Below are 267,367 nucleotides of genomic sequence, written 5' to 3' on the forward strand. Positions count from 1 at the left end.
TGGGGATGCTGTCACTTTGCAATGTGACTCCGAGAAAATTCCTTTGCACACTTATTCCCCTCGTGCTCTAAGGACAGAGTTTTTATTGTCTCTTTCTCTGTCTGAGTCTCTCACTTTACGTCTCTCAACTGTCTCTCCAGATCGCCCCCTCTCCCTGCTGGCTCTTCCTTCCCACCTTCCGCTGCAAGCATCTGTCTCAGCCCTTGTGCGCCTGTGCCCGCCACCCGCTAACCCCTGTTCTTCTCTCTCCCCTGATTCATTCAAACGTTCCTGCTATGAGCATGTACTGGTTGTTCCAAAACCTTCACCCAGAAACCTGAGAGTCCGACCCCAGGGCCTCAGCAGTGAAATTCAGGGAGAACTTCCTCATCACCCTGACAGGGCTCAGACCCCCTGGCAGAAAGAACCCTCCCTCAGTGCCCTTCCTCCTCCACCCTTCCCCGCCCCCAAATCCACTGGTCCACCTTCTGCTGCCCAAGGGTGTTGACTCTGCACTTTGTCAAGTGTTCCCCAAGGTCCCTGCCAGCACCAGCTTGGTATTTACTTTGGCATTGCTGCTGCCCTGCAGTTCACTCTCCCAAGGTCACGGTGCAAGCTGGCTGGGGAGGGGCAGGGGCAGTGGCAGAGACTGGACATCGTTTGAGAAGGTTTTCCCAGGTCACTTGGGGGCCCATCTCCTCCGTAGAGCACCCACATGGCCCCAGGCCCTAAGCCCGGAATGCTGGGATATCGGGAGGTAGCTGGGAAACCACGAGGATGGGCTTCCTCTGGACTCAGTCCCTGGTCCTCCCTGCAGGTTCTCCTGGGCCCAGGGGCTGTTTACGGACCTCCTTCAGGTCTGATCACTTGCCCTGCTGCCTGAGGCACTCCTTCCCCTAAGACTCGCCCTGGGAAGTTTAAATTAAATTAAATCAAACATACAATTAGTGCACAAACTCAGAGACAACAGATAAACACATACCACACACAGAGATACCATCCCCCACACACACTCACAATACACACACACGCACAACACTCACAAACATATAAGATGCACACACATCCTCAGACACAACACACACACACACACACCCCACCACCCTCCTCGCACCAAACCCTCAGGCCCTCAGGCTGACACTTTCCCCCGTCTCCCCGCGTGGACACCGCCGCGCTATCTAACGCACCCCCTCTGCTCACTCCCGCTGTCCTCAGACCATAGCAGACCCTTCGTCTCTCCCTCCTCATGCACGTTCCAGGCTAAAGTCACCTCCAATTCTCGATGGAACTTTAATCAGGCCTGGAGGGTGAGAACCCTGCGGTACCCATCTCTCAGACACTACAGCCCAGGATGTCTTCAAGGTCACTAGCAAACAAGGGGCAGAGCTGGGACTCAAGCCCAGCCGCCCTAAGCCTCGAACCTGTGCTTTGTGGCCTCATAAACTCTCCTTCCCGTGGTAAGCTCGAAGCCACCGCTCACAGGCCGTCCAGTTCCACCTCCTGCCTCCCTAAATGGCTGAGCCCAAGCTGCCCTGAAAGGATGGGCAGAAATCCCCCGCCCCCTATCCTGGGAACTCTCCCCCACCCACCCAGGAGCTTGTCAGTGACACAGTCTACTCCCCTCCAACTGCCAAGAGACCCTTGCCCCCCACACCGGCTCAGCTCTGTAGCACTGGTCCTTGTGAGAAAGTCGATCAGAGGTCAGGAAACTCCTGGGGACCCTGGGAGACAGGGAGGGAGAGGCTCTGAGGCTGAGCATCAGACCCTGGCTGTGAATGTATGTTGTCTGCCACTACCCAGAAGGATCACCCCTCCCTGCTCTCCCCACCCAGCCCTACACACACACACACACACACACACACACACACACACACACACACACACACTAATATGGACCCCAGAGAGTGAGAAAACTCTACAACAAAAATAATTATCGCCTCCTGTCTTAGAGAAGAGTGACAACTTTCATCCAGGAGCAGATGCTTTTGTTTGTCTTCTTTTAAATAGATGAAAAACATATCTGAGGACCTCTGAGAGGTCTTTTTTCAGAAAGGTGAGGATCTCCTCAACAATAAGACAAAGAGAACAAGACTCACCAGTGTGCAGACCGGTGCCTGGCACGTGGCAACACTCGACAAACACTTGTTCCATGAATGAGTGAGAAAAAAAGCTGTGAAAATAATTGGGGGCAGGAGGGGACAGGGTGGCCTCAGGAGAGACACAATAGCCAGGGGCAGTGGAGGTCCAGGAAGGCAAGCGCTGTGGGAAGACGAGAGACCTGAAGAGGAGGCCGGATGCTGGGAAAGTCTGCGTCCACCGCAGCCCGTGAACATATGGTGTGGGTGATTCATCCTCAACATAAAATTGTCAGCCGTGATGTCCATCCAAACCTTCAGCCAGAGTCTGTCTCACACAATAGCTTCATGTCGGTGGTGCTGGGGGGAATTCAGAGAAAGGGGACCAAGTCTTGTGTTTGGGGAGAGTCAGAGCTGATAGAACAGCTTCTGAGAACAAGAAACCAGTGAGACGGCAGTTCTGCAGGAAAAGGAAATCACAGGGACACTGATTGTGACACTGGGATCCACTGATACTTGGAGGCAGGAGCTCGACCTCGCCCATCTGTTATCTTTCGTGCAGTAACAGAAGCTATTAAAGAAGGTTGAGAGCAAGGAGGCTCGCAGCCTTTAGATAGATGCATTTCTAAGTATCCAACCATAGCACACAGCCAGAGAGCAAGGTTACACACACACACAGCAAAAGGTAAACTCAGATAAAGAATGACCCCTCATCCCAGCTCCACCGTGCACAAGATATGGCATGTCTGTTTCCCTCCTCCCTGCCGGTCTGGCCGATGCCTAAGCCCCTTCCCCTCTGAGCATCTCTGGGTCGTTGAGGAAACTAAAGCCCTCCGTGTATCCAACCACCCTGTCCTCGTTGCCAACTCAGAACAGGAAGAGATAGCGTGGACTTCTTCCCAACACAGAACCAGAGGGAACCAGGGACTGTGGCCACGTGGGGCATTTCAGGACACTATGGCCTCCCATGGTTCCTGGAATCTCAGCAGAGAACAGGAACGCCTGTGTCCTTCATACTCCACTGGGCAGCTCCTTCTCCCCCACCCTCTGCGCACACGTGAACTAACCAGAACATAAAAATTCTATTTGTCCAAGTCATTCCTATGAGTTAATTGGTACATCATGTACCTGGGCTTGCCTCCCTGGTGCCTCCAGAGATTAAAGGGATGGGTCAGGAGAACTCCAGTTTGGCGAGGACCCAGATCCAGTTCAGGTCCCATTAGTATTTTAGACCTGGCTCCAAGTACCAAAAGTAGTGAAAGTCAGAGAGTAAGCTGGTAGCCCCTTTCCTCCTGTTTACAACTCCGTCTTATCACAGCCTCCCATAAAAACATCCCAGTCTTCAAGCAACTCCCTTCACCTCACATTTATGTCACCCTTCATTTATAGGGGTTCCCAAAGTCAGTTCCATATAGCTGATTTGTCCTGGTTTTACTTTCTATATCCAAAACCCACAATAAGCAGTTTCTAGCTTGACGGCCCTGATGTCCACCTGCCCTCCTTTCTAACTCTGCCTCATAGGTTTCCTCCTTCAGGAAGTCCCCCGAGATGCAATCCCTCCCCCGCAGTTTCCCAGAGTCCAGTGATGCCTCAGCTCTCCGTCCCTTTGGGGCAAAGGAACGTAGCCTTCACTAAATATCTCAGTGGCCTTGCTGAGTAAGACCAAGTCTGAGATACGTGATGGCAAGTTGAGAAGTACAGGTTTGTCACAAACAATTCAGAACTTCTCCATCGAAGTGGCCATTAATTACCCCCTTTAGACTGGTCACTCTGAGAGGCAAAGGACTTATTCCAAAAGAGCATCCAATTATCACTTACAAGTGGAATTTTAAAAAGTCAAACTCAGAGAAACAGAGACTAGGGTCCTGTTAGCAGGCGCTGGGGGAAATGGGGCGATGTTGGTCAAAACGTATAATTTCCAGTTAGAAGATTAACAAGTTTGAGGATCTAATGTCCAGCATGGTGATTATAACTAATTAAACTGTATCATATCCTTGACTGTTGCTAATAGAGTAGATCCTGAATGTTCTCACCACAAAAAAAGAAATGGAAAACGATGTGATAAGATTGAGGTGGCAGTTAACGCAACGGTGGTAATCGCTTTGTAATACATATGCGTGTCAAAGCAATACCTTCACACCTTAAACCACCTCAAACTTACATGATGTTACATGTCAATTGTATTTCAATCAAGTGAAGAGGGGCTAGAGCATTCATTGCTCAAAAAAATGCCTGTGGAAACTTCCCTTGTAAAATGACCTTTGGAAGCGCTTTTGCAACCTATGCAAACCAGAAAGCCTTGTTTTGGTGTCATCGAGTCCTGTTTTCAACCTAAATCTGTCTACTCATATGTCTCACTGTTGGAACTTAATAACATTTGACTTTTTCCAAACATCAGTTCAGCCTTCATAAGACTGTGATGTATCACATGAGAGTATTCAAAGCCTGGGACATTTATTCTGAAGTGTTTTTCTGGTAAGACAACCTCTTTGCCTTCTGGTCATACCTGATGCACTGGACCAAGGTGACTGGTCAGCTTGCATCTACTCAGGGCAACAACTCGTCACTGTAGTGCTCACAGGGGCTTGGCAGAAGGACCAGGGAAGTCAAAGTGGTCAGGGTAAAGTTTATACTTGGGGCTTGGAGATGCACGTGCCTCCGCCATTGTGCTGGGAGCTCCTGAAGGGATCTGGGTCATCCTTTCCCACTGGGTTCTGTGTTCTCCATCCCCGACTCCCTGGGACAGGGCTCTGCACCCAGGTACAAGGACTAGAAAAAGAACATGCTGGACATGAAGACAGTCAGACATACAATCATTAGGACCTTCCACAGGAGGTCCAGGGAGGACAGCCTCTCAAGCCATCCAAACTCAACACAGTATGTTTATTAACCATCTCAGGAGGAAAAAATAATAATAATCACCCTTTCTGGAGTAACCTCTACCATCCTATGCCTTCCTACTCTGAGCGCATTTAGAATGAACATTAAACTTGGGCCACTTTTTAAAAATTAATAAGAAGGTCTTTATCACCCAGATGTCTGGCCTTCAAATTTGAAATTGTTGACGTCTTTAATTCTTTTCTGTAGACCGTAATGTTTTAAGTGAGAAAACACTCTCTCCACAATTGCTGGAGTGCCTGACAAACTCAGAAAATTCTGCCAAATAGAATATTCTATCCTAATTTTTTTTTCTTTTTGAAATGTGTAAATATTTCAGCCCAGAAATGTTCACAAGTAACTATCTTCTAACCTGTTCAGAGTAGCGTTACTCGGCAAATATTTTTAGAAGACAAAAAGAATTGGCAAGTGTTCCTCAAATGTTTCACCAGACTGAGATTCTGCACTATCATAGGTCTTCTCAATTCCATCTAGTTCCAGAAGAGAAAATCAACTTGTTTGTTTAAATATAGAAACTCTATCAAAACATTCTTCCCACAAAGTTGAGATATTCTAAAAATCTCAAAATTAAACCTTCCAGACTGTTTGAGTGCTCATCATTTGATTTGTTTGGTTTTCATTTGCTTCTGTGGAGATAAATAAATTTCAATGTCTTTCTGCTTGCGAGCCTTATTTTCCATTACTGCAATTTACTGAAAGCTTCAAGTGCTGACGTTGTTGGCATTTCATTTAATGAATATTTTGATTAAAGATTTCCAATGAACGTTAAACAAAATGCACTCACATTCGCAGGTTAGTGTTCATGAATGTATACCAATAATAATTATTCTGCCTATTTTTAAAAAGCTTTAATATCATTGTAAAACATTTAGGTTGATGACTCAGTTTTCTTATAAATCATCTTTGTTCATACATATACAGCTTATAAATGTATACTTATGTATGCATGTTTACTATACATACATGTATGTTTACACATATAAATTATGTATAAGTTTGCAATTTAAATATTTGTACAAATTTGTAAATTTATGTATTTGTAAATTTTTACAAGTATAGCTCTCTTTGGATTGGTAGAATATTGTCACTTGTTTGGCCTCAATATTATAAATTATACATGCACCACAGGCACATTTCTACTTCATAGTTGTTTTTTTTTAATTTTGAAATATTTTTACCACAACATGAGATCTACCAAAACTTGTATTCACATTATCACCACAAAAACAAATAATTTTATCTTCAAACTTAAACTGTTTAACTAAGTTTATGATAGCATTCACAATAATGGCAAATGGATTCCCAAAACCTTATTTTGATTCCATGCACTAGATGGGAACAAAATCGAATTATTGGACTTAATTGATTTTGTACTTGAAATATCCAAAGACACTGATATAAAATCTGCATCTTTTAAATGTTTGCAAATTTCTCTTGTTAATAGTGCTAATAAAGTAACAGCTACAAGTTCACTTTTCACACATGCGCAAGAAAACTTGGAATTCAAAATTAGCAAAATTAGTTTAGGACACTGTTTGATCTCAGTGAAAAGTCATGATTCCACAGAGTAATACAAGTATGTGCCTTCTGCAGCAGTGGGCAGTAAATCATTGTCTTTGAGCCCAGTCTTCTTAAACAACTAGTAACTTGAAGAAGATAATCCTGCATCTTCAGCAGACGTATTTCCTGGCTTTCATGTGGTCAGTGATAAGACAAATGTGTCTTAGTCCGTTTAGGCTGCTAAAAGAAAAATACCATAAGTTAGGTAGTTTACAAACAACAGAAATTTATTTCTGAGAGTTCTGGATGCTGAGAATTCCAAGATCAAGGCACCAGCGTGGTCAAATTCCAGTGAGGGCCCTCTTCCTCATTCGCAGCTGCCTGCTCACTGTGTCCTCACATGGTGGAAGGGGCAAGGAAACTTCATGGGGTCTCCCTAAGAATTTTAGGGGGACACGAACATTCAAACTGTAGCACTGTGGTCCCTAAAATGGATAGTAAATGGCAACAAAACATTTGGAACAAGTCTCATGTTCATCAACAACTTTCTCTAAGAAATAAATATCAAGTACTTAATTTTTGTGTCTTTTGTTTTAGTTCATTGCTGCCAAAAATGTTCAAAAATTAAAAAGCAGTGCCAAACAATAAAATAAGTAAATGAGATTTGTACCATAAAATAAATGACAAAAACCACCAAGCAGGGGAAGTCAGGCTATTTACTGTACGTCTTTCGCAGAACTGATCAGCCTCTGTCCCCCACAAATGTCTCATAACTTTCCAATTTTCTCTGTCCAATTGACTCTGTCACCTTGTGCCCTGATTTTTTTGTTGCACTTCACAGGTCACTTCACAGGCCATTGAACAACTGGCTGACACACCAAATGGCCCGGAGGAAGAACGGTGTCAAAAATTTCTACCACCACTACCCAAGACCTGAAGGAAGTAATTGTCCCTAATGCTTCCAAGTGGGTGCATTATTTTTTATCAGGAAGTGCCCTGCGAGCGGTCCTTGAAAGGGAGGTGTTAGTCAAATTGCATCTGTAAAAGATAAGAAGGAAAGGTTATCACCCTCTGCCTTTCAGATTCAACCATGTGTTAAAGTGAGAACAGGGGTTCCTCACACTTCTCAAGGAGACCATGGCAGAAATACACAGTGACGGTCTACCGGACTATCTCAGCTTATTGTAATGTAGCTATTAACAATCGTATTAATAGCTTCTTCAAATACGAAAATTCCAGAATCACATGCTAACCCAGACTGAACACTGGGAGAAAAAAAAGTTCTAGACTGGGACTGTCCCAGGCAAAGTAGAACGTATGGCCACCCTACTCAGTACCCACTTCATGTATTTTATACTGTCTGCTTCCTCCACAGAAAATGTAACATTCCACAGCAATAATCAAATTCCTCAATTTAAAAGAAAACTTCAAATAAGGGGTATTTGTTAAGAATATGCCCAAACTGAGGAAGATGCCCAAGTAGCATTGCACTAATAGAGCTCAAACTTATTTCTCAGCGTCACTGATTAAACTTCTCCACTGAAGGATATCCTTGTATTGGTCTCTAGGGGGAGAAGGTCAAGGTCCCTCTTCACTCTTTCTGAAGGAGAGGAAATGCTTGGTGGCCAGAGCAGATTGCAGACCCACACTGGGCCATATTTTCTAGCTGGGGTGGTGGGCGTCAGGGAGGATACATATCTGTGTACAGTGAAATGCTCTCTCTGGCTCATTTTCCTTTGACATTGATGACTGTGGATTTCATCTCTCCTGGGTGGAAAATTCAAAGATTTAAATTTGGGCTTAACACATGGCACCATTTATGACACTAAACCACACAAAATGCATTTCCCATATGGTTCAATTAAGCTTCCTAAAGTTCTGCACTTTGCCTTGAGGCCAAAGATTCAGTCAAATGATTGACTCAGTCCAACAAAAAACATACTGAGTGATTCTTATATGCCAGACATGTTCCAGATGCCAGGAATTCAACATTGAATAAGACAGTCCTGGTCTTGTTGGAGGAAGCAAGAGTAGAGAAGTTCAGGAAAGTAAATCTCTTCGTATACTTTAAAATGACAAATGCTATGAAAGGGTAACTATAGGGAGCAGGTAAAGTCTATTAGAACTGTGCCTAATCAAAACTTAAAGGATAGGAGAGAATTTCCCAGAAAAAGCGAAATAAGATGAAAAATGTAAAAAGCATTACTCAAATATTGGGATTGGAAATCAAGGGAAAGGTGACATTTCAGGAAGAACTGAACAGCATGTGCAAAACCCCAGGAGTACATGAGACAAGGCATGCTCGAGGAACTGAAAGAAAATCTACCTGGCTTAGGACACAGACGGAGCGGTGAGAAGGGTTTAAAAAAAAAAAAAAAAAAGCCCATGGAAGAGACCAGATCATGAAGGACCCCTGTAAGCCTCAGAACTCCTCAAAGGAGGTGGTGTTAGTGATACGTCTGGACACTGCTGCAGAGTCCTAACTGGTCCCCATGTCACCACAGTCCACAGCTAACACACATCAGAGGGAAAGGGAGATGCCAGGGGAGAGCTGGGATTGCTTCTTCTGAAACTTAGTTGAATAATCTCGTGTTTATATCTGTTAATTCCCTCCTCTCCTTTTTTTTTCAGAGCAACTGTTTCGCCATTTTCTAGTCATTAAACCTGACTGTATTTCAGCTAGGTATTTCTTTCTCATCAAAGCACTAGATACCAGGGAACTTCTAAAAACTCCGCTGCTTCAGCCCAGGGAAAGACGTATACGTCTTTGTGTTCACATACCCCCTTTTCCAATCATAATTTAAGGTTCAGTTTTCTTTTTGACCCCAAAATTAAGAAGATTATTCTTTCACCCCTGTGGTTAGTTTTTTAAATTATTGTCAATCTTCTTTCATTTTTAATTTCTAACTTATATTCTACTATGGTAACGGAATGTGGCCTTTATAATTTCTTCTTTGGAAAATTAATTCAGAGTTTCTTGGGTGTGTAGTATTTAATCAAAGCCCTGTGGGTGTTGAAAAGAATGTTTATTCCCTTTTCATTGGCCGTAACATTCAAAGCAAGCATGTCTATTGTGTTATTCAAACCCTCTATATACAAAATTCTATTTGGCCCACATAAAGCATCACTTCCCAAGACTTTCTACAAAGAGTGTGGTTTTGTCAGATATTTTTCATATTTGTAACGGTCTTTGCTTTCTTTCAATGCCAAGTTCAGTGCATGATGGTTGGTGACTATTTTATTCTCTTGGCAAATTTCACCTTTTTCTATCTGTGCTATTTAAATAGTGCTTTACATTTCCTTTAATTATTTTAGCCTTGAATTCTCTTTTGCTGTATATTAATACTGCTGTCCATTTACCTAAATTTTCTCTCACCATCTGTTTATTTTCAACTTTCGTGTGTTATTTTATTCTTGGTGTGTCTCTCACAAAAGAAATCTCTGACTTAAGTTCACCTTCTAACCCTGCCATTTATTTTGTTTTCTTGTTGCTGGTTTTTTTTTTTTTTTTTTTTTGCCTTGCCCTCTTAACCTTCACTGGATGGATCAAAATTTTTGTTGTTGCTCCTCTTTTCCCTCTCCCAGTTTGGAAGATCTATAAATCAGTTGGGATTCAGTTCAGCTGCATGAAATAGAAACTCTGAAATAAGCAGCTTAAAGACACGAGCACTTTTTTTTTTCCAAGCCTTTTTTTTCAAAGCCAAAGAAATCTAGAGAAAGTCGATCTATACCAGTTACATCAGGACTAATATCCAGGCTCTACTGGCTTCCGGAATTCAGCCACCTTTCCTCTTTCTGCTCCACCACGCTTAGAACATAACTCCCATTTCTCAAGGTCACAGAGCAGCTGCTCCCGCTTTAGCCATCGTGTACATTTCCAAGCAGTAGGAAGAGAGAAGAGAGGAAGGCACAAAAAGGACAAGGGTCAGCTGAACAAGGTCCTTTTGAGAAGCCTTTCCTGACATTTAACACAGCACTCCATTTACACTGATGTGACCACTACTTACCGCAAGAGCGGCTGGGAAATGTTACCTTTGCACGACACCTTCATAAATGACTTCCAAATTCTATTTCTAAGGAAGAAACCAAGAATGGACACCGAGTAGGCAAGTAACACACTGCCACAACTACATACTATTCTCATTCTACTAGTGAAATATTTACATTTCTAGCAAACTTATTTAGATATTTTTGTTTCAGTATCAACAATTAATATCCATGACTTCTCCCAAAAAACTGAGAACTGCATCATGTATAATTTTATAGTTTACCTCTTTTTCCTATTCAGTCTTCCAAAATTCTGATTAAATTATCTATAATTTTATTTCAGATATTGTACATTTTTGTTGTTAAATATATAATAGGTAGTAATGTATTATTTTATATATAATTCTATATAGTTAGATATTATATGTTTTAAAATATACATATATAATAATACAATAATTGTCACCTAATAGAAACCATATATTTCAGGAATCATCTCTTAACAATTGTATTAAACGCAGTGATTACAAGAATTTTTTACATTTGATAATATGTTCTGTTGGTTTCTCTGCTTACCAATCTTTCTTGTATATCAGGTTCTCCTTTCTTGAAATTGTATTGTTTATAGACCAATGTTTTTCAAAAAAGGAGCATGAGTGACATACTTTCATAGCTCTTTATGTTGCCCTCACAATATCTAACTGGCTACCGAACCCCAGCGTAAAATGGTGAAAGGCTCTGACCCACTGGCCGTTAGCTTTCTGGGTAGCAGGTAGGACCCGGGTGCTAGTCTGATTTGCTTTCCTTTGTGAGTGACTCTACAGGATGGGGATGTTGACAGAAAGGTTTCTTATTAAGGTATGTGGATGTTATGGAAATAGAGTCAAAAGGCAAGTCAGTGTCCCTCCTGAGGAACAACCCTCCCTTTCTTTTCTCCTCTGTGACCATCTGAAGGCCCAGAGTTACCGCAGGTCCTGGTTCACTCCTCTCTGTTTGCTCACTCCAGGGCAAACCGTTCAGCCAGTCACTCTGTAAACATGAGGAGGGGAAAGGGAATGACTAGCCCGGCTATTCCGGGAACCGTCATTTGCTTATCTGTCTTTGTGATTACCCCCCTTGATCAGTTTCTCCTCAAGCCTATTGATGCCTGGGTTCAAGGCTCTCCGGGGTTCCTGGGGGAAGAGCAGGCCTTGTTTCTGCAGTAGACTTGTCCTGCTTCTATTTCTACTTTGAGTTCCTCCATCACTTGGTCCCAGAAGTTTTCTTTTTCTTTTAGCTTTTTGATTGGAAAAGTATTTGGTAAATAAAGTAAATATTCAACAAATATTTATTGAGTTCCTTTTCTGGGCCCTGGAGAGACAGCAGGGAACTTTCCCAGATTGAAGGAGGATAAAGAGATATGAAGACCAAATATCATGCGTGATCCTAGACTCAACTCTGGAAAGAAAGTCAAAGTAGAAAAAAGAAGATTTTGTCGTTGTTGTTGCTGTTGTTTTGTTGTTTGTTTTGCTGCAAGGGGTGTGATTGGGACAATTGGCATTATATGAATGTGGATTCGATGGTAGTATTTTGTCAGTGTTAATTTTCTGGTTTTGATGGGCATATTGTGGTTATTTAGATTAATGTCTTGATATTTAGGAAATATACACTGTATATTTAAAAGTAATTGGGTTTCATGTCTCAAATGACTGAAAATAATAAAAGTAAGTGAGAGAATAAGGCAAATGTGGTAAATTACTAACAATTGGGAAATCTGGGTGAGGGTATACAGTTTTTGGTTGTTTACGTGACTTTTATTGAAGTTTGAAAGTATTTCAAAATAAAAAGTTGACCTCTTTTTAAAGAATGTGATGAAGGATGATCAAGATAATATCTTTCCTGCTGGTAAGTCTGGTAGTGGAGGATAAAGCTCATATCTACATGAAAGAAACTTTCTACCACTGGATCTCAGAATGAAATACAGTTGCCCACATGCTCACAGACAGCACGGGGCCACCACGGGCCATCCCGCTCAGGAGGCCCCCGGCTTGGAGAAGGACAGCAGGACACGTGCTCTCCAAGGGCAGGTTGGGTCCCAAGGGAAAGTCAAGAACAAGGCGCTCGGCCAACCACACCTACCCAATCTCTTCTTCCAAACTCCCCACTCATTTTAAGTCACTTCTGTTGGGGTGAAGAGAGACCATGAGTATGTTATGCTTGGAGTTTTCCTAACATGGAAAGAACCATTCTGAATGGAGGAAAACTGCTCACTCTTCCAACAGCATATAGTATACAAAACGTTAGTAATGAAAATATTTTAAGTGAACGTATCACTTGAACCAGCAATTCGACTTCTAAGAGTCTATCCTTCAAAAATATTCACACATGTACACCTCAGCAATATTAATGTAGGGGGAAATTAAAACCAAGCCCAGAAACCTATCAACAGGGAAGTGGCTAAATAAAAGAGAGTACATTCATTCTTTGAAATACGAGGCTGCCGTTATTTTAAGTGAGATACGGTGATATGTACTAATAACATGAGGAAGATATAAAAACGAGAAGTCAAATCATTAAGACACCCAACTGTAAATATGATCCTATTCTTAATTTTTAAATCTATACTTAAGTTGGTGGTAAAAGATTTGGAAGGATACATAGAAAATTAAAATGGCTTCGTCTAGGGAAGAGAGAAGAATTTCAATGGTAAACAGGAACTTTCACTTTTCCATGTTTTCTGAATGTTGGGGGGCAGGGGGTGGTAATTAGGTTTATTTATTTCTTTTTAATAGCAGTACGGGGGATTGAACCCGGGACCTTGTGCATGCTAACCACACACTCTACCACCGAGCTATACCCTCCCCTCCATATTTTCTGAATTTTTATATGAACATATACTGCCTTTGAATCTTTAAGTAATTAAAATGGAAAATATATTCCATTAAGATAAGCATATGGATGTAGAGTTATTAACATTGAAAAATAGTACAATATAGTGTCCTTTCAGAAAAGCAGTATATATATCACATGACAATATTCTTTTGAGTGTATCTGTGTCCTATGTATGTAACTGGCTGTTTTAATGGGACCTTTTTGAATCCTGTTTTGGCAAAAGCCCCCAAAAAGAAAAAACCGTATGTGGGATCTGCTACATCTAAGGGTACCAGCACGAGACTACACCCATGCTAGTTGCGTGGGACTTGTTTTCCCACATCTCTATTCCAACCCTGGGAGAGTCAGCTGCAGCCTCATGGACAGAGAAGGGGTAAAAGAACAGGTGGTAAAGGAGGCTGAAATGGTCCAAGCCCACCTCCCTGACTACGTGCTTCCGAGCCAGAATCATCCATAAGGGAAGGGAAAGATTTTAGATGGATTAAGGTTTAGAGTTTTCTTATTAAACTCGGCTTTTTATTTAATGACAGTGTTTGGAAAAGGTATAAACACTGTTTGCAGTTTCATCCAAGGGTGGAAAGAATGGTTTTACAGAGCAGGTTTCCAAAGACGGTGGTAAGAAAAATATTGTCTTCTTTCCTCGTACCAAGTCCAGCTCACTTAAAGAACATATAGACACACTGGCAGTGATTCCGCGGCTGCACTGGCTCATATGGCTCTGCATGGTTACCCTTGGTTCCGAGGCGAGGATCCCTCCTCAGGCTCAGCTTCATCACACATATGTAAGTACACCACTGCCTGCCCAGGGGGGGCTTCAGAAGAGTCCAGGATGGTTGTAGACACTTGCCTCCAGCATCAGTGGAGGGGAAGGTCCACATTGAAGCACTGGCTCAGCACTGAGTTCTGAGGCTGCTTCCAGGTCCTCAACATGGAATCCAAGGACTCTGATCCCTCCTCTTCTCCAACTCCACTCACCCCCTCCTTCTCCTCCAGCCCTGCCCTGTCTGGTCTTCTACAGAGGAAACCCTAGCTCAGTAAGCATGTAACTGTATCTCAGCTTGAATTTAAGCTGAGATTTAAATATTTGCATCTGCTTCAGTGTGGACTAGGGGAAGGGGAGAAACAGAGCTAGTCCTTGAGGTAGTGGTAAGAGAACAAGAGGAGAGAAAACCCTACTGTATCTACATGCATATATATCCCCCTAAAGTGAGACGTTTAATAACAGCTATCTCTCAATGGTAACATTACAAGTGATTTTTTTCATTCTTATTCTTTTTTCTCCTTTTGACTGTTATACATATTTTTTTATTCTTCTAAAATTACCATGATGTATATATATGTATAGAAATTTATACTGAAACATACCTGGATGTGTAAGCAAGGAAAAATTAACAGTGTTAATCTTCAGGATTTTTCATCAGCATTTAAATATAGTCAAGCCTCCACCTGCACCACAATGTTCACAACAGCACTATTTACAACAGCCAAGGCATGGAAACAACCTAAATGTCCATCAGCAGATGACTGGATAAAGAAGATGTGGTATATATATGTACAATGGAATACTACTAAGCTATAAAAAAGAATAAAATAATTTGCAGCAACATGGATGGACCTGGAGATCGTCATTCTAAGTGAAGTAAGCCAGAAAGAGAAATAAAAATATCATATGATATCACTTATATGTGGACTCTAAAAAAAAAAAAAAGACAGAAACTTATTTACAAAACAGAAACAGACTCACAGACGTAGAGAACAAACTTATGGTTACCAGGGGGTCATTGGGGTGGGAAGGGATAAATTGAGAGTTTGGGATTTGCAGATACTAACTACTATATGTAAAATAGATAAACAACAAATTTCTACTGTATAGTACAGGGAACTAAATTCAGTATCTTGTAGTAACCTGTAATGAAAAAGAATATGTATATGTATATGTAAAACGGAAACATTATGCTGAATACCAGAAATTGACACGACGTCGTAAACTGACTATACTTCAATTAAAAAGAATGCAAATATAAATAAATAAATAAAATCAAACCTCTCTTATCTTGGAGAAAACCCTCCCTCAACACCATATCCCTGCCCACTGAGATCTGTCACCAACCAGGCCAAATTCTTGAAAGTATTTCTACTCTCTGTCCTCACTTCTTCATTTCCCATTGACCCCTTTATCACCTCACCAGGAGAACCAGCCTCTAATCTCCCTTCTTGGCTAAACATCATAGGTCAGATGTCGTCTCACGGTGACTACTGCAGCCACAGATGAGGAGGTCCAGGGAGGCCAAACCATCTACTGAACGTGACTGAGGACATTGCCCTCACCAGATACACCCTTTCAGTCAGGGAATTCTGTACCCTTTCAATCAGGACTAAGAACTAATTTTTTGCTTCAATGTCATAAGATTGAGATTATTAGTTTTGCTTTCAGAAAATCCATTGGGAGAAACAGTCAAGCCACAAGGTCCAAAGTGGGGAGAACAAGTTAAATCAAAAGGCTATGAATTAAGGGGAGAGAGTATAGCTCAGTGGTAGAGCGTATGCTTAGCATTCTAAGCATGAGGTCCTGGGTTCAATCCCCAGTACCTCCTCTCAAAATAAACACACCTAATTACTTCCCCCCAACCAAAATAAAATAATTAAATGATACCGTAACAAATAAAATATTTTTAAATGAAAAAATTTTTTAAAGGCTATGAATTAATCCCTGAATAGTTGGGCAGGAGCTAGAAGAATGTGCATTAAAATATAAGCATCTTTTAAGGCAAATGAGCCAAAACAGCCTTGTATCCAAATTAAGAATAAGACAGACAGACATTGAGAGAGGAAGCACAGTGGAGAGGTTAAAGTGTGGACTCTGGAGACAGGCAAACAGATTCAAATGCCATCTACACCACTTACCAATCTGAACAAATTGCATGACAGCTCTTGCTTTAATTTCTTTATTTGTAAAAACATACAGATGTTGACAGGACAAGATAAGAAAATAAATTTAAAACTGCCAGCACAGTATCTGATACATACTAATATTGCTTTCGTCATCACTATACTGCCAGCCCAAAATCTCTCCTGAGTCCCATACTTATGTATTGAATTGCTTAATAAAACCTTGGATAACACGCAGCCAACTCAATACAACATTCTGGAAACCAAACTCATTATTTCAGTCCACTCCCAGCCTATGGTTCCTCCAGTGCTCAGTAAATATTTTTAACAAGGATTTTGTTCTCTTCACTTTGCTTATCCAAATTTTCAAATATTATAATGAACTGATATAATGAAAAATAGTGAATACGTTTGCTTCTAAAAAGGAAACTAGTCGGCAAAATCAAAGTCATAAAAGAAATAATAAATTAGGATTAAAGGGCTTTTTTTCTGAAGGAGTGTTAGAGCAGAATCCAGATAAATGGACGTAAGAGTAAAAGGAGAGGTAAGGAATAGAATAAAAACATGGAGACGTTTGGGTAAAAGGTTAAAAAGTGACCGAGCCTGTAGAGGGGAGCACAGGATTAAAAGAGAGATTTCTCTACAAAGAAGGAATAAAATAATATTTGTGGGCTGGGGAAAATGCCAGGAGAAGAATAAGGTCAAGATGCTGCAGAAAAATGTGGAAATAAAATCAAGGCTTTAGGAATAATGCTTTATCCTCTGAGATTGTGGGGCAGGGGGAAGGGTATTGCGACTGAAGGTGGGGGAGAAAGAGGAAACATGGGGACAGATGCCACGATGTATGTACGTATGTGTGGGAAGTTGGGAAACATTATTTCCCAATATTTGGGCATCATATGGATAATGAAACGACCTCAGAGGAATACAGATGAAGACTCTGAACAAAATGCCAAAGATTTTGATGAACCTGAGAAACCCAAGAAATCGGTGGATAAACAACTCAAACGCTAAATGAACTCTGAGTCCTAACCAGAACACCAGATGGCTGGGTAGAAGTTGGGTCTGGAAATGTGTTCTCCTCTTGTCAGATGACTTCCTCCTTCCAAAACACCAGACTCTGCTGGATAAAAAAAATCTAATTACCAGTCTCTGGCATTAGCTGAAATAGAGAAAGAAGAAACAGACCTGTGTTCAGTAGATCAAGATCTCTGAGATGAGAGCGTGGACTTGATCATCCATATAGATAGTAAAGTCAAGATGCAGGAAAGTAATACTCCGGGTGGGAGGAAGGCTGTGAGCAGGGCAGCCTAGGCATGACTGGGGTTCCCAGAATTCTGCCCTGCCTGCCCTGCCTTCCTTCCTGACTGACTAGCTGCTGTCCCAGCAAAACCCTGCAGAAAATATCCTGAAATATAAGACTGGGCAAAGGATCAGGACCTCATGCTCCAGTCCTCCACCACAACTCCGATGGAATAGGCTCTGTCCCCATTGGTGGAGTTTTCCCAGCCTGTTCATTTCTCCCACTCCAATTGTCCTCTAATTGGCTGCTGTGACATCCAATAAATTCCAACTTGAAGTGAACAGAACTGTACTGAGCTGGATCTGGGTCCCTCTGATGAGCTCCTAGGTTTTCACACAGACTGTAACACAGGGAGTCTTGAATAATACTTGGATTTAAGGGTAACAATAAATTCCACCCTATTCCACCCTCTCCTCCCCACCATGTGCCAGATCAACTGAGAAACTGACAGAGGAGTAAGGCAGTCCCAAAGGAAGGCGGCTGTTGAAGGGAAATTGTAGCTCTATGGTCCGGGAGGCACTGGGGAGAGGGCAAACAGGTGAGGACAGGGTGTGTCAGCCCTGTTTCCTGACCTCAAGACACAGGAGACTGTGCGGGGAGGATGAGCGGCTTCATCTCCAGAGGGCTTAGACGGAATAGAGCAAATATTTTTCACCATCAGCGTCCACAAACAGGTAGGGGGCACGTCCTATGGTCAAGGTGTGTCACCGAGTGCTTAAATGGTTTATCTCACTTCATTCTCACAACAAAGCACGAAGCAGATACTACCACACTGTCTACCCTGAGTGAGAAAGAAATGAAAATTTAGAGATGAAGAACTTCCCTGCAGTCATATGTCTACTGAATGATGGGACCAAGACTCACGCCCGACGCTTTCTCTCATTTAATTTTCACAGCCACTCCGACAGGAAGGTGTGTCATCTTACTCTTAGAAATGAAGAAACAGACTCAGAGAAGCTAAGTCGCGGTCTAAGTCACAGAGGAGAGGAGACCTCACACCGAGCCTGTCAGCAGAGCCCAAAGTGGTCACACAGCGCCCCCTGCTGCCTGCTCTGTCGCCCGAAGGTAGCAGGTGTCAGTTAAAGCCGGGAAGTGGAAGAAAGTTCCAGAGAAAGGTTCAGCTGTAGAAGAGATTCTTGGTGACAAAATCTGGTGTCAGGAGAGGGTGAAGGAGGGCACCGAGAAGAAGTCTGGTAAATGAGGAGTTGGGAGATGTAAGTAAAAACAGGTTACAGGGGGAAAATGGGAGGGGAGGGATAAATTAGGAGTTTGGGATTTGCAGATATACACTGCTATATATAAAATAGATAAACAACAAGGTCTTACTGTACAGCACAAGGAACTATATTTAATATCTTGTAATAGCCTATAATGAAAAAAGAATATGAGATGGAATATATATGTGTGTGTGTGTGTGTATAACTGACTCACCATGCTGTACACGAGAAACTAACACAACACTGGAAATCGACTATACTTCAATTAAAACTTAAAATTAAAAATTTAAAAAAAAATCACCTGCCAAACCAGAAAATATTTCCACAAAAGTAGAAGACAAGGAAACACTTGTATTATTAAATAAGCATTAAATCAGAATGTGGTGCATATCACAGGCCACTCACTAAAGAGACTGCAAAGACAGAAAAGAAATCTCACCCTTACATAGCCAAGTACACGTGACTTGCATACATGGTCTCCAGATAAATGATAGCCAGTCCTCAAGTAAGAGGACTTGACAGCACCACTTGTCACACGTAGTTCAGCCTAAATTCATGTGGTAATTGGAGTGGTCATGCATGTGAGCTAATTGCCTTTATCCAAAGGAAAATACACTTGTCTTATCTTTATGACAGGAGGTAGTTTTGCTACTGGGAGCCGGGCACCTGAATTAGACTCCCAGCCTCCACTGGGACCGGCAGGTAGGGATGCTCTGGTCCTTGACTACATTTCAAAGCAATGGCTCCCAGGCCCTGAGAAAGATATCCCGTTACTGTAAAGCCTACAGGAAGCTTTTTGAAAGATTTACCTCTTAAAGGAGCAGAGAAAGGATTTACTGTTTCAAGTTTTCTAAAGTAAATGCTCTAAGAAAAGGGAGGAGGGGTACGGCATATGGAAGAGAAAGTTTACGTAGACTGAGAAAAGAGGGAAACATGGATGCGTTAGCAAGACTGCTCCTTGAGCTGTTGCTGTGAGTTGTGGGTTCTCAGTGATACTTTAGTCCGGAGTCGTTTTGTGTCCTGTAAGTCTGTCTCTCCCAGGAATGTGAGGCGGGTCTGCCAGTGGTGTTACACACAGATTCAGATACAAGTTACACAGGCAGGTAAGGTACACACAGGCACACAGGTAACTGTTCTATACACAGTGAGCACTGATCATTGTCAGCTGCTCCTCAGAAACCCTAGAGAAAAGGGAGAAATCACAGGATTCATTTTTAAGCACCACCACCCTTCCAAAGGAAGGTGCTATCATCACCCACTTCAATTACCAAGGTCTTTACTTCCATTATTAAAAATAGGGAAATGTGTCTCTTAAACCCACGTTCTGTTCCATCTAGCACTGTCCCCCTGGGGGTTGGGAGGCAGCACCTCACCCTCAGTGGGATGATTCACCCGTCCCACAATGGACATGAACGGGCATGGACATGCATCCTTTAAGCCCCAGCAGAATATCCTTCCAGGAAGCCCTGAGATGGAGTGTATTCTAGACCTATGTCATATAAAACAAGGCAAAGTTTCCCTGCCTGGGCTACCCAGATCCCTAGTGGACATGAGGGTGATAATGTGGACCCTCTAACTATTTGCAGTCTTTCAGTGACTCTAATAATCATTACACATGCAACTAATAAGGATACACAGGAAAAACATAAAATATCACCCCTTTTATTTTTAATTATATAAAATCAATGTGCCAACCCTAATTAGCTTATGCTAAAGTTACATGTGTCTTACACAAATACTAGAATTGATTATTACTTAGGTAATGGGATGCTTAGGAACACAGCACTTAAGATTTCACTAGTCCCTTCTGTATCTAAAGAGAGGGGGTCACCTCTGAGCAGATTTTCATTATTATGGTAGGAAGCACAAAATAGTTACCTTAATCGTACAGTTACAAGGTGGGTAGGTACCCTCTCTCCTGGGGAAATGGTACCATCAGACCTTTTATATGTGACCAGACAAGGCTAGTTTATTTAAGATCCTCAACATCTAGAGAAAATCCCTGGGGTGAAATACACAGAGTCCAACAAGGCTTCTAAGAGGAAAGGGATCAAGACTCTGAGCTCGTCCCCCTTGGGACTAACCAGTAACACAGACACCTCTCGTTGTCTGGATTATCCCAATGGGGTCTGTTGACAGAAAAGGACACAAGGGGCCCCCAAAAGGGAGTTCACTACACAGGCCCAGGGTGGCATGTTAGGGGAGCTGGCTCCAGCTCGACACGTGGCTGTGATCAAAAAAGTCGATTAACTCAGGAACTCTGGCCTGGTGCAGGGTTTTTGGAACAAGGACAGGACACGAGGTCAACAGAAAGAGCCATGATTCTGCACCTGATCGGGCCTGGCACTGCTGTCATGCTGGCTGTTCATCGTTCTCTACACTCACTGCCAAATTACATACGGTGTGTCCTTGCCTGAAGTTGAGACTAAGAAGCTTAGAGCTTCCCAGAGAGCCGAGAGGAAGGAGAGCAGTGCCAGAGACCACAAACTCTTAAGGAAATCAGTAGAGGGAACCCAGTCCTAAGCTCCAAAGCCAGAGGCCCTCAGAGAAGATGGGGGTCTCCACGAATTAAGCAGGTAACGAAAGACCCCAGTTTCACTCACTTAGCGAGCCCAAGAGACTGATCACCTAAGTGGTAATGGCTAGACCAGGCAGATTTCTGAATCAATTTGGATTATGAAAGAAGAAAGATGTACTACTGTGGAAAGAGCCAGAACTCAGAATCAGCCAATCTAAGGTTTAGTGCCAACTTTGTAATTCATTAGCTAGATGACCTGGGAGGGTTATTCTAGGCAAAAGGAGCAGCCAAACAAAGTTATGGTGGCAAAAAGAGCACCGAACAGTCAGTGCTCAGAATGGGGATACAAAAGGGTACCCAGGGCCTGGAGAATGGGAAACAGAACTTTCTAGAAAAGGATTACTTTTCTTTGAAACTTTTTATTGCAAAATACAGATACAGAAAACCACTCAAACTAAATGTGTATTTTTAACACCCATATACCCCACCACCCACGTCACAGAATTTTACCAACCACTGTAGAAGCCTGTCTAAGTGTCCCATCCCATTCACAACTGCCTTCCTCCCGACAAAAGTAACCATTCTCTTGATGTTTATAGTAATATTTCCCTTGTGTTTGTTTATGATTTTATCACCCAAGAGTGCATCCCTGTCCACTCTAAGTTTAAAACTTCTTTTTAAAATTTTTGTAATGTTTTTAAGTCCCTTTTAATCTAAAGGTTCCCCCTTCATCCTTTTATTTTCCTTTCAGTGTCTGTATGGAAGATAAACCTTTGACTTGTAGATAGATATTTGTATAGTTTTCTGATGGTCTAGACTTGGGTTGATTCCATATTTATGATTCAATCCAACATATTTCTCTCCTCTGTATTTTCAGCAAACTGACAATTGAATCCAGAGCCTTGGTCAGACTGATGTTGGACCCTTTTAGTAAGACTATCCAGGTGGTGTTGTGTGTTTCACCAAGAGTCAGATGATATCTGATTCTTTCTTTTGAGTGTGTGACATTAGCAGTTATAGCTCAGTGGAGGAGCACATGTTTAACATACACAAGGTCCTGGGTTCAATCCCCAGTACCGCCTCTAAAAATAAATAAATAAGTAAACCTAATTACCTCCTCCCCCCAAAATTAAAAAAGAACACTCCCTCACACCATACACAAAAATAAATTCAAAATGGCTTAAAGGCTCAAACATAAGACAAGACACCATAAACCTCCTAGAAGAGAACATATGCCAAACATTCTCTGATATAAATCATAGCAATGTTCTAGGGCCGTCTACCAAAGCAATAGAAATAAAAGCAAAAATAAATACATGGGGCCCAATTAAACATATAAGATTTGCACAGCAAAAGATACTATAAACGAAAGGACAACCTACGGAAGGTAGAAAATATTTGCAAACAATGTGACTGACAAGGGCTTAATTTCCAGAGTATACAAACAGCTCATACAACTCAATGACCATAAAAAAAAACCAAAACCAAAACAAAAACCCATCAAACAAATGGGCAGAAGACCTAAATAGGCACATGAAAAAAATGCTTAACATCACTAATTGTCAGAGAAATTCAAGTCAAAACTACAATGAGGTATCACCTCACACCAGTCAGAATGGCCATCATTGAAAAGTCCACAAACAATAAATGCTGGAGACGGTGTGGAGAAAAGGGAACCTTCCTACACTGTTGGTGGGAATGTAGTTTGGTGCAGCCATTATGGAAAACAGCATGGAGATTCCTCAAAAAACTAAAAATAGACTTACCATATGATCCAGCAATCTCACTCCTGGGTATATATCCAGAGGGAACCCTAATTTGAAAAGATGCATGCACCCCAATGTTCATAGTAGCACTATTTACAATAACCAAAACATGGAAGCAACCTAAATGTCCATCAACAGACAACTGGATAAAGGAGCTGTGGCACATATATATATAGTGGAATATTATTCAGCCATGAAAAGAAGAAAATAATGCCATTTGCAGCAACATGGATGGACCTGGAGATCATCATTTTAAGTGAAGTAAGTTAGAAAGAGAAAGAAAAATGCCATGTGATATCACTCATATGTGGAATCTTAAAAAATGACACAAATGAATTTATTTACAAAACAGAAACAGACTCACAGACATAGAAAACAAACTTATGGTTACCAGGAGGAAAGGGGGTGGGGAGGGAAAATTTGGAGTTTGGGGTTTGCAGATACTAACTACTATATATACAATAGATAAACAACAAGGTCCTGCTGTACAGCACAGGGAGCTATGTCCAATACCTTGTAATAGCCTATAAATGAAAGAGAATATGAGAAGGAATATATAAATAACTGAGTCACTATGCTGTACACCAGAAATTAACACAACATTGTAAATTGACTATACTTCAATAAAAAAAATTTTTAAAGAATAAAACAAGACTATCTGTTTTCCCCATGTTGGTTTATATTGTACTAGAGGTCCTAGCCATTGCAAAAGTACAAGGAAAAAATGTAAGACTTAGAAATGAAACTGTCATTATTCCCACACAACAAGATTACAACAAAATTGTATGTGCAGAAAACTCCAAAGAACTTGCAGTCAGACAATTAGGTAATTTAAGCAAGGTCACTGGATATAAGGTCGACTAGAAAAATCAGTTGTATTTCAACACACAAAGAATGAACAATTAGAAAATGAAACTTTTAAAACCGCATTTACAATAGCATGAAAAAGTCAAATTGTGGAAATAAATCTAAAAATTTTTCTATACAGAAGCTACAAACCATTATTGTTAATATAATATTACTAATTAACAATTATTAATAAATGAAGGGACAGATCATGTTCATGATGGAAAGACTCACCATTTTAAAGATCTCTGTTATCTCCAGATTAATCTGTAGATTCAATGTTATCCCAATAAAAACCCCAGCAACTTTCTTTTTTAAGGAATATAGAAAGAATCCTAGCTCTTAAAAGCACAGGATGATGGAACTGCCCCATCATTACTTATTTATATTATCCTACATTGTACAACAACAGTCTGAAAGTGACAATATTACTGCTACCACCTCCAACACTCAGAATCGTTTTTTAAGTTGTCTATGCACGCTCCTCATTCCAGTAACCCTCTATCTTAATTGACTGGATATATAACCATTTTATGTGATACCTTTATTTTTAACTCTCACTGAGTTTCATTTCTACAAGTAATTATATTTTCAATGCATAAGGAATGGTGGCGTCTTCTGTCGTCTACACATAGTGTTAAAAAATATATATATATGGCGGCTCATTTTCTGAGATTTCCCAACTCTATTCCCCTACGCCACCCTTACCTTCTCTTCTCTATCTTTTGTCTCTTTTTGTCCTATCCTGCTCGACTTTTATTCCACTCCCAGGAGTTTCTCCCTAGAAGGGAGCCTGGATAATTTCATGTCAACAGATCCAAGGGGTTTGCTCCAGCCAGCCAGCCCCTCAGACTCACCATGGGCCCCTGGTACCCATCCATGAGCAGAGGGAGGAAAACCCTTCCCGTCGTCAGCTGCTGTTCTCAGGTTGGTCTGCAGTTCCTTCCAGGGAATAGCTGCTGGGTATTTGGGGGTGGTTTTCTGCTCTTGAGTTTGCAGGGTTTCCCATCTCTTGTCTCTGCTCTCTCCCTTCTAGACAACAATAACACCCTCTCGTGTCAGATGGTGACCTGCTTCTGAATAGCACAGGGAACGATACTCAATACCTTGCAATGGCCTATAATGAAAAAGAATATGAAAAGGAATCTATGTATGTATAAATGAATCACTATGCTGTAACCCAGAAATTGGCACAACATTGTAAATCGACTATACATCAATATAAACAAACAAACAAACAAACAAATAAGAATTAAAATCGCATGGATTCCTAGCTTTAAGGGAAAAAAAAGGTGACTTGCCCTATCCCCTTGTACTTTGGAGTTTATGAGGATACTGTCACCTCGTTCTATTGTAAAGAAGTTCATGAGCTTGGGATTTTGCCATCTAGTTACTGTCTTTAAGTGGGAATTCAGAAAAATTCTAAATCTGTGCCACCAATGCTCCACGGTCTCAGAATCTCCTAAAAAGGAGTTAGTTTAAAAAAAAAAAAAGTCTTAATGCCACACAAAGGAGTTTAGACTTCATCCTGCATGTAATCAGCTGACAAGGATTTTTAAAGTAAAAGCTGGCGTGATGATGCTTTTCAAAAAGCTCCTTCTGGCAGAGCCCTGGGGGAGAGAAAGACTGGAGGCAAGGATATCAGTTAGGAGGTTACTGCCGTGGTACATACGAGAGTTATAGCAGCCTGGACTTAGGAAGTGACAATGACGAGAGATGGAATTTAGAGAATCGCTATGTCGGTGCCTCCAACAATATGACATGCATATTGCTTGCATGTGTTCCTTCCTAGGAAGTGTATACCCTTTATTTTCAGGCATTTCTACCAACAACAGCAACAAAAAGGTGGTTTTTTTAATTGAAGAAAAATATATCCCTTTGTAAATAATCAAGCCACAGTTACACAGTTACCCGTCCAGACTCACCTCCCACTGGCCTCCATCACCCTTTCTGTATTTTGAGATAATACCTTCTCATGACCTCTACCACCAGTCCCCAGTAAGCCCGCTCTCAGCCCCCACGGCAGGAATCACCTGCCGCCTCCCCCTGAAGTCAGCTGTATCCTCTGTCTGGTCCACGAAGCCGCCTCACTCCTCTTGATTTTTCCTTCTTGTGCCTGGTGCCTATACTCAGCACATCACAGACCACCTCTGAAGGACATCGTTTCACCTTCCCTCCACACTGCTCACCGGCAAGCTCCCTAAAAGCTGGTAACAGTCCACTGGTGTACACCCCGTGGTGCTCAAAGAAAAGAATACATAACCCAAACAGCCTTGGGGGTGAGTGGCGCAGACCGCAGAGCACAGGCCAGAACCCCACCCTCCTTCACATCAGGCCTGAGCCCCAGAACCACCTGGAGAGGAGGACGTGTCCCCACGACCCCATGTCCTGCAGGACTTCCGTCCCTTGGTTACCCTCCCACCAGAGACAGCAGGACAGCCCCACCTTCCTCTGGTGCCTGGTCCTGGTCTCAGACTCACTGACCCTCTGTCTCCTTCTCAAAGATATTCTTGAAGTTGAATGGAGCTTCCTGGGACTTAGTCAAATAAAGAACAGAGCGTGCACACAACCAGAATGGTGATTCGAGACTGCTGCGCAGGGCTCAGCGCTGCCTGCTTCCATGTCTCGCCACTTGGAAGCAACAGGCCTTAGAGTGAGACCTCAGTATCCCCACCAGGCTGGAGAGAGACCCGTAACCAGCTGGGGTAGGAGTGCCTCTCCTTTGTCCAGAGAAGTGGGAACTGAGAAGAGATTTTGGTTTCTTTCCATCATTCATTTGACAAACACGCCAAGTACCTTCTGTGTACAAGGCATTGTGAAATTACAAAATTGAAACAAGCAGGGGCTGGACTGGGCTGGAGGAGGGAGAGTCTGGTTAAAAGGCAGGGATGGCCTGAGATGACCTCTGGAGGGAATGGAAGGCTGTGGGGACCAACAGGCTGCTCCCATAGCGCCCTGTGCTGTCTGCATTTGCTGTGGCCGTTGGGTCAGTGGATCGGGGGGATGTGCCTCCCCCAATCCACTTCCATCCTCCTTCAGGGGAGGGCAGCCTCCCCGGGACCTGGGAGCAGCAGAAAACACACAAAGCTGGTAGGAAACTCTTCTTAATCCAGCGCTTCTCTCAGACAGAAGTGTCCTGGGCCTGGGGGAAGAGAGGCTGCGGGGCGAGGGTGAAGGGGAGCGAACGCTGGCAGTCCAGACCAGGAACGCAGAATCCTCCCTGGAAAGGGAACGTCCCACGCAGGCAGTGATCCAGTCCCCGAGTCTCAGATTGTCTTGCATCAGCCAGGGAGCCCTGGGGGAGCTGGCAGGGGCCTGAGAGGGGTCTAGCAAAGCCCGCTCGCTTTACACAGGATGGGGCAGAGGTGGTGGCTTTCCAGAGCCACCCAGTGAGCCAGTGGCAAAACTGTAAGAAGAGTCCAAGTGGAAATGTTCCCAGGGCATGGCATTCACAGACCAATGGTGAGCCAGACTTGTGGCAGGAGGCTTCCCGTGGATGTGATATAACCAGGGGCCAGAAATGCACAGCTTATAGGAATGAGCTTGGGCAAAAGTGAAAAACATTCCAAGACAAAGGGAAAGGAGGCAGAAACCAGGTGACTCTGCTTAGCAGGTAAGGAAACCCAGGCTGGGGCTCTGGAGCAGGACACATCCACAGTTCTGACAGAAACCACCCTGCCCTGTGGGTCCCTTCCCAGCACTCTTATTTCTCACCCCGATTTTCTACTCAAATGAGGCTAGTTTGCGTGCCGTTCCCAAAACCCCCGACCCTCTTTGAAACTCTATCCTTAAATGAGCCCTGGATATAGACATTGTCCTCTTAACTCTAAACTCGGAAACGCTAAGTCAGAGTTTTATGCTGGAAGAAAGGAAAGAGAGCCAGGCCAGGCAGCCAGAATATGTCCCCATGGATTGTTCTGGAGAATGTCCCCGCCACACCACCCCATTCTGGCCCCTGACATCCTCCTGGGCTCAGACATGGAAAAATACCGTTTGTTTAATTCATTTAGCGCCACAGAAATAGTCTGGAGTGTTCAGCATGACTTTACGTAAGGAAAATAAACAGAATTTTAAAACCAAAAACCAGGATTCAAAAGGCCTGGCTAACAGAGTCCTGACCCTACCAGGGAGGGCGCTGCCAGGGTTCACCTCCTGCCTCTACCTTCTGCTTCCCCAGACTGTGCCCGGGCCCCTGAAATGCCTGGCAGGAATCTGCAGGCACCCCGCCTGAGTTCTCATCCTCCCCAGTCCCCAGTCTGTGTTCACTCTAGAGAACTCTTTTCCACACCGTCACCCAGAAACATATCAATGATGTCGCTAACTGCTGCCTCCCATAAACCCATGAGACCCAGAATTGGCTAGCCGGCTCGGGTTTCTGTGTGGCAGTCAGCCAGAAAGCTGGAGTGGCTTGTGGGAGGGGTGGGACGGAGGAGAGGCAGAGACCCTGAGAGTCCGTGTGTCAGGACCAGCAGGGATCTGAGGGTCAACCGTTGCCCAAGGAAAGACCTCAGTCTTCAGGTGGGACCCTCCTCCTTCTCCCCAGGGCCTCCTCATATAAACCAAATTACATCATTCTTACTATAAAATAATTCATAACAAAAATACCTGGCTAGAGACATCCTGCCCTCTGAAGTAATGGTATAATGTATCCAGGTATACATCTTTTTGTGAGAGAATATTTCAGTGAGATCTGGGTAATGTCAAAAGAAAGGACCTCTTAAGGGAGGGTACAGCTCAGTGGTAGAGCACATGCTTAGCATGCACAAGGTCCTGGGTTCAATCCCCAGCAACTCCATTAAAATAAATAAATCAATCAAAATACCTCCCTCTCCCCCTCCAAAAAAAGAAAAGAAAAGAAAAGAAAGGAAGGAACTTTGGGTGATGTCAAAAGCAAATAGAAGACTCAGAGGCCGATTTCAACATTTAAAATAAAGTATTTTTATTTGCACCATGTACAAGGAATTCCTTTAGAAGAATTGGGCTCTCTGAAGACACATAGACGGTAAAGGAAAACAGCAAAGTAACAGCTGGTCTGTTCCTTATTTCACTGGCAGAAAAACAGCAGTTCCCCACATGATGAGCGTACCTACAGGGGTCATTATGTGGTCTGCAGCCATCAGTGCTGTAAAGGCAGAGATGCGTTTCTTCTCACTAGTGAGTCAGCAACTCATAGGATAGAGGGTCAAGATAAAGTGCTTGACAGAGCTGTGGTGTGTCGTGGTTCATCACGACATACAAAGATTTCTCTCCGACTGAGGCATGTGATGTGATGTGCACGCTTGGTCAAAATGGTGGCATGGCCTGGTGCCAGTTCTGTGTTCTCAGTGGAGAGAGGTGGGGTTCCGCTGGGTGGTAAGAGAGAGGAGAACTAAACCACTTAAGCTGATCAGTGAGCAGTGCGCATGGTAAATATCAGCAAACATTTACTGAGTGAACAGATGAAGAATAGTTAGGTCAATGGATAGAAGGTGGCAAAGGGAAAGAGGATGTCTGGGGGAGAGTGAAGTTCCAAGGACAGGGAGATGGTGTGGAGCTCCCCGAGGTAGTCAGGGCCACTGAAATTTGCAACAAGGATGATTAATAGTCACTATTACACTGTTTTTGTGCTAGAATTTAACCCCAAATTTTCAGCAAAGTCAAAACCTTCTGTTGGTGGTGCTCAGAGAAATTCAGAGAAAGGGGTTGTGTCCCATTTTGAGGGGCTGATGGTATTCAAGGCTCAAAGAACAGCTCAAGGAATTAAGACAAATGACACACAGTTCAGCAGGAAGAGGACGTTGTGGGGATCAAAAGGGCAGAAGCTCCTGGGACTCCACAGAGATATTGACAAGAAAGCTGCATTTCTCCCAGTGGGAAGGAGGGTCAAGTCTATTCATTGTGTATGAAAAGTAAGTGATAGAGAAAAGCGGAGCCGGAGCCTTCCTCCACTGCCCCCGCATGGAGAAAGCTGGATGAAGTGCGTGAAACAGAGAGCACTGGAGACGGCAGAAATTATACATCCACAGTACATTTCAAAGCCTAAGGGAAGGATTCTCTCTCCTTTATCCCCTCAGCTTGGCGCATTTGCCCCCTTCTCTCTGCTAGTCGGATGGATATGGACAGAATGACTTCTCCCTAAGACCCTCCTCATCTAAGTGTCTAAGGAGGTTAAATGTTCCCACTTAGACTTGTCCTTAACTCAGAACAGGAAGCAGGGAAGAGGTTGGAATTCTACCCGGGAGAGTGCCAGGGGACCAGAGGGAGTCAGGACTTGAGGCCAACTGGGGACTCTTCAGGACAGCAGCCTCCTGCAGTTCCTAGAATCTCAGCAGAGAACAGGCAAGTTGCCTCCTCCAAACCTCAGGCAACTCCTTTCCTCCGCCTCCAGCCCCGCAGTGCCCCAGGCTCACACATGAGCAAGTGAGAACGTAAAATTCGTTTGTCCAAGTCATCTCCTCGAGGAAATTGGCTCTCTGTGCAGCGGGGCCTGACCCCTGGCACCTCTGGGGATTAAGGAGGTGTGTGATAAGGACCGGGGCGTGGAGAGGACCCAGGCCCTCTTCAGGCCGCATGGAACACTTTAGGCTTAGCTCCAATTACGCAAAGGCAGAGAATGGCATGCCACCGAGATGGCCTCCCTTCCTTCCCATTTAAAGCTCCATTGTGAAGCCCTACCTTGGCTTTCTACCAACAGCCCCCCTCTCAACTCTGTTATTCCCTAGTTTTAAGATTCCACAGTGAACTCCACTCAGTTTACAAGCCCCAGTCCTGCATCCAAGCCTTAAACTAACAAGTCTTCAACACTGAAGGCACATACTTCCATCTCCTCTCCTCCAGCTTCTTGTCCAGGAAGTTTCCCCAGATTGATTCCCAGCCCTGAAACTTCCCAAAGTCTGATGACTTCTCAACTTTCCAGCCCATCAGGATAAAGGAATTAAGAATGTACTGAGTGTGCCAAAAACCTGGCTAAGGCCAAGTCCCAACTTGATGGGAATAAAGAGAGAACTTCTTTGTCTCAAATAAACGAGAACTTCTCCCTCTAAATGAGCACCACATTCTTCAAACGCATCACCTTGGGAAGACATTCTCATCCTAGGCAGATTTCCATTGCTCCGAAATTGTCTCCCCTTTTGAACTGACTTTTAGAATGAGTTCAGGAGCCAGGCAAAAAGGGAGCCTTGTGATAAAGTCACCAAGTTCAGTTTTCAACCCAAATCTCTGTCCTCGTTTTTCCTTATCGTTGATCCTTAGTGATAGTTGATCATTTCCAAATATTAACTCACCTTTCAGAGGTACATGATGTGTCACTCTGAGATTGTTCAAAGCCTGGGACGTTGACTTGGAGGACATTTTTCCGGCAAGCATATCTAAAATTCAGCCAGTTTACCTTCTGGTTTTACCTAGTGCCCTTGACCAAGGTGACTAGTCAGCTTCTACCAGCTCAGGGAGACAACTCGTTATTGCAGTGCCGGGGGGTGCTTGACAGGAAGACCAGCAAAGTCCGGGCGGTCAGGGCAACCAGGTAAAGGCATCTTCTGTCCGTGTCTTAGATGCAGAAAGTATCACTCCATCCTCTTAACAGAAGGGCCACCTCCTCCCTCTGGATTCCACATGTCCTACCCTCCTGTCGAGAACAGGGCTCCGCACCGAGGTAGAGAAGAATGGAAAAGAAGATACAGGATAGGAGGAGAGCCATCAGCAGCCCCGCAATCAGAAGGATGTCCAGCCAGGCATTCAGGGACAATCGCTCCCCCACATAACCCAGGTGACCAGAGTGTGCTTTTCTTTAACCACATCCAAGGGAAAATGAGCCGCTGTCTTTCAGGCATCGTCCCTGCCCCTGCTCCCATCCGGTGCCTCCCCTCCCTCTCCATTCTGGGTAACAACCTAAGCTTGGTAATGGATCATTAAGGACCTGTTTTAAATTTATGAAAAACATCTTGTTTTAAGTTAATGAAAAAGTCTTTACCACACAGATCTCTGACCCCTCGCCCACCACTCCTGGGAGCACCTGCCCCTTTAATTCCTAAGGTGCAGAAAAGTGGAGGGAGTCAAGGGGAAAGGCTGCTGCAGAGGCTGCGGTTGGCAGCGCTGACTCCAGCCCCCTGAGGGCTGACTTCCTCCTGGAAAAGACTTGTGCAAATAGCAAGAACTGTTCCTGTTTGCTGTGTAATGATCTGTCCAAGATGACTTTTGGATTGAGAAGAGAGTGTCTTCCTCTGTCTACACATACTTCCCACTCAAACACACACACACACCACAAACACACACACCACACACTGTACACTACACACACACCACATAAAGACACCACATATACCACACCACACTCACCATATACACACCACACACACACACACGTACCACATATACACACGTCACATACACAGGCACACATCACATACACACCACACACACCACATACACACCACACATACACACACTGCACACACCACACACACCACATACACACCACACATACACACACTGCACACACCACACACACCACATACACACCACACATACACACACTGCACACACCACACACACCACATACACACAACATACACACCACCCACACAGCCACATACAGACACACACCACACACACACACACACCCCCCACACACATACAGATCCCTGTGCTCTCCTGTAGCTGGAAACTTCACCCCACCCCACACCCTCCCCAGACCCTCTCCACTCTTGGCTTTTTTTTTTTTTTTAAATTGAAATACAGTCAGTTACAACGTGTCAATTTCTGGTGCACAGCACAATGTCCCAGTCATATATATACATACATATATTCATTTTCATATTCTCTTTCATTAAAAGCTTTACAAGATGTTGAGTACAGCTCCCTGTGCTATACAGAAGAAATTTGGTTTTTATCTATTTTTATATATAGTGGTTACACCCTTGGCTTCTGATCTCCAGAAGGCAGCAGGTCCTCTCTCACTCTCCTGCCCAAAAGGCCTCTGACACTTCATCTAACATTTCAGCTCTTCTCCCTGCAACAGCCCTGAGCTACTTCAGACCTTCATTTTTCCCTCTTCTGGGTACTCCCCACAGCAGGCAGTGTTAATAGAAAATTCTTTCATTTATTTTATTACCAAGCCTGCAAGGTGAGTGCCATGAGGTAGAAACCCCATCACACTGATCTCTCTGCTGCCAGTGCCCAGTGTTTACGGAGGGACCGGAGCCCCAGCCCACCTTCCTCTGAATTCTGCCCACTCTTCCCCACAGGGGCCTCCTCATCTACCTTTGACATGAGAACTGATTCACCCCCGACGCCAACTTTATTCCTATCCTGGACCACAGGAACTCCCTGACCCTTCCTCCCGAAGACCCTACTGGAAGCCATCAGTGAAGCCAAGCAGCCCCATTCTCTCCCAAGCCACTTGTCCCCCGGACCTTCACCTGTCCCCAGGGCCCTTCCTGGGGAGTCTCATTCTAGACTACTTAGGAATTCAAAGCCCAGTGCCAGCCCTCTTCACCACGAAACCCCAAAGAGACTCTCCGAGCCTTTGAGAACCTGCCGGCTCTCTTTCCAGACTCAAGGAAGCTTCTATGGCCTGGATCACCAGGTTTCTGCAGCACAAGCCCACCTAGAAGTTCAGAGAGAGGGGTTATCAGGCTAGGTTCACTGAAGAAACCTCACAGACAGTCCAGCAAAGTGCACATCAGAACAAGTGGCTCGGTATGTAAGAGGAACTCCTGGTTTCCAACACATTCATGTTGCTAATTAATCTAAGTTTAGTCCACCCATTCCACATCCCTTCGGCCCAGATTCTGAAGACACGTAGTTCCACTCATTTATTCTCATTCCATCAAAATATGCTGCCTTCTCGCTGTGTGTTGGGCATCTCAAAGTGGAGGAGGGCATTGTAGACATTACATGGGGGAAATACATGAAGAAGCAGAGGCAAGGAAAAATAAAACCTATGCAAGAAATTGAAAAAAACTTAATGTTTGAGGGAGGGTTCAGATGAAGGAGTGAGGAGGGGTTGAAATTGAAGGGACAGACAGGAGCCCATTAGTACAAGGACACATGTGCTCTGCCACAGAGTTTGTGTTTGAGAAATCACTTTAATGGGTAGATGGAAGCCAAGACGCTGAGAAGGAAGATCAACAATGAGTCTGTTTCTTGCATGGAGATAAGAAATGGGGAGGCCTTGCAGAAGCTCTAAATAGACATTTCTCCAAAGAAGACATTCAGATGGCCAATAGGCATATGAAAAGATACTCAATATCAAGAATTACAAATCAAAACTACAATGAGGTATCACCTCACATGGGTCAGAATGGCCATTATTAAAAAGTTCACAAATAATCAATGCTGGAGAGGATGTGGAGAAAAAAGGAACGCTCCTACACTGTTGGTGGCAATGCAAATTGCTGCAGCCACTATGGAGGACAGTATGGAGATTCCTCAAAAAAAAAAAAAAACTAAAAATAGTGGGGAGGGTATAGCTCAAGTGGTAGAGCACATGCTTAGCATGCACAAGATCCTGGGTTCAATCCCCAGCACCTCCTCTAAAAAAATAATAAATAAATCTAATTTCCTCCCACCCCACCACACAAAAATACTGAAAATAGAATTACCATATGATCTAGGAATCATACTCCTGGGCATATATCCACAGAAAACCATAATTTGAAAATGTACATACACCCCAGTGTTCATAGCACATTTACAATAGCCAAGACATGGAAGCAACCTAAATGTCCATTGATAGATGAATGGATAAAGAAAATGTATATATACAATGGAATATTACTTAGCCATAAAAAAGAATGAAATAATGCCATTTGCAGCAACATAGATGGACCTAGAGATTATCATACTAAGGTAACTCAGTCAGACTGAGAAAGACAAATACATGACATCTCTTCCACGTGGAATCTAAAAAGTGACAACAACGAACTTATTTACAAAACAGAAGTAGACTCACAGACATAGAAAACAAACTTATGGTTACCAAAGGGGGAAGAGAGGGAGGGATAAATTAAGAGTTTGGGATTAACATATATAAAAAAGATAACTAACAAGGGCCTACTGTACAGCACAGGGAACTATATTCAATATCTTATAATAACCAATAATGAAAAAGAATCTGAAAAGGAATAGATTTATGTATATGTGTATGTATAACTGAGTCACATTATTGTACACCTGAAACAAACACAACATTGTAAATCAACTATACTTCCATTTTTAAAAAAGAAAAAAATAAAGCATTAGTAGCCAGATGAGAGAAAGAAAAGAAAGAAAGAAGGAAAGAAGGAAAGAAAGAAGGAAAGAAAGAAGGAAAGAAGGAAAGAAAGAAGGAAAGAAAGAAGGAAAGAAAGAAAGAAAGAAAGAAAGAAAGAAAGAAAGAAAGAAAGAAAGAAAGAAAGAAAGAAAGAAAGAAAGAAAGAAAGAAAGAAAGAAAGAAAGAAAGAAAGAAAGAAAGAAAGAAAGAAAGAAAGAAAGAAAGAAAGAAAGAAAGAAAGAAAGAAAGAAAGAAAGAAAGAAAGAAAGAAAGAAAGAAAGAAAGAAAAATGTGGAGGCCCTGGAAAAGACAGAAGGGCAGCATGTAAAGAGGGAGACTTGACAGGCCTCCAGGTCCTTGTAATGTAGCTGTTTAGGGAGATGGAAAACCATAAAACTACTCTCAGCTCTCAATTTAGATTACTGGTGAATGTTGATGCTGCAGAACAGAAAACAGTGGAGGAGGATGCACAGATGATGGGGAAGCGGGATGAGGCCAGTTTTCAGCTTGTGGGGTTTGATGGGTTTGTGGTACATCCTGTGATTCCCCATCAGCTGGTGGATGTTAATGTTCAGGAGAGGAATCTGGGCTGGAATGAAGATGTGGGAGTCCTAAGTGTGACTCCAAGGATGAGTCACACAAGAAAGTCTTTAAAGAGGAAAGAAGAAAAGGGCTAAGAATAGAACAGTGGAGAACATTGAAGCGGCAGAGAAAGGAGAGTCAAAGAGGGGTGAAGGGTGACCAAAAACGGGAGAGGAGAGAGAGAGAACACATCCCAACATTTCAAAAGATGAGTGCTTAGCAGGGTCACAAATCAACAGGCTAGAAAGTGGAGATTGTGTTTGGGTACCTTGGCAAAGACTGTTTCTATTCCAGGGATGGTGGTGGGAACATTACGGGGTGGTAACAACATAAATTAAAAGGAGGATTTTGAGGCAAAAAAAAACTTTTAAAAAAAGTAGTTTTTTCTAAAAAAAAAAAAAAAGGTTGGTTGTGAAAGAATTGGAAAGAAGCTAGAAAGGAATAATGTAAAGGAAACAGCTTATTTTTAAGATGTCTCTGTGTTGAAGGGAGCAAGCCAAGAGAGGCTCACAACCATCCAAGCAGGAAAGATGACCCATTGGACCTTCACAAGTGCACTGGAGACAGAGGCAAAGAGTCAGAGAGATTGTGTGACATGGCCAAAATCACCCTGCTACTAAGTGTCGGGGCAGAACTTCGCCCCTAACCCTGTGAACTAGGACGGGTGAGCTTTTTCTTCCTGGATGCGACATCTGCTGCTGTTCCCACCATGTACCAACTGTTTCTGCATCTGCCTGGGCCCAGCATGGTGCCCGGCACCAAGAAAGCACCTCAAGAAATAAAACTCAATCCATTCTCACCATGGCCCCAGGAAATGGGCCAGGGCAGAATCCACTCCAAGCAGAGAAGACGTCTCAGAGAAGTCACTGGTTTTATCAGGAGCAGAAAGCAAAGTTTCAGGTTATCCTCAGCTCCCCCACCTTGGGCCTGGAATGGAGGGAGGAGGGAGAGGGCCCATCTTAACATATGTATTCCTCAATAAACCTGTAGGATAAAGACTATAATTTCCAATCATCATGAAAAACAATTGAAGTGGGGCAATGAGTTGCCTCTCCCAAGGCCACATAGCTAGCTAGTAAATTACAAAGTTGAGTCACTAAGCCATCTCTCCAGGGCTGGTTCTGTCGTCCCAAAGCAAACACAAGTCCACAGGAAGGGATTCTGAAGCAGCCAGAGCACTTTTGGATTTTCCACTCTCCTGGATTATCCCACTGCTGGCCACCATCTGCATCAGAAGGGCCAGCTGGGAACTGACTACATCCCTGGCTACTTTACTAGGAGATTTTTCCAGAGCTGAGAATCATTAGCTGAGACTGAACACCTTAGTCAGGATCTCCAGAGGCTGGAAAACCAGTTACAGTGTGGAGATCCCCAGGGATGATCCCAGCATCTCCGGGCCTTAGTGAGGAGGGGGCTTCAAATGTTATTACATTGAAATCATCAAACTTGGAGTATGTGTGCGTTTCCCTGGAGGAAAGGTGGGGTGAAAAGCCTGGCCAGGAGCCCACAGGATGGAACAGCCCCGTGAAGCATCAGCAGGGCCTTCACCCTGAACCACAGCGTCCAGACTCAGCCTTCCCAGAGAGCAAGGGTCCCAGCAAGTTCTTTGACTCACAGCCACCCATCACCCAGGTCTGCAGGGGCTGAGCCTGGCTGCCGCATTCCTCACTTCCCCTGCCCAGTGCTGTTTTGCTGTGCATCACAGTGTTGAGTGAGACTTTCCCCATGGCCCTGGCATTGGCATTGGGCCCACGGCAGGAAATCACAGGCCCTCAAAAGCTTCTCCCATCCAAGTCAAGTGAGGGGATGTGGGCATCGCTCACAGATTGGAGGTTCCAGTCCAAGAGGAGACTAATCTCCCTCCCCCAGATGGATGCCATCTCCAGACTGACAGGGAGCTGCCCAGCCTGGAGCACGACAGCTCTTGGGAGAGCCTGTGTCCCCAGGCATCAGAAATATATGAGTTAGGGAAGGTTAAACTACTGTAAACAACATCCCAGCATATAGTGGCTCAAACACAGTGGGAGTTTTGTCTTTCTCATGTCTCAGATCTGGAAGAGGATCTCTCCATCTAGTCATTTAGGGGTTCGGGCCGCCAATGGCTCTGCCATCCTCAATACCCGGCATCGAGGTTATTCTCTCATCTTCGTCACTATTCCAACAACAGAAGTGCAGAAGGTGCAAGGAACAGATGGCTTGGAGGTTTACTGGGGCTGGTTCTTCTGGACCAGCAAGTGATACGTGTTGGTGGAAGAACTCAGCCTCATGGCCACACCTAACTGCAAGGGCTGGGGAATGGCTGGCAGGGAGATGATCAGAATGAATGTTGGTGTCCCTGTAGCAACTTCTGCCTCAGGGCAGAGTGAACAAAGAAACTAGCACCTGCTTGTCATCTGAAATTTCAGGAGGAAGCTTTCCATGGTAGTGCAAGGAAAAGATGCAAGAAGACCCTCCTGCCTCAGTCTCCTGAAGTCTTTGGAGGGCAAGGAAGAGAACCCAGAATTTCCCATCATTCCCATGAATGCGTTAGAAGAGGAGTCAAAGGCCAAGGCTGCACTGGGGATTTCCTAACCAGATCAGAAGAGGCAGCACGTGGAAGGAGGGGCGAGGTGTGGCCCCTGGCAGGGCCCAAGGAACTGCCCCTCTTGAAGGACTGCACAGCAATGAAGGGGACTGGGTGAAGCTGAACCCCATCCACCCGGAGACCACCCTGCATCAGTAGAGGCCCTCAGAGGAGCAGATGAAGGGAGACCAAGCCAGAAGGAGGTCAGGACTTCTCCTCTCATTGCCGCTGACCAGCGACCTTAGAAGATCTCTGCCATCCTGCCCCACCTCCCTTGAGATCCAGAACCAGACCCTGCCCCCTCGCAGGTCTCTCTAGTTAAGCGTCTGCTGGGAGAGGAAAAGGGGTAAGATCTTAAACTGGATGTGTTACTGAATCAAACTTGGGTTGGCTCATCCGGTGCACAGCAAAGCCAATTTCCTGACACCAGGTTATGGTGAAGGAACAGCGCTTACCGCAGGGCTCATCAAGGAGAACGGGTGCTCATGCTCGAAAGACCCAAACTCCCCAGTGGCTTCCTTTTCAGGGAAGGGCTTTTAAAGGCAACATTTGGGGTGAGGGCTGCAGGGTACATGACTTTTTTCTGATTGGTTGGTGGTGAGGTAACTGGGTGATGTTTCAGGGACCTTAATCACCAACCTGCTGGTTCTAACCAGTCTGGGGTCTACGTGCTTGTGGTCAGCGTGTAGTCACCATCCTCTGCCTGAGTGGGGGCCTTAGTTCCTGCAGAACAACTCAAAGCTCTGTGTCAGATTGTTATGTATATCCCTTGAGAAGGAACTAGGACTCTAAACTATTGTTTCTTGACTGCTTTTCCTTTGTTTCTGCATTCCTTCACTTTCCTAGTTAGTAACCACCTACATCTGCTCTTTGGAACTCATGGAAGGCCTAGGAAACCAAAGCCTATTTCTACAAACAAGAAACGAGGGACACAGTGGGGCTTTTGTGCCCAGGAGAGCCCCACAGGGTCCTGCTCAATTTCAGATGAATTCTTTCTTAATAACCAAAAAGGAACTAAAAACTGTGGAATCTACTCAATATGTCACTAAAACTGGGAAAGGGAGATTGGACAGGGCATAGTTGGAAGCACCGTTTGCAGAAAAAGAAAACTCCACCAAATCCTGACTGAGCCATAAACTGTTGTTTCCAAAGATAAAATTAAACCACAAGGACCAGGATCTGCCTTCATGAAGATTAGTCAAGAACTTAGTGCCCAGCTCTGAAGGGGTCTTCCCTCATGTCTGCTAAAAATTCAGCTCTAATTCTCAGAATGTTCAGGAAAACACCGAAGAAGAGATAAGAGACAAAAGCCAAAGATGACGGATCAAGCATGAATAAATGTTAGCATGTGAGGACTCCAGTCCCCAGTGAACCTGGGGAGCATACATGGAGATTCTTGGTACTATTTTTGCAAATTCCCTGTAAGTCTGAAGTTATCTCAAAATAAAAAGTAAAAATAATACATAAAATGTATTTTTTTTAAAAAATAAGAAGAAAGCAAATCAGATTTCACATGGGAATGCAGATTTCTAATTTTTCCTGAAGAATTAGAATGTCTGGCAAGAATCAGCCCAAGGGAGGGGCAGCCGACCACTGTGGACAGGACAGGCACACTACAGTTTGCTCCGGCTCTACCACTTCCTCCCGACTCCCTAACCCTGAGGTTGAGGGACATTTATCATTGCATCTCTGCTGTTGTCTGCCTTACACCTGGCCTGCCTGTCTTGTTTATATAACCTGCTTAACTCCTGTAGGCATTGAAATTCGCAACCCTCTACCTCTACCCTTTGATTCCAAGTCCCCATCTGGACTTTGCCAACCGAAGTAGCTGGACCACATGGGAGCTCTGAGAGTTCCTTTTAATAAGACCACAGCAGGAGGGCCAGCTGTTTGGTCTTCTTTGTGGACTTGTCCTGCACCTCCCTGGATCTCACCACTTCACCCGTGAAACCAGGAATAGAAAAAGAGTCTTTCACTTTAAGTCTGGAAAAAGCTTTCTGAAGTTGCACATAACATGTCTTTTTCCCTCTGGGCCCCACCCAATGTCCACTAACCCTTCCAAAAGCAAAATATTGAAGGTTACTGTAATGGTTCATTTTATGTGTCAACTTGGCTGGGCCACAGTGCTCAGATATTTACTCAAATATTATTCTGGCTGTTTCTTGGAAGGTATTTTTATATGAGATTAACATTTAAATCAGTGAACTTTGACTAGAACAGATTGTCCTCCATACAGTGGGTGGGCCTCATCCAATCAGTCGAAAGCCAGAATAGAACAAAAGACTGACGTCCTCGGAGGGAGAAGGAACTCTGCCAGCAAATGGCCTTTGGATTGACAGCTCTTCCCTCAGTCTTTAGCCCAAAAGCCTTCAGACTTGAACTACAGATTTTCGACTTTCCAGCCTCTATGATCTTGTGCGCCAATTTCTTAAAATAAATAAATATATATATATACAAATGTTTTATATATTTATATAATTTATTTATAAATTTATACATAAATATATTTGTAAAATATTTTTAAATAGTTTATAAATTTATAAATATTAATTTTAATTCCTCAATATTTTATATTTTATAAATTTTTTAATTATAATTATAAATTTTATAATAAATGTTTATAACATTTTATAATAAATGTTGGGCCTCTGCAACATTAAGTTTTTCCAGTCTTAATTAATCAGTACCTGTATTACTCAAGGTTCTCTCGTTGTTAGAAGTGAATCACTAGGTCCAGCCCATGCTCGTGCAGAGGGAATTACACAAGGGCATGAGTGCCAGGAAGTGGGGACCATTGGGAACCATCTTAAAACGTATGCCAAAGCAAGGAGGGAGCAGGTGGAACAAATGCCCCGACCTCTCTCTTCCCATCCTCTGACCTCCCATCTCCCCCATTAGCCAAACTCAGGTGGCAGCTAGAGGGTAAGGGAGTCCAAGCGATGCAGCCCACAAAGTGCATCATCCCAGATCAGTACAGAGATGGGCAGGGAATAGACCTGAGGGAGGGAGGAGGGGGAGGGATGATGGATGGAGAATAACCAGGATGTGAGAAAAGACACAAACTGACAAACAGTCATCATGGAGATCAGGTACCCTAGAAGATAAGACATCACTGAGAACCCCTCACCCAGACATATGGGGTGCATCTCTCTTCTCTAAGCCCATTCTTTCCTGGGCTGTACAATGTGGGATAACATTGAACCTGGGCACATTTATAAGGTAATGAAAATTTTCTATAGAACAAATGTCCCTCCCTTCCATCTCATTCCTCTTGATGTCAGTACCTGCCTCTTTAATTCCTGAGGCCAGGAGGAGGATTGGGGGAGGAAAAGGGCTGAGCAGTGACATTTGGAAAGACCTGTTCTGTGACAGCTCTAATGTTGATGCCAAAATTCTAATTTCCTGTTCGAAAAAACTTGTGCAAATAATGTAGTTTGCTCCTGTTGGCTTTTCTGATGTGCTCATTGAGGTTGCTTGGGGTCTAGAGGCAGAGCTTCTCCTGCAGTGTACACACGGACACGGGGGGACACACACACACACACACACACACACACACACACACACCCCAGGGCACTGATGCACTCAACACTTTCTCCTGTAACTCAGCCCTCCCATCCCAGTAGAGGCCACCACCACCTCCAAGGCTCCCAGGCCTGGACCCTCAGGCATGCGGGCAGTTGTCAGGTCCTGTCCCCGCATTAGTTCAATGAATCCCTCTTCTTCACCTACTGGCCACTGTTAGGTGCCAGAGAAACCTTAAACATCAGATCACACAGGGAGTTAGTGGGGAACCCCTACTTTAACCCCATTCCCACCCTCTATGTCTGGAGCAGATCAGCTGCCTGAATGTGACGGTCATCTTACCTGGAGGCCAAGGATGGATGAAGTGGCCTGAAAGTTCTCCCTCTTCATGCCTATAATGTCCCGCCCCATTAATTTTCTCTTCCTTTATCCCCTAAAGAGATTAATGTCCTGAACCGAGACACCCCAAACACCCTCATGTCAAAAGTTCCCCAATACTTGCTTTCCCATGCTCATCTGCAGAGCAGCCATGAGGCAGAGAAGAACGCACGACCTCCTGGTCCTGCTGAGGGGCAACGCCAAGCAAATAGAGCATCACAGATTGGTATCCAGTGCCCTGTTCCCACCCATCAGCCCCTCAACGGGCTCCTGTTTCCCCTTGGCCCCAGTCTGTTAAGCTTCTAGCACCAACCTGAACCAAACCCAACCACCCTCTGCGTGGTTCAAGAATCCCACACAGTCCATAGAAATGGATCATCTAACGAACTCTTGGCCATATGTTATTTCATTTACTTTCCACTACTGTCCTGCACAGAGGAGCCCAGACTCCTAGATGACAAATGAAAACCCTGCAGTTTTCAATGTTGGACAGTATACTGTCCTGTGTATGTGACAAAGCCAGAACTCAAAATCCAGGGCTCTTGAATCCCAGCTCAGGGAGGGGAAGAAATCCCAACTCAAAGAGAAGCTTCTTCAGAATTACCTATTTTTCTGGGTTGTTCGCACTATGGATTAGCTCCCCACTTGAATGGAGAACCAAGTTCCAACTTCAGTAAGTTTAGAGAACCTCTCAGAAACACGAAGTCCCATTGGTTGCGCCTGAAGATAGAGGTTGACAGAGGCCCATATGGAGCTGGGGCAGTGCCTCATAGGGGTTAGATAACTTCAAGAACAGAAGACCCCTCCAGAGAAGGCACAGTGCCTACAAATCCAGCCCCTCAAGGGGAGAGGGGAGCCATGAACTCAGCCCCCAAGTGTCCTGAGGGAAGCCTCCCCGGGAAAGGCTCACATAGTCTGGGGAGCCAGGGTTGCACTGAGCTCTTGTGGGAATGGAGGCAAAAGGCGGACGTGATCTCCTGAGCCCCCAGACTCCCCCTGGAGAGATGCCAGAACCCCAGTTCTACCAGGACCCTCAACAGACACATTCCAGAATCACCCCAAACAAAACCTGCTCTGTCTCTGGTCCCTGTGATCCCAGAGATGTGACCCAGGGGGCAGGAGGGATGGAGAAGGGAGGGAGGGGGAAAGGGATGGCTGGAAGTCAGGAGGGAAAGGACCTCCCTGTACGGATGCCAGGCATCGGTCAGCCCCACCTAGCCCTTGTTGACTTAGAGGGTGACAGTTTGGGGAAGAAGGGGAGGAGGATGCGGATGTCACACCCCTCCAAGCTTGATTCCCATTGGCTAGTGACATCCTTAAAAGGGCCCAGCAGTGTCAGTACAGGCATTCTCGGACCCTCAGAGGATTCTGTGGTTACATTCACTCCTCTTCCCAAGGCCATGAGATTCACGGCTCTCCTCTTCTTGGCAGCTCTGGCTGGGACCCTGGTCTGTGCCCGTGAGTATGGCCCTTCCCCTGCACCGTACCAGAGCCCTCATGGTCCAGGGCAGCCACCGCTCCTGTCTTCCTGCCTCTCTTTCTCTCCCAGTGCTGCCCTAGCTCCGCCTGCCTCTGCAAGTGGCTCGTGCCCCCAGGTCTCCGCCCGCGGCCTGACCCCACTGGTCAGGGAGCCAGGAACCCCCAGCCCTGCCTGGTCCACCACCTCACACACCACCCTCTACCCATTACGCTCCTGCCCCCCTGGCCTTCTTGTAGGGCCTCTGGGCCACCGCGTACAGCTGGGCAGGTTGTCCACTGCACAGGAGTGCCAGGCCAGGGGTGGTGGGGGCTGAAATCTTACCTGCATTCCACGTGCCGAGCGGTGCCCCCTGCCTCTGATCACGTCTCTCAGGATGCCTTTTCCAACCTCACAAAAGTAGTGTCCGGGCCAGGACGACACTGCCGTTCCTTGAACATCGAACATCAGGACATTCCTTCTTGTCCTTCCCTCTGCCTGGAATGCTTTTCCTCCCCTGTCCCTTCCTCCAGCTCTGAGCATCGCCTGGCCAACATTTTTTTATCTGTCAAATCTCAGTTTAGATATGAGCTTCTCAAAGGACCCTTCCATGAACATGCAGAATAAATGAGTCCCTGTTTGCCCTGATCACACCCTGTACCTGCCCTCCCCACATCATCACATCAGGAACTAAATAATTACATCGTGGACTATCAGCTCTGTCAGGCAGGGTCTGTCCACTTTCTTCAGCACTGAACCCCCTTTAATTAGCAAGCTTTGTATAAATGTTGTGTTAAAAGAATGAAGAGAATGGGGGGTCCAACCCTAGAAATCACTGGGGTGTGGCCCCGTGGCCCCCACACTGTCCTGCTCCATCACAGAGAGCTCCTCCAACCACAGCCATCTCCCTGACGGGGATCTCAGGGAACCTTCACAAGCTAGAAGCAAGCGGGGAGGAGGGCAGTTTTCAGAGGCATATGACACTTCCCCAAGGAGAGCCTGCTTCAAGAAATTGCAGGAGGAGTTAAAATTAAACATCAGAAAGAACACCCAGGGGGACGTAGTGATGTGGCCACATTGAACCTACAGAGCCGTGTGTTCCCGTGCGTCCACAGGCCATTCCAGGAGCCGAGGATTGGGAATGGGAGGGAGGGAGGGTGGCTCTCGGGGCAGGCTCAGGGCTCACTGTCATCTCTTTCCTCCGTTACAGAAGATTCTACTCTGGTCCAGGAACCTGTGTCCCGTGAGTTCTCTCCCTCCTCCTGCCCTGGGGGGAGGTTTTAATTTAACAGCTGGGGATGTCTGTGGGGGCTGGGAGAGGGATCCAGGGGGAGGGGGCTTGGGTCCTGCTCTTGATGCGAGGAGCGTGGGGGGGGGGGGACAAGGCTGAGGAGGAAACTAAGGCTAAGGTCATGGGAAGTCTGGGGGAAAGATTTGTTGTGAATAAAAGGGAGGAAAAGATGAGGTTAAATGACAAAGGAAATGTCACTCACGGTATTAATCCCTTCACCCGCAAACACCTCCCCTAACTCCCAGTTCCTCAGCGAGGTGCCTCTTATTCAGCCTCAGACCTCATTTCCAGCCCTGTGTTCCATGCCTCTCCTTCCACTACCACCCACATCAGCTCAGCTGAACGTGTTTGCACTCCCCACACCTGCCCCACCCATGCCTTCCCCCGAGCTCTTGCTGACTCACTTCCTGCCCCCAAAGAAGCCCCTTTAGAACATCCTCCCTGCCAGAATCCTGCCTTCAAGACCCAGCTTCTCTCTGACATGCCCCCTGATTCTCCCCAGACCCCACCCCAAATCCCTCCCCAACTCTGCCCACTTTCTAGGAGGTACTGTCTTGATCCAATCTGGCTGCTGTAACTAGCAACTAGGCTTAAACAGCAGAAATGTATTTCTCACAGCTCTGGAGGCTGGAAATCTGAGATCAGGGCACCAGCCTGGTCAGGTTCTGGTGAGGGCCCTCTTCCAGGTTGCAGACTGCCAATCTCTCATTGTATCCTCACATGACAGACAGAGTTCTCCGGGGTCTCTTTTATAAGGGCGCTAATCCCACTCAGGGGAACACCACCCTTGTGACTAATCTCATAGGCCCTCCTTCCCATCACATTGCCGGGGGCAGGGGGGTGGGTGCCACTGTTAAGATTTCAGCATATGATTTGAGGGGGACACACACATTCAGTTCCATAGCAGGCACATTGTGTGTTACCTCCCTAAAGAGGGCAGGGTTCATGCCCTTTCACTTTTGTTTTCTGGCACCCAGCACAGAGAGGTATCCTGGGGCCCTCTTACCCCTTCCAAAGAGGAAAAAACACTGATTGTGCTAAATTCAACAAATTGGTTGGTTTGTAGCTAAAGCTAATGAGACGACGACATGTGTAGTGGAATCTACTTCACCCCAAAAGACAGCCCAGGAGACTTCGGCAGTGACTCAGGAGAAAACCAGCTTAGTATTCAAACCCCTGCGTAAGTCTCTGTCTCTACGCCAGATAACAACCTAGAGAAGTGTCTGGCGGCAGGCCTGCATGACGCCTCCACCCACAGAGACAGGCCCAGGGAGGAGCAGGCAGAGCCATTCACCCGGACACAAAGGCACAAATGGGGGTGCACCCTGCACCCCCCACCGAGAGTTCCTGCAACAGCAGATGTTGCTGCCTGCACCTTACGTGGTTTCTTTCCCCTTCCACCCACCTTTTCAGGAGAAAGAAACTGGGCCCCTAGGCAAAACTTCTCCACTTAAGGAATTTGTCCAAGAATAATAATGTCCAGTGGGGGATGGGGTCGGGGGAAGGTGGGAGTTCTCTTTAAAGATATGACTTTTCTGCCCATGTGATTTTTCTGCTCCAAAATTAGGACTCGGGGTAGGAAAAGGTCTTGGGGTAGAAAAAGGTCTCGAGCTAGCCAAAGGAGCCAGAGAAAAACTACTTGAAAAATTTGAAGATGGAAGAAAATTTCTCGAAAGTGAGTACATCCCAAGGCAAAGGCTCGTGGGAGTGGGAATTCTCACCACCCACGGGCCAGGGGTGGGAGGTGGACAGAACACGCCACCGGCAAAACTTCTCCATTTCAGAAATTTGTCCAAGAATAATAATGTCCAGTGGGGGATGGGGTCGGGGGAAGGTGGGAGTTCTCTTTAAAGATATGACTTTTCTGCCCATGTGATTTTTCTGCTCCAAAATTAGGACTCGGGGTAGGAAAAGGTCTTGGGGTAGAAAAAGGTCTCGAGCTAGCCAAAGGAGCGAGAGGAAGACTACGTGAAAGACTTGAAGATGGAAGAAAATTTCTCGAAAGTGAGTACATCCCAAGGCAAAGGCTCGTGGGAGTGGGAATTCTCACCACCCACGGTCCAGGGGTGGGAGGTGGACGGAACACGCCACCGGCAAAACTTCTCCACTTGAGGAATTTGTCCGAGGATAATAATGTCCGGTGGGGGATGGGGTTGGGGAAAGGTGGGAAAGAGGGAAAGTGGGCGTCCTCTTTAACGATACAACTTTTCTGCCCATGTGATTTTTCTGCTCCAAAATTAGGTCTCGGGGTAAGAAAAGTCTCGGGCTAGCCAAAAGAGCGGGAGAAAAACTACGTGAAAAAAATTAAAGTTGGGAAAAAATGAATCAAAGGTGAGTACATCCCAAAGCAAAGGCTTGTGGGAGTGGGAATTCTCACCACCCACAGTCCAGGGGTGGGAGGTGGACAGCACACGCCACCACCTGCACACCACACCTGAGTCCCTGCACTCCCTGCAGAAGCTTCCCTCACGATGTCTCCAATTTCCCGTCCACATGCAAACCACCATGGTTGCCTGATACCAGATTTCCCCTGGGGTCTGGCCTCCAGCCTTCCTCTTGTCCACGGCCTGCTTGTCTTCCTCTCAGTCCTGCCCGGGTGGTGGGAGAGCGCAGGTCCCTTGTTCTCCGGTGACTCTAACCGCCATCCCTCTGATTTTGGTGCGAGGCCCCTCCAGGGGCTCAGTGAGGCTGGGAAGCAGAAGATGGAGCAGAGGAGGAAGGTGCCTCCACCCTTCAAACCTCATTCTCCTCTCCGCTGTACTCTAGATGCAGCCGAATTTGCACAAACCCTGAGGAAAAAATTCACTTCTCCAATATTTTCACTCTGAGAAACTGAACAGAATGGGGTCTCTGGACTTACCGCCTTAAACATGCTTGTAGCCTAGAGAGATTAAACTGAAAGCATTCAGCTTGCGCTTGTCTGTGCTCTGTGGGGTGGGCCCTGGAGCAGAGCGGGAGGAAAGCCATGCCTGACCCAGGCTCTCAGCCACACACAGCCTCTCCCAAGCCCTTGGATCCACACTGAGCCACAGCCACACATGCTGGGTCTCCCTCTGGTCCAAATGCCACTCCACTTCTGGTCTGCCTCCTTTTTGTTTTGGGGTCAGGAGAGAAGGGGGAAGTAATCAGGTTCTTTTTTTTTTTTTTTAATGGAGGGACTGGGGATTGAACACAGGACCTCGTGCATGCTAAGCACGTGCTCTACCACTGAGCTCTACCCTCCCTTCCTTATTCTTCACACATGGCTCCCAGGGACATTTGAGCATTTCCAAAAAGTAAATCAACCTCCAGCGAAGCAGGGTTTATCATCTTGAAAAACAGTTAAAGCCTGAGCCCTTGTTGTTAAAGCCACTTTCTCATGCTGGGCCACCCCATATTCATACTTTCTACGCTGGGCCAAAGTGAATGGCCACAGCCAGTTAGATCACAGAAGTAAAATAATGAACCACGGCAGTGACGGCTGGTGCTTGACCAAAGAGACCAATTGAATCTGTTACAATTACCCACGTACTTATCCTGTATCCCCCGCTTTCCCCCACCGCAGGCCAGGGCTGTGCTTTGCACACAGATGAGCAGGGAAGGACACTCATGACCATAGAGAAAGACAGAAGCATCAGCTCTCCCACCAGCCCTCTCCCCAGGCCTGGTGCACAGGACGTCTGCTCTCTAACACCCCCAGATCACTGATTCTAGACTGTCCTTCCTTCCACCCCATCAGATTCCCTCCCCTTCTATCCTGGGGTTGGGAGGCATTCAACGTAGACCCGGTTTTGAATGAATGGAGCAATATATCCTCCTACTCAGCCTTCTTTCCACCACACATCCTGCATTTCGGAGAACACTACCAAGGAACAGATCCCCTCGGAGCACTGATTATGATCAATGCTGGGTACACAGGGCATTTCACACTCAAGTAGCCTGCCACCCTGTTCATGGGTTGAAGTGTGCCCCCCAAAAAGACCTGTTGAAGTCTTCACCCCTGGTACCTCAAAATGTGACTTTATTTGGAAATCAGGTCATTGCAGATGCAATTAGTTAAGGTCACTCTGGAGTAGGGTGAACCCCTAAACCAATATGCCTGTTGTCTATAAGAAGAGAGAAATCTGGACACAGAGACACACAGAGGAAAGATGATGTGAAAACACACAAGGGAAGATGGCCATGAAGTGATGCATTTGTAAGAAAAGGAAGGCCAAGGATCGCCAGCAAACACCAGAAGCTAGAAAGGTGGTAAGAAAGCAGTCTCCCCTATAGATTTCAGGGGGAGCATGGCCCTGCTGACACCTTGATTTCGGACTTCTAGCCACCAGAACTGTGAGACAATGAATGTGTGTTGTTTTAAGTCATCCAGTTGATGGCACTGTATTATGGCAGAGCTAGGAAGCTGATACACACTCCATTCCCAGATCCATCCTCTCATCAGGCTACTGGCTTCATCTTATAGCCAGAAGTTCAGACCCTGTGACCACCATCACCCATTCCTCCCACCTCCCAGCCCCTGGCAACAGCCAATCTACTCTTTGTTTAGACAAGTTCAATTTTTCTTTTTTTTAAGATTCCTCATATAAGTGAGATCTTACAGTATTTGTCTTTCTCTGTCTGATTTATATCACTGAGCATAATACCCTTGAGGTCTATCCATGCTGATGCAAATGGCAGGATTTCCTTCATTCTCATGGCTGCATACTATTCCATTCTGGCTGATATGTATATAGAGGTCTTACAGTTTTCCCTGCACAGATTTTTCACCTCCTTGGTTAAATTTATTCCTATACTTTATTCTTTTTGACACTATTGTAAATGGGATTGCTTTCTTAATTTCTTTTTCCTAAACTTTGTTTTAAAAAATTTTTTTAAAACTAAATATACTTTCACACGTGCTAAAGCAGGTACCTAGAATTTTTTACTTACGGTTTAAATGATTGCAAAAGATATATATCAACATCTGGCATATAATGTAATGGCTCATTCCCTCACTTCCATCAGATCTTTGTTCAAATGCCACTTTTTCAGAGAGGCCTTTCCTGACCAGCCTGTCTAAAATTGCAACTTCCCTTACAAAGTCCCGACTTTATTGTTGTCCTTAGCATTTTTTTTCTGCTATTTGATGTATATTTAAGGTACAAAAAAACTGCACATGTTTCATCTATACGTTTTGGGGAGTTTGGACATAAGCACACACCTGTGTTACCATCACCTCCAAGAGTCTTGTGTCTCCTTGCCACGTGTGTGTGTGTGTTAAAAACACTTACCATCTTAGCATGAGATCTACCCTCTTAAGGTTTTAAGTGCACAGCACCGTATTGTTAACTACTGGCATTATGTTGTTCAGCAGATTTCTAGAACTTCTTCAGCTTGTAGCATTTCTCACTATTATCTAATATACTGTGTTATTTACTTATTTGTCTGCTTTCTTCACTAGGAAGTAAGCACCACGAGGGCAGGGATTTCTGTTCCTTTCACTGATGTATCCCTAGGGCCTAAAACAGTGCCTAGAACAAAGAGGCACTCAGTAAATATTAGGTGAGTGTTGAATGACTTCACCACTTCTGCCCACCTCTCCATTCTCATCCTGTGAAATTAATTTCTCCATCCTCTTGTTTGATGCTCATCTCAGCCTATCAATAACCAGTGTTATGGCTGGACCAGCCCTTGTGGTTTTTATTATGACTGCAAGATGCCCTTCAGCAATAATTACCAGGACACTATGGAAAGGGTGGGGGGAATTCATTTCTTACAGGACCTGGAAATTACATGGCACACCTGGGACCACACAGGCATTCATGGTGGGGAGGCGGAGGGGGGATGGGGGGAGTACACAGGCCTGGGGTTCTGTTTTTATTGAGGTTGAGGAGGCAGGTCTAGGGTTTCCAGGGTCCACTCTTTATTAGTGAATTTAAAACATAAGAGAAAGAATTTAAAGCATGGGAAGAGAAAAACAAGTGACCCAAAAGGTCACTTATCAAAACCAGCCAAGATCTCTAAAATAAAGGAGCCTCACTTGGGGGGGAGCGGCCTGGCTCTTTATCTAGTCGTGTGGCTGGCAATTGTGTTTATTGAGATAGCCATGTCTGAAGTGGATGCCCTGGCAATCAAAGCTTAAGTCAGGCACTCGTGTTACCAAAGCAGGAATCAGCTTCGTTTGTCCGCACGCAGTAAGCTAAATGCCGAGATGCCAAGGTGAGCAGCAGAGAAAGCATTTATTCATGAGGCAGGCAAGTGAGGAGAACAGATCTCAAATCCACCTCCCGGAAGGTCCGGGGCTTGGAATACTTGCGGGATACAGTAGCAGGGTGGTTTTAGGAGTCGGGAAAGGTGACTGGAGGTAGGGGGAACGTGAGGTAATTGGTGCTCTGTGCAGGAGCATCTAAGTTACATGCTTTTCATGGGACGCATGTTCAGAAAATGGCTATGTTAGCACGATCTGAGGGTGGAGTTTCTGGCCCTCTGACGTCAAAAGGTCATTCATTGGACAATTGTGCAAAGCCAGTTTGAGAGTAGGTGGCTCCAACCAACCTTAACCAGCTCAAACTGGACAAGAGCTGACTTCAAGTTCCTGAAAAACAACTTAAGCGACTGTTACCATAGTGACCTAGATGTCAGAGGTGGTCTGCAGGGGGTGGTTAAGGAGTCTTGTGATATATTATCTAGGTTACATGAAGCTTAGAGGGTATGCAATTTGCAAAAATAATTAAAGCAAGCTTAGTCGGTGAAGATAGGTTACAGGATATTATTTATTAAGCAAATTATAATTTAGAGATCGAAACTGATGACTGCCCTTCATTTCATTTGCTTTACAAAAAAGAGAACACCCAACTGCCAGGGCTCACACTATGCCTCTCTGTGCTCAGAACATGTTTCTTGCATGTATGCTACCTCTTCACCAGACAGGTAACTCTTTAGAAGCAGGTCTGTGTGAGAGTCATCTCAGTATCCCTAATACTCAGTGGGTAACAGGTGCTTAACAAGTGGTCCATATTGAAAGAAGGAGATTCATGCAGCTCGGGCTCATACCTGCACACAGCACTCCTCTCATCCTCCCCACTGCCAGTACCCACCCGGGGTCCCGAGACGTCCAGCACCCCAACACATCCCAGGTCCTCCCCCCACCCAAGGGGGGCAAACTTCAACCATCTCACATCCAAGCATCTGTGCCGAGAGAGGCACAGAGATCATGACAAAGCCGGATGAAGGGGAACAACTTCTCCAGATACTGTTTCAGAGGAAACCCCAGCTGGGGTAAAATCTTTTTCAACCCTGAAGGCAACGGCAGCAGTGCAAATGACCTAGACAGACTACGGTCGACCCTCCCTATCAACAGGTTCCACATCCACAGATTCAACCCACCACAGATTGAAAATATTCAGGAAAAAATTTCCAGATAGTTCCAAAAAGCAAAACTTGAATTTGCTATGTGCTGGCAACTATTTACATTGAATATACAACTATTTACATAGTATTTACATTGCATTAGGTATTAAAAGTCATCTAGAGATGATTTCAAGTATATGGGAGGATCGTGTATTACATCATTTCATATAAAGGACTTGAGCCTCTGATGGTATGGGGAAAGGGTTGGCGGGACGGTCCCATCCTGGAACCAACCCCCTGCAGATACCTAGGGAGGACTGTACAAGAGAAAAGAAGCAGCCAGCTCCCCCTCGTGGTAAGGGTCTGTCCACCGCGACATGTTACTTTGAGGGGGGTGGCGGGGTGCAGGGCACAGAGAGTGGTCTACGGGACCACTGAAGGTGCGTACAAACACATCAGTGTCCAGGTAAAAAGCTATGCACAACTTTCCACCTCCCTTCCTACCCTAAATTTCATGAAATGAAAAAATAATTGTTTAATTAAAAATGGGCTTATTTCCGGGTTTGCTGTTGTCCACCTGCTTTCTGAGGTTATGGAAGTTTAATATCCAGATAAGGACATGGAAAAAAATAAAACACTCAGTAACACCCTTCCAAATGTAAGGAGTGGGAGTAAAGATATATCTACCTACTTCTTATCTCTGACAGAAATTGAATTGATTACAACAAGAAAAATAAATACGGATGTGTGAATTCCATCCCGGGTGAAAACAGAAAGCACTTACACCCCCAAATAACACTTTCTATGAAGAACTTTGGCCAAATCCAGTGAATCTGGAAACAAATTGAGGGAGGATGCTGACACAGCGTCCTCTAATGACAGATCATGGGCAGAACAGGCAAAGGGCAACTTCTCTGAAGTACACAATATACTCAAAGGAGCAAAAATCAAGGACACCTTATTTATAACCAGATCCACCATATTTATAATGACTGCTCCTGAAAAAATGAACTGAAATCTAGAAAAGAAAAACGTAATTGAAGACAGTATTTCTTAAAACTTAAAAAGAAAACTTGAATCTGGCTGGGAAGAGGGGAAAACAGGGAGCTGTTGTTTCCTGGATATAAAGTTTCAGTTTTGCAAGATGAGAGAGTTCTGGAGGTGGGTTGCACAACTGGACTGCATACCAAAAAATGATTTAGATGGTTGTCACCTAAAAAAATAAATAAATAAAAGCACAACCTGAAAGTTGAGAATTATGTTTTATTCAGCAAACTTGTTGAGGACTTAAGTTAATGAATTTGGCACTTTTCTCTGTATAGGAAGATGCAAGAGTCTGGGCTCTTTGAAACCATTCCTTTGATACGCACCTGAACTATCTAGGGCCAATATCCGGTTCCTGCCTATAACGAATCTCCTCAGGGTACACTATTGGGGGCGCTGCAGAGGCTGATGGCTTGGTGGCAGGCAGCCTGTTTGTCACCTTGGGGGAAGTGGGGAGGGGCGCAGCTGTAGTGCTGATGGCCTGATGCTATGATATTCTTTGTCTGCTGATGTGGCAGGGGGCATTCTTTGTCCACACGATAAATTCTATGTAATTGGAGGGGAAATTATAGCTCAGTGGTAGAGCACATGTTTAGCATGCATGAGGTTCTGAATTCAATCCTCAGTTCCTCCATTAAAAAATAAACTTAATTATCTCCCCCAAAATTAAAAACAAAAATTTAATTCTATGTTATGTATATTTTACCACAATTAAAAATTGACATTAAAAACTTGAATCCACAGATTGAAGGAAAAACTGATTCAAAATGACCAATGCTGAGACTGGCTGAGACTGAACTGATTCTTTCTTGAAGATAAAAAAAGAATCATTGGGGATTCAGGCAAAACTAACAACACACTCACTGAGGCCATGTATACATTCAGGCTGGCTACAGATTTCAATAACAAAGGACAGTGGAGAAATCCCTGCATGTTCTTCTGGAAGAACAAAAGTGAGATCAAAGCATTTTGCACTTAAACTATTTTACCAGGCTAAAGGCAACAGACAAATATGTCCAGCAGGCAAGAATTCAAGGAATTTCATTCCTATGAACCCTTTCAAAGAAACTATTAGACAAGAAACTCTAGCCAACCAAGAGATAAATGGAGAAAACCAAGTAAAAGGATTAGCTGTGAGTGTTAAATCTACTTTAAGACAAGACAAAAGCTAAAACTGCTGTGGGAATTACAGTTACAAAGTAGAAGGTCAACCTTATAGACTAGGAGAATGTAACAAAAGATCAGACTAGAAGTGGTAGAGACAGAAGACAGAGTGGGGCTGATATAAGTAGGCAGATTTATACAACTTTTATAGTTGGAAGACCGAAAACAACTTTTAAACTGCTAAATCAAGTAATATTTAATATATTATTAATATATACTATTAAATATAAGTACATTTAAAGATATAAAGGAAATTAGTAGGATAATTAATAAAAAATACTATGATGATTCATGAAAATCAGATGGTGAACAACAGGGGAGAAAGGAGAAAATACACTATTTTTTTTTAATTGAAGTATAGTTGAATTACAACATTGTGTTAGTTTCATGTGTACAGCAATGTGATTCTGTTATATGTTTTTTTCAGATTATGTTCCATTATTCATTATTAGTAGATATAATACTGATATTGAATATAATTCCCTGTGCTATACAATAAATCCTTTATAGCAATTGGTGTATATTAGTTTGTATCTGTTAACCCCATACTCCTAATTTATTCCCTCCTTCCTCCCTTTCCCCTTCAGTAATCATAAGTCTGTTTTCTATGTCTATGAGTCTGTTTCTGTTTTGTATATAGATTTATTTGTATTATTTTAATTCCACATATTAAATGGTATTATATAATATTTGTCTTCTTCTGACTCACTTCACTTAGTATGATATTCTCTAGGTTCATCCATGTTGCTGAAAATGGCAAATTTTTTTTGCCTGAGTAATATTCCATTGTTTACACATATATACCAGAAAGTACAATATTCTATTCATTTCTAGTACAGGGGGTCAACTCTAAATATAAAGAATTGAGTGTAGCATTTGAAGCTACAGTTTATAAAGATAATCAACAGGATTATAAACAAACTATAAATCTTTTATATTATCAGAAGAGCTACACCTAAAAAAGGAAAAAGAAACACAGATCACTTAGCAAAACACAAATAACAAAAAATTGTTAAAACAGAAAGACAGTATTAAGGAGGTAAAGCTAGTATCAAACATACCTTCCATAGGAATAAATAAAAATAGCACAAATTCATCTATTAAAAGAAAAAGATTCTCAGATTGGATCACAAAGAAAAACCAAACTATTAAACAATGGATTAAAAGATATATCAATAATAAAATAACAAATTCTTTTTGTCTTCCTTCCCACTTGCCTGCATTCCTGCCTCCTCCCCAATAATTCAGTACAAAAGCCCATAGGTAGACCCCAGCAAAGCAGGCATGTGCATGGGCAAAGGCAGGGGGTTGCTGGAAAGCCGGAACAGGGTGTCGGAACTGGAGTGAGACAAGGAGGGTGTCTGCCCAGGGGTACAGGGGGCGGGGAGGGAGAGTGGCCTGGCACATTCCCTAACTTTCATTAATGGGAGGGGCCTGGAAGCAGTGGCATCCCCAGAACAGGAGCACACCCAGAGCCTACAACTTTGTCTCTAAATACTACTAAGAGAACAGAAGTCCTTGGAGAAAGGGCGCATGGCAGGGTTCGGGCAGACAAAGTACAGAATGAGCCTGGAGAGCCTTGTTGTGCCAGAAAGTTAAGAAGTGCTCAAAGAATGATGGAGACATGTCAAAGGAACACAAGAAGCTAACCAGAAGGCTGGCTCAATCTCATTACTGTCAAATTGTCTCAGACTAACCAAATTCAATGGGAAAGTATTATAAAAGATTACAATTATAATAATCATCATAATAATAATGACGATAAATAATGACACAACAGCATTACCACTCATTGACTAAACAGAAAGCCCTTAGTCCATGCTGATATAAATAAATGAATAAACAAACAGGGAAGCGAGAAAGTCTTTCCTTACAGCAGAATGGCAGCTAATGAGTGGAGTAGGAATGACTGAAGTGGAAAATCACTAGATGGCAACCGTTACAGGAATAAAGAATTCAGCCAAGAAACATCAATGAGTGCGAAAACCAATCAATAAAAGTTTGATGAGGAAAAGCCTATTTACACAGCCTCAAAATACCTTCCCACAAAATATTTATTAATTACCAAGAAGAAAAAGAGTAACTCCCCAGTGGAGGAAACTGTCAGATATCACGTTAATCAGCGATCAAAGTCAATGTCACAAAAATGGGACACATCAAAATTGAACATAACGCGAAGAATACAGTGTCACGTCTTGATATTCCTGACAAGAAATGCAGAACCTAAATCTAATTATGAGGAAAATTCAGATGAACTCAAATTGGGGAACATTCTACACACTGGCCTACAATCTTCGAAAGTGAAAATGCCACAAACATCAAGGAAAGACTGAGGAACCGTGACAACTAAATGTTATGCAGAATCTTGGATTGAATCCTTTGTCATAGGGGACATTCCTGGGACAACGGGCAGCATTTAAATGGGGCCTGTGGTTTAGATGGTATTAGGTATCAATGGTGTAGCAGACAGTAACTTCCTGATTTTGCTGGTTGTATCGAGGTTATGATGTGGATGCCCTCATTTGTCAAAATTACATAAAATTCAATAGAAAAAAAAAAAGTAACTCAGAAAGATTGAAAGTCCAAGGATGGGCAAAAGCACTAGGCAAATTTTAAAAAGCAGAATATTGATCTTAGTATCAGATAACACTTACGTCAGTGGAAGAACATTAAGTGAAAGCAGGAAAAGTATTTACGTGGATAAAGTACAATCCACAATAAAAATTTCAACAGACACCAATATTTCTGCACCTTCTAAAATAGCACCAAAACTTGAGGAAATTCAAGATTAGTAATTGGAGAGGCTCTAATTCACCTGTCTCAGTCCACAAAGGTCAAGGTCAGAAAATTACTGTATCTAAGTAATGTAAATAGTAAAATAGAGCTAATTTAATACTCTTGAAAAGAGAAAACTTTCTTCATTTCAGAAACTCTAAAAAATGCATCAAAAATCAAATCATGACAAATAACCACAATAATGATTATGGCTAACACTCCTATAAAACTTAAAAATGTGTCAGGCACTATTCTAAGCATTTTGCAGATTTCAATTTTTTTAGTCTTCATAACAATTCTATGATGAAACTTGAGCCGGAGAAGTTAAATTAGGTCATGTAGCTAATACTTGGTAAAACCAGAATTTGAACTGAGGCAGTCTGGCTCCAGAGTCCACACTCTTAGCCAATACTTAAACTCTAAAATGTTGAAATAATGCAAATGGACATTTTCTGATCATAAAAAAAAAAAAAAAACTAAAAATTAAGACCAGAACTAGATAATCCCTTCCAAAAAAATTCTTACGCAAATGGGAATTTATAAACCCGTTAAACAACTATTGATTTAAAGAGGAAAATGAAACCAAAGTTACTTAACATCTAGAATGTAACAGTAACGAAAATACTGCATCTCCAAACCTGAGCTACAACTGAAACAGTGCTCTCAGGAAATTTCAAAGCCTTAAATATTAACATTAATTAAAGAAAAGGTAAAAATAAATTACTTGAGTAACTAACTCAAAAAACTAAAGAACAGCTAAATTTAATGAAAATAGAAAGAAGAAATTAGTCAAAGTAAAATCAGAAATCAATTAAATGGAAAACAGAAAATTGTAAAACCTAAACTGGAAAAAATTCAAGAGCTGATTATTTAGGGGGAAAATGAGATAAACCATTATCTAATTTAAGAACAACAACAACAACAAAAAGAGATGGGGTATGGGGTGAGAGAAACCAGAATAAGAAATGAGAATGGAGCATAACACGGATAAAAAGAAACTCAAATAATTAAAAGATAATTCAGTTTCAATATATATTTTTCCACCTGAATATATATTTCTAACCTGAATAAAATGGATTATTTTCTAGAAAAATAGCCAAGAAAACTGAAGAAACTACATAAACAAATTACTATAGAAGAAATAAAAAACTGCATAAACAAATTACTGTAGAAGAAATTAAAAATATCAAGAGTTACACAGATAAGCACCAGGCCCAGAGCACTTCACACGTGAGTGCTACCATCCCTGTAAGGCACCTGATTCCATGTAAACTGTTCCAGAACACAGAGAAAAAAGGAAACCTCATAAATACTAAAATGAAGCCAGCAGAACAGTGATTTAAAAACCCAAAAGAGTACCCAAGGGTGAAAAAAAAAAAAAGGAAGGAAAGAAAATATAGATCAATCTCTCTTACTTGCAAACACTGAAACCAAATCCTAAGTGAGATACAATAGAATCCTAAGTAAGCAATAGAATCTAGCAGTGAGTGGAGTTCACACCAGGAGCAAAAGAATGGTATTATACTAGGGAATGCATGAATATAATTTTATAAACCAGTGATCAGCAAAAGAAAAGCATATGGTTATATTTCAAAACTCCTGCAGAGGAATTTGACAATTCAATAGTCATGTTTTTTAAAGATGATATTATCATTTAAATGATATTGATAATAAAACTACACTCAGAATTTTTGCCACAAAAACTTCCACTTAGAAAACAATCATGGAAAAAGTATTCAAGTAACTCAATCTAGGAAGATGTGTCAAGAGATATGGGAAGTGAAAATCAATAAATAATTGTCTGAATTACTAGGGAAAATTAAAAAGAACTAAATATATACTATCATAGAACTAAAATTCTACACAGTATCAACACGATAGGATGTGGGAAAAGACCAAAAACACAGAGCAGCGCAAAGTATTTGTCTTGCTAGAGAGAAAATACAGATCTTGAGCACTTCATTCGTTTTCACCAAGAGTTCAGCAATTTTCCCCACGTTCCTGGTCCTAATGGTAATTGAACAATATCTATGAACTTACAAAGCCATTGATGATGGAGAAGTGATTTACTGCACAGTACAGTCCTGGGTAGGGGCAGTGGGAAGACAGGAGGAACTGTAAGGGACCAAGATGGCATCGGTTATGCTAACAGCCACACGGAAGAGCCCCTAACACATAGATGTGACCATGGTGTCCCACTACCACTACCTATTAGGGTTTTTCCTTGCTTGAGTCCTCACTGTAGGTTCACAGGTGACATGATTCCTTCCAAATCCCAAATTCCATAACTTTGCGATCCTCAGTCGGCCCCGAGAGCAGCCGCCATCCCTCCCCACCCCGTGCACTCTGTCATTCTCACTTCACCTCCCAGTGTGCAAGTGGCCCCCAGGGTATCTGACCTCCAACCATCCTGACTCTTGGTAGCCCCTTCCCACAGCCTCCAATACTCACGTTGAAATAAAACCTTGCAGATCAGAGCTATTGACAGAAAACATTCAACTTAGGATACTGTGTTTGTTGTCTGAGGCCTGGTCCATAAAGGCTTTAAGATAAGAGGGAAAATGCCTGCCCAGAGCCCCAGGAGGGGGTGAGTGGTCCTGAAGCAGCCCAGGAACTGCAGCTTTCAGTGCAGCTGGTCCATCAGCTGCCACACCCGCAGCGGTCAGACTCCCAAGCCAGCGCACCAGGCTGTGGGGCAAGCAGGCGGAGGGGCACACTGAGCAGGAGGCAATGTAGGTGACATTCCTGAGGCCCCGTCTCCCCAAAGAGAGCATTTTCCACCGGCGTCCCAGATGGAGCCAAGTCTGGCTCAGACCTTCCTGCAGAGAAACTGGATATGGCTGGAGTGGACTTGTCAGCAGTGACCTTGAAGAAGGCAGCTGGAGACTCACTCTGGAAGAACTGCTGGAGCCTGACTGAGAAGTAAGACAGAAGCTGCTCTCGCCTCCCCACCTGCTCCGGGTCCCCTGGGAGCGGGATCTTTCGGCACTTGGCTGCCCCTGGCTGACTCCCACCTGACCCCCCGCACTCCCCCTCCCCCAGTGTGGACCGGCTCCCTCTGGCTCTGTTACCCTCTGAACTCCCCTGTCCAAGGCCTTATTTTCTCCCTGTTCTAGTAACAGGCTCCCTGCTGCCGCTGGGGAGGAGATACAGTCTGGGAAGGGTTTGGAGACAGAAACGTTGATTTCCCAGGATAGTCAATGGATTTGTGGGAAACAGCACAGATAAGTGAAACAGAGCCCCGCTGGGAAACTGAGGGATCCTGGTTGCTATACTGTGGGGTGGGCTCTGGTGGTGCTTGGGGTAGGGGTGGGGAGGGCATCATGGGGAGAGCATGGGAATCAAACAGATCTGGGTTCGAACCTCAGCCATGCCAGTTGACAACTATGTCACTTAGTACATTTACTTAATCTCTCTGAGCCTCAATTTCGGGCTCAGAAACCTCAGTTTTCCCATCTGTCAGAGGCTATTAATACTACCCTGACAACTACTGTGGGAATTAAATCATCCTGTATCTGGCTCAAGGTCAGACTTCACAAACTGTTAGTCTCCTGCTCCTCCGCTCCAACCCCCAATGCTCCAGGCCAGAAGCCACCCTAGTAAACACACACACACACACACACACACACACACACACACACACACACACACACACTCACTCACACTCAGAATAGACTCTCTGCCTCCCGAAATCCTTACCAGAAAAAAAGTTTGAGCTTTTGCTTAGAAGCCATTCTGTCAGCCAAAAGGCATGAGATCCTTAGTGCCTCCACATCAGAACTGCCCGGGACTCTGGCTTTTAGATGCAGATTCCTGGGCTGCATCTCAGACCACTACTGGAGAGGAAGGGAGGGTCCCCAGCTCTGGTGTGCACTGAAGTTCAAGGCTAACCAGCCTGATGCTGTTACTCTTCTTGAAATGATTGTCTCCAAAGAAGCCTCTACCCCTGACCCAAGGGGGTGCCAGATCCTGGAACAGGGATCCTAGAGATCCTTGGAGATCCCCCTAGACCCTTCCTCTCCTTGCTGAGGAGGAGAATGAGGCCCAGAGAGGGGGAGTGGCTGGCTCACGGCCACACAGTGAGGTAATGGCATACTGACCCTTGGATGCAGGTGTCTGACTCAAAGCGAATGCTCTTTTGAACAAAGTGGTCTTTTTCAAGTTAATAAGACTCACTCAGTTTACATCCAGTGACACTGGGAAGGAAGGATGATCAGGAAAGCATCTCGGCAGGCCTCGTGCAGTGCTGTGCAGGGTGAAAGCGTGGCTGGACCGTGAGCCCCTCCAGCTGCTCTGGCCACAGTCACTTTGCCATAACGTCAGCCCCAGGACATGTGTTACACATGCATTACGTCTCTCTGCCTTGTTGGCATCTCTCTGCCACCTCCTCGCCTCCACTGCACCCACTGCTTTTACATCTCATTGCATTTTCCTTCTCTCTGTCTCACATGCAAAATTCACTGAGCAGGATCTCGTTGACTTGGTTGGGGACCATCCAGTACGAGCGTCATAAACAGACACGTCTCCCACCCAGGCCATTTCAGAAGCCACTGGTATTCCTTATGTCCAGCCCGTTGGTGGTTCCCTCTGGATGAGACCCAGACTTCCTCACCCAATAGCAGTGGCCAGAGTAACAGGGTCATCTGACCCAAAGTTGGGAACTTGAGTGTAAAGAACCACTGTGAGTTATTTTCTCAAAAGGAAGCTGCAAGTGTGGCACTGGACACCCCTTCTGTCCATCTGTCCCCTCCACCTGAGCCCCTAAGCACACAGGAGGAGGCTGGGTCCTAAAGAGACGGATGGTGGAGGGTGGTCTGGAACCTTGGGGTGGGATTGCCAAACCTGGCAAATAAACAGAACATTCAGTTAAATGTGAATTTCAGATAGGCAATGAGCAACTTTTTAGTGTCTGTCCCATACAATAGTTGAAACATGTACTAAAATAATTATTCACTGCTTATCGAAATTCACATTTAACTGAGTAACTTGCATTTTATCTGGCAACCCTACCTGGGATAGAAGGGACCCAGTCTGTTTTGCTCCCTATTGAAGCTCAGTCCCCATAGCATGCCTGGTGTATAGCAGACACCCACACATTATGGTTATTTAATTGTTGAAGAAGGCCTCTCAGAGTTTCCCTCCCCACTAAGGGTAAACACATCCCCCAAGGGCCAGCTTTGAATGGACAAATTGACTCATTCGATTTACCAGACTGGAGCACTTAGCAAGTGCTAGGATCTGTGCTAAATAAATTAAGATACAGAGATAAACTATGGCTCTTGTCCACAAAATTGTAATTGACCAGTATGAACAATCGACCTAAACTGAGAGTTATAACTGAATGTGATAAACACTAGACAACGTAGGCCATCAGGCCAGGGCTGGGCAATTTTCCTCACCATCGTATCTCCAAAACTTGCAACACGGCAGGCCCTCCAGAAATAGTAGTGGGCGGGGGAGAAGGGAGGAGGGCTCAGTGGCAGAGCACATGCTTAGCATGCACGAGGTGCTGGATTCAATCCCCAGTACCTCTTCTAAAATAAATGAATAAATATACCTAACTACCTTCCCCTACCAAAAAAAAAAAAAACCCAAACAAACAAAATTATTTTTTTTAAAAAAGAGAGAAAGAAACAAATAGTGGGATGGGGATGGAATCTTGAAAAGATGAAGATATGAAGGTGTTATGGGACTGCAGAGATGAGGTGATCAACCAAAGGAGGCGTCATGGTGAGAAGGTGGGGTTCACCCCAGGGAGGAGGTGGCATCCGATGTGGACGACGAGGTAGGAACACAGCAGGCAGACGGAGAAGAAAAAGTGTTCCTGACAGGAATAGCGTGAACAGGTTAAGACCTCAGAGAGCAGGGAAGAATTCAAAAGGGCAAGAGATAAAGTCAGAAAGGTGTAGGGCCTCAAACACGTGGCCAAGGAGTTTGGACTTTATCCTGTGGATCGTGGATGGTCATTAGAGACTTTGAGTGTGAAAGCGGCCTGGACTTCCAGAATTCCTCCAGCATTAGCATGGAGAATGGATTGCACAGTGGAGACAGACTGGAGGCCAGAAGAGCAGTGAGAAACACTGAGAAACAGCCCAGCCTGGAAGTGATGGAGGCCTAAACTTGCAGATTGTTAGGGGTAAAAAGGAAATATGCCTGCAGGGCTGTAACCACATCCTCCAGGACGCCCTCCTCTGTCCCTGAGTGCCCTGGGCTGTGAGAGGGGACATTGCCCATCAGCGGGGGAAATCTGGGGAGGAGGGGGAGGTAGGAGGCAGCCCAAGATAAACTTCCTTCCCTTCACAGGCTCGCCTAAGGAGAGAGCAGCGCTTAGCAACTGGAAGATGACAACAGCCCCAGGGCTCTTCCCTCCTGCCTCCGGCTCAGTGGGCACAGCCCAGAGGGGGCGGTCTGCAGGGGGGACCTTACCCTCCGTGGGACCCCCACATGCGCTGGGTGCCATGCTCCCTGCTGAGTCAGGAGGTTCAGTCACCAGGGCAGCAGCCCTCACCTTCCTGGAGATGATCCAAAAACAGGTTCCAGAGGGGTCATCAAAACCTCCAGCCACAGCAGAGCGCAGGAGGCCAACTGGCCCAGTCCTAGGCTGGGGCCGGGCCTCAGGTCCTGGGCTCAGCCCCCACGGCCTTTCCGGGGGCCTCTTGTCCCGCTGCTCCATCTCACCCACATGCAGGACCTAGGATTGGGAGTTAGCCTAACCTGGGTCCAAATCCACCCAGATGTGTGATCTTTTATGCAAGACACCTCACCTCCGTGAACATCTGTTTCTTTGCTTGATAAATAACACACACCTCACAACCCTCATGAATTAAATAAAGAGCCCATATGAACAAACTCAGGACAATGCCTGGCAGGGGGCTGGAATCCCTTTAACTGCCTGACCCTTCCACTCCTGAACATGTGGGGAGCTTTATCTGTAGCCTAGAGGACAGCCTAGCCCTTCTTTATTCATTCATTCGCTCTGCTAAGTTATTCCGGCCCCTACGACACACGAGCTCTTTCCTAGGCGCTGGATAAACAATGCAAGTAAAGCAGGTGTAACCCAGGCACTGTGGAAGTCTCATTCTCCTGGGGAAGATAGCTATTAATTAAATCATCACACAAATAAAAGTAAAATTCTACCAGTAATAAGTGCCAAGTCACTGTGGAGCCTGGGGCAGGCGCCCCAGGCACATCCGAGCCCGAGGGAATACTAATGGCCTTGCTTTCCTGTTAATTGGTTTCCCAGAAGCTCCAGTTCCCAAAATCAAATGTATTCAGAATAGGGAACTTGGGAGGGGGAACCTGGAATGTCCCCAGGTCCAACCATGAACCAGGTTCCCAGAGCCCATCCGTACCCCGAAATAAATAAAGCCCCTGCCAAGCGTCCTCCTCGCAACACCAAGCAGTCTCCCCAGGAAAACAGATCCTGCTCCAGCCCCACCATGAAATTCTTCGCCGTCCTGCTGCTGGCCAGCTTGACCTCCGCCTCTCTCGCCAGCCTTAATGGTGAGTCTGGCTTCCATCAAACTCCCCCTCGGGTCCCTGAGCTGTCAGCCAGAGAGACCTCAGCATTCTGAGGGCCTTTTTTTAATCCTTGTAATGTGCTGTGAGGAGAGGTGGGGAGAAGCAGAACCAAACAGCCACACCTGAGATGATAGGGAGGGGGGCAGGGGACAGGGGACAAGGGACAAGGGCACATCACTCCAGGAATCCTGTGCCTTAGAAAGCCTGGGGCTGGGGCTAGAGGAGCCGAACTGGACCCAAATCAGGGAAGGCTATGGGTCAACAGTGATTCAGATTAGATTCCAGCTTCAGAGGGTGCTGGACACCCCAGGCAGAGTCACTACCCCTCTGTGGACCTCCCTGCCTCCCTCTGTACTGTGAGGGGAAGACGTGCACACACATGCCTTCAATCGCGTTCTACTGAGCACCTGCTCCGTGCCAGACTCATAGTTTTAGGTGCCTGGGAACACTTTCAAAACAGAGACCTCAGTCATCACCGAGATTACATTCTAGGAGGAAGAAACAAACAATAAGCATGTGAAATAAATGAGAGTGTGTTAGAAGCACTGAGGAAAACAGAGCAGGATAAGGAGGGTGGCGAGTGCTGGGGCAGGAGGCGCAGCAGAGGAGGATCTCATGTGTTAAATGTCTTAAGATTGCTGGAGACTTTAACCCCTTATTTTTCAGAGCCAAAAGATGAAATCTACATGGAGTCTCAGCCCACAGATACCTGTAAGTCTCATGTCAGCATCCTTTAGAGCAAGGTGGTGGTGGTGAAACATTGTCCAGGGAGTAAGTGATGAATTCTCCATCTGAGGAAGAAGTAAAGCAAAGCCAGTCCCTCCCAGTGTGGGACTTGAATCCTTCCTGCCTCACTAACTGGCCAAGTTCTGGTGGCCAGAAACAATATGAACAGCATTTCATGCTGGATAGTCACTAGAGATGGGAGTGGGGACTACATCGTGTACCCAAATGCTAGCGGGTAAGGAGTTTCAGCTCACCCCAAGGTGAGGATGCCGCAGGGGGTCCTCTGCCCCGAGCTCCCCACCCACACATCCCCAAAGCCATGAATATTGCAGGATTCCACTTTGTGGATTATGATCAGGCTCCTGATCAAACGGGGGGGTGTGAGGGGGCAAAGCGTCAACTCCAGAGATGGTTACTGCGGTTTATTCTCAGGTTAGCTTCCTCCAATTTACCTGGGAGAAGCCAGAGAAGGCAGACTCAAGCCATACCCAAAATTCAGAGGAAAAGGACCAATATATATTGAGCCCCCTCCTACGCACCAGACCATGGGACAGGTGTTTGCATAGGCAACCTCTTTTAGTTAGAAAGGCAAATTTGCTAGAAGTGCAATTTCTATTCAAAGGCACCCAGAATCAGGGTGTGCCCTTTAGGTGCTCATGGATTTGGATGCTGGCATGGGACGTCAGTCTTGGTCTACACTAACTGGGTAATGACGCGACCCTGATAGCCTCCATGTGTGACGGGAGATGACCCCGCACTGGCTGGCTACTCCTCAGCATGCGCTCTCTCTCTGCCCTTGCCTCCTACATCTCCTTGGTCCCAGCTGCTCAGGTCATCATGAGCAACCATCAGGTCTCCAGTGAGGACCTTTCTATGGAGCCTTCCATCTCCAGAGAAGATCTGGTTTCCAAAGACGATGTTGTGATCAAATCTGCCAGGAGACACCAGAATCAGAATCCCAAGCTGCTTCACCCCGTGCCACAGGAGAGCAGTTTCAGAAATACTGCCACTCAATCAGAAGAGACCAAAGAACTCACTCCTGGGGCTGGTAGGAGCCAGGGGAGAGCGGAAGAGGCTGGGAAAACATTAAGCAGCCAAAGGCCGAGGGGATAGGGGAAGAGTTGAGGTTAGAAAGAGAAAGGAAGCTGCAGGGGGAATTAAAGGCAGGTCAAAGGACACACTAGTTGCCTTTGCCAGCACTGTGGAAAATTGTTGCTGGAGCGGGGGGAGGGGGAGAGTCGGGAGCCAGCTTTGCTCTGACATTTCTCTCCCAATATTCCCCAGCAACAACCTTAGAGGGAAAACTGGTGGAGCTCACTCATAAAATCATAAAGAATCTGGAAAACACCATGAGAGAAACCATGGACTTTCTGAAAAGCCTGTTCCCTCATGCCTCTGAAGTCGTGAAGCCCCAGTGACGGGGATGCTCACGTCCCAGGCTGGACCGCAGCAGGTGCCTGCAGCACCCTCACCGCTGGCCTGACCACCGCCGTCTCTCAGCCCCTCACGTTCCTTATTAAAGCATCGCATCCCAAGCCTGGCTCTGTGTTGGCTTTGTTGTGCCAGAAAGGAAGGCTGGAGGTCCCCACTCTGTCCTTAGTTACCCCTTTGATTTAAAAACCCTCCTCCTCCTCAGCTTACAAACGTTCAATTCTCCACACTCCAGAATATCCTTTGTGAAATCTTGGCCGTCCTCCAGCTGCCCCTCCACCTCCTGGCCTGCCTGTGCCCGCAGCCCCCAGCGCCCGAACCCACCAGGTGCTCACCTGCCTGTAGTCTGCCTTTCCCCTCCACCAGCCCGCAGCAACTGCTCTCCCAGGGCTCACTGACAACAGCCAACACCGTGACTCGTTCACAGTCCTGACTCCCTTCTCTCTCTGTAGACCTGGACACAATTGCCCCTTCCAGAAACATTCTCCTCAAGGGCCTTCCATGATGCTGCACTCTCCTGGTTCTCCAAGCTCCCTGTTCCAGTCCCTGAACATTTTCTGACTTGCATGCTGTGCTCCCAGGGCCCCATCCTCTGTCTTCTGGCCTCGCCCCACCCTTCTTCCTCTACATCCTCATCTGCCAAGACTTCCACTTCACTTCAGGGTAGCTGGCTCCACGTACCCACTAAACAAGCTTCACCAAGTGCTCACCATGTGCCACACTCGCCTACCTAACGTGTGCCAACCCCTGCCAGTTTTCACCGAAAAGGCATAGGAGCCTCCATGGGAGGAGAAGAGCATGGAAAAAGAAAATTCTTCTTTTTTTTTTTCCTTTACAAATGGCGGGAAGACTGTTCACTCACGGGCAGATAGGATGGGAGGAAGGGAGCTGTGAGATGCTAGAAAATGTACATCTTGGTCTCTGTCCCTAGTTCCTGGCACAGAGCTCCTGATTTCCTAAGTGATAAGAGCATTAGCCATAACTGAATTTTGGAAGCTTGGAATTTCCAGCCCTGCCCTCCACTTCCCCAAAGAAGGGAGAGGGCTAGAAGACGGTGAATAATAGCTCACGCCTAACTGAGGAAGCCTCCATAAACTCCCAATAGAACGGGGTTCAGAGAGCTTCCAGATGGGGAACACGTCCACATAGGAGGGAGATGCACCCCGACTCCACGGGGACAGACGCCCCTGACATCAGGACCTTCCCAGACCTCGCTCTATGTATCTCTCCATCAGGCTATTCATCTGTATCCTTTATCTTGTCCTTGAAAAAACTGGTAAATATGTTTCCCTGAGTTCTGTGAGCCGCTCTAGCAAATTAATTGAACTCAACTAGGGGCTCATGGGAACTTCTAATTTATAGCCCATTGGTCAAAAGCACAGGTGACAACCTGAACTTGAGATCAGCACCTGAGGTAGAATGAGAACAGTCTTATGGGCCTGAGCCTTTAACCTGGGGGACCTGACACCATCTCCAGGTAGATAGTCACAGAATTGAGTTAAATTGTAGGACACTCAGCTGGTGTCACAGAATTGCCTGGTAAGGGGGAAAAAAACACACATTTGGTAACCAAAAGTGTCAGAACTGAAGTGTTTTATGTGAGACCAAAGAAAGACTCACAGGTGGAAAACTGAAGTTTTCCAACTCAGGAGCCATCTTGGTCTCTATCATTCTACCCCCTTAATGAGGATCAAGGTGAAAAAGAAAGATGTTGTGGAATTCCACTCCGCTCCGCAGAGATTCTCCGGTGCTGCTGCTGCTTGCAGGAAGAGCCCACCTCATCCGTGCCCTTCGTGTCCTCTTCAGCGGGCAGGACGGGGGCAGGAAGTTGGCTTGCTTAGCCAGGGAAGAATGCAGCTGAAACAGGTGGTGGCCAGGCATCTCCACGACAGTCTTAGTGACACCTGGGGACACTGAGCTCAGCCAGTCAGGTTGCCAATGCCAGCACCACACCATGGCGGAAACCTGACTTCACCTCACAAGATACTCTCAGTCAGTGCCAGCTCTTTCCTAACACGTGATCTTAAACCTCAACGGGGATAAACCTCCCATGGAGAGCTTGATTTGGGGCATCAAGTTTACTGTTGGTGGGGGGGTGGCGTGCCTACTGTCTCTTCTCACAAATAGGGACATTTAAGACATTTCTGTCATCTTGTAATATGTAGAAATTTAAAATAATGCTCCATATAGTCCCAATTTAACTCATATGTGATCAGATCTATTTCTTTACTGCGTGAGTTCTTCTTAGTGTGTGTTTCATCTTCTCAGTAACTACATGGAAGGTCGGTCCTAACTCCACAAATTCCTGGGTGTGTCCCCTCAGGGTGTGGACAACACTCTCCTCGAAAATAATCATTTCCCTTTACAATTTACCTAACAAAACTCCCACTGAACCCCCTGGTCCTTTCTTCCCCCCGCTGGGCAGGCGACTGTGTACAGTCGGCTGGGTCCTCACTCCCTCTAGCGGCCTCACTCCTCCTTGCATCATTGTTAAATCTGTGCCCCCCCTCATCCACCCTGATCTAGAAATGAATACATATTTTGTTCTTTCCTAGTTCCGTCCTTCAAAGCATTTAGGTATGGAAACATCTCCTTTTTCTCTTCATATATCTCAAGCACGCCCTCTAAAAACTCAAACATTCTCCCAAGAAAATCTTACTTTTTCCCCCAGCTCAACCAATAGAACTTTTTTCTCCTTCTCTTTCTTTTTCTTGCTGACTTTTCTCACCCCAAGACCAAAACTTGTATCCCACGTGGACCCCCCTGCCTCCTTGATCCCCCGAATAACTCCGACTTCCAGAAACAGAATGTTCCAGGCACAAGATGTGTTCATTTCTTTCTTACCGTTCAGGTGTGTAATCATTCCATTGAGCTTTGCTCCGCTCTCATCCACGTTGGCATTTCCTCTATATAAAGGGTCCTGGTCCTTTTGATCAATGTTAGGTCCACCACATCCCTGTATTAATCCCACAGTGGGTGTCTGACAAATGTACCCCGGATCAGGGCTTACTTAATAAATGTACAGCCCCAAGCAAATTTGGGACTGTGTACTAAAAAATACTTATAGGAGCCTGCGGACAGGCCATAAATAAATCCTTCCATGGTTCCCTCTGTGGCCCTAAATGAAGTTCGTAACCACGTAGACAGTTAGGACCTGGGACAGCCAACCGAGCATCAGTTACTAAAGATTAGCACAAATAACCTGAAACCACAATTTAACAGTCTTGTGCTCTGTACCCACAAAGAACCGGAGTAAATTCATTCCAGCTTCAACTGCACCTTCAGAGCCTTTTCCTGTTCAAATCCACTGTACTGGGTGCCCCAAAGCCAGTCCTTGGTTTTACCGTCAAGGCTCCAGGGAGGCCCACCCATGCCATCCCTCTACTGCTCTGAGTGCGGCCAGTGGAGAAAGTGCCCAGGGAACAGAGAGCAAAAAGGAGAGCAAAGTACCTGTTTTATGAATGGCCAGACCAGTGCCAGACAACCCTCCGACCTCTCTGCAAGCTGAGCTGCAGAACGAGACTGAGTCATGGTCCCAAAGGGACCTCCTCTCCTTCCTTCCTCCCCAAGCTACCAGAGAGGGAAACAGCAGACATCCCCCAGGGGAGAGGAGGGGAGGGGAAGCCCTGTCCAAGTGTGTGTTTTGGCATCAAGAGAGGGCAGCAGAGGGAGAGGCAATGCCATTCAGGGAAATGCCTGTTAATGCATTAACTCCACTCCCTGCTGAAACACGGTCCAGCCTCACCAGCTGCCAAGGCATCCCACCCTGCAGTCGCCCAGAAGAGGAGATCCGTTCATCTTGTGTTATTTTTCTAATTACAATGTCTAATTCTAAATTACCACAAATGTACTGGCTTAAAATAACACAAAGTTATTGTCTTGCAGTTCTGGAGTTCAGGAGTCCAAGAGGGGCCTCACTTAAGCTAAAATCAACGGGAAGGCTCTAGGGGAGAATCCACTTTTGTGCCTTTTTTCAGCTTCTAGCGGTCACCCACATTTCTTAACTAATGGCTCCATTCTCCCCCTTTCAAACCCAGCAGCATCCACCCAAGTTCTCACTTTGCTATCAATCTGTTTCTCTTTTCTAAATCTCTCTTTCACATTTAAGGACCCTCAAGATTTCATTGGACTCCCCCCCCGCCAAGAAAATCTAGGATAATCTCCCTATTTTAAAGCCAGTTAATCAGCAGCCATAATTCCATCCAAATCCTGATTTCCCCTTTGCCACATAATCTAACATGTTCACAGGTTCCGGGGGGGTTAGGACACGGACAACTTTGGGGGCCATTATTCTGCTACCACATGTCTCCTGCTCCCATGGACCTGGCCGCTACTCACACCTCCTGGTTCTTGGTACCACAGGAATCAGTTACCCCCATCCAGAGGCCCCAAACCATCCAGCTAGGTATGCAGGTCTACAACCTGGCCCAACTGTTCTTCAAGGGCCTGTCACCCCTGTTCTATTTTCCTCTGTAATCATCAGGACCAAGTCAAAGCCTCCAGGACCGTGTTATCCAGATGCCCATCTCCATTTGGCTTTGTCTGCCCCTAATCCAGCCCAGTCCTCTGCCCGGCTGCCCTCTCCCAAACCCTGTTACCGTGCCCTCTAGAATCCCTGATCTGTGATCAGCAGACTCTTTGACACTGCCAATGTCTTGCTCTGAGTGTTCTCTCAGTTGCCTAATCTTAAATGACATTTTAAGATTTCCTAAGAATTACTAAGGATCCCTCAGCCTCTGTAAGACTCTCAAATGGGAGCCGCTTTCTCGCTTACCATCAAGTACCCCAGAGCCAGAAGGTGGGAAGAGGCACCCTCTCTGCTTCCCACCGCTGCTTCTACCCCTGCCCCTGCCCCCAGCCCCTCCCTCCTTCACCGAGCACCTCAGCGCCTGGTCTTCCGCTCCGCACCTGCTCCATCATCATTCCTGCTGTTCACCATTCACACGGAGGACCTCTCATACACGCTGGCTTCTCAGTCCTTGGCCTTTGTGCCTCAGCCTACACTTCACTCCAGGAACCTCCTAAATCTCCCACTCAGTCCCATCCTCTGTCGACCACCTCCTGACCTTCCATCTCCTTACTCTAGAAGTCCAGTTATGCCAACTCTTTCACCTTATCCAGGCCTCCAATCTACTGACTCTGCCATTTTTCCACGTAGCCAGTGACTACATTGCCCAAGATGCCTTGCAGCTAGATGTGGCCATGTGACTAGACTGCGGCCAGTCGGAGATGAGCAAATATGATAAGAGCAAATTATGTCTGGTGTCCTTGACAGAAGAGGAGTGTGTCTTCCCCTTCTGTTTTATCCCCTTCCCACTGACTGGAATGAGATGAAAAGGTGGGGGCTGCAGCTGCCATATTAGGCCACTAAACAAAAAGCCACATATAAAAAAAAGTTACAAGATAGAAAGAGCCTGAGTCTTGAATGTTGCAGAGCCACCGTATTACCCCTGTTCAACTTCTGTTAAAGCCGTGGTGTTATGACCTTCGTACTGCATTTGAACTAGTATCTTAATACACTTGTCCACTTCATCTTGGTCTCTCATTGAATAGAACCTCCATACGCAATTATTCAAGACAAAAACACTAATCAAAACAGTATGGTACTGGCACAAAAACAGACACATAGATCAATGGAACAGGATAGAAAGTCCAGAAATAAACCCACGGTCAATTAATCTACAACAAAGGAGGCAAAAATATACAATGGAGAAAAGACAGTCTTTTCAATTAGTGGTGCTGGGAAAACTGGACAGCTACATGTATAAAATGAAATTAGAACATTCTCTAACACTGTATACAAAAATAAACTCAAAATGTATCAAAGATCTAAGTGAAAGATCAGATACTACAAAACTCCTAGAGGAAAACAGGCAGAATACTCTTTGACATAAATTTCAGCAATATTTTTTTCGAACCAGCTCCTACAGTAATGGAAATAAAAGCAAAAATAAACAAATGGGAACTAATTAAACTTAAACGCTTTTCACAACAAAGGAAACCATAAACAAAATGAAAAGACAACAAACAGAATGGCAGAAAATATTTGCAAATGACACAACCGACAAGGGACTAATTTCCAAAATATACAAACAGTTCATACAGCTTAATACCAAAAAACAACCCAATCAAAAAATTAGCGAAGGCCTCAGCTGACATTTCTCCAAAGAAAACATCCAGATGGTCAACAGGCACATGAAAAGATGCTCAACATCACTAATTATCAGAGAAAAGCAAATCAAAACTACAATAAAGTATCACCTCACACTAGTCAGAATGGCCATCGTTAAAAGGTCTACACATAATAAATGCAGGAGACGATGTGGAGAAAAGGGAACCCTCCTACACTGCTGGCGGGAATGTAAAATGGTGCAGTCACTATGGAGGACAGTATGAAGTTTTCTTAAAAAACTAAAAATAGACTTAACATATGACCCAGCAATCCCACTCTTGGGCATATATCCAGAGAAAACTCTAATTTGAAAAGATGCGTGCACCACAATGTTCACAGCAGCACTATTTACAATACACTATTTGTTGCAGCAACATGGATGGACCTATAAATTATCATATTGAGTGAAGTCAGTCAGACAGAGAAAGACAAATACCATATGATACCACTTATATGTGGAATATTTAAAAAAAAAAAAAGACACAAATTCTATTCACAAACCCCAAAACAGACTCATAGACAGAGAAAACAAACTATGGTTAACAAAGGGGAAAGGGCGGGGAGGGATAAATTAGGGACTGGGATTAATAGACACACATTACTATACATGAAATAGATAAACAACAAGGACCTACTGTAGAGCACAGGGAACCACATTCAATGTCTTGTAATAACATATAATGGAAAATACTCTGAAAATAAAATATATATACATATCTGTCTCCAGAATATATCCTGACTTCCTCCCTCTCTCCCCATCTCCCTAGTTCCACCACCATGATTTACCACTTAGACGTCTGCAGGGCCTCCTGATTAACCTCTCTGCCTCCACTCTTCGCCCTTCCAATCCACCTTCCATTCAGCACTTAGACAAGTGAGAGTTTTAAGATATATATCAAAGCGTGTCAGGCATTCTGCTGCTTGAAACCCTTCGGTGTTTTCCAACTGCACTTCATTTAAAGTCCAAATCTTGTCTTGGGGCCCGCAGGCTCCCACCTGTATCCCCTAACCTCATCTCGTCCCACTCTCCTCTCCAATACATGGTGGCCACGCTGGCATCCTTCGTCGTCCTGGGACACACAGTGCCTTTCCCAGCTCAGGGCGTTCATCCTTGCTGTTCCCTCTGCTTAAAACGCTGTTCCTCTTGCTCTCTGCATAGCTGACTCCTGCTCATCCTGCAGGTCAGAGCTCAACTGTCTCTTCTCAGAGAGCCCTTCCCCGGCCTCCCCATTCAGTGCCCAGCCCCGCCTACCCCCCATCAGTTACTTCTCTCACCTCACCCTGTTTATTCCCTCACTGCATTTATCATGCTCTGATATTATCTTATTTGGACACTTGTTTTACTTATTTATATGCTTTCTGCCTCACAAAAATGTCAGCTCCATGAAACCTGGGAACTTATCAATCATTAATATTCACCATATTCTCTCTGGGACCTTGAACAATAATTTTTTTTTTTGAACAATAATTATTGGGCCAACAGTTGGAGCTCAATGAATGAATCTGAATTGAATTCATGAGTGAACTGAATGAATGAGTGAAGTGATCGGTGAAATTAGCTAATCTTTTCCTAGGAAGGAGCGCGGAAGGGACAGAGAGAGACTAGAAGGGTTCACTCCGGCATTCACCCGCTGGTAAAGAAGGGAGCAAAGTCCTCTCCTCTCCTGGAAAGGGGCACAGGCAGGGGGCAGCAGATAAAGGTCTCCCGCCTTCAGAGTGGTTGGGAAGGAAAGATCCTGGGAAGGGCTGAGAAGCCCTTGCTCACAGGCCCAGGGCTCCCTTCCCCAGCCTCTACAGGAGTAACACAGAGATAAGGAGACCACATTCCCGGAGAACAAGGTGCAGCATCAGAGGTCCGGACACCGCACTGAGGAAGACTGAGGTTATGTCTCGGGATGGGCTTCTCAACACATGAGCGGGTAGGGGGCCCCCAGAATCGGGACTGCTTTTACTGAGGGGGAGGGAAGGGCTTTTAAAAGAGTATCCCCCACCACTCCCAGACTTCCTACACAGAATGGGGAGTTCCATCATGTGGAAGCAGGAGGAAGGATGGGACAGAGCCTCCTGCCTGGCCCCCCACCACCACGTGAGGAGACAGGAGAGCCAAGGCCTCAGGCGATCTGGCTGTGGACCAGGACAGACACTGATTCTCTCCATGGCTGCCTCCATCTTCCCTGTCCCAGGGGCCCTTCTCCTCCAAGGGGGATCATAGAATCTCCCACTCATAGACTGAGGCACAGTTTCAGAACAACCCAAGATCCCAAAGATTTGAGTTAGAAAGAGTCCCTAGTGGTCCAGCTCTGGGCCTAATTGTAAGCTTCCCCAGATAGCCTCTGGGTATTTCCAGAGACAGCAATCTCCCTACACGCAAGACAGGCCCTTCCAGGCCCGGGCAGTTCTGACTGAAAGAGGTCCTTCCTCGCAGCCAGCCTGAATCTGTCTCCCTCTCACCTGCATCGCAAATTCAGCCCGGTGAACCAGCACAGAGAAGCCAGCCGTTTCCATGTGACAACCTTTGAAACATCTGAAGGTAATTATCATTCTAATAATACATGCTACCATTTAATGAACACTTACCAGGCACTGTGCTCAGCATTTTACATGTATTATCTCACTCAATCCTTGCAGCATCCTTAGTGTGTAGAAGTTATTATTACCATCCTGTAGAGTAGGAAATAAACTCGAGAAGTTAAGGCAATCAACCCAGGGTTATTTGGGTATTGGAATAAGCAGGATTTGTTCCAAGGCCCCTCTGACTCCATCCAAAGCCTTGCTTCTCCTGCTACGCAAGATCACTGCACCCCTAAGTGAGTCTTCTTTAATCCTGGGTCAACACCACCAAATCCTTCAAGCATTCCTTCTCTGAGAAACTCAAGGTGCCCATCCCTCATTTTCTGTAATAATTTCCAAGTTCAATAAAATCCTTGCAGTCATCTAGCCTCAGCCCCTCTTCCTGGAGACTGGAACATGGGAAATGACGCTTGCTTCTATGACAACAAGATATGGGGTCTCCCCAGGGTTCCCCCACTGGGCCCCCATCTCCCCGCAGTCCTCAGACACAGTCCTGATGATCCACCAAATTCTCCCCTCCACCTCCCTCATCACCTGTCAACCCCCTTGTCCCCCAGGATTTGTCAGTCTGCCTCCCCCTTACCTCACGCCTCTTCTCCCCCAAAGTCCTACTCACTCTGGAAAAAAACCAACTCCAAGTCCCCTTCCTCCATGAAGTCTTCTCCAGCTCCTGCTCCTTCCTCAGTGCTCCCAAAGCCTTATTTCTTTTTTTTTTTTCAACTTTATTGAGATATAATTGACATATAATATTGTATAAATTTAATTCTACAATGTAATGATTTGACAGTTGTATACATTGTGAAATGATTACCACAATAAGCATAGTTAGCACATCCATCACCTCATATAGTTACAATTGTGTGTGTGTGTGTGTGTGTGTGTGTGTGTGTGTGTGTGTGTGTGTGTTGGTGAGAACTTCTAAGATCAATTCTCTTAGCAACTCTCAAATATAAAATCCAGTAGAACTATGGTCACCATGCTGTGTGTTACATCCCCAGAACTTATTTATCTTGTTCCTGGAAGTCGTACCTTTTGACCTCCTGCACTCATTTCCCCCACCCCCACCTCTGGCAACCATCACCCCGCTCTGTTTCTATGGGTTCAGTACAAAGCCCTTATTTCTGTCTCTACAACAGTAGTTGCTATTTTGCATTTCATCACCTGTTCGCAGCCCTGGCTAGGCTTCTCCAGGGTATCGAGTGTGGCTTTACTCTCTAGGCTCATTACGATGTAGGTGTTTGGTAACTAGCTGGTACTGTCGAACACGGACTGACACTTTTGATTCTTCAACTGGAAGAATAGTGGTTGTTCTGCAGAAAGTCAGAAAATCAGGGTCAACATCGAGAAGCCGGTTGAGATACAGGGAGAGCTGAGCACATCCACCTAGCTCAGCACCTGGGCACCGCCTGGTCTCTGGGGGTTGAATGAAATAATCTAGCTGCTATGAACCCAAGAAAGGAAACAGGGTTGAAGCAGGATCCGCTGCCCTCTGGTGGCCATTCTACCTCAGGACCATTCATTTGGCATCCTGTCCTTTCTGACAGAGAAGATGCTGGTATGAATTTAGAACCTGATGCCCCGATCTCCCAGCACAATCTTAACTGTCCCAGATGCTTTTGTAGCAGAATATTACAACTGGAATTTCACCTGGGCACCAAGGTACAATAGTTGAAATTTCAAAGTGAGGTGCCAAATCATCATATGGAGAATTTCAAAAGAAATGTTTAACAACTAGTTTCTGACCCCCTCAGCCATATCAAGGATACAAAAAGGGGTCATTGTATGGAGAGAAGGTTCTAGCAAGACAGTAATAAGGAAGGGAAGGGGTTAAACCACAGTTTTTCTTATCTTGCGGAGCAGAATACTAAGCAGTAAGAGAAATTATAACACGCACTGGACAAGCATAAGTTAAGAACCAGAGCATAAATTTCAGAAATTTTCTGTGTTCTCTTTACTGATGATTGGGAGAAAGGTGAACTATGGCTCCCTACATCTTTAAGTGAAAAGAATAGGTCTCAGTAATTAATGATTTTAAAAAGAACAAAGAATGTAGAAACAAACAACTATCATCAGGCAAAAGACATAGTTATAGCAAAGGTAATAAATTAGTCATAAAGACTCCCAGGTCTCTTTCAAAGGTAAAGATCAGCTGGAAGCACATTCTTGAGCTGTTCTGCAGGATCCAAACCCCCTCAACCACTCAACTACCAGATTAACTGAAGCCTAGGGAATGGTGATGATGAAGTTTGCGGACTCTCCTGACCTCACTCAGCTGGGCGCCCAGATTTTTTCAATCTTGAGTGATCTTTGACTCATTTAAATGCTAATATCTCCACCCCAAGGGCAGGGATGGCCACCGCTTTTGAACCTGCATCGTCTGTTTGAGCATGTTGACACACTGCGCAAGCGCATTTAGAACTCCACCTCCCCATGGAAGATCACACTTGTCCTTTCATGAATATGTATGTACCCTTAGCTTAAAACTTTCCTGATCTTGCTGTTCAGAAAGACAGTGCTTTGAAGGCTATCACCCTATCCCCTTACTTGTCACAGATAATAATAAATGCTTCTGCTTTAATCGAAAGTACTTTGTGTGTTCACTGGCTATGCACCCCAAGCAACCGACTCACTGCATCAACAAAGGGAGGATTTTGCAGGAGGAAATGCCTGGAGGAAGCTGTGCTGTGAACCTTATCCCCTATCATGTAAACCTAGAAGATGCTGGCATGGGTTACCCCAAGAGCTGAATACGTGGCCCTCAGGGTGGGGAGCAGAGTATGCCAGGACCTGGATGCCTCCCAGAAGTTCAGAAAGAGAAACAAGGACCAGGGAGCAGCCTGTGGGCAGGCCGGCTGAGCTGGTGCTCTGCGATGTGCTCCCAGAGTTTGCCCCGCAAAGGAAAAGCCACCATGGGTCCTGGGAGAGAAACAGGTGTATCCTCATGCATCCATCTTCAGTGCTGTCCAATAGGGCTGCCTCAAGGGACTAAGAGACCCCAGCAGCTGAGGAAGGAGGTTCAGATTCCTGGATAAGGAAAGACAGGTGAGTGGGACTGATGGCAAAGCTCTGAGTATCCAGCAAAGCACCATGAGAGAACAGTCAGTAGAGAACATGGGAGAGGAAGGGCGAGGACACTACCAGCTGATGGAGCAGCTGCTGTGCCAAAGGATGAGAAAACTCACCGCCCCTCCTGTCTGCTCCACACCACCCCCGCCTCCTCAGAAACAGCTGCTAGTGAGAGTTCAGGGGGAGGGGGGAATGTCCAGGGCTGAGGAAAAGAGAAGCCCACCGCTCGCCCCTTTCCCAGCTCCAACTGAAGTAGGGCCCAGCAGGCTGCAGAAAAGTGACCTTAATAGAATATTATGCTTAATGAAATAAGTCAGACCGAGAAAGACAAATACTATACAATCTCACTCATATGTGAAATCTAAAAAATAATACAAGTGAATGTGTATAAAAAACAGAAACAGACTCACAGATCTAGAAAACAAACTCATGGTTACCAAACAGGAGGTGGAGGGTGAGGGAGGGATAAATTGGAAGTTATGGGATTAATAGGTACAAACTACATAAAATAGATAAGCAACAGGGATGTACTGTATAGCTCACAAAATTATACCCAGTATCTTATAATAACCTATAATGGAATGTAATCTGCAAAAAAAAAAAATACTGAATCACTATACTGTATAACTGAAACTCATGCAATATTGTAAATCAGCTATATTTCAATTTAAGAAACTAAGAATATCAGGCCAAAAAAATAGTTTCAGGTTTTGATTCATATATTGGCCTGGTCATCCTCATTTCTGAATGAAGCCTGTCTCTTATCTGAGAGGGAGCAGAATAGACTTTCCTGGGTTTCCTCCCAGGAGTAAGGGAATAAATTATCCCTGCAGACTAGCCCAATAAAGACAAGGATTGCATCATGAAATCAAACTCATCAGGTAATCAAAATGCAACTTTAAGCTTTTATTTCATGACAAGTTGTGGTTGTCATAAAATAATAGTATAAAATGTAACGTGTAAGATACACAACAATATGTACAATATACAATATATAATATAATGCAGGTTACACTCGCCCCTCCAATGGGACTAAATTACAGGGACCCAGGATTTTCCCTTCAAAGTCTCCTCAGCCTTCTTTCCTTAATCTAGAACATCCATACTCCCATCCCTTTGCCTCTGTACCACCAGTAGGCTCTTGAGACACAGTCCAACTCCACCCTAGGGTCCTGAGCACTTCCCCGACTTGGGGAGTGGGAGAGAGACACATGCCTTCATCTCCCATATCAGCTCCAGCACAGCCTCCTGGGGTACTCACCACCTCCCTGACCCCAGGTACTCTATCTGTAGTGGGTTGCACAGTGTGTCCAAAATAATGCATGTCCACCCCAAACCTCAGAATGTGACCATATTTGGAAATAAGGTCTTTGGAGATGTAATTCATTAAGGATCTTAAAATGAAATTATCCTGGATTTAGGGTGGGTCCTAAAACCACTGACTATTGTCTTTACAGAAAGAGGAGAGGACCCAGAGAGACACACAGGAGAAAGGAAGGCCACATGAAGACAGGGGCAGAGCATGCAGTTACCCTGTCACAAACCCAGGAACTCTGGGGCCGTGGGAAGCTGACAGAGGCAAGGAAGGTTCTCCCCTAGAGCCTTCAGAAGGCGCAGAGCCCTGCGGACACCTCAGTTTCGACTCCCAGCCTCCAGAACCGTGAGAGAGTCGATCCCTGCTGTTTTAAGCCACGCAGTTGCAGTTCGTGGTACTCTGTTCCAGCAGCCCTGAGCGCTAGTACTCCGTCTCACCGTGTCCTTCCAGCTGCAGCAGCATTCAATGGCCAGCCCCTGGCCAGAGGAACGCCAAGGCTTGGGCTGGCGCCCAGTGCCCTCTGCCAAGCCTGGAAAGAGTGGGGGAGGAGGATGGACTGTAACTTTCAAATGACCCCCCTCCATCCACACTCCCCTGCTGAACGGCCCCGAGAGAAAACCAGGCATCTGCTCCCTCAGCCACCTACCACCAACAAGGCGTCCCGAGCCCAGGGGGGCCCTTCCCTCCGACTCCTGGTAACCTACCCTCATCCTGTCCTATGGCTGGGGAATTTTCCATCCCACCCCCAAGTCAAAGTCGTTAGATATAATCATTAACCAGACGGGTGCTAATTAGCCGGTCAGAGTGATCATCCATGTTGATGAGGACGCAGCTGGCCACCAGGAACAGCTGATCAGACACGGGTGGGAGGATCAGGATCTGGCTGGAAAGGAATGGGGGGGTGTTCTGCAGACCCCCTCCCAATTCTGAAAGCTTGAAATCCCCATTTCTTCATTCCCATCTTTTCCAGAGTTAAAGAAGAAAACAGAGGCTACGATTCAGTACTCACGTGAGTTTCTCCAGAGCTGTGTGGGTGCCGGGCACTGGGCTAGGCTCTCTAAGGACATCACCTCATCCCCGAGCCATTATCATTACTATGATAACAGAGATACCTGTTATTTACAGGTAAAGAAACTGCCTGACGTGGCAGAGCTGGGATTTGAAACCAGAAGACTTATCTGAGCAGTCAGGGGTCATACTGACTTCCCTCCTTCCTCAGTGCACCACATTCTCGTACTTTCCTTTTGCAATATTTATCATTTATAACAACTTAGTTACCCTAGTCCCCTCAGAGCCCTGCTAGGCTGTGAGATGCCGGTGGATAGAGACAACTTGTTTTGTGCTCCAGCACCTAGCACTTAGCACAATGCCTGGCACATAAGGATACCCAATAAAGATTGGTTGGAAGTAGAAATTCAATGTGTTAGAGAGTTGGGGTGGAAGGGGCTAGCTAGAGGATAGCTGGGGACTTCTAGACGAGTGCTGATTATAGGGTTACAGTGCATCTCAAGAGGTCATCTGGTCCATGCCCCTGCTTCGGCTTCAGCCATTGCCCTGTCATAGCCACCAAGTCTGGGAAAAGCATTGGCATGGGTCCAAGTCCTTGGGAGAGCTGCTTCCCTTCTCTTGGCCTCAGATTCCTCTCTCAAGCTCAGGAGCGGTGGATTGGCTGATCTTGAAGTCTCTTCCACCTCTACCAGTTTGTGGTTCAAGAAGAGGCAAAGCATTTTGGAAACGAGCATCCCCTTGGTTTGAATCACCAGCTCTGGCCCCATTCCCAAGAGTGCCAGCTGCAGGAGGCTGTGCACCCAAGCCTGGCAGATTTGCAACCGCGGGCTTTTTCACAGGCAAATGGCCGGGGGGGAGGGGGGACGGGGGGAGGGTATAACTCAAGTGGTAGAGCTCATGCTTAGCATGCACAAGGTCCTGGGTTCAACCCCAAGTACGCTCTCTAAAAATAAAGAAGTAAGTAAACCTAATTACCTCCTCCTTCCCCCAAAAAACTAAATAAATCACTCTTCACAGGCAAACTGGGACTCGTGCAGTTGGAGGAGGCTGGGCCTTCCAAGTCATCCGGAGAGGCCACACATCTAACCTAATGGTGCTGCTGTGGCTCACAAGAAGCTCTGGAAAATTCTCTTGCAGAGATACCTTCCAGATGGGCTTTGGAGCCCCAGGGGGCAGGCAGCCTCCCTGCAGGGTCCCCACACCTGCGTCCCAGATGAAGTTCTGCTCCCCAACTGACCTCCCTCCTTCACCAGGCATGACCCCTAAAGATTCCTACTTATTTCCAGAAGAGCAGAGCCTCCTCAAAGGAGAGACTCATGCCCCAGGAAGGATTTTCAGAGCATATGCCACAAGTTCTGAGAGGATTCCAAAGGTGTTCCATGTTTGAGAAACTGCAGCAAATTGGTGCAAGCATATGGCTTCCCAGGGGGAAACCACTTGGATAGGGTCGCTGCTCCTTTGGGTTTATAAAATTCTCAGAGCCGAGTGTGTGAAAAGCGCACGTTCATCATGTATTTAACAGGCAGGAATTTAGCCCCGCCACACTGGCCAGCAGGGAGATGCAAAGATAGAGGTAAGGGCCCGGCATCCCGGGTTCTGACTCTGGTTTCGAGACTGCCTGCCTATATGATGGGAGCATCCCTAACTTGGAATGACAAATATTAGAACAGGAAGAAACCTGCACAGTCACCTGAGTCTCCTCATTTTACAGATGAGGAAACTGAGATCAGTGTGCTTGGGGCAGAGCAGAGAGTGATTGCCCCAGAGTGGCCAAGAGAGTTGGCAGCAGAGGAAGGAACTGAACTCCAACCTCCCAAATCCCAACCCAGGTGGCCCAGCCCAGCATCACCTCTCTAAACACCCCTGCCCTTGGAAAGCAAAGCGCAAAATACTTCTCTCCTTCCTGCTTGGTTGAGGGGGTCAGTGAATCAATGCATGAGAAGGCTGGTGGGGGATAAGGAGGGTGGACAAATAAAACTGGAAAGTGCTGAGAGCCACAAAGAGCAGCCCATTAAGCCAGAGCCCAGCACCAAGAGCAGGGGCAGGTGGGAGCTGTTCAGTAATTGCATCACCCAGTCACATCCCTGTAACCTTAAATATTTCATGGACCCAGAAGTGCACCACGTGGAAGAGCTGCTGCTCCTCCTGTGGGGCTGGGACTGAAGCAGGGGCGTGAACGCTTGCACACAAACAAGCACACCTTGCACAGACACGTGCAAGCCAGGGAAGGGCTAGGATGGGGCTGGCTGAGACATTCTAGGAAGGGCTCTAAGAGCAGGCATCGCAACTCCCTGCCCTGCAAGAGGGCGACCCACGTCTTCTTCCACCCACAAGCCCAACAGACACCCACAGTTGCTCACCCAGCTCTGGGCGTCGAAAAGGTCAAAACGACATACACACACCTTCGCAGACCTCTTCCAACCCACGTGGAGACCCTGGCGCCAAAGGCTGCAGTCATCCGCACTCCCCTCCCTGGTACCCACAAACGCTTTGCTCACCCACCCCCAGCCTCCTCTGAAGCCAGAACCAGGAGCTGCCTCTCCTCTCTCTCCCTGCTCTCGCCTCCTCTGCCTCCACCCCAGCACCGGCTGCTCCCAGGACCCCTCATCCCACGCAGCCCCCCATCATCCATCTCTCCAAAGCCTGAGCGCTCTGGGCCCTCTCCTGACCCGAAGGTTTCAGGGGAAGGGAGTCTGAGAATCTGGAGCTTGAGAAGGTAACGTGAAGGGTGGATGTGAGGCTCCGGGGGGGGGGGGGGAGTTTCCATGACCAAACCGAAGTTTCAAGGAAAGAAGGAAATACGGAAGAGGTGCAGGCAAACTGGGTGACCAGGGGTGGGTGCAGAGGGTCTTCTGAAAACCTGAAGAGGTGATCCTCCTAACTCTGCTGTCCTGCCAGGAGAGGACATGACAACAATAACATCTCTCAGTTAATCAAGGGCCTGCCATGTGCCAGGGACCTCACCTCATATGGTACTCAGCCCTCTCAGTGAGGCACTATTCTGCCCATTTTATAAATGTGGAGATTGAGGCTCAGTGAGGGGAGTCTGAGGCCCCAGAGATAGGGGTGTGGGAATCCTGGCTTCAAGTTCCAGCTCCCAGGGGCCTGGTGAAATGGGGACAAGTCACCTATTTAAAGGGCACCTCCGACCTGGCCCTGTGTATGTGTGGTTAGGAGATGGGCGAGTGGAGGGAAAGCCGGAGCAAGTGCTGGGTCCTACTGGGTCCTGGTGTCCCCATCATATCCTTATCCTTTTGGCTTCATGCCTTCACATTCCCTCCCTCCACTGTCACTTGGGAAGGGGAGAGATCTGGGGATCCCCCCGGGCTGGCCCTGGTATATCAAAGAGAGCAAAGGGACCACGCAGATGTAGGCTGGGTGTAGGGGGGTCATTCCTGGACTCCAAGTGACAGCAAAACAGGAGCCAGTTAACAGCAGATAGAACTGGCCCCCTGGGCCCCTATAACCCCAGCCTTGTCCTGAGGAAACTGAGCCTGGCCTGGCCTGCTGTATGTAAAGGGATATGGCTAGGGGGGAGGGCAGGGGAGGTTATTTTGGGAGGTAAGAGAGGAAAGGGCAATGTGAAATCCAGATCAGGGAAGGGCTGCCGGGGAGAGGAGGCAACTGAGGACTGAGGCTGACCCCTTAGAGAAGAGGATGATCCCAGGGCCCCCAGAGAACCAGGCATTCATTTGACTAGAACTTGCCAGTTGCTCCGTTTAAGACTAAAGAAACAGATCTCTGGCTCCGGCCCCTACCCAGCCACTCCCTCAAAACTCTCGTGCCTTCTCCCCAAGCCCAGTTCTTCTCCCTCAAAGATTCATCCAGCCTCCCCAGTGCTCAGCACCTCTCTTCCCTCTATCGAGTGACCCCCAGCCCCTGGCAGAGTGCCCACCAGCTCCTGTGAACGTCCTATCTCCCTCACTAGTACTGACATCTTGGTCCTACACCAACCTAGTAAGTTCTTCACATAGTCTCACCTCCATCCCTTTGGGACAGCAGATCATTTTCATTATTCTGCCAGCAGTAGAACTGGAAACCAACCCCATCTGTAAGCAAGCCACCCCACTAGAGGAGTTTCCCTCTCCACCCGCAGGGGCATTCTCCCCTGGCAGGCCTTTCACCTGCTTTATATCCCCCAGATTTAGCAAGCAGAAAGAGAAACTTATTTCACAAGCTTTACCAGTTCCCCACCCCCATGGTCCTCACTCCCCTAGCCCTCCACCCATTGTCATCAGCACTTCAAGGGAGAGGCTCTGGAGACCCTCTTAGACCTCAGTCCCCGCTCCCTGCTGCAGAGTGAACCCAAGACCTGTGCCCAGACCCGACGCCTCCCGTCCAAGTTTCTACCTCCGCTCTAGTGTTTTCCTCTCAATGAAAAGTCCCTCTCCTGATCTAACTTGAATCCTCCCTGCTGTAAGCCTAAATCCCCTTTCTTTTCACTATGCGGCGACCCCTTTAAGACTGTAAAGGAAATCTTCCTGTCGCGTTTGCTGCCCCCTCTCTCACAGCGCCCCTCCACCTTCCCAGCCCCTCAATTCCGCCCCAGCTTGGAGAAGTTCATCGCGGCCCATCCCCTCCCTGCCCAGAACTCTGAGGATCCCTGGGTGCCCTCCCGGGCTGTGTTCACTACGACCAGGACCCGGCCACGCCCGGTGGCCCACCGGCGGGGCGGTTACCCCCGCGGCAGCTGGCGTTGCAGCCACGACGGGGTTAAGGCTCGGGGCTGGGGGAGGGGGAGGGGGCCGGGAGGGGCGAGTGCGGAGCCAATCGGCGGCCGCGGAGTCCCCGGGGCAGCGAGCCGGGAGCGCTGAGCCGGGAGCCGGGAGCCGAGCGCGCCGGGCTGGGGCCGGGCAGGAGCGGAGCGGAGAAGGAGCGCGCCCGCCCCAGCCCCAGTCCGTCGCCTGCCCTCCCGCCGCCCCCTGCCGGGCAGCCGCCGTCCCAGCCATGGAGCAAGACCACAGCCCCCGGAAGATCCAGTTCACCGTGCCTCTGCTGGAGCCGCACCTTGACCCCGAGGCGGCGGAGCAGGTGCGGAGCGGGGCGGGGCGGCCAGGGACTCGCCCGGCAGAGGACGAGAGACCCCGGGACCGTGCAATCCGAGACCCCTGCTCAGCCCTCCCTGAGTCAGGCGCCCCTGCCAGGGCCGGCGCGCCGTTTGGGGGTCTTCTCTTCCCTCCCCCACCGTGGGAGCCCCATCGCCCTGTCCGTGCTTCTTCGAGACAGACTGACGGATGAGCGCCCGCACTCGAAGCGGTTCCCCGCGATAATCGCTCTCTGCCTCCCCAGCCCTGGGGAAGGGGGCCTCCCTGAGGACACGACCCCTCCCCCCTTCGCCGGTCTCGCATCCCCCACCCAGTCAACGCCCGCCAGAGTTTCTGAGCTCGGCGGGGGCGCCCAAGGGTGTCGGCAGCGTTCGGGAGGGGGTGAGGGAGAGGGCAGGCGAGGGCGGGAGTTGAGAGAGGAGCAAGAGCCCCCAGCCCTCTCCTAACTGGGGGCGACCCTGCCAGACTCCAGAGAGTGAGGACGAGAAGGGGTTGAGTGAATCTGCGAGGGCTGCGGCTTTGCGGGAGAGGAGTGGTCGGGTCTGCAGGCTGAGGCGCCCCTCTCTGCCAGTCTGGACACGTGGGCCCTTATTCCCAACTCTTGCCCTTTGGATTGGTAGGGGGAGGGGGCCGGGGAGGGCGTGGAGAGAATGGCTCCGGGAAGCCAGAGGTGGGGGCTTACTAGGGGCTGTGGTCCAAGCCCAGCGTCCGCGAGGGAGAAGCCCTGCCCTGGCCTGGGCTCAAGGGGTGGGAGTCCGGGGCCCTGGCCCAGCCTCCCGGCCAGGCCTATTTTTAGCTCAGAGCAGCCTGGCAGAGGCGGCGGTGTATGAGAGTGTGTGAGCAAGTGTGTGTCTCCGGGAGAGTGAGCATGTGTGTGGGGAGGGTGACCACCCGTGGTCGCTACTACCGCCCATTTTTTAAATATTTGCTCATTTGCTCATTGCTCCATCTCCTTTCGTGTTCTCTGTCCCTTCACCTAGACACCCCCATTCCTAAAGAATACCCACTTCCCACAAGGACGTGCCTCTATTTCCCCCAACTGGCTGCCAGCTTCCAGGGCTCTGGCTGGGCCTCCCCACCTGGAAAACTCTGATCTCTTGAGATGGGCTGGAGACAGTGTTCTTTCTGTTGCTCCAGCTCTTTGGTAGGATAAGGGCTGGATGTGAAGGGAAAGGCCCGGTACACACACCTCTCTTACATCTTGAGCTTCCCAGAGTGTAGGGAGGGGTTAGGGACTGTGTCTCCAGCCTCTCCCTGGCCTGGGGGGAGCTGCATCTCCAGACCTCAAGATGTGATAGTAGGAGGGAGGTTGGTGAGACCACAGACAGCCTGAGGATGGGGATGGGAACGAGCCATGAGCACAGGGAGCCTTCCCTTGGAACTGGGAAAAAGGCTGCTACTCCTGGAGGCAGGGGACTGGCCAAGATAACCTCAGACACAGGGGAAAGGGCCCAAGAGTGTTGGCTGTGGGCTTAGGAGCGAAGTTCTAAGCAGAACTACCTTCCACAGGCATAGACAAGGCTCGCTACCTGACACCTGCATCTGTTTGGTGTTAGAGGAGGCAGGTGTAGGTGTGTGTTGGGAGGAGGAAGAGGAGAGTGGGAGGCCAGCTGGACCAGGGGTCTAGGGGGTCAGGGGAGGACCATGAAGCAGCGCTCAGGAACCAGAGAGAAAAAGAGAGCAGAGACTTAGGCCTGCTTTTCTCCCATCTTCAGAAATCTGTGTCTGCTTGGTGCAAAATTCGACCTGCAGCCTCACCTCAGCCCCTCTTGCTGTGTTACCCAAGTGTGTGGGCAAAAATCTCCAGGCTTGGCAGGAGCACCCAACCCAGACCGACATGAGAGGGCAGCAGGGGTTGGAAACTCTGAGTTATGGAGCACAGAGTGGCTGGGGATGGAGGGGTGCCCATAGCTACCAGATCTCTGGCATGACTGGTTTGGAAATAAATCAGAAGCAAAAGCACCAGGTGTCCTTGAGAGCTAGGATTTGAGATAGGGGCAAGGAGAAAAAAAAAGAGACTCGTTTCCTAGTAGTTCAGGTGCCTGGAGGTGCTTCAGGGAGTCTAATTTTACTCCCTCCTGCTGTAGGACATCAAAATTCTCAAGGACACTGAGTGCTTAGAAATGTTGTCCAAGGCAAGGATATTGGTTAAGGAAGGGACCTGTCCAGAGCCCTGCTGCCCTTTCTGTCACACTTTTAGTCTCTTCCTCGGGCTCCACAGCCCACCCTCTCCCTGTCTTCAGCTCCCCTCCCCCAGGACAGGAAAGAAATGGAGAGGAGTCCTCTCCTAGGAGAAGGCTGGCCTCTCCCCACATGCATGAAGCACACACACCGGCCTGCTGGCCCCCAGTACATTTGCACCAGGAAGAGCCAGAGGTGTGCTCACACTTAAGTCTGTGCAGTGCATGCATGTATGCACATGTGCATGCACACACGCACACACCACTAATACTGCTGCCAGGGACCTTGAAATGTCACCAAAAAAACCAGATAGCACTGGATTCTCCTGAGAAAACAATCCCTACCCCAAGCTACCCCCATACTATGCACCTGTTTCTTCTACAGGGAGTCCCTCTCTCACACCAACCCTGCCCCTCTTGCCATGGCTGGTACCCACTTTCTGGGCATAGAGAAGGGCTCATGTCTTACCACCCCCACCCCCATGGTAATGACTCTAAATGATGGACACACAGAGATAGGAATCTGATCATTCAGTGTCCTCAGCCTATTCCTCTCAACCTTGGGAGGTTTTTAGCCTCTTTCCCAGCCCCATTTGTCTTCCCTCCCCTCTTCTGCCCGGGAGGGAGCTGCAGGGACTCCAACCCCACAGTTCTCTTCATTTCCACGGCTCCGGAGAAAAGGGGAAAACTACGTGTCCCAAGAGTCCTTGGACTGACTTCAACAACAATCAACTTTATTGGCAGCATTACAAAAGGACAGAGGCAGGGAAAGGGGGCTCAGAGGCCCAGCAGTCAATCAGCTCTTATATGTTAATTTCTTAGAATGGGACCCTGGAGCCCAGGATGATTTTTCAGCTGAGTGTTAGTCCCCAGCCAGAGTCCTGCCTGCCTCAGGCTCCTCCTCATATTGTATTTACCATGACAAGGATTTCTCCAGACTGTATTTCCTGACAAGTCAGAAAGGTGGTGTGTCCAAGGATAGGGAGGGGATGATGCAGTGAGGAGCCTGGGCCAAGGAAATGCCCAGTCAGCCCTTCCTTCCCTGTGCTGTCCTCCCAGGCTGGGCGGGGACTGAGGTGCTGCCCACAACAGGTTCCAGTCCGTGTGGGGAGCGGGCTGGGGGACTGAGGGGAAGAAAGCGTTGTGCCCTCTCCGGTTATTTCTGAGCATTGATCCAGGATGGACGGAAAGACAGTGGGCCGGAGATCGATGCCTTAGCACAGATATAGCTGCTGAGATGGAGAGCTGGGGCTAGGGCCCGGTGAGATGCAGTGACAGAAAGGGGGTTGGGGGAAGCAGGGAGTGGGTGGCTCTGGGTCCCCAGGGGAGAGGGAGGAGCCCAGGAATGTCCACCCTGAGACCACAGGGTCAGTGTACCACGGCACTTTTTGAGGTGTGTTAAGTGGGCAGCTGGGATTTTGTTGCTGAGTGAGTAGGGCTTTGATGCTTCCACACATACCTGACCTCTTCCCTCAGATCCGGAGGCGCCGCCCCACCCCTGCGACCCTCGTGCTGACCAGTGACCAGTCATCCCCAGGTAACCCCAGATGGATCGCTGAAGGGAGCAGGGGCTGCTGAAGACAGCTGGGTCCCAGTGAGAGAGGGTGGGTGCTAGGGAGAAGGGCAGATCTGAGGAGCCAGAGATCTCTGACCCAGAGACAGGAAAGTGGTGGCTAGATTAGCAGGAGGATTTCCTTCAGAAAGATGGAGCAGTGCTAGGGAGAGGAGGGAGACCACCTGGTTCCCAAGCCCCCCAGGAGTTGGGGTGGTCAACAGAGTACCGGTTGCTGTGGCAACAGCTTTCCAGGTTTCTCCAGCAACTGAAAGGCTGCTGCCCCCACCCCCAGAGGCGGTGACAGCTGTGAAGGGGAGGGACCGCCTCCATCAGCTCTTTTCCTGGCCCCCAGAGGGGAAGGGGAAGGTTAGAAACAGCTCAGGGAGCAGCTGGCATTCTGGTCACCCGTGTCCCCATCAAGGTCTGGGGAGAGAACAAGGTCTCAGAAAATGTCAGGGGCGCTGGTGGGCGAGTGGCAGAGAGGCGGTGATGCTAATAAGCCAGACTGGAACTCAGGATGCCTGAGTCTCCAACTTTCCTCCAACTACTAAAAAAGACTATAACCTCCCGGCCCGGTGGAGGACGCATTTGCTGTTCTTTACCTGGTGTTCCCTCCTAGGTGTGGTTCAGTCCTGGATCTGGGCAGGGGGAATAGTTTGAAGGGGAAAGAGATGGATACTTCAGAAGAAGGAAAAAAGGAAAAGGACCACAAACTCTGCCTTCAGGAACCTCCAGGTCTGAGGCAAGAATAGAGATGCCGACGACCACAGAGTCCAGGACAGTACAGGAAGCAGCAGATAAAACCGGGCAGGAAGGCAGGAGGGAGCTGGAGGATGGAGGCTGGGGACAGCCACCAGGGCCAGCTTCCTGGGGGCAGATGTGAGGGATGGATCAAGAAGGAGGTGACTGCAGAGGCTCCTCCCCTTGGAAGTCCGCTTGGCGGCAGGGGTGGGAGGAGCCTGGATTTCCCATTCTCATCACTTTCTTCTTTCCATCTTTCCCTCAGAGATAGATGAAGACCGGATCCCCAACCCGCTTCTTAAGGTGAGCTGGTCCCTCCCGCTCAGCCCAGCACAGAGAACCCCCAGACTCATTAGGGGATTATCCCTCAACTCCCCACCAATCTGTAGGACGTTTTGGCTCCCTCTTCCCTGTGCCCCTAGCATGGGCTTGAGTGGATGCATACACACACACCCCTGTGTCCCTCACACACAGACTCTGTGCTCATCATGAGGGGTGGGGGGCAGGAGTTTTCTTCCCCCACTTTCTGAAGCCCACAGCTAGTCCAGAGGGGGAGGGTGAGAAGGGCCAGCGCCCACCTGTGCTCTGCACCCTTCACAGCCGGCTTTGTCCATGTCTCCACGGCAACGGAAGAAGGTGACGAGGACCACACCCACAATGAAAGGTGCGGAAGACCCTTCCCCGCCACACCTGATGCTGAGCAGCAGCCACATTGACCCCTTTGGAAGGAATCCTTGGGAAGTTGTTAAATCTGCCTTTATTAAAGGAGGGTTGTTGCTGGACCAACCAGGGCTGGATTCTAGCCCTGACACCAACTAGCCTGGTAGCCTGGGAAAACCTGCTTGACCTCCAGGGCCCTGCATACTGCCTCCCTTTGGCAGTTAAATCAAGTGTGTGAACTCACCCACAGAGGGCACAGCACATAGGAGGCGCTCTAATATTTCTTGAATCTAAATTGAGTCTTTTCTCCTGACCCCAAGGGGGACCATGTATCCCAGCTAGTCAGGAGGCTCTTTTGTTCTTAAGCCTCTTCCCTTCCCCTCCCCTACCTTTGAAAGAAGTAGGTTTTATTGTCTAGCTTTAGTCCCTCCTTATTGCACAGAGAACATCCCTCTTCACTGGATTTCGGGACAGAAAAGTCAAACCACACAAGGCAGTGAGTGCCGGCCCTGTAGTGGGGCTGTCGAGTTTGAGGGCCCACGGAGGAGTCTGGGCAGTCATGCTCTCTCCCTTTCTCTGTGCCCCCAGAGCTCCAGATGATGGTTGAACATCACCTGGGGCAACAGGAGCAGGGAGAGGAGTCTGAAGGAGCCACTGAGAGCACAGGGACCCAGGAGTCCCGCCCAGCTGGGATCACAGACACAGAAGCGGAGTCAAGGCCGGGCACCTCTGGGAAAGCACACAGTACGTTCAGGCTGGGGAGGGGCCAACCCAGGGGGAGGCCAGCCTTGCCCAGTCACTGCAGAGAGGGGCCCAGGGAGAGCCAGAAACTGTCTGGAGAATATGGATTCTTTGTATGTACGAGGCAGTGGCTGTGTTTTGCATCTCTTCACCTTTCCTTCCGGATGACACCATCCACTCCCAGCTGGGACTTCAGAGCTCCCTGTTGTATGGGGGGAGCCCACCATAATGGGAGCAGCACTGGGGCTAGAATCCTGGCTCTGCCTCTTTACCAGCCCAGAGGCCTTGAACAACTTACTTAACCTCAGCCTGTAAAGCGATCATGATGACGCCTTGGATTGTTTGTGAAAATTACATGAGACCAGTCCTGAGTCCAGCGGCGGACACACACGATGCGTGCAATCAGTGGGAGCTGAGTGCCCACGGGCCCTTATCCCAGATGTAGGCCAGAATTCAGAATTTTTCCAGTTTTATGAAGGTGAAGCTTATATATATTGTATGTTACCTCCTACCCCGAGCAGAAACACATTAATATTTCTGCAGTGAAATGAATGGTCCCACTCAGTGGAATAAATAGACTATAAAAAGCCTCATCTCCTTTCAGGTCAGGTGTAACCACACATTGAGACCTTACCCAAATTTTTAAGCTTTTTTTAGAGGGTTTTTTTTTTTTTTCCTGATTGCAGATTTAAAAAAAAAAAAACAAAAAACAGTGAACCTAAGTAACAATTGTGACCAGAGAAAACCTTGCTGGTCCTGGGCTCCTCTCAGGGGTCACTGGAGCACAGGACAGGGTGAACAGAAGCAGCACCCCCTCTCCAAGCCCTCATGAATAACCACCCCTCCCTCCCACCACCCGTTCTCCCTCTCCAGAACCTGCAGAATCCATCCCGAAAACTCAGGAGAGGGGCAGTGAGAAACCCAGCACAGAAGACCCCTCAACCCATATACCACCACTGGATTCCCAGGGAGCCAACTCGGTAAGAGCCCAGGGCGGGGCTGTGGGCCGCAGGACAGCAGGCTGTGTGGAGAGGGCAAGGGCGAAGATCTGGAGTCGGGAAGAAGGGGAACCAAGGACCAGCTTCAGTCACTGAAAGGCTATTCTCTATGGCCAGAGGACTGGCCTCTCCCCTGACAGACCAACAGAGAAGTGGGATTAAGCTGCAGCAGGAGGGATTGAGGTTAGACTCTGTCTCAGGATTTCCAGCTCCTGAAATGGGTGATAGAAGAAAACCACGGAGTTTCTGATAAAGGGCCTTTGGAACCCAACGGGAGAGCTTCACCTGTGTAGGCTGAGAGAGCAGTGGTCCTGCCCGCAGTAGAGAGTCTGATGGAATAACCTCGTGAGCTTTGATTTTACAGTCTCCCCTCCCCTATGTAGACTGGACAAGGAGGGCAGCCACTGGGGTCAGACAGCAGAAGTTCGAGACTAACGGGATGGTTGGATGGGCAGTAGGACCCCCGGCCTCTCACTCACCTTCTCTTTCTGCCCGCTTCCTCACAACAGGTCTGAGAGTAAAGGAGGTATCTTGGAATCAAGACTGCAGTTGGGAATGCATGGACACTGGAATTGTTTCTTATTTCTTCACTTTTGGGGAAAATTTCTTGTTTTTAAAAAGTGATAAAGTTGGTGTTAAGTCCTTGGCACTTTCCTTCTTTCCAGACTTGGAGCATCTTTTCTCCCTCCCCTCTTGTCCTGCCCTCTACATAGCCCCCTTCTCTTCTGCCCAGCTGCCTCTGGAAAGGAGGAAATACGGAAGCTGGGCAGGAGCCTTGGGAAAGGAGTTTTTTCCCAACCCTATGCTTACTTGCTGGGGGTCAGACAGGTGGGAGGACTGACTCCCAGGGCACCAAGAAGGAAGGATGGCCCCAGGTTCTCTTCATATTGAGGAAAATATATCACCATCCCGCAGCTGGGAGACTAGGAGCCCTAAGGCCAGTCCGGCTGCGGCTGTGCTGTAGGCGCCATCTGCTGGAAACAGCTAGGAACTGCACCTGGGCACCACCCATGGGAAAGAGCAGGTGTTGTGTTGTGTGGATGCCTCCCTGCCTGTCCTGCAAGGCTCAGTGAGTCCCAGGCTTCAGGATGTGTTCCCTCCTCCAGCTGTGAGGAGACCACCACCCCGGTTCCAACCCATTAGCAAAGCTGGATGGAGAAGACAGTGGCTATTCACAAAGAGGCCCTTGCTAGGAACTGGAAAGGTCAGCTCTCCCCTTTGTCCTAGACACTGAGGACACAGGGTCAACGACAGAAGCTGAGCAGAGAAGAAACTTCCTCAGACCCCATAGCCAGGCCTCTCCTACCCACTGCTTTTGATTTTTCCCAACAGTGGAGGGGAGCAGGGAGGAGGGAAGGCAAGTTTTGCCCCTGTTTACTGAAGTGGTATGATGGAGAGAAAAAAGAACTTCAGAAGTTCTTGTGCTGCTGTGCGCCCTCGGGCAAGACCTCGCCTCTCTGGGCCTCCGTTCACCCCTCCCCACATGAAACAGGGCGAACACCGCACCAGGATTTTATTGGGCGTGAAGAGACAGTGTGCGTGAAGATATCCAGTAAACGACACTCACGGCCAGGCCTGGTCTCTCCTCTTTATTGACCTCTGGTGATAGCAGGGTGCTGGGAGTCCAAGGGCAGGGGTGAGTCACATGCGTCTCTGCCCCACTAGGGGTGGGGCAGAAGGGACAAGTGGCAGGTGGCAGGTCTAAGAGACCGTGGATATGACTTCACATGAACAGGCCCACTGTACAAATGCATGGTTGGTATTTACAAGAAAGGAGGAGGGGCAGTCGCCTGGACCTGGAACTTTCTGGGGACAAAGCGGGGAGAGAGGAGCCTGAGGAGAGGAAGGGGCAGAGGCCTGGCTGGGCTCTCTTCAGAGGACATTTTTGACAGCAGCAGACCTGAGCCCTTCCCCATCTGCCCCCCTCCACTCCCCATTTGCCCCAGAGAGGGGCCTCTTGGCACCTGTAAGTGGGCCAGTGCTGGGAGGGAGGAGAGGGACCCTCTCTGTTTGCAACACAGGGTTACTGGGTTATACCTCGCCCTCCCCATGCACCCTTGACCCCAGCCCAGCTGGTCCCTCCCACCTGTGCTCATAGGATGCATCCTAAAGGTGCTTTGCTGGGGAGACCTCAGAGCACTTTACAGACATTGGTCGGATAGGAACCTCCTGGCCCCAGGGGAGAGGAAGGAGGCAAAGGGTTCAGGATTTGGCCAGAGCAGGTGACAAGCCCCAGGGGCCTAGACCAGTCCCGAGTCCCTGGGGACCCCAGGAAAGACCTCCTCTCAGCTCCTGGTCCCAGTGGCTCCTCTTCCCCCAGTCACCACTTCGGAGAGGGAAGACTGCAGGGGGCCAGTCTGGGGATGGGGCTGAAGCAGTGCAAGCCTGGGGTAAACACGGTGCACCCCACCCCCAGGCCCTAGAAAGGTACCACACCCTGAAGAAGCCCACTCCCCTCCCCATGCATAGGGCTCTGAAAACCCCCATCTCTCTGTCCTATTCCAGCCCTCCGAGGGGAGGAAAAGGGGGACCCAGACCTGCCAGCTAAGATCTGGGGTAGGGGGCTGAGGAAACCCCCAAAATGTATTGCTTAGAAACTTGGAGGCAAAAAGAATAGGGGAGGGCCCAGGGGGCTGGCATCTCTGACCCTCCCCCCTGGCCCTGGGAAGCCTCCAGGAAGCTCTCGTCCAGCCAGTCATCTGGCCACGGGGAGAGTCCAGAGGTGGGGGGATGGACACAGTGACCACTGGGAGCCTGAAGTTCCCCAGTCTTGCTGACGGGAGATTAAAGCATGCCCCAGTGGGTGTCGGGTGGGGAGGGGCCCTTCCCCCAACCCCACAGTCTCTGGCATTTGTCCTTCGGGTGGGCTGTCTGTTCTGTGACCGCCGTGCTCCCTTGGAGCAGATGGGGGAGCCAGTCCTGATGGATGGTGCTGATGACGTTGAACACTCTGGACTCGGTGAGGGCCTAGGGGAAGAGGGAGACACCTCAGTGCTCTGATCTCCACCTTCATCTCCAGCCTGACTTACCTTCCCAACGACCCACTGGATCCCCACTCAGTTTCACATCTAGTTGTGCAAAAAGTGCCCCACAGAATGTGCTCAGCGAGGATGTGAGCGGGGGCTGGAATGGAAGTCATGCCCAGCTGACCTCCCAGAGCCTCACGCCCTGGCTGCTTCCTCTCCCGGACCTGCACAAAGGAGCCACACAGGCCTCACCCCAGTCTGAGGAGCTACCTCCTCTCTCCCCGCAGAGGCTAGGACAGAAGAGGCGGGAGGACTTCCCTGCCTCCCACTCACGCCCTGGCTCAGTTCTATGTGTTTATCCTGCCTGGAAAGAGGGAGGGAGAATCTCACATCCACTGAACCACAGAGACGACCCTTCAAAGATGCCTGTTAGACACCCAGCCCTCCCTCCTCCCTGCAGAACCTCAGGCCCCTCCCTGTCCACCACCGCAAGCTCACCTGGGCCAGCCCCACGCTAGTCCAGATTCCCGTTCTGGTTGTGTTCATCTTCGGCAGGGGAGGCCGGGGCCTCTTCCCCACAGGGGGGCAGCTCATCAATGGACATCTGGTTGGTGATGCCTGCGGAGGGACATGAGGGAAGTTGGGACCAGACCAAGCAGTGTTTTTCCCCCAAACCCAAGGAATATGTGGAGAAAAATAAGGGGTTCTCACACATCCCCCTTCTTCAAGCTAAGCTCCATTCAACCCAGGCACACTTGGAGACAGCCTCTCCAGCCTTGCTGAAATTCATGCCCCTCAACTCGCACATTAGGGAAGAGATGTCTCAGCCAGGGCCACCAGGTTACCCGCATGCACAGGGCACCACTTAGAGACCGCAGTGTGCACCAGGTCCCTCCAGCTGTGGGCTCTGGCTCTCCCCTCCTCCTCTCTCCAGTCCCTCTTCTAGAACAGTCCAGGCCAGTCAGTCCGTCCTTCCCATGATCTAATGCAGCCTGATCAGTCCCTTCCCAACTCTGGGGAGGAGTCTGACAAAGGTTTGCTCATGGGGCTTAAGGAAAATGGACCCGCTGCTGCTCCATTAGCCATCCTGCCCACAAGGCCTCAACCTCCCACAGGACCCACCGCTTGCTGCCCGTTCCTTCCATTTCTGCTTGTTCTCCTGAATGTATTTGGTCCAGGTAGAGCGGAAGCTGACCACGTCAGGGTTGGGGTCTCCCACTTCCACATCCAGAGAAGGCTGACGCCACTGGAAACTAGAAGCAGGACCCGCCACATGGCAGAGATGAGACCCTGCCTCCTCCAGGACGGCCTCCACAGCCCTCAGAGCGGGAGGGATGGAGGACCGGGAGCATCAGGGAGACCTGTCCCCTCTTCCTTCTGCTAGGCGGCCCCCGGCCCCCAGCCCTCTCCACACCTTCCCTCCTACTAGAAGGAAAATAAAAGCAGATTCACAGAAAGACAGAGCTAATGGAAGAAAGCAAATCTGGCAGAGGGAACACGGGCAGGCCACACCCCCTGCCCCCAGCCTCCTGGCCCCACGTGTGACCCGTAGCAGAGGGGCTCCCTGGTTGGGAGTCATCTGCCTCTCCACACCCCTGCCAGGCCTGAGCCTCCTCCCTGGGAGTCGGTCCTCTATGGGGTCTCCTGGCTACCCTGGCCACCCTCACCTGGGCTGGTTTTTAGACTTGGAGTCCTCATCCCCCATGGGCTGGACACTCTTCTCAGCCACATCCGTCAGCACAGAGAATGTGGGCTCCACGATGAAGTCGATGAAACCTGCAGGGCAGGGGGACATGACGTGTGCCCTGGAGGGCTGGGCTATGGCGGGCGCGGCTGTGGCCCCCAGCTGCGTGTAAAACAGGGGCACCCGGGGCTGAGAAGTTCCCCAGGGGGGCAGCCTTTGGGACGATGTCTTTGTGACCCAGTCAACTCCTCCCCATCGTTGTCCACCATTGCCCACCCTGGCGCTCCACCCCAGGACCTCATGCTCTAACACAGGAGGCTCACCTTGACTGGAATTATGGTTTTGAGGGATGGGGACAAGGAGCAGTCCTGATGCAGGCCCAGAAGGCACCCTCTCCCCTTCCCCACCCTCTCCTCCCTGCCAGAAGGGACACTCACCAATCTGGGACTGCGCCACGAGCGTGGAGGTTCGGTCACAGAGCGGAGAAAACGGCAGGCCCAGCTCTGCCTCCTTGTCACCCTGCGGGAGCAGACGAGGCAGGGAAGCACCTCAGTCTACCAGCCTGGGGTGCAGCTGGGGCGGTAGGGGCTGTTGGGGGAGAAGAGGGATCTCTGTGCCTTTGACCTAAAAATGGGTGGCATGCCAACGGAATGCCTCTGTTGGCAATGACTGTTAGGCTTTGCAGAGATACATTTGATCCCACGGGTTCGGGATCAGGTCGGCAGCTGCAGGCAGCTGAATGGAGAGCTGGAGTAGGAACAGGGAACTCGGAGAACAAAGGGGAGAGTCCCCGTGGGCAGGGCGGGCAAAGCTGCCCCAGACCTGGCGGAAGAATTCCTCCATGAGGGCCTTGGTCCAGCGGCTGTGAACCGCCCACTGCTTGGTTGGGTGGCTGATGTCAGCGGTGTGGAGCAGCAGGGACAGGGCCTTGGACTTGTCAATCCTGTCGGGGCAGGTGACAAGGGAAGGGAGACTGATCTTTTAGGAAAGGGAAGCCCGGACCACGCCTAACTTCTCATCACACGCCCTCTCTCAGACCTAACTTCAAACACCTTCTGAGGCTCCACACACACACACACACACACACTCACACACACACCCATAGATGTATAGGAAGCAGCCCAGCTTCTCAGAATCAAAGGGCTGGGTTCAAATCCCCACTATACCTAACACACTCTAGCTATGTGGCACAGAACAAGTGACTTAAAATGTCCATATTTCATTTTCCTCAGTCCTAAGTGGAAATAATAACAGAATCTGCCACACAGAGTTGTTCTGAAAATTAAATGACATACAACATAAAAGTATTTAGAAGAGTGTCTGGCACCTAATAAGTGCTCAGTAGATGTTGTCTGTAATTATTTTTATTATAATGATTATTGTTATTTCCCAACAACGCCACGCTCTGACAATGCACACTCTCCCCCACATGGACACCATACAATAACACACACCTTTAGCCCACACACAAACACAGCCTACTCTCTCTTACATTTGTATACTCCCACCCACTCTGCAGCAACATTAGATGTAATTATGGCATTTGTTCTGTGCTTTTTCATTTAACCTCACACGACTCTCCCAATGGCCCGCTTGGAGTAGAAACTGGTGGCAAGCTGTAGTGGAGGGAGGCATATCATTTTCACATTTCACAGGTAGGGAAACGAGTCCAGAAGGCTGAATGATTTTCGCAACTTTCCAGAAGAAGCCTGTCCTGAAGCTGCCATGAGAACGCCCATCTCAGACCCCCAGCCCAAGTGCTCTCCAGCAGACAGGCTGCCTGGGCCGCACACGAGCCCGGGCCACGGGCGCACACGTCACATATATGAGATGTCAAGACCTGGCACACCTATGACCCATGTGGACGCCCACATTTCACACACCCCTCACTCTGGCCTGTCCCCAGCCACGCCCCACCAGATGTCACCTCTCCAGCTGCTGCAATGCCGTCTTCATGGTCTTCACTTGCTGGAAATGGCAGGACATGTCTGTGGCCAACACCATCTCGATGACCAGGGCCCGCAACTCTCTGAATGGACAGAACCCAAGCAGGGATCAGCACTGCTAGGTGGGCGGTCCGGAAAGAGGGAAGGGAGGGCTTGGGGGTGAGGGGTCTCTCAGGGATGCCCACTCCTGGCTTCTGCTCACACAAACTCATCCTTGGTGAGGTTGATGAAAATGTTCATCTCATCATCCTGCATCAACCGGAAAACAGAGCTGATGTGGTGATTCTCCAGCACTGAGCGATCATTGTACAGGATGGCACATTCTGACCTGCAAAGCCCAAGGTCACGGTGTCCAGCCCTCTGTACCTCCACTGGGCCCCTCCCACCCCTGCTTCGTCCCCACCCCTCACTTGGTCTGGATGTGGAAGCTGTTGGTAGTGCCTGTGTGCTCATAGTCGTGGATGGCTGCAGCAAACACGATGGCCAGGACCTCGATCTCCGACAGGCAGTGCTGGGAGAAAGAGACAGAGGATGAGAGGAGGCTGGCCTCTGCCAGTCGCTGCCCGGAGACCTCCACACACAGGCTGGACCGCTCAGCCCAGCCCTTCCATTCCTCAAGGCCAGCTCTTGAGCTAATGCACCCATGTTTCTCAGCTCCTAGAATGGCCAAAGACCCTCCTCCATCCCGACTGGCAACATTCCCACTGCATCCCAGCACGCGTCCCCAGCACTGCCCATGAAGTCACAGTCCAGCCAGGAATTCTCTAGAGTGAGTAAGTCCCATCTGACTCTGTAAAGGCTTTGGGATGCCAAAGGAGAGGAATCAAAGAGAGAAAAAGGGGAATGAGAGTACAGTCTAGACTGCCCAGTGCTGCTGCCATAAAACCTTGAATCACAGAAGAGCGATCTCCGGGGCACCTACCACCATCCCTGTGCGGAGCAAGAAGCAATGGACCGTCTGGGTAACATCAGCTGCGTGGATCTGGTTGTGGTAAGGATTCTTGTACTTCCCATAGCCTGTCTCCAAGGCATCCAGGAAAGTCATCAAAAACACAGTGGGAATCTGCAGGAGGAGGAGGAAACCGAGACACGTGGAGGGTGTGCGGGAGTTGGGGAGGGGGGTGGCCGAGGATGAAGGTCAGCAAGGCCCTCTTTCTTTAGAAGGCAACATGGCAGGGGAGGTGATGGCCTCTCAATCGGTGAACCTGGCTCACATCCTGGCTCTACACCTGTTGGCTGTGTGACCGTGGGCAAGTCACGTGCCTCTCTGTGCCTCAGATGCTTAATTGCAGAATGAATACCACCTACCTTAAGTTTAATGAGATAAGTACAAGGCACTTAAGTGTTCTCTAAAGAGTAGCTATAATTATTATTTCCCTGAAGATTTTTTAGAAAAGGAAAGAAAACTTCCCTCCTGGCTTCCAACTACCCTACCCCATCCCCAGAGCCATGGAGAGGGGCTCAGAAGCAAGGGAAAGAATCAGATGGCCTGGAGAGCAGTCTTCTAGCCAGATGTGGATCACCCCCTCCTCTGAGAAGCCTTCCCACACACTCTCAAGCACTCGGTCTCTGCATACGCCCCGAGGGTACAACTGCCTCCTTCATAGACCCAAGGCTCCTCTGAGGCTGGGAGGAGAGTAGGGTTTAGGACTTACAAAGATGAGCAGTAGGGGTGAGGCACAGGAGATGTGCCACTAGTCAGTCAGACCCTAACATCCCCGGCCCCCACCTCTGGAGGGCTGTGCCCCAAATTCAGGGAATTTTAAAGGACCGTTTCCATGACAACTGCCCTGGCTTTTCTGTTGCCATGGCGTCCCTGGAGGAAGGGAAGGGAAGGGGAGGAGCAGGGGAGGGGCCGGGTGCCCAGGAAAGGAATATGGAGCTTGACAAGGGGTCTCTACCAGGAGAGAGGACTAGAGCGAGAAGGGCCCTCTCCGACAGGCTGGGGTTGGGCCAAACCCAACCTGACGCAGTTACTCTTGGGGTCCCCTTCCAAGTGAGGGAGCACCAGTAGGAGAATTTGGTGTCTGGAGGAAGTCTGAGAACCAGTCTGGAGCTGGGAAACAAGAGCTGGGAAAAGTCTTAGGAAAAAGAGGACCTTGCTGTTCTCTGTCCTGGAGAGGGCAGGATTGGAAAGAAGAAAATGAAACTGCAGAGGAACAGGCCTCAGGGAGGCACTGGGGAAACTTCCAGCTGAGCATCTCAGGAAAGTTCTGGAAACCCTCTGGGGAGCTGTTGTAAAAGGCTGAGTCAAAGAAAGGCTCTCACACACCAATAGTCTGTTGTAGTGAAGTGGAGGCAGAGGGTGACCCAGTGACTCCCCGAAGCCCTCTGGGAGGGGCCCTCCGACTGGACTCCTTTGATGCCCCCATGCCCCTCAGAACACATGCGTTTTCCTCCACCCTAACGTCTATTGTCAGCCCCACGTGAGTGCTGAACAAATATCCCCTTTGTGATTCTTCAGCCCCGCCTCACCCTCCACCTCCAAGGATGGTTTTCCCACATGGAAGTGATTCTTTTCCAGCTCCTGTTCCCAAAAGAACCTTCTGGCACAGGGATCTGAAGAGGACTTTAATCCCATATTCTTCCTGGCCAGCCAAGAGCAAATGAGTTCACACCCTCCCTCCGCACCTACAGCCCTATCTAGCCCTGCCAAGAGCTGATCCTCTCCATAAAATTCCTTGGACAGAGGCAAGAGCTGGAGCGGGAAGGGAGGGAGAGGCCCCACCCCAAAACAAACGGAGAGGTGCTAGTCCCGCAGGGCACGGCTGACAGCATCTGGACTCCAGGCTGACCGTGTGCACGGGCAGGGGGCAGGAGGGCTGAAACAGGGAGCTGGACTTGCAGCCAGCCCAGGGAGGGCAAGTGAGGGGACAAAGTGAATGGGGAAAGGGCAGGCTCCTAGGCTGGACAGTTGCAGGGCTAGAATCTTCCCCTAGAAAGCAATAAATCAAGTCAGAGGCTGGGACTGCAGGGAGTGAAGGAAAAGGTAGACTAGGATGGGCATGGGGAGACGTCCCTGACAGTGAGACGGAGGGAGGGAAGGAGCCTGTGGAATCTGCCCGTTTGGACTCTTTGAGAACAGGAGCAATGGGAGTGGAGAATCCTGCCCGGAGGCAGGGCTAGGACGCTCCCAACCTTAAAGCGGCTGATGAGGTTGTGCCGAGTCAGCAGCTCAAAAACAATGGTCCTCAAGGCATGGTCATCTGCTGCCCGGTTCAAGGAAAAGACATCAAAGCACCAGAGGTCCAGGTTCTGTGGAGAAACAAGGAACTAGACAGAGAGACTCCCAAGGGGGGGCATCCCAGCAGCAGCAAGGGCTGCAGTTAGACTTCAAGGGGGACTTCCCGATGATTACAGAGGCTTGGGAAGCAGGAAAACAAAGAAGTGGTGAAATGGCCCTCTTTCTTCCCAGATATCTCTTCATATGGAGTGACAAGAAGTCAGGAGTTGGCCTCTGGGGTGGGCAAAAGTTGTTTTGAGGAACATGGAAACAACAGTTAAAAGGGAAGGCAAAAATCACCCCATAAAGAGTATGACTGCCCCAATGACTCTTCCATCCCCCAACTCCTCCTCTTGCCTGAAAACCCAGGGATCACCTTGAGACAGTTGAGGACCGCAGTGGAGTAGGTGGGGCCCACAGAGGTGTACGTTCTCCGGAACATCCTGAGGGAGAAGAAGAAAAGAAGCTCAGGTGTGAGGTCTGGGGGTGGGGTCTGATCAGGTGGGGTCCGGGAAGACCAAGGTGGCTGGGAGAGAGAGACACAGCTAGAGGCAGAGCAAGGCAGGGCATGGGCGAGCCTCACCGTTCCACGAAGATCCCAGCCTGCACCGCATGCACGATGCTCCGGAACTTGGGCTTCTCCTCCGCGCGGCGGCCCTTGGCCCGAGTCTGCTGGGTGAAGGTGGAAGCCAGCCAGTCCCGCACCTCCGAAGGCACCGCGTCCGACCGCAGCTCCTGCAGCTCGTCCTCCGTGTCCAAGATTTGCCTGAGGCCCCAGAAGAGGAGTCACAGAGCAAAGACAGCAGGTGCTTCCACAGCCTAGAGACCCTGGGCCCAGCCACACCCCACGCCTTGGAAACTCTCACAGCGGCTCTCTCCCTCCTCTGACCCGCGCTTTCCTTTCTTTCACTAAGTCTTTTTTATTTCTGTTTCTCTTTCTGATGTCTCCAATAATGAAACTGGTCACTATGTGAGGTAGTGAGCAGCCCAACTCTGGAAGTGTTCAAGCAGACAGTGGAATGGGTACCACCCATGGAGGGTGCTACAGACCAGCAGCACTGTCCAGCAGAAATAAAATGCAAACCATACATAAGTAACTTAAAGTTTTCTGGTAGCCACCTTCAAAGGTTAAAAAGAACCAGGTGAAATTCATTTTAATAATGAATTTTCTTTAACCTAATGTACCCACAGTATTATCATTAACATGGAATCAATATAAAATACATGATTGAGATATTTTACATTCTTTTCTCTAAATCTTTGAAATCCAGCATGGATTTTATATATACACACACGTCTCAATTCACACTTGCCACGTTTCAAGCCCCAATAGCCATGTGTGACCAGTGGCTCCCATCCTGGGCAGCAACAGTCTGGAAGGCTTCCCCACTGGCAAGAAGGTTAGGACCAGATGAGCTCTAAGGCCTTTCCAGCTCTGGAACAGTCTTCTCCTCTTCTTGTGTTTGGTGCTATTTCCACAACTCTCTGTCTGTCCCTCTGTATCTCTGTCAAAATCTCTACCTATAGATCTACCTGCCCTGCCCCTCCTCCTCCCTGCTCTGGCCATGTCACACATGTCGATCTCCAGCTTTCTGTCTGACTCCCCAGCCTGGATGACTGTGTCTGTCTGGTAGCTTTCTCGCCCGTGTGTACGTCTCTCCCGCAGCCCAGGGTCACCCCTCTCACCGCGTCTCATCTATATAGACGGCCTCCAGCAGGGAAGCTGTGTACTCCAGGTTTTTCTTCAGCTCCTCAATGTTCACCTCCCCGTTCTCCAACTGCTTCACCATGCAGCGCAGCCTGCGGGGGCGGGGACAGACAACCTGCTCAGGTGCTGCTTCCTTGTCAGGAGAGCAGGATACCCTCTAACAGGATGCATTTTACAGAAACAGCCTCAGTCTTCCAAAAGCCATTCATCTTTCTAATAGAATAACAGCAGCTGACGTGTTTCATCACAGGCTGTTGCCGGGGCTTGTACTAAGTTTATCCACCCCCCTAAAGTTAAACCCCAGGCTTTTCCTGACTCCACAGACCCCATCCCCCTCTGACCATTAACACCCTATTTTAGTCAGTTTTCCCTGAAAACTCTTGTTTAGATTGCCCAGGCTCAGAAGAATCAGGCAGGTACAAGCCCCTGGGGTGATGTTTCAGGGATGATCTGTTTCATAGTCTGAATAACCGAAAGCTGAAACTGCCTTTTTCCCCCTGAAACGGGGCTCTGGGATCAACAGCCATCAAAAGAGCCCCCAGGATTCTTTCATTATGTCTCTTGGTCTTGGCAGGTTAGGGGAACATGTCCACAGCTCCTCTGTCCCTGGCAAGGATGGCAAAGACACAGAACAAAGACCAATCTGAATGCTTTCGCCTGGCTTCCCTCCATCCAGGCAGAGCTAATGGATTATGATTCCAGAATCCATCAACCGGGACAAAGCAGGATTAACCCGTGCCTCCCCGGGTTGCTCCAGAGAGAACCTCTGGCAAAGGGTGGATGTACCCATCCCGTCCCTGCCCTGCGGCATCCAGAGTAGTGAAGGTAGGGTCAGGGTTCTCACTTACTAGACGCTTTGCCTGAAGAGACAATCCCTCATATTTTACACTCACCAATTCTGAGGGACAGTGATTAACAGGGAGGCTTCTTAAAAGTCTGGTTTGTGACTGCCTGAGTCCGGCCCAGGCAGTCACAAAGCAAACAAAGCTCTCTGACTTTAGATGGTGATTTTAAAGTAAGCAATTAAATATTCCTTTCTGGCTCCTTCCCCCAGCCCTGCCCCACCCCACCTAAAACCAAGGTGGGGTGAGATGGTGGCCAGCACAATTTCCCACTGAAAGGGGCTTCAGAAACCCGAGGTCACCCTATGAGTCAGGAAAGAGAAGAGAATGAGTCAGGGACCAGAGGCTGAAATTAGCATCAGTTCCCAGGGTTGCCGGGGGAGGGAGAACAATGGCGTTCCTGAACAGAAGCAGCTCTAGAATCCCGGGGTCCCAGCAAGCTTTGGAATAGGGCACCCAAAATAGCCTGCCCCGGGAAGCATCACTGGCCAGCTCTCACCTAAGAGACCAGCAGTCCTGGACGAAGACAGGTCTGAATGCAAACGGGGCAAAAGGGAAAGGGGAAAAGCGGGGAAAGACGTTGAAGGGTGACACTAGAGCCTCCTGGTGGGCTATCTTCAAGTCCCACTTCCAGCCTTCCTGCTGCCCCGTCTCCACATGGAGACAGCAAGTTGTTCAACAAGAAAGAGCCCAGGGTTCAGTAAAGCTCAGCCCCAGCTTAGGCTCCACCAGGGAGGAGGAATAGAGGCTGAAGAGCACAAAAGGCTTTCCGGCCAATGAGCTAGCAAGGGGTGACTGAGCCAGCATCTCCCTGAGTGCAGACCCAGAGGTCACAGAGCAAAGATTACAGTGTGCTCTGCCTCTGGGGCCCAGGCACAAGCTGGTCAGTCCCCGTGGCCAGGGACCCTTGAATCTGGAGACACACAACTCAGGAAGAAAGAAAGGCTGCTGGTCCCACCTCTCCCCCAGATTCCCATCCCAGCCCTAATCTTCCACTTCCATCAGCCCTTTTACAGCCAAAAACTCTGCCCACTAGGGGTAAATGCCCACCGCCGAAGTTCTTCCTTCTTTCCTGAGCCACCTCGAGGAAACACACAGCCCAGCACAGGCTCCCAAAGTGAACAGCCAGCCAAACCCACGGGTGCTCATTTGCATGGATTCGCATAATCTCTAACAATGCTGCCAGCTCTACATTTTAAAAAGCGCTGTCTCCTACATTATCTCCTTTTATCCTCACAATGGGCCTAGAGAGGGAGGGAGGCGGGGAAGACACCCATTTGTCTAATGTAGAAACCCAGGCTTCCAAGGCAGCTCCAGGAGGCAGGAATCCTGGATTCAAACTTTTCACTTCCTGGCTCTGAGCCCCTGGGCAAGTCTAATTCTTCACCAGTGCCCGCCAAAGTGAGGCCCGTAGATCACCGGTATCAGAATCACCTGCGATACTTGTGAAACTGTTCGATTCTAGGCCTCACTGCATACCTATTGAACCAGAATTTCTAAGGTATGAGTCCAGAGATCTGCATTTTTAACAAGCATCCCAGGTGATTCTCACACACCCTGAAGTTTGAGAACCTTTATCTTCAAGCTTCAGTTCCTTCATCTGTTAAATAGTGAGGATAATAATAAACCATGTTTGAAGGGCTGTAATAAGAGGATTAAATGAAATAATGTATTCGAAAGGCCTTGCATATACAATGAGGCTCTATAAATGTGATCTGAATTGGAATTAACTGACCAGCATCCTGCCAGCCCTACCCAGCTCACACCCCACTCCCTTCAAATCCTACAAGCTGCTGCCTGCTCTATCCCAAGTCCAGGTGGAGAAGAGTGCACCTAGTTTGGTTGGAGGCTGGTAATTAGGAAGCCCCTTAACAGAGGAAATGGGAGAATGGTAATGGCTGTAATCTCGCCTTGATAATTACCTGACTTGAGCCTCACAATCATCTTATGGGGAGTTTGAGTGACTTGTCCAAGGTTACACAACCTGTCAATCTCTGTCAAGCCTACAACTCACTCTACTGGAGCCTAACTATGCCCCAGATACCAAAGGTGTTGGGGCAGAAGGAGCTTGATCGTGTAACTGGCTTGGAGGGAGGCTGGGCCTCATTGCATCAGAGCTCCTTCCGGCTCAGTCATCCATCCTTCATGGGGTGATGGTGCTTGGTGGCCCACAATAGACTGGGGAGGCGTCTTGATGCCAGTGACGGTGATTTGTCTATCCTGGCAGCTGTGCTCAGAGCACCCAGTAACATGCTCAGTAAATGTTCACTAAAGAAATAAAAGGGAAAGGAGGCAGATTAATCGGGAAGCTGTCTGCCAGAGCTCACAATTGTCATCTCAGAAGCAGGGTTTCTGAAACTCCAATGGAGAGTCAGGGGAGAAGAGTGAGGTCCTGGGCTGGCTTTCAACACACCCTGCCCTCCAAGTTCCTCCCCCTCCCCGTCTTGATCTTGTCCAGGAGCTCTTTCATAGCTCCTGTTAAAATCTGAACCCAACATGATCCAGACACCAGAAGGAAGAGGAGGGAGGAAAAGGATAAATCTGACAAATGGGGAGTCCAAGGAGGGGACCTGGACTTGGGCAGCTGGAGGGATCCAGGTGCTGCACTTCCCCCTCCTGAAGTTACATAACTCTCCTGCACAAAACTTCCTGGCCTGGCAGGGCCTCTCTGATTCTAACGTCCTTCAGAGTTAGGATCTCCTCAGACCCACCCAAAGTCCTCACCTCGCCATGCTTCTGCAGGAAGTCCTACTTCCCCATTCACATCAGTTTTCCTCTAGCCCCTCTGGTTCAGTCCTCGGAGTATCTGGTACAGGTCCCTTTCCCTGCAGAACAGGATGTTCACCCCTGTCCAGTCTTCATCCAGACTTAAGGAAAACTTGAAGCTTCCCAACAGCCCTTCCACTCCATCCCTAGTTTTGGTTCACCACCACAACTTCTTCCTCCTCTACCATCAGTCCCTGCCCCAAGGGAGAGCCTCAGATCCTGACCACTGGAGGCCCCAGTCTCTCCCAGCTATAGGCAGCCAGCTGGCAAAGGTGGCTCCGGGCAGTAGGAATCCCAACACTCCAGAAGACTGCAGCTCCCCCAGTCCCCATCAGAGGACCTGGCGATTTCCAAAGCCCCCTGCCACTACTTCCACCACTACCCTCCCCAAAATACCACTATAAGTGGGGAGCATGGGACAGGGCAGCCTCAAGCTAAGGGGTTGGGAGTTGAGAGAAGAATTTTATTTCCCTTTCAGGCTCTTAAGACCACATGAGGAGATATTGGAGGAATGTGAGGTCCTAAGGATGCTGGGACTGCTGGAGGTCAGGAAGGAAAGAGGGGAAACACTGCTAAGTCACCTGTCATTGCTAAGTCACAACCACATTCACATACACACACACAAAACATAGGAGACTGTCAGGTCTTGACCCCTCCCCTCCACCACACTACAACTGGTGGACCCATAGCAGCCTGTCCTCCTCCTCCCCTCTCCCTTCCTCATCCCTGGCGCCTACCTGAGGATGGGGCCATGGAGGTGACTCCTCTGCACAGGAACAGGGCTGGCCATGGGAATCAAAGTTTCCTACTTCAAAGTATCAAAGTGCTGCCCCTGGGGCCCCAGGCCCCTGAGGGGAAGGCTCCCTCTTAAGCCCCTGACTTCCTCCTCCAGGTCTCAGCAAAACTGAGTGATTGACAGGAGAATTTTGAGGAGGGGAACAGGAAGAGCCTGGCTAGAGGAAGGAGTGGATGAGGCAGAGACCCATCCCCCAGCAACTGGGTGAGAGGCTGAGGGAAAAGTTTCACATCTGAATCAGACTGAAAACAAGAATCTGTTCTCAGAAGAATCCCAGAAAGGACAGAAATAGCACAGGCCAGCCCCTTGCTCTGAGGAGGTGGGGCTCCTCTTTGGGAAGAAGTAAAGGGTTAGCGGGAGGCTTAAGGGTGCAGGGACAGGGAAACATCCTGAACCTGTCCTGGAGAGGAAGTCTGCAGCGGTGGGGAAGAGGCCCTGCAAGAGCCCCTCAGCGGGGCTAAGGCAGATTCAGCTCCCTCCCAGGGTCGTCTTCTGGGGCCGTTCTTCAAAATGAGCTTTAACCCACCTGACAGGATGGAAGCATGAAAGAGAACTAGAAACTGCAGGGCAGGGGCCTGCTGAAACTAGGCATCCGGGGACCCTTACTCAAAGACCCGCTCAACAGGGAGGGAAGCCCCCGCCCAAGCAGTGACTGAAAGTCTGAAGGACTTGCTCACAGAAACCGAGAGGCTGGGCAAGTTACTTTAACACTCCCCGCCCAGTTTTCTCATCTGTAAAACCGGGGCTGGGGAATAACCGTGAATTAACTGGAGAGAGGTCAATCCAGCCCAGAGGGAGAAGAGAAGTTATGGGTTAGTCCTAGAGGGACCTGGGGGCCAGAACCCCGTCTTCCGCCTGCAGGTTTTGCCCTCGCTCAGGTTGGAGGAGAAAGAAGGCAGCCTCTGCGGCGCGAAGTGGACGTGCGCAGACGGCCCCGGCCCGCCTCCGGATTGGCTGTGGGATGACGTCACCAATACAAGTACTTTGGGGCTGCGATTGGTCAGTTGAGGGACTGGGCGGGGCTAAGGAGGAGCGCCCTAGATGCCCCCAAACGGGGTCAAGGAAGAGTTCCGCGGGACTACGGTCTTCTTAATGTGGAGTTTAGGGCCGGGGGTAATGTGGGGATGAAGAAGAGGAACTAGTAGGGGTGCGTTTGACAGGAGAAAGAGAAAAGAGAAGAAACGGGCCACGAGCCAGGATTAGGATTTTATGACGGCAAGTCTTACATACACCACCATCCACCCCAGCCCCCGACCCCTGCACCCTTACCTCCCCAAAGCTGGGAGAATTTAAAATACTTAATCACTGTGCCAAGGCCTCGAAGAATTATAAATAAATGAAGTTTGAGAAACTACTGGGACAAGTTGAAGTGGGCTTCAACAGCAAGGAGAGGAATCGAGGTTAAATGTCTACAAGTTGTGTTCTAGTGAACTCTTGGTAGCCATGAAGTAGGGCTGCTGAGCTGGTTAGTGTTTTTAGAGAGAAAGGACTTGACCTAGAGTCAGAGATCTAGAATGGCCAACCCCAGGGATGAGGGACAAGCTATTTGGCCTGCTTTGTGGACAAGCTGGCTTGGAGGCATAGAGATGGGGTGGAAATACGGACAGGTGGTAGCCAGCTGCACCCAGCCTGGAACACCAAAGAACACCAAACCAAGCCGGCTCTGCTCCCTCACCTGACTCCAGCCCCTACCATCTGAGCCAAATAGGCACTAACTTCAACCCTCCTAGTGAAAGGCAGAGATTTCTTAGACTAGAAAAGCTTTAGAGAGGATATCTTGTCCATCCCCCTTCACTCTTGCCCAATAGAGCCAAAGCTGGTTGGACAAATAATGGCTTATGACATCACCCCACATACATGCATGCTGCTTCATCCCAGCGTGCAGCTCATACATGCTCATCCCAGCCTTTTATTCACTATTGCTAATTAGAAAGGATATTGGTCAACCACTATCCCCTGGGGAAAAAAATTCACACATATCCACTCACCCACACATGTACTCACAGGCCACACTACACCTCTGCCTGGGCCAAGGAGGCTGTCCTATGGGCTGGACATAGATGTGATGACTCCAGTATAAGTTTTCCTTTTTAAAAGAGCAAGGAGCCCTACTATAATGCCTCCCTCCCTAGTCCATCCCCACCATTCCCTATCTGCACTGAAGAACAGGAGTTGGAACAGGGGCTCAACAAAGGATAGGAGACTTTGCCTCCAGTGAGAGAAGAGGGGTGTAAGGACGAGTGGGTGTGGGTATGGAGGTGGGTGCTGGGGAAGGGATTAACTGGCTGATCTCCAAAATCTCAGAAATTGAAAGAACCAAGGAAATCATCTAAATCTAATAGAAATAGGATATGAACTAAAATCAGGAGACTTTTGCCTTGCCTTGGTCACTATGTGTGACTTTGGATAAGACACTCTGAGCTCCAGTTTCCTTGTCTGTAAAATGGGTGAATACATGCTTCTCATAAGGATCAAATGACATCATATGAGAGCACCTTGGAAACTCTAAAGTGATACATAAATCCACAAGATTATTATCTAGTTTCTATTTAGTTAGTTCAGCAAATATTCATTAAGAGACTGAATATATATATGTATGTATGTGTATAACTGAATCACTTTGCTGCACACCTGAAACTAATGTTGTAAACTGACTACACTTCAGTAAAAAATAAGAATTAAAAATAAATAAATTAAAGAGTTCTCCATGAACAAAGTCCCCTGTGCCTGTGCACCCAGGGCCCCTGATGTGGAAAAGCCGTGTCTCCCCACCATTCCAGATGTCAAGGGCTCTTCCCTAGCTCCTAATTTTAAAGGGGCCAGGGAAGTAGTGGAAGCCAAAACTGCAGACATGCAGAGCACGGAGTTCCAGAAACCAGGAACAACCAGATCCCCACCTCATCCAAGCTCTGCTGCTCCACTCACTCCCCTGGCTTCCCATTGCTATACAAGCAGCCCTGGTTCTGGCAGCTGGCTGGGCACAGTGGCGGGGGTGGCTTCACAGATAAAAATAGCCCCCCCTCCACAGTGGCAGAGCTGGGGTGCCATCCTGGGAGGCTGCAGGCCTCAGGTTGACATGGCAGCGGTGGTGAGAGATCTCCAGGCACTGGACAGAGGAGCTGGAGGGATGGGGGGGTTGGGGGGAAATGGGGCGGGGCCTGGGGAAGACTGGCGGGTAGGCGGGGAAGGACAGACACCAGGCAGCGGAGGGAGATGAGGGAGAGAGGCAGGAGGTACCAAGGGGGCAGGGAGTGAAGAAAGGGAGATTTGAAAAGTACTGGAGAAGAAGGTCTGGGAAACACTGCAGAAGAGGGGGAGGAGTCAGCTCACACCCTTGTGAGTGTGTCTGAAGACAAGTCCCCCTCCGCCTCCTGACCAGAAGCCGTTTCTAACAGGTGTTCCTAGCAACAGCCCAGCTCGGCTCAGATCAGCGGCAGAGGCGGGTAACCTAAGCAGTGTAAGCCTTAGCCCAGACTAGTAGGAACCCAGGTAGCCCAGCTCCCTGCCCAGCACACAGATGCGTCACCTCGCCCTTAGGCTTCAGCCCCGGAAACAGGGAGGAAATGGGAGGGGTGGGCAAAAAGGTCAGAGGAAAGCTAATCAGAGAGGAGGCTCCCAGGACCCAGTCCAGGAGAACTCTGTCTTGGTTCACTTGTGCAACCCTCTCCTCCTTCCCTGCACTATTTAATTCTGCTTATTAACCACCTCCACATGGACCACCCCACCGGCCTGCCAAACCACATCCCAGCAGATGTTCCCAGCAGATGCCCTGTTTCCAGGGGACTTAACAGATGTTGAAGGAGGCTTGGGACGGGAAAGTAAGTTGGAAACTTGGCAAGGGAATGACCGCTGGTGTGATGAGAGCCGCTCTAGACTGTGCATCAGTGGAATATGGGTCTGGTCCTAGCCTGGCCCCCAGCCTTACCAACTATTTCTGGGCATTAGCTTCCCCCTCTGTAAAGCTCAGCACTTGGATTGGCGGCACTAGGGAAATAGGATTCCCTGGTTGGAGTTTATCTTTTCTGACTGGCTCACTGCTTCCCCCAGCTCAGCCCTCACCTGATGCTTTAAAGGAGGAGGGTGGCTTTTATCTTCATCACATTCTAACCTCCAGGAACTTTCCCAGAAGTTCTCCCACGTATCTCTCTTCAAACCATCTCGATGCAATGAAAACAACAGCAAATGTTCTTGGCATTTCAAAGAAGAATAGGAAGGAAGAGAAGAGGCAGGACATAGAAGTCTTTGGGGTGAGGCTGGTGCAATTTGATTTATTATATTTCTTTCAGGTTGGAATTTCTAAAGCCACTGCTTGTAGAGAGACAGTTGGGGTTTAGGGAGCTTGGCAACACTGCTGGCATGTGTGCTTACTCTACCCGGGCCCCAAGAAGTTTCCAAACAAGGTGGGCACGGAGAAGAGAACTAAGCGGGTGGTGCCAAGTTAGATATACAAGAGCTGATTAACAGGGGAGCGGGGAAGCCAAGAGTAAGAAGGAACAAAACCTTCTCTAGCCCCAGGTCCTGCCTGCCGGAGAATCACTAAGCCCCCTGAAAGCCAAGCTCCCTTCCCAACCTAAATGGTGCCAACACCAGCTGGCAGCCTAATCATCCCACTGCAGCCACTGTAATTATTTGCAAATCTGACTTCTCATTGCAGCTGTGGCATCAACCGACCTGGGGGCCTGGCTGGATCCAACAGTACCACCTGAAGCACCTCTTTCTAGTTTTTCTCCCAGCCCTAAGCCCCCAAGCCTCTCCCTGGAGATGCCCTTTTCCCCCCAAGCCTGCTTCTCCACCAAAACCCCAGCACAGCTCCCTCACTGGAGGATGCCAGGTCTGGAGTGCCGAAGTAGAATCCTGGCCTGCTGTTTTCTTCCCAGACAGGGAGAAGATGCAAGAGGGGAGAAGGGCAGCTGCAGGACTGGGGATGTGAGGGACAGAGGGGCAAGAGCACTGGCACTAGGGACCTCACTGCAGTGAATGGATCACAACTCACTTTCCTCCTTTTCCCTTCCAGTGGCCCTTCTTCCCCTTCAAGTCCCATCTGTGCCCCGCTCACTATTCCCAGGCTTCTCTCCCAGTTCTCACGGACCATTAAGTCTTCCTCCCTTAGGGGACAATCTCATTATGAAACAACTTCAGTCTCCCTGTGGTCTCACCTGCACCCCACCTGCTGCCCTGGTTTTGTCCCCCTTTCTCTGTGCTGTCCTGAAGAGATCTGGAAAATAGCTACTCCGTACCTGTGAAAATCAGCCCCCTGAGACCCAAAGGCAATTACTTGGCTTCCTCCCCAGAGGAGCTAGGAGGATGAGGTCACTGAGAAGGCACAAGAAAGGCCTTGCAGAACACAGGAGTTGATTTCAGGAGCTCAGTGGACAGGGAGCAGGTGGATGGGGTCTAGAGACATCCAGGCTTCTCTCGTATAGAATCTCTCACCCAGCCTTCCAGTCCTGTAGCATCATCTCGAACCTACTTCACCCCCTCCTGACAAAAGTGATAAATGCAACCTCAAACGTGGGATCTCCTCTCTGTCTTTTTAACCATCTTCCTGGGGTTCCTGGGCAAGCAGAGCGATATTTGGGTTCTAAGGGACTTTAGAGATTCTCTAAAATAGGATGTGTCATAACTGGTCATGTCACCCCCAGGCCTTGAGACTTAGGATGAATGCCAGAGCTCACCAATGCCGGTCCCTGGGCTCCCCACACCCACCATGTCTTAGAACTGCAATTGCTCCATCCACTTCTAGTTAACCACTCGAAAAGAGATGACAGGGAGTAAGTCCCTCTCTTTGCTTTTGACCTCAGTGGCCCACACCCTTGGTGGGATAGCCCTCTTCCAGCCCCACCCAGCCTTCTGGTCTCTAAGCTCAGACACCTGCCTCACCCCCTCCAAGAACCACTCATTAACAAGACTCTTCCAAATCATGCCCCAGACACCAGGACCCAAACCTATTAAGTCATTCAGATTCCTGCCTCTTGACTCTTTATTTTCTCCCCATCTAAGACAATGTCCACCCATTTATTCCCATTCCCCTGCCTCTTCACAGCAAGCTCTCCCATGCTGAAAGAACTGCAGAATTTATCATTTAAAAGCCACTTTCCCATGGATGACATCAAAGAAAGAACTAAGATGCAGAGAGAGTATGTGACTTCAAGATCATGCAGCTAGTATTTGGCAGAGTGGGAACATGAACTCAAACTCAAGTTTCCCAATATTCCCTATGCTCTTTTGTTTCCACCACCCTGCCTCTCTGAATCCCTCCAGCCATTCACTCTGACCAGAGGTTTGTGAAGTTCTTCCTTTGATCTGAACTTGATTTCCCCTATCTCTGCACCTCCCCTTCACCTTACAGCAGGAGTTTTCCACTCTACCGTTGAGAGAAGCCTCATTCAAGACAAAGCTGATGGAGGAAATAGCGACAGCTGATGGGAGCTGTGGGTATAAAACCCGGGGAGGAGAGACGCCCTTTGCCATGGATGGAAACAGAGGAGGGAGGGCTGATCCAGGGAGGAAGGCACTAAAGATCATTTCTACAAAGGCCTGGGAGAAATGATGCTCCTCTTTCTCCAGAGGTCCAGAGAGCCACAGTCTGTCCTGCAATCTTCACAGCAACTCCACAGCCATATGCAGAGAAAGGAGGTCGGCAGCACAGTTTTCGAACTGGTAAGAGCCACAGATGATCACTCCATGGGGCATATTCAAGATGAGGACAAAAGGTGGGATAAATCAGCAAGGTACCCAGTCCAGTCCCACGGCTTCCTCCTCCTGCCCATCTGATCTCCCCAGGATTGTCAAAAAGTGTGAGTGTGTCACAAACACATACACCAGATCACACATACATATTATCCCGTTACTAACACATACACTCCCACACACGTATATGTCATCTCATTCATACAGAGGACTATTTCAGGTATTCAGGTAAGTGTATATCTTCCCGACAAATTTATTATCACACATATTTATTATTTATTGCCATTTATAAACATAAAAACAAAGAGACATCATCATGGAGCTCTGACTCCACCAGCTGTCCCCATCACGTACATTACCCTTTACCCAGACACATACATATACACGTCAGGCATTCACAATTTCATCCTGATACATCTCGTTCACAAAACCAGATTGTTCCTGTATCCTCTGTAACTCCTTCAGTTCCAGGTTCTGTCCTGAGGTCCTCAAACCCCATACCTTTGAACATCACCCTCTCAAAAAACAACAGTAATAACCTCTGCCTTTCTTCCATCCCCATTCCCGCTCCCCTCCCCTGCCCCCTCCACACACAGGAACACATGCACCACAGCATAAGAGAGAACCTGGCTCTGTGACATATACACGTATATTCATTACTTCATTTGTTCATTCCTTCATTTGTTCATTCCTTCATTTAACAGCAATTACTGAGTGCCTATTATGTTCCAGGTACCACACTAGACTCCGATGAAATAAAGATGGGCAAAAACAAGCCCCAGCTGAGTCCTTGCTCCAGCTCCCCTGTAATGACCTTGAACCACAGCTTAGGACATTGAGCCTAGACCATGGGAGCCTGAGTCTGTGGAGAAAGGAGAAGAGAAAGGGATTGTGTCTAGACTATCCCAAGGAAGAGGGAAGTTCTGTCTGTAAAATTCCAGGAGAAACTGGAGCAGAGAGAAGAGAGTGATGCTTGTACTACCCGGGAGAGAGAAAGAATTCATATACGTGCTTTTCCTGTGTGTGTTACCACCACCCCACCAAAGGGAAAGATGAGGCAGAAACTAGAGAGCTTGAATTCTACCACTTGGGTGGCATAGCAAAACGAGGAACAGGATACCTTCTCTACTCTCCACTCCATTTGATGGAGTTGAACCATATTATAAACTCCACAGAATCTGAGACTGTGTCCATTCTGTCCACCACTATATCCCCAGCATCCAGCACATCACCTGGCCCATAGGAGGCACTCAATTAATAGTTGTTGAATGAATGAATCAATCAATCAATGAGCCAAGGATGGCAAACCAATCTCTGCTCATAGTTTTTCTTATTTCACAAAAGATACAGAGAACCCCTTCAACTTCTACCCACCCTCCCCTATATTCCTCAAGGTCCTCTGGTCTCAGAGATGGGTGGGCAGGCAGGTCAGATCCTTCTGTTTAAGGTTAGAGGTGCTGAAACTCATCCTGGTCAACCCATCATCCCCAGGCTGCCTGTCTCAGCCTCTCTATGCCTTAGCCAGAGAGTCTGCTTAGTTAGGAAAATTCTCCTGCCAGGTAGAGGTGAAATCCCACAGTTAGAGACTCTCCTGAGCTCTCATGCTCCAGATTCTGAATTTATCTTTGGCAGAGTCCTAGTATGGGAAACAGAATTCCTGGATGCCCTTCCCAAGGGGAAGTTGCCCTGCACAATTATATTAGTATGGGCTTTTTTAACCAGAAGAAAAACACCAGACCCAGATTCCCTGAAAAAAAATCTAGATATCCCAGATTAGAAATTAAAAGAGTAGTTGGGGTGGAGGGGATAGGGTACGTTGAGTAGGGGAATCAACATACATATATTTTTTCCATTTGTATTCATTTTTATTCAGTATCTAGTCCTGAGATAATCATGTCCACCCTCCTATTCCCAGACTAAACAGTCCCTTCCCACCTAAGGCCTGTCTGGGGACAGGTGGTAACTGGGGAGAGGAGTAGGAATTCTATTTCTATTCAAAGGAGGGAATGCCCCCTTTGTTCACCTCTTCAGAAACCACTGGACCCTAAGAGTTATTTCTCTCTACTACCCAGAAAAAGTCCTAAAATCCTTTTATTTCCCTTCACCTGATTGGCAAAGCCTCCCCAGTAATCAAACAGGGCCAATTCCAGTAAGCCATCAACTTGGGATCTATCATAATATCAAGATCTTCCTCCACTTTGAAAAAGTGAGCCTGGGAGTCTATTCCTGGTGATTAACATTGAAGAGATGGTGCTTTTCCGGGTGAGTTATTACACGTAGCTAGCATTCTTAAGGACCAGATTGCTGAAGTGAGTGAAAACCGGAACAATCTCATCAATAAGATTAGTGATCCTTGTCCACTGTGACCTCCTGTAAGGACATCTCAGCGAACACACTCTGTAGGGGCAGCTGCCTCTACTCCCTTCTTTCCCCAGGTTTCAGTGCTTCCTTCTGAGGGTCCCCTTCTCTCGTTGTTGAGCACTTCTCACACTAAGGGAAGAAAGAGCAATTTGCTTCCAGGAAAGACTTTTGGTTAGAAAGGTGTGGGAGATAGTGAAATAGGCAGAACCTGCTCTTTTGCAGGGCCTGTTACCTGGGATGAAGGCAAAGGAAGTATATGATGAGCCATTCGTGCTATGAGGAAGCATCCTGGGACACCTTGAATTCTCCCATTTATAGACCCTGAGGTCCCTTCTTTGCCTTTCAACTGCTTTCTCACCTATACCTCTTTCTAGCTTAGTTACCATTAACAGAGCAGCATTTTCTATCAAGAATCACCCAGTGCTCCTCCCAACAAAAATCAGTTCAATCCGGTTTTCCATTGCTTCATCCCAGAACCTCATTCTAAGGCTGTGCTTCATGGAGCCTGCAAATTGCATTGGCCAGAGGCAGCAAAGGAGGGGACTGAGAAGCACATTTGGACTCCAAGCCCTGTTGCCCACTGTGCCTCCCTTCTCCCTACGGCCTCTCTAAGCAGCTAGTGTGTAAATCAGACCCACCGGCCCAACAGAAAGGTGTCATCTTATCGCCACAGGTGATGTATTTTTAAAACAACACAATCATAAGCATCTATCCATATTCTACCCCTATCTCTTCCTCTGCCAGAGCCCAGAAATGAAAAGCTTCACTGCTCACTATTGAGGGTACTGGGGAGGAACTGGATTTAGAGGCTCTGTTTCCTGTATTTCTTCACCAAACACCTGCAGCCTTTCCCCCAGGGCCATGGGGAGTCATATCAGGGAGAGGGGCTCCTTCCCTTGTTCTCTGGTTAAGAATCAACAGACTGCGGAGATTACCCAATGGCAGCTGACTGGGAGATAAACATGGTGCATGGCTCATCTCTGACCCAATCTCTCTCCTCTAAGGAGCAGGAAGAAAAGTTCCTTTCCTTCCCTGGAATGGGAGTCTGGGACACCTGATTCCTTCCTTTTCCCATTTATTCCTCCCCACATGCCCTCTTCCTGCAACAGTAAGAAAAGATGCCTAAATGCTTGGAGATCTTGGAAGACTCTACAGCAACAAAAAGGCTTTGACAGTTACCTTGCCCCTGTCAATCAATCTCTCTTCACCACCACCCCATCTTCCAGGTAGGGGATCCACCTCCCCCTCTCCAGACCTCAGGTCAGTATCCCACCCCTTCTCTAGGTCCTCGGTGGGTTCCCCATTGTTAACATGCAGGGTGGATTTCCAGGCCCTAAGAGAGATAAGCAGCTCAGGTATGGAGTGCCCCCCACCCCCACCCCCACCCCATAGGCTGCAGGAGGCAGAAACCACCAATCCCAGCCAAGCTCAATATGACCCACAGGTTGGCACAAGTATCCCTATGCACTAAATCTGCAGCTGTGGGCAAGCACCTTACACACATCTCTGTGACCCTGGGACACTCATGTACACACATGTGATGTGTCTTACATCTGCACAACCCTGCACATGGATACGTGTGAGTCAGCCTGGCACCTCCTGAATGCTGCCCGTCTGCAGCCCTGCCACACGGCAAATACTGTGCTGCCTCTGTGCTGCGCTGCGCTGCGTGTGTTACCAGGGGGGTCCGCAAGCACATCGTTAGCCCTGCAACTCCTAAACCCGCTGCAACCGGCCGGCTTGCCCCGCACATGCCTTGCACATGTGGCCTCGCCACGCGTGTCAGGGCAGTTTATTTCCTCGCACCTGCCAACATGTGTGCCCGAAAGAATCCACCGGCCCGGCTCCAGCTACACCCCCACCTTTCCAGGCACCCTAAAATCCCTTCCCCCCACCCCCTGGCCCGGGGACTCACAGAGACCGAAGCTTAATCCACATCTTCTTGCTGGGGGCTGACTTCAGCTCCAGGGGTGACGGGCAATCCGACTCCAGCATCTCGGGAGGGCTGCGAGGGGACAGCTCCATGCTCAGCCTCTGTCTACGGAACAGAGGGAGGAGACAGCACCGCGGCTCAGCCTCAGCTCCTAGTCCGGGGACCCGCGCCCCCCATCCCAGCCCCTTCCCACCTGCGGCTGGCGGAGACCAGCCAGGCCGGTGTCTCTAGGCTCGGCCCAAGCTGGCAGAGCTGCAGTTCCTGCGGCGCCTCCTCTCCCGCTGCCCAGCCGAGCTCTGGGCTCCCAGTCCAAGCTCTCCGCCCCGCCGCCGCCGCCGCCGCCGCCGCGCGCTGCCAGAGCCGCCTCCTCGCCTCTTTCCTCCTCCCCGGGCCGGCTTCCCCTCCCTTTCCCCCCCTCCCTTCTCCTCTGCCAGCCCGCTCGTCTCTCACTCCTTGCAGCCTCTCCTGCCCCTCCCAGAGGAACGCTTGGAAGCCGGGGGCACACTCACACAGCAGCGCCCAAGGGCGAGCGCACGCACACAGGCGCCGGGTGCGGGAGGCTGCGTGTGCCCCGCGCGGGTGGATGTGAACGCCTGTTTACAGAGTGCAGCGCAAGCGGCGGGCGGCAGGACCTCACTGTGGGCGGCTGTGCGGCATCCCTGGCTGTGTGCTTTGAGTTTGTGTCTGTCATTTCATGTATCCACGTGTGCCTCGCCGCCGGTGCGTCCCAGGCGTGAGGAAGGGATCAGGGATGAGTCCACATCTCTCTGCCTGGGGTCCTGGACACTCTGGGAGAGTGAAGCCACCACCGCCAGAACCCAGCCCCAGACCAGACCCTCACAGTTGTGCTCCTGCCTTTGAAGGGAAAAGTCCACGGTCTGCTTCGAGTGGCCATGGTATCCCACTCCTCTCCCCAGTTTCCTTAGTTTGGTCTTCCCGACCTGTCTCCATCCTGTGGCTTTCCGCGGTTGCCTCTAACTACCCACGGAGGTGAAAGTTTCTCCTAAGCTTAAAACTTTCCAGAGAGAATCCACCAGAGCAGGCAGCACCCTGTTTTCATTTGACTGTATATAACTCTATGAGGGCCAGGAAATCATTCCTATCTCATTGCAACCCCTCCTGTAGTCTTTCCAGTTTATTTCCTCTTATTCTGTCTTCTGCGAAAGAAATTTAATGGCTAAGGGCCCAGCACAAAATATCTTAGCTGCTTAAAACATTTGTAGAATGAATGATCTGGAATTTAAACTCAAGGCTTGTAGCAGGGCAGAGTCTCCTCCATCAACTTGAATCCTACGTGGGACTCTGGCAAGAACCACCTTAGGATTCCTTAGAACTCCTCCTCCTTAATGACCCCCTGCTTTGACATGGAGGGAAATCCTATGTAAACAGAAAGTGGAGCTGTATTCACTAATCCATGATCCCAGATGTGAGTTTTAATTTCAAGAACTCTGGAGGTTGGAAGGAAGGGTGATCAGGAGAAGAAGGTATTTACTCCACGCCAAGTATCGAGTGGAAGCTCCCCTCTTCCCAAGTGGTGGAGGAGAAAAGAACAGAAGTAAAGTGGCAGAGTAAAGATTCCCAACATGGAAGGATTGCCTTTTAGGCAACTAGGTAGATCAGGCCTTCCATCTGGCAAAACAGAGACATATCAGCCGAACCAGCTCCCAAGAAGTATGGAGGCAGGAGATGACAGAGTCAGAGGTAAAGAAAAAAAGCAGAAGGAATACTGGGACTTCAGCCTCTGTCCATCTAACTTAAGGGCACACCCTTTTTCCCTCTTGGCCAGTGGAACTGTTCCAGCCAAGACATTGCTGCCTCTGAGACCCAAGTCAGACTCCTACACAATTCAATTCTCAAAACTTGAGAGCAAATGCCTCCCTTACCAACTGAAAAAGAATGGGCTGTAAACTACAAAAGAATTGCAAAATAAGATTAGAGTTAAAGAGCTCTAATTAGGAAATTAGGATTAGAGCTAAGGAACTTCCCAAACTAGGCAGGTATTTCAACTAGAAGAGGTGGGAAAGGAAGGGGTGGGAGATGTACTTCCAGAGGGATCTCTCAATATTTCTTCTCAACACAGTGGCATATCCCACCCTTGCTCTCCCAGCCCCCCAATTCCTAACCCATTTTAAGAAAAGGAAAATTCACACAAACACACACACATACAAAATAATTCATGGAATATACCTCAGAGACCATCTAGTCTAACCTCACTCATTTAACAAATGGGAAAGCTAAGCCCAGAAAAATGATGTGGTCCCACATAGAGTCAGTGACAAAGCCAGGACCAAGTCTCCTAACCTTTTTCGAGTGCTTTTCCGTTCTGTGGCTCTTTCTTTCTTTAGTCACCAGTCCTTGCGTTTAACCTCAACATCATCCCTCTTGTTCCAGTCCAATTCCATTTCTGCCTTACCTACCTCTAGGGAGAGAACAGGGTGTGCTGCTCCATTCATGGGCTCAAAAGACCACTATTCTTCTCTGTCTTTTCCCCTTGTCCCCCACCCCCAGCTTTCCCAGGCTCCTTCTGCCCAATCTCGTCCCTCTCCTTGCCAGCTTCCAAACTGCCCCTGTCCCTCGGAGACCCTGTCTCCTCACTCCCTCAACCCCACAACCTCTTCCGACAAGCTGTGAGTTTGATAGAGACCAAAAATGATGCTTTGGCAGCGGGTGACGGCTGGATGTGATCTGCCTCCCACGGGAATGCTATTTAAAGGGGCGGCCTCGCAATCCTTGCCTTCCAGAGTGACAAGAGAAAAGCCTGCTCCTCAATCTCCCCAGAGCTGCAAACTCAGCTCAAGTTCACTTCTGACTTCCTCAACCTGCACCCTGGCCTGCTGCTCCTGCTTCCTATTCAGGTGGGAGGGAGAGGACTTGACAACTCACTGAGGTGTGGGGGCTGAGGGGGGGGGGTTCATCTTCATCTGCTTTGATGACAGGTACTTAGGAGGAGCAGGAGGCCCTGTGGGGCGGAGGACTGGAAGAACAGTCTTCCCCCAACCGCGTGAGTGCCTTTCAGCCATGTGCCAGCTTCTTCGCCAAGTCAAACTTTGTTGGAGAAGAACTGATCTAGGCATGGGGACGCAGGTTAGGGAAATCTGGTCCCAGTCGGGGACCTCCTTCCCCCCGGGTCCCTGTGCTTAACTCACACTTGTTCTTTTCTTCTCAGGCCAGGTGCCAAAGGGTGAGATACCCTCAGGCCGGCCCTGGCCTGCCTGCACATGGAGGCTGTCCTCACCTGCCCACTGGACTGAACATCATAGTGGGGGAAGCACTGTTTTTACTGCCCAAAGGAGCGGGAGCTCCTCTGCAAGCATCTCGCCCCAGGTCTGGTGGGAGGGATAATTCCATCTCATTGCTGCAAACAAGTTAATGGAGATTTTAATGAAAACACTGCACTAATGAAAATGCTGAGACTAGAACCTACTCTCTGCCTGAGACAAAATAATCAGGGTCAGAATTTCTGATATTCATTCCTCAGTTCCTTTTAGGCCTAAATAAAGCGAGCTGGGGATCTGAGAGCAGGAAGCAGTTCATAGTTGATGGCATCCCAGACTGTAAGAGGTCAGAGACCCTCCTGGCCAAGGCAGCAAACTGCCAAAATGCCGATGGGTCCTGTTACTTCGTCTGTCCTTCACCTCTACACATTCACCTTTTGTTTCAGGTGGTAAAGACCGTATGTCTTCACCTTCTCCTATTTTTGTTCATTCTAGGGTCTCTGGATTCTAGCAACGAAGTCTTCCTAGATGAAAAGGCAGTTCGGGCAGGCAGAAAAGGTTTAGGACTGAATGTCAGACTCGGGTCCCAGTTCCAGATGTACTGCTAAACATGTGACCTTCATTAAGTTATTTAACATCTCTGAATCTGCTTACTGGTCTGAAATAGGGAAGCCTTCCCTGGCTACCTTGCAGAATTGTCTTAAGGATGTGATAGCATTTTGAAAAAGCATATGTGAGAGAAATGTGTGTGATTATATGTTTATAAAAAGATGTATGTCACATGACAAAATTTTTGAAAAGGAGAACAGATTTGGGTTGCTAGGGGCTAGGGAAGGGGAACCAGGTTGTGGGAAGGACATAAAAGAACAACATGAGGGGTCCCTGTAGTGATGGAATCATTCTGTATCTTGACCATGGAGGCAGACGCCTGAACGTACACGTGATAAAGCTGTACAGAACTAAATACACACAGTGAAATGAGTATAAGTAAAACCGGAGAAATCTAAATAAGATCAGTGGATTGTATCAATATCAGTATCCTGATTATGATGGTGTACTACAGTTTTGCAAGATGTTACCTTTGAGGAAAACTGGTAAAGGTACACCGGATCTCTGCATTATTTCTTACAAGTGCATGTGGATTAACTACATCAACAAAAATTTTAATTTAAAAAAAGTATCATATCTCCCCTCTATTCCCCTGCAGCAACTTGTCTTGCCACCCTCTGGGAGGTTCCTCTTAAGCAATTCCATGTGCAAATGGAAAAGGCATCTCCGGTCTCCTCAAGAAGATCCCGGCAGAAATATGAGAGTATGAGGGCAGTTGTTCAGACACTTTTGAGCTTTCTCTTCCTCTTCAACTTTGCCCTCAGTCTCAGTAGGCCTGACCCTAAATCACTCCTTAGAACATAACGTCCTTTCCATAGCAAGGAAGGACAATTAGCTGACACAGGAAGCAGAACCCTCTGATGCTTCTATCCTAAAGAGGAGACAATTGTTGCTAAGAAAAACTTGTGTATTGGTTATGGGTGCCAAGTTTAAAAAGTATTGATTATGCCTGAGTCTTAAGAAATAAAGATCAAACGCAAATACAAAAATCTAACAACAGCTATCAAATAGTTTTAATGGATGCCGGATGGTTTTGCTAAAAACCAAAAACTGCTTCCTTTTTATCATGGAAGTATAGACATGACCCTAAGTAATTAACCAGTCAATTATCTTTGCTCATGCCAACCACTCTAGACCTGTGACACATATGATCTGTTGCTCCAGTTCTCCCTGGCACTGGGTGCACAGAAGTGATGGATGAGGGCAGCTATTTCCTGCCATGGAACTAACTAAACCTAGTTTAGTGCTATCTTGAGTGCCCCAGGCTCTGTGACACTTGAAATTCTAATTAGCGCAGAAAGGGGCTAAGTTGAAACAGCTTGTACTCCCTCAAGTATACCCAGTCTCAGGGCCCTGTAACCTAATGAGGTCTATGAAATTTAAGAGCTAGAAGAGAAATCCCTGCCTGGAGCAACAGCTGTACCCAGGAAGACAAGAGGATTTGGGTTAAATTAGTCCTTTCAAATAGGAGGGAGAATACCCCCAAATGGTGTGTGACGGAATCTCACGTGACTCTGGTCCAGTTCATCGTCATGTGACCCAGAATTAATATTAATCCAGACTGACCCTCGGCTCTGATTGTGGCAATTTCGGGGAAACCAGGAAGGGTTGAAGTCAAACAGATGAGAGCACTTACTAGTTACCTACAAGGTGTGACAGGGCAGGTGAGGGGCTTTGGGGCAGTGGAAATCCCTCACGAGCACTTCCTCACTGCCCCGCAGGCTGCAGAGACCTATGACTCCTAAAAGAGCCCCCACAAAGGAAAAAAGGGGTTCCTTTGCTACTCCTTTGCAGTAGGAGCAGGCTGAATGTTTGCTGAACACATCTGCAAAAAGAAGAGAGGAGATAATCGTCCTAATGAATGTGCAGGAGACAATAGCAGCTCCAGCGGGAGAATTGTAAGCTCATTATGGTTTAATATGATGATTGATCATCTCTGCCCGCCAGCATATCCTGGAATAGTGATGAAGGTCGGAGAGACCCGTGCCAGTCAGAGCTCAAGCTCCAGTCCCCAGAAGACAGAAAACATACTTGTATGTTACATTTCTTTCATTGTAAAAATTCACACATGTGGCCCCAATCCCCTAACTTTGTTCCATAAAAAAGTCCTCTGTCCCCTCAGCCAGCCCCACTTCTCTATGATTTCTCAGCCCTGGGCTGCCCCTTCACATCCCCCTTCACCAGCTCTGGCTGATCCTCTCCCTAGAGACCCCACCCCATTCCCACCCCTTGAGAAAACGGCCACAGCTTCCAGGATGGCACGGGTTTAGGTAGGTCCGAAGGGCCCTTCAGTGGGTACTGGCCGGCACTCGGTTCAGGTGGAAGGCCCGGGACACCTCCCGGTAGGCATTTCGAAGCAGGACATAAGGGAAACAGGACTCCAGCATGTCCAGGGTCAGGAAGGAGGACTCCTCCACCACCTAGAAGAGAAGGGACCGAGAGAGATGAGAAGGCGAGGGGAGGGCGGACCTCTGATGCTGTTCCTCTTCACTCAGTTCCCTGGGCCCTCTCAGGCCTTAGAGTCACAAGCAAGCAGAGTTCCAAGTCACTCTCCCCCTTGCAAGGCCACACTGCTCCCTCCCTCACTTCGTTTAACTCTAGGAAAGCAATGTGGCCTCTTCAGCTCCACTGTAATGACCTCTGTGCCCTCCTCAGGCTTATACGAAGGGCTCAGAAGCAGAAGACTGGAAAGAATCACTTCTCCAGTGGCAGAAAAACTCCCGTTCTCTCCCACTCTGGATGTTAAATCATACGTGGGTGGGCGGCACAGATGCAGGTAAGGATGGATGGAAGCACTAACGACAAAGCTTTGCAGAGAAGGGAACAATCACCACTGCAGGCCCAGAAAGACGGGCCTGGAATCCACATGGGTCCTCTTGTGCTGGGCCTCAGTCTCCTCCCTCCCTTAGCACAGTGCTTGGGGAACAGTAAGGATGCTGCATAAAGGAGCAGGCATGATTAATTAGTTTAATTAGAAGCCTGTGTGAGGTGGTTATCCCAGCAGCCCCCACGCCAAGCAGAAAGACAGATCAAGATGCTTGGGTAAGACTGAGGGGGGAGGGGAGCAGCGAGGAGCAGCGCAGCCTAGCCCTGGGCTGGAGGGTCCCCTTCCCTAAAGAAGGGGCAGGGTGTGTTTCCTTCCGTACTATCCTCGTCCAAGAGGTGTGGGCCTAAGAACCACACCCTGGAGAGAGGTGTCCCATATGCTCTGGCAGCTCACCCAGACGGGCCTTCCCAACGTGTCTGGTGTTTCAAGTCCTAAAAATTCACTCAGGGAAGAGAATCTGCCACCTGCACTCTAACGTGTTTCTTTCTCTAAAGTCCTTTCAGGTTTTAGAATTTGTAAGATACTGCTATTCTCAAACCTACACACAATACACACAACAGCCTCAGAAGAGCAGACAACACAGGCTGAAGGAAAGGAAATCTGCCCGTAACACCGCAGCTCTGATCTCAGGTTGGATGAATTTCTTGCTAGGCGAGGCTTTTAAACCTGAAGCTAGGGGAGAGATAAGATCTCTTTTCCAGGCTATGACCCTTGGGTACAGACAAATGAGTGATGGCTTTAAGAAGGATCCACTGGTCCAAAACTTTCTAATCTTTGCTCTATTAAGCACAGAAAACCCCAGGGCTCCTAACTGGAGAAAATTCACAATGGAAATAGCCCTAGAGTGAAGGCGAAGAAATGGGTTCTAGTCCTAAATCTGCCAATATATTTTGGGGGAGACCTGGATGTCATCTTTCCCTCCCTCTGCTCAGTTTCCTCACTGAGGAATTGTAAGGACTGGACTAACTGCCAGCATCTGATCTGATTCTGACATTTAGGCTCCATGATTCTTGGAGACAGTCATTCCTTCCCCAGTGAAACTCACACCAGGAACAGTCTAGCAGTAGTGGGGGTGGGCACTGCCGACACTTGACAGCCAAGACAGAAAGACCCCAGGGAGAGAGGTGCCTGGCCAGGATCTGGGGCTACATGAGTAGCCTCTTAACTCAGAATACAGCTCCTTCCCTTCAGTCATTTCCAATTTCTCCGTGGAAACATTTGCATTTAAATTGCTTTGCAGCAGCTAGTCCCTCTGTCTCTTCCCTCCTTCAGAAAGTGCCTCGGCCCTAGCTCTGTTCCAGCCACCCTGCATGCCTCACTGTGATGCCACAAGGCGCAGACACCTTCCCACACTTTGGGGACGGGTTGGGGGAGGAGGTGGGCACGCAAAGCAGAGGGAGGAGGCAGTGCTGAGTGGTAATACAGAATCACCTCCAACCCTACGAAGGTCAGAGGAAGTGAACCCAAAGAAGTGAACAAGCATGCCTAAATCACCCAGAAACTAAAGTGAGCAGCAGACAGAGGGAACTAACATTTGTTTAGCATCTAGTATGTGCTGTGCACTTTCATATATACTAGCTCGTGAATCCTCACCACTCTGTCATAGGATAATTGCCCACTTTCATGGCTAAAGAATCGGTCTCAGAAAGGTTAATTAACTTGCCCTAGGTCGTGCTGCTCTGAAGTCCGTGCTCTATCTAGCACACTACATTTGCCTTCCCTCTGCCCTTGCCACACCCTATACAGACAGACAGACACACACACACACACACTCTCATGTCCATGCTTTTCTCTTCTCATCATAAACCTTAATCAGCGCAACCTACGCCTTTTTCTAGCTGGAGAAACTGAGACACAGATACCACTTGGTGTCTGTGTATTTAAAGAAAGAAACCCAAAGGGAGTCTCAGGCCTGGCCAAGAGCACAAATGGAAGCCCACATACCGTATGACTAAATAAACCAGATAAACTATTACATTCTTTCTTTCAACCTTCGCAAAAATAGTCGTCCCTCGGTATTCATGAGGGACTGGTAGGGGATTGGTTCCAGGACCACCCCACTCCACAGATACCAAAATCCGTGGATCCCCAAGTTCATTACAAAAAATGGCATAGTATTTGCATATAACCTACAACATCCTCCTATACACTGTAAATCATCTCTAGATAACTTATAATAACTAGTACAATGTAAATTCTATGTAAATAGTTGTTGGTGTGGCCAAATTGAAGTTTTGCTTTTTGGAACTTTCTGGACTTTTTTTTTTTTTTTTTAACATTTTCAATCCACGGTTGGTTGAATTCATGACTGTGGAACCCACAGATATGGAGGACTGAGTGCACCTTTACAATTTCAGGGGAGGCAGGTTTGAATTAAGAATTCTTAGACTCCTCAGAGTTCTGCACCAGAAAAGGGTGGAGAGAGGGAGGCAGCCTCCAGCCTGGCCCCCCTTCTCCTCCCACCCCCAGTTTGGGGGATTTATACACACACATAAACTATCTGCACATCCAAACTCCAGCCGTACATTCCGTGGGCTCTCGAGGTGTATCTGCCAGCAGCACAGTCTGTCTCAACAGGATGGACTTGGGGAGGCTCAGCACAAGCTCTCCAAGTGCGCTGGAGCTGCTCAGCAGAGAACTCTGAGATCCCAGAGACCTTCCGTGTGGGCGTGGAGGTGGGGCTCAGGCTCCGGGCGGGCATGTCCTCTCCCAGGAGGCCAGAGGGCCGCTTAAACCCAGGGCCCAGGGCGGGTGCCCCTCCTGTCCGCATCTAAGTGCAGTACTAACCTGGGGAATCAAACTTTAGAGCAAAAGTGTGTTGACGAGGGACACAAGGTCACAAGGAAGAGATTCTTTTCAAAGTTCACTGAGTCAGAGTTCCCAGAACTTTCTGCCAAAGCAGAGGAAAGCCCACAGCTTGGGAAGACAGAAGAGAAAGCAGGAGCTGCCTGATCCACGGCAGAAGGACAAGAAACACAGCGCTAGGCAGTGGTCAGGTAAAACCAAGCATGTACTAGGCAGGCAGTTATGCCTGAGGGACTTAGCTGCCCCACCAGATCAGGCTCCAGAACACTGCAGGGGAAGGGGCCAGGGAGACCCTGTCCTGCAGAAAAGTTCTCAGAGACTCTTCCTTGGGATTGCAGGACAAGGCCAGAATGCTAGCCAGAATGTGAGGACTAGACCGCTTCAGGCAGAACTAAGCTTAGTTAGTGCTTTTGGGTGATTACAATGGCTGGGACCCGAAGACCCTAAAGATGAGTCTCCCTCTGGCCCTTCCTCTAAGACCAGCTTACACCAGATACATACCAAGCGCATGAGCAGAGAAATGGATTCCCGATTTCTGGTTTTAAGCTTGTCAGTCTCCTGGCCCAGCTGTAGGAGGCTGACAGAAGCCACCTGTAGGGGAAGAATTCATAAGGAAGCAGATTTTTATGGAGGTCAGAGTAGGACAGCCTCGGGCTACAGGAAGTTAAAAGATCAAGGAGGAGAGTTAAGAAGTGCTGGGATGTTCCTGGAGGCTCAGGGTGGAAAATGGCAAATCTGCTACGTTTCAGAGACGCACATTGCTTCTAAAACAGCCAGTGCAGACAACAGGAGGTTGGCGGGATGGAGGAGAGGTTGCAAGGGACAAAGAAAGAACCTGAAACAAAGGTAGGTAATACTGTATATGCCAGGAGATTAATGTCTTTCCTAGGCAGCTCCCAGACACCACTGTCATCAGGCTGTTCACAGCTGACTCCCCACCCGACCAGAGACAGAGCTGGGCCTCTGATTCAGACAGCGCTCTTGGTATTCTCCCCCTGTCAGCTCCCAGATGGCTGTCCTCTCAGTTCACTTCCAGGTCCCCAACAGATCAAAGAGGGAGGAAGAAAGGTGATTAATGGTATTCCAGGCCCAGGTTACCTGCATTTAGCAAAGAGGGTAGGAGGGGAAAGCGGGGGGCGGGGGAGGAGTCCCTTCTCACCCATCTTAGAGACCTGGTGTGAATCCTCTTTATATCGAAGATGCTCAGAGCCCATTCGGTCTGGCCTGCTGTCCCAGTTTAAACAGAGACCCTCTCACTAAGCTTCCAAGCTCTGACATGTACTTCTCAGGATAAAAGTATGACTCCCTAGAGAATATGATCTACTGTGCTTCCTCCCAAAAGGAGACAGATGAGGTCCTAGTTTTTAAATCGGGACCGTGCTTTAAAAAGGAATAATCTCCCTGTTGCTGAGAATGCTCAAGCAGGCACTGGGTAATGGACCATGTAACAGAAGTGATGGGTAGGATTCCTCCACAGAGGATTTAGAATGGAAGACTTGGGGGCCTCTTTCAACAACAGAAAGAGATTACTTATTCTGTTTTTCCAGAGGCAAAACTAAGATCAATGGTGATAGTTACCGGGAGTCCAACTTCGGCCAGAAAAAATTTTTTTTCAAACAAATCGGACACAACCTACAGTAGAATCGGCTGCCTGGGTGTACGTTCCAGTCTCTAGAAATCTAGACCAGTGGTTCTCAAAGTGAGATCCCAGGATGAGCAGCACCAGCATTACCCTGGAACTTGTCGGAAATGCAAATCTTCTAGCCCCACCTCTAATTTGCTGAATCAGAAATTCTCCAGATGATTCTGACTTACAATGAAGTTTGAAAATTTGAAAAAAGTTTAACTTTTTATCAGCATTAGACTGGGGAAGGGTTATAAAACTCAGTGTCTCTCCAACTTCATTGTACATGAGGTCTCCTGGAGACCTTATTAAAAACAGAGGCCTGGACTCACCCTAGGATACTCTAATTCATAGGTCTGGTGTAAGGATCAGGAATCTGTTTTAACAAGCTCCTTGGGGTGTTCTAAGACACACCAAGGTAGTGAACCATGGATTCATTTTAATCCATTTAATAAATGGGGAAAACTGAGGCCCCTGAAGTTTGGCCCTTCAGAGATCACACAACTTCTTGGTGGCAGATCCAGAACTAGAACTTAGATTTACTGACCCTTCGCCCAGTGCTCATCCTAAGTATTTGGGCAGAGGCTGAAGTGCCGGCTGTTAGGGAATTCAGAAGAAACCCTGCCTTTCACGAAGTGGCCTCTCACTACTTACTAAACACATAGGATAGGAGTTTAGACTCCCAGGCCTGCTCGACAATAACTGTCTATGGATTTAAGTAAGCCGACTCCCACTAGACTTTGCAGTCTTCCATTCCTTATACCTGAGACCCACTCACCACCAGAAATTCCTTGAGGTGCGTTTCAACGTTCTTGTTGTAGACCGTGAAGAGGGCAGCAGGCACCTGGATGATGGCTTTGGTCAAGCAGTGAATATTGTTGCTGTAACCTGGGTTATTATTGACAGAGGGGGGAGGAAGAAAAGGAAAGTGAGCCTCCCCCCCAGGTGACCCCAGCAGGGGCTGGAAGGCATCTGGGAGTCAGGACAAGACTAGTCCTATGAAATTTCACTGGAATTGAATTTTATGGATAATTCATTCTCAAGTGTTCTTTGAAACAGAACTTTACGCCTGAATCAGAGGTCTGTATTTTCCAGAAAAATGTCTGTCCCATCTCCCTACCCCGGGACACTTACCTAAACTGTACTGGTCCCTCAAACCTCCTCCTTACTTACCATCCTTCTCAATGCTATAGAAGGAGGAAGGGTCCGTGGCAAGGAGGGGCAGGGAAACGGCGAGAAAGATCAAGAGCAGGCAGGCCACCTTATATTCTTCCTCAGAGGATGACGAATCTGGAAAGTGGGAAAGAGAGTAAGGTCAGTGACAGGAGTTTTCTTCTCTGGGGCCCTGCTTCACAGAATGCCTGGGAGGATCACATGAGGGAACATCTATGGAAACACCTCACAGAGCACTAGGGGCAAGTTGTTACCGCTGCAGGGGATGTGGCCAGCCTCCACTTACACAGGGCCCTGAGCGCTGGAGGCATCCCCTGGTGACGGAGCAGAGCTCCTGGCAAGGGGCTCTGCTGACATGCAGTCTGAGGACACTCTGTCAGCTGCCTAATGGGGTGGAGAGGCAGCAAGGAGAGGCAAGAGTCTCACCAAAGCCAAGAATTCAGAAGAGTTAGAGCAAGGCTGGCATTTTTGAAAGGGCTTGATACCAGCCCATTGGTTCCATCCTATTCTGAGTGTGTACGAGTATGAATGTGCTAATCAGAGGAGATGTGTAATGGAAATGTAAGAGACAAGTGTGGGACCGGGGGAAGAAGTGAATGGTGTCAAGGTGATTATAGGGGTGGGGAAGAGCACAAGATCATTCTGGGGAACTTGGATGCTATGCCACACAACTTGGCGTGAAGTCATGTCTACTGTGTACTCTTCACTCACTGTTTCATTTGCATTCATCTTCTTTCCCCAGCCAGACTGTAGGTTCCTTTGAGCACTTGCCGAGTATCAGACTCTCACTTAATACTTTTTACCTGATTGACAGATCAACTGGTTGGAACCTGACTAGACATCTAAATTGCCTGTGGAAGTATTTTCTGGGGATTAGGGACTGCATTTTAAGTCTTTTCTTAGCTCCCAGTTTATATCCTCTGAATGCACAATCCAAAAAAAAAAGACTTCTCTGACACTGACATTGACAATCCTACCCAGAATAGGGCCCAAGCCCTCCGTCACCCCCTTCCCCAATCTTACCAGTCTTCAGATTGGCGATGGCGGCCACCAGGGCTGGGTCAATGTCACAGCCCACCCCTGCAGCAGATGCCAGCTCAAAGACACTCAGGGTCACCTGGTAGAGAAGAAAACAACATTCTGGAGAGGGTTCCTAGGAGAGAAGTACTAAACAGAAGTTATAGGTGGTCAAGAGTCCTGGATCACAGATTCTAAACTTTTGGTGTACCACCATCTTTTCTAGTATTCCTTTCATAGATTTCCCTAACCTACAGGGGGGAAAAAACCCCAAAAGCTTTAGCACTTTAGCGTGGCATTCACATACTCCACAGTGCAAATTCACTTTCTCAACCTTACATCCCTAAATGCTTCCTACACTCAACGCAGCCAGGGTCATTTATTCACTGTCTCCAAACTACAGCTTACGTTCTTACTTCCACACTTTCGTTCATGTGCTTCCCTCTTCTAGCATGTCCTTTTTTCTTGAGAGATAATAGAAAATACATATATATATATATATTGGTCCCTGCCCTGGTTCCTGACACAGGGCTCCTAAAACTCTTATAACTTCCTAAATGATAAAAACACTAGAAGCATTTTTTGTTCATATGAGGCAACTCTGGGTGGGCTCCTGGATGGCTCCTGGTCACCAGAAAGACCAAGCCTTGGTCAGAGGCTGGGAACTTGTCAGCCCGACCCCTCACTTCTTCAGAGAGGGAAGAGGGCCTGGAAATGGAGTTAATAATAGCTCATGCCTACTTGAGGAGGCCTCCATAAAATCCCAGTAGGACAGGGTTCAGAGAGCTTCCAAGTGGGGAACACATCCACACACTGGGAGGATGACGCACCCCAACTCCACAGGGACAGAAGCTCCACCATCAGGGCCCTCCCAGACCTCGCCCTATGTATCTCTCCATCTGGCTGTTCATCTGTATCCTTTATCATATCCTTTACTAAACTGGTAGATGTGTTTCCCTGAGTTCTGTGAGCTGCTCTAGCAAATTAATGGAACCTAAGGAGGGGGATATTGGAACCTCTGATCTATAGCTGGTTGGTCAGAAGTACAGGTGACAACCCAGGCTTGCAACTGGCTTCTGAGGTGACGGGGGCAGGCTTGTGGGACTGAGCCCTTAACCTGTGTGATCTGATACTATCTCCAGGTAGACAGTGTCAGAATTGAGTTAAACTGTAGAACACCCAGCTGGTATCACAGAGAATCGGTGTAGGGAAAAACCTCCACACATTTGGTGACCAGAAGTGTCAGACATGAAGTGTTCTGGGTGAGAGTAAAGGAGACTCACAGGAGAGAAACACACAGTGGGGAAGAACTGGAGTTTTCCCTACATAGGAAGGAAAAAAGACTGGAGTTTTTCCTATTCACCTCTCCTCTACTTATATCTAAGTGACACCCACCCTGAGGCCTAACTCAAATTCCCAAGCTCATCTCTCCCCCCTTAAATTGGTACCACTTACTTAGCACTGACCACACACAGCACCTGGCACCATCCGTTATCTTTTCAGGTAGGAGGTGAGACGTATGGCTTATCTCACCAACTAGGTAACATTTTTTTGTTTAACCTCATGGCATTGAGAGGGGAGAGAAAGTCTTTGGAGTGAGAAGATCTGGGTTGAAATCATAGCACCACCACTTATTAAATGTGGGACCTTGGCTAAAAGTTCCTTAGCCTCTTTGAGCCTCTGCTTTCTCATCTATAAAACTGGGATAATACTACCTACCTCACAGAGTTGCTGTGAAGATTAAATCAGACCATGTGTGCAAAGCATCCACCTAGCGACTCACGGAGTCACTAAGAGACTAATAAACATTACTCCTCTCGCTTTGCTTCCTTTCTCTCAAAGCCAGGCATTTTGCATTTCTTTTTCTCCTCTCTAGGCTTTAACACAATGCTAAGCACATAGAAGGCATTCCATTAATATTTATTGATTCCTGAATCTCCCATTGTACCCAGAATCAGGTTCCCAAGATGTAGCCCCAAACCCATACCAAGTATTTAGGCCCCGTTTGAGGTTAAAAAAAAAAAAAAAGACTTCAATATGTTCTAGAGAACAGGAGAAGTGTTTCAACTGTAGACAACTAAGTGGAGTACCTTATACAAAGAACCCCACAGATGTAACAGTAAACACATTTTGCCTGTGGTACTGGACACGGAAGACAAACCTTAGCCACATTCTGCTCTGCCCTTTATTTAAATTCCCTACTAATTAATTAACCCTGATTAGGACCTAGGAGATCAGGGATCTGGTCCACGACCTGTGGTTTTCTGGAGGAAGAGAGGGATGACTGAAGGAAGCCTTCTTTTCTCTTCCCCTAATCTTCTCACCCCTCTGAGGCAGTAACAGAATCTCTAGTGGACAGGTCATCCCCCTCTCCACCCCACCTGCTTATTTTCACAAGCAGGCAGAGCCTACAGCCCAGAGCTGCCGATGAGATATCAGCTAGACATGCTCCTGACAGGCTGGAGCATCCAGCCCCAGCGTCAACAGCTGCCAGAAACCCAGGCTCACAGTGAAGTCCCAGACCAGTCTAACGTGGTGGCCATCCCTGTGAAACAGCGCCCCCTCATGGCCTGTGCCCACTTGACCCTCACCTGATTGCAGACAGAGGGGAAAATTTCATAACTCCTTTGACCTCAAAGTAAGGAAGTTTTTTATTTTCTTAACATCGAACTTTAATACTTCCTATTAACCAGTTTCCTCTTCTCACAGACCTCCCTCCATTAAGGTAATCAATTATAAGAGAAGTACCCTGCCCTATAGATTTGAAGGCCTTTGTTCCCAGCCTTCAGCTGTATTTCCTGCAAAACATACTCATCTGTTCCAGGTGATTCAAAAGGCAAGCTGACACAAGGTGCGGGAGGGGAGGGAGGATGTTTAACTTGGGGTGCCTACAGACGCCCCTCTTCCTTTCTCCAACTCTGTAGGAAATGGGGCCTGACGCAAATGACAAAGACATAGAGGAACCAGAAAGTTTCAAAACTAGGAGGAAGGAAGAAAAGGCCAGAAAAAGAAAGGAAAACTCTTAAGGGCAGGCAGGGTGGGTGAGAATGGAAGGAAAAAATTTTACAAAAAGGACCCAGCCCCCTGACTAAAGAAGGGACTTGTCTGCACATAATTCAGCATCTCATTTACACATCTTAGGAGAAAACCTACAGATACTATTCTAGACCTTACTTTTCTCCCTCCAATAATGTTTCCCAGCCCCAACATGGTCTCCCAGGCTCCCACTTCTCTCCATTCCCTGGGGTCTCCCCACTCTGCCCCCTCTCCAAGAATACGTCTGACCGATGCCCCTCCCTGCACAAGATCTCCCCTAGTATGTTTCTACTCAAATCCTGGCTCTTCTCCCTGCAGTATTCTTCAGAGCCCTCTCTCCCTTACAAGAGCCTAGCTCCATCCTTTTACAACAACAAAAAATCTCCTAATTGGATTCCACTCTGCACTCGCCCATACCTTGATATCTGTGTCTGGAGTGACAAACTCCTTCAGGCACTCGATGGGACCCATAAGAAATGGGCAGTGGGAGGAGAAAACCTGGAGGAAAGAGAGGATAAATGAGTCCCCAGGACAGTGGCCAGTGCCTTCAAACATGGGTGGACACAAAAAACAAAAAAAGGGCCTCAGCTTAGAAGAGAATGTAGCCAGCTTCCCCTGCTACCCTTCTCCTCAGGCCTGTAGGTCTTCTCAGCTCATGAATCTCCAGAGCTCTTCCAGGACCTCTAGTGAATTACATTCCTTTCTCCTCAGTGCTCACAAACCCTTTCCGCAACTTCTCACACAAGCCCTACCCAGGGAGGTGTGTGTTTATTCTGTGGCAGTCCCCTCTCCCCCAAATCACCTCCCGAAGTCCCTCCTGGGCCATGGCCCTGAAAGTGAGGATAACTCCAATGATGGTCATGCGCTTCAGCACATTTTCGGCCCCTGAGGAGAAAGAAGAGTGTTAGAGAAGAGAACTTAGGAGAATAGCGATGCTTTTGCATCTTCAGACCCAGCCCAGCTCCCAGATCTCTGAAAACCCCTGTCATCCTCAATGCTTTTCCCACAGTTCCTCCTCCCTTTAGGGGAGGTGCTCACCCATCAGTTGGGGCAGCAGAGAAGCCATCAAGTCCGCCTTGCTGAAGTTGGATCTGATCTGAACAAGTATATCCATGTTTTCCACCACCAGCTTCTGCAGCCGGGACACAGGGCCATTCAGCAGGAAGATGAGACCCACGGTACCTCTTCCCCCCAGCCTCCCACTCCTCCCCTCTTCCCCCGAGGCTGGACCTTCTTCCCGGGGCCTTGCTTCCCACAGTACCTTCAGCTCCACAATCTGAGAGGTCACATGCCACATCAGGTTTTCACTCAGGAACTTCATGCCGTAGGGGCCCAAAAGTTCAGCCAAGGCCCGCATCTCTGGAATAGAGTCACAGCAGTGCCAGGCGGGACTCGGAGGGCACCGGCGCATCTGCGCGATAGCTATAGGGCAACCTCAACATTTCGCACGTTTCTCAGCAAGGACAGGAAAGTGGGAAGTCGGGAAGCAAAAGTGGCCAGAAATCCCACATTGAGGCGATAGGTCTGGCCTGCCTGCGGGACAGTTTACCCTCTCCCCACTGCTACTCACACCAAGACATACCACAGATGATAACTATCTACTTAACATTATTAGAATCTGTCCTTTCCCAAGTCCCTTTACATGGCACCTGGGCTTTACGCTAGCTGGACTAGCTGCACTAGCTTTATCTGATATAAGACCTTAAATAACTCACTGACCCTCTCTGAGCCTCAGTTTACTCCTCTGTAAAATGAAGAAATTAGTATCTGCCCTGAATACTTCACAGAGTTGATACGAGAGCAAGTAAGATACTATATTATAAAACCTTAGAAAACTATAAACATATGTGTATGAATGAGGAATTATTATGATCATTATTAATGGTCCTCTGAGGTATGTGGCAAATCACCCTCATTACACACATGGGGGATTAAGTGCTTATCCAAGTCACTTAACCAAGCCAAGGACTGGTACCAAGAACCTGGCTTGTGCAATGCTTTACTGCCCCTTACTGCATCCCAGCAGATGCCACAACTAGCTCCTGACCTGAGGTCTGGCTTTTTCCATGTTCCTCCCTCCATTTCCCTTATTTAATGCCTCACAGTTGAAGTTTTCCTCTCCTTGAGCTACCTTTTCTTCTTTCATAATCAACACACATCCCCAGAGTCCCAGCTGTTTTCTCCCTCTAAAGCCTTCTTCTCTCCAGTCTGCCCACTTCCTTATCCCTCCCTACCCAGCCTGCTTCTGGCCCTTTGTGAATTAAATAAAACCTGGCTGGGGAAATCCCATGTGAGAAACACCAGTGACAAATTCAGACAGAGAAGAGCTCCAGCTATGATCTTTGGCTCTGGGCTGTCCCAGCAGGGCAAACCATAAAGACCAGAAGTAACAAGAGGCCAGTAGAGGAAAGGTGCATTTAACATGGTTAATAAGAGATGAAGGGAAAAGGAAATCAAGACTCCACACTCCAGTGTTTACAGGCAGGACCAGTTCATCTCCACCTCACCACTGACAGGGGAAGTGGAACCGGTCACGGCAGCCAACACAGAGCCTCATGTGGAGTAAATACTAGATATTTTTAGAGTCACCTATTTACAATAAGAACAACTGAGCTGAGAACCAGGAAAGGATTTCCCAGCTGGTCATCTCAGACCCTGCTAAAACAGCTGACAGAGAGAGGGACTGTACTGCCTTCTCTGGAGAGAAGACACGCTCATCTACCAGTTTGGATCTGCCAACCTTCCTTACTCTAGTCTTCTCTACTCTAGGCTAGTAACCCTAGGGCATCCTTCTCTTTCCATCCATCTATTTTTGCAGCAGCATTGGCCCATCACCATGGTAACCCAGGGAAATTGGGGTGGTGGTGGGAGAAGGGGGAATCAGCATTACCTCCTGCTGCTTGTCAGTTGTCAGTAAGACCTAAAGCTGATTTTAGATGCTGCCTACAGTCTGTGGGTGGAGTTGATGAGAAAGGGACATCTGAAGCCTCCAGCAGGTAAAGAGTAGGGTCAGCTTACTGACGGAGTCAGTATGAGGGGAGGAAGAAGGTAGAGCTGGAAAACAGAGCTGTGTACTCTGACTTTCATAACACCCCCGAAGGAAGGGGAAGAACGGAGAGGGCAGGGTCACTGAAACATCTCCTACCTGTCTCAGATGCCATGCGGGATCCATGATTTAAAGGGAGGTGAGAGGAAGGAGGAGGCAGTGGGATAGTCATGAATCAGACAGTCAGTAAAACAAATCTATTTAAAAGGATCTTCATGGCTTCAAGCCCTCTTTAAAAAGAGAACAACTTCCCAGCTCATTCACTACACACTCCTTATCCTCCTGCCTTAAGACATAAAAGCACTTCTATACACGGGGAAGCAGCATGACATAGTGATTAAGCACCCAAGTTCTTGAGTTGAGATCCCTGCCCTACCATTTATGAATGTGCACCCTTCATCAAGCTCCTTAACCTCTCTGTGTCTCCGTGTCCTCATCTGTAAAATGGGGTAATAAGAGTATCTATCTCAAGACTGTTGGGAGGATTAAAAGAGTTATTACATGCGAGCACCTAGAACCCAGCCCTCACTAAGTGTCATCCACCATCTCATCATCATTATTAAACTTCAGCAGTCCAAGCACCAGCTACGTCTCTAAAGTGTATCCCTAAAGAAGGAGATGATACCAGACCACTGTTCAATGATTCCGAACATTAGAATGTCCTCCTTATATTTACTCTTTACCCTTCATTATGTCCTACTCTTTACTCTTTGTGGAAATGGAAAATAACCATTTACTACCCTTTGAAGAATAAATCCTTTCAGTGACTTGAGTGCCCCTGCCTAGCTCCTAACTCCCATAATTTTCCCTCTCCACTTTCAACTCTCAAGCCACTCCTCAATGCTGGGTCTCACCTAGAACTTCTTTTTATTGTCCCTACAGTGGAATCTAACAGAGAAGCTGAGGAGAGTACAGAATGAGCCTCTGGGAAGGTAAAAGAATCTAGATGGGGTCCTCAGGCTGTGTAAGTGTATTAAAGGAAAAGGCTCAGCTCCCTGACCGGGAGACCAGGCTGTGGGCTCACCAGAGATGTCAGAGAATTCTTCTGCACTGAAGTTCTGCTCCCCTTCTCTGGGGAGGCTGACGAAGGCCTGCATGGCTGGGGAGAGGATGATGGTCCCACTGCTCGCCTGTCTAAGCAGACTTTCTAGGTACCTACAGGGTTGGCAAAGAAAGCACAGAAGATTAGTGTTCAACCCCTTCTCCCTACCACCACTGGGCTCAGGAAGAGAAACTCCACCAAAGGCTGAGGTAGGGAGAAGAGACTCGAAGAAGACAGCACAACACCCTAATTAACACTCCAAGCTGCTGGCTCAAAAATGACTGGCAGTAACGTCATTCCGCTTTGCCTCTAACCTACAGAGAATTTCACTGTGCTGCCAAATGTAATGGTGTGCACTTCCCCCACCAAACCCCTCTACTCCAAGTATTGCGCTCCCCTCGCCCTTGACCTTTCTCTGTCAGGTAAGACAAGCCCAAGCTGACACGGAAAAGACTCCTCCTGACTGGGCTTCTCTGAAATATACTTAGCCCCAACCTCTCCAATGAGAGTGTTGGACCCAGGGCCTAGGATCCTGGAAGTGGGTCTCAAGTCAAACCTCCCGGACAGAGAGAAGCCCCACGAACACTTGTCATCCAGTCTACAAATATTCCCTCCTAACCTCTGGGAAAGCTGAGAAGGCCTCCAGCCAGTGTCAGCAGAGGGCTTGGCCAAACCCTGTCACTTACCCAGGCACTGGCTCTGGGCCTACGTCTTACAGAAGTCACAAGCTAACCATAGGGAGGTCAAACCCAGCTCTCAGGCGTGGGGTTTTTTTCCTTTTAATTTGTCCCTGTTGGCATTTGTACCGCAAACCTTGTCTCAGTCCTTCCCCCTCTTCAGGGGGTTCTTTGCAGCCTGGCTCCTGCGGAGCTAAGACTGGACGAAGAGCGCCACCCAGTGGCCTAGGGAGATAGGAATCCACCTCCTTTCCATCGCGAAGGAACTATTGCTGATTTCTGCCTCTTTCAGTTTTGGGGAGGAAGCCCCCTCTCCCTACGAAGAATAATCTACTAGATTCAACATGGTCATGTCGGGAGGTGAGGAAACAGTGCTCCAGAGAGATGGTGTTAGACAGAATGGCCTTCAAAGGGAGAAGCTGAGTGAAAAGAAAAATAAGAGAACTTCAGAAAAAGGAAGAGAGAAATTAAAACAGTAAGAACCCAGAAAAGGAAGGTTAGGAACTGGAGATTAAGAGGGAAAATGTCAAATTGCTACAGAGTAGGTCGACGGACGTTACATGGAAGGTTAGAAAGAAACATCATGGTGGACAGAAGGGGACCTGAGTTTGCCCCAGCTTACTGCTCCAGTCCTCAAGCGGAAACAAACCTCTGTTTGGGGGTCTATGACCCGAGAAGCTAAAATGCCTGGTCCTGAGGTCCCACTGCATAAAGGGGAAAGTGCTAACCAAGAGAGAGGTGAGGCAAGAGGAGAAGCAACACGGACCAATTTGTGTAGAGAGTGGTGATAGTCTGTTCCCCACACGAGTCCAGTGGCTGTGTCTGCTGCAGGAGAGCATTCCGGATGACTCTGGACACATCTGCACCTAAAAATTGTGCCAGTGACTGTATGAAACCGATGTATGCTTTGACTCCTGCCAACAGCTCGGAAGGCCTTGCGATCTCCTGGGTCGTGGCATTGTAGCCAGCCAGCCACACAATGGCTCTGGGGGACAAAAACCATAATTACAATCATAATGATGAACATAGTATCAGTTATCACATTTACACTGTGTTCCAGGTGCTGCACTATGATTTAATTACATGCATTATCTTGTGTAAAGCCCACAGCAACCCTATAAGGTAAGTATAATTGTTATTCCCATTGTATGGATGAGGAAACTGGGACAGAGATAGGAAGCCACCTGCCATCTGTGAAGACCATACAGCTGGCAAGTGGCAGAGCGGGGACTTGAATCTAACAGCATTTGACTCTCAACCACTATGCCCTTCTGCCTCCTCTGGAGAAATTAGGTCAGGTGGTAAAAGACCTGGGCTCCCAAATGCCATCTAACTCTACATGTGGGCTCACGCCACCTGCATTCTTACAGCCAGCATTTGTCTTTACTCCTTGGGAAGAATTAGTTCCAACCACTGTCAGAAATGGAAAACCACACCTAGAAATCCTTGGAAGTGCAGTGCAATCCGGAGTGGCCATGGGATGCCAGGCAGAGAGAGAGTACACTTGGCTGGCAAACAGTTGTAGCCAGCCTTAGAGAAGGCAGAATAACTGGCCACGCTGTGTTACTTCAGGGGCACACCAGGAACACTCCTCCTCACTGCACCCCCAGCTCCTTCCAAACTACCTTCCCCAGGAACCTGAGAATTCACAATTAGAGTCAGTCCTCTGCCTTAAGGCTACCTTCCTTAAAAGGTAAAGAGTAAGAGAAAGAGGAACAACAGACTTTGCCAATGACAAGCTTTTGTTGGTCATCAGCACATCAGTATGAATGAGTTCATCAGATTCTTCCTAAAGCCACAAATGTTTGGGAGTTTTTTGTTTGTTTTTGTGTTTTGGGAGAAATGTTTATGGCAGGGGAGAGGAAGGGAACAGGAGCGCCTGCTCCCCAGGTGAAAAGGAAAAGAGAGGAGGCACCACTCGAGGGAAAGTAATGCGGAAGGGACAGACCGGAGGCAAGCCTGATCTATCTTAGAGTTTTCACTGAGGCCAAATATTCAGGGAAAACCGGAATATCATGCCCATGCTGCTCCAGGGCCTAGACCACTGCCAGCTTCTGAAGGTTTGCATATAAGTAATGATCAAATTGTCGCCTTCCTGACATTTTGTTATGCACCTGAGACACTTCCTTCCATATAGCTAAAGTGTACGGAATAAAAACAAATTTTACTGTCACTCAAGCAAAACCTTAACTGAAAAACAAATCTGCCTCTCCTACAATCACAACACAGACTCTTAACTGTTCTCCCTACTTCTGTCCTTGCCCCTCTAGTGCAGACAGAGTGAACCTACTGAAATACTGAGCGAAATCGTGTTACTGCTCTGCTCAAACCCTGCCACGGCTCCCCATCTCACTCAGAATAAAAGCCAAAGTCCTCCCAATGACACAGAAACACCTGAACTGTCAGTCTGCCACTCCTCCCACCTCTCTGACCTCACGTCCCACCAGCCCCCCTCCGGCTCATGCTAGCCTCCTTCAAGTTCCCCGAACACACCAGGCATGTTCCCACCTCAGGGCCTTCACACTTGCCTAAAATGTTCTTTCCCCAGATAGTCACACACTTGGCTTCCTCAGTTCCTTCAGGAATTTACTCAAATGTCACTTTCATGAGCGGGTCTTCCGGCCACCCTAAGTAAAACTTCACCATCGCCACTTTTCCTGCTTTTGTTTCCTGCTAAGCACTTAGCATTATCTAACCTACTATACATCCTACTCTCTTCTTTTGTTTGTCCCTCCCTCTCCCACTAGCAGGTAAGCTTTACGGGGCCGGGGATGTTTATTCATTTTGTATACTGCTATATCAACAGCTCCTGGAACGCTGCTGACACATAATATATGTTCAATAAATATGTGTTGAATGAATGAGTAAATATACTACATATTCCAAATGAAACATGGAAGACTAAGAGATTATTCATAATAATTCTTCTCTTCATTCCCCTATTTGCTGGCTATAGTGCCCAATTCCAATACAAGGAATGTTCTTGCTACTTTAGGAAGCAATGGAATGATGGGCAAAGTGGAGGGAAGGAAATTTATTTGTTGAGGCCTATATATGTCATTCATTATTATCTTCAATTCTCTACCAATTCTCAATTACAGATAATTCTCATTCTAAGGTAAATGTCACTATCTTTACTTTAAAGGGAAGGGAAACTAAGGCTCAAACAGGTGAGATAACCTGCTCCAGTGTCTTAGCTAATGGCCAGAATGTCAACACAGGTCTGCTGACTGCAAAGGCCCCACTCGCTCTACTAAACTGGTGATGATTAGTTCTGGTTGTTCATCAAAACCATCTGTAGAGGTTTGGGATTCCTTTTGTTTATTTGCTTTTAATAGAGATGTTTGGGATCTAGACAGATTGACTGCATCAGAATGACCACCAAGATGAATCCAAAGAAACCTAACTTTGAGAACTACCATACTATGCAAACAGAAGACAAAGAAGAGAGTGATACCTGTTGAGTCTGGCCTCCAGATGGCTGCTGAGATACTCAGAAGGGAAGATGGTGTGTTCAAATACAGAGAAGCTGTGGACGTGATTCATTGTCAGTGCCAATTCCGTCAAGTTTAGGTGCAGCTTGTCCATGCTGGGTAAAATTGAGAAAGTAAAATGAGCCTCGATTACAGGTCTGGCACTGCATGATAGTATCTGGGAAGGATCTGTCAGGCCCATGACCCTTAGACCCCTTCCATCTTGTAGGAAAACTCAGCCTAGAGCTGTACACACTGATGCTGACTTCAAAGGCAAAGTAGAACACGCTGAAGTGCTTTTCCGCCTCTGCCACTCCCCACCCCGCTCCCCACCGCACTCCCCACCCTACTCCCCACTGCACTCCCCACTCCACTCCCCACTGCACTCCCCACTCCACTCCCCACCCCGCTCCCGCACTCTTGCTGCATCACCTCCCCTCTTCCCTGTTCTCCCTTCTTTGATGTAGTCCCGGCTGGCCCTCTGGGGCCCCAGTCCTCACTTGGTGACAATGCTGCGGTTCTTCCGGTGACTCTCAGCTCCTGGCTTGTCTCTCTCAGGCTCTCCTTTTCTGGGAGTCTGCCTCTGCTTCATGGTTTTCTTGTTCTTGGCCTTGCTGATGGTAGTGGCACAGTGCTTAGGAAGAAGCTTTAGAAACAAACACAAGTAAATGGAGAAATCAGATTTGTTCTTAAAACTGCCAAGCAGTCCATCTAACAGCTATAAATAGGTCCTCCCTTATTGTTTTTTTGGGGGGAGTAATTAAGTTTATTTATTTGTTTATTTTTAGAGGAGGTGCTGGGGATTGAACCCAGGACCTTGTGTATGCTAAGCATGTGCTCTACCACTTGAGCTATACACTCCCCACGCTTCCTTACTGCTGTTCTCTTCTCTTTCCACCTTTCTTCTCTTTCCTTCCATGCATCTCTTTCTCTAATGGGGGCCTATTTGGAATGTGCTCACCCCTTTCATTTTTCATTAAATATCTCCCCATGTTTAGGCTCAAAGTTTCAAGGCGGCAGTGTCCTTCAGGGATCAGATCATCAATCCTCTACCCACTTCCTAGGAGAGAGAGTCTTCCCTAGTGGAAAAATTCAAGTAAGATAATACGATCTAAGAGCCCCACTCAGTCGTGCTTTCTGGGGTCCTCCAACCTGGAAAGACAGTTTGGTTCTGTCAGTATGGACTGCCCATCTCACTTGCTACATCTCTTCATATTCTGTCCAATGGAGACAGTTACCCACACCACCTCAGCCCTGCAAAGACTCAGAGTTCAGTGTGGCCAGCACTCTCTTTCCACTTCTCTTTTTCTAAAATAAGATATCATATTTCTTGCTAGTTAAACATCAATCCTGCATCTCTTCTGGTCACTGAGATACCCAAGTTAGCCATACAGAAAATATAAGATAGAATTCTATATTCAGGCATCTCCTTCAAGGTTATCACCTTGGAATTCCCTCCATTTAATCCAAGGTGGCTGAGCAAGTGTGGAAATTCCTCATCTGGAATTACTCTTAGAGCAGGATAACAGCCATGAGAAAACTCGTTTTATTACTCGATAGTCATACTTCATTTTTTTAAATCGAAACTTTTACTGTTTCCAAAAAAATCAAGTCTACCTTGATGGGCAAGATGTGTCAACTGTGAAGTGATGCAAAAATGGCAGATTCTAAAAGTAGTTCCGAAAAATGTAACTCCATCAGTAATGGCAACATCACTAATCATTTATTCAAAACAATAACTTTGGAGGGGACAATACTCATTTGCAAAAGTACTGGTGTGTGTGAAAATCACACTCACGTCATGTTTTAGTCAATTCTGATTTCAGCACTGAGCAAGTATCTTTAGCTGTGTCCCCTGCATGTAATAGGAATTCAAACTGAGTGATGAATATTCCCATAATCGTACTTGTTTACATTTCTTCTTTGCATTGATTATTAAATTTCTTTCAAACATATTATTTGTACTCCTTTTTCCCTTAAACTGGGATATTCCCCAAGGGCAGGGATAGTGTACCTCCCTTCTGGGACCACCCCCCAAACCCAGCACAGGGCTTAGTGACCAGTAAGTACCAAATAATACAGCAGTTAACATCTATTGAGATTTGCACACCAAATATTTAACACACTGTATTTCATTTCACCTTTATAATATTTCTATAAAGAAACTATTTTTATCCCCATTTTACATGCAAGAAAATGGAAAGATTACATAATAATACACACACACACACACACACACACACAACCAGACTCTCCTTCTACCAAAGTTGCTACAAAGCCTGACTCAAACCCAGGAAGGGTGGGTAGTCTAGGAAACCTAAAAGACTCCAGGGCAACAGCAAAACAATTTCCTCATTTTCAAATTTTCTGTAAATTTAGGTTGAGCTAATCATGACCAGGTGCTGTGAGTCAGCCACAAGGGAGGGGAGGGGAAAACAACAGACAAGGACAAGAAAGAAGCCCTGAGGATAAACACACAGGAGGCGCCTGAAAATGTTCAGACAGCCGCAGATCAGGGTGCAGATGGACAGAAAGGTGAGACAAGACAGGTGATCTGGGGACCACTGTTCTAAGTGTGTACACGCAGAGCAGAGAGGGGAGGGGAAGTGAATTAGAAAGTTAACTCATCTCTTGGAACTCTTCAAATGAGAGCACAGATTTTGTTGGAGTGCAGCTGTTTAAATAAGAGTATTTTTAGACACCCCTAGTGCTAAGGGAGTAAAGACTGAAAGGACTACACTAAGAAAAGAAGCTTGCTAGTGGGTAGGATATAGCTCAGTGGTAAGAGTGCATGCCTAGCATGCATGAGGTTCTGGGTTCAATCCCCAGTACATCCATCACAAAAGATAAATTTCAAAGGAAAAAAAATTAATTACCTCCACTTCTCAAAAAAAAAAAAGTCAACTAGAAAAGAAGCTTGCCATCAACTCAAGTACACAAAAGCCCAGCCCTACCTGAAAGGGTCAGAGAACTTGGCATTTAAGAGGAAGACAACAGTAGGTAGAGGGAAGACACTGAGGGATGGCAGAGGGGAGGCAGATACAGAGAGAGGGCTGAGCCTACCTGCTCGCTCAGGTTTCGCTGTTCAGCACAGATCTCCAGGACACAGTTGCCTGTCTGCTTGGCCAACTCTTCCAGGAAGGAGTTGCAGTGATGAAGGCCATGGTTCTTCAGGTGGGGGTACTTTGGGAAAGAGGAACCAAGGAAGAAACTGTCATCACCAAGACAGCCAGTTCTTCCTCTTAATACTGCTCTGATCCCCTGGCCTGGGCCACCCACTCCTACAGAAGAAGAAAGAGACCCAGAGAGAGGATACGTTCTACATAAAGTTGAGACATTTAGGGACTTGTATCAGACATCTATGTTTGTACCCTTCCTGGGACCAAAATCAACCCTCAGAATTGTGTTTTGGAAGAGTAAGATGTGATTAGAGAGATGACAGGGTTTGGATTTCAGGGTACTCGCCTCCTCTGGGCACATCTCATGAGTGCACTGGACAAAATGAGCACAGATCAGGGGGAAGGCAATGGCATAACGCAACATGGCAGGTTCCTCCAGGGTCATAGCAAACATCTTCTCAAAGGTACGGAGATGAAAGCTGAGGAAAAAGGGGAAGGAGACTTAAAACCAGGGTTTATGAGCTGGTCCCTTTGAGGTGGAGAGAATAGTCATTCCCTCAACAAATATTTATTTATATTCATCCCTCCCTCTTCAATTTCCCTACCCTTAAGGCAAACAAGAACCCAAGAAACGCAACCCTTTCAGACCTTTTCACTGAACCCCAGGGCAGGTTACTGGTATCTTCTTCCCTTTCCTTGCACAAACTATTCCTCCCTCAGAACCTCTGCATGATTTGGGCCATTTCCCCCTCATTTAGAAGTACTACTAATTTACAGTCCTCCCAAAATTTGACACTCAGGCTCCAGAAAACTTTCTCAAATAAATTTCGGGATACTGATCATTCCTTAAACCTGTATCCTCTTGACATCATGCACTCCTGTTACACGTTCTGACATCTGCAATTATTATGTTGATGTCCTTTTCACATGTGGGGACTGTATCGCCCCACCCACGCTGACTGCAGAGAGCCGAGCCAACATAGCTTGCTGTGTGTTGGATCCTTCAAAGGGTAGAGTTATGCACACACAACAGTGGTCACTCAGTAAATGCCAAATGATACCTAAGCAAGATGAACCAATTTGCATTCTCCAAAGGCCCTATTCCCCAGCCCTCCCAATTATTTTTAGTTCTCTACACTAAATCTCCAAGTTTTCCATGTCTCTTTAAAGTCACTGTGTCCAAAGAATAAAAAGAAGCTGAAGAAGGTTCCAAAGATAACAATGAGGAAAAGACAGTCAAATTATCCCAGAGAAGGGAGGGCTGCGTAAAGTCCAAACGGCCTTCCCTAATGGAAGCTGGCACAAAAGGGAATCAACTTCAAATTCCTATCACTTGGTAAAAGCTGGAATGAGGAAGCAGTGGAGTTTGAGCATCTGCCTTTCAGGAGATCTCAAAGAAAACAAGTCTTTCCTGCACGTCTAGGGGAATCAGAGTCCTCCACAGAGGCAGGCAAGAGATCAGAGCAATTGATAAAGAACTCTGAGTCAGAACATACCAGAAAATCGATAAGTCAGAAGTTTCCACCAGCATGTTCTCCACTGAGTCCAGCATCCGGGAGTGAAAGACAATGAGGTTCATCACCTTGGCTAAGTCAGGGTTCTCGTGCAGATGCAGGGGAGCCTTAGCCACACTGGTGTATGCCTGCGGTTGGGGTTGGGGAAAGAGTAGAGAAACACAAGATAAATGAAAAGGACTCTCAGCCTTGAGACAGTCTGGCTGGGGTTTGTACTGCCCAATCAGCAGTTTTCAGTGTTGAGTCACTCCATACAGCAGAGCTCAGGAGTTAAAGGGAGAAGGGATCGTGAGGGAGAAAAAACCCTGAGAATGGGGGACCATTAACAGGAATAGACCTACCTGTAGACGGAACCAGTCCAGCCTCAGTCCAGAAAATTCAAATTTCTCTCCATTATCAACTGTAAGAGAAATAGCAGTTTAAAAGGAACTAATAAAACAGTACCTCTATCCAACTGCATGGAATGCGAGAGGCTCTTCAGAGTCATCTTGACCCATTCCCTGGCTCGAGAGATCAATATTTCTAGAAAAAACAAGATGTTCACCCTCACATATACTCTTCCTCCTCCATTTCCCTCCGGTTACCTTGTTTGGGATTTAGAGAGGAGAGAGTACTGACGAATGAGGACATTATGATGGACTCCTCCTCAGGACACACAGACAGGTTCTAAAAGAGAAGGGGGGGTTACCGTCAAGGGGGCATAAGTTCCACCAGGAGGGAAACGAGGACCACAAGTCTCAGTCAGTGTATGAAGGTAGAAAGAATTGCGAAGGGCCATGAATAGAGAGAAAGAGCCTTGCAAGACACAGACGAAACTTCCTTACTTCCCTGCCATGCTAACACCCAACCGCCCTTTATTTTTCTCTCCTATTTCTATGCAGCTTCAGTTGGGGAAAAACTGCTCAGATTATTAGTCTTTTTTTTCTTAAACAAATGTAGAGGGGAAAATTGGGCTTTTTGATACACAATCTACAGAGCATGAGATTCAGCCAGGGTGGCCCTCAGGGAAAAATGACCAGGAATCACCCTGAAATTTCCAAAGTATCACCAATTAAACATACTTGAATGATGTCACTGAGCACAAGAGCATCAAATCTGGCCAGGTACTGAAGGTGGTATTGCTGTATCACCTTGATGTGTCTTCGGACCAGAGCCCGAATCTCTTCCAACAAGAAAAGCAGTTCTGCAATGCTCCTACAAGGTCAAGGATGAGACAGAGATGTACGAGACTGAAAATGTGTACCGAGACAAAGACAGTGACAACAGGGCAGAAACCGTAACCTCCCGAGGTCATTTCATGCCCCCCCCCCCCGATCCCTTTTCCCAGTCCATCTAAGGTCAAGAATCTTAACCACGCCAGGTACTAACGAGTCAGCATAGTCCTCTGGTGTCTTTGTCTTGGTGACATTTTCTGTGTGGCGAACCAGCCAAGTGACCTCATCACGAATGAAGGACAGGGCCATGAAAGCAAAAAGGGCCTAAGGAGGGGACAGGGACTATGAGAATTTTCTACTTTAAAAATGGATTTCAAAGCACAGAGAAAACTATCAAGAAAATATACATACGGATACAATTGTGTAGCCACACCAACAATACTGTCCAATGCTAAACACAAAAACCCACCAAAAACTATCTGACAAGAACCAGACATGTATATATGTTGACATTGGCTCACAGTCAATATCCCCTTATCAAATTAAATTTTAGAAATATTTACTAGGTATGTATGTGTTTTAAAAAAAAAAAAGCAAGCTCTGTCTTCAATTAGTTCACTCTCAAATACAGGATGAGACAAGCACACAAATAGCTATAACATATGATATACTGTAATAGTGCCCCAAAAAAGAGATACAAAAACTTTAGGGTACTCCAAGAAGATTCAAGGGAATTAGCATATACAAATACAAATAGATCACAAAAATTCAGAAATGCAAAAACTCATGAATGCCAAGCCACCTCCCATATAGGAGCCTTTTATCATTGGACATCATCCCCCTCCCAGCATTTCTTTCTCTTGCCTTGGGACCCAGCAGTCCTGGCTCATCAGTCAACACAGATTCCAGCTCTTTCACAGCCACCCTCAGAAACTGGCGTCGTTGAGAATGAAACTGGCCACTGAAGAAAGAAAGTGGAAACTAGAGAATACTGCCTCTCCTAGGCTTAAAAATCCTCCGAAGGCAGTGCGGAAGAGCTGCATTTAGGATGGGTGTCAGCCAGAAGGAGGGCTCAGTGCTAGTTAGACTCAGTAAGGAAGCACAAGGATCTGGGGCAGCAGCAAGTTCTGGGGTTGAGACAATAAGGCTGGAGAGAAACTGGGGTGGCTGAGTGAGAACACAGGTCAGGAGAGAGTGCTGCTCCAACCCCTCTCGAGAGCTCACTCCCTACCTTTACCTGTTCGCGATCGCGTGTTCCTTGCTCTCCTTTATGTCGGCCACTCGCTTGCCATACCTGCGGATTGACACAAGCACAGCAAGGTCGGCCACACCACCAGTTGGAGGCCTTGTCCCACCTCCCCAGTCCTCACAGATTCCCAACTACAGCCTGAGGGGAGCATGGGCAGTACTCACCACCAGGATCTTTCCAAAGATCCCCCTTTTCACCCTGGCCTGTCAACAAGAGACTCAGAGAACTTAAGAGATTATCTAGTTGCCGTCATTAACTGGCAAATAAAACAATACCTAGGGAAGAGCAGTGACTTGCCCAAGGTCACACAGGGTTTTAATGGCAAAGCTGGGACTAGATGTCTTGTCCTGTGCTCCTGCCTTGACACCTTCAAGCCAAGTCCTTCCAGGTTTGAGGAAAATACAAGAAGTGGCGTATAAATACGACCCAGACCCTGCTCTCTAGTAGAAGTAGCTACTCCAGCTCTACCCTGGCTCCCACTCCCAGCCACCTTCTCTTGGAATTTAAGCTTATTCCTTTGTCACTTTCCTTCTCCACTGGTTTATTCTCTTCTCCCAATACTTAAGTTCAAAACCTCCCTTATTCTAAAAGGATCCTCGCTTGACCCCGACAATCTGATGAACTTTGTCCATTTTCCCACATCACTGAACTCCTCCAGAGAGATAGCCCTACTTTTTTCCACCTCACCTTTCACTAATGCTGGAAGCCCATATAACCTTGGATACTAAGCAAACTGCTCTAAGTCACCATGAACTTTTGAATCACCAGATTCGATGGCCTTTTCAACGTCTTTTGTTTGCCTGTAATATTTGACTCTCCTGACCATATTTCTTTCTTTCTGCTAGTGATCCAAAAGTCCCACATTACTTTCAGCTCTGTGTGCTCTACGTCTTCTCTTGTCCTGCATCTGTTGCCACCACACTAGTTGAATTTATAACCTTTCACTTCCCTTCTCCAAACCACCCCTTTATTGAGCTTAGCGCAAAATCAGAACAATTAGAGTTGGAAAGTATCTTAATTAACTCTGGATCCAACTCCACAGCATTCCTGGTAGGTAATTATTTCATCCTCTACATGGTACAATGGAAAGCAAGAGGATTAAGAATCAAAAAATCTGGAATTATTTTCTAATTCCATCTCTTATTAACTGAGTGATACTGAAACTGAGCTTCCATTTTCTCATTTATGAAGAAAGATATTAACACTTACACTTCAGTATAAGTAACACAAAGATTAAATCTTTATGTCAAAGAACTCCCTAAACTATAAATCTTATATGTTAGTGTTATTGTTAGTGAAGGGGAACTGAACACCTTCAAATATCCCTTCCATTCCTTAGAAGTAGTAATCATTAGGACGTTTTTCTATATATTTCTATCTATCTACCTCCTGTAACTTCTAATTATTAGTCTTGGATTACTCCTCTTAAATCTGGAAATGACTTTTTAATGATAATACTCAGTTGTTGGGAGCATAAGGAATAAGTTTTCTCATACACTATAGATAATACATCTGTTTGGAGAGCAATTGGGCAAGAGCTATTACACTTTGAAATATGCATACCCTTTACCCAGCAATCCCACTTCTGAGAATTTACCCTCTAGAAATGTTCACAAAGAGGGGGAGAGTATAGCTCAGTGGTAGAGCACATGCTTAGCATGCACAAGGTCCTGGGTTCAATCCCAGGTACCTCCATTAAAAACTAAATAAATAAATAAATAAACCTAATTACTTTGCCTCCAGCAAAAAAAAAAAGAAAGAAAGAAAAAGAAATGCTCACAAAGATATAAGTCTAAGGATGTTCATTACAACATCATTTGTAATGGCCTTTTTTTTAAGTGAGGAAAAGAGTTCAAATGTCCATCAACAGTGGACTGAGTAAATAAATTATGTTACAACAACATAATGAAATACTATTTGACTGTTAAAAATAGTAAGTCTCTATAGACTGATATGCAAAGATATCCAAAACACAGTAAGTTTAAAAAAAAAAAGCAAACTTCAGAATATAATGTAGAATGTGGATCCATTGCTTATATAAGGCTGAAAATATATGCACACTTTTACATGTTTACATGTACACAGACAAGCATCTGGAAAACATACAGCAAACTATTCTGCAAGGTGAGACCGTAGTCAAGTTCCACTTTGTATTTTTTACATTTCTGGTGTTCATTTTATAGCTACAAAAAATAATATATTTGACCCCTTCCTTAATCCCACACCTCCTCATCACTATAGCTCTCTCTCTATTCTTCCCTTCACAGTCAAACTTCCTCAAAGAGTTACTTACTAAATTCCCTACCTCCTATTTGCTCCTAAACCCAATGCAACCCAGGTTTCAACCTCAGCACTCACCTGAAGTTGTCCACAAGAAGGGCACTAAGACCATCTGTAGAGCCAAATTCAATGAACATCTTCCAGTCCTCATTGTATCTGATCTCTCAACATCATCTGACATAGATAACTGGTCCTTCCTTCTTGGTATGTCTTCTTCCCTTGCCTTCTGGTATTGCTCTTCTTCACCTCTCACTGATTTCTCTGCCTCTGCTAGCCCTTAAACATCAGCGTTCCCATCAGAGGTTTTATCCCACTCTCTTCTCACTTTACATGTTCTCCGTGAGTAATCTCGCCTACTCCCATGGCTTGAATTACCATTTCAGCAATCTTACCTGAATCCAGATCTTGCTCTTAAGTTCCAGAAACACAAAGTAAAAAGTCTAATGCACATCTATCTCCAGTGTTCTACAAACACTTCAAATTCAATCTGCTCAAAACTGAATTCACCACCTTTCCCTGACAAACTAGCTTTTATCACACGTTCTCTATCTTCAGGAATACCAAGTGACCATTCCAGAAACTCTGACTTCATCCTCAGTTCCTCCTAATTTGCTCAATTAATCTCTGCCTCTAGTTTTTTCCATCTAACTTCTTTTCTTCCCTGCAGCCAGAGTGATTTTTTTCCTAAAATGCAAATATGATCTTACCACTTCCCTATTTAAAATTACTCATTGACCTCCCTATCCTTTTTAGGGCAGGCTCAAACTCCATGGCAGGACACACAAGGCCCCAGCTTACCTCTCCAAGTCAGTCTCCGTAGACAGCCCCACTTTTGTAACCTAGGCTATATGAATTTCTTAGAACTTGCCATGCTCCCTCTTGCCTTGAAATCTTGTTAGTTTCTCTGCCTAGAATATCTTCCTCTGCCTTAAGCAATTCCCTTGCCTTTCCATCTTCATTCACACACACACACTTCACCCGTTTAATTCTTCAGGTCTATCTGTCTCCAGGTTTTTCCGGATCCTCCAAGGCCAGTTTAAGTATCCTTCTAAATGCTAGTAGCATTTTTCATTTTAACATCATAATCCCTTATTATATCACAACGGTTTGCCTATTTTTCACCAATATGTAAGCTCTTTGAGAGCAGAGACTCTGTCTTTTTTTATTTAATAAGCACATGTCTAGCATTTACAATGTACCAGGTACTTTTCTATGGGCTTTATAGTTATTCTTTCATTCCTCATAACAACCCTATGAGGTAGGTCATAGGAAAGTACTATTATTATTTCTAGATAAGGAAATTGAGGCATGGCATGGAAAAGTTAAATAACTTGCCCAAGATGCCACTTGCCAGTAAGTGGTAGAGCTGGAATTCAAACCCAGGTAGTCTGGTTTCAGAGCCCATGATCTTAACTTCTATATTATCTTATTAATTAATGTATCCCTAAAACCCAGGGAAGTGCCTAGTAAATAATATGTATTCAAGAAATATTTCTTCAATAATCAGAATTAATCCTTCACACACGTACTTGGGACACTTATGGAGACTAGAAAAGGATGTCAGGAGGGGCTAAAAATCCCCGAAGATTAGTGTGGCTCTCATGGCTCACCCTTTCAAACTGCTGAACAGGTCCTCGGTGACCTTGTGCACCTGCAGCACATCCTCCCGGATGAGGGTGATGTACAGGGAGCCCTGCAGACACAGCTTCCACAGCTTCTGGCACTGGCTATTGGAGTTGAGGCACCCATGACAAAGAAGAAACCCAACTGGAGGTGGGTAAAACAGTGCAGAGGAAGACTCTGAGAACTTGATATCCATGTAACATGCTGCTATATGTATCTGTTCCCACCTTATCCCACAAAACTTACTGATAATCCAGCGCTCCATCACTTCCACAGACAGGTACTCACAGGCCATCTATGAAAAGAGAGGTAGAGATGGTTAAACAGTTATTTAACTAGGTCTACGCCAAAGACTAAGGCAGTCAAAGCAAGGGCAGTCAAGCGAGAATTTGAGTATCAAAATCAACTTTTATTTCACCAGACTGGATCAGGGTACTCTGAAAAGCCAATATCTGGGAAACCTGATAATAACAGAGGTGAGGCACTGGAAGTAGAGTGAAGCAAAAAGAATATAGTTGAGAGAGAGAAAAAAAAGGACTTTGGGCTGGAAGTCAGGGCAAACAAGAGGTTTAACATAACTTCTCCTCAAGAGTTCAGGACAGCAATACTCAGAATCCTCTCATGACTCCTCCTCCTTAGGATTCTTTTACCACATAAGGTATAAATCACTCTTCTGGTGCATCCCATTCATCTTGTACCATCAGTTTTATTTTTATGACTACATGGCATATCTTCCCTACTAGACTATAAATTCTTTGAAATAAAAACCTTCGGTCAATACTGGTTGAATAAAAACACTTGTTAATTAATTGACATCTGTGCTCAAGTTCCTGCTGGGCTGAATAGGTGCCTAATGACTCAGTTTCATCCATTCATTTATTCTATGAACATTTATTAAATTCCTTCTATGGGCAGGTACACACTAATCCTGGTCCAAAGAAAAACTAGAACCCAACCATGACTTTTTTAGCTACAAGAGGTGATCCACTGAGAGGCATGTCCTGGAAGAGAGCTAAAGTGCTCCTAGGGCTGATATTTCCTGGGAAGAAGCACTCTGTACAGAGACGGCGTTGGAAAGAGAATGTTTCCACTGACATGAGGAAAAGGGAACTCACCGTGTCTGAGCCAGCAGGGTTAATCATAGCTGCGGGGGTGCTGATGAGACTTAGAAGCTGGGCACTGCGCCACTGCTCAGCTCCCTGGTTCCTTCGGACAAAGAGGAAGTGCAAAGAGAGGAGAGCTCCACTCACAGCCTGTGGGGGAAAGCAAGTGAATCTGTAATGTCAATGATGAGGACAACATACTTCTACCTGAGCAATTCTCCACTCTCTCAAGAGACTTGCCTTTGTGTGAGGCCCAAACTCCTCTGTCAGCTTCTTCAGAGGGTGGTCATACTCCAAGACCATCTGTCCCAGACGGGCAAAACTGGGGTCACTGGAAGAAAGCATAAGAAAGAGAAGTCACAGCCGTCCTTTAAACATGACGTAAATGTTCATGTCTGCATATAGGATAAAGATGTGCGCGAGGGCTGGCCTTCTCTTCCATCTTCAAAGATACCAAACTGTGAGTTACATATACAGATAACCCATTCCAGGCCCAGGTATTCTAAGCTATCGTAGACCACATAATTTTGGGCCGGTCCATGAAGGTTTCTTCCTTATAAGCACCCAAAATAGGGTCTGACACATGATACGTACTCTATAAATTCATGTTGATTAGTTATAAACCAAGTTATGAATCAAATTTGTTATAAATCAAGTAATATGGCTGGACCTAAAACTGTATACAACCCAAAAGGATATACTATACATATATTCAAAGCGAATGTGTAAGTCACGTGCCTAGGTATTCATGTAGGCGCATGGGAATACACATCATACATAGAACAATGTGCCACAGCCCATTCTGATCCCTCTGGTCTTCACTTTATCAGCCTCTAAATACTTTTATTTGCACTAATGGAAAGGCAAAGAATTGTAGATAATCCAAAATCCATTTATATTTGACTTTGAATGTATTATCATATATTACTTACCTCTAATGGCTTTAACCTTACTAATATTATTCTTACCAATACTAAAAAGAATTTTCCTTGCCTTTTGCAATAACCTGAAAAGCAGAGTGGCAGCCAGTCGAGGATTAAAACCTGATCAGAGACAGTGTAAAACGGATAATCCACTAGTAGATATTCAAGATTTAACTATACGTAAAAGTGCACTTGTTGGTGTATGCCCTTATGAGTATTCTGAATTGTTTTATTTTACCTGGGTCATCATGTAGATTACAGTTTCTCACATGAGAAAATATGGCATTTATTTCCCTTGTATCCCCTTTACTTCATAATACCTTGTATGAGGTTCTTCATCCTGTATATCCCAACTCACCCATGTCCGTGCAGCATCTCAAGTGCACAATTGTACATGCCAATGAGTATCCGTCGGTCTTCAATCCGTGACAGAAGTAAAATAACTGAGGTGTAAGTCACTATCAAGTCCAGGTAACTCCGAGTAAAGTCAAAGTTGAGATTCTACAAAGAAAATACATAGGAACCCAAGAACAGCAAGGCCAATTAATCCCTACTCCCCCAAACATTCCAGACAGTGCCAAACAGACTCTGAAAGTGCCTGTTTAGAAGGAGAAACTGACAGGATTGCAAATTCAGAAGGAGAAAATTGGAACAAAAGTCAGGGGCTAAAAGTGAGCTCAAGACATAAAGAGACCAGGAAATAAGGCAGCATTTGGGGGTTGGAGGAGATGGAATAAGAACATTTTTGTGTACATATTGCATTAAATAAATTACATTGCAGACCTGCTTAACATGTAAATACACTTTACTACTTTTTACAAGAGAATTATAACCCTGGAATTAATATCCATTCATTGATTATATAGTATTCATCATGTATAATATTATAGCCCCGGAGAAATAGACATTCCTGCAGTCCCATCTCACCCCACACTGTCCCAACAGAGACCACTTCTGTGGCTCTAGGATAGAAGAGAACTGCAAGGAATCTTACGATATCAAAATGGCACTGGCAGGCATCAATGGTGTTGAGAAGTTCATATACGTGATCCTGGGGGTAGAATTGGAGATGAGAATGAATAAAGAATAAAAAGAAGATGACATGTTCTACCAGAATTTGAGGGAAAGGCTTCTCTCCCTTGGAGGTCCCAGAGAGCCACAGAATAACTTAAGGGAGGCTTGCTGAGCAGAGGGGGCAGCTCCTCAGTAAGCTGTCAGTGGGTCCTTACGAGGCTACCCTGCCAGATGCCCATGTCTCCAGAGGCACAAGTCACCACTACATTCTGCACACTTTCCTTGATCTTATCACTCCAGTGCCCCCTTCCTTCACAAAAAAGTCCACAAAATGCAGATCATCTGATAGACTCTAAAATATCAAAAATCAGACCTGTTTTTAATGATGAATCCCAAAGTCAGTCTGTTCTTAGAATCAATCTCCTGTTCTCAAAAGTTAATTATTAATAAATGGGAATAGTACCCAACTTTCTACATGTTTCTATTTACTGATCACCTACTATGTGTTAAATAGTAAGTAATTTGCACATATTTCATTTAACCCTCATTCTAGTGTAAGAGGGATTATTTTTATTTTCATACATAATTTTACCTACATAAGTATGCAGTTTCATTGTGGACACTTCCCTCCCCCCACATCAGCACCCACCCTCCATCCTGACTAACCCTCAGGTAAACCAGTTTAATAACCTGGTTTGTCTTTTTTCTTTATTTTCACCCTATTTATATAATCTTATTCAGATAGAGAGGGAGAAACAGAGAGAGGTTTTTTTGATCATCATTTATATTATAAAATTGAGATATTACACCATTCATGTCATTTTACTTTTCTTATTAACCTTACCTGCTAAAAGTCCTCAAGTCATCTGGTAGAGCACAATGCACTTCCTTTTAATGGCTGCATAATAGCCAATTCATTCAGCCTTTTTCCCACTGATGAGTATTTTGCTTTGTTCCTATTCCTGACCCTATCCTCTGCATATTAGTACTTTCATTTCTACTCAAGTGGAACTGCTAGGTCAAAGCGTATATATATATTTTTTATTTTTAAAATATGTTGCCAAAAGATTTGAGCAGCCATTTTATAATAAAAAAATATGAAAATGACCAATAAGCACATGAAAAGATGCTCAATAATATTAGCCATCAAGGAAATGCAAATTAAAACCACAAGAAGATACCATTACATACCCATTACAATGACTAAAATTTAAGCCTGATAATAGCAAGTGTTGATGAAAACGTGCGGCAACTGCAACACTAGTATATGGCTGATGGGAAGGGAAAATGGAACAATGACTTTTGAAAAAAGTTTGGCAATTTCTAACAAAATTAAACATATACTTACCATATGTATTAGCAATTCAACTTCTACATTATTTACCTAAGTGAAATGAAAAATATGCCCCACAAGGATTTGTGCTCAAATGTCCTCAAATAGCAACTTATGCATACTGGCCAAAATCTGGACACAACCCCAAAGTCCATCAACAGGTAAATGGATAAGCAGATTGTATCCATACGATGAACTAGTGCTCAGCAAAAATAGAAAACGAATCACAGATACAGGAAATATAAACAAATCCGAAAAACATGCTTAATGAGAGAAGCCAGACACAAAAGAAGACATGCTGCACAGATTCTAATTACATCCATGAACCTCGAAAAGAGAAAAATCTCATCTGGAAAGCCGATCAGTGGCTGCCTGGGGCCAGGAGTTGGGGGTACACGGACTGACCGAAGAAAAAAAGGCACAGGGAGACTTTGGATTGATGAAAATTTTCTATACTTTGTGGCGGTTGTTACACAGATATATACATTTGTCGAACTTATCAAGTGTATGGGGAAAAAATGTTTCCAAGTTATCTTCTCCAAAAGATTGTGTATAAATTAACACATGGGGAAAACTGGGGCTAAGAGCAGTCAAGAAACTCACTGAAGATCCCAAAGTCAGTAAGGAAAAGTACCATAATTAGAACCCAGAGCCCATGATCTTCTGTCTATACTACACGACCTCAAGACCTCTGTCTAGGTCTATGCTGCCTCCTTTGCTGGGAGGGCCTTTCTACAACTCCTTCCTGCAACCCAATTCCCAAGGGGTATAAATGAGGTTTGTTCTCAGCCATTAGCCAGTGTCACTATACAGGTCTTTACTATGAAGACAAGAATCAGAAGGGAATGGATTTAACATTCTTGGCCTATTACTTTATTATATGCTAAACACTGGGCTAGATGTTTCCAATGTGTTATCTCATTTAATTCTCACAAATACCTCATGCAGTAAATCTTATTTCCCCATTTTATAGATAAAGAAACTGGTATTCAAAGAGTTTCTTGTCTAAAGTCATACAGTTTGTAAGTGATAAAGCTGAGATTTGAAACCAGGTCTGTCTGATTCAGAGCCTACCTACTTTACAGTGCACAATATCTCAGTCTCTACTTTCCTTCCAGCCCTAAATAAGCCATATTAAATGCCCTGGGCTCAGAATTTTACCACTGCAGCAATCAGAAGGTATCCTAAAATCTCCTTTGGACTCCAGCTTTTCCTAGTAAGAGAACTTTTTATATGCTTCCAGCATTCTTTCTACTACCTCCACCAGTGCCTACCTTCTTCCTAACCACTACTAATTAATAACCTCTGGCCTGACCCTCCTTCAAACTTAACAGTCTTTCGTGTTCCCACTTCTCTCTTCACTGTGTGATCCGATGAATGGCCTGGATTAGCTCCCTAGGGTATATGCAGGACACCCAAGGCAGGGACCGATGCTCCTATATCATCTGAAGAAATACTATAATACCATCACAACCTTAGATTGCTCAGATGACTAAAATTTGTATTATTTCTTGGATACATAAATAATACATGTTCATTGCAGAAAATTAGAAAAATACAAACAATTTTAATTAGTTTTTAAAATCACTCATAATCTCACCATATATAGAAGTTCCATGCATTTTGATCTATGTAAATATACATTTCAGGGACATCTCCTGTCTTAAGCTGCATTGTAATTTGCTTTTACACTAAAGAACGTGTGAAGAACACTTTTCTGTGCCAATTAATATAAATGTATGTCATCTTAATAGTTGTATAATATTCGTTTACAGACATATACTCTGAACTTTTAACTAAACCTCTATTTATCTGATATATTAATTATCAAGTTGTCACTATCATAAATAACGCAAGAGTACATTCTGGTACATATACTTTTGTACTTCTATCTGACTGTTTCCTGTTTCCAAATTTCTAGAATTAGAATTGTTACATTAAAAAGTATGTATTTTTAAGACTTTTGAAACACCGTATTAATCTGCCTTCCAAAAACATTGCACTAAATAATTTTTTACAGTTTATGTTTACAAAAATAGTACATGCTCATTGTTTAAAACGCAAATAAAATATCATCCATGTATTACGCTACTAAACACTGTTAACAATTAGACAAATTCATATTAAGGGATAGTCTGAAAAATAACTAGTCTGGATTCTTCAGAAAGGTCAAAGAAAATAAGGCCAGGAAATATTCTAGATTATAAAGACTAAAGAGACGTGACAACTGAGAGATATGACACCATAAGTTCAGTGTCTGACCCTTCAGACCACTAAAGCAATGTGAATATGGGCTATGTATTAACTGTAACATTGCAGCAATGTTACATTTCCTCAGCACAATTTAACTGTATTGGGGTTATATAAGAAAATATTTTTGTTCTTAGCAGATCTATGCCAAGGTATTCAGGGAGAGAAATGTCACGATATCTGCAACTAATTCAAATGGTTCAAAATAATAAAGATAAGCAAACATGGCAAAATATTAAAAATTAGGAGATCCAGGGGGGAGAGCAGAACAATACTCACTGTATTATTCTTGGAATTTTTCAGTAGACTTGTAATAAAATATTGGGGAATAATACTTAAAAATTTTAACTCAAATAATACAAAAGTATGTAGTGAAATAAATTAAAGCCAATTACAATAATCCACCCCCAAAAGCAGGTACTTTTCAACAGTTTAATGTATAATATTCCAAATCTTTCCTATGTTTACACTAATACTATGTGTATGTAAGTTTATGTATCTTTTATTAAAACAAAAATATAATCGTATCAAACATTATTCTGCAATTCACTTTCATTTAGCAATACAACTTAGATTCTTCCATATCAATACAACTTATTTTTTCAAAAAATAGTGATAAGGAGCATAAATGAACATCCAAACTCTGGGGACCTGGGCTAGAGAGAGCTCACCCGAAATTCCATGACATCCACAAACGACTGGTAGTAATTGGTGAGGAATCTAATTATCTCAGATTTTTCCCGATGTACTGGTCCTAAATGTTGCTGAGAGAAACATAAAACAAAATAAAAAACACAAAATAAGGATACAATAGATCAAAGGAGCCCAAGAAGAATAGGGGTTATACCTTTAACAGTCTTAAAGAGGGTTAAAATACACTGACAGAGGAAGTTGGAAAATCTTCGAACTTGGAAGGTCTTTAAACAGGATATTTCTATCTAGGTAGGATGGTTGCATGTGATCTTGACTAGATACAGAGTATGAAATGAGAGGAAATTTCAAATTCTCTTTCAGCCAAAGAGGTTTACTATTTACATGAAAGTCAAAAGAAGCAGAATGAGAAGATGCTACAGCTAAGGTAGTAAGAAATCTAGGGCTATTATTTAATAAATGAGAAGTAAAGGATATGCCACTAGACACATAATTCAAAGACAATAAGCAAGAAAACGCTGAGTGGGAAACAATAGTAAAATATACGCAACTGCTGGGTTCACAGAGCTTTCTTTCTCCATAAAAACAAAGGGTTCTTGCGAATCTTACAATGGAGAAGGGGCATTGCTTTGCTGCAGACACCCTAGGAGAATCCCAACTTGTCTCAGAATTCTCAAGACTACAACAACCTGAAGCCCTGTGGTTGAGCCTAGGAAAACTGAAAGAAGGCTACTCCATCCCCTGCCAAGTTCAAAGACAGGCACACAAAAGCGAGTCTGAACCCTCCAAGCATAGAGTTATTTCAGAGAAAGGAGAGAAGAGGGATGGCATTCTCACCGTGCTGTTTCGGATATCTATGTTGGGAAATTTCTTGTTGATGAACTTGAGAGATGATTCCATGGACTTCTCCAGTAAGAAAGGAGGCTTGGATTTGGGGTCCGAACAAGTCTGCACAGACAAATTACACTACATTTCAACCCTTTCTCCTGCTCCTCGGAAACATACCTCTTCCTGCACTATGCATTCTCACACAATCTCTCTAGGGAAAGGGGATCTGGGAATGAACTATAAAAGCGGAGCATAGGTCAGCAACAAGTTCCAGGACATGAAGCCAACTATCAGAAGAGCTAAATAGCCTGGGCATGTCGTCTTGCTGGGTAAAGCTTAATGCCTGCTTGGCCCCAGCACAAAGAGGAAGCTCTCTCCCCACCCCTCAGCCAAAGCCGGAAGGAGTAAGAAAAGCAGCTGCTCAGAAGTTACACTTTGTGGGAGACCCAGTGTCACAACTCTGTCCATTATATAAGCATCTCATCCCGAAGGGCATTCATAGGGTACACGGGGGCAGAGAAACCGTGTTCCCAGTGATTTGTTTTATTACAAAATGCACAAAGCCCCTCCCCTAAGTCCCCTATTTTCTCTTCCAGAAACTCCCCACTCCAACCCGTCTTTATCTCTTAGCTCCGCCAGGCTCAGCTCCTAGCCCGTCTCTTGCCACCAGCTTCTCCCAATTCCACGGTTCCTATCCTAAACACGCACATATATGACCACAGCAAGAACTGTCTCAGACTCTAAGTACCTCAGAAGGAACCTGCTCTTTTATTTTAATCCAAATATCATATTTATTTTTTCCCTTTAGGGAAAGTACTTCCACTCTAAAAGGTTTTGCCAGAGACCCAATTCTGGGTATCGTCAGAATGTGGGGGATCAGCACTAAACAATAAGACCCAGAATTCTAGACCCAAGTGATTCGAAACAGTTATTTCCCAACCCACCTCTACCTCCACACCCAGCAGGAAGCAGACAGTCTTGTTGGGGTGAGAGTCATACTAAGGAAGGGGGAAACCCTGGGGAAAAAAAAAACCTCCCCTTCTGCCTGCCAGCACTGGTTGTCCTATATAATCCGAGTGACTGAAGGCCAGTTAAACCAGTGGGAAAGAGGAGGGAGTCTGGCTGGATCTACTGGCCTCAGGGTTCTGTCGTACTGTTGCTGGAATAATTAGTACTAGCCCAGATGGTCACGCTTACCTTTTTGATGTTATACATTCGGATGAGAACGCCCTGACCTCGATCATTTAGGATGGTGAGCTTCTCTGCTAGTTTATGCTGGTAGGCAGAGGTCAAAGACATGATGGCCACCGAGAGAAAGGAGCATCCAGACAGCAGTGCCTGATCTCCCCAAACACTTTCAGCTTGGGTGGTGACACCCTCTGGGCGGAGGGGCCCAGCCTGGTTGGTGTACTGGTCTTCCTGTCGCCTCTACCATTGGCTCATGGGTGAAAGCAGTCATTACCACTCACAGGCCCTCAGAATCTTCTGTGCTTCCTCTTGCACACTCAGCAGGGGAGACTTCCTCTTTCTAGCTGTGCAGCATTTTTGGTAAGACTGTGAAATAGGTGGAGGTGGGGGAGAGGGGCAGGCCTTCAAGGCACTTACCCTTCCACTAGTGTCCTATATAAACCAGATAAAGAAGTATCAGCCACCCCACTCCTGCACACCTTTATACTTTCCCTCTTTAATATCCTCATCAAGAATGCCTACGTTATTTTCTCCTGAACCTTGGGCCCATGCACCTTTTAGGGCCCAGATCAAATCCCAACTCCTCCAAATTACCTCATTCAGTGTGAAACAGTATATATAACATTGAATTCCTTGTCATGTTATTAAGTACATGTTTTATCTCCCCAACTACAGCATAATAAGCTCCTTCAGGAACTATATCTAATACTTCTTTACATTCCTCACAAATGCTCTAGCACAGTGTGGTCACATCAGTATCACCTGGAAACTTATCAGACATGCAAATTCTCAGACCTACTGAATCCAAAGCTCCGGGGTAGGGTCAGCATGCTGTTTTAACAAGCCCTCCAGGTAACTCCAATGCTCTCTCAGGTTTGAGAACCACTGCATATGTACAATGATTCTTAAAGGTGCTTGAGAAACTGAGATTGATCCCTATCTCCTGAGATTCGGGATTGGTAGGTCTGCAGTGGGGTCTAGAAGTCTGCATTAACAAGTACCCTAGGAGGTTTTGGTGCAAATGCTCCATCAGACATGTGTTGAGAAACACTGATCTAGAACACCACCTCTTGGATATAGTAGCCACTCAATAAATATGCTGATTTATTTGTTGAGTTATTAAGACTAAACTGGGAAACAGTCCCCATAAAGAACAACCAAATTAACTGAGATTAACAAGGGGAAACTAATAATAGACTTTAAATCTTAGAAGACTAGATTAATTTTAGCACTAAAATATTCTTGCCATTCCAAGTTAGGCCTTAACTCCCTAACTCAAGAAAACTAACTAACTCACTTTGAAGCCTCTTTGAAGATAAAAAGCAGAAAGTCCTCAGAAAATTCTAAATCAAACAGGATTATCTACATATCTACCTCCTTTCCAATACCTTTTCAAAGAAACAAGAAGATGGCATGAAATTTCAACTATCTCTAAGGTAGACTTTGCATTTTTGGAAAATAGAATCTGCCTTTCAGTTTATTTACTATTATTGAGTCCCTGGAAGAATATGGGCCTAGCATAAGGCGATTTGGCCCTGAATATTTGAATCACCACCTGCTGTTACCAAAGCAACCCAGGTTCTACTAAAGAGATCTGTGAGGTTTCTACTGGTCTTTCACCTTGATGGGGGGGAATAAAGGGCGGGCAGGAAGATGTTAACATCTAGGGAGCTGAGCAGCGGCACAGCAGCAGCCTCCTTATGGGTGAGTACAGTTCCTACTGGATCTTTCTCACTTGCATTTCTTATCCTCATCCTGAAAATTTTGTTGAAGAATCTTGTTTTCTGCTGTCCCCTAATATGTACTCCCCAATCTAGTGGGGACCATGTTCTTGGTCTACTGTGGATGTCCTATGTTCATTTCTGCCTTTCTCATTTATATATGCTTTCCCTCTTGCTGGCCCAAATCCTAGTCGATCTTCTGGATCTAGCTCAAATAGTACCAAGTCCAGCCCCTGCTAAACTCCTATAGCACTTGGTCTATGGCACATATTTGACATCTAAATTAGCTTTCCTCTTTAATTGCCCATTTCATATTATACTGCCACCCCAGGTGAACTGTAAGATTGCTGGAGCCTAGAAACATTTATTTGCCATACTTGGCATGTGGAAAAAGCCTACATTTTGGCATCAGACGGAATTTTGGGCTCAAAAGTAGGTATGTATGAGACTTAAGACTTAGCGGCTAGGAGCCTAGGTTCTGGAAACACACAGCTTGAATTCACATCCCAGCTTTATCATTTGGCAGCTCTGATCCAGTTTCCCTGTCTGTAAAATGGAGACAATATTGATAATAGTTTCTATCTCTCGGGGATATTGTGTGTGTGTTAAATAAGTTACTGCATGTAAAGTGATGACCCCATTATTTACTATGTACCAGGTACTTTAAGTGCTTGACATGTATTACATCAAATAACATTAATAATGATATTCAAACACTTACTAGCTTTGTAACTCTAGGCTATCACCACTGAGTTGGTTTTCTAACTATACAATGGTGGTAATCTATCATACAACTGTAACTATATGACATGGTGTATGTATATATTTGGCTCAAGCCTTGGTCCACTGGATTAGGAAGGCCAAAAATAAATTTTTTATTTTTTTTAGCATGAAGTGAGCATATGTTGCTTTCTATAGAATTCTATTTGGCACCCTATAAAGAAAAAGGCCAGGTTTAAAGATGAGACTAATCTTGCCAAGAGGTCATCTTTAGAGAGACTTCATTGGAAACATTATGCAGCAGTTCCTGCCGGAAACTGGAGGAACCCCTCTAAGGGCAGTTTAATTACCCCAGAGCAGGGTCTAGTAACCCTGGCTACAAATCAAAATCCCCTGTAGAACTCTTTTAAAGCCACAGTTAGCCAGACTCCATTTGCAAAGATTCTAGCGAAGGGGCATAGCTCAGTGGTAGAGTACATGCCCAGCACACCTGAGGTCCTGGGTTCAATCCCCAGTACCTCCATCAAAATAAGTAAATAAAAATAATTACCTGCCCCCTACCCCCAAAAAAAAGCAAAGATTCCAAACCAACAGTTTTGGAGTGGGGCAAAAGGCTCTGTCACTTTAAGACTACTCAGTGATTCTCATACACATCTAGGACAGAGAACCACTTCTCAAGACTTAACTATGACATCAAAAACGTCCAAACCTCTGAGAAGCCATAGAACATACGGTGGGAGAAGAGGAATTGAGTAGCTTGAGCAGAAAGCTGATCCGTATCACTCGAGTGTAAGGTACTATGCCTTCTCTCTCAACAAACTTCAGCTATTTTCCTTGTTTTGCCTTACAGGACTGTCTTTCTCTTCAAGTGACACTTCCCTTCGGATTCTTGAGAGACACTGCTTCAAGAATAAGGTAGGTCTAAAGAGCCTTTAGACTAGGTTTAAGTGTCAAGCTAGCATCAAGGCTGGAATACTCTTGCCAAGTCTAACATGCATTAAACCAAATGGCTTCCATTATAGTCTTGGCCTCCCTACATGGGATGCTCAGCTATCCATAATGTCACCAATTCTTGAGGCTTACTCTGAATCACCCTTTGTTTATGAAGACTAGCCTTATCAGTCCAGTCAAACTTCATATATTTCTAGGCCGCTGGCTAAAAATAAGAGTTTGGGGTTATCTGAAAACTACATTTAAGTATTAAAGCTCTTTTCCCATTATCTTTAAGAATCTAAAGACAGCTATGCAATATTGGATTATACTACAGCCTTTATATTCAGGGAGCCAACTCACTTCATAATAAAAGTTCATGGCTCTAATATAATCATTAATATGCACTGTAAGCTTTCAAAAAAAATAAATAACACCTTGGCTTGTGTTCCTGAAAGACACCTGAGTCTAAATCCCTGGACTTAACCACATAAATGCCCTCAGGAAAGTCTGACATTTAACAGTCTAGTTCTGTGCCCTTTGTCTATGCCCTAGGCATGATGCAAAGTAGAATTGAAATGGGCTATTCTAGGCCCTTTTCTATCCCTACTGCTTATGCCAGTCTTCCTTGATCTTTTCTCCCCCCTATCAGACCGTGCTGTCTCTGCTTTGCAGAAATCTCAGCTGTAGCTGTTGCCTGGAAACTTGGAAGTCATTGAAGTGAATGTCTGCGATGATAGCTAAAGACAGCTAGCCAAAAGGGAAAGTAGGCCTCCTATTGGCAGTAAAATGCGGCAGATTTGAGCCGGTATATTCTTAGTTCACTCCTAGGAGTCTTCATATGTTAATAACTACAACTTTAGAGATTTCAGACTGGCATTCTCAGACAATTATAACATAGCCTGAACTTGAACATGGTAATGTTCATTCTTCCAAATCCCTCTCCCCAAAAGTGGCTACACTGACCTATCTGACAAGTAGCATCCTTGTCTGGCAAAGAGCTTAATTTAGACAGGTTGGGTGAAGAGGAGGAAGGGAGCGATGCTGAACAGTAAAGGAACCAGCTGCCCCAGCCTTGCTTTCACCAGCACTCAAGCTTAAGGTGTTAAACTTCTTCTTACCCCACTTCCATGAATTTCCCAAGGAATCCTGCCTGTTTATTTAATAATTGGAGGGCAAAAAACTACTTAAAGCAAGCTTTCAGACTAAAAATTATGTACAAATGTTAATTTTTGGTCTTCCAAGGCATATAAGCAGTGAATTTGTCCTATTATCCTATTATCTGACTGCTAGGTTTATCCAAAACTTTAGTTTAGTTACCCAAAACTTTCACAGGTATGACTTCAGACACTGATATCTTTCACAGCTCTTTTTCTCTGAGAACAGAAAATAGGCCTATGCCAAGATTACCTGATCTTAAATGTCAATATTTTCTTCATCAACCCATGGTTACTGCTACTTAGGCTTCATGGAGCCAGAAGCCTTAGAAATATGTCCTTATGACCCAAACCACAGGATGCTAGCCAGCAGGTTACAGTACCACCTAGCATCATGTAGAAAGTAAGTTTTCCTGATAAGAACTGTTAAGTCACTGGAGGGAGAAAAACATGCTAAGTATATAAAAGATTAAAGACTTAAAAAAAAAATAAAAGAACAAACTTCTGACCTGGAAGTTCTTAATTTTGGAACATGGTATGTCTTCAGCATTTCCAGAAAGGAATGGAGGGTGAAATAGAGTTAAAACCTAATAGCCATTTAACAAGAACTTTTTCCTTTTCGAAAAATCCAAAGATAGCTACAAAGACGGCTAACTGTAAATATAATGCTTGTCATGTGGTCCCAATCAAAAGGCACAAAGAACATGAGGCTGTGTCAACAGAACTGCTATTGATGATAATAAGTTTCTTCACTTGAGGGACGGATAAGTAGAGTCAAGTTCTATTGCCTGCCCCACACCTCCGTATTCCATAGCTACTGGAAACCTTAGCCAAATGAAAGGAATGAAAAGCCAAAGGAAGTTTCTACTCTGCTTCTCTAACTTCTGGTCTGCTTTATTTCAGAGCTATTTAATCTTCTAAAGGTTATTTCTCCAAGTTTCAAACCAAATGAAAAACTTTCTAATGCTGCCAATCAGATTCCTGACCCTGATGTCTGGAGCATAGGTAAGCAACAGTGGGAGGGTGAACACAGTCCTTAGTGAAGGCTGGACTCTAAGCCCTCTATAGCTAATAAGCACTGCAACCCTGAAGTAATTAACTCTTAATACTCCTCCCACAAAATCCGTCACCAAAACAATCAAAAAAGAGTAAATCTGAGAATTTCATCTGTCTCTGGAGAGGCAATCCAGTAAAAAAGGAGTCTAATTAAAATCTAAATTCACTTACAACAGCTAAAAGATTCTTATCTTATCAATACCTAGTCACTTTCCACAGAAAAAATTACTGGTATAAACTGAAACTTGTAATCTGGAAGGTTGGGATTTGTCCTATCTCAAGTGATATCCTTTCTCTAAGATGCAGCACAGTATATTGGAGAACTCACTAGCTTTTCCATCAGATCTAGGTTCAACTAGTTGCTTTGGCTTTCAGGAAAGATACTTCTCAAACACATATTCCTCATTTATAAAAGGAATAATATCTACCTCATAAGGTAGATTAATATTGAATAAAGATGTATGTGTGTGTTAGAGCAATGCAGGCTCCTGTAATGGATAAAGTTCAAATTGTGTTAATATCATGATTTAACACAGCAGAAGTTTCCTTGTCTACAATTCAGTCCAAGTATTCTGTGGGGGTGGTGATTCAAGAACACAGGGTCTTTCCTAACTCTTGACTGTCACCTTCCACACCTGGCTTCCCAAGCAGCCACAAAAAGAGAATGAGGAAGGTACAGCTGCCTCTTAACCACCTCAGCCCAGAAGAGAATACTTCCACTCACTTCTCATTGGCAAAAACTAGTTACATGACCATGCCAATCTAATGGAGGCAGGTTGACTGGCAGAGCAACCCCACTTTCCAGCAACAACTATGGAAGGGAGACTCAAATCTCTGCTGCCAGCTAGCCTTCCCTGCAATATAAAAATGCTTAGTACTTGTGTTACTTCTTCCTCCTTTGCTTCTTTCCGGATAACACACATCATTCTCCTTTATTTGTCCTTAAGACATTTGCTCCAAAAATGCTGTTTTGTGAAAGGTAAGATAAATCATCTTATACAAGTTATTGGAATAGAGAGCAGAATACCTTTAAGTTGGACTGGCCACTAGATCATAGGCATGGCAGATGCCTAAGATTCAATTACAGGTTTTAAAAGAGCTATATTCACAGGCTCAGAGTATTTCCATTTCTTCTCTCACGCTCCACTTATGACTTTAATCCATCAAGGACTTGATTACACACGGTTCTCAATTCTGCATAAGATTTTCAAGGAATAAAAAACCCATTCCTAAAGCTATGAAAGGGAAAGGATTAATATACTCTACATGAACCAGGTCAGGATCTCCAAACACACAAGCTTGAAGGGCACAGCCAAGAGTTACAGGAGACATCAGTGGAGTTCCCCACCACATACATAGTGGGGAGGGAAAGTGCAAAGGAACTATATGAAACAGAAACTAGCACAAAACCAATAATTCCTATTCCGACATGTAGTGATAAACTGTTTTTGATAAAATAATCTTTAATCTCCCAGAATGGTTATCTAATTCTCTAGTTCTGATTTCCAGCTAACTTTCCTCCTTTGATCATCTCCTACAGTGACTCAAAAGACATTAAAAAGAGACTATGGATGATAAACATCCTAACAACCAGAAGTCCTGGAGAAACGGTAGAGTAATTTTTTAAGTATATTAACATCATTTTTAATATATCAACATAGTTTTAACTAATATCACTAATGTCGTATTCTAAATTTTCAAAGATTCTTAGACAAGCTTTTCTTCTTTAAAAAATAAACCATATTTTCTATTCTAAGTCCTCTTTCCCACACACAATAGAATGCAGGGAAAAGTCATGTTGGCTTTAAATCTGATTTTGGAGAAAGAGATGTCTAGACCTTTATTTGAAATGCTATTAACGCACATCAAGCTTAGGCCTTTGATAAAAATGCGAGCTATCAAAGTGACACCCCCTCAGTGTTCTCTTTCTACCGTTAGGTCACAAAAACTGATGGAGGAGTTGTGATTAAAGAGCCAGCAGATGGAAGATTTATTAAGTCTTTTTTAAACTTTGGAGAAATCTTAGCTCTCAAGTTTTGAACTCTTGTTAACAACTTGACAACAACTCTTGGTAACAACTCTTGCCATTGTTGGCATGTGAATACGTTTTTATTTAATTAAATAAAGAATATTTTTCCTATGATAAGCTTTGGTTTATTTGCCTTGTTTTCATATCCTCATTTGTCAACCAAATAGCTCAAGGGCTTATTTGCCTATTTCCCTTAGTAGGGAAAATACAGTCATCATGCAGGGTATAATGCTATTCCTTAGTTAGATTCCTTATTCTCCAACTTTCTTCTCCTACCTCCAAGTCATTTACCATATGACCATCATATCAACCTTCTTCAATCAATTCTCCACACAAATCTTCCATACTTAAAAGGTATCGTCTTACGATAAGCAGAGTTTGGAACATGGCTCTAAATCTATCTTCCTAACTCCACAGAAGTCAGTTTACTCCTGTGTTAAATATGCGTTATTCTTTTCCAGTCTGTTCATTTAAAATGCCACCCCTTGCCCTTAAACCATTCAAATCCCTGTTCTAGCTTTTAAGTCCAATTCTTAATTCTCACCTCATTTAAACGTTCCCTGTCTCCAAACTCAACCATAGCACAAACCTTCATGAGGGAAGTCAGAATCACATACTGCTTTATATTTACTACATCACTAGCCTGGTGCCAGGCACCCAGGAGATATTCAAATACTCAGTGTTTAAACTGAACCAAGACCCAATTGAAAATAGGCCCAAATTAGTTCCTCTTAAGCTGTAATTTTTATTGCAGCTAGCTAATCCTTTTAAAATAATGAGTTTGAGGTTTTGCTAGTTTACTGATTATTTCAGATATATTTACACCTATAATCAAAAGTAGAAGTTTTAGTCAAATGAATATTTTCTGCCCTTGGGAGTCTCATCCATCCCTAAGTATTTTCTAGATTCTTTTCAAATGATCTTTCTTCTTTCTTCAGCTAAAGTAGAAAACAGAAGGGAGAACAACTAGACACTTTTAGCATCTAGCACATTCTAGCATATTTTGTACAAAGTGGAGGGGGTGGGGGGCTACTGACTTTCTCCCTTAGCTTTACATAATATAAACAAGATTTACTTTTATCTCTTGACTAAGACCTTACACATATTCTGAATTTTTTTTAATTATACTTTGGTATATTAACATCAGACAAATTATACTTTGGTATATTAACATCAGAATGTTTCTGAGGAGAAAAAAGTCCCCAAAAGATAAAGATATCTTCCTTTATCACATTTTAGGTATATGGAATCTTATCCTAAAAGACTATGCAGTCTTAACTAGGGGAACCCATAATTCTTCCTCCAAACCAGGATACTCTTGAGCTTGAAAGGGGGAACAATAATTATCTTGGAATAACAACCAGACAAACCAAGTCAGCCACCCTAAGTCTAAAGAAATAAAACATCGATTAGGCACTTGTGTCATTTAAAACGTGGGTGCCAGATCGACTCAAATACTGCTTTAAAGGATTTCAGCTCCTCTGAAGAAGGCATAATAGAAGCTAAAGCATCACTTTTTGGCTTCAAAAATGACATTTGGTCAAAGCTTCAAAAAGACCAAATAAACTTATGGAAAAATACTTACTTTAAAAAAAGCCAGAGTTTAAAAATAATTGCCTCAAAGCTTGCCTAGATTCCCCAAAGTCCTAGCTATTCCCCCAAGCTCCCACAACAGGTAGCTTATGTCTCCATTTACCTCCATTTACTAAAAGGAGTTTCATTCTGATTTATTACTATGAAACTGCACTCTGCTTTAGGAGAGGCATGATCTGCCCATGCACTAGTCCTGTGCCCACACAAAATCAAAGTTGTTGAATGTGGAGACTCTATACTACATACACGTGGTAGAGTGAAAAGAGATTCAGGACTCAGGGCTAAATATTTATACTGAATAAATCAACCTCTCAAAAACCTTGGTAACCAGGTTCACTCATCTTCACCAAAAAGCCCCATCAAGGCAATTTAAATTATATTTATGTACTAGTAATAAGACTTTCCAGCTATAAAGTTTCTTCCCTAAAATCGGGTTTAAGGTTTCTACCGTTACATTCACAGTATGAACTGTGGGGAAAATAGCGCTAAGGCCCATTACTCACGTCCTAGATACGTACCAAAACATCTCTCATTGGTTCCACATCTTTATCCTTTTGTTGGGCCACACTTTATGGGGCCTTTTTATCCAGGCTTTCCAAACAGCTGTGGTATAAAACAGGGAAAGAAAAAAAACCTCAAATATTTTAGTCTCCTCTTCCCACATATTCTCTTACAAGATAGATGATGTTTTACAGTTGCTGCAGCTCCTGAGAAAGTATACCTACGTGCTCAAGTCAAATAATCAAGTATCTACTCAGCTTGAAGCACTACGTTAAGAACTATAGTGGCCATGGTCCATTATGAGGGAACAATGGTGACAACTATAGTATAAAGCAACAGTTCTCAAACTTTAGCTGGCATCAAAATCACTTGGAGGGCTTATTAAAACACAGATTGTAGGACATCTTACCTCTGAGTTTCTGATTCAGTAGGTTGGGAGTAAGGCCTAAGAATTTGCATTTTCTCAAGTTCCCAAGTGACGCTCATGCTGCTGGTCTGGAGATCACACTTTGAGAACTACTGGTATGACACACAGGTTACTACATGCTGGGAGGAAAGGAGGTTATAAGAAAACGTAAGAACTTAATTCCAGGCAGAGGTTAGGAGAAGGCTTCAAAAACAAAATGATTCTTGGGTTTAAACATTTGACATTCCTTAAAATAATATCAGAAGAATAGTAGTATTAGAATTTTAGAACTGTTCTGTACAAGAATAGCTCTTTCCAAAATTTTTAGTAAGTAAAATTTTTTTAGCATAATTCTGCCATTCTACCATCTTTTCAACAAAATTTTTTTAAGAAATTTCCATTTCTTTACATATCTGTTCATTAACCCTTGCCAAAGCAATACTAACAATAGTTTGCAAACTTTGACTTAACAATTTGCACCTTAGATGCCAGCATCAGGAAAGGTGTGAGGGGCTATTTGTTGCTGAGTCCTGGGGAAAGGAACTACCTAAAAGTCAAGGAAAAACACAGAGAACAGATTGCTCAAGTACAGGCAATGTAGATTACACGGGTACAGAATATTTACATATTAGGACGCAGAATGAATTTAAAGTAAAAACAAAACAAAACAAAACAAAAATCACCACTGGTTTTCTCATTTATCCTGTATCATCCTGTATTTCTAGAGCAGGCCGTTGGCTATTCTTGGCAAACTCCCAGGAGAACCTCTTTTTAAACACAAATTTATTTCCAATGGCTCCCTGGTAGGAACACCTCTCCCTGCTACTTTCCCTGAAAAATTGTAACTAGCCCCAATTTTTCACCCTCCTCTAAAGCAATACTTTCCAGTCTATCCTCACCAATAAGAACATCTATTATGTTCCCCCATAAATCTCTTTTTGAAGTATTTTGCAACTGCACGTATTGAATAATGTTCCTATTTTAAATTACACACTTAACTACCAATCAGAAATAATTAGATGAGACAACCAGGACTTAGTTGATAAAATTCAAGCCAGAAACAAAGAAATTTAATGTTTTAGGCTTCTGATGGGCAGAAGTTTAAGTTTTATCAGGCTTTCTGAAACACTGAAAAACTCTAAAGAATCTGAGAACCTACTGGGATTCCTTCAATTCTAAAAGCTGAGAAAACTCACCTTCTAACATACATTTTTTCCCTCCAATCACTAGCATATAGATCTGTCTCTTTACTCATTACTTCAGTCTTTATTTTTAACTAATAACTATTCACTCTAAAAACATAATCTATAACTTAGGGATAAATGCAAGTATACCCACAGATAGAACCAGCAAGGATCAGATTCAGTTTAGGGTATTAATCTCAGCTAGCTCTTAGAATGAATCTGTGTAAATGCCTTGGTCTCTCGTTGTTTTGTTTGCTTTGTTTTTCCTTTTCAAAAATATTCAACCTGGCTGGAAAGTCAGTCTGAAAGAAAGCTCAGCAGGCATCTCAGATAAAGGAACTTTCTGGGTTAGAAAGGAACGAACCAAGCATTTAAGAATGGAAAGAATAGATGTGTGATGCATTTTTATTTTAAAATCGCCACCACTGAAAGACAGGTTTGGCTTTTGTTTGCTTAAAAGTTGGTGGGCTTGTTCACTGCTGCTAAATGGAACAGCTTTATCAGCTCAGGAACCTGTCACCCTGACAAGGCATCACTGAATGCAGTGAAGCCTGACTTGGGATTCTGGTTTGGTATCCACTCCCTGTCCTCTCAAGGTCTTAGCTCGCTCTTCCCCAGAAATTTCAATCTGCAGGTATCTATCTGAATGAAAAGAATGGATGGGTCACAGAAACAGTGTCAACCATTTCACCAGATTACTGTAATTTAAATCCTGAAAAATCACATTTCGCTTCAAATCACACTGGCCTCACTAATTTCGCGTGAATGAAGTTGTGATAAATCCAGAGGATTTCGTAAAGATTACTTTAAGATATTCTTAACAATCTGAAATTTGCCAAAAGAGCAGCTTTTTCTAACATGCTCTGTGCTAAGCTTGCAATGAAGCATTCATTCTTCGCAATCATCTTTCAAGAAGCACTTTAATAGCTTGCTCCTCCTTCACAGGAATTATCCATTCCATCCAAGTGAAGGAATAGCTTTTGTAAATTCAAAACAATGCCTAGTTCAGTGGTTCTCAACCCTGACTGCACATTAGAATCATCTGGGCAGCTTTTTAAAAATAACTATGCCCAGCTCTTTCTGATTAATTGTCTGGGACAGAACCTGGCATAGTATGTCTTAAAAGCTCCCGAGATGATTCTAAGGTACAGACAAGATTAAGAACCAGTAGCCTAGAACAAGAATGGCCTGGGTCCTGTTTCCATCAACATGTTTCTTTTTAGGGTCTTAATATGAACCAAAGATTGTGAAGCACACTCCCTGAATCCCTGGGGATGATAATTAAAAAAAAAAAAAAAAAAAAAAAAAAAAAAAACTGGTAACAATGTTTAGCTATTATTCATGTAAAAATAAAATATCCTACTCCCATGATCCTTTTCACTAAAGCCACATTTAGCTCTTACTGTCTGGATTTCCCCTAAATCATATTTTGTCTCTGTAAACCACTGACATGTTAGCAATCATATTTTGGTTCTGTAAACCACTGAAATGTTCTAAACCCGCAATATTTCAGCACTCAGACTGATCTCCCAGACTGCCTCTTACCTCCTACCAATATAAAAATCTGTGACATCACATTTTTTACTCCTGGTTTTGAAAAGTATTATTACCAGATCTACCTGTAGTGTCAGCTCTTTCCTTTTCTGTGTGTAATCTTCAAAGGCCACAAGTCCCTTTTCTCCATAGCCCTCCCCAGGTCACTCTGTGCCCCACCAATTTCTTCCTAATATGAATTTACAGTCTCAACCACCTTTTTAGGCATCTAATATGCTGCCACGTTGGGGCCTGTTATCCTAGTACCTTGGAGACAAGAACTGCTGCTTACACTTTTTCTTTTTCGTATCACAGTTTCCAGAGCAAAGGCTCACAATATATGTTTAGTTTTCCACTGTCAGGTTAAATCTCCCTTTAATCTGACTAGGGCACCCATCCTACCAAGCATTCTCAGACAAATCATTGCTGACTTTTGAATTTTGAGATTCTACAACTGCGTGCTAAACAAAAAGGTTCCTGTCCTTTGGTGATTAGTTTTTTTCGTTTTGGGGGCTGGGGGGGGGGTGTTCTGTCTTCTTATATCTCCTTTACAATTTTCCGCTTCCCTCCCCTCAAAATCTAAACTATCTTTCTATCTGAACAACTTCCACAAACAAGGCTTCTTTCTCACCAGCATCGATCGACCTCTAACGAGTCCCAGTCCCTCCTCGAGTGCCATTTCTAAGCACTCATTCTCTTTTCTAAGATGGTCACCAGCGAAAGCAGTGCGAGTTCGGCCCACGCACGGCCCCGGTCGTTCTGGGGGCCAGAGGAGGACGCGCCCGAGGTGGGGAGGGAGGTGGCGGGGGAGCTGAGGCAGGGGGAGCTGAGGCAGGGGGAGCTGAGGCAGGGGGAGCTGAGGCAGGGGGAGCTGAGGCGGGAGGACCCAGAAGGCTGACGGCCGAGCCCCCGCCCACGCTGCGCCCACCCCTCCGTCACAGGAAGTGGAGCCCCACCCCCAACGTCAGGGGCCGGAAGTGAGCGTTGCTGGGGCGCGGGTGTGGGGCGAAGGCGAGAGTTGGGAGAGCGGAGAGCGTGTCTCGGCCAAGGTAGGAGACACGCCCCGGTCCTGGCTTGGGGCTTCCGAACAACTCACCTTTTGTGGGCTGGGGATCCTTCACCGTCTAGTTGTCTTCCCTTTTCCCTTTTCTGCTCAGAGCTTTCGGCCTCGTGGGTTCTCAGCGCCGATGTTTTGGCAACTGGTGGTTCCGTCGCGGCTTCGGGCTTCGTCCCCTCGAGGGCCTTCCTCCCCTCTAGGCCCTTGGCCTTCCTGGCTCCTTTGTCTCTTTTCCTTTAGGTTAACCACCTTCCCCACCTTCGCCTTTTTAGTCCCGTTGTTTAAACGACTCAGATTGTTTTGTTGAAAGGGAGAAAAACGATGGTTTTACTGAGACCCCCAGCTCTGTTAAGAGTTTAACCAGTTGCTTCAGACTACAGCCAGCCCCTAAACTTAACTGCTTAGTGTAATTTGTACATTTCACCATGGTCTAGTGCTAGGGAAAAGGTAAAAGAAGTCCTAACAATTTGATACGGAAGATAATTAAAAGGGCAGGGCTGAATGATGAGGTTATGGATTCCAGTACTCTTAATCTACTGTAATTAGTCTTTTGGCCCCCAAAGGATAGGGTAGCTTCTACAAGAAGATGAATCTGGCACTGATCACTCCTTTAAATACCTTTAAATCAAGTAATAGTACTCGGTTCTTCCTTCCAATTCTTTTATTTTTATTGAAAAAGTATAAACTAATTGTGTGTAAGTAAAACATGTCAAAAGGAAGGTCAGAATTCTTAATCCAGGCATGAAAAATATTTTTATGGCAATTTGGTCACTGATAATTGTCATTTACAAATGGGCTCTGCAGCAAATTACTAAACTAGAGTTCCAGCTGATCACTTGTGTTTCTTATCATAGGTTCCAAGGCTGCTTATGTCATAGAATGGGGGGAAGGGGTGTGGAATTGCATGCGGGGCCAAAGGAGAGCTGGTTCTGGAGGCAATAGCTGTAAAGCTAGCCTATTTTCAGAAGTTTCCTATGGGGATGGTTTTATATAAATTTAGTTTTTTCTCATAATGATAAGTTTATTTAATCACAGTGCTCAGTAGGGGGGATCTCAGGTAGAAAAGGATTCAAACTAAAGAAACAGTTCTTGTCTTTTAATCTTTCGCATTTCTGTTACAGATTTGTTCTTGTGACTGTGTTAATATGAAATGAACAGTTCTTAAGTCCTAACATTCAGCAGTGCTCCCTCAATGTGTAAAAAGAATGAGTACTAACTGGAGAGACTTAAATAACCAAGTCTATCCATTTTAGCATAGGAGATTGGGGGGTGGGGAGAGGGGAGGTGAAGCATCATTGGAAAAAGTGTGGCACTTCCTGATCATGTTTAAGAAAAGTCATAGAAATAGTAAATTAGAATGTCTCTGGGCATGTTGGATGGATTGAGTGTATAGTCTGACATAGGCTTCCAGTGTTCTCAGGTCCCAGGGGGGAAGCAAGCCTGACAGCCTGCCCATCCTGTATTTTTAAGGACTTGACAGGAGAGCTTTAAAATAGTACCCTATTCTTTTGTTTATCCTGAAGTTTAAATAACAGTATTCTCGTGGGCTTGATTTGCCCCCGCTAACCTTAAATAGCATCAAGCCCTAATAGATGGTAAACAGTAACATAACAGGCTGTTGTAATGGCACTGAAAATAGGCTGACATCGCCTGAATACAGTTTAAGTTACTAGGCACATATATGGTTTTTTCTTAACTGTTTATGAGCCCTAGAATTTATTCCAAGAGTGTGAATTAGTCAATGATGTTAAAATGCCTCAAAGTAGTAAAGAATGCTTTAAAGAGGAGAAACTATTTGGGGGAGGGAGGTGCTATAAGGGTTTTTTGTATTGAACCTGGGTAACTTTTTCCAGTTTGATTCCACTTCTTAGAGCTACATTTGATACATTTCATTTCTGATTCCCTGAATCACTGCTATTTTTTTCCCACAGCACTTGGATTTGGCTCCTTCATTTCCAATATGGAAGAAACCTACAGTATGTACTTCTTGTTGCTTTTAGAAAATAAGTTAAATTACTTACACTTAGTTTTATGCCTTATGAGACCTTTATTGTGTTGGGAAAGAATCAAGTCTCTTGCTAACCTGCCAAAGAGAAACAGTCTCCCCAGAGATTGTTTTAGTAATGTAGAGAAGTGCCCAAATTTGAAATAAGACATTTGAAATTTAAATAAAGAGGTATGAGAAAGTTAATTGAGCTTTGAAAAGGCTGCAGTTGGGACACCTGTGTTAAGCTATATTTTTACTAAATGGAGCATTTTCATTCCTCAGGACTTGTTTTTCTGTTAATGACACAGAAGAGTAACCCTTGGTTTCTTTTATTTTGAGGGATAATGTGGTATATATAATAATGTTGATGTACACTGAGTTTTTAGGATTAAAGAAATCCTAGGGAGAATTCCTTTGTCTCACGTGATCTAGGAATCTTAGATGGCCCAGCAAATCAAAGGGAGCCAGCAGACCTAGAATCAGACAAGTGTAGAACCAAGAGAAACCTGAAAAGTCATGTCATTTAACACTCAAATTTTACAACTGAGAAAACAACCTAAATTAATTGATTTGCCCCAAAGTTACATAGTTGGTTGGGGGCAGAGTCAAACCAGAGTCTGGTACATTGTTTATATGCAGTGCCTTACTGATACCACAAGGCACTGTGGTTTCTAGGCCCTGACCAAGCATGAGGGACATCTGAGTGAATGAAACTCATCAACAGGACCTACTTTCTCTCCAACATTGCTGTCTTGCTCAGAATCTCTATAAGTTCCAACTAAAGGATGTTTTAGTCCCATTCTGCCTTCACGGAAGAATCCAGTAGAAACTTTATCACCAACATACAGAAATTACATGGAAACAGCCTTTATTATATATCTACAACGGAGGTTCTCAAACCTTAGCATGCAACAGAATCACCTAGGGGGCTTATTAAAACACAGGTTGCTGGACCCCACCCCCAGAATTTCTGATTCAGAAGGTCTGGGACCCAAGAATTTGCATTTCTAACGTGTTACCAGGTGATGATGCTAATCTGAGGACCGTACTTTAAGGATCATGGATCTGGAAGGCTGATTGTCCTTGATCTTCCTTAGGGCTCCCTTCTTCACCCACCTTAATTTTTCTTACAGTATTTTAATTAAAATCTGAAATGCCCATGTGAGATAAATGTGAGATATAGATTTATATTTATTTATTCTTGGAAGCTGACTGCTCTCTATTAGAAAGCAACATCTCTCCTTTATGTGTCTCATTCTTTACTTTTTTCAGCGATAATTTTTTTCTTAGAAAAATATCACATGGGTCTTTTAATTACTGCTACATAGCACAAACTTTTTTACATAGTTGGTACAGTAGGTGTTTGTTAAAGAAATAAGGAAAAGATGAATTCTGTATACTTTAAATTTTATTTGTTTTGTGATTAAATAAACTTAATAAATAAGTTGGCTTATGAAAGAATCAGCTCCTTTAAGTCTGTATTTGATTATTGAAAAACATGGCATTTCTTTCTGTTTATCTGTGTCTTTCTTAATTAAGCTTAATTGTTTTACAATTAAAGAAAAATAAAAATATCACCTGGGAGTGTATTAGAAATGCACAATCTCAGGCCTCTTTTCTGACCTACTGAATCAGAATCTGCACTTTAACACAGTCCTCAAGTGATTTAACACCAGGGATCATGTTAAAGTGTGAGAAACACTGCTTTCCAATGTACTTGACCTTTTTACCATATTGACCTAAAAGTCTAACCTTAATCTGATAGATTCCTGAAGATCTCCAATTCTGTCTTTGGGCAGTACCTCTTAGCCGGTGGTACTCTTGACAGGTCTAGTTCCTTATTTCATGAAGTTTCCTCCATTTCTCACCATGGGTTCTGGGCGCTACCCAAGTGTGAGGAACATTTGAGTATATGCTTTTGGAGGATGCTTGTCCACAGGGCCCACTTTATTTTCCAAAATAGGTTATATTCCCAGAAAGCCACTCAAAATTTTTGCTGAACAGTTTGATAGTATTTTATTACAACTTGAAATGCATATATACTTCAGTGCAGCACTTTTAAGTATCTGCCCAAGAGAAATACTCATACAGTGCACAAAGAAGTGTACATTTGATTGCTAATCACAACTTGTATTAATAGTAAATAACCTGAAACAAATGTCCATCAGGAAAGAACCTGATTAAGAATATACGGCCCATCCATATGCGAAAAAGAAATACTTCTTGTATGTACTGACATAGCAGGAGCTCTAAGATATATTAAATAAAAAAAATAGCAAAATAGGTACAGGAAATCTTATCACATGCTACATACACTGTGGATAAACCTTGAGGACATTATGGTAAGTGAAATAAATCAGTCACAAAAAGACAAATGCTGTATGATTTCACTTACATGATGTATCTAGAATAGTCAAACTCAAAGAAACCAAAAGTAGAATAGTGGTTACCAGGGGTTGCAGGGAGGAGGAAATGGGAATTGTTTAATGGGTATAGAATTTCAGTTTTGCAAGATGAAAAGTTCTGGCAATTGGTTGCACAAAAATGTGAATATACTCAATACTACAGAACTATACACTTTAAAATGGTTAAGATGGTAAATTTTATGTTATGGGTGTATTATTACCATGAAGTTTTTTTAATTAAAAATAAATTTAAAAGTGTTTTAATCTGGAAATTCAGTTTAGAGCTGACCTAAGTTATCAGAGACCAAAAAAAAAAAAAAAAAGAAAGCATTATGGTAGGAAGCTATCATTATAAACTCTGATGTTTGCCACTGTATGGGCAGTCTAATGGGTATGAATCATAAGGTACATCTAGTCTGTCATCTGCCAGCATGCCCTATCTTTTGCTGGTGATGGAATGGATTAAATGAAGGGAAACTAACAAGAATTTCATCTGTAAACTCTCCCTGGGTGTCCTGAAGCTTCAGAAGTCTGAAAAGATTGCTGGTCAGGATGAGCCTGGTTGGCATAATAAGCCTGTCTGTCCTCTAAGACTTCATTCCAATTCATTCTGTCCTTCAAGTCACCTTTCTGGCTCATTTGCATCACAATCATGGTTAACAGTTTATTCCATGTTTACCACTCTTCCAGTGAAATTGTCTGTTTAAATTCCCCACTGGACTCTGGTTTTCATAGCAGTTTTCTGGTTTGTAAGGTTCTTATCGAATGTAAATTGTTTATCTTATTTCACTTTTATTATTGCCTTCATTGGTAGCAACAGCATTTTATTACGTTGCCTCTTGTCCTCATAATATATTCAGAATGTGCTTAACCATTTAATTTCCCTTCTTTAACTAGGCTTGTTAAAATTGGGGGTCCAGCCTGGACATTTTGAAAAGCCTAAGGGTAGTTTTACACATTCAGAGAAACTTCTCTAGTCACAAACTATTGAAATGATCCCTGAAAGTATAGTCTTCTAAAGGTAGTTTTAAATAGCACAATATGGGTAAAGGGCTTTCTTTCACACAGTAGCTCCATATATCTGCAGTTGTGTTAACCTCAGGAGGTTCTGTTTTTGCAGATTATTCTTTATTTCATCTGGCCAATTTGATAATCACTCAACTAAAGAATTCTCTTTTTTTCTCATTGTGTTCCAAAATATGAAAAGTAAAACCACCTATCTGATAAAGGTTTTGGTTTCATTTGAGAGGTAACTAGATTAACCAAGGTCTCACAACATTGTAAACTGACTATACTTCAACTATATATATATATATATATATATATATATATATATATAAAGATCAGGAACTACTTACAGAAGTACATTAAAGCAGACAAAGAAATCAATAAATATTTCTCAAGCCTCCATAGAACATACAACTGATACAGAGGCATACTTACCAACTTTTTTTGTGTCATAGCATACTAATAAATAGACAAGGATGCTAGTAAAGGGAATTTACTACCCTCAACTTGCCCTAGGACTGGTTAGGGAGTAGGGGACTCACGGGTAGTACCCCCACGTCAGTGTATTGGTACACTGTCCATTCCAACCCTCAGCATACTGGCTGGGAAGCTCTGGTTGAGCTAGCTAGAGATAAGAATGGCCCTGAATTAGCACTTTTAGAAAAGGAAAAGATTTCATTTCATTTAACTTTTTGTTTATGGTAAGGGTAGCCAACAATGAAAATAACAATATTTATGTGCAACCAAATATGAACTAAGACCCCATCCCATGATTGCTGGTTTTGCTGGACTTATTAAGATTCAGTGATAACAGTTTTATCTTTTCAGGGTTACATTTTCATTTTCAAATGTTTAGTCACCGTTTAAAAACAAAAATTCCAAGTTGTTGTTAGACTGTCTTGTTCAATTCTTACAGATTCTGTTGAAAAATCCAATGTGCCGGGGATGCTGAAGTTTTACAAGGGCCTGTTAAGCTTTATACTCACCCTATTTTTCTCTCTTTCAGTCGATTCCCTGGACCCTGAAAAGCTATTACAATGCCCCTATGATAAAAACCACCAGATCAGGGCCTGCAGGTTTCCTTATCATCTTATCAAGTGCAGAAAGGTAGGGTATTATTTTCATAATTTGCCCTGTGATGCCCTCCTGAGTTCTTTTTAAAAGCCAAATTTTGTAAATTTCAAATAATTTTAGCATAAGTGTTTTAGTTGAATGCCAGAATTGCTTTGAGTTAAATACCAACATTTATAGAAAGGAATTTGTTTATTTCTTACATGCATAAGTTTTTTCTTGTTTCAGTTTTTCCCCCAACTGATGACAAAGCACCTTTTATAAACAGCTTCTCTGGAGTCTTCTCAACCATTGTAAAACAGAGGAAACACTAATTTTTGCTACCAATGAAAAATCCCTCCTGCCTTGTAAATTTGATCTGTTCATTGTCCTAATAAGGATGGAATACTGTAAAACACTCATTTCTGATTTTTTGTTGTTGTTGTTTGGAGATTTTAGAGAAGGTAAACAGCCAGAGTTTAGCCCAAGAAAAGATTATTCCTAAAAATAACTGTTTCTCCAGGTTTCAGCAGTAAGCTTATGGTGAGGGGGGGGACCAGCTCAAAAAGTTTTTTCTGTGGTCACCCTTTTGTAGACTTATCTGACGTAAGCTAACTTAATGCTGATATATTAATTGAGGCAGTTTGAAAGGATCATTAGAATACAGATGTCAGATACTGAAGCCCAAGTTCTGCCAGGATTTATACTTGGAAGACAATTCTGTTATTTAATCCAAACCTACGTACAATTCAAGTATGCATTCTTCAAAGGGTGTTTCTCTTGCAGTCCTGGAGGCATGATCACAATGCCATTGTTGATTATTTCTCAGCTCTTTTTAATCTCCAGAGCAAGGATTCCTTAAGGTTGAATCTGGACAATATGAACCAGCAGATACCACCACAGCTTCCTCCCCTAGGCTCTCAAACATGTCCCAAGGTTGGGAAAGGGAGCCAGGTGGTGAAAAGACATCATCATAACTCGCCTCTTCTAATGCTCTTAATCTTCAGCCACAAAACCTTTGCGCTGGAATGCCTGATATCCCTTACAAAAATCACGGAGATACTTGCCCTCACAATTTTCTCCAGCCTCTATTTTTTTCCACCCTCCCACCCACTTTACATTATTTTTACTTCAAGTATCATTTGTGATACACCTTTCACTTCTCCTAATAAATAAATTTGTTAATTGCTAGTAAATTTACCATAGGATTTGGGTGATATTAAACACTTTGTTTTACTCTCTTGTTTTGTATTAAAATAAGAAACTTGGTCAGCAGAGTAGAGTCTATCATTTGGGCTCTTCCTTAGTGAAGTAGCTGAAATAAAGTCCAAATTGTTCAGAGCTTCATTTCAGGCATCATTACTTTAAATAAGCGTTCCTGCGTTAATCTGAAAAATCACTGGGTTTGCCTCTTCTGCAGCTCCCTTCCAGCGGCTGTTTGCCAGCACTGTTGTACTGCAGTAGCAGGGGCACTACCGCAGTGCAGACTAAGGGTATGTTTTAGTGTTACTGTTCGCCCTTGAATATCAGCTTTCAAAGACACCCTGAGAGCTCTACCTTTACAGGCTGTGCTGCCCTATTCTTTGACCCTGAAGTAAACAATGGAGAAAATATGGTTCAAAAAACCCAATCCTAAATTCACTGTTTGCTTCTATATAAGCCACTTTAACCCCAATATCTGTGTTGTCAGTCATTACAGTCATTAGGTTTTGATGATTTTGAGGTAAGGTGTCTATAGTCTGTATGAGTGATAAGTAATTCCCTCTTAATTTTCTACTATGAGTTCACCTACCATAGCTCAGCGACAAGTTTATGGACAAGGACCCCTTTAATTTTTTTCCATAGAATCATCCTGATATCGCAAACAAACTGGCTACTTGTCCCTTCAATGCTCGTCATCAGGTTCCTCGGGCTGAAATCAGTCATCATATCTCGACCTGTGATGACAAAAGCTGTATTGAGCAGGATGTAGGTAAGACTAATAACCAGCTAAAATGTTTCGGTGCTAGAGGTTATCACCCCCTTCATATTTGTATGATGCTGCATTATCACCTTGATTTTTAACTTTCATCATTTCTGAAGAACAGTACTTTTCTGCCTTTGAGACTTTTACCTCATCAGCAAAAGGTTGTCAGGTTGTATTTGTCAGACTGCTTTCTCTTCTGAACAACCTGATTTATTTTACTAATAACTCATCTAAGTATAAAAATCTTTTATTGCCATAAATATGGCAAACATCTTTGTTTCTGCTTCTCTTTCTTTCCTTCTGTCGGCAAGAGGATAAGACCTGTCTATTTAGCTTTCATCCCATCCATTTTTTCAGAAACAAAGACCTTTTAGGATACTGCAGCCTTTTAAGCCACTAACACTTCTAAACATAATAACTTGGCAGTATCCTTTTCTTAAGCCAGAATCTCTGTTGTCTTGCAGTCAACCAAACCAGAAACCTTGGACAAGAGACTCTGGCTGAGAGCACATGGCAGTGCCCTCCTTGTGATGAAGACTGGGACAAAGGTGAAGTGTCTTTACATCTTTTTCTTCCCAATGTCTAAACCTCAAGTCATTTGCTTTAGACGGAAGGAAGATTTCCCTTTTTTATGAGCATACCATGTTGTTCAGAATGCCTTATTATTTTTATTGGGCCCCAATACAAACTCATTTGTATTGCTACGCAGACACATGTAACAGTCTCCCTCTTGATTGGAAAAAACACTTCTTTACATCTGTTTTTTTCCATAAATTATATTATACCATCTGTGTTTGGTTGTTACTAGGTACATTTATTACTATTTATGTAGCTTGTGTTTATATCCTTCTATCCTTCAGTTAAATTCTTGCTCCTGTGTCATTTAGGCAGGGTACTTGATTAATTTTTACTTGCTTCCCTAAACTTAAGTTTATTATTTCTCATCTTACAAATTCAACTAGCATGAGTTGGTGTTTTGCCTTGTAGTGCCACAAACCATGTTTTGCTTCCTTTAGCAGATTTGTGGGAACAGACCAGCACCCCTTTTGTCTGGGGCACAGCCAACTACTGTGGCAACAACAGGTAAGTGGAATGGCCTCATTCCCACCACTGCCTCCCAAAATCAAAGTGCTCTGTTACCAGTAGAAGCTGCCAAAGCATGAATTGACTTCTTTCCTTAATGATGTTACTTGGTGGTAATTTAGTCTAGATATAGTTTTGGTGGGTTTTTTTCCTTATTTATTCCTTGATTCAAAAGCAGGTCGCATGCTTTATGTTAATCACTGTGGGAACACAAAAATACTAGCTCATAGTCTAGCAAGGGAGACAGTGGCGCCAGACATTCTAATGTTTTAGTTGGGTTTTTTGCTAGGTTCACATTATTTTAAGGCTTTGAAAAAATTCTCTAGCTATACCACATGGATCATTTTTATTCAGAAAACCGGCGTGTAAGGAAAACATAATCTTAAAATTTCTTGATTTGAGATTGGACAATTCATAATACCGGGTGAGTAGGGAAGAAAATGCATCTCTTCTTCCCACTGATTTTGTATCTAATTTAAATCTATAAGATTTTTCATTACTGCTTGATCGTCAAACCTTAAAAGGTCAAGCTTTAAACCCACATGAGAATATTTCTGGATTAGAAAATGAAGGAATTACATGCTAGACTTTATTTTTTTCCCTCAAATAGAGTGCTTATCAATTTTTATTTCTTAGCTCGTGAGGTCAGTTAGTTATTGTTAAGTGTACCTTATTTTGTGTACGCACTGAGATAGAAAAACTTAGAGGTGAATTCCACTGGTACAATTTTAATTTTACCTCAGTTCAGTGAGATTTATTCCCTTTAGTTTGGTTGTCTTGGCATTTTATTTTCTCTCTTATATTTGAGTGAGTTGATGAGCCTGTCATACAACTGAACAGTAGATGGCATTGCTGTTTATCTCAATTTCTGGAAAATGAAAATGGTTAGACCCATCTTAATGCCTGTACAGAACAGTGAGCTTTCCAGAAAAGTGGTAATCATTCTAATTTCAAGAATGTTTTGATGGAAATGTGTTTACATTTCAGAATGTAGGTTGTTGTTTTCCCCAAAATTACAAAAAACACATTTTGATTGTCTTGTGTGTGCCTGTCTGGAGAATACAGATATGCTGGCATAGTCAATTTGTCTTTCTTTTTGCAGCCCCGCAAGCAACAGAGTTATGGAACATAAGAGTAACCTGGCTTCAGGCATGCGCGTTCCCAAGTCTCTGCCGTATGTTCTGCCATGGAAAAACAGTAAGTGAAATAGAGGCAAAATGCTTTTACATTGTTCACTGTGCTAAATACAGTTGGTCTTAGTTATTCAAAGACATGTTCAGTCCGAACACCTTTCACTCACATGACCCTGAGAGTGAGTGTCTCCTTAAATTTTGTACCCTAAGCACCTCACTGACTTCACCCTAATCCTGATTCTGGTTAGTAACAGGAAAATATAAGATCATAGAAGCCTAAAGATTATTTTCAAGGGGGGGTGACAGACATCAAATACCATGGGTAAATTTGGGGACCAATAAAAAGGCTATTGATTTTGGCTAGGAGGATGTCATCCTTGGTTTTCAAGGCACGGTATCAATAAGGAATTGGGATTAGAAATTGGATTGCAGGGGCCTAAAAGGAAATGGGTAGAGAATAAAAGTATAAGAACCAGCGTAAGAATGATACTCATGTGTCTTCCCTAGGCTTCAGAGACCATGCTGAGCAAACAGGCACTAAATTCATATCATACCGCCCTAGTAAAGAAATCCCCACATATGGAACACTTAGGATACTATCATGTTTATTTAATACAAACTTTCTTTTTCTAATGTTGCTTCCAAATTCAGATTCTCTATATTTGAATCTGTGCCACTGTTTGAGCTAATTTTTCGATGGCTAAAGGGTTCTCTTTTAAACATTGCCCTCTGGATACTTGCATTTTCCCCAAAACGAGATCACCAGATCATATGCCACAGGGCTTGATAGATAGAGAATTGTTGTTATTGTTGTTTTTCATACTCTTGAGTAGAATCCAATCGCTAATTTTAAATTCTACTTCTATATTGTAATTCCATATACCCCAGGAATAAGTCATTTGTGTTTGGTAAGAATAGGAGATGGAGTGAATTTCAATTGACATGTGTATTTATTTTGAAATATTTCTACTTCATAGATGGAAATGCGCAGTAACTGAATATCTCATCAAGTAAGTGTTTCAGTTTTATTTCACTGTTTCTTCAGATGATAGCAAGATTTAACTGGACATAAAGCACTTTGGGTCCAATTTTCTTTCAGATTATCTTACCAAATTAAAGCTTTGTGTGTGCCTATGTTTTTTAAGTATATAGCCTCTGTTATGGCTTTACATGCTAATGAATAGGCATTTACTAGTTAAATTAGAATTCTGTTAACATGCCAAGTTGCTTCCCCTAATGTTGGTACACATTGCCTTTTTCCTTTTTCTTCTTTTTTTTTTGTATCAAAGTTGCATTCTAGATCTATCATGCCTTTTTAATGGACTGAGATTAATCAGAGAGTTGTGCTTCACTGCTCTGCAATTCTTCCCTGTGCAGTACAGTTTAATACTCATCAAAAAATTCACACTCTTTTTAATGAGCACCTAAAGTTTTGGGTCTCTAAGAGTCTTGCACTGTTGATCTTATCTGAATATTTGATTTAGTAGAACCTCACAAAATCTATATGAAGAGACCAAAATCTTTTACTTTTCACAGATGAAGCCTTTCTTTGAGGTCACCCTGTGTACTCATAGTAGAGCTAGGTTTGATGCTTCACATGCTGCCTTGGCTGAGGTCGTCAGGTCACACTGCTTCTGGCAAAAGGAATATTATTGGGCTGGGAATGGGATGATCATCCCCACTGTCTTGCAGGGGCCTTCAGTGAATAGTTATTGAATAAATGAGTAATTGGCCTGTTTTCTTCTAGTCCATTCTCTTTTCTCTGGACAGTGAAGCAAGTTATTTTTCTATGAGTTAGGGTTCATTTTGTACCAAAACTGTTATTCTGGAGAGAAGCAGAAAAGAGATTCTAAAAGCAAACACGCCTGAACTCTGAACAGTAATATTTATCAGTTACTTCTAGGTACTGGCCATTTTTCTTGGTAGGTTCTGACATCAAATTATTAAATATATCTGGAAACCAGAAAATTGGATTTGGCCCCAGAAGGGAAAGAGACACGACTGCACTGGGGTGTGTCAAGAAAGTACACACAGACCTTGGTAAATGGTGAACTTTGACTCCTTCTCTGACACACTGCATAAGATTCTTGGTGCTCATCCAGTATGGACAGCTATCTAGTAAAAACGGCTAGTCTAAGGTGAAAGAAAGCCTAGGAGAATCTTCCCTCTGCCACTTAAGACTAAACACTTTTCTGCTTTGGAACTTAACCCTTTATTTTTTTTCCTTTTTTTTAATGGAAGTACTAGGGATTATACCCAGGACCTTGTGCACCCTATGCGTGTGCTCTACCACTGAGCTGTACCCACCCCCTGGAACTTAGCTCTTTGCTGATGAACTCCTTACATACTGAATTTTTTTTTTTCTGTGTAACCCCTGAGGAATCAGAGGGGGAAAATAAGAATCCTTAAACAGCCACAGACCTTCTTACCCTCCTAATAAAAATAAAGCATCATTTCTGAATGCCTGTTGTTACAGAATTCTCTTCTTTGCAAGGACACACACACACACACACACACACACACACACACACACACACACACACACACACACACACACACACACACAAAGAAAGAGAAGACATGACTTATTCCGTTAAGGAACTTAAGAGTGGGTGGAGAATTTTTTTAATGCACATTCATGAAAAGGGTTTATTCACCTTTCACTTAATATGCTTTATCCCATTTGTGTTTTTATCAACAACTCCACTTTTTACCAGCCAAGTACCTCAAGAGCAGGTAATACTGTACCAATTTTTGTTCCCCTAATGTGCATTGTAACAGCTCAAAAAATATTATTGAATTAACAAGCAGATAGAGTATATGAGAAGAGAAAAAGATCAATACAAGTTAATTGGAATTAATCCAGAATTGTCTAGAGAAGTCAGTTGTCTGAATGGTCAGTTCTGATTTTTTCCTCACCCACGAAGCTGTTGACACAAGAAGTGGACGTTGATCCCTGTAGAGAATGTTTTTAATTCAATTAACAAGTTTTTGTGTGCTTAGTGGTACTAAAGAGCTAAGGGTCAGAAAGTACTTGGTGTTCTGCCATTAACAACAAATTCTTTGAGCAGATGAAGGGATTTTAATTGGGCTGTAGTTGTGTGGCCCATTGTCAGATGTAGTTGGTGGTTTTGTCATTGAAAGGAACTAAGAACTCTTTTCTCCTTTCCTTACAGATGCCAGACCCTAGGAGACTCTTGCTTCTTCCTGCTACAGTGGGGTCTTCATTTTTTTCCTCCCAATCTAATTAAAGAAAGATAAATTGTCTGTGGCTTTCAAACTGACAAGTACCTTTTTTTCTCTCCCCTCTGTGAGTCCTCACTCATTTGATGCAAGAAAGAACCCTCATGCTCTGAAGAACTGTTTCAGATAAACCATCATTGTAGCTAGCTTGATAGTTTGGTTAAGTAGCTGCAGCCCCAAGATCAGAAATCACACCCCATCCCACATTAATGAAACAGAATCATTTAAAGTTATCTTTAAAGGATCCAGCTAAAGCAGGCAAGAAACTTGGGTTAGAAAAAGTAACTGTGTTTGTGTTCTCTGATACACATGGACCAAATTCTTTTTAGCATTTATAGGAGTGGGCCTTTTCTGATCAGTGCGTCTGTTTATTGCGTCTCCGATGTTGATAGCATTTATATACAGTAAAATACCCCATTCTTATTTAGAATCTTTAGGACATCTTGCTCCCTGAATATTTCTAACCTAGGGTAGGTGTCTTTTCTTTCTTTTATCTTTCCCACATTCTAGCTAGAAATTGTCCTAGCTATCAAACCAGGTATGGATTATGTAGGAGTGAAGATTGGAATGGAGAGGAGGAACCAATGTACATGTGGAGGAGAGAGAGGCTTTCCACCTGTGTGTGAAATTTCATTAAGCTTCAAAGCTGAAATGTGCAAAGGCCCTGCCGACTACCCTGGGACGTGTGTATAATAAGTTAGATTTCTGAAACACCTGAGGCTCTGGCTATCCTGGCATCTTTTTGGCCCTCAAAAGGAGAATTCCTAACCTCCCAGACCAGTTTTCTGTTTGGTTGGTTGTTTTCGGGTTTGATGTGATTTGGTTTTAAAACCGTCTGGCCTGGGACAGGATTTGGGGTCTGGGATAGACAGGGACTCAGATGAAGCATACTGACCAATAATTCCAAAAAATGATCGCTTTAGGATTGTCTGTAGGTAACAGTAAGGAGAAGTGAACTCGTGGAATGCCTCTCCCACGAGTTTTACACAAAACAGGATCCTCTCCTAATGAAGCAGAGCTATCTATTTAGTTCTAATCTCTAAAAACAGATTCAAGATAAGCCCCAGTACAATAGTGTTTCTGCTTCTAGCTGCGTGAGTAAGTAGACAATTTCTTCTGGCGCAACGTATAGAGAAGGAAAAAAAAAACACTCATTATTCCTGTAATTCTGGTCCCTTATGTTTGTGCATCAGCAAACAACTCACAACAGTTTAACTTCATTTAAAAATAGTCTTAACTAGAAAATACAAAACTCTTTTGATTTCATTTGTTTGGGTGACAACAGAGAAAACTGTCTCATAACTACAGTTGTAACCCAGAACTCCTCCCTAGTTTAGGAAAAACGGGTGTGCATCTTACTGCAAAGAAATATTTGCAAAGAATTAATTGCTTGAATACAACTCAAAAAAGGAATTAAATTTAAGAAGTTAACTTTGTTTTTTTTAAATATCTAAAGGAGCAAGATAGGTGAGCATCTATCGTTTATGAAAAACCTCATGTTATTTTAAGAGGACACCTCTTTGCTCACTAACTTAACCACAACACATTTGACCTTCTGGAGTGTGAGTAACACTATGGGAGAATGCCTGTCTATGTTAATTTTATTAGCTCACAAAATAGACAACCCTATTGTTTATTTAGTAAACTAATGGTTAAAGCAGCCAGTTTTTCTGGTGCAGGAGCTTTCAGAGACTGCTTAGGATTTTCATTGGGCCTAAGATTCACGAGTCTAAATTTACTTTGCTGGAGATTTTGGACATTCCCAAAAACTAAAAGAAAGGAGTGACTGTTTAACCCTACTACTTCTGTCGGAAGCTAGGAGGAGACGCTTACTTATTTTTGAGACCTTCTTTTTCAGAGGCTACCTTCCCTTTGGAATGTGAACAGTGGAAGGTAAACAGCTGAATATTCTACCTTGATTTCAGTTAAGGTCAAGTGTTATGGTTAAAGGTTAAATACAGGCGTGTTTCAAAAGCTTATCTCAGAGAGCCTTTGAGTCCCACATTTTGATCTTATCCAGGGCTTCCATGCTCTACCCCAAGGAGATGATTTGCTTTCTGGAAGGTTGCCTTTCTCTGTAGGTATTCTAGAAGTACCACTGTGGTTTGCAAATGTTCTTACCAGGAATAAACAAATTAGGTAATAAATGCTGCTTAGCTCTCCTGGTAGCTGTACCTGAGCTCAACAAGGAGAGTATTTGGATTTAATTTCAGATAGTACACTGCAGTAGCTTTTCGCTGGTGAGACGGAACAGTAGCTGCCTGTGTTAGTCTCTTAGACAAAATGTATACACCTGTCCTGGCATTCTTAGAGTCCTTTAGTTGTACATTTCACAATTCATATTACGCTCTGAAGTAGACAGAAGTCAAGGAGATGACATTATACTTCTTATTACTGTTTTCAAAGAGGCAGGTTATAAAAGTCGAGGTGATTTGTATTCTATATTTTAAATGATTGAAGCAGGACTGGCCTTGGGAAGAAGATACCGCTAAGAAAGTATTTGTTTTCTTGTGCCAATTCAGTGGGTAAAATAAGGAAAACTACATAAATTCCATGAGAAAATTACTGTAGTGACTGCTCATTCTTTTGACCACTGTCTTCCTGGTCCTTTTAAGGTTCAGAACTACCCACATCCTCCTTTACAGTCTGGCTTCTTCAGAGGACCCAGAAGACACATTAACCTGTTACCTCGTACCAGCAGTCTCAGCTGACTTCCTATTCCAGCTATGCTGAAGTGTGGTGAATGCAGACCTGTGTATGAGCAGGGCATTTGTTTGCCCTTGACACAGCAATTCCACTGCCTAGTCCAACTCACTTAACTCTTATCAACTTGGTCACTGGCAAGACAAATATAAAACCTCAGGTTGTTTACAGCTAGGAAGAACAGTGTTCTAGGCTAGATAATAACCCTAGAGGACAACCATATGGTCAGCAGATTTGCATTTGTATTGACCTTATTTAAAGACGGTTTTGCATGAAACTAAAATATTGTAAGCACCTTTGATGAAACTAAAGAAGACAAGTTGTTTTATTTTATACTATTTATATACACACATATATATGGGAAAAAGTAATTCCAGGTTGTATGAAAAACTACTACATACGAATCCAACTATGCCTCTTAATTTTTAAAATACTTGTCACTGAAATAAACTGTGCTTTCTCAGTTCATCTGTTTCAATCCTGTTTCCTCAGGCTTGGGTTTCAGGCTTTCATTGGACAGTGTCAAGGACTTAGATTATTTAGCTCCTTTTGTTGGTTTTCTCTAGAGTAGAACTTTATAGCAGATGTGCAAATTGAAAGTGATGGAAAGTCTTGATCCTGAGATTAGAAGATGTCCTTTTGTTGAATTGGAGATTTCAATAGAAGAGTCAGTGTTTTAGCTATATAAAACCCTTGAAAAATAAGCATTGATATGGTTCCTGCTAGGTATGTAACTTTGATATCCACCTATCATATCTTATATACTCTTAGAGCTGGAAAGGAGCTTAGAGAGCCCCTAATCGAAAGCTTCATCTTACACCTCTTACATTTTACATCTCTTCTTACACATCCTACAAACAGGCCTGGTACAATTATGAAATATGACTTTTTTTTTTTAAGAAAAGAGAATGATAAACCCAAAATTCAAGATAGTTGTTATCTCTAGGGGAGAAGCCAGGAGGATGGAGTCAGGAAAGAACACAGTATATTAGGTGTATTTTGTTTAATAAGTTGGGTGGTGGGTTTCCCAATGTTTATCTTATGATGCTTCATATGTGTGTATTAAATAGTATGTGTTAAAACATCTAACAGTATTTGTCAGAATCACTGCAGAGTGCTTCCTGTAGGCAAGGCATATTCTTTCTTAGCATTTTACATATTTTAACCCAAGATAGGGGGTAAACAGGCCCTGAAAATTCACAGCTTGTTAGCAGTGAGCCATGACCATAATAACCTGGGACTTCTGATTTCTAAGTTACTGCTTTTGGCTTCTCTAACCATTCTGCTTCTCTGAATTGATTTTGCACCCAACCTCTCATTGTCTCCAGCTGTGAGTTTCCTCCTGAACTCGTTTCCACGTCTACCAGCCTGGCCTCCATGGTCAGTCACGTCAGTGGCCTAAATCAGCACCCTGACTTCCCTTGACCCCATTGTTGTTCTACTGTCTCCACTTCACCTATTCTCAAGTCAAGTGAAACCCACCATCTTTTTTTTTTTAATTTTTTTTATGGGGGAGGTAATACTTATTTTATTTAGTATCATTATTATTTTTATTTAACAGAGGTACTGGGGAACGAACCCAGGACCTCCTTCCTGCTAAGCATGTGCTCTGTCACTGAGCTATACCCTTCCCTGACCACCGTCTCTTACTTGAGAATTTCCTCTAGGTTATTGAGCACAGTGATAGAAAATGACATAAATGTGCCAACTGACTCCACTGCAAATGTGTTTCTTACTCAGGCACTCATTCCTGTTTGCCTGTTTCCATATTTACCTGGTAACCGTTGTAACATTTTCACTGTTCTCATAAACTTTATAATCCCTACCCCTCCCTTTTCAGCAGATGGCTTTGCCTCTTACTCTAAAGAAAACACTGGTCATCAAACTTAATCTCCTTTTTTTCCTATCCCTAGACTTTAACTCTTACAACATACATCTTTCCCTTTATGTCAGAGGTATAATTCCTCTCCATGGCTGACCTCATCCCTGTACCTGCACTGCATCCCAGCTATTGATGCATAACAAGTTTCCCCAAAGCACAGTGGATTAAAAAAAAAAAAAAAACATTATTACCTTCACAGTTTCTATGGGTGAGGAATTCAGGAGTGGCTTAGCTGGGCAATCCTGGCTTGGAATTTTCTATGGTTGCAGTTAAGATGTCAGCCGGCTACAGTTTTCTGAAGACTTGACCAGCGCTGGAGGATTTGTTTCTAATGTGGCTCACTTAACATGTGTGGCAAGGCAGTGTTGGCTGTTGGCAGAAGGCCTCAGTTCCTCCCCATGTGAGACTCTCCACAACCTCAGTCTCCTCACAACATGGCAGCTACCTTCCCCCGGAGAGAGTAAATTATGAGCAGGGTGAAAACTAAAATCTTTTTGACCTAACTTCAGAAATCACACTTCATCATTTCTAAAGTATGCTTTTGGTTACACTGGTGAGCCCTTTTCATTGTAGGAGAGAACATCAAAAGAGCAGGAATACCAGGAGGCAAGAATCATCGGGGCCATCTTGGAGGCTGGCTCTCACACCCAACTTCCCCTACCTTCCAATATCTTCCATAAGTTATTCTCTCCTTTCTCTTTACCTTAGTTCAATTTCTTTATAAATGTTCTATTTTCAGTAATAAATAGGTTGTCTTCTTTAACCTTGAACTCTTTAAGCTACAAAAATACATTACATTCATTCTTTAAACACATACCCTGTACCCCATATTAATTCAGGTTCGGTTGTAGAAAACATCCACTTGAGCTAGTCTAAGCAGGAAGGAACTTGTTATAGGGCATTAAATGGGTCACAATTGTTGGGAAGGCTGAAGAAATAAACTCTAGACTGGACTTCCGTAAATAACTCCCAAAGACTGCTCAGGAAGCTGCTGCTTCTGCTACAGTAAGGAAGCTGCCCCTGCAGCTGCCAGTACAAGCAGCACACTTTCTCTGCCACTGTCAGCATCCCCAGATGGATGGCCTGCACCACCTTAATCCCTGCTGGCTTCAGAAACCAAGTGATACAGTAGTGCATCTGACTGGTAGACTTTAAATCACACCTGAACCCTGGCTACAAGGGAATGTGGGAAATGTAGTCTGGCTGTCCAGGTCGGTACCCTAGAAGAGTACCGTGTTGAGCAAACCAATGCATAGAAACCTCCACACTCCCTCTCGAGCTACTGCTTGCTTGCTGCTTCCCTTCAGTGCCAGATTTCTTGAAATTGTCTACACTTGGTCTCCAGTTCCCCCTTACTCCTTAATGCATTGCAGTCTGCCCACTCTGTTCTGTCTCCACTCAATCTACTAATTTGCTGGACCACTTGTCTATTTTAGTCCAGCTCCCTTGGGCATTCAAGGAACAGCAAGTTGTTTCTGGTGATGCTTGTGGTCAGAGCCATGTCAATGTTAATTCACAAAAGCATTTATGGCCACTTTCCTCAAGCAGGCCTTGGACTTGGAGGCACTTAGAGTCTTGAGCTTCAGCTACTCTCTAGACCTGCTCTTCCTCATACATGACCAAACTAGGTTAGTGATGTTACTGTTCGCCCAGTCTTTTCAGAATTCCTCACAGTCACCAAATCGTGGAATTTTAGTACTAGCAATGACTTCTGAAGCCAACCAGTTCTTTGCATCTCCACTGCCACTGCCATATTTCAGTCATCACCCCTGCCTGGACTGTTACAGCAACCTCCTAAGTAGCCCTTTAGCCACTAGGCTTTCCCCGTTTCAGTTTCTTCTCCACCTGCCTTCAAGATATTTAGTGATCTGTTTCCAGTTCACCTAATAACAATAGCAAAGATTTTTTGAGCACTTGGTCTGTGCCAAGCACTGTACAAAGTATTTTATATACATTGTCACATTAAATTCCCCATGAAGTAGATATTATTAGGTCCCCAGTTGGTAGGTAAGGAAACTGAGGATCATCAAATATATAAGATTTGACCAGAGTTATTTAGTTACTTCATGGAGGAACCAGAATTGGAGTCAGGTCTGCTACCTGGGAAGGCAGTATTCTTAATCCCACCACCTTCTACAGTTGCTCCAGCCTCCTCTCTCCCCATTCTGTTCACAGTCTAGCCGTGGTGAACTCACCATCTCTCTAATGCAGTATGCTCTCTGATGACCACACCTTGACACATCTTGTTTTCTAGAATGCACTTGTCCCCTCCACAGTGTTTCTCTGCTTAGCATGTGCCACCTTCAAGTTCCTACTCAAATGTTACCTATTTGGGTAACTTCCAAGCTCTCTGCTCTAGGCTCCTGCTGTTCTCTGTTTATACTATTTTTGAGTTGCATTGTGATTATCTTCTAATTGCCTGCATCAGCCAGTTTAGAATAGGAAACAGAAATCACTCTCAATGTCTCAGTATTTTAAGCAGAAAAGAAATTTAATACAGAGAATTATGAAGTGTTTACCAACTCCTTTGAATAGCTGGAGAAGCAGGATGTAGCAGGGGCCGGTTAAGAATGACTCCCAGAACACTATCAAACTAACCTACCAGGGGAGCTACAGCCTCTGATGGCCACTGGAAAACTGAGTGTGAGAACATAGCACCGCAGTACAATCCAGGGATCAGGAAGCTGCTGACAAACAGGACAAACAATCCCACAACATATATAGTATCAGACATTCTGCAGAGCTTCTGACCAATGTAAACATCCAAATGCACAGTCAGCTGAGGGAGGAAAAAGGAAACTGGATATTCAGAACCTGGAGCGTTGAAAGTTTGCTTTAGGGTGTGCTGGGGTTTTTGAATATTTGCTTTCATAAAATAAGATTGAGGTAAGCCTGTTGGTTTTTTTTTTAAGGAAATCAGTTACTTTCAAAGTTCACAGAAAAAGATACCATATGCCAACCTCTCCTTCTCCAAAAAAAACCCAAAAATGTGTTGTTACTAGAACTTGAGTGCTTAAGTGGGCAGAGGCAGGCAAAAGCTACTTGAGAAAAGTGGTTATGAAAGCAATTGAGAGGTAACATTGAACTAGGCGTCAGTACAGACGTATATTGAATCTGAGACCAACACTGTGACCTTGGAAACGTCATTTAAATTTTGTGTGCTTTATTCCTCCTTTGACCTCCAAGCTTGAATCCAACCCTAAATTTTTGGTTTTTCAGTTACTCAATTTTAAAAAAAACATTGTTAAAGTAAATAGGAAAATTATGCAGCCATTTCTAGGGCTCCCTTTTCTTTTGATCATTCTGTAAAATTTTCCTGTCAACCTTAAAACATTCTCTGAGGCCATCCAGATGAGGTGAGAGAAGCAGTGGGGAAGAAAGGAACCTAGGACGCAGAAGGGGGTTTTGCCTTCACCATGCTGAATCAAATACAGTCTTCAGAGTCCCCTAATTTCCCAGTTTGGAGTTCCAGTTAATCTGTCCCCAGGAATTAAGGGGGAAAGAAATTCTTCAAAGAACTGTCACTGACTGGGAGCTAGAAGGGCTCATCACCTCAAAAGCCAGGCTTGTTATAAAAAGTGCATTAAAAAGCCGCCTCTAGGCTGTGTTAGCTAGGCCAGAGATTAAATAGAGCTTTCCCCAGGTCCCTGCAATCTCCTTTGGGCTATTTCAGTTGCTTGCTGTATTTTTTTGGCCTAATTTTTTTTTCCCCTGCAAAACTTGTCCTCCATTCTCTTGCTTCTCTGATGTAAACAGCTTTTCAGAACATCATTTCCAGACAAGCCTTCAAGTGTTAGCCCAGGGTCAGTTTGCCAATACTGTGTTTTGTTGTTATTTCCTTCAAAATAAGAGACACCCAGCAGCGACTGGTCTGTCTTCAGAGTGCTGTGGCATTACCCGAGCCGTGGGCAGCCCTTCATCTCTCCCCTGCTAATATGCTTCCTTAGTTTGCTTCCAAGGTTGTTTACCAACTCTAGCTTAGTCCCTGGGCTCTCCTGCCTTCACCCCGCCCCCTGCATTGTGCCTTTCAAAAGGTAGAGAGAAATAACAGCCTCCTCTGATCCCTCTCCAGTGAAGACTGCAGCATCACCGGGGCCAGCACACCAGACCGTGCAGCCTTCACCACGCCTGTGCACAGAGATATTTCAGGTTAGCGAAAGAAACAGCCACTTAACATATAGCAAGCCTCTTTTCCAGGGGCCTCTAACAGACAGGGAGGCTCCAGAGCTCCCTCTCCTTGGTGCAGGGAAAAAAGAATGAGAGAAGAGTGAACAAGCAGGTTTAGTTCTTTGCCACAGATGACACAGACCTCAGTGCTACATCTCTCGCTATATGTGGCCAAATTAAATGGGATGTACACATGAAGATTTGTTATACTTACAGCCCTCCCCTCAAGCCATTTATAGTCAAAGGCAGTGTTTCTCAAAGCATAATCCAGATATCACCTACATCATAATTACTTGGGTGCTTATTTTAAAATGCAGATTCCTGGGCTTTGGTCCAGATTTCCTGAATCGGAATATCTGGAAGCAGTACACAGCAATCTATTTTTCACATTACACCTCGCATAATTCTTATGTACAGCAAAGCCTCTGAAACCACACATTACTTCGAATAAAGACTTTTTAGGAATTTACAAGGAAGATAATTACACTATTTGAGTTTTAAGGACCCAGGTCCTTAAAAAATCTGCACGCTAATCACAAAGTAGAGTACAGCAGAGTAGTGATTAAGAACATGGGTAAAATAAAGTGTAGTGCCTGAATCAAAAGCTCATTTAAAGGTGTAAATGTAGGGGGGATGCATTAAAGTTTTTAAGAGTGTCAACAGTAAGCACTTAATACATTTTAGTTGTCATGAATAAACTGAGGGTACCTAACACAGACTACATGGCATACATGCAGCACAAAATTATCCCCATGCACTGTCTTAACACCTTGATTTCTTCCTTTTAAAACAAAAATTTGAAAGACACTTAAAGGACATCCTCAGTCAAGATCAAACATCCAAAAAATTAAAAAGAAATGACTGCTTTTTACTTAACCTGGAGAGATCACGATGTCAGCTGGGAAAGGAGAGCAGATTTCTAGATGTGCTGTCATTTATTTTCCTAGCCTTATAATCTCCAAGGATTGAAATTTATTACTGTATTATTAAATTATTTTATTTTTTTATTTTGATGGGGGGAGGTAACTAGGTTTATTTATTTTTAGAGGAGGTACTGGGGATTGAACCCAGGACCTCATGCATGCTAAGCAAGTGCTCTACTACTTGAGCTATACCCTACCCCCCACCGTGGATTGATACTATTGTATGTCCTGATCAATTTTGAGGCTATTTATTGCACTGTCCCATTTTACCAATAAAAGATTCATTTGAGAGCTGTCACTACTTATAAATGACTTCATCTCTGAAGATATAGCCTGGGGACCTTAGGGGTTAGCTCGCCCATGGTCTCAACATGGACTGAGGGATTGCTAATGACTTCTAGTGGCATTGTCTTTTGGGAAGAGGAGACCAGCCAGTGAGTATAAAGAGAACAGTGGAGGACTCCTCCAGTTTCTCCCATCTCTGAAGCAGGTAGGAGATAGACAAACAGGTATAATTATTTATCTAGGATTTCCTTTTCCCTGCCTCTAAGGCTAACAGGGACCCTGTGATCTGTACCCAGGCATAGCCCCACCTGCCTGCTGCTTTCTGTCTGTGGACATAGTTAACTGGCATGAGGGACACAGATTTCAACCTCCCTACATCTCAGGCAGCTGAAGCAAGGAGACAAGACTATAATCAGCCTCTGAGAGATTTTTTGATAGAGATAGGACAGCATATGCGGGAAACTGTACCCAGGTCTCTCTAAAATCCAGTCTCCTAAAACGGAAAATGGCAGTCTTCCAAGAAAGAAAACTGTAACCTCCACAGATTGAGAAGGAAGAATTTAACCTTGGAATAAAGGTGGAGTAATTGTGAGGTCTTCGTCTCTATGGTTCTAAAGAGCTGAGACAAGGTTGTCAATCTCCTTGGTGTCCAGCAGGTGGAGATAGAGTCTAAGGCTGCCCGGAACTGCAGTGGAAATTACTGGGCAGTAGGTAGCTTGCAGAGTCTTCTGAGGCCTGTGGCAGAGAGTACGCAGCATGCCTTTTTTGCTTATCAGCCCCTACTCATCCTAACCCACATCCGCCCCATTTCTCTTCCTTCTCTTTCACAGACACTTTGGCCTGAGACTGTGATCTGTCGGCTTCTGGTATGAGGCTAGGAAGGTAGCCTCATACATCGATACAAACAACTCGATGGTGGGAGAAAGGTGGGAAGAGGGGGTTCATACAGACATTTGAAGAACTTTCCAGAAATCCAGGATCTGTGCTGTTTAGCACAGATTCTTTGTTGGCGGTGAAGTGTCATTCCTGCCAAACTGGAAATGCCAATATCTTAAATCCGTGGAGAGACCACCCTCCTAAAACTCCCACAGGTAAACAAATCTCAGAGTGACACAGCCAGGACCAGCAGACCAGGCAAGCTTCGGCATAGGGATCCAAACAATCGTCCGGCACCTATGGATGCCAGGCATCGAGTTAGTGCATGAGTGGGCACCCTCCCTGCCAGTGGGCACTGGGCCACCACCACCAGTTGGGTACAATCAGCCTGCCAAGGTGAAGGGCATCCCAAAAGGTTGTGCCCATCAGCCTCCCCAGCCACAAACTGAATGGAGCCCAGAACTTCCAAGAGCCCACCTCCATAGACTCAGTTCCTCATTGAGAGCAAGAAGAGAGAAGGAGACCGGGAAAGCAGGTAATGCTCTACCTTACCTAAAGACAGTACCAAAGGCTCTTTACTTTTCCATTGGCAAAGTCTGGAAATGGACCTTTGTGAATATGACCCAGAACCTGCAGTTAGAAGTCAGTAGGATAAAACAGAATGTACGACGGAAGTGGAGTGAAGGCCAGTGTGGGGCATGGTGGAAAGATTTAATTTGGAATAAGGACACCTGGATTCTGTCCCACATCAGCTGCATGACTTTGGGCAAGTCATTTCTCTTCTCTAAGCTTCAGTTTCCTGATCTGTAAAATGAGGATGTTGGGCTGGATGGGATCTAGAGTATCTTCCTCCTCTGACACACACTTTTCAATTTTGAGAAGTGATTTGACTTTCCCTTGTTAGGGTGGCCAGTCTAGCACCCATAGACCTCTGTGTGACCCGGCAGAAGCTATGTCTTAGCTAAGGGAAGCCAGCCCTAAAGGAGTGGGGGAAGTGAAAGTCCTGTGTTCCCCGTGCCCCTCCTGACCCACTATCTCTATCCCACGCCAGGCCACGGGACCTCCCACCAGCACAGAGATTTGAAGATCAGAGGTCCAGACCTCCTAATCTTCTGTATACTCAGAAGGCCAGAGGCTCTTGTAAACTTTTGTCAGCCTTGTAACTAAGAGAATCTAAAACTACTGTGTCAAAAAGAAAGTGATGCTCATCTGGGTAACATCCACTGCATGATATATACTGAGTTCAGGTCTAATGCTGATCTGTCTCCGATCTCTGCTGCATTGCCTCAGATTCACAGTGGGCTGACTGTTGGGCTGACTGCCTGTGAAGTGTTCACCTGGTCCCTGGAAAAGGACCTCTGCCTGAATGAGGTATCCCTTTACTTCGCCTCTAGGCATTGTCTCCTTTCCTTTGCCCAGGTGAGTTTCCACAGAATATTGGAAACTCCTAACTTACCAAAGCTTCCCTATATACCCAGCCTTACGAAAATATTCCACTTAAGAATTGAGAACAGGGAGTTGGGGGAGATTCCAAATGGCAAATAACAATACTCACCTGAGACCCAAGTTCTGCTCCCTTGTCCTTCCCTCCACCCTGGGGAGCCTTAAATATGCTCAGGGAAGAAAAAAATGGTCAGAAAGTCAGACTGATTAACATCATGTTTTGCTTTAGGCTGAATTTCAAAGGGAATGTCATTTCACTGTTCCTATTCCATCACATATTTTAGTATGCTTTAATCTCTGAGGTTGGAGGGGTGGGGTGCAGGGAGATGAAATAACTTGAAAACATGAATCCTGCTTTCAAGGAATTTATAGTCTGTATTAGTTATCTACTGATACATAACAAATTACCCCCCAAAACAGTGAGCCAAAACAACATTATTCTCTCTCACAGTGTCTGTGGGTCAGGAACTCAGAAGCAGCTTAGCTGGATGACTCTGGCTTGATGTCTCTCATGAGACTGCAGTTACCGTGTCAACTGGGGCTGCAGTTATTTGAAAGCATAACTGGGGTTGGCCACCTTGTACTGTAAGGTAACTCATTCACATGAGCAAACTCAAATTCCAGCAAGTTGGTGCTGCTTTTGCTGGACGGCCTCAGTTCCTCTCCACATGGGTCTCTCCATAGGACTGCTTGAGTGTCCCGCTGACATGGCGGCTGGCTTCCCTCAGAGCAAGCGATCCAAGAGAGATACCAAGATGGAAACTAAGTCTTTTATGGCTTAGCCTTGAAAGTTACATATGTTACCTCCACAGTATTGTGTTGCTATCCCAGACCAGCCATGAGTCAGTGTAAGGAAGGAAACACAGGAAGGGCATGAATAGCAGGAGATGAGGGTCATTAGGCCATCTTGGAGTCCAGCTACCACATAAACCGTCTGGGATTTCAAAGTTATCATAAATAATATGCTAAACAAAAGAGGTTTATAAACCTGCAAGAAATCTGAAAATGTTCCTAATAGAGCAAATTTCGTAGTTTTTTCACAAAACGTCATGAAATAAATGACTTCAGATTCTGTTTTCATTGAAACTTGGTTTAATTTTACATTTGAACTCCTTGAGAACATTCTTCAGAGTAGGCTAAGAGATTTCATGATTGCGTTGTGATTTTAATGTTTATTCAAGGAGGATATAGCTCAGTGGTAGAGTGTGTGCTTAGCATGCACGAGGTCCTGGGTTCAATCCCTAGTACCTCCATTAAAGTAGTTGAATTAACCTAGTTACCTCCCCCCTACCAAAAAAATATGAAAAAAAATTCCAAAAAACCCCCCCAAAAAAAAATTCCAGGGGAGGGTATAACTCAGTGGTAGAGTACATGCTTAGCATGCACAAGGTCCTGGGTTCAATCCCCAGTACCTCCATTAAAATAAATAAACCTAGTTACCTCCCCCCTCAAAAAAAAAATGAAAAAAATTTCCAAAAAAAAAAAAAACCACAAAACACAAAACATATTCTGGGGAAAGGTATAGCTCAGTAAGAGGGTACATGCTCAGCATGCATGAGGTCCTGGGCTCAATCCCCAGTACCTCTGCAAAGAAATAAGTGAACCTAATTACCTCCCCCACCAAAAAAATCCCCCCAAAACCAATCTTTATCCAAAGACAGTAGGCCATGCTGCTGTAACAAAAAGACCCACAAATAGAGGAGTTCAGATAAAGTAATAGTCCAGAGGTAGATGGGGTTGATAGTCCTTGACAGCATCACTGGTCCACGGTGACTGCTTAGTTTGTCATCATGTCCTGGCAAGCAGCAGGAAGCAAGAGGATGTAGAAGGCAATCAGCTTTCCGTTCTAAGAACATGACTGAGGAGTTACACCATCACTTTACTCACAATCCACTGCCCAGAATCTAGCTGTGTGTCTACTGTAAGAGGCTGGGCAGAGTACCCTAGCTAGCAGCCATGTACCCTGCTAAAACTCAGTGTGTGGGTGGCAGGGTGATGGGGTCATATTACTAAAAGGAAGAGGAAACTGGATGCTGGGAGACAGTGGTCTCTGCTACAGTGACAAAATAGAGTTCTGTGGGGACAGGCCAAGTGACTAAGGTTAGCAAGAAATTGGATCAAATCTCCAGATACATTTCAAGAATTGGATGTACATTTAAAGCATGTTAGCAAGAAGTGCTATCTTTCTGGAAGACTAGCTTGTTAAAAAAAAAGCAATTATTTGTCATAGAGTTGAGAAATTAGTTTTGTAATATCATGTGTCATGTTTACCATTGCTTTTTTAAAAAGACTTAATTTTAAAATATTACTCACATAATATTTACTGATCTAGGCAAAGTGTTAGGCAGTGGGAAAATAGAAGTAAACAAGATCCTTACCACCCAGAATTGAATCCAGTTGGGGAGGCTGTTAAACAAAGAGATATATAGTGGGGTAAGGGCTATGACTAGTGAAATCTGTGGTGCTGGGTGGGGATTAAGGAAGGCTTCTTGAAGGAAGTAATGTCTGCTGAGAACTGACCTATAAAATAAATTCCATTCCATTCAGAGAGCACATCAGACTTTGAATAGATTTCAGATTCATCAGACAGACTGAATGAGGCTTTAATATGTGCAGCCAAGCACTGTGGTACATAATTGTACACACAGTGTAATAGTTTAATTCTCCCAATAAATCTATGAGGAAGGTGTTATCTCCATTTTACAGATGAAGGTACTGAGACCCAGGGAGGTTAAGTAACTTCCCAAGATCACGTATCTATTAAGTGATGGAGGCAGCATTCAAACCTAGGTGTTCTTTTCAGTATAGCATTTGTCTTTCCTTTGCAAATTAAAAGCATGTTAACAAAAAGCTAACGTTAGCATTAAAAATTCTATGGAATATGCTTTCATAAAATATTTATAGTTATTTTTATCATGTACATCCAAATGTATTCCATTTCTAAATTGCACAAGGACTTTATAAATACTCTGCATAATTAAGTGCTGGACTGTGTAGTCCAGACTATGAGTGCAGGAATTCAGAAGAGTGCAACATGACTGAGAGTTAGAATGAGCTGGGAAAGTTTATGCAGGGCTTGGGTGGGCCTTGGTGAATGATGCAGAAGACAGTGCTTTCCAGATGCAGGCATCTCAGGAGCAAAACTAAGGATAAACTGGGCACATTAGTGAGACAGCATGGAAACAATGAGACTCAAGTGACTGGAATGGAGGTTGTATTAGAAAGAGGCTTTTTCTGGTCCTCACAGGTAGGGGAGGAGGGAGGCCTCAATGTCAGTTTACCCCTATTTAAATGGTCCTGGTAGCTGTGGCCGTAATTCCTCCCCTTTTCTAGGAGGGAAAAAACAATCTATTCCAGCATTCCCAAGATCTCCCCTGCTCCAGTATTATCATATGGTCACTTTGTGTATGGGGAAGTATAGTGTATTATTCTCCTAATGCTGGTCTGGGGCCTGTATCAACTGACAGACACACAGTCTTTGTTCCATTAAAGTTTCCAGTCTAATGGGGCTGCAAACAGACAATTCAGAAAACAGGATGGGGTAAAGTCAGTCCAAAATAAAAGCATCGTGGTTTCCCTTAAATGTCGAAACGCTTCTAGCTACACCATCGAGGAGACTGACAAACTCCTTCACGTGGAAGAGAGTAGTGGGGCGGGGGAGGGGGTGGTTCCAGGCTGGATGACGTTACTTGGCCCTCAGATCCCTGTGGTTAACCCAGAACAGTCACCTGGAAAGGGGCTGACAGAAGGGGTACCTTTCCTCCAGGGGAACCGTGCTTCTCCTATGTCTTCCCCCAAATGAGCAATGAGTGGGAAGCTGACCAAAGGAAGAGGTAGGAGGTGCTGTTAGGGGCAGACAGGACCCAGCAGCCTGGACCTAAGCCAGCGGAAAACGCCATTGTCTGAGCTGCTTTCTCAGCTTCCTGCCCTGAAACACCTACCTCGCCCAACACGCGTACTCAGTCTCAGGCGTCCTGCTCCACTTCCTCCATCACTGTGGTTCCCAGACAGTGCAGAGCCAGAGGACAACAGAGCACCAAGGTTCTCCTGGAGTGAGAGGGAACATCATCCAGGCCTGTCCCCAGTGGGAAGGGGCAAAAGAGATGACATAGTGCAGACCTTTGAGATCAGAAGAGGAGGGTGTTTCCACGTCTCAACGAAGATCCAAGATACTCTTATCTCTTTGAAACCCCCATTCCTTTCTTCTAGTGCAGCTCACAGGAAGATCTGGGCTTTTCTGAGCAACAGCTGGATGGGGGAAGAGCACAGGATTGGGGGTGTGTCTACGTACGTATCTGTGCCTCTAGGCGCGTCACAGTGGTTTTATTTGTGGGAGAGAATTTGGCAGACTGGGTGTGGCAGTGGGTGTGTCCTGAGTGGGATGAGGGAGCTACAACCCTCAGAGGCATTTCTTATTATTACTCAGTAAAGATCTCCGGCCTCCCTGGCCTACCAGCCCGGACCCTGAGCCCATTCCATGACCCTGATGAGACCAGATTTGCAGTCCCAGCTGATTCCCTTTCCCAACCACCGGCTTCCAGCTCCTTGGTTCCTCCCCCATCACCACACTCACTCCTCTGGCGGGAGAGCTGGGCTTTTGGCTGGGAACTGAGCTCAAAGCGGAAATGGGCAGTTGGGAGGTGTGATTTATGCCTCTGACTTCACCCCAAGCTGGAACCCAAGTATGTGGACCCTCCCCATGAGTGCCCTTTTGGCAAATTTTCTCCTCCTCAGAAATCTCAGGCTTTTCTAGCTTGTCAGAGGTCATCCAGGCGAACTACCCCACGTCCACTACCATCCCCCTCTCTACCACCACTACCACTCATCACTGCACCTCCCGCAGACTAGTAATGGAAGAATGTATTCACTTTACAGTCACCACAGGGGACAGATTCCCCTATCAGCCCCAAACAGTAGGGAAGTCCCTCTATATATCTAACTGCCTTCTCTCCTGCTGTTGGGCCAGTAGTTGGTGGAAACAAAGGGCAGCCAGCTCACTCAGAATTCTCCCTCTGGCCTCTCAAGTTCCTTTTGCAGATTTAAGGCAATTAATCCTCAACCCTATGATTGTTTCTAACTCTAAAGACTTCTAAGAAGCATTCTCCATGATATCAAAGTGTCATTTTCTCTGTCCTAATCAGTAACAGGTCATGTGACATTAGTGCATATCTCCATCTCCCTATTGTCAAGGGCTGGAATGCAAGCCGCACCCTCCCTCCAGCCAAACCAATCTAGAAATCCAGAGCCAGAAAGACCTTTCTGGGAAGTGAGAGTCTCCTAACTCCCCTAATGCTTACCAGTTAGAAAGTCCCACCAGGAATCTAATTCCCCCCTTCCTGGCTTTTTCAGATTCCTCGTCAACCAAATGGCCTTGTTAACTTTAGAGGGCTGTTAGGAAGATTAAATAGGGAAATTGATTTCAAAGATAGAAAATACTGCCTCACAGGATTTTTTTTTAGAGGTTAAATGAGATAATACATGTAAAATGCTTAGGTTTGTACCTGGTACTTGGTAAGCTAATTAAAATTAGCTAATTTTTCCCATAATACCTCAAAAATTGGGGGAGGGAACTGCCCTGCCTAGACATTTAGAGTTCACGCTCTCATTATAGCCTCCTTGGATGGGAAGCTCAGCTTTCTAGGTTTTAATTTTCTGAAGGGACATGGCTGAATGAATGAATGGCTCCATCCTCCATTCACTGTTCCGGGGTCTGGCCTGGCCTGGCTTCCTTCCCATCATCCCCTGCAGAGCCTTTCCCCCAGAGCCCTGAGCTCATCCTGGTTACCAAGTGTTTGTTTAGTCCTGGCCCCACACAAGGACTCCAGCCCCCCACGCTGGTTTTCCCCACTGAGTTCCCATATAGGAATCTGAATGTGTTGGAGATGGAACCTCAGGGATCATCTAGTTCAATTCCTCTGGCTTAGGAAAGACAAAACTGAGAGCCAGAAAAGGCAAGAGTCTTGCTCAAGCTGGTACTTCCAAGTCAAGTACCTGGATCCATCCCAGGGGGTTCCTGTCTACTGTCAGGGCTAGAAGAATTCTCATCCCCTCCTTTCTTTCTCTGCCTCAGTGGGGAGAATAAATCACTATTTTTAACTGCTGGGAACATAAGCAAAGGCTGGGGCAGGGCTCAAGGAAGTCCCTCCACACACACACCCTGTGGTTTCATCTTCATTCTCTCAGATTTTCCCTAACTCTCATTTTGGCCCCTTCTTGCATTCTCCCGCCCCCCATCCTTTCCCCACTCCCCAGTCACACTTACTTAGCTTCCGTGCTAGCCTGCGTATCATTTGCCTGTCACTCAACAATAGATTTTAGGTTTAGTTTTGTTTGTTTATTTGTTGCTTTTTTTTTTAATGAATCAATGGCTCTCTGAGTATATATAATCTGAATCCATGCAAACACCCAAGGGTCCATAGTGGGGCATGCGTGGCCCACAGCTTCTGTGAGCATCAGCGCCCCATAAGCCACTTCGCCATTCTTTATGCCTCCGCCAGCAAGTCTTAAGTATTCCACAGACAAAGTGAGTGGGTTGGTTTCTCCTAAAGAGAAGCCTGATTGCTTGAGTTTGAATCCCAGCTCTTCCACTTACCCTGGGCAAGTTACTTAACCTCTCCGTGCCTCAGTCTCTTCATCTTACTAGATAGGTCAACAGTATGCCTCCTAGAATGGCAACGCCAGTGAAATGAGTCAGTATATTTAGAGCTCTCAGAATACATAATATGTGTAATAATATTTATAACAGTATATATATCAGATAGTATGTACAATAATAGCATAAGTCATTATTATTATTGTAGGAAAGACAGTAGCTGCAGGGGGCTGGGCCTCTACCCCCACCCTCTTTCACACCTGGGTCATGTGGCCCAATTCCCCTCTCTTCCTGGGATCCCATTACCCTTCAAACCTGCCCATCTGGCCTCTGTGCAGTCTTACCCTTACCCGGCCCCCTTCTCTCCCCTGGGGCCCAAACCTGGGTTTGGGGGGAGGGAAGGAGGAAAGAAGGGAAAACGTGGCCATTTTAGGGCAGAGGAGCTGTTAGAGGGGAGAGGGAGTGGGGGCAGCAGGAGAGTGGACCCGGAGTTTGAGGCTCCTTATTGGGAAAGGCCCCTGTCTGATTCTGTGAGACAGAGGCCAGGCCTGGGCACTCAGCCAAGTCCAGAGAGTGGGCCCCAGGCCCCCGTCCTGGCCCCAGAGGGTGAAGGGACTAGATGCTCAGTTACTTTGGGCCCTTCTCCACACAGTCACAGCACACAGTACCCTACTTCAACCCCACCCCTTCTGCCTAAACCTCCTGGGCCATTGAAGTGGCTAGAACAGGAGTACCTCCGCCCTGTGTGTCTGTGTGTGTTGGGGGGAGGGAGGGGGTGCTGCTCTGGCTGCTCTAGGACACTGCCCACCACCCATCACCCCTGCTACCTCCCCACCATGTCCAACCCTGAGCTCCTCCTACAGGAATTCAGCCAGTTCTGGGGAGACGACTGCCGGTGAGGGGGGGCCCAAGGGTGAGTAACGGTTCCCGTGGGGATCGGGGTGCCCATGACTAATCAATGAGAGAGTGAGAGAGGAAACTTACATTCCTTGACTTGTAGGGCAGTGGATGGAGGTGGGAGGTGGGGCAGGGGCAGACTGAGGCAAGGACAGCCAAGTAGGGACAGGGAGAGGGAAGACAGGCTGGGGTGGGGGTGGGGTGCCTCTTCCAGCCCTGCTCTCTCCACATCCCAGGCTGAAGGAGAGACAGGCTCCAGGTAACCAAACACCTGGGTCCCTGCTTTGTTCAGAGCCCTTCGCCTCCGCTGGCCAATGAGCCCCTCCCACATTCATTCAAGTCGGGTTACTGACCTTGAATGGGTTGAGGGAGGGGCAAATGGCATCCTTCTTGCATCCCTCAGCCCCTCTTCCCACTCATCTAGGGGTTCCCATGCCCAGAAGCCCTGCTTGGAAAAACTCCACCTTGCCAGTCCCAGAGCTGCGCTGAGGGCATAAGAGCGGAAACGAGCTGGGAGCCAAGGTGCCATGGGGAGGAAGGAAGCCCGTCTGCTGCCACAAAGGAGTCAGGGAAGAGAGGGAGCAAACAGCCAAGGGCTTCCTGCCCACCCCCATCCCAGCCTCCCTGCCTCACACGCTCCACCAAACTCCTCTGGCCTGTCCCAACATCTCAGGGCCAGGGGAGTGGGAGAAAGGGGGTGCAGAGACCCACATCGGGCACCCTGTAACACTTCCTGGTCCACAGCCTTCATGGCAGGGGGCCAGGGGCTACTCACAGAAGCCCCTGCGTCCACTGCTGAGTGCTTGCCCTCCCCTCAGCCAGCCTGGAAGCCCCTTACCCCAATTCCCTCCACTGGGGGAGGAAGGGAACCATTCCTCTCTCTGTTCAATGGCTTATTTTCTCTTGCCCTCCTGTTATCTGTGTTTGAAAGAGAAGGCGTGGGTTAGAGAGGGATGGAGTGATCGGGAGAGCAGGCAGCTGTCACCTCCCACTGCACTGGGAAGAGGCAGGGCAATCATACACGCAGACACACAGACATACACACAGACTAACTTTGGCCTATTTTGGGCAGAGATGCCCGCCCCCACCCCATACAGACATACACACTGACCTAGCGTATTCAGGTGTTCAGACCTCACACACACACACACACAACTTTTCACCTCACGTAAACATTCACATCACACAGCATCTTTTCCCAGCCCGGCCAGTGCAAGTGGTGAAACTTCACAAGTCAGGATAAGGAAACCTGGGCCACTTGGGCCCAAAATCGATTCCAGCTTTGGGGCTTCTCCAGGCCTGTTTCTCCTCTGCCCTGGCTCCTCCCCCAGGGCTTTCCCTGCAGAGCACAGCAGAGGTGGGGTGGCAGCACCTGAGGGTGCCCATCCCCAAGGTTGTGAGACTCAGTGCTGTCTGGGTTTCTGGAAGCCAGCCCTTCTCCCGGAAGTGATCACATGGAAAATGTCCCACCATGGTTGCTTGGAGAGATGAGCTCAGCCAGTCTGAGTGGGGCTGGGGGCCTGGACTTGCCATCAGACTTTCCACCTCAGACCTTTCCCCTCCCCCAACCCCCAGGGACTCTGGAGCAGGAAAGGAGCCAAAGGGACTCTGGAAACACACTCTCAGCCCTGGACTGGTCTGAAAAAGGCGGGGGTACCCTGAGTGGAGAGCAGACCAGACCTGGGAGCACCTCTGGTCTGTTTCATCCCTGCCCACCCACTCCAAAGAAAGAAACTCCAAGAAGAGGGCCACAGGAGACTGGCCTGCAGTGGGATGAGTGGGAGGGAAGTTGACTTCAAAAATCTGTGCCCAAGAGGTGAGGGTGGGGAGGGCAGGAAGAGGAAGAGTCAATTCGAGAACCCCAAAATGACAAAGGACATAGAAAGCTGAGTCTTAAATAGGAAATGGATGGGGAACAGACAGATGGCCTGCAGGCTTCCTGCCCATCCAAACTGCCAACCATAGCCCAGCAGGGAGGGGTCCCCTTTTCTACCCATCTCCCACCCTCCGTGACTCCACCCCCTGCCTTCCTCTCTTCATGGTCCTCTCCCTCCACCCCCCTCCCTCTCCTTTCCCTCCCCTTTCCTTTCCCCTTCCCTCCCTCCTCCCATCTTTCCAGGGCCCTCCTTCCGACTTCCTCCACCTGCCCTTTCACTCTCCACTCGACACTCCTGGCTCTCCCTCCCTGGGCACTCGTCTTTTCTCTCTCTCCGAAGCCTCTCTCCACCTCTTTGCTCTTATTTGTGTCTCCACTTTAGCCCAATTCCTCCTCCTTCTTCCCTCTCTTTACGCCGCCCCCCAGCACGGTTAGCCGTACCCTGAATTGGATGACTGGCACTTACCATGCGCCTTGCACAGTTGTAGGCTCTTTAGAGTAGACAGATTTTTATTAGTTAAAAGGCTGAAGCCAGGGAAGTTTTTGAGCTGAGAAGGAACATCATCAGAGCCTCGGTTTAAGAAGATTGATTTGCCTGCAGTGAGGAGGGTGAGTTGCAGGGGGATGAGACCCTTTTTCCTATCCTTTCTCTCTCTCCAGCTGTTTCCCTCTGACTCTTCTTCACCTTCACAGGCTGCCCCACCTGACCACAGAGTCACCCTCTCTCCCTTCCACGAATCGTCCCCTTCTTCCTTCAGTTTTCCTTCCCGGCACCCTCTTTCCACCCTCCCTCCTTTCAACCCCTCACTTTCCTAGAACATCTGTAAGCAATCGGCTTGTGGAGGGGGGGTAGGGTTGAGAGCCCTTCCCAGCCAGCTGTGGGGGTGTGGCCAGCCGTGGCAGGCTGGGTGTGAGGGTGTGGCCTGAAGGAGGCTGATCTCCAGGAGGTGAAAGCTTAGGGCTCCATCCCACCTTCCCCTCCCCCAGCCTCTCAGCTCTCTACCTGAACCCCAGACTCCCTTTCCTCCTTGTCAGTCTCTATCACACATCCCTCCGCTAAATTTGAGACCTGAAGGCCCTAACCCTCCTCCGACCCTACAATCCTGTCATCTGGGACCCTCTAGCCAAACCTAGATCAGAGCTGGGCAGAGAAGTGTCTGGTGTCCAGGCTGAGCTACTGGACAGCTATGGAAAGGGATCTAAGCCAAAAGGTCAGGGAGCTCCTCCCCTTGGCTTCTCCCCTGGGGCTTTGAAGTCCAATGTAGGGCTGAGGCCAGAGGTGAGAAGGGCATAGCCCATTCCACCTTTGCTGCAGGTAAGATACAAAGCCCAATATATTCATCAGACCCAGAAAGAAACCACTCATAAACTGTCTCCAACACTACCTACTATTATATTAATATCTTAACTCAGAAGCCACAACCTTGGAGTCCAGAGGTTTTTTAAAAATCTTTTAAGACTTGGTTTCCCCTCAAGCAATAGCTGTGGAAGAAAGGCAGAGGGCTCTGCTCCCGGAAGCTCTCCATATCACTGAGCTCCTGAACCTCAGCCTCAGGAGATTTCTCCTTTGATTCTTAAAGGCTGGCTGCTGGGAACACCTGGATCCCTGGCTGGGATCACTGTCCACCCCATTGACCCCCTAATTCAGCACCTCAACTGGTTATATCTCACCGAAGGGAAGGGTAAGGGGATGGACCTATTCTTAGCCCTGTACATGATCCCTGGAAAACAAATGTGCTCATTACGAGGTGATGATGGACAGGGAGGAATTTGCAGCCAAGGAAGGAGTGTGTGTGTTTGTTTGGGGGTGGAGGGGTGAGAAGTGCCAGAGGTCTGGAGAACTTATGGGGAGAACTTATGCCTTTTCATGAAAAGCAAGGAGGGGGACATGCTGGTCCCCATCACCAACCTGATGCCACAGCAGATTCATTGTTGTGTTAAGGACAAATGGCATACCAGTGCAGTATACACACACACACACACACCCTGATTCCTAACTGATCAGAGATGCTGTCATCTCTATACAGCCAGAAAGAGCTGAAGCTAGTGAAACAGTGATGTCTGCGCTTTGGGTGCGATCTCTGGCCCTCTTGTCCTCCTCTTGGCCCCTTCCAATGCCCTAACTTCCTGTCTGGGATTGGTAATCCTTCCCAAGAGAGGGCTAGAAATGGCAAGCAAATTGTGGGGGTGGGAGGGAACGCCTGGCTCATCCTCAGCTCCTCACAGCCCCAGTCGAGTGTGCACTGGGAATCCTGGTGCTCCAGGTCCCTCCCTGATGGGCTCCAGATGTGCTTACATCTGGGAAGGCCATCCCAGGAAACAGACGCTCCCGCCCACAGCTCCCACCCCGGATGGATCTCTCCTCCAGCTTCCAGGCCCTTGAACCCAGGAGTTTCAGGCCCTTCTTTCCTCTCCAGAGGTAGGTACATGGCAGCAAAGGAGAGAAAAGGATTGAAAGTAATGGGGGCGGGATGGGTGAGCAAATAAAATGAGGTCAATGTTTAGGACATGCCAGAGAATCTTATTTCCCTCTTAACTTCCTATCTGAGGTTGATACATTTTGCTGTAGGATTCTGTTGCCTCAGAACAATGCCGAAAAATAGAATAGAAAAACTGAAGAGGGTTTGGAAAAGAAGACACTGGCTGGGATGGGGGAAATTCCTTCCCATTAATCAGCTCATTCTGGACTCCTGGGTCTTGTATTTTTTTTTTTTACCCTGGTGTTCCTTTAGCCCTGCCCTTCTCCTATCAGTGCCCTTCCCCTAATTCCTGCCCCTCTGCCCCTCCCAAACTTAGTCCAGCCTGGAAAAACTCCCAGTTTGGTCCCTACAGAGATATCTGAACAGTCTCAAGCCCTAGAGGCTCAGAGCTGAGAACCAAGAGAACCCAGGCACCTCATCTCCCTGGACTGGTCTTGTCCCCAGGATGTCTAGCAAACATCCTTCATCCACCCCTCCCGTGCCCTGAGCAAAGTGGGGGTGGAAAGGGGAAGGGAATCTGGGTTTATTTTAGGTTGGGGCATGAGGGAGGGGTTTCTCCCCGGGTCAGACAGGGAGTGGGGGTGGTGGGTGGTGACTCACAGATGATGGAGACATTAGTTCCCCTAAGCAGAGACCTGAGTCAGGGCAGCGACAGAGCCCAAGGATTCATATGGCCCACTCCTGTACTTTCCAATTTCTCTCTCTTAGACACACACACAGTTCAGTAATCCAACTTGAGCAGGCTCCAGACCCAGACTCCTGGGATAACCAGACTTCTAATCTACTTCCAGAGATCCTCCCCCTGCATCTCCACAATCTGGACACCTATCCCTCCTTCCTTCCCTCTGGGAGACCCAACTCCCACTCATCACCCTCCCACAAAGCAGGAGGAGGGGGGCCCCAGGAGCCCCAAACCAATAAGCCCCTCTGATCCCTTTGTCCAGCAAACTCTTCCCAATCCTTTTTGCATCATATCACATTGAGAGCATTATATTTGCACGATCCCCCAGACTAAGTGAGAGAGAAATCTGGCCAGAATCCACCAGCCTGGGGTCTCTGGCAGTCCCAGGTCTTTCCAGGATGTGAGGGTTGAGGAGACCTGTCTCAGCACACCTCTAGCCCATCTGCATGCACTGCCACACACAGGTTGGGAAGTCTTATTTCAGGAAGACCTCACTCAGCCTCTGCCACCCAACCAGGCTTCTTACAGGCCCCACAAGGTTCAAGTCTATTCCTTGAAATCAGGACATTCAGCCTCAGTGATCTCAGAATTTCCAGGCATTTGAGAATCTAGAAGCAACAGAGCCTTGCCCCAGAGAAATCTCACTCACATACACACCCCCCCACACACACACATACAGGCAAACCTCCATCCAGTTTCAGAGGATTAATGAATTGTGCACCCAATCCTCCCCAACCTCACCCTAGGGACAATGGACCTATGTTAAAGATCTCTGCTCCAGAATCTTCCCCTTGTAGAAACCCAGCCCAATTTAGAGGATGAAACTGACAGTGCAGTGAGAAAAGCAAGGGCTTTGGGATCTGTTGGGACGAAATTTGGATTCTACTGCTGCCCCTTTCCGAATTCTGCTGATCTTGGACTAGTCACTTCATTCTCTGGGCCTCAGTTTCCTGACAGTAAAATAAGGGTCACAATACTTTCAGTGCTGGATAGTTCAGAAGATGAAATGGGATGAAGGCAGGTTAAAGGTCAACCAGAGCCAGGCATATAGCATATGCTAAATAAACAATTATTAATATTCCTCACCCCTCTCTCACCCTGTTGAAACTCAGCATGGCTCCTGCTTTTAAAATTTGTGCCTCTATCCTGAACTCCTAACCTAAATTCAGTCTCCTGGTTCTAAGCTCTTCTAGTCTTCAGGGAGCCTGGTGAGTGTCCTGCCCTCGCCCTTCACCCCTTCAGTCCTTCTGTCAAGCAGACCATGATTAAAAGTAATCATTCATCACAGCATATCATTCGTACTGAGCAATGAAGGGACAGAGAGTACCAGAGAAGTCAGATCTAAAAGAGAACACAGAGACACTTGGAGACACACGGGCTGGGCCAGAGACAAGCTGAGAGATCCACAGAGAAAAAGCTGAGGCGAGACAGCATTTGGAGGGCAGTGGGCTGAGAGGAGAGGGCACTGGGTTTAGAGTCAAAACACTGAGGTTCTAGACTCACTGCTAGCTGACTAGCTATGTGACCTTGGACAAGCCACTTCATCTCTCTACACCCATTTCCTCTTCTGAAGGAGAAGTTTGGGCTGATGACCCCCAGGAACCCTCTCTTGGCTGACCTTTCTCGGCCAGTTTCCAGACCTGGAGGGCTAGGCTGAAACATCTCCAACTAAGAGGGAACCCCAAGTGCAGGCCTGACCCGGAGCAGAGGGAGGGAAGGCCAGGCAGAGGCAGGCATGGTGAGCAGGAAGGCAGGAGGTGTTGGGGCCACTGGGAGAGGACTTATAAGGGCAGAGAGAGCCAAGAGAGGAGGGATATTGGGGAGAGGAGAAAAGCCAGCCAGAGAATGACTAAGGGGCTCCCGGTGTAAACAGGAGCAGGGAATGGACAGGGAGGGGGCCTGTTTGAGTTGGCCAAGACTGGGGGGGTGGAGTAAGGAGGAGGACTGGGGCAGGACGCGATGTCCCCTGTCCCTCACCAAGGCTCCTGGGAGGAGCTGAGTCACACAGCTCTCTCCCTGCACCCCTCCCCACCCCCTCCCCAAGCTCCCAAATCCTGGGAAAATCTAAAAGCCTGTGCCTGGGCTGAAAAGGAGAGAGCTGGGTTCACACCCATGTGCTCTGCTCGGTTCTACAGCAGTCAGGCATCAGCCTCTCTCCTCGCAGAAGGGGTCTCAGCTCTTGGCTTGAGGAGTTTTCTCCTAGCAGTTACATTCATGGCAATGCCGTGCTTAAGATCCTGACCCAGAGAGTCCTTGGGTTCCTAACCTAAGGAAGGGTCAGGACCTGCAGATGTGAAAGTGGAATGGGAGCCAGCATCACCCCACAGTCTGAGCAGCTGGCGTCTGCCTTGGGCTGCATCTGGCTTGGGAGAGGGGCTTTTAAAAAAACAGCTGGGTGATTTGGGACAGGAAGTAGAGTAGCAGCATGAAGAGGAGACTCATGGCAAGGAAAATGCATTGATTCTGGGCACTTTCATTCTGAGTCCTCCCAGCCAGAATGGGGCAGGGGCCTGGAGAAGAGAAAGGGCAGGGATCTGATTTGGAGGATTATTATTCTGGAAGGCGAGGAGTCCTGGAGGAAAAAGGCAGGAAGAAGGCCCGAAAGGAGAGGGGATTGGGAGAGAATCTAGGCCCCTCGGTCCCCCTCCCCCAGACTAAGATAAAGATTAGAATCCTGAAAGGTGATCTCATCACACAGAGCCAGGGCTGGGGGAAGGGTTGGGCAGGGGGTCACTGCCTTCTCTTGCTACAGCCCCTTCCTCTCCATCCACAGGGACTGTAGGGAGAATGGGGTCCTGGGCTCCAGCTCCCAGAGCCAAAAGACATAGAAGCTAAAGTTTGGGCCCCTTTGCAAGACACCACCACCACCCCACTCCATGCTACAATTCTCCAGGTTGTAGGAATTAGTCCAGTGTGATCAAGAAGACTCTGAGACCCTCCCTACCACTACCAGACCCTTGGGCAACGCCAGATTCTAGGAAGGGACTCAACAGAGGTTTCCATATCCTACAGCCAAGAAGGGGGAGGCTTTGACCAGAATCCTTCTGGTGAGTGACCGACCCCCAAACTTCTGAGTTTTCAATTCTAGTAGTTTGGGGTGGGGGGAAGGGCGGGGAGCGGAACTCCAGGAGCCCAATGTAGCTCCTCCATCAGATCAGACTGACTGGGAGCACTCTGTACCTCAACTCCTGAGTCCCAAATCCAGCTGGCTGGAACCCAGGCACCCCGTGGCCCCGGAAGGCAAGGGGGAATCCCAGTTGGCCAGATGCCAGGGGAGTCTCCTGTCTATTTAGACCCCAAAGTCCCCTCCCTGAATTAGTGAGGGAGACCCCCCACACATATACAGACTCCCTCCGCCCTCCAGAGGTGATTCCTTTCCTCATTAGGAAATTCTCTGCTCCTTTTTTCCGACTCCTTTTCCGAGCGTTTACGTTGTACATCTGGAAAGGAGGCGGGAGGAAGGAGGGGGAAGCGGAGGGAAGGAGGGGGAAGAGCCCAAACCCGCCCAGTCCGACCCAGTCCAGACAACCGGCCTCCAGCTGGGGCTGGGGAGAGGAAAGTGGAAAGGTGCGGCCCCCCCACGCCCCTTCGGGGTGGGGGGCGCGGGCTCAGCGTTCCAGGGACCCAGGAATGCCCCCCCGCCCGCCCCCCCGGCAGGCGGGGGGAGGGCTCAGCCGGGAGTTTGGCAAACTCCTCCCCGCGTTGAGTCATTCGCCTCTGGGAGGTTTAGGAAGCGGCTCCGGGTCGGTGGCCCCAGGACAGGGAAGAGCGGGCGCTATGGGGAGCCGGACGCCAGTGTCCCCTCTCCAAGCGGTGCAGCTGCGCTGGGGCCCTCGCCGCCGCCCCCCGCTGCTGCGGCTGCTGCCCCCGCTGTTGCTGCTGCTGCTGCCGCCGCCGCCCAGGGTTGGGGGCTTCAACTTAGACGCGGAGGCCCCGGCAGTGCTCTCTGGGCCCCCGGGCTCCTTCTTCGGCTTCTCGGTGGAGTTTTACCGGCCGGGGACCGACGGGTAAGTTGAGGAGTGTTGGCGGCGGGTTGGCGGGGGGCGGAGAGGCGCGCCCGGAGACTGGGGGCGCGGCTGGAGTCTGGAGGGGACCAAGGCTTGAGTTTGGGAGGCGGAGTTTGGAAGGACTAGGGCTGGAGTTGGGGGCCCACGCTAGAGTTGGGGGCCCGTGCTGGAGTAGGGAGGGGACAGTGGCCGGCGTGGAGCGGGGCCAGGAGTTTGAGAGCGATCAGCGGGGAAACGTGTGGGGTGGGGAGAGGACACGAAGCTAGAAGCTGGAGAAGCCTGGGCAGGGGTCTCAGGGCCAAAGAAGAGGAGGGCGCGTAAATGGAGAGCAGAGGGTCTCTGGTTGAGATCCTTGAGCTGCCGGGACCGGAGGCGGATGGGGACCGAGAGGGGGCGCGGAGGCCAGGAAGAGGTTTTTGAAGCAGTGGGAGACCCTGGGACCCCTGAGGGCCATTGTGCGGGGAGAGAACGGGTCGAAGTAGAGTGAGGTGTGTGTAATAAGAGGGGAGTCGGAGACTGAGGGAGTCTGGAGGTTAAATGGGGGCCAGCCTCATCCTCCCCTCCCCCTCAACTCAGACTGGGAAAAACCCGGAGGGGACGGCGTCTCCCACCCCTTTTTCCTCGGTCTCCCACTCCGCCCTTCACCCCTAATCTCTGTTCCGATGAGGGGATACGGGGAGTTGGGAGAGTCCCGGGACGCTGGTCCTGAGGGGGCTGGGGCTGGGGCTGGGGTCTGGCTCAGCCAAGGGCGAGTGCTCGGATGTGTCGGGAGGGGTGTGTGTAAGCGCGTGAAGCGGGGTGGGCGGTTTCCCTCTTCCTCTAGCTCTTGGGAGGAAGAGAGAGGCTGATTTCCTGTAGCTTGTCGGCTGGCGCTGAACTGAGACTGGGACTTCTGGGGCTGGGGTAGGGAGCTGGGGAGACGCGGGCTCGCAAGGCCCCACAGCGTCAGAATACACGACATCAGAGATTGGGGAAGTCTCAAAGGAGGATCCTCACTCCCAGCTCAGCAGGGTGACCAGCAGACTGGACCCTGAGTACCAGGAAAATGGGGAGGCAGCAGGCTTGGGGAAGAAGCTAGGCAACCTTAGAGCAAGGGTGCTTGTTTAAATGTGGCCGGTGAGGGGAGTAAGAAGGGAAGGAAGCTGCTCCCCGACTGGGACAGGGACTCCCAGACGCCAGATGCTGACCCTCCATGGTAACTGAAGGAATCCTCTTCCTTCTACATCTCTGGTCTCTGAGCTTGCCACTGCTCCCCACCACCACCCAGCAACCAGGTTTTTAGGACCTCTGCCGGAGGTGAGCTGTTTTTACACATCATATAGTTAAATGATCTCTACTCATTTCCTTTAATTTGAGGAGAAAATGGGTTAATCTAGGTAATTCAATTAGGGAACAGGGGCAAATTTCTCCTTTGTCTGGAGGACTTGGGGATGTGAAAAAAGAAAGATGGTTAGGCCCCAGCTGTTGGTTCTGGGCTATTCAAGGTCCCCACCCAACCCCCACCCACCCCCCTGGCCTCTTGCCCAAACCCCATTGCATCACCCTGGTCTAGAGCCTCTGCCAGGCCTGGCCTCCCCCAGGCCCCCTCAAACTGCTTACCACAACCCTAATGAAGCAGAGAAGAGGGAGGGAGGGGATGGGATCCTCCCCCACATAAGGGTATCCAGTTATCTGGCTCTTAACCTTCCTCTTCCTCCACCCCCACCTAACAAGAGTGTCATCTCCCTTTTAAAATACTCCTCTAAAACATCTGGACTTTCACACACTTCCGATACCCTAGGTGTCTGTCTGGCCCCTAGCCTGATCCTGCAGTCCCCAAAGCCCTTTTCTCAAACAGGACCCAGCATTCTCATCCCTTCCCCCTCCCCTTCTGCTCATCTCTCCTCCCAAGAGAACCCAGGTGTCCAGCTTGCACACCTCCCCCTCTCATTTTCGCTTTACAATGCACTCTTAGAGCAGGACTCACTCAGAACATTCCACCTCCCCAGTGACCGCCCTCCCACCACAGCTGGGCCTTCAACCCCCTCCTCCCTGCAGGCGACAAACATAGCGCCTCACCTGGGTCTCTCACCGGAGAGGGAGAGCCTCAGTCTTCTTGGCCCCCTTCACCACCTCTCATCGGGCAGAGCCGGGTGTGCATCCTGGCTCCACCACATACTTGTTCTTTGTGTGATCTGGGGTGAGTTGCTTAAGTTCTTGGAGCCTGGTCTCCTTGTGAAAATCAAACATCTAACTTATGCAGCTGTTCTGAGGACTAAATGAGACACTATACATATAAACGGTTCTTGGTCCATACTGGATGAACAATACACAGGAGGCATAATTTTTCTGAGGTAGCTGTTTTCTGTTTCTGGTTCTCTCCTCCCTGGACACCACCTAGTTCTTTGTCTAAGTTTTCCCCCATGTCTTCTTACTTGCTTTTAATATTTGCTTATAGAAGTGACAGTAATAATAATTCCTCACATTCCTTAGTGCTTTCATATCAATTTTTCTGTTGGATCATTACAAAAATCCTTGTGATTGTGTGTGTATATATATATATACACACACATACATACGTATATATAAACTGAAGCTTCAGGAATCATAGACGTTTAGAACTGGAAGTTTGTTTATGGACCATTCAAGGGCAACCCATCATTTTATGGGTAGAGAATCCAAGTCTTGGAGAGGGGAAGTGACTTGGCCCAAGACACGAGCTTGAACCGTGCGGTATCCTTAACCCAGCTCCCTAGTGCCTTCTGGAACTGCCACAGTGGAGGCAACTGTCCCTTTCCAGCCAGCCAGGCACTTCCCTTGAGAATACACTGGGAGACCCAGAACCTGCTGTCTCCTCAGCCCCGTCAGGGCTGCAGTGGGACCTGCAGGAATTGGCCCGGTCCACTTGCTGCTCTCCACCCCGACCTTGTCAGGACCACAGTCAAACAGTAACCATGTATTGAACAGGAACTTGGTTAATCAGAAGCCTGGCTGGGGAGATAGTGGGGAGAAGAGGAGGGGACAGATTGGCAACAGGGTAGGCCAGGACACTGGCCTAGGTAGCAAGATTCCTAGCTTCTAGCTCATTTGTTGGGAAGGATTCTGAGTGACCCTGTACATGTTAGTTAACTTCTCTGGGACTCAATTTTCCCATCTGTATAATGAGGACATGGGGCTTGGTCAGCAGTTCTCTTAATTAAAGTTTTTTCTTTATTTCCTTTATTTGTGTACTTATTTCAAATGCAAATGATATCTTACCAGGGCATTCTGTATAAAATAGAGAAAAGAGGTTGCTTGAAAAGAAGATGGGGAAGGGGGGAGGATATAGCTCAAGTGGCAGAGCGCATACTGGGCATGCACAAGGTTCTGGGTTCAATCCCCAGTACCTCCTCCAAGAATAAATAAATAAATACACCTAATTATCTCCCTCCACCAATAAATTAAATGAACAAACAAACAAACAAATAAAAGACGATGGGGAGGAGTGTCAGGGCCATACTGGCCTCCCCTTACTCGATGTCTGGTGGCTGCTCTCCACGGTGCCTTCCAGCTGTGGCAGCCTGGGTCTCCAAGAACGAACTCTATAGACTGTCAGGGTTCTGAGGCTTCAAAATAAATGGTGGCAATTATTTCTTCCCTTGGTCTCCATATTTTGGGAGAGTTTATCTGCCAAACTGCATTCAGGAAGGAATAATTAATTCCTTTTTCCTGTGTTTTTTTTTTTTTTAATCAACTAGAAGTTAGAACAAGAAGACATCTATAGTTGCCAATCAGAGCTTCTGACCAAGATAAGATAGCCAGTTTCCCCACATGAGTTGATATAATTCCAGCCCAAAGCAAATACATTTGAGGTTTTAATTAGCCTGGGCTGCCTTATCGGGTAAATGCATGATTTCCGTTAGGCTTTCTGAAATATTGAAAATAGCGCAAGGACCCCCCATTGTTACCTTCTTGGACCCCTAGTAGGGCCCAACTGCTGCAGGATTTAGGAAGCAGTCACTAGGAGGGGGAGAATAAAGATAAGCTATGTGACACGCCATCCCTGACACCAGCACCTCACTTGGTACGTGGGGGAGGGCACTATGTATCGGAATGACTTGAGGGATCTGGGAAGGAAGGGCCACTGAACCCTTAGGTATAAGCCACGGGTACTGAGGGGGTCTAGGCCTGGGTCTGTGTCCCTTGCCTGCGTGCCAGGTCTCCCAAACCTTCACACAGCTGCAGCAGATACCTGGCCCATCGGTTTGTGGAGTTTATGAGCCTTGTGAGGTCTCTCTCTTACCTTCCAACCCTGGCAAATGCCAATCTTCTTCCTCAGGCCATCCCAGGAGCCCTCAAGCTCAGCTCCTCCCCAAGAGCAGGGAGTGGTGGGAAAATTGGGGATGGGAGCAGGGTCCCTTGGCCGCTGCCCTGTGCTCTCCTGGAAGAGTATCGGAGCTCCTGGAGACTTCGAGATAACTTCTTCAACCTCTTCACCCAGAGGAAGAGGGACGGGGTACTGTCCAAGTCCACATTGAGCTAGTGCCCAACTCAGAACTCCTGTACCACAGCTGTGTTCTGGGGCTGCGCCTGCTACCAGAGGGTTGCACCCCTCTCTCCTCCCCCAGCCCCGAGGTGATGCAACCTTTCCCCACCACCAACCTCACCTACTATGCCTGGCAGCCAGCCAGGTCACTGTGCCTCCAAATAATAGGCGTCCACCCCCCAACTGAATGTACTGCCTGAGTGAGAGGGGTGGGGCCCAGCAGGCGGGTGGGAGACAAACGGAGAAGTGAGAGGTTGGAAACAGACAGGAAGCCACAAGCAGTAAACATTTCCTGTCCCCAGGGAACGAAGCTGGCACCCCACCCCCCATCACTCCAGGAACTCTCACTGGGGGGGTTCCCCCCTCCATCCCATTCCTCTGGAACCTGTCTTCTCCCTCCATCCTCATCCCCTGGCCCTACTGGGCCACCCTCACTGCCTGCTTCAGTCCCTTGGGGCTGTTCCCTCTGCTGTCTCCATTCCTATTGGACCCCGCCCCTCTCACCCCTCTCCCACTCAATGCATCTGTTGTCAACCGTTTTGCCTCCCCTCCTGTTCCCCATCACACCTACCGCTGCTTCTGTGACCTCTACCATAATCCCTGACTTAGGCACTCCTGGTAAGAAAGGCTGATTAAAGGATCCAAGTATCGGGGCGTAGTGGGGGTGGGTACAGGGAATGCTGAAAGCTGAAAGGGGCCAGAAACCAACAGAGAGGGAGAAGCCCAAAAACTGAGATCAAGAGAGAGGGGGCCCCTAAAACAGGAGCCAAGAGAGCAAGCAGTCTAGGGGCAGAGGGACAGACTGAGAAGCAGTGCCAGAGGCAGATATGGGAGGAGAGCTGAGGTCAAGGCTGGCAGGGACACTGCTCCAGTTGCCCCAGCTGCCAGATGCAGTCCTCATGGGAGACTCTGGAAGAGAAAGACCAGAGGGCTGACAGCTGTGCAGAGGCCTCGTCAGCAAGGGACCCAGGAACGATGGAGACAAAGTCAGAGGCAGGAAGATTGCCCAGGACCTTGGCTATGACCACCCCATTACATAGGACCCTCAGCAAAGGCAACCTTCTCCATCTCTGTATTTTCACTGTGTCCAGAACTAAGACCCCAGTAGGGCAGGATCTGAATTCAGAATCCTAGGGATGGTGTTTGGGAAAAGGATTCAGAGGCTGAGACAGACATCCAGCCTGGATGGGGAGGTCCCACCAGATCCCAGGGTCAAGGCAGGCCCAGGCCCAGGGGAACATTCTGTTTTCACCATCCTCCAGCTCCTCTCTCCACTTCTGCGCCTGATTTCCAAGACTCACATTTTCCTCCTACACGCTGCAGGGCTGGGCAGCCAGGCAGCCGGACGCCTGGGTCTTGCCCAGAGAAGGGCTTTGGCTTGGGAGGAGAGGGTACAAGCTAGATAAGAGGACCCTGGGGTTTCGGGGGCTGTGCAGTCTTGGCAGGTCCATAGGGAGATGGAGGAGCTGGGGTCCAGGCCCTCTGGCCCCCGCCCCTTCCCAGAAATGACTCTGGTTCCTCCTCCAAATAACAGGGGAAGGTAGTAGAGGAGAGAGTCAGGGGAGGAGAGGAGGGGTTGTGTTAGTGACAGCGGCACATGGGGACCGCCTGACTCCAGCCTGTGACTCTGGCATTTGTGGCATCTTCTGAGATATAAATACAACCCAGGGGGCATCTACCCCACCCCTAGCCAGCCCCTGACCAGCCGGGATCCTTCCTGCCTGGCGAGACTGGAAAAGAGCTGGGGGCCACCCTGAACGGCCTCTCCTTTCCCCTCCACAGGGTCAGCGTGCTGGTGGGAGCGCCCAAGGCGAACACCAGCCAGCCGGGGGTGCTGCAGGGTGGTGCTGTCTACCTCTGTCCCTGGGGCACCAGCCCGGCACAGTGCACCCCCATTGAATTCGACGGCAAAGGTAACCGCCTTCGTACGTCGGGGAGGTTCAGGGAGGGACTAAGGGTGGGACTGCAACTTGGGGGCGGGGCGGGGCGGGGCCTGAATGAGGGGCGGAGCCTGACCAGTTCCAGAGCAACGTGCTTTGGGGCTCCGGCTCCAGCTCTGGGTAGCGGTGCAGCAGCTCCCCATGGCACTCACACCACGTTCCCAGTCTAGCCCAGCCCAAGGAGGGAGGGCATGATTCAGAAACATGTGGCTCGCATTTTCCTTGAATCACCCGCAACTCAGGGAGGCCAGAGCAGCAACACAGACAAAGACAGAGAGAGTCACAGAGACTATTCGATTCTTTTAAGTACTGACTAAGTAATAATGCACGCCAGGCACTGTGCTGGTGCTGCCGGGGATTGAAACATGATTAAGCCACCACCCTCAAGGGGTTTAAGGTCTGGGCTAGACGCAAAGATGGATGGGAGGGATCCAGGCAGACCGAGAGGTAAACAATAATGACAGCTAACACTTCAAGAGCACTTCCTGTGTGCTAGGCACTTTACATCTATTAATGCACTTTTTAATCCTTTCAACGACGGCGTGAGATATTATTACCCCATTTTATCGGTGAGGAAACAGACAACATCACGCAGCTAGTAAATGGTGGAGCACAGACATGAACTTGAGCAGTTTGGCTCCAGAGAGAGGCTGGGGTGAGGGGACAAAAGAGGAGCGCATCCAAGATGGCGACAGTGCGGGGAGAGACGGTGTAAGAGCATGAAAAGGACTAATTTTTAAAAAACTTGAAAGACAGAGGAATAGAAAAGGCTGTCGTATACCACAGAGGACAGAGAGGGTGTGGAAGGAGAGAGACAGCCAGACAGATGCACAGAGAGAGAGAGAGAGACAGAGACTTAGGGGGCAGAGATCCAGAGGTGTGAGGAAGGTCAAGGTCAAGGACGTTGAACAGATGCTGCTAGAGAGCCAGGCCCAGGTACAGACAGAGAAGTGCAGCCAGAGGCTCACCCTGCTGGGAAATAGCCGTTCTTTCCCACTTCACCACATGCATCCTGGTCCCAGCTGGGCGGGGAGGCAAGTGAACCAGGGCAAAGCAACTCTAGGAAACCCCAGGTTCTGTGTGAGTGTGTGTGAGCTCAAACATGTGCACATGAGGCCGGGGGTGGGGGGCTGCTCTAAGGCTCAGCTGCCCGAGGCTGGCATGCCTCCCCTTTCTCACTTCTCCAAGGCTCTCGAATCCTGGAGTCCTCGCTGTCCAGCCCAGAGGGAGAGGAGCCCGTGGAGTACAAGTCCTTGCAGTGGTTTGGAGCAACGGTGCGAGCCCACGGCTCCTCCATTTTGGTGAGGGCCCAGCAGGCTCAGTGGCAGGGTGGGCCAGGTTGGATACAGCAGGGAGGGAGAGAGGAGAGGCCCTGTTGGACTAAACCTGAAGCCCCCTCCTCCTGGGCCGTCCCAGGCCTGTGCACCCCTCTACAGCTGGCGCACTGAGAAGGAGCCCCTGAACGATCCCGTGGGCACCTGCTACCTCTCCACAGGCAACTTCACCCGAATTCTGGAGTATGCACCCTGCCGCTCAGGTAGGGCCAGAGGGGACATGGGATCCCCACAGCCCCCCACCCCCCATTAGCCTGGATGCGGACTGTCCGGTCCAGGGAAGTCCTTTCTCTGTTCTCCTCCCCAACTCCTTCCCCAAGCTCTCTGTTTCTTCCCTGCACGACCCCTCTGTGTGGAGCACCTTCCCACCACCTTCTCCCCTTGCAGATTTCAGCTGGGCAGCGGGACAGGGCTACTGCCAAGGGGGCTTCAGTGCGGAGTTCACCAAGGTGAGAGGGTGATCTGGGAGGAAAGCCGTGGTGGGTGGTGGATACAAGGGAATCTGGATCAGATGTGGACATCCCTTCTTCCCCCTCCACAGACTGGACGTGTGGTCCTGGGTGGACCGGGGAGCTATTTCTGGCAAGGTAAGTCCTCCCTCTGCAACCCCTTCATCCCCGGCACACGGCCTCCCATCCCTCTCCCAGCTCAAGATCATCATCCTTCCCTCCTCTGCCCCTGTCCCAACTCTCTCCCTTTCCTGAGGCTTACCCATCCTCTCCCATCACCCTCCACAAGCTTCACCTTCTTGAACCAGGCTTCTGAAATCCTACCCAGCCAGTCTCCAGGGCCCTCCTCCCTGCCCCCTCTGCCTCCAGCCATCCCCTCCTCATCCCTTCCCCAGGCCAGATCCTGTCCGCCACCCAGGAGCAGATTGCAGAATCCTACTACCCCGAGTACCTGATCAACCTGGTTCAGGGGCAGCTGCAGACACGCCAGGCCAGTTCCGTCTACGATGACAGCTACCTTGGTGAGCGAGCAAATGTGGAGGGAGCTGCAGGTGGAGAACCTCCCATGCTCCTGTCCTCGCTCACCCCTTCACCTCCCTTCTCCCCCTCAGGCCTCCCCAGCCCCCTGCCATATGTGTCACATTGGGGCTGACTATGAAGGCCCAGTATGGGTGGGGAAGGGATTGGAGGAGACCAGGGCAGAGGGTCCCCGAAGCAAGAACACCAATACCCCCCAACCCTGTCCCCCAGGATACTCTGTGGCTGTGGGTGAATTCAGTGGTGATGACATGGAAGGTGAGTTTGTCCCCAGGCTGGGGTCCAGGGAGGGGGGTGGATGGAGACCCGGGACCTGAGGCCACAGGAACTGAGACACCTACCGTTTTTGTCTGTCTCCCCTTTCCCTGCCCTCAGCCTACAACTTTATCTTCCCTTTGCAGACTTCGTTGCTGGTGTGCCCAAAGGGAACCTCACCTATGGTTATGTAAGACCCAGCCTGACCCTCCCTCTCCTCCCCTCCCCTGGCTAATCACAAAGACCGTGCATGGCAGCTTGGGAGGGTTGAAAAAGTGGATCAGAACATGGGCTCCTGGGTCAGGCCTGTGTTCAGGTTCTGGCACTTACTCTGGATGAATCAAGCTGTTGTTTTTTCCTACCCCCACTTCATTCCATAAAAACCTTGGGTCTGCTTAACCTCTCTGAGCCTCATTCTTCTCTACATAATGAGATAATAATAGTTCTGACCTCACAAGGCTCTTGTAAGGATGATGTGAGATAATGCATATGAAAGTACTTGGTGAACTGTTAGGCAGGGTGCAACTGGTAGCTGTTATTATTAGACCCCAGCAAGTGCTTTTAAAAGGATATAGATAAGAGTGCCATAGTAGCCCATTCAATTACCAACATTTATTAAGGCAAGGGAGGGATAAGCAAATGAATGAGACATCACACCCCATCTCATAAGGTGCTTCTAATCAAGGACGAAAGATAAGACACACGCACAATTGGAATCTAAGGTGCATTCTGTTCACGAGCCCCTCAGTGCGTCAGGCACTGTCCACTCATGATTTCTTTTTTTTTTTTCCACTTGTGATTTCTATTCTTCACAACAAGCTTATCAGGGTAGCTATTACCATCCACATTTTATACAGGAGAAAGCTGAGGCTCTAAGGGACCAAAGAAGTTGTTTAAGATCACCCAGTTAGTAGGTGGCTGGTTAGAGATTTAAAACCAGATCTGTCTTATTCCAAAGTCAGCATTCTTTCTGCACTATGATGTGTTTCAGGAAAGTGGTAAAGATGATGAGCAGTGTAGGAGAAGGAATAACCGCCCTTCCAGGGCAGCGATGGATCAGCAGAGTTTCTCTGAGGTGTCAGTGGAGATGAGGAGAGAGGGCATCCTAGACAGGAGCATGGAAGGAAAGGGGGGAAATTTAGGCCAATTTAACAGACTCACGGGCTGACTGAGGACAAGGAGAATAAGGCAAATTTGGGCAAAACCAGATAGGCTGGGGCCAGATTCTCCAGGACCTCGGAGGACCAGCCAAGAAGTTGAGACAGGGCAGTGGCTGCAGGGAACCAGCATGGGTTTCCAAGCCAGAGGTGCCCCTTCAAGATGGGCTCTGGGGCGATCTGTCCTGCTGCAGAGGGGGAAGGGCGCCGAAGGCAGGGGGCGGGGGCAGGGGGCCCTCCAGCAGTCCTGGGAGAGGGCTCACACCTGAGGAACTGCAGCTAGAGTGGGGAGGAGAGTGAAGAGTCAAGAGACTCAGGGGACTGGTAGGGCCAGTCACTAAGAGGGGACATGGTGACACGAGTGTGTGTGGTTTGGGAGGACTTGAGAGGTGAGGCCTCAATCATTCAGCTAATAACTATTGAGGGTCTGCTGCTCACCAAGCACTACTTTAGGCTCTGGGGAGAAAGCCAAAAACAAAAACAAGCTCCTGCCCCCATCAATCTGACATTCAAGTGGGTAGACATGGACAACAGCGAGATAAGTGTGAAGTCTGTCAGTATGTGATAAGTGACATGCGGTAAAGTGGTGAAGTTGCCCTGGGATGGAGGTGCCCAGTGTAGAGAAGGGAATGCGAGGCAAAGCAAAGGAGGGAATTAGGGGACAAGTGGGTCTCCAAGGATTGCCTGCCCCTGGGTATCCTGTACCCATTTGTCTTCCATCCATGGGCTAGTCTGGTAATCTGGGACCAATGGATGTATGTCCTCATCCCCAGGTCACCATCCTTAATGGCTCAGACATCCGGTCCCTCTACAACTTCTCAGGGGAACAGGTGAGGACAACCCCCACGTGCAGCCGAGCTTGGCACTCTGTCAGCCAAGTCCTGGCCCTGAGCTAGTAAGCTCAGCCCAAGTTCTCAGGCCCCCTGGAGTCTCTGCCTAGTTCTGACCCAGTGCTGCTTCTTTGTCCCCCAACCCAGATGGCCTCCTACTTTGGCTACGCGGTGGCTGCCACAGACACCAATGGGGACGGGTGAGTAGTGGGGGAAGGGAACCACACAGTGCCCTCTTCACCTCTAGGAGGGAAGGGTTGTGGGGAGGACAGGAAAATGCAAACCTGGATTCTCCTCCTTGTGCCTGCATCCCCTCTGCTCAGGGGCAAGGAGAGAGCTGAGAGCTAGAGACCAGAAGACCTTGGGTCTCTCACTTGGGTGGGAGGGAGCCCAGGATCCGGGATGCCTGGGATTTCCTGGCACTGGGATCGAGGACGGAATGGGGTGAGGCATGGTCTCAGGATGCCTGGTTTTTCCCGCACCCCCAGGCTGGATGACTTGCTGGTAGGGGCGCCCCTGCTCATGGAGCGGACGGCAGACGGGCGGCCACAGGAGGTGGGCAGAGTCTACCTCTACCTGCAGGGCCCCGCCGGCATGGAGCCCACACCCACCCTTACCCTCACTGGCCATGATGAGTTTGGTCGGTTCGGCAGCTCCCTGACCCCGCTGGGGGACCTGGACCAGGATGGCTATAACGGTGAGCACTGTGGGCTCCAGCTGGTGAGGAGGAGTCAGGGGCCTGAGTCAGAAGGGATGTGGGGAGAGATCGCTGTCAGATAAAATACCCAGACCCCCAGTGACGTCCCAGTCAAGTCTTGGGGCTTGAAGAGATTAGAATACTAGAAATGACAGATGGGGAAAATAGGGTCCTGGGGTCTGGTGGTAGAGGTTTGGACTCCTGGCCTGCTGACTGGTGTGTGTCGTGTGTCTTGCAGATGTAGCCATTGGCGCTGCCTTTGGTGGGGAGAACCGGCAGGGAGTGGTGTTTGTATTCCCTGGGGGGCCTGGGGGCCTGGTCTCTAAGCCTTCCCAGGTTCTGCTGCCCCTGTGGGCAGCCGGCCACACGCCGGACTTCTTTGGCTCTGCCCTTCGAGGAGGCCGCGACCTGGATGGCAACGGATACCCTGGTGAGTTGTGCCTGAAGCCTCTTTAGAACTCCGTGGTCACAGACCCCCAGCCCCTCCAATGCACTTTCCTAAGCTCCCGGGTGCAGTTCCAGGATGGTGCCACTAGATGGCGCTGTCCTGTCTCTTGGGCCTCCTTGAGCAGTGAAACTAGAAGGGGTTGGGAGGGAAGGATCCTGATTTGGGGCTTGCTGTAAAGGATAGTTTCCTGGCTTCTTGCAGATCTAATTGTGGGGTCCTTTGGTGTGGACAAGGCTGTGGTGTACAGGTATGAACTCGGGCAGGGGGGCAGCCTGGGAGAAGTGGGGAACTGAGGGATTTCTCAATAGGGCTGAAACTGGGATCCTGGGGCTCGGGCATCAGCTTCCTGTGCCCAGGTTCCCCAGGAGTCTTAGTTCTTTGACCCCATGTCGACTCTTGGCAGGGGTCGCCCCATCGTGTCTGCCAGTGCCTCCCTCACCATCTTTCCCGCCATGTTCAACCCAGAGGAGCGCAGCTGCAGCTTGGAGGGAAACCCTGTGGCTTGGTGAGCGGGGGTCCAGGAGATGGCAGGGATGGAGTCTGCAGTACCTCATCTCTGCCCAGGGGTGGGGAGGGAGAGCAGGTCTGTGGAAGGGGACCAAGGGGGCTGTCCTAGTCTGGGTCTGTCTGGGAGGTAGGGAGAGGGGAGGATGCCTGTTTCCATTGGATACATCAGCTTTCCCTTCGGTCTTCCTCCAGCATCAACCTCAGCTTCTGCCTCAATGCTTCTGGAAAACATGTTCCCAACTCCATCGGTGAGGGAGACAGCCTGAACCTCTCAGGCACTTGGGACAGGAGATGGAGGGGTGGGGACCTGGGCACCTCTTCTCTGGATCAATTAGGAAGGTGAGAAAGGTTCTCCTTAACATGCGTGCCCGGCTGCAGGCTTCACGGTGGAGCTCCAGTTGGACTGGCAGAAGCAGAAGGGAGGAGTGCGACGGGCGCTGTTCCTGGCCTCCAGACAGGCGACCCTGACCCAGACCCTGCTCATTCAGAATGGGGCCCGGGAAGACTGCAGAGAGATGAAGATCTACCTCAGGGTATGGATGACTGGGAAGGTGGCCACGTAGATCTGGGGGCCCCTTCTGGAGGGAAAGATATTGGAAGATTCCCATGAAGGGCTTGGGACTTTGGGGGGCTGGCGAAGGGGGCCCTTCTGTCGGAGGAGCTGGGAACCAGGCTGCCTCTGAAACAATGAACATGATCAGGTTTGGACACCTGAATTCTTGAGAGCCCCGAGTGAACAGAGATGTGAGAGGATGAGAAGCAGGGCCCCCAGGTCCCCAGTGTCCCCTGACTCTGTGAACCCTCTCCTCTGGCCCCAGAACGAGTCAGAGTTCCGAGACAAACTCTCCCCAATTCACATCGCCCTCAACTTCTCCCTGGACCCCCAAGCCCCTGTGGACAGCCATGGCCTCCGGCCAGTCCTCCATTACCAGAGCAAAAACCGCATAGAGGACAAGGTGAGGACAGGGTGGGGAGACGGGCTGGGAGGAGAGGGGCCGGGACCCCCGGGGGCAGGGCTCTGGAGAAGGGAGTCAACCATCAGGAGGGGGTCGAAACTCCCCCTCTCAAGGCTCCCTGCTCCCCAGGCTCAGATCTTGCTGGACTGTGGAGAAGACAATATCTGTGTGCCAGACCTACAGCTGGAGGTGTTCGGGTAAGTGAAGGCTGACGTCATGTTGGGAAGTTCAGATGCCAAGGTCCTGTAGCAGGACACGTGGAGCTTGGAAGCACTTGGCTCACAAAAAAGTAGAACAGGGACATATTAGCTGGCAGTGTGACCTTGGGAAATTACTCAACTTCTCTGAGCTTCAGCTGCTTCATCTGTATAGTGGGGCTAATAGCACCTATTTCTCTGGCTTTGTAGAGGGATCACATGAAATAATCTACACAAAACGTCTAACCTACTGCCTGCCATAGAGGCGGGACTCCATAAACGGTGCCTGATAATTAATTAGTATATTATTACGGATATAGCCCACTGTCCTGGCTTGGGCGTTAATTCCTCACTGTCCCTGACCCTGTGTGTCCCCACCAGGGAGCAGAACCACGTGTACCTGGGCGACAAGAACTCTCTGAACCTCACTTTTCACGCCCAGAACGTGGGTGAGGGTGGAGCCTATGAGGCGGAGCTTCGAGTCACGGCCCCTCCGGAAGCTGAGTACTCGGGACTCGTCAGACACCCAGGGGTGAGAGGGGACTCCCGGCGGGGCTGGGCAGGTGACACTGCCAGAGGGACACCAAAACCTTACCTGAGCCCACCCCACCTCCAGAACTTCTCCAGCCTGAGCTGTGACTACTTTGCTGTGAACCAGAGCCGCCTGCTGGTGTGTGACCTGGGCAACCCCATGAAGGCCGGAGCCAGTGTGAGTCCGGGACGGGAGAGGCCCCGAGAGGACAGTAACGAGCTCATTCAGAGCAGAGCTGTGGGATCGGCAGGGAGGGCTGCCACTAGGCTGAAGCAAAAACCCAATCTAACAGCCCCCTCATCCTCCCTCCGTGTCCCACAGCTCTGGGGAGGCCTTCGGTTCACCGTCCCTCACCTCAGGGACACGAAGGAGACCATCCAGTTTGACTTTCAGATCCTCAGGTAGGGAGTGGGTGGGGCCAGGCTGAGTTGGAGGCGGGGCTGAGGAGGGCGGGGCCGGGGCGGGGCCTGAGGCAGGTGGAATTCTTCCTGGCTTGGCTCCAGCACCTCCTCTGTCTCTCCTCCATCCCACAGCAAGAACCTCAACAACTCTCAAAGCGAAGTGGTTTCCTTCCGGCTCTCGGTGGAGGCTCAGGCCCAGGTCTCCCTGAACGGGTCAGTGCCCGGGCAAAATGGGCCTCTCCGGGAGGGGAGGCAGACTTCTAGGAAAAGATGATATGGAATGGAGTCCCTTCCACTGTTCTCTAAACCACCTTCCTCTTTAGTGTCTCCAAACCTGAGGCAGTGCTATTCCCGGTGAACGATTGGCATCCCCGAGACCAACCACAGGAGGAGGGGGACGTGGGCCCTGCTGTCCACCACGTCTATGAGGTGAGGAGCAATAGAGGCAGGAAGGGCCAGATCCTAGGAGGGTGACCGCGAGTGGGGGGCGTGGCCAGATGAATGACAGGGAAGGAGGAGCTGGTATGAGTGACAGATGGCTGGGACAGGGACTGAAAGGAAGAGAGGGGGAGGGTGGAGGGAGAGGTAAACCCTGGCCAGTTGAATAACTTAGCAGGGAAGGATGGAGCCACCTCCAGGACTATTGCCTGGAGAAGAGTCTGTCTCTGCCCGTTGATTTCTTCCTCACTCCTGAGAAAGGAGACTCGCAACAGGGAAGAGGGGTCCCTCAGGACTCAGGTCTCAGTAGGGCAGAATTGCTCCCTCCCTTCCCGTGATGATTGTGCTCTCGTCTCCTCAGCTCATCAACCTGGGCCCCAGCTCCATTAGCCGGGGTGTGCTGGAGCTCAGCTGTCCCCAGGCTCTGGAAGGTCAGCAGCTCCTCTACATTACCAAGGTCACAGGACTCAGCAACTGCACCACCAGTCACCCCCCCAACCCACAGGGCCTGGAGGTGAGGTGGCCTGGGGGTGGGGGGACCAAGGCCGAGGGTGGTTGGGGAAGATCGCTGGGGGCCTGGAAGAGCCAATAAGGAAGGGCCTGGAGTAGAGCTAGGACTTAGGCCACTGGAAGGGGGTCGGGGGACCCACAGACACCTTGAGGCTGTGGGAGGAAAAGACTGTACTTCTGTCTTTCTACCTGAAATATCCTCCCCTTACTTCTGGCCTGGGCATACTCCTAAGTCCCAGCTCGGTGCCACCTCCTCTGGAAGGCCTTCAGACCCACTCCCCTGGGCCCAATGCCTGTTCGAAAGTTTGTTTATTCATAAACAACATTTAAATTAAATGAGTGCCTGCACCAAATGATGCTACAGATGTTACAGGCTTGGGAAATAGCACACTGAACCAAACTCACAAGGTCCCCACTCTGACGGAGCTGACATTTTAGTGGAGGGTAATAGACAATAAAAATTAAAAAGAGAGGGAGAGAGAGGAACAGATATTAAGATGTGTTGAAAGCACAGTGCTAACCTGCTGGGGTAGGGTGGCACCAAGCCTGTTTAAGTTGAGTTATCAGGGAGAAACCTCTTGAGGAGGGAACAGGTGAACTGAGGCCTGAAAGAGAAGGATGAACCTGTTTGTGAAGACTCAGGGAAGAGCACTTCAAGCAGAGGGAACAGCCAGTGTAAAGGCCCCAAGGCAGGGACGGAGCCCTAATTACTTACTGACACATCTCCTCCCTGTAAACTGCAAGGACCAAGTCTTACTCGCTTCCGTGTTTCAGCACTGAACTTGATGCCTTGACATAGGAGGTGGTCAGTTGGATGGATGGAAGACCAAGTCAAGGCTGCTCTGGACCCCTGGTGCAGGCTGACTGAGATGCTGTAATGAGGTGGGAGAGGCAGCTAACGATTGTTTCCTCTTCCAGTTGGATCCTGAGGGCTCCCAGCACCACCGGCTGCAAAGACGGGATGCTCCAGGCCGAAGCCCTGCCTCCTCAGGGCCTCAGATCCTGGTAAGTCGTCCTGGGACCAAGGTCAGGGCCTAAGCGTTGAGTACCTTCCTGGGGCCTCAGAGCCATCAGAAGGGCAGGACTATGGTTCCAGCCTCTGCTTTCTTCCCAGAAATGCCCAGAGGCTGAGTGTTTCAAGCTGCGCTGCGAGCTGGGGCCACTCCACCGGCAAGAGAGCCGAAGTCTGCAACTGCATTTCCGTGTCTGGACCAAGACCTTCCTGCAGGTAAGGGAGCCTCACCTCAGCCCTGACCCCCGGCCTGTGGGCCTGCCTGGACTGACCCTCCCTTTCCCCACTGCCCTAGCCACCCGCTTTGGTGACTGGGACCCAGGCAGCCCAGCTCCCCTCCCTCACCCTTGTTTAGACAAGGCTGTGTCCTTGGCGCCCCCTAGTGGCCAAACTGGGGCTGACCGCTTCCCCTCCTGCCCATTCAGAGGAGGGAGGGCTGGAGGGAGACGTGCTGGCGAAGAAGTGTGGGAAAACAGAAAAGGAAGATGAATCCACCTTGAAGAGGCAAGCAGATGGAGGAACAGTAAAAAGCAGTCATTATTGAGCGCACACTATAGGCCAGGCATTTTCCTGGGTGCTTAACCCACATTAATGATTCAAAAAATTTTTTGTATTGCTGTTACCTAATTATACATTATTCAGTTATAACTATTCAGTTATAAATTTATTATCTCATGTAAGGAACATAGAGAGGGATTCAGGAGAGAATGCGTCCAAAATAGGGAAAGACCATAACTGGAGCCAGACCATGGGGAGCCCTGCGTCCTCTAGGTGCCAAGAGGCGCTGCCCTGAACACCTTTCCCCCACCCGCAGCGCGAACACCAGCCATTTAGCCTGCAATGTGAAGCTGTGTACGAAGCCCTGAAGATGCCCTACCGGATCCTGCCTCGACAGCTTCCCCGAAAGGAGCTTCAGGTGAGTTCAGGGGCCTGGGCCGAGGAAGACAGAGTGCCAGGCCTGGTGCTAGGACTGGGGCGTGAGTAGGGGCTGGCCTGATTATGGTAACAAATATTTATTGAGCCTCTACTGTGTGCCAGGCACTGTGCTAGGTCACAGGAATGCGATGATAAGCAAGATGGACAGGGGAGTGAGACGTGTGCCAAGTGGCAGGATGTTTGTGGAAACACATCATAGGGACAACTGAACACAGGCTTGCAGAGTCGGGAAAGGCCTCCTGGAAGAAGTGATGTTTAAACTGAGACCTGAAGAATAAGTAGGAACCACCAGGCTAACCAGTGAGGAGATGGATGTTCTCTGAGGAGAGGGAGTTAGCCGGCGTGAAGGCCCAAAAGTGAGAGACGATCATGCCCACTTTAGGAATTTGAATTTTGAAGTTCAGAATTCTGTTAGCCCAAGATGGGAGGGGAGAGGTGGGTCTCGGTCCAATGGCAAGTGGGAGCCGAGTGGAGGGGGAGAAGAACTAATGGCTTTTCAGTGATGTCTCCTGACTTGCTCCCCAGGTGGCCACGGCTGTGCAGTGGATGAAGGCCGAAGGCAGCCACGGCGCCCCGCTGTGGGTCATCATCCTCGCGGTCCTCGTTGGCCTCCTGCTCCTCGGTCTGCTCATCTATATCCTCTACAAGGTCAGCCGCATCCTGCCCATGACTTGGCCACCCTCCCATCAAGTCCTGCCCTTGACCCAGCACAGTCTCCAGCATCTGCCTCCAGACCAGTTCTCTGGCCACACGCCCCCCCTCTCCCCAGCCACACACATCCCATCTTGACACCGCCTCCAGGATCTTTTCCTTCATTCTACAGCCCCTAACTTAGAAAGAGTTCTCCTGACTCAAGCTGATAAGTCTGCCAGTACTTTAAAAGTCAATGTTACTCACAGGCGGCCAATATGTAGCATTTGTGCTGTCACTTCCTGCAGAAACCCATGGCAGCCATCACTAATTGATCATACCCGAGAAGTCACCTCAGACTTCTCAAGAGGCAGCCACTATGAGGCAATGAGGCTTCAAACTTGAGTTCAAACCAATTTGCCATCCCTGGTTTAACTGGGGGCATTTTTATGGCACCAAAGCACCCTCACCCTTAGCCCTCCTGGCCCACTGGACTTCTTGGAGAAATAGTCTTAACAGCCGGAATGTGGGTCAGTTTTCCCGGATGGGGAGATTGGAAGCACTAGTCCTCTTCACTCCCTCTTGGAATCCATTCTGGGGAGAAATGGGAACCAGAATATCTCAACTCTTCCTTTTTTTCCCCTCATTAGCTCGGATTCTTCAAACGCTCCCTCCCATACGGCACCGCTATGGAAAAAGCTCAGCTCAAGCCTCCAGCCACCTCTGATGCCTGACTCCTCCCGATCCCAGACTCCCAATCCTGAAGGCCCAATCCCCCCACCCTCAGTCTACTGACCGGGAGGGGGCTGGGCGCTTCCTGAAGGTGCTGAGGGCCGGGGAGAAGCTCCTCTCCCCAGCCCAGAGACATACTTGAAGGGCCAGAGCCGGGAGGTGAGGAGCTGGGGCTCCCCTCCCCCCACGCACTGTGAAGGACCCTTGTTTACACATGCCCTCCTCATGGATGGGGGGCCTCAGATCCAGGGACAGAGGCCCCAGCCTCCCGGCAGCCTTTGCGTTTTGGAGTTTCCTGAAAGCAACTTGGAACCAGAACTAGGGAGTCCAATCCCAGTTCTCTGGCCCAGACGTGCCACCGGGACTCCCTGTCCAGCTCCAGCCTGCAGAGATCTGTCCTCAGCCTTGCCAGAGAGCCACAGGAAGTCCCCAGCTAAGAACCTGGAACCTGGGGAGCAAGACATGGCAGCTCTGGACAGCCTGCACCCTGGTGGCCAACGAGGAACACTAACCGTGGATGGTGCCCCAGGCCCAGCTCAGGACAGATATCCCACACCAGGATCGACGCTGGCCTGGAACCAACCCCAAGGGGAATCAGAACTCTAATGGGGCCAGATCGAACCTGGGGCCTGGGGTTGATCTGGGACCCAGACTCAGACATTGGTAACCTAACGAGGCAGATCCAGGAATACATTTGAGCCTGCTCCAGACCTGGGCCTGGAGGCCCACTCCACCTCTGACTCAGGAGAAGTCAGGAACTGCCCGGGACCCTGAAGGGGCCGTGATGGCACCAGATCTGGAAACTTAACCCTGGCCAGATGCAGGCCCCTCCCCAGTCCCCGGAGAAAGGGGGAGCCCGCTGTCCTGGGCCTGCAGGATCTGGGTTCTGCCCGCCAGCTGCACTGACGCTGCCCCTCCGCTCCCTGACCAACTCTCCCTCCACCTCGGCTCCAGATACCCAGGACTTATTTAAACTCTGTTGCAAGTGCAATAAACCCAGCCCAGTGCCCCCACTGACCAGAGCTGGAATCTGTCCTACCCCACTCTTTCCAGACCCATCCTGGAACCAGACCACTGGGTGGGTAGGAAGTGCCTGTTTCTTACAGCTTCTTTCCATGGGGAACCAGGAGTGTGACCCCCAGGAACTGTGGAGCTAGTTTTGTGGTTCCCTTTTCTTAAGTGAAAGAGATGATGGAAGGGGTGAGAGAGGGCTTGAATCCTCTGCCCATCACCCAGCCCCACCAGGTCTGGTCCCAAACGGCTCCAAAAGAAGAGAGAGGAATCCCTTCTCTTTGTGTTGGAAGATTAGTGAAGAATGCAGAGGGGCAGGGGACCAAGCTAAAGGTGGGGGAAGATGGTCCAGAAGACTCACCTGGGCTTCCCTAAACCAGAGCAATGAAATGGGTTGAGAGAAAAGGCCACAGAACTAAATCAGAAGAAAGCTGGTTAGGTTTTTGTTTTGTTTTAATTACCTACTGTATACTGGTGGGTAGACGGGGTGTTAAATAATTTACACACATTATCTCATTTAATTTTTATCCATCATCCTGTGGAGTAGGTACATTTACACGAGGGGAAATTGAGGTCCAGAGAGGTTATGTAATTTATTCAAGGTCACACAGAGTCAAATTCAGCTTCGCCAGACTGTGAAAGCCCTCGTTCTTAAACAACATGGCATAGGGTTTGGGTCTTTGGGAGAAGTCAGAATGAGGGAACCCCTCAGGGTCCTCTGTCTCCTTGAGGTCTGTCCTAATGTCCAGCAAGAGAACGAAGAGGGGTGCTGAAATTCTAATGAAATTTTAAGAGGCAAAGATGTCCATGTCCTGCTAGACCAGAATTGAGCCACCAGAGGGCAGCACAGCCACAATTTCGTAGGAATTTGGGGAAGGGAGGGTCCTCACTCTTCCTCCATCACCAGGGCTATTCTTATTAACTTAGGCTCCCACCTAGCAGTGCCTGCATGATCTCAAAATACCTCTCCTGGGACACCAAGCCTGCTCCATGCTCCAATCTGTGACTTCTGATATTTCCATACCGCAGGAACTTCTTCCCAGAATCCATGAATGCAGAGGGACCGATTGGGAGGGGGAGTCCTGATGAGGCAAAGAGCCACCCAGTATTCCCCAGGATGACAGCTGTGGCACATCAGGGCACTGGGAATTCTCCAGGAAGGAAATCCCATACTCTCCCCCTTTAAGGGGAGGGGTGGGAGTGGCATCAGCCAAACCCCAAGGGCCAAATCTGAGATGTCTTACACTATTGTGAGGAGGAAATGAGGAGGGGAAGTGGGCTGTAAGTATTGGGCTGTTCTCATGGGTGTGTCTGTGTAGTGCCTCTACCTCTGAGTCTCAGAGAGTGACAAGGTCTCCCCTGAGGATGCACAATACAAGGTAGGAATTCCTTGGGCTCAGAAATGCTGCAGATGTAACCTAGCACCAGCCTCTCTGTCCCTGAACTGTAATTCTCAGGCGCTGGTCTGTTTCCCCTTCCAAATCTCCCAGACCCTCCAGAGCATGTCTGCCTCCCATCTTGAGACTTGAATGATGCAGAGGGACATGAGGGTAGAGGGCCAGAGGGTCAGGGTCAGGCCTGAGTCCTAGCCATGTCTGTGTCAGTGGAGACAGAAGGGAGGCCCCAAGAAGGGAACAGAGCAGCTGGGGGCGCAGGAGGGGGAGGGGGCGCAGGAGAGGCAGCTGGCAGGCGGGAAGCTGATCGGGGGTCTCAAGTTTCTTGACATCAATTAGAGCAGCCGGCCTGGGCTCATTAGTAGCCAGGGGTGCAGGGCTCATCAATAATGAATTCACCCTGCACCCTGCCCCGCTCCAGCTGCCTGCAAGGTCACCCCGCCCTCTAGCCAGCTGCCTCTCCTTGGTGAGCTAAGCAGCCCCTCTTCTGAGACCTCTCAAACTCCAAGTCCCCAGGGGCAGTGGGGGGGGGTGAACAAAGCTGAGGGCAAAGGGGTCTCAATCACCGATCAGCCACGCCTGATGCTGACTCTAGTTTGTTCTCTGAGTCCACCCAGGAGAAGAAAGAACGGGAAGAGGCAAGGAGGAGTGTATGTGTGGGGGATGGATAACAAGGTCTGGGAGAAGCAGGCTTTGTGATTCTAGGGTCAAACAGCATGGTGGTAGGTCAGATCTGGAGCAAGAGGACCTCCTCTGATGGGCTTGGAGACCCTACCTTCTCCCCCAAGGTCAGACTTGGGCAGCGAAGCCACAGTTCCCTGAGATCTCTGGGCCTCTGGATCAGAAAAAGACCAAGGCACTGGCAGCCCCAGAATCCTCTTGCCCTCAAGCTGAAGCACCTTGGCAGGTGCAGAAACATATCTTGTCTTCAGACCAGATCAGTGAGGTAAGAACAAGAGACTGCTGAGGCCCAGAAATAGGAACTTGAACTTCCTGTACCTTAATTAGCCATCTAGTCCCAAATTCCCTGCAGGACCCAGGAGTGCAAGTCGCCAGTCCCTTTCCAGTTTCCTAGACTGTTCCAAGACTCCAGTCTCACCCCTCTTCCACCGACTTCTTCCTCCCTGGCTCCACCTTCCCAAAGTTCCAAGCATTATAGTTCCTAGTCACAGCTCCTTTCCCTTTGGCTGGGGTTGGCCTGAAGCTGGCTGCCTGGCATTCTGGGAAATCCTCCTGCTGCCCTCCCTCTTGGGCAGGTACAGACAGGTCCAGGCTGTAGCAGCTGCATCTTCCCCAGACACCTTGCAGACTCCCAGACTCCAGCCTCGTGTTGCCATCCCAGCTGCCCGCCTCTAGCCAAGGCCCCCTATCAGTGCTTAGAATACATCCGGTGTGCTGTACTCCACCTTCCCCCTGACATTCTCCCCAGCCCATACATTCTTATCCTCCATCCTCCCCTCCACTTCATCAAAGACCCCCCAGCAGGCCTCTTCAATCCAAGCTCACCTTAGTGGGGAATGCCCTGGATAGATGCTCCCATCCCCACACCAGTCCACGTCATGTCTACAAGGTTGAGCCTCAGTTCTGGATCTTCTGTCATCTTCTGGTTGTCCTAATGATCTCCGTTGCAAGCTTCTATTTCCACCTCTTTGGGTCCTTTGATTGCAGTCTCTTCCCTCAGACCTTCCCTAAGGACCTAAGCATTCAGACCCCAGCCAGAGATCAACCTGGGGTCCATCTTCAACCCCACGTTTCACCTCTGAGACCCAGCCCCTAGGCATCCAACTCCAAAGTCAGAGGAACAAGCTAGGACCCAAATATTCTCTGCCCCACCCCCTGCCCCCGCCCAGCTCATCACTCTGGAGAGGATTCAGGTGTCCAACCCAGGCCCCATCCCTCCCCAGAGTATTTAGGCATCCCTCACCCCATATCAGCCCATGACCAGACTTCCCACCCTCAGACTCAGCCCTTCCCGGGAACCCAGGCATCTTCGTTTCCAGCTTCCTGTATCAGCACACACCGTCTTCTAGATGACTTGCTCCCCTAGCCCTGACTGCAGTGACACTGTAAATCCAGGAGACTCAGGGGCAGCAAGGAGAAGAGACAGCGGGAGGGGGCGCGAGGAGCCGCCAGGACGCCCCCTCCTGGAGCCCTGGGTGCCCGGATCCCCGCTCCTCCCGTCTTCACCTGCTGCGGGCTCCGCCCCCGCTCCTCCTCGGCCGGCCTCGGCTCCTCCCTCGACTCCACCCCCCCGTACCCCCAGCCCAGCCAGAACGGCCCCCGGGACAGAGCGACGCGGAACCCCGGGCGCCAGGGTCCCCAGCATGATCCTCGGTGAGTGGGCTCTGCGGCTCCAGGCTCCAGGCTCCTGGGTCCCTCTCAGTAGGTCACCCCCGCCCAACCTCCGGCACCGCGGTGACTGCGGCCGCCCGTCAGCGACCGATTCCCCCTCCCCCTTCATCTGGCTCCACATCTGGGGCCCCCTCTTGCCCTCTTCCCCAAACTGCTGCTTCTTCTCCCGGGAATCTAGGGAGTGGTAAAGGGGGAGGCAGAGCCAAGTGAGACCCCCTGCCCCATAATGAGAACATTGCGTATTCATGAGGCTCATGAATATTATATGACAGTCTACGAGAGGCTGGGGGAGGGGGCTGGTCCTGGCCTGGTGGAGTTGAGGGAAAGGTTCGGACCCGTCCTCTCCTCACCCCCCAGCGCCTCCCCTCACCCTTGGCTCAAACACTCCGACATCCTTCTGGGCCCAGGATAAGAGGGAAAGGAGGAAGTGGGGGGCGGGCGCGGGGGGTGGGGGGAAGAAGATGGTGGGTGTAGCTTCGAGGTGTGTGCGGTGGGAGGTGGAACCTGAAGGCTGAAGATAAGGGGCCTGGGGAGAAGAAGGGGTGGGGAACTCTGCATCCCCGGGCCCCTGCAGCTTGGATCCTGTCTCCGCAGCCATCCTGCCCCAACACGCTGGGACCTGCCCCTCTCCCTGCTCCGGCTGCCTGGGCCCTTCCTTCCCGGCCTCCTTCTTCTCCTTCTTCCCCTACCCCACCCCCACCCCTGCCCTGGGCCGGGGGCACCGGGAGAGGAAGGGGCCTCGGAGAGAGTGAGGATGGGGGAGGGAGACTCCCGCCAGGCTCCCACATCCCTTCAGCCACAACCACCCATGACCTACATGGGAAGGGAGCCCCGGGTGGGGGCGGAGAGGGACTACTGCACACTGGACTCATCAGCTGGGCTCCAGGCCCCGGCCTCCACAGTAGTCCCTGGGTCTGCTCTGTCCTCTGACCTCTGCCCTGGCTAGGCCGGTTCCTGGGCCTTGTTTGTGGTAGGAGACCCCCCCCACCAGGCCCAGACACCTGTGGTCCCCCTGCCCCCCACCGGGGACACTTGGCTCCAAGCTGGCGCCCCAGGGCTCCCCTGGCTCCCACCTCAGCCCTCTGCTGGTGCCTCCTTGGCTCTTTTGCTTTTCTTCTTTCACTTGACCCCTATTGACTCCCACTAGGGGTCTCTCTCCCCTTCTGCCCTCCTTCCTCCATATCTTCTCTCCCCCTCCTCTATCTCCTCACTGTCTCACCGCTTTATGTCTGCCCTCCTGCACCTGGCACTCCATCAAATCTATTACATGAATGAGCGGATGGAGGGATGAACACCGGCTGCCTGCCTCCTTCCCAAGAGTATCTCTGGCAGGGAAGAGACTCCCCACTTTTCTATGAGGACTGTCTCTACTCTAAAGTGACCCCCACCAACACACTGGGACTCAGGTCCCCAGAGGACAGGCTCCATATTCCTTTAAGCTGTGCAATCCCCACACCCTGGCTCCACCCTGGGCACGGGCCCCAGAGGCAGCATCACACTTGTTCAGGAAAGGCCAGTGTAAGCCATGCTCCCCCTGGGCAGTAGGCCTTGGAGAAGACCTCAGGAAGCTGCTCGAACCAGACCAAGATCTCCTACCACAGGCAGAATGCCAGGGGCCACCAGCTGGACCCCCCACCACATCTTCCTGAGGACGCTGTAATTAACTCCCTGCTTGTGCCTGGACAACGGAGGGTCAGGAAGCCTGGCAGGCCGCACACCTTAGCCCTCTTTGAGGAAGGAAAGGAGAGAGGGAGGAAGCTTCCAGGCAGGGCTCGAGGCCCATTCTAAGGCTTTCAGGTTCCGAATGCTGAGGTCCACTGAATCTGTGTGCAGGTGAGGCCCAGCCCACCTGTTAAAGAACTAGTCTGTGGGCCAGGTTTAAGGTGGTGGTTTTGGGCTCAGGTTTCCCGTTCTGAGCCCTTCCTACCCTTCTCTCCAACTGGGTCCCTGCTGTGCTGATGTGGGTGGGTCGGGGGAGGGCATTGAAGGAGGCCTTTCCCGTCAGCCTGGGGAAGATTTCCCAGGGGTCTTCCTTCTTCCTTCCCTGGCTACCTCCTCCCTTTAGGCCCCGCCCCACTGACATTCACCCCAGGGTTATTAAGGATGATGGTTGGAGTAGTTGTTCATAATCATCCCCTTGTTGCTTTCATCTTTGACTTCAAAGCCTTTCCAGCACTCAGCCTGCCTCTTGGCAAGATGGGGGAAATTGAAGCAGAAGGAGACAGATACCTGGGACTTGGTCAAGAAGGCAAGATCCAGGATTTGAGGCCCTCCCTCAACCCCCAGCTGTAGGCATTTCTGGGGTTAGAAAAGGCCAAAAGGCCTGAAGAAAAAAAGAGATGGATTAGAGATGAAATTCCAGTCCAGATTCCAACCCCGTTTCTCCTGTGGTCCCGGAGCGTAATTCCCACTTTAACCCAGTGCTGACCCTGTGCTTTTAGCCACTTTGGGCCATAACATGACTTGCAACCCTAACCCCAATACCTGTCTCTGATCTGAATCTCATCCCTACCCAATCTCCAGGCCAGCACTAACCTGCAGCCCTACTCTAACACCCTTCCTGGCTCCTGTTCCTACCCAGACGCTGCCACTCCCTGAGCCAGCTCACAGCAGACACTCCCATGCTTTGCCACGAGGGCTTCAGGCCCCAAGCCCAACCTGAGACAGCCAAGGGGCTGGGACTCCCACCTGGGCAGAACTTCTGGGGGAGAGAGGAGGGAAGAGACCAGCCCTCAGTGGGATGGAAGGAGTCGGATGGGGCTTGTTGTGGCTTGGTCCTGGAGGGAAAACCTGAACAGGGTCAAAGTGCCCAGGGCTAGGTAGGGCACAGAAATGGACAGGTGGACATCCGTCCAAGGGACTGAGAGTTCACCCCCTCTAAAGTGTGTTAGGAACTGTCTTTAATAAAGCGTTTGGCTGTTCCCCACAGAGCTGGGTGGGGCTTTAGCTGCTGGAGGTAATTACTCTAATGAGCTTCCCTCTTGAGTGGCCTGTCCCAGCCAGACCCCAGCTCCTCCCTGCCCTGCCCCACATGTGTGTGCACACCTACACGTGCACACATACACACACAAATGCACACTCCAGTTTGCTCTCCGCCCCCTCCTGCAAACCCATCTGAAGCCCTCATCAGAAGCCCTGGATTGCCTACTGCATTTTCTGCTTCTCAGCCCTCGGTGTATTCTTGCCTTTCACCCCTCCCATCCCTAGAAAAGTGTGGTGCGTGAAAGCCACGTCTGAAGCCAGACAGACTGGTTCAGATCCCTCACCAGCTGTGTGACCTTGGTCAAGTAACTCCCTCTCTGAGCTGATGGTCATCATCTATCAGATGAGGATTTGTTTATTCAGCAAACATTTATTGAGCTTGCTTTGTGGCAGGCCAGCACTTTATGTGGATATATTCAATCTTCCCAACAACTCCACGAGGCAGGTACCATTGCTCTCATTTGACAAAAGAGAAATGAGACAGAGAGAGTCCGGAAAACGAGCTGGTTACCCAGCTAGTGAGCGGTGGAGTCATCCACAGGGAGGCAGTGTGCATAAAGTGCCTGGCATACAGGCAGCCCTCAAAAAGTGACAACTGTTATTGTTCTCAGGAAGTAACGGAGTGAACTGAGGCTTGGGCTACCTAATGCCAAGGGCCCTGCTTCTGCCCACTCAGTCCATAAGCTGCCACCTTCCCCCACCCCCTCAGATCTCAGTGGAGGGGACCCAGGGATCTTGGAAAAAGACACATGAATCTCCAGTTGCCCACCTTGCTTCCTTGCCTCACTGCATCCTTAGTTCACCCCTTCCTCCCACTTCCCCTTCCCTGCCCCCACCCCAGGGCGCATGTCAGTGGAAAAGATGAGTCGCTGGCCAGAAGGAACTGAGCGGCTGCTACCTGTTTTCCTCCAACCCCAAGCAGCGCCTGGAACTTGTTCTCCCTTTCCTCTCCTCGGTCAGGATGGAAGCTTTGCCCAGGTCTCTGCTCCAGAGTTAGACTGGAGCCCTTTGGGGTTAGGTAGCAAGAAAGAATTTACTACAGAAGGCAACAGATCTTGATTCAAATCCCAACTCTGATACTTACAAGCTGTGTAACATCAGCCAAGTTGTTTGTTTTTAACTTCTCTGAGCCTCAGTTTCTTCATATGTCAAACGGTTGAACACTAGTATCAGCTGCTCCATAGAACAGCTCCCTCAGAGATTAAATGTGATAATATTCAGAATCCATTACCTGACACAGAGCGGCTCCCGAATACATGCTTTTCTGTTGCCTTTTGCAGAACTCACCTCTCCCCTCTGAGATGGGTGTTTGAGGGGTGGGGGTCTAGAGCTGGGAAAAGGGTCAAGGAGCTGAGCTGCCACCCTCTCTGGGCCTGGAGCTATGGGGCGAGAGCAAGTGCCAGCCCCCAGCCAGCTGCTCGGGGTGGGTGCTGGGTGCCGGGGACTCTGGGAGTGCTCAGGTTTCTGTCACCATTCCTGATGCCGCCTGGGGCTCGTTAAGGCTGCCCTGGCCTTGTGTGCCAGGCGGGAGGGGGCGGGGCATGGAGGGGAGAAGCCATGAGGGGACAGACAGGAAGGGGAGATGGTCACCCTGCCCCATCAGTCTGTCTGTCCCTCCCTCTCCTCTCTCCCTCTCTTGCTCTCTGTTCTCTGTCCTTTGGGCTTTCTGCCCTGGTCTCTAGCTCTGTGTCCAGCTTTTCAGTGGTGTCTCTGCTTTTCTCCCTCAGTTCAGTGCCTCTTCATCTCTCCATTGTCCTCTGTTCTCTTCTCTCTGTGTCTATGTCCCTTTTCTCACTCACCTATACCTGCTTCTGTCAGTCTTTCCCATTCTCTCTCACTCACTTTCATCTGTCTGTCTGTCTGCCTCTCTCCTCTCCCCTGATCCCATCCCAACCCCGAGGTGGCGGAAGAGGGACTGGCCATGGCATACAGACCCCCAGCTGCCCAAGGGCCAAAGCCAAGCATCCTGCCCCTCTCCTTCAACCCTTAGATGTCTGGAGCCCAAGCTCCCAGGAGCCTTGACCCCTCTCTGCCTCAGGCCCCCTGGCCACCCAGTCCTATCAGTGGGTGGAAAGGACAGACCCCTCCAGACCTTCCTGGACCAGCTCCCTGCCCCCAGCTGTGCCTGAGCCCTCCCCACCCCCTCCCTCTCGCCTCCAATTCCCCTAATCCCTGCTCCCCCGCCCTCCCCTCTGCCCCAGTTTTCCAGGACTCTGATTGGCTGATCCTACTGACTGGACTGGGGGGGGGGGCTGGCAAGGGAGGGGGCAGGGGGCAGAACCAAGGGAAGGGGACGCTGTCAGGCCCAGGCCCCTGGGGGGCCAGGGCCAGGCCACTGCCTGGGGGCAGCGGGCACCAGACACTGAAGGTATGGAAAGGGACAGTCTCTGGAGGGAGCAGGAAAGGATCCTGGGGGGGACCCTCTGCCCCAGTAAGGTCAAGGGAGGACGGGGCTAAGTTGCAGCCTCCTGGGTTTGCCTTTGTTCCTGGGAACCCCTGTTGCTGGCAGGGGCTTGCTCGAGCAGTGAAGGGCAGCCAGAGTTCCCTGACTGCTTGACAGCGAGGTTGCAGAAGGGAGCTGGGCCGGCAGAAGCTCAGAGGGGTCCTGGGGGCTTCCGGGCTTCCCCTGTGGAGTCTGGCAGGGTTCCTCCCATGGGTCTAGGGGAGGAGGAGAAGGTTTCAGGGGAGGGGAGTGGAGTGGCTGGCCTGGACTTTCATTTCCCCTTCGGGTCAGACCCAGGCATTCCCCTCCCAGAGGCCAGGTCGCAGTTCCTCCTGCAGAGCTGGAGCTGAATGTCCCACTGCAGCCAGAGTGGCGTGGGGAAGACAGGGAGGCTGGGAGAGGGGCGCTGAGAATGGCCCCAGGCAATCCACCTCCCAGAGCAAATGTCGCTCACCTACCCCCAGAGATGTCGGCAGTTAATTAAGAATTACGATTGGGACAAAATCATAACTCTTGAAGGAGCCTTGAAAGAGTCAGTAACCCTCGTCCAGATCTAGGCCTCAATATCTCCCCCAACTCCCCAGGCAGAGAGATGAATCACCCACCTGACTGTTCTCCCTGGGGTGTGACTAAGGCTTTGGGATTCCCTGGGGGAGAGCAAAACCGGAAGAGGGGAGTGGCCAGGAGCCTGAGACTCCCAGGCCTGCTGGTCCAGCAGGCGGCCCACAGGGAAGGTCCCTGCTCTTCCTTGGTCTGTAAAAGGTCTTGGGGGAGGGAGGCTGGAGAAGGGGGAAGTGAAAATCACCCAGAAGGGAAGAACGATGGGTTTGCACCCCCCCCCCCCCAGGCCCACAGGGCACCGTGCTCCATCGCTCCGGAGCCAGAAGCAGGGGAAGTGTGTGTGATGGGGGTCATACTTCTGAGCGTCGGGGCCCCAGCTGGGGAGTGGGACTGACAGACCTGGGTGGGGCTCCCAAGCTGCAATCTTCCTGCCCCACATAATGTTTTCTTTGCCCTGTAGGCAGCTTGAGCCGGGCAGGGCCCCTCCCTCTGCTCCGGCAGCCCCCCATCATGCAGCCCCCACTGGACCTCAAGCAGATCCTGCCCTTCCCATTGGAGCCCGCACCCACCCTGGGCCTCTTCAGCAACTACAGCACTGTGAGTAGCAGCCTGCTTGGCAGCCCCACTCTCCTGTGCCCCTGCTCTTTCTCTCCCTCGGATCCATCCCTGCCCTCTTCTCCTCTTGGGTCTAATTCCTCATCTCCTCTTAGGACCCCATCTCCCTCACTTCTAGTCAGTTATGAGGGTCATTGGCTTCTGGTATACCATGGACAGCAATAACAGCAATAGCTAATATTTGCTGAGGTCTGGCTCTGGGCCAGACAGTGTGCGAGGCGCTTTATGTGAATCATCTCATTCAGTCCACATCAGAAAAGTCATGAGACCTAGGCTGGCAGTAGTGACTACAGGGAGGTGGGAAGACGGACGATGCAAGGGCGTAAGCAGCCTGTCTGTAAGTTCCCGCTCTCCGGAGCCCACAGTTGGGTGGGTCAGGTCAGTGGGGTAGGGCTTGGAGGGCTGGCAAAGTTGTCTAGATTTACTGTAATATGAAATAGGAAGCCATGATCCGTTCTTGAGCAGGAATGTGACTTGGTAGGGGCAGTGTTTGAGGAAGGTGAATGGAGCAGCTGGATGGAAGGGAGGAGAGGCTGGAGGAGGGTGGCCAGTTGGAAGGCTGTCCCAGCAACACGGGCCTGCAGGGGAGCCTGGAGCACCAGACGGGGCCCGTGGCAGCGGCAGAGTGAGTGGAGAAGAAGGAAGATGGACGAAGTGTTTCCAAGGAAATATTGACAGACCATGGTGACCAACCAGTGTTTGGGGGATGGGGAGAAGAGAGAGGATGAGTCAAGAATGACTCCAGGGTTCTGGCCTCTGCGGATGGGAGAAAGAAGTCACTGTGACAGGGGCAGGGGGTTGGAGGAGGAAGCTGGCCTGGGGTGAGGCTGCTGAACGCGTCTAGGACATGGTGCGTTGGTGGACCAATGGGACACTGAGCCAAAAATGTCCAATAGACAGTTGGAATTTGGGGCCTGGAGAGTGGGCTAGAGCTAAAGACTTGGGGGGAAATCAGTTTATTCAACTTAGGTAACCCATCATCAAACCAGATTCAGCTGCAAACATGCACTGAGCATCAACTATGTACCAGGCACTGCAGTAGATGTTTTTATACGTGATCGCATTTAATCTTTGCCACAACCCAACGAGGTAGATGTTATTATTCTATTTTGACATACTGGAAGACAGAAACTAAGGCGCAGAAGGGTTTAGAAATTCATGTAAGTAGACACTGTACGTGTCTAAGGTATGGTTTGAACCCACAGCGTCTGACTACAAATAGAGTCCTCTTTATGCCACAGCTGTTTCCTCCAAATGTCTCCCAGAGAATCCAAACCAACATTTGCATTGCACTTTGAGGTTTACGAAGCATTTTCCATATCTCAATCTTTTTAGCAACCCTATGGGGTAGCTGTCATTTTATCCTTGTTTTACAGATGAGAAAATCGAGTACTGATCATAAGGAAGGCACTGTCCTAGATACGGTGGAGACATGAGGGTAAATGTGATACGGTCCGATCCTGAAGGTGCTTATGTTCAGGGAAGAAGTATAGAAACGTACACAGCGATCTATAAAATACTGAGGCAGAGACACTAACAAAAATTCAACTGAACAAAAAAAATTTTGAGCACCTACTATGTCCAGGGCACAGCGCCTTGTGTCAGGGACACAGGACTCAGTCTGTGCTTGGAGAGTTCACAGTTCAGTAGGAATGATAACAAATTAACAGCTACCCTACAGTGTGGAAGGAGCTGTGTCGGAGGCAGATAGCTTGTAGGGGAGCCCAAGTGAGTATCAAGAAAAGACTTGCTGGATGTGGTGGTGCCTCAGGGATCAACCAGAGCTGAGCAGAAAAAAAAAAGAGTAGAGGAAAAGGGGATTGAAGCTGGACCAGGTGATGTTATGATTTGAGCTTTGAGGAATTATTAGCAGGACTTTAAAAGGGACCTTAGAGAATATTCCAAGTTGAAACAAGGGCTAGAAAAGAGCTTTTGAGAATGTGCAGTTGACTGGGTGTGACTGGAGCAGAAGGTGCTGGGAATACTTCCTCCCAGCTGTGTATTTGATTTACACTTAACCTCAGGTCTCCCACCATTGTCCCCGTTTTATAGATGAGGAAACGCAGACCCAGAGAGGTTGTGACTTGCCCAAGGTCACAAAGTTACTTAGACAATTCACGTGGATAATCCAGGGTGTCTGAGTCCCTCAGGGTTCATGGCTCCAGCCTCTAGTGGGGACAAGCTATTTAAAGCCAGGAGCATGGATAAGCTTGGAGAGTGCGACCGAGTGTTGAGCAGCATCAGCCTTGGCATCTGACTGGCAGGATTTGAACTGATGTTCCAGAAGTACTGGCTGTGTGACATTAGGCAAATTACTTAACCACTCTGAACCTCAATTTTATTAGCTGTAATAGTACCAACTCACAAGGTTGTTGTGAGAATCATAATGCATATCATAACGCCTAGCACAAAGTTTTCCATCAGTGTTATCTGCTATGGTTATTGTGTTATTTCTATTATTTTTTATTTAAGAGAGGATCAGGGAGAGAAAGGTAGTTTGGCCAAGGTCTGAGCCTTGGGGAATAAGCAGAATTAGGCAGTGGGAACAGGAGGAGTCTCCAGCAAGGAAATGAAGGAGCCACTGGAGGGGGTGGGGACACAACCAGGTTCCTGTAGAGTTGGAGAAGCCAAGGGAGAGAGTGTGGCAGGCTGCATCAATAGTGTCAAATTCTGCAGGGGAACAAGGACTGCAGAAAAGCTGCAGGCGGGCCTTGGCAGTTCCGTGCAGCAGTTAAGTACATGGCTTTGGAGTCAGGCTGCCCAGGTTTAAATTCAAATCCCAGTTCAGCCACTTACTAGCTTATGACCTTGGGCAAATTATTGAGCCTCTCTAAACCTCAGTTCCCTCATCTATAAAATGAAGATAATAATAGTACTTACTTCGAATAGTGGTTGTGAAGATTAAATTAGATAATCCATGCAAAGAGCTCAGTACAGAGGCTGGCACATTCCAAGGGCTCAGTCAACATTAGGCTGTGGTGGTGATGGTATTATTATTCATGGCAGAGTCCTTCCCTGCACTAATGCTTCCAGATCTCTCTCCTACGCTGGCTGGTCTAACCCCTTAGACCCCTCCCTGCGTTAGGCTTCCCTCTGTCCTTGGATGTCCCTCACTGTCTCCCAAAGACAGCCTCTCTCTGCATCCAGTGCCCTGTTTCACTCACCTCTTGGCCCTAAGTAGAATGGAGAAGATGAGATCCAGAGATGAGAGCGGGAATCCTAGAACCTACCCAGAGAGAATAAGGAAGTGTTTGGGGAGTGGGCTGCTCTGCCCTCCTGTCCCTCGAACCGCGATGCTGCCCCCACGCGACCGCCAGAGGGCAGCAAGTGCACGAAGCATAACTCTTCGCGAGCCTGGTTCTCCAGCAGGTGGCGGGCGAGGGGAGGAGGTGGGAAGAGGTTAAGGACCGTGTCCCCAGACTGAGGTCGCTTCTGCCCTGGGCGTCCCCAGCTCCACCATTCAGAGGAGTCACTGACAGAGCAGTGCCTGCCACCTGGGTACCTGGGCTTGGTTTCCCATCCCTAGCAGGGGAAGTGAGGTAAAAGGGGCACCGGGGCCGTGTGCAGAAGGAGCAGGGGAAGGGTCGTCTGGGGACTAGAAAGAAAAGCTGTCAGCAGAGGAATTAAGTGCAAGGGATGAAAGAAAGGAGAAAAGTCCTCACTAGAGAACAGGGTCGGCCACTGGATTGGTGGGGATACTGGACCCTGCAAGGGTCCCCAGTGGAGGAAGACGAGGTCATCTGGTCCATGCTCCGTCGTTCGGCCCAGGGGCCCCTCTCCAGAACCAGGTCTTCCTGGAACGCGTGTCTGGACATAGACACCCTCTCCCCTCCTCCCCTCCTCTTTTCGCCCTAGGGCCCCTTCATCCCTCCCAAGCTCCCTATCCCCGCCCTCATCTTCGGCCCTCCCTCGGCCCCGCCTCTGGGGCGGGCTCCGGTCCCGGCCGGCGCCGCCTCCCCTTCTCCCGGCCGGCCCGGCCGCACAGCCCCGAGCCACCCGGGCAACGAGCGCCGCGTCCCCGGCCTGCCCGGCCCTGCCAGGCTCGGCCCCTCTGCCCGGGTCCGCCATCCCGGGCCATGGAGCCGCGTCCCCCGGGGTCCCGCAGGGTAAGCCACCCGGCCCCTCCTCTCTCCCTGGCTCCCGCCGCTGCCGCAGAGCCCCCACCCCCCCACCCCATCCCCGCCCGCCCCTGCCCGGCTCCCTACCTCTCTCTTCGCCCAGTCTTCGGGTTATCCGGCCCATCCCCCACGACCGGCGCGGCCCCAACCAGTCTCTGGGTCCCAGCTGGCGCCCGCAGACTGCTGACACCATGCTGGATACCCCGGCCTCTGTTTCTCAGATCCTCGGAGTCCCTCAAATCTTCAGACTTCCCATCAGGTCCTACACCTACCCTCAAACTGCCATGCCGCTCAGGTCCCTTATCCAGCCCTGACCCCATCTCAGCCTCAGTCCCCCCCGTAGCATCCCTCCCCCACCAGCCTCCACCTGCTCTTTACACAGCCTCTAGCTCCCTCTCTTTCCTGTTTCAATCCTTCCTGTCCCTAAGGTCTTCCCATCCCTGAGATTCCACCCCCTTCTCTTTTTGCCTTTATTTGGGGGGGGGGGGGATGAAGAAGTGAGGTGGTCACACAGGGGCAGCGGTGCCATCAGATAAAAGGCAATGGAAGGAAATATAATCATAGCCCCCCCTTGTGTTCCTGATCTGGTTTCCCCCTTCCCTCCCCTTTGCCCTTCCTGATTCATTTTGCCCCAGCTTCGGGGAGCTATTCCCTTTCATGTCTGCCGTTGGAGGGCAGGTGGGAGGGGACTGTTTTGTGAACCTTTCCAGACAGTGTCTAGGCCAAAATCCTAGGGAAGAGGCTCTGGAGTGGGATGAGCTCTGGGAGATGCTGGCCTCCACCCCTCCCCTGAGAGCCCTCATCTAGGTCACCAGGGCCTCTTGACCTTGGCCCGGAGCAGCACTTCAGTGGCTCACATTCCATCTGCGCAGGGATTGGGACCAGGGGCCCTCACCTTCAGCCTGGTATCTCCTCAGTTCCTGGAGGAGAAGGTGAGAAGGACCCACCTGACTGGGTTGCTGCTTTCTTCCCTGCCCACCCCCACCCCTTGTCGGTGTTTATGGACTTAAATCTGAGGAGGGGGTTGTGCAAAAGAAAAGGCTCTCACCCTGGAGAACTCAAGTGGAGCAGGGTATCATTCGCAGGGGATGGATGTTGGGATGGTCAGCCCACAGGTCATCCTCAGGGCACTGAGTCCTCAGCCAATCCGGGGAGCAGGCTGGGGTTCTGGCGTGGGGCAGAGACAGAACCAGGGGCCTCTGCTCTCCCTCTACATCCCACTCCTCTCTCCCCACTGTTTTCATCGACTTAGGTTTCCTGGCCCAGATTGGGTTTCTGTTTGGGCTGAATTCCATTCCCCACCCAGCATGTGAGGATGTCCAGGGGCTGAGGAGAACCCTGGGGCAGAGCTGGGGGTCTCTGGTTAGGGAGGACTGATGCTGGGAGACTGGGAGCTGAGAGCAGTCATCTGCCTTCCCCTTTCTGATTAAAGCCTGTCTCCAATTCGGTCTGTCTGTCTTTCTGCCAAACACATCATACAATCACACCAATAAACACACAGCTGAAGATTGCACAACCAGACCATTCACGGCTTCGGCAGAGCCCCTGACACAGAAATGTTGATACATAAGTGATGTACACACAGCACGTGACACGCCTTCACACCCCACCCCTGCACAGATTGATCGTACCCTGCCTAGACACATACTGACACACCCAGTCTTCCCCTGTTTGGCTTTTCATTGAAAAGGACCTGGGCTTCCAGAAGGTGAAGAGCAAGCCACTAAGAGGGGCTGCTTCCAGCCAAGGGCAGACCGAGAGATGGACACTTGTCAGCCAGACTGGTTATCTGAACTCCTGCCCCTGTCACTGCCAAATGGGGCAGCCCCTTTTCCAGGGATGCTAACGCCCCTCTCCTAACATTAACCCAGCCAGCCAGATGACTGGGGGGAGCAGAGGGGAGCCGGGATGTGTGGGCTTTCCAGACCACCTTCTTCCCCTGCTGCGTGTTCCTGTCTCTCACCAGTGTCTCACTGGGAACCATGAAGACCTGGGCCGAGGGAGGGCCTCAGCTGAGGAGCTAAGGACCCCCCAAGTCTCCAGCAACTATTTTTACTTGATCCTTCTGCCCAAAAGATAAGGTTTCAGCTCTAATTTGGTTCCCTGCTTCTGAGAGATCCCAGCCATCACCCAGTCTTGCTCAGCCTCAGCTGCATTCCAGTCTCGCCTCTCCCTGGCTGCCTGGGGGCCAGAAGGGAGGAGGACTGAGCAGGGAGGCAGTTTTCATGCCTCTAGGCCCCTGGCTTCATCCCCTGATAGCAGAAGGCTTCAGAGAGAAACTCCCAACCCCTTCCCTCCTCATGTGAACTCTTGGCAGGAGACTGCAAAGACATCTGCTGACCCAGGGTGGGGGCAGAGGCTGTTCCTAATCCCGCCCAGCCCCGCAGCCCTGCCCTAGAAGCCCTGTGATCAGGGACAAGGAGTTCAGAAGATCTCCGGGCTGCCTCAGGCCAGCCCGACTTCTTAGTTTCCCCCACTTATTCCCCATTATTCAGTGGAGCCACCTCCCCTCTCCTGTGTTCTTCTACTCTCTCTGGAAGCTGCTGCTTTAAGAGGTCCAGGGAGTGAGTGTGTTAGGGCAACCTGGGGCCCAGGGATGGGAAGCTGGGAACATCTGTCTCCTGGGACCAGGAGCTTGGCTTGAAGGTTTTGCCCCATAGTGAAGGCCAAAAAAAGGCTTCAGCCGAAGGCCCTAGGATCCAGGGTGCTTTGGGACTTCCTGTCAGTGGGCCTCTGGTGGATCGACCCAGGGGATCAGTTAAGGTGACAGGGTTGGATCTTCATGGTATGTTGGATGGAGAAAGGGGTCCAGGTTCAAGTTCCAGTTCTGCTGTGAACTCATGCTGTGACCCTGGGTAAACGACTTCTACATTCTGTCAAATGGGAGCATTGAGTCAGTGGACCCCTCAGCTCCCTTCCAGCGCTGTGAAGACTGGGCTGGGAGGGAGTCAGGAGGCTGAGGCTCAGAGCCCTAGGGCAGGCTGGTGGGAAGAGGGGAGGCTCTGGGGACTTGGCTTCAACCCAGCCGCCGCTAGTTGGGGGATGATGGACACGAGTTTTGTGCTGGGGTCCCTGGCTCACCCCAGCCTGCCCCCACAGATGGACCCTGTGCAGAAGGCTGTACTCTCCCACACTTTTGGGGGACCTTTGCTCAAGACCAAGCGGCCCATCATCTCCTGTAACGTCTGTCAGATCCGCTTCAATTCTCAGGTAAGAAACCCAGCCGCTCACCCATCGCACGGGTGGGGCAGGGGCAGCCATAGGGGCCTGGGGGAGAGCAGAGACTGGGACCTCTGGGTGAGGGGCAGGGATTAAAGGGAAATCAGAGGAAGAGCAGGGAATGGGGATGCTGTAGAGGGGGCAGGCTGATGGAAGGCACTGGGAGGGACAAGAGATGGCTGTATGACAACATGAAGTAGCCCAGTCCTCTAAGGCTGACCCTTCCCTCCCTTGGGGACTGAGGCATCCCTAGCTCCGAACTTCTTAGAACACAGGTGGCTGTCATTGTCTGGGTGAGAGTGTGGCCTCTGGCCTCCTGGTCTTGGGTGCGGGGCTGAGTTATGTCATTGGCTCCCCTGCAAAACCTGTGCTGTCCTGGGCCTCTGCTAAACTCCTCCCCGGCCCACCCACTTCCCTCTAACCTCATGGCTTCCCATCTCTCCACCATCCTCCCTCCAAGTCACACACAAGACCTGGCCCGCACTGCTCTCCTATGGGGCTTTCCCATGGGAGAAGCCACACAAAACTCAGAACCGAGGTGTCTGGCCTCCCAGATGGTCTCCCTCTGATACTCCCTCGGGGCTTCTGTGTAGGTCTGGAGGGGGCTTTGTGAGGTGCAGGTTCTGAGAGCTTTTGGAGAAAAACAGCAGAGCCTCATCCTGCTGAGTAGGGGAAAATAAAGCATGTTCTGTTTCTCTACCCAGTCCCCTGGCACACACACACACACACACACACACACACACACACACACACACACACCCCATGCTGCCAGGCTCTGCACACCACTGCCCCACCCCTGGGCTGTCAATCTTCTTTTCCTGCCTATCCACACCTTTTATTTCTACTTTACCCCTGTCTGGGTGACCTTGTGGTTCCAGGATTGTGTGTTCTTAGCAGAGGGTGCACACGGTGTGGGGGTGGGGCCAGGACCAACCCAGCTGCAGACCTCCCCTTTACCTCAACCCCAGGCGTCCCCTCTCTCAACCCTGGCTCCCCTCACTGGCGGTGGGTGGAAGACTGGAGGGGCAGGCGATCAATAGCAGGCAGCCCCCCCTTTTTGCCCTCCCTTCTCTCCCCCAAAGTGGCTCTGTTTTGACAGCTGTCTCTTCTGCTGTCTCTGTCTCCAGAGCTGGGCTTGGGGCCAGGGTCCTCCAGGGTGTCCGCAGAGGCTTCAGGGAAAATGAGACCCAGGGGGGAGTAGTCAGGGTGGACCGCAGGCCTCAGAGCTCCTGGGACTCCCGGCTTGAGGGTGGAAGCAGCGAAGACTGGCTCCTGAGGCCAGGAGACACAGGCACATTAGGCGCAGGGTGAAGAGGAGGCGGACTGGCTGGATTGCAGGCCCCTGCCATTGAGGGCTCCATCATAGGTGGGAGGTCCCCTCCTTTCACCTCAAGACTAGGTGGGAAGCCTGAATCAGCAGCCAGGCCCTGAGCATGGTGGTGGGTGGAGCCTGGGTGAAGTAGGGATCCAGGCGCCCAGCAACTCAAGCTTGAGAAGCTAGTCTGAAACCCTAGGAATCACGAGGGCTCCTCGGCATGGGGCTTTACATCTCCCCAGTGTAGGGAGAAAGTCACTGCAGCCTGCTGAGGCCACCCCAGGACCCAAAGGAGCTCCATGGGGATAATGGTCAGATACGAGGTGATCTCAGATTCCGTTTTCTTCTTCCAACCCTAAAGAGCCAGGCTGAGGCCCACTACAAGGGCAATCGCCATGCCCGAAGAGTCAAAGGCATCGAGGCTGCCAAGACCCGAGGCAGGGAGCCTGGCGTCCGGGAACCTGGAGACCCAGCCCCCCCAGGTGGCAGCCCCCTCAGTGGAGATGGTGGAGCCCCCCGTCCAGGTAGGTCTGCCCCCCCACGCATCCTTCAGCTGATCTTGTCTCCTCCATCCTGTCCTCACGTCCCAGAACTTTCCTCTGCTTTCATCTCTCTCTTCCTAAGCCCCCACTCCACCCCCGCCCCCGCCCAAGGTGAGTCCTAGAGCCAAACACAGTGATGAGAAATTTCCATCCTGTCACCCCCACTCCCGCCCCAGCTCCTCTCAACAGAGTCCCCACTGTCTGTCCTCCCCACCACCCAGTGACTCAGAGAGGGGCTAGGGTGAGGCCACCTGGCAAACTTCCCTTTCAAGAAAAAGGGAACCATCCAATCCAGGAAGAGGCCCCTTTGTCTTGAGGAGAGGGGCAGAGGAGGGAATCAGAGTGTCCGAGGACCTGCCCGTGGGGGCAAGCCAGGCACCTCCCTAGGTAATCTTGGATAGATTTTCTGACCCCTTTGGACCAGAGTTTTCTTTCCTGGGAAGTAAAAGAGTGAGACTTGAAAATCTGTGAGGTCTTTTCCAGGTGTACAAAAAGCAGCTCTGAAATTCTTTCTCCCTCATGGCTGGTGGCCCTCTTCAACCATATTCCCAGTCAAGAAGCTGGAAAGAAAGAACATTAAGAAAGGAAGTAGGAGCCACCCCCATCCTGGGATTGCCGCCTCAGATGTCAGGGCCAGCCTGCAAGGGGCCCGGCATCCCCATGTCCTCCTTGTCCTTGCCTGTCCTTCCTGCTCCAGCCTAAGTAGAATGAGAACCAAGCTTGCACCACTAGCTTGGGGGGCAGGCGCCCACTCTTACCACTCACTGCACACACACACACTGTCTCTCAGGGATGCACAGATAGGGCAAGTGGGTGAGCTGAGTCCTAATTGTGTTCTGGCTGCTTCTTAGCCCGAACTTCTTGGGTTGACTGGGTAATGTCTCTGCAAGGCGAGGATGAGGATGGTGGCAGTGTAGCCAACAGTTCTTGCCTAGCCCTGTTCTAGGTGCCTGATGCATATTACCTCACTTCGTTCCTACGGTATCTCTCTAAGGAGGTAACCATACCTGCCCTGCTTTTGAAAGCCAGGAGGTCCTGTCCAGATTGAGATGTGAATGTGCTGTCTGGATTGGGATGGAGGTGAAGGATGTCACAAATGAGGAAGACTTAAAAAAAAAAAAAAGGGAGACATGAAAGGAGGGATGAGCAAAATGGACACCTGTAGGGGTCAGGAGGTCCCCTCCCACCAATTCCACACCCCGCCCCCACCAGCCTCCCCCTGACCCGGAAACTGGATCGGCTGCTGGAGCAAGAATGGGAGCGCTTGAGTTTCCCCTGTGCAGAGGCCAGAGCCCAGCGCTGAGGCCTGGGGCCTGTGCATCTTTAATCGAGCCATGAATTATAGAGCAGCCCACATCCCTGCTTCTTCCCTCTCTGGTTCTGCTGTTTTCTGTTTCCCTTTTGCCATGTCTGTGTCTGTCTCTCCCAACCTCCAGTCACCTTGCTTCTGCCCCTTCCTAGAGTTCTTTGGCATGCCTCCCCGGGGACTGCCCAGCCTCTGGGAGGGGGCCTGGCCAGGCGGGAGACCCAGGCTGGCTGGCAGGCCTTGGAGGGGTGAATCCCTGTTCCACGCCTCTTCCCCCTGCCACCCTCCCACCCCCAGGCTAGGCTGGCTGCCAGCTTCACCGTGGCTGAAGGGGAGGCCAGTGTGGCTGGCCCCCTCAGCCCTTCCCAGCTTATGGGGAATGAACCAGGCATCGGAGTCTCACACCCAGCCTGCGGCAGCTGGACCACATCTGGCTCCAGCCCAGGGCATGAGAGCATGCATGTTGTCACAGGGTGGGGACTCCTGGGCCCTCGCCCTCAAGGAAGTGGGGGTAGTTCTCCTTCACATAAAGAATCTTCTCCGAAAGCCATCTGGGGTGACCCCTATATTTCTCCCCCAACAACAGTTTCCATGGAGAATGGACTGGGTCCAGCCCCAGGATCCCCAGAGAAACAGCCTGGCTCCCCATCCCCTCCCAGTGTTCCGGAGACTGGTCAGGGTGCGACCAAGGGTGAAGGGGGAGCTCCAGCCCCAGCTTCCCTGCCTGGAGGTAGCAAGGAAGAGGAGGAGAAGGCCAAGCGGCTGCTCTACTGTGCTCTGTGCAAGGTGGCAGTGAACTCCCTGTCCCAGCTTGAGGCGCATAACAAAGGTATGGGCTCCCCGCCCACCCCCCCACCCCAGTCCTCAACCTGCTCCTGCTCCCCACATCCTAACTCTCCTGGCTCCCAACATCCCTGGGTCCTCCCAGACCTACCAGCCTATCTCCCTCCCTAATCATCTTCTTCATTCCTCAGCCCCTTACCTCTTCAGTTCCCTCCCCACCCCACCCCCACATTATTTCTTGTAACTGTGACTCTCCCCTGATCCACCTTGTGTTTGGACGGGTCCCAAGGGGCTTGAAAAAAACCCACACTTGATGCACCCTCCCCCCACCCCCAGTATTTTAATTGGCAATGTGGGCATTTGAGGCCTAGTAAGCCTGGATAATTTTTCTCCCCCCTTACCTTCTGCCCTCTGTGGGCTCCAGGTACTAAGCACAAGACAATTCTGGAGGCCCGAAGTGGGCTGGGCCCCATCAAAGCTTACCCTCGGCTGGGGCCTCCCACTCCCGGGGAACCCGAGGCCCCTGCCCAGGACCGAACCTTCCACTGTGAGATCTGCAACGTCAAGGTCAACTCGGAGGTCCAACTGAAACAGGTGGGTTCAAGGCCCTTCCCAAGAGCTCTGGGGAGTCCACCCGCTAAGAGCCGAGGGAGAACAGGGAGCTTGGTTGAGGGCTCTTCTTCAGGGCCGTCCACTGGGGCCCCGGAAAGGGCGGGGCTGGGTACTGGGGTGTGATTACTCTGCTCGCTGGTGGTCCCTCTGTTCCCTTTGTGGCTCACAGCCCCGCACCCTCTGGTCCCTGCAGCACATTTCCAGCCGGCGGCACCGAGATGGCGTGGCCGGGAAGCCCAACCCGCTACTGAGCCGTCACAAGAAGCCTAGGGGCGCCGGGGAGCTGGCGGTGAGGCCTGGGCGCTGGACAACTTGGCGACGGGGCACTGGAGCCGGGAGGACGGGCCGGCCCTGGGAAAAGTGGAGTTTGCAGGGCCACAGAATGACTCTTCCCTCTCTCTCCCTGCCCCTCTCCCCACTGCAGGGCACTCTGACTTTCTCCAAGGAGCTGCCCAAGTCCCTGGCCGGCGGCCTGCTCCCCAGCCCCCTGGCGGTGGCTGCGGTGATGGCAGCGGCAGCAGGCTCCCCGCTGTCTCTGCGCCCGGCTCCAGCCGCTCCTCTTCTCCAGGGACCGCCGATTACCCACCCCCTGCTCCACCCGGCCCCCGGGCCCATCCGAACTGCGCACGGACCCATCCTCTTCTCCCCCTACTGACCTGAACCCTGAACCCCCTCCCATTCAACCCCCCCCCCTCCAGCCGGGACCCAGGCCTCCGGGCTCCCAGCCCGCCCCTCCTCCCGGCACTCCCTGAATGATCTCTCTCCTTCCCCCCCACCCCGAGGTACGGGGTTCCAGGAAAGGGGAGGGGTAGCGGGGGAGGGGGGCTTCAGAAGGGGGGGAACACCCCAGATCTCAGGGAACCCCGCCCCCTGCCCTTCCCTCTCCCCTAGAAAAGGGGGGGCCGTCTCACCCCCGAGCCCCCTTGGAGACACCCCCCCTCCCAAAAGCCATGTCCATCCAGCCCTTCCCCCCTAAACCTAGCACAAAACGGGGTTCACAAGCCATGGTCGGGGTCCAGGGGGCAGAAATGGATTTTCTTGGCAATAAGCGGACTCTGGGACTCCGGCCCCCTACCCCCAAACTGAAGCGCTTCCGTGAACACCCCCGTCCTCCGCAGGGGGAGGGAAGCAGGCGGGATCCTGGGTCCCTCATAAGCACTTTGGTTTTACCGCCTGCGACCTCACTGTGCCCGCCCCGCATCACGCCCCAGCCCAGGTCTAGCCGGGCCCATGGGCAGCACTTGGCGGCATCTCTGGCACTTGGGTGGGACCAAGTAGATGCCCCTATAGACCCTTCCCTCACCTTTGTCCTCCCCAGTCTGGATTCCATTCTTTTCACCAGCACCCATCGCCCAAGGGGTACCAAGGGGGGCAAGGGGTGTCCAGTCCAAGCCCACCCCCGCCTCGCCTTCCGCAAAACTGTGAGCAAAAAGCAATAGAAGCCTTGCCCCCGCCCCGCCCCATTCCGCAGGATTCGCAGTCTGTAGCCTCCCCCATCCCAGTTCCTAGACCTCATGGCTGTCCCCTCCCACCAGACACCTCCACTGCACAACTCGGGCGGGGTCGTGACCTCCCCCCACCACCCCTGTGGTTTCCGTATCGTCAGCCCTTCCAACACCAACCCGGGAGGGGGACGGGCCCCGCTGGCCTTCCCCTCCCCATCAACTCTTTATGCTTGACGATGTAGCAACCCTGGCCCCGTACCCACGTCTCTCCCTTTTCCCTCTCCCTGACAATAAAGTCTGGATTCGTTGCCCTCCGTCCCCCAGACTCAGAGTCTGAATCTTTGCCCGCTGTTTTGGGAGCAATTCCGCCAGGGGATGTATCTGTGTGATGAGGGGGGCCGGCACACAGGAAAGAGGGCCAGATGAGGAGGGGGGACGGGAAAACGGAGGTGGGAGGAGGCAAGATCCGAGGCTTGCGCCAAGCGAGCAGAGCTCCCCATCCCACTCACCCCAACTCCGGCCCAGCTCAAGTGTTAACTTGGCCCTGGGGAATCATTTCGAGTCCAGGTATCGAATTGCAGCCATGGCTGTTGAGAATTCGCCGCAATTCCACCAGGCGGCGCCAATGACATGGAAAAGAAGACTCCCGTAGGCTAAGACGCTCCTGTGTGTGTCTGGAGATTCTAGGGAGATGGGTCTAGACCCGGTCTCAGACAAAGAAAAGAATCCAGGCTTTTGTGGGGAAAACCCACGCCAGCGACACTCAAGGATTGGGAAGAAGTGGAGCCAGGGACTTGAAAATCTGAACCAGGCTCTGCTAGGTCCTATACAAATAGTAACCTTGGGTTAGTAAGTCCTTATCCTCTCAGAAGCTCAGTTTTCCCATCTACAAAAGTTTGAGTCTCTTAAAAGTTCATTGAGACTTCAGAGATCCAAGACCAAAGAGCTGGGACCGTGCCATTTACAGATATACTAGAATGCCTTCTTATCTGGTTCCCTAAATGGTCTGTGGAACAGTAGAGCACACTCTGCATACTGCTTTGCAGATCATGTGAGGGCAAGGGGTCTTCTCTTTATCTCCAGAATTCTATTCAACCACACACTCCCAAGAGCAGCCAGTGATTCTGTGACCCCTTCCCTCTAGCCCTGCTGAAGGTCAAACAAAAAAGGCCAGACCAGAACCCAGCTATGTGGGGTCTTCCTGAATTGCATCTTCATTGCTCACTTCCACCTCTCTACCCACTTCCCAGTCTTGCAGAAGAAAGGGGGAGGGAAGGTGGAATGAGGACTGTTAAAGAGGAAGGAGGGGGGAATATGGGCCTCCTGGGTTAGTCAGTGATGAAGTTGGGGGTGGGAGTTTGCTGTAGGTTCAGAAATGAAGCCAACAAGCAGTTTAGGGGTTGTGTGTGTGTGTGTGTGTGTGTGTGGTTTTTTGTTTTGTTTCCCCCTTTTTTTAACCCAGGTCGATTTAGCTAAAAAAAAAAGCAGAGACTGCAGATCTAGAGGTCTGAGAGACTGGAGTGGCCGGATAGGAGAGTAGACAGAGAAAAGCAGAAACTAGGGTCACATGTGGGAAGAGAGAGGGGGGCTGGAAGAAATTGGGGTTAAAGGGGCTGAGATATTAGCATGTCCCACTGGCACCTCAAACCTGGTGTAAAACTGAGTTGTGATTTACCCATTCCCTAAGCCTGCTCTGCATCCCACATTTCTGATCTCTAAATTTTTTAAAATTATTTTTTGGAGTGGGGAGATAATTAGGTCTATTTATTTATTTTTTTAAATGGCGGTACTGGGGATTGAACCCCTGACCTCATGCATACTAGGCACACACTCGACCACTGAGCTATATCCTCCCCCCCATCTCATTGATTAAGAGAACTGCCATCTACCTGGAAAATGGCATCAGTCTAGTCTCCCCTTCTCCTAACCCTTCATCCAGCAAGTCATTAAATCACTCCTATTTGAACTCTTAACGACCTATGCATCCTGATCGTTGTTCTCTATTCCCACAACTACTGCCCTAACCAGAGCCGGCTACATCATCTGTGGGGCCCAGCACAAAATGAAAAAGCAGGGCCCTATGTTCAAAAAGGATCTCAGGGCTGACAGCCTAGTATTAAACCAAGCACAAGACCCTTCTTAGTGCGAGGCCCTGTGCAATTACAGGCTCAGGTGCTCATGAAGCCGCCCCTGGCCCTGACTCAGGCCCTGCCCACCCCTCGTCTGAACTAGTGCCTCTTTACTGCTCTCTCCCTTCTGGCCTGCATGCTTTCACTCCTTACTCACAGCTAGCTGAGTGTTAATCTCCCCATCACCTCTGTGGGTCTTGTTCCCTTTGTCCCGCGTGTCCTTCTGCGTGTCTCCTCCAAAAACTCCTGTTCATCATTCAAAATCCAGTTCAGGTATCTCTGTGAACCCTTTCCTGACCCCCTTGTAGGCAGTTCGCTCCTTCTCCCTACATACTCCGATATACTCTACAGCAAGAGTCAGCAAACTTGTTCTTAAAGGG

The 267,367-nt window shown here is 47.7% G+C and overlaps 8 protein-coding genes, 2 long non-coding RNA genes and 1 pseudogene across 28 annotated transcripts; 6 read left to right on the plus strand and 5 right to left on the minus strand.

Moving 5' to 3' along the window:
* Positions 1-5,660: 5,660 nt before the first annotated feature.
* Positions 5,661-26,575, minus strand: LOC141579508 (uncharacterized). Its single transcript, XR_012511047.1, has 3 exons — positions 26,295-26,575; positions 24,707-24,966; positions 5,661-6,692 (listed from the first exon to the last, which is right to left on the minus strand). It is a non-coding gene; the product is annotated as an uncharacterized LOC141579508 (long non-coding RNA).
* Positions 26,576-43,456: 16,881 nt separating this feature from the next.
* LOC123619521 (uncharacterized) lies at positions 43,457-47,779 on the plus strand. 3 transcript variants are annotated; one of them, XM_074375933.1, is made up of 7 exons: positions 43,457-43,582; positions 44,791-44,823; positions 45,938-46,051; positions 46,439-46,546; positions 46,768-46,875; positions 47,113-47,202; positions 47,458-47,779. In XM_074375933.1, the coding sequence occupies exons 1-6, from the start codon at positions 43,525-43,527 to the stop codon at positions 47,139-47,141; spliced, it is 450 nt and encodes a 149-aa protein (XP_074232034.1). In that variant the 5' UTR covers positions 43,457-43,524; the 3' UTR covers positions 47,142-47,202; positions 47,458-47,779. The 3 variants fall into 3 exon arrangements, with proteins under 3 accessions (XP_074232034.1, XP_074232035.1, XP_074232036.1); XM_074375934.1 differs by having other exon boundaries at positions 47,638-47,779; XM_074375935.1 differs by lacking the exon at positions 45,938-46,051 and having other exon boundaries at positions 43,466-43,582.
* Positions 47,780-50,811: 3,032 nt separating this feature from the next.
* Positions 50,812-66,941, plus strand: LOC105076320 (glycosylation-dependent cell adhesion molecule 1). Of its 2 annotated transcripts, XM_074374705.1 has the most exons (5): positions 50,816-60,087; positions 63,469-64,668; positions 65,353-65,397; positions 66,236-66,460; positions 66,697-66,941. In XM_074374705.1, exons 2-5 carry the CDS (start codon positions 64,470-64,472, stop codon positions 66,828-66,830), a joined length of 603 nt encoding a protein of 200 aa, XP_074230806.1. In that variant the 5' UTR covers positions 50,816-60,087; positions 63,469-64,469; the 3' UTR covers positions 66,831-66,941. The 2 variants fall into 2 exon arrangements, with proteins under 2 accessions (XP_074230807.1, XP_074230806.1); XM_074374706.1 differs by lacking the exon at positions 65,353-65,397 and having other exon boundaries at positions 50,812-60,087.
* Positions 66,942-80,357: 13,416 nt separating this feature from the next.
* On the minus strand, positions 80,358-86,778 carry LOC141579368 (uncharacterized). The gene is made up of 3 exons (XR_012510574.1): positions 86,703-86,778; positions 80,977-81,061; positions 80,358-80,496 (listed from the first exon to the last, which is right to left on the minus strand). It is a non-coding gene; the product is annotated as an uncharacterized LOC141579368 (long non-coding RNA).
* Positions 85,758-93,537, plus strand: PPP1R1A (protein phosphatase 1 regulatory inhibitor subunit 1A). The gene is made up of 7 exons (XM_074374709.1): positions 85,758-86,006; positions 89,677-89,737; positions 90,762-90,799; positions 91,097-91,160; positions 91,745-91,900; positions 92,771-92,877; positions 93,405-93,537. Exons 1-7 carry the CDS (start codon positions 85,923-85,925, stop codon positions 93,408-93,410), a joined length of 516 nt encoding a protein of 171 aa, XP_074230810.1. The 5' UTR covers positions 85,758-85,922; the 3' UTR covers positions 93,411-93,537.
* Positions 93,538-94,463: 926 nt separating this feature from the next.
* Positions 94,464-120,167, minus strand: PDE1B (phosphodiesterase 1B). Of its 4 annotated transcripts, none has more exons than XM_074374708.1 (16): positions 120,004-120,167; positions 119,793-119,915; positions 104,401-104,514; positions 103,298-103,480; positions 103,091-103,157; positions 102,630-102,746; positions 100,414-100,554; positions 99,902-100,002; positions 99,694-99,819; positions 99,473-99,574; positions 98,368-98,488; positions 97,983-98,064; positions 97,529-97,637; positions 96,984-97,114; positions 96,360-96,479; positions 94,464-95,862 (listed from the first exon to the last, which is right to left on the minus strand). In XM_074374708.1, the coding sequence occupies exons 2-15, from the start codon at positions 119,900-119,902 to the stop codon at positions 96,376-96,378; spliced, it is 1,608 nt and encodes a 535-aa protein (XP_074230809.1). In that variant the 5' UTR covers positions 119,903-119,915; positions 120,004-120,167; the 3' UTR covers positions 94,464-95,862; positions 96,360-96,375. The 4 variants fall into 4 exon arrangements, with proteins under 4 accessions (XP_074230809.1, XP_045379519.1, XP_010962732.1 ...); XM_045523563.2 differs by lacking the exons at positions 119,793-119,915; positions 120,004-120,167 and adding exons at positions 107,989-108,089; positions 108,768-109,710; XM_010964430.3 differs by lacking the exons at positions 119,793-119,915; positions 120,004-120,167 and adding an exon at positions 108,768-109,710.
* A 4,458-nt stretch (positions 120,168-124,625) lies between these two features.
* On the minus strand, positions 124,626-178,226 carry NCKAP1L (NCK associated protein 1 like). 3 transcript variants are annotated; one of them, XM_074374710.1, is made up of 35 exons: positions 178,045-178,226; positions 175,177-175,243; positions 174,700-174,836; positions 174,308-174,392; positions 164,593-165,015; positions 163,405-163,515; positions 162,588-162,680; positions 158,314-158,370; positions 157,678-157,820; positions 156,637-156,727; positions 156,409-156,546; positions 155,540-155,588; positions 155,281-155,437; positions 151,379-151,435; positions 151,006-151,102; positions 150,356-150,465; positions 150,049-150,181; positions 149,572-149,653; positions 149,329-149,387; positions 148,970-149,115; positions 147,820-147,952; positions 147,418-147,537; positions 144,855-145,000; positions 144,339-144,470; positions 141,648-141,866; positions 140,187-140,317; positions 137,378-137,538; positions 137,155-137,248; positions 136,919-137,001; positions 136,534-136,614; positions 133,087-133,180; positions 132,064-132,180; positions 131,669-131,778; positions 129,768-129,857; positions 124,626-126,054 (listed from the first exon to the last, which is right to left on the minus strand). In XM_074374710.1, exons 5-35 carry the CDS (start codon positions 164,692-164,694, stop codon positions 125,923-125,925), a joined length of 3,468 nt encoding a protein of 1,155 aa, XP_074230811.1. In that variant the 5' UTR covers positions 164,695-165,015; positions 174,308-174,392; positions 174,700-174,836; positions 175,177-175,243; positions 178,045-178,226; the 3' UTR covers positions 124,626-125,922. The 3 variants fall into 3 exon arrangements, with proteins under 3 accessions (XP_074230811.1, XP_074230813.1, XP_074230812.1); XM_074374712.1 differs by having other exon boundaries at positions 137,378-137,475; positions 178,045-178,222; XM_074374711.1 differs by lacking the exon at positions 175,177-175,243.
* A 127-nt stretch (positions 178,227-178,353) lies between these two features.
* On the plus strand, positions 178,354-192,369 carry GTSF1 (gametocyte specific factor 1). Of its 2 annotated transcripts, none has more exons than XM_045523556.2 (9): positions 178,354-178,462; positions 180,402-180,446; positions 184,877-184,977; positions 186,766-186,892; positions 187,351-187,434; positions 187,903-187,969; positions 189,072-189,166; positions 190,080-190,112; positions 192,279-192,369. In XM_045523556.2, exons 2-8 carry the CDS (start codon positions 180,431-180,433, stop codon positions 190,094-190,096), a joined length of 507 nt encoding a protein of 168 aa, XP_045379512.1. In that variant the 5' UTR covers positions 178,354-178,462; positions 180,402-180,430; the 3' UTR covers positions 190,097-190,112; positions 192,279-192,369. The 2 variants fall into 2 exon arrangements, with proteins under 2 accessions (XP_045379512.1, XP_010962727.1); XM_010964425.3 differs by having other exon boundaries at positions 187,906-187,969.
* On the minus strand, positions 183,781-183,877 carry LOC123619540 (small nucleolar RNA U3; annotated as a pseudogene).
* A 28,283-nt stretch (positions 192,370-220,652) lies between the features above and the next one.
* Positions 220,653-241,177, plus strand: ITGA5 (integrin subunit alpha 5). 2 transcript variants are annotated; one of them, XM_010964485.3, is made up of 30 exons: positions 220,655-221,158; positions 227,445-227,575; positions 228,791-228,903; positions 229,019-229,139; positions 229,324-229,385; positions 229,478-229,523; positions 229,781-229,906; positions 230,136-230,180; positions 230,324-230,367; positions 232,108-232,164; positions 232,312-232,364; positions 232,653-232,861; positions 233,100-233,291; positions 233,511-233,556; positions 233,713-233,814; positions 234,009-234,064; positions 234,195-234,349; positions 234,635-234,772; positions 234,902-234,969; positions 235,351-235,501; positions 235,586-235,678; positions 235,823-235,902; positions 236,035-236,115; positions 236,226-236,331; positions 236,702-236,854; positions 237,769-237,855; positions 237,965-238,078; positions 238,677-238,778; positions 239,324-239,446; positions 240,079-241,177. In XM_010964485.3, exons 1-30 carry the CDS (start codon positions 220,782-220,784, stop codon positions 240,160-240,162), a joined length of 3,315 nt encoding a protein of 1,104 aa, XP_010962787.3. In that variant the 5' UTR covers positions 220,655-220,781; the 3' UTR covers positions 240,163-241,177. The 2 variants fall into 2 exon arrangements, with proteins under 2 accessions (XP_074230814.1, XP_010962787.3); XM_074374713.1 differs by lacking the exons at positions 239,324-239,446; positions 240,079-241,177 and adding an exon at positions 238,901-239,208 and having other exon boundaries at positions 220,653-221,158.
* Positions 241,178-244,771: 3,594 nt separating this feature from the next.
* ZNF385A (zinc finger protein 385A) lies at positions 244,772-265,176 on the plus strand. 9 transcript variants are annotated; one of them, XM_074374714.1, is made up of 9 exons: positions 244,772-244,899; positions 251,364-251,500; positions 256,509-256,568; positions 258,736-258,846; positions 260,532-260,694; positions 262,605-262,847; positions 263,226-263,395; positions 263,607-263,702; positions 263,838-265,176. In XM_074374714.1, exons 1-9 carry the CDS (start codon positions 244,890-244,892, stop codon positions 264,066-264,068), a joined length of 1,221 nt encoding a protein of 406 aa, XP_074230815.1. In that variant the 5' UTR covers positions 244,772-244,889; the 3' UTR covers positions 264,069-265,176. The 9 variants fall into 9 exon arrangements, with proteins under 9 accessions (XP_074230815.1, XP_074230821.1, XP_074230816.1 ...); XM_074374717.1 differs by lacking the exon at positions 244,772-244,899 and adding an exon at positions 250,130-250,267; XM_074374720.1 differs by lacking the exon at positions 256,509-256,568 and having other exon boundaries at positions 244,773-244,899; positions 258,723-258,846.
* The last annotated feature ends 2,191 nt before the right edge of the window (positions 265,177-267,367 follow it).

The sequence above is a fragment of the Camelus bactrianus genome, chromosome 12, assembly GCF_048773025.1.
Source record: "Camelus bactrianus isolate YW-2024 breed Bactrian camel chromosome 12, ASM4877302v1, whole genome shotgun sequence".
NCBI classification, from domain to species: Eukaryota; Metazoa; Chordata; class Mammalia; order Artiodactyla; family Camelidae; genus Camelus; species Camelus bactrianus.

Bases quoted from the DNA above. Each gene is read 5' to 3' on its own strand.
- LOC123619521 (XM_074375933.1), top strand. From the start codon at position 43,525: ATGAGATTCACGGCTCTCCTCTTCTTGGCAGCTCTGGCTGGGACCCTG. The intron at 44,824-45,937 runs GTGAGTTCTCTC...GTTGGTTTGTAG, and splicing joins GGTCCAGGAACCTGTGTCCC to CTAAAGCTAATGAGACGACG. The intron at 46,052-46,438 runs GTAAGTCTCTGT...CTCCAAAATTAG, and splicing joins CTTAGTATTCAAACCCCTGC to GACTCGGGGTAGGAAAAGGT.
- LOC105076320 (XM_074374705.1), top strand. From the start codon at position 64,470: ATGTCCCCAGGTCCAACCATGAACCAGGTTCCCAGAGCCCATCCGTAC. The intron at 64,669-65,352 runs GTGAGTCTGGCT...CTTATTTTTCAG, and splicing joins CTCTCTCGCCAGCCTTAATG to AGCCAAAAGATGAAATCTAC. The intron at 65,398-66,235 runs GTAAGTCTCATG...CCTTGGTCCCAG, and splicing joins GTCTCAGCCCACAGATACCT to CTGCTCAGGTCATCATGAGC.
- PPP1R1A (XM_074374709.1), top strand. From the start codon at position 85,923: ATGGAGCAAGACCACAGCCCCCGGAAGATCCAGTTCACCGTGCCTCTG. The intron at 89,738-90,761 runs GTAACCCCAGAT...TCTTTCCCTCAG, and splicing joins CAGTGACCAGTCATCCCCAG to AGATAGATGAAGACCGGATC. The intron at 90,800-91,096 runs GTGAGCTGGTCC...CACCCTTCACAG, and splicing joins TCCCCAACCCGCTTCTTAAG to CCGGCTTTGTCCATGTCTCC.
- PDE1B (XM_074374708.1), bottom strand. From the start codon at position 119,902: ATGGAGCTGTCCCCTCGCAGCCCTCCCGAGATGCTGGAGTCGGATTGC. The intron at 102,747-103,090 runs GTGATCCCTGGG...GTTTCTCCACAG, and splicing joins CGGTCCTCAACTGTCTCAAG to AACCTGGACCTCTGGTGCTT. The intron at 100,555-102,629 runs GTTGGGAGCGTC...CTCCTCCTGCAG, and splicing joins ACCTCATCAGCCGCTTTAAG to ATTCCCACTGTGTTTTTGAT.
- NCKAP1L (XM_074374711.1), bottom strand. From the start codon at position 164,694: ATGTCTTTGACCTCTGCCTACCAGCATAAACTAGCAGAGAAGCTCACC. The intron at 151,436-155,280 runs GTGAGCCATGAG...GTCAATCCGCAG, and splicing joins CTGTTCAGCAGTTTGAAAGG to GTATGGCAAGCGAGTGGCCG. The intron at 151,103-151,378 runs GTAAAGGTAGGG...TTCTTTCTTCAG, and splicing joins GAACACGCGATCGCGAACAG to TGGCCAGTTTCATTCTCAAC.
- GTSF1 (XM_045523556.2), top strand. The intron at 187,435-187,902 runs GTGAAGTGTCTT...TGCTTCCTTTAG, and splicing joins TGATGAAGACTGGGACAAAG to CAGATTTGTGGGAACAGACC. The intron at 187,970-189,071 runs GTAAGTGGAATG...TTCTTTTTGCAG, and splicing joins AACTACTGTGGCAACAACAG to CCCCGCAAGCAACAGAGTTA.
- ITGA5 (XM_010964485.3), top strand. From the start codon at position 220,782: ATGCCCCCCCGCCCGCCCCCCCGGCAGGCGGGGGGAGGGCTCAGCCGG. The intron at 221,159-227,444 runs GTAAGTTGAGGA...TCCCCTCCACAG, and splicing joins TACCGGCCGGGGACCGACGG to GGTCAGCGTGCTGGTGGGAG. The intron at 229,140-229,323 runs GTAGGGCCAGAG...CTCCCCTTGCAG, and splicing joins GTATGCACCCTGCCGCTCAG to ATTTCAGCTGGGCAGCGGGA.
- ZNF385A (XM_074374714.1), top strand. The intron at 258,847-260,531 runs GTAAGAAACCCA...CCAACCCTAAAG, and splicing joins AGATCCGCTTCAATTCTCAG to AGCCAGGCTGAGGCCCACTA. The intron at 263,396-263,606 runs GTGGGTTCAAGG...TGGTCCCTGCAG, and splicing joins CGGAGGTCCAACTGAAACAG to CACATTTCCAGCCGGCGGCA.